Source organism: Sorex fumeus, unplaced genomic scaffold (assembly GCF_029834395.1).
Source record: "Sorex fumeus unplaced genomic scaffold, SorFum_2.1 ptg000015l, whole genome shotgun sequence".
In the NCBI taxonomy this organism is placed as follows: Eukaryota; Metazoa; Chordata; class Mammalia; order Eulipotyphla; family Soricidae; genus Sorex; species Sorex fumeus.
The window spans coordinates 20,230,655-20,519,012 of record NW_026606072.1 but is presented as its reverse complement, the minus strand read 5'-3'; the positions used below and the strand labels follow the sequence as shown (position 1 = coordinate 20,519,012).

The following is a 288,358-nucleotide window of genomic DNA, read 5'->3' as shown; positions in this document are numbered from 1 at the left end:
ATTCCAACATAGTAGCAGTATAAAATCTTACTTTGAAATTCAGGAAGAAATATTCATCATTTTCTGGTCATTAAAGAGGCCCGTCCAGGTCCTTCTTCACTTGAGTTTCTTTTTATTTGTTCTACTTATGTCACACAAAAGATAAACAGAGAGGCTGGCGAGATAGTGCAGCAGGTAGGGCACTTGCCTGACATGTGGCCAACCTGGGTTCAATCCCTGGTATCCCAATCGTGCCTGAGCCTCTCTGTTGGATAACACTGGGTTGTCTGTTGCTCCCACAGGGAACTTAAGGTCTATTGAACCACTCCTACAACAGAGCAACTGAGGCACAACTAATAATCCTATATTGCCTTTCTCTTTCCTTTATGTCATTTGTATGATTTATTTAGTAATGTCCTTTTTGTATAGACACAGGAAGACAATTGATGCCATGCTATGTAACATGGGAGTTAATTGACTCCAAAATAATATTTACTGAGATGGCTAGACCTGACCTGCCTGGAATGACGTTCTGGCCCGGCTCTCGCGTGCACCGTGTCGGGTTCCTCCAGTGTCGCTGCTATGAAGAAAGTGGTTCAGCAGCTCCGGCTGGAGGCCAGGCTCAACCATGTGAAGGTTCCCAGACCGCTGCAGATTTGAAACAGTTCTGTCTGCAGAATTCTCAGCATGACCCCATACTGACTGGAGTGTCTTCAAGTATCAATCCCTTCAGACCCCAGAAAGTTTGTTCTTTTTTGTAGATAAAATCTTTGGAAGGTTTGCCCATTTTCGTGAAACAGAATATTCACTGGAGTTAAATTTGAAGCCTGTACAGAAGCTTACCCATAACTTGTGCCATACTATAAACTTAGTCCTTTAACATCTACCTCTGAATTTTCATGAATTTCTTTTTCACAAGGATAATTATTTTATATACAGCAGCATACAATAAAATACTTAGTATAAATTGCTTTGCATATTGTTATTAAATACACCATTATTTGTATTGATAAGATAAATGATAATTTTGTAATTAAGTTTTTGTTCCTCTTACAACGTGTCAAACATTTAGAAGGTGATAAAAAATTAAAGATAAATTGTAAATTTTTCTTTTAAAGACAGGGAGAGGCTGCTAATTATTAGCCTCTTTATGAATTACAGAGTTAACTTTTATTTTTTCTGATAAACAGTTCTATCAAGGATAGTAGTAGAAAGTGGATGTATGATGCATTGAGATACTAATTAATAATATAATGGTACAAATTTAATAATTCCCAACTTGGCATCATCAGTTTTACATTTCTGTGCTCAAGGATCACTCTTGGAAGACTCTGGGGATTATATAGGGTGCTGGGGGTGGAATGCAGGTGGGCCACGTGCCAGGCAAGCTTCTGAAAGATTTAAGGGAATTTTGAAATCTAACCTCTATTATATATTTAAGGAACAACAAACACTGCCAGGGATGCCAGATGGGTGTTTTCAAAAGGTCCGGCAGCACTCTATCTCTCCCACCACCTGCGTTCAGTAGTCTCACAGTCGCTTCCCTCACCCGGGGAGGTCGATGGCGATGGGCAGGCGAAGGAAGGAACGAGGGCCAGGTTGGTCAGTATCAATTGTAGTTTATTCTAATCTTCACTCTCACCTCTGACTCTGCCCTCTGGAGCCCGAGCTCCCGAGCCCCAGCCTGCGCCTCAGCCTGCGCCTCAGTCTCTGCTCTCTTGAGCCCAAGCCTCCTCTGAGCTTACAGTCTTAGTCTATATAGCAATCACATAGGGTGGTGACACAAAGGTGGGTTGAACATTAACAAATCAGCAAAGTGAGATGTCCTCAGGAAGAGCCAAACTTTCAGTTTGGTGGTTAGGAAGTCAGATGGTTAGAATGTTGGGAGAAGTCAATTACGAGGTCGCCACAGTCACTACAGTCAGAAAAAATCATAAGAAGAGACCAGAGAGGACACATGGTTAGAAGAGGTCAGAAGAAGAGACCAGAAACTGAAGAAGAAGATAATGGCAGCCGACTAGAGAGCAAGAGAGAGAGAGAAAGAGAGAGAGAGAGAGAGAGAGAGAGCATAACATCAGGGACAGAAGACAGAGGACTTAAGAGGAGCACAATGCCAAGGTTAGAAGTAGAAGATGGAAATTAGAAAAGGAAAGACTACAAGACTGGAGAGGAGAGACTGAAACCGGAAACGGAGACCAGAGGAAAGACGACAGAGACGAGAGTCAGAGACTAGGGAGACAGATAGAAAAGAGCTCAATGGCACACACAGAAGCAGAGCTCAAAGGAAGAAGATAGAAAGAGCACAGCAACAAAGAAGACAAGAAGATGAGGAGGAAAACTGAGACTTTGGAGACTTTGAGGTTCTCAAGGAGACTAGGGTGATGGAACTCTGATGACTGCACTATAAAGTGAGAGATCAGACGACACCAGGGAATCTTCCACCCAACCTCCGGTTTCCTGGGGAAGCCACTCCCAATCCACCGAATGCCACCTCCATGTCCTGCCTGTACCCTGCCTGCGTGCAGACCTGCCTTGGTGACAGCCCACTGTTTCTTATGTATCACATGTTGAGTTGAGGTGTGAAGAAACTCACCATGTCACTAGGAGTAATTCCTGAGTGTATATTCCTGAGTAATGCCAGGAATATGCCCTGTGCAAAGCAAAGTGTGGCCCAAAAAAAAATAGAAATGTTTGTCAACCTCACTTTTTAAAAATCTGTTTTGGTAGGAAATAGTTTAAAACCATAGGAAGAAATTTTACTGATATTACTAAGCCTAAAATTAGTGACTTGCTATTCTTGTCACTTTGAAATTTGTAGAAAACCATAAATTACCACAGTGTAAATAAAAATTTCTTTTAACTGGTTTCTCAATAATCAACTCCTTCAACCCAAATATCCAAGGACAGATGACTGGATAAAGAAATTACGGTATATAGACACAATGGAAGACTACTCTGCCATAAGAAAGATGAAGTCACACAATTATCTGCTACGTGGATAGATCTAGAGAGTATCATGTTGAGTGAAATCATTCAGAGGGAGAATAGACTCAGAATGATCTCTCTCATATTTAATAGGATGGAACTCCAAATTTCAGTATCAAAGCATATATTTCCCACATGTGGAATAAAAGGTAAAGAAACAACTCTTACACTTAAAGGCCCTCCCGTTGATCATCGATTTGCTCGAGCGGGCCCAGTAACTCTCCATTGGAGACTTTGTTGTTACTGTGTCTGGCATATCGAATACTCTCGGTAGCTTGCCGGGCTCTCCGAGAGGGGCGGAGGAATCGAACTCGGGTCGGCCATGTTGGCCGCGTGTAAGGCGAACGCCCTACCGCTGTGCTATATTTTACGAAAGAATATCCAAATGTTCAAAGAAACAGAAACAAAGAGCATAAGAACTGGTGTCAATAGGAAGCTCATGAATGTGGGGTGGAGGGTGGAGAAGGATAAGCTAGGGACTACACATTAAGTGTTCCTACACTAGGACAATGGTGGAGGGGAAAAGTGCCCGCCATGGTGGTAGGCTAGGAGGCAAGGCAAGGAAGTGGACATGGTGATGAGATTGGTGCTAGAATAATGTATGTTGTGGAACTCAATCATGAATATCTATATAACTTTAGAACTCAGAGTGATTCAATTTTAAAAAGGTAAAAAATAAAAATATTCAACTCCTCGATTATGACTTGATTACTTCAAGTCACCAAGAATACTAGGTAGTGAAGAGAGGCAAAAATAGTTGAAGTTCTCACAAAGTTTCTGAAAATGAGTAAATATATATACATGTAAATATATACATATATATATGCCTGCACACACATACCTCCAGATTGTTCAAAGATAATCTTTTGCTATGCTAACCCCTAAAATATTTTTATTTATATACAATGTCCAAAGGCATTTTAGAGAGAGAAATAAATTTTTTATTTACCAAAGATCCCTCGTATATAAAAACATAACTATCACAGTTCTTGCTAGAATAATTAACATACCTAAGCATTCAAGTTTATGCAGAAGGATTAGCCAAGTGCCAAGGTGTTCTTGGATAGTATTTAGAGTAACTATATCCTGGCTAGAGGCAGTGCTCTTGTTTTAAAGTGAACTTGGCCTGAATTGAATGGTGCTGATCTGGCAGAACTCTTTTGGTATTCTGTGAAACAAAGAAAGGTATTCCTGGAAGTAAGGCACCTACAACCATAAGACAGAACAATGTATAAACTATATGGAAGGAAATGAAAGAATATCACGGGAGAAAGATGCAAAACTGAGGATTCTGCTAAGCAAGAGTAGATATAATGTTCATTGTCATCCAAGGTGTGTTTTAAGGGCTTTTCTAATCAAGGTGACTCTCCTTAATTTCCAACTATACATTGAAACTATAAGAAGTCCTGTGGAGTTGGACTTCTGTTGCTCCATGACAATTCCCACAGAAGTCAGCTCTAGTACTGACATAGACCAAAACAGTTCAGCTTTTAAATGAAGGTGTCGCTGGTGATGAGAAAGCAAGGAGCACGTTGGTGAGACTGTCAAGGAGGAAAAACAAAGACATCCTGCATTGCATTATTTCTTCTTTGGACGTCTCGTCTAAGTTTTGAGCAAAATAAACTGAAGACCTCTAATTCAGAGAACAGGAAGTAAAGAAAATCTGCCCTTCTTATAAAAATAGCCTCACATCCTTCCTGTGAATACTTTAAAAATAAATATTTTACTTGTTTATGGTGATTTAAGTGCCCTTTGCTATATTGTTTTGAAACAACTCTTACACTGGCCTGAGCCACTCTCTCACTGATAAACCTCAGCACTCTGACTGACTGTGCTTCCTCAGGGGGATCACCCTGGGTGGCCAGAGATTGAATCACTGAATCTCAATTAGAATCAACTGGGACTGAGGAGAAACCAAACTATGAGTAAAGATTTGGAGTGCCACTCTTTCAGTTCAGAAGTCCTGTGGGCAAATCCTCAGACAAGGGGTATCAGAGAATTTCCCTGGGAGGCTAAGACGAATGCAGCTACTCATTCTTTACCAGTACACCATGAAAAGGGCAAAGTCCAGGGGGTATATACCAGGCAAGCAAAAATACAGGGAAAATATTCTAGTTCCCTGTTCATTTTCACCCTAAGAGTGATCAAACAGGACCCCTCTGAGTTTCAGCATCCCTCGAACAGCCATGCACTCAACTAGGTGCTCAAAGAGATCAATTGGAAATGATGGAGTGAGTTCCTGGCCTCAAAAATCTCACTGTCAGGGCTGGAGCAATAGCACAGCAGGTAGGGCATTTGCCTTGCATGCAGCCAACATGGCCAACACAGGTTTGATTCCCAGCATCCTATGTGGTCCCGCGAGCACCTCCAGGAGCAATTCCTGAGTGCATGAGCCAGGAGTAACCCCTGAGCATCGCCGGGTGTGCCCACCCCCCCCAAAAAAGCTCACTGTCTAAAATATTTGATAAGATTTTCTCACATTTTTATTGAGTAAGTTTATAGTTTTAGTTCTTATATTTAGTCTATGATTCATCTTGGGTTAGTGGTATATGTGAGGTAATTGTACAGGTTTTTTGCTTGTTCTTTTTTTTGGGGGGTACTTCTTTTTGTTGTTATTTTGATTGTTTGCACACAACTCTCTAATTGCTCCAGAACCATTTGCTGAAAATATCTTTCTTTCCCCCATTGAATTGCTGTAATGAGTTTTCTGAAGATCAGTTGGCCATATACACAGGCAGAATAGATCAAGAGTGGATTAGAAAGTCTTTAAATACTGAAAGTCTATAATACATTATAGACTTCCTATTCTGCTCTACTGATATATTAGTCTATCTTTATATCAATTGTCTGGGTAACTAGAGTTTTATCATAAATAGTGAAATTATTCAGTGCATGCATTCCAATTTTGTTCTTTTTTTCCAAAATTGTTTTATTTTTTCTAGTATCTTTGCATTTCCACATAAAGTTTAAAATCAAATTGTCAAACAGATCCTGCTGATAATGCCCAAAATGAAGGGGAGTCAGAGAAGAAAAGCACCTGCCATAGAGACAGGCTAGTGGGGGGTAGGGGGCAGAGACTGGAGACATTGGTGGCATGAAATGTATACAGGTGAAGTAATGGGTTTTGAAACATTGTATGACTGAGGGGCTGGAGCGATAGCACAGCAGGTAGGGCGTTTGCCTTACAAGCAGCCAACATAGCCGACCCGAGTTCAATTCCTCCGCCCCTCTCGGAGAGCCCGGCAAGCTACCGGGAGTATTTGATATGCCAAACACAGTATGACTGAAACCCAACCATGAACAGCCTTGAAACTCTGTATCTCATGGTGACTCAATTTTTTAAAAATGCCTCTGATACTTTGCATAAATTTTAGTTGAATTTATAAATGACGTGGAGAGAATTAACATCTTGACAATACTGACTACTCAATTCATGAATATAAAAATTATTTTTAATCCCTATGCCAGTATTATGCATGTTTCTATATTTTTTCTTGAATTTTTTTGAATAAGATCTTTAAAAGACAGAACTGAGAGGTTGTACAGCATGGAAGGCACTTGTCTTTCACACAGTCAACCCATGTTTGACCCCCCCAGCATTTCACATGGTTCCCTGAGCACCAGCAGGAGTGATGATTCCTGGGTGCAGAGCCAGGAGTAAGCCCTAAATATCACTAGGTGTGGCCCAAAAATGGAAGGAAGGAAGGAAGGAAGGAAGGAAGGAAGGAAGGAAGGAAGGAAGGGAGGGAGGGAGGGAGGAAGGAAAGAAATCTCTAAAAAGCTCAGTCACACAGTATGCAATTTATTAAGCATGTTATGCCTGATGATGAAGCCATGCCTCCTAGCCTGAAGGTGTCTCTAGTGCCTGGTGAGGGCCTGAGAGCAACAGTAGGGGGTGGGGGGGAAGGGTTGCTCAGCCACCACCCAGGGAAAAATATATTTATGCCTAATGATTCAAAAGTCAATATTAGTACTCAAAAAATCATATAGAAGTATATTGTGGATGCAGCAAATAGCAAAAAATGTAGATTGTTACATCTACAATTTGCTAATATGATTTTTTGTGAATAAGCTTTTTTCAGTGGCATGCTATTATAGTTACATATTTTTCCTTGGATTGTGCCTGTAAAATATTTAGTTTCACTTTTACTTGAAAGATACTCACCTTCACTTTCAGTCTTTCAAATCCTGAAGGTGCAAATCTTCCATTCTGATGTAAACTGTTTACCAGTTGATTCCTGAACAGCAAAAAATGGTGAAACCTCAAGATTTCACATCTAGACTCTTCCTAATGTAAATAAGAAAGGACCACATTTATTTAGATGCATTTAGAGTATGAAAATGGTTGGGATTTATATTCAACCATCCATACTGAATAGACAATCAGAAGGATGCCCTCCAAAAATAACCCATAAAACAATTTTAATGCAAACCAGCTGTTCATAAACAGAAAAACAAATTTCTCTGTCTAACTTCAAGTGTGTCAAAGGAAAGGTTAAACTTCAGTGAATTTTTAACATTATGCAAAAGTTGCGAGCAACTGCCCACACTTCTATTTGTTTCAGTAGCTCCATTCGTCAGGCGCCTCTTACTTCCCCCAGACACCAGCATCACAAATTCTTTTCCCCACACTTTGAACTGTTCCACACATCTAAAATTTCTCTCCAACCAATCCTAGAATTACAGGCTATCTTTCACATAAAAGAATCCAAGAAATCATCTAACCCAATCTGCTTGTTTCACAACTGGGAAAAGAGAGTCCTAGGAATATATAATTACTTTTCCAAAATCAGACCATGTACACTGCCTTCAGAACTATCACTGAATTCAGCACCACAGAAATCAGTTTAAACTATTAGGCTAAGGTACTAATTACCCAAGATTTCATTTTTTCTTTATAATTATATAAATATATAAAAACTCACATTTTAAACATAATGTTAATAATTATATTGTACAAAGTTTCTCTTGACTATTTGCTCGAGCGGGCCCAGTAACGTCTCCATTGGAGACTTTGTTGTTACTGTGTCTGGCATATGGAATAGTCACGGGGAGCTTGCCAGGCTCTGCCATGCGGGCGAAATACTCTCAGTAGCTTGCCGGGCTCTCCGAGAGGGGCGGAGGAATCGAACTCGGGTCGGCCATGTTGGCCGCTTGTAAGGCGAACGCCCTACCACTGTGCTATCGCTCCAGCCCTCTTAATCCTGCAAAATACAACTTCTACCAACCCCTTGGCATTCTCTCATTGTGATTGATTTTTTTCCCTTCATCTGCATACAAGTATTTTGAAATGAAACTTTGTTTATGAAGTAATTTCATTTATTTATTTATTGGCTTTTTGGATCACACCTGGTGATGTTCAGGAGTTACTCCCAGCTCTGCACTCAGGAATCACTCCTAGCAGTGCTCAGGGGACCATATGGAATACCAGGAATCAAACTCAGATCAGCCGCATGCAAGGCAAATGCCCTGCCCACTGTACTGTCACTCCAGCCACTAAAGTTATTTTTAAACAAATAATATTATAATTTCCTATGATGCACAACATGGTTTTCTGTTTGCTAACATACCCTATAGGAACTCTCCACATTCAGCGCAATGTGCCATATGCTTTACTATCTATTCAATAACACATCTTCTTCCTCTTATATTCTCCTCACCATGGCAAGAGAGACCCAGAAGTACATTGTGTTTGGTTCTGAAATAAGTTATATCAGTAAGAATTGTTTTCACAAAACTGAGAAGATAACAGTGGGCAGAAACTAATATTTTCTGAGTTATTGCAGATAGACACGTGGGCAAGTGGAAATAGAGGGAAGCTTACAGCCGTTTCTAAGAAATTACCTGGAGCCTACCTTATTTCAAAAATTACCTCCTAAAAATTACCTGGAGCCTACCTTATTTCAAAAAATAAAAAACTAGGGGTGGTACAGATAGTAATAGTACAGCAGGTAGAGCACTTGCCTTGCACAAAGCCAAACCAGCATCCCAAATGATCCCTGAGTACTTCAGAAATGATTCCTGAGAGCATAGTCAGGAGTAACCCTTGAGCATCACTGGGTGTAGCTCCAAAACAAACAAAAAATAATAATTTTTAAACTTTGAAAAACAAGAATATTAATAGAAGACATTAATTTCGAAGTCATAAATCCTAAGCATTTCTTTAGATACAGATTTAATTCCTGGACTGAGTGAAGCCACTGTGATTCATGTCAAACCACCTCTGCCTCCCTTGATTTTATTTCCCTAAATTTTGTTTTCCATCCATTTTCTTTTTAGCTCACCAGGAGGCAGCTCTCTAAGCCCATTTGCAGATAATGCTGAAGACATTACTTCCTATATGAAAATCCATTGAGAAATTTCTCACATAATTAATTACCAAAGGAAAAATTTGTACAAGTAAGAAACAGTTTGTTAACCATTTAATCATTTTGGTTGCTAGAAAAATCGGAGTTAATTTACATTTAATTTTCAGACACTGTATAACACACCATCTCATGTGTGTTACATCTTCCATGAGTTTTATCCTCGATATTAATTTGTTTTCCCTGTCCTACAACTTTTATTTTTATTTTCCCATAGCATCAGGTACACAATTTTTTTAACTACCGATTCCAATTAAGAAACTTATGTAAAAGTACAAAGTTTTCTAAATAAAAAACGTGTTGTCAGCCCACTCTTCCTCAAGACCCTACCAACATGTGGGAGCAAACAGGAACTTAAACAATGACCTGAATTTTACTAGCTTTATTCTCTGATTTATTTTTTTTCCCTTTATTTTATTTTATTTTTTTTAAAGTTGTAGATTTACAATTTTTTGTGCTTTGGTTTCAATTATACAATGATCAGATACCCATCCCTCCACCAGTGCCCATTTTCCACCACCATGGATAATATCCCTCCCACCCCCATCCCCCCATCCCCCCTGTCTCTGTGGCAGGGCAATCCCCTGTGTTCTCTCTCTCCTTTTGGGTGTTGTGGTCTGCAAAAGAGGCATTGAGTGGCAAACATGTTCAGTCCATAGTCTACTTTCGACATGCATCTCCCCTCCTGGGAGGATCCTCCAAACATCCTTTATTTGGTGCTCCCTTCTCTATCTGAACAGCCCTTTCCTCTAGGATACCCGGCTGGCCTCTAAGTTATGGAGTAATCCTCCTGGTGCTGATCTCAGCTATTCTTGGGTATTAATCTCATACTTTGTTACTTTATATCCCCCAGATGAATGCAATCTTTCTATGTCTATCCCTCTCTTTCTGACTCATTTCGCTTAGCATGATACTTTCCATATTGTACCACTTGTATGTAAATTTCATGACTTCATCTTTTCTAAGAGCTACATAGTACTCCATTGTGTAGATGTACCAAAGTTTCTTTAACCAGTCATCTGTTCTTGGGCATTCAGGTTTCTTCCAGTTTCTGGCTATTGTAAAGAGTGCTGCAATGAACAAACAAGTGCAGATGTCACTTCGACTATACATTTTTGCCTCTCTGGGATATATTCCCAGGAGTGGTATTGCTGGGTCAAATGGGAGCTCAATTTCTAATTTTTGGAGAATCGTCCATACTGTTTTCCAGAAGGGCTGAACCAGTGGACATTCCCACCAACAGTGAAGGAGTGTCCCTTTCTCGCCACATCCACGCCAGCATCGGTTGCTTTTGTTCTTTTGAATATGGGCCAGTTTCTGAGGTGTGAGATGGTATCTCATTGTGGTTTTGATCTGCATCTCCCTGATGATTAATGATGTAGAGCATTTTCTCATGTGCTTTTTTGCCATTCGGATTTCTTCTTTGAGAAAGTTTCTGTTCATTTCATTGCCCCATTTTTGGATGGGGTTGGATGTTTTCTTCTTGTGGAGTTTAACCAATATTTTGTATATCCTGGATATCAACCCCTTGTCAGATGTGTATTCGGTGAATATCCTTTCCCATTCTGTAGACTGTCTTTGTATTTTGGTCACTGTTTCTTTGGAGGTGCAGAAGCTTCTTAGTTTAAGATAGTCCCATTTATCTATCTCTGTTTTCACTTGCTCGGCCAGTGGCGTGGCATCTTTGAAGATACCATTAGCTTCAATGTCATGGAGGGTTTTGCCAACTTTATCTTCAATGTACCTTATGGTTTCTGGTCTGATGTTGAGGTCTTTAATCCATTTTGATCTTACTTTTGTACATGGTGTTAGGCAGAGTTCTGAGCCTATTTTTTTGCATGTAGCCGTCCAGTGATGCCAACACAATTTATTAAAGAGGCTTTCCTTACTCCACTTCACATTACTTGCACCTTTATCAAAGATTAGATGAGCATATGATTGAGGAGAGATGTCAGTGTATTCAACCCTGTTCCATTGGTCTGCAGTTCTGCCTTATTCTCTGATTTACTCATGAAAGTCTTTGAGTTCCTGTAAGACATACCACCTGTGCCCCTGACCAAATGCTGCTGGGCCAGGAGCGCCTCCTTCGCTCCCAGACACCCACCTGTTCTCCTGTCAGGCGCCACTCATGACCACCACAAACTTCCCTCTGGGAGAGTTCTAGAAGAGGGAAGGCAACCTGTTCGCTCGCCTTCTTCAGGATCCTTCAGGAAGCTAAGCTGATGGCCATTCTGTCATTCCCAACATGTGACGTCCATTGTTGCCCTTGAGTATTGAAAGCGTTTCTACTTTGGGGGGAGGTGTTTGTTTTTGTTTGTTTGGGCTTATTGTTTGTGTGTTTTTTACCACAAGCGACGGTGCTCAGGGCTCACTCCTGGCGCTGCAGCGGGAACCACATGGGGTGTCAGGCAAGCACCCTCCCAGCCGTACTTTCTCTCAGGCCACTGAAGGTGTTTCTTTTAAAACAAACAAACAAACAAATAGAGGACAGCCAGATTTGTCCGGTGAAACCGAGGTTCTGGCCCCAGATCCTGTGGTGGCCCAGACCTCGTGGCGAGCAAAGCCTACTGGACGTCAAGGCCAGAGAACACCACCAGCCTCTGCCTTGGTGTGACAACTATGAGGCAGGGTACGCACAGGCACGGAAGTCCCTCAGGAAGATCCGCTGCCATGCCCCAGAGAACTCAAGGTTGGCTGAATTCTGGAGCCTTAGCGGCCTCAAGCAGCGCCCCCAGAAAGTGGTGCAGTTGGGGTCCCCCAGTCAGCGCATGAGCCATGGGAACCAAAGCTCGTAGCTGTACCTGCACCTGGTGGAGAGCTCGCTCAAAGGAGAAAGGATGCTAGCTTAGGCTAAGGAGACTTAGTTTGCCTTGGGGTTCCTGGGAAAGTGGAGATCTGAATCAGTACTGCCTGTCCCAGAGCCCGAGCCCAATCACTGACAAAGACAAAAAGTTTCATGTTCCAACTCGCTAGCGTCTTTGCTTTCCTACACAAAACCCAGATCGTGCACAGGCACAGGAAATCAGAAAACACCCTCATCACAGGGCACTCTGACACGCCCATCATCAGGGCTTTGGTCTAAGCAAGGTCTCTGCTGGCTGGGCCCCTCGGAAGCAAGGACAGCAATCAAGACAACAAAAATGTGAATCCTGGCTGTCCTCAACCTGTGGCTCAGATTTCTACATGGTTCTTGATGCGTAAGAGGAACACTACGCAGCTAAGGCTGACATCGTTGCCCTGGGTGTTATCATCCTGGAAGTGATAGGGTCATTTTTATTGATTCTCATACCACAAAGGAACTTTTGGGAACATATAAAGAGGGACTAAGATTGTCTCTGTTGCTAAGTATTGTAGAAAACCTACTGTCATCCCCCAGAAACAGAACTTCCATGTCTGAGGGGATCAAGCAGCTTTTGAAAAATATGTTATCCACTAACCCATAGATGGGCCCGACGCCTTTGAACTTTAATTCAGAATGGGCCAGTTCACAAGTGCAGCTTAAAACTCAGGGCAAAGCATAAGTGGAAGGGGAGGGAGAGTGCAGAAGGTGGGGAGGGTGGCAGTAGGGAAACTGGGGACACTGGGGTGGGAAATGTATACTGGTGAAGGGATGGATATTGGAACATTGTATGACTGAAATCCAGTTATGAACAACTTTCTAACTGTGTATCTCACGGTGGTTCAAGTTAAAAAAAAAACTTAGACCAAAACATCTTGAGTGTGTTTGTTTGGGGGTTTTTATTTGTTTTGTTTTGGGGCCACGCCCTGCAGTGCTCAGAGCTAACTCCTGGCTCTGTACTTAGGGATCACTCCTGGCAAGCTCAGGAGTGCTATGGATCAAACTGGGTTGGCCTCATGCAAGGTAAATGCGCTACCTACTCTATTCTCACTTCAGTCCACATCGTGGGTGTTTTTTTATAACTAGATGAGTGAACTTTTTGATCTCCTTGAATACTTCCTAGATTGGATTCTTCCTCCTGGGTCCTGGAGCAGGCATCATGGAGGTAGGAATAAATAGAGGACTGGAGGCAACCAGGAGATTGTCATCAGAAGGTCTCCCCACCACCCAGGTCTTGGAAAGAAGATGTGTGTGACTACTTAAGTGGTTTGGAAAATCTAGAGAAGTCTGAATGTGTCTGAGCTGAGTCCCAGGGTTTTTAGAAAAACATTTTCTCATTTACTAAGTGCTTATTATAGAAAATGCCAGAGAGAGAGAAAGAGAAAGAAAGAGTTATGAGAGAGAGAGAGAGAGAGAGAGAGAGAGAGAGAGAGAGCACCTTTGGGAGACTTTTGTGAATCAATCCTGAAAAGGAAATATATCATTTCTATGAAGATAACTTAGTCACATAATCATATACAACTGCAAGGAAGTCTGGGAACTGAACTGTGACTTTCCTACAAGTCAAGAAAAAAAGATCTGAACTAACCATAGTCACTTCCTTGTGCATTTTTTAAATGTTTTGTATTACTTTTACAATATTAGTATCATACTGCAGTCTGATAAACTTGCTTATAATTATATAATTTTCATCTCATGTATCAAAATTTATCACCTACTGTTGTATATTTTAACATTTTGTCAATTTCCAGCTTAATTAAACTGAACTTCATATATTATACACAAATCATTTTCTTTTGGGTTTTTTATCCATATCCATGGTGCTCAGGGGGTACACCTGGCTCTGTTTTCAAGGTTCACTACTGGCAGTGCTTGGAGAACTATATGAAGTCCAGGGAATTGAACCAGGGTCAGCCAGATGCCAAGTAAACTCCTTAATCCCTGACTATCCCCTCTAGCCCTCAAATATTATGTACAAATTCTTTGCAGCTTCTCCAAATTTTTTCTCTGGATAAATTTCTAAAAGTGAAATTATGGGGTCAAAGGAGATGGATGGATGGATGGATGGATGGATGGATGGATGGAGAGAGAGAGAGAGAGAGAGAGAAACCATTCCTATTTTCTTTGGTGAGGCATGATAAGAAGTGGAAATGACTTGGTCCCATTTAATCTCATCCCAGTAGAGACAAGACGTTTCTCTTCCCTATCACCTTTCAGAGTGCTAAGGTCCACTTATATCTCAGACCAGTTAAGTGCTATATGAATTTAAAGCAGTTTTTTTGGCATAAAACCAGATAAGAATTCAGCATAAATTCTTGAGAAAGATCAGAGGAGATATACAGGCTACTGCATCAGGAGCTTTCTCATCAACACTGACCTAGATCCTAAATACAGACAACATGTGCTATTCACTGTGTTGAATATAATTGGGAACGTAAATGAAAACAGAATAGTTTGCAGACATTTGCTTTACTCTCAAGTAATTCCCTGATGCTAGCAATGGAAGTATAAAGTCCATGGAAAGCCAACTCCAGTCCTACCCACATATTTGACAGGTTCTAATACCTCTTGACCCAGCCAAATGCATTTTTTTTAGGACAGAGGACCCTTTGGTTGTCAGGGGGCATAGGGTCACTCCCAGGATACTCAGGCATCTGTGCCCATAGTTCAGTGCTAGGGTCTGAGGGCGCAGTGTCTCTTGAGACCTTTGCCAAGCACTACCAGCACCATATAAATAGTTCTAAGGCCTCCTGAGTCACACTTGGTGCTGCTCAGGAAGCCATGGGGTGCCAAGGATAGAACCCTGGTTTTGGGCTTATGTAAGGCATGCGCCCTAGACTCTGAACTATCTCCTGGCTCCCAAATGTTATTTTTTTGGCAGAGATGGGAACTGTATCCAGCAGCACTGTATCTATCTCCTATACCTATGCTCGGAGATTACTTATGGCAGTGTTCAGGAAACCATATGCAATGCCAGGGATCGAACTGGGACCAACTGCATACAAGGCAAGAGCCTTATCCCATACTATCTTTCCTATCCATTTAAATGCATATTTAAGTATCTCAGTATTGTGTAGATTCTCATAAGCTGCTTTAAACATTATGTACTGTACCGATTGACTGGGCCCGCTCGAGCAAATCGATGATCAACGGGAGGGCCTTTACTTTACCGATTGACAAATAAATAAGAAAAAGTATCTACTACAAAAATTGCCAAATTATAGTCCACAGACCAAATCTGGTGTGCAATCTGTTTCTGTAAATAAAGTTTTATTGGAACAAGTCACATGCACGTCTTTATATATTGCCCATTACAGCTTTCTACTTCAATTCTATGACAGAGAACGCCTGGTTCCTGGGTTTAACACATTTATTGTATAGCCATTTACAGAGAAAAAAAAAAACTTTGGCCCCTGCCTAGAATCCAAGTTGCAACTACTGAGCAAGGTATTCTGTCACATAAACCTCCTACTTACATGTGGTGCTAGTCCCACCCCATGTAACTTTCTTACTTTACTTATGAAAGTACTTATTAACATATAGGTAATGCACATGGTTTTCTTTAGACCATTTTGCCCATTTGCCATACTAATTTTTAAATTTCACTCTTCTCCACCTATTCAATTTTGGTTCAAAATATACATGCACACATTATGTTTCAGTCATGAGCTTAGTAAGTGGCATTTTTCTCTCTGGAAATGAAGGATTAAGTATTTCAAATGCTTGGTGAGCAGCATTATTCGTATTTCTCTTTTTCTTATGTCTAGTAAATATTATGCTGTATCTGTGTGGTCACAGTCATTTCCATCATAAAAGACTCTACAAACTCAGGATTACCTCATCCCAGTAGAAATTCAGGGGGAAAGGAATTAGACTAAAGAGGGGAAGCCAAAATAAGACCATTTTCAGTAATTATCAAAAGAACTTAGAAATAACAAAGTATATTTCCTTCAAATGTGCTTTTATTTCAAAAGGCTATTGTGGAATTGAAAGCTATGTTTAGGTTCTTAAAAATTGTCATTAGACTGAGCCTCTCTGCCTCTCCCTTTCTGCCGCCCAAGGCAAGCTGGTCTCTTCTCCCCACCCACCCAGGTCAGTTTTCCCACTGCTTCTCGAACCCATGACTTGGATTTCACTGTGCAAGCCCCTAGGCGTCCCCTGGATGCCGGGAGACAAAGCAGATCTGAGCCTCTCTGCCTCTCCCTTTCTGCCGCCCAAGCTGAGCTGGTCTCTTCTCCCCACCCAGTCTTTACTCCCCGGACACACACCAGGAATCTGCGGGGGTGTGGCCACTTTAGAAGTGGGCGTGGCTTTTTAAAAGTGGGCGTGGCCTAATTTGGGGCCAGTACTTTACTCAAACCAAGAAATCTAAGCCCTACACCTACACACCAACATGAAGAAACAACGCAAATCCTCACCACAGGGAGACGATGAGGAAACAAGTCCAGAAGCCTCAGTAGGTGCCAGCAACCTTAGGGACCTCTCTGACAAACAATTCAGCTATGAAGTCATTAAGATGTTCAATCAACTCGATGAAACAGACAAATATCCGCTAAATTGAAAGAGGACATGAAAGAAACAATTGATCACACAATCGACAAAATACAGCAAGAAATGAGAGCTGAAATTGGAAAGCTTCGCTTAGAAATGGCACACATCACAGATTCCCTAGATGAAGTCAAAAACTCACTCTCTGCCCTCAAAAATAGAATGACCACAGCTGAGGAAAGAATCAGTGAGCTGGAAGATCAGCTTCACCAAGCCAATACGCAACAACAAACAGTGGCAAAGGACCTCAAAATAGCTCTATAGAGAATCAGAGTCCTACAAAACGATTCCAAAAGAAACAACATTAGAATCATTGGACTACCAGAAGCTCAGGGAAACAATCCCAATGAAAAAACCATGGTTAAACAAATCATCGCCGAGAAATTCCCAGAGCTCCACAATACAGCCATTCAGATTCAAGAAGCCCAAAGGGTGCCAGCTAAAAGAGACCCAAATGAAACACATACAAAGGAGCACCCCTTAGATTCAGAGCAGACCTATCAGAGGAAACCCTCCAAGCCTGAAGGCAGTGGCGAGATATAGTGAAAAAACTCAATGAAATGAATGCTTCACCAAGAATACTCTATCCGGCTAAACTCTCACTCAAAATTGAAGGAACAGTACACTATTTTCTCGATAAACAGCAGCTCAGGAACTTCATAGACTCAAAACCAAACCTAAAACAAGGGCTAAAGGGGCTACTATAAGACAAGACAAACCCTACAACCACAACACACCCACACAGAAAGATGACACAAAACCCCATAACCATACTCTCTCTCAATGTCAATGGTCTAAATTCACCATTTAAGAGACACAGAGTGGCAAAATGGATACAGAGACAGAATGCAACATTCTGCAGCCTACAAGAAACTCATCTCAACACTCAGAGCAAACACAGACTCAAAGTCAAAGGATGGAAAACAATCCTGCAAGCAAACAGCTCCTGCAAAAAAGCTGGGGTGGCCATACTAGTATCCGACAGCATTAATTTCACCTTGAAAAAGACTAGAAGGGACAGTGAAGGCTATTTTCTCTTCATCAAGGGATACGTACAACAGGAAAAAATCACACTCTTAAATGTATACGCACCTAATGAGGGAACAGCTAAATATTTAAAACAACTGCTAACAGATTTTAAAGACGATGTTGCAAGCAACACAATAATACTTGGAGACTTCAACATCGCCTTATCACCTCTGGACAGATAAACAAGAACAAAACCCAGCAAGTAATCATTGGCTTTGAAAGAAGAAATAGAAGAGAGAGGGCTTATAGACCTATACACGGCTTTATACCCCAAAAAGAAAGAATACACATTCTTCTCCAGTGCACATGGAACATTTTCCAAAATAGACCATGTGCTAGGACACAAAACATACCTCAACAGAATCAAGAAGATAGAAATAGTATCAGCCATCTTTTCAGACCATGATGCACTGAGGATAGAAGTGAATCACACACAGACACGGAGAACCAAATCAAACACCTGGAAATTAAACAACTCAATGCTGTACAACAAGTGGGTCAGGAACGAAGTCAAGGATGAAATCAAAAGATACCTGGAAACAAATGAGAATGAAGACACGAGCTACCAGAACCTATGGGATGCAGCGAAAGCCATATTGAGGGGAAAAATTATAGCTTTGCAAGCATATCTTAGGTCTGTAGAAAGGATGCACATAAACAACTTGACCTCACAACTCAAGACCTTAGAAAAGGATCAACAGAAAGAGCCTAAATCAGGCAGAAGGAAAGAGATCATAAAACTAAGAGCAGAAATCAATGACATGGAAACCAAAGAAACAATCTGAAAGATCAATGAAACCAAGAGCTGGTTCTTTGAGAAAATAAACAAGATAGATAAACCACTAGCAACACTCACAAAGAAACAGAGAGAGAGAACCCTAATAAACCGAATCAGAAATGAGAAGGGGGATATCACAACAGAAACCAAAGAAATCCAAAAGATCATCAGAGACTACTTTGAAAGTCTCTTTGCCAGGAAACAAGAGAACTTAGAAGAAATGGACAAATTCCTGAACTCCTATAATCTCCCAAAGCTGAATCAAGAAGATCTGGAGTATCTGAATAGGCTTATTAACATCAACAAAATCGAAACTGTAATCAAAAGTCTTCCCAAAAACAAAAGCCCAGGTCCAGATGGATTCACTAGCAAATTTTTCCAAACATTTAAAGAGGACCTACTGCCAGTCCTTCTCAAGCTTTTCCAGGAAATTGAAAAAACGGAAACTCTCCCAAACAGTTTCTATGAAGCCCATATCTCTCTAATACCAAAAGGAAACAAAGACACCACGAGAAAACAAAACTACAGGCTGATATCCCTGATGAACACGGATGCGAAGATTCTCAACAAAATACTAGCAAATAGAATTCAACTACTCATCAAAAAGATCATACACCATGACCAAGTAGGATTCATCCCGGGGATGCAAGTCTGGTTTAACACTCAGAAATCAATCAACATTATCCACCATATCAACAAAAGAAAAGATAAAAATCATATGATCATATCAATGATGTAGAGAAAGCATTTGACAAGATTCAGCACCCATTTATGATGAAAACCCTAGCCAAAATGGGGATAGAAGGGACTTTCCTCAATATAGTTAAATCCATCTACCACAAGCCTACAGCAAGCATCGTCCTCAATGGCGAAAAACTGAGAGCCTTCCCTCTAAGATCAGGGACGAGACAAGGATGTCCACTCTCTCCACTGCTGTTCAATATAGTACTGGAGGTACTTGCAATAGCGATTAGGCAAGAAAAAGATATTAGGGGCATCCAGGTAGGAAAGGAAGAAATCAAGCTCTCACTATTCACAGACGATATGATACTATACTTAGAGAATCCTAAAACCTCCACCAAGAAACTTCTAGAAATAATAGGCTTGTATAGTAAAGTGGCAGGCTATAAAATCAATACCCAAAAGTTCATGGCTTTCCTATATGCAAATAGTGAAAGAGAAGAAAGTGACATGAAGAAAACAATTCCATTCACAATTGTGCCCCAGAAAATCAAGTACCTAGGAATCACCTTAAATAAGGAAGTAAAGGATCTGTACAAAGAAAACTACAAAACTCTACATCAGGAAATAAAAGAGGACACGAGGAAATGGAAAAATATCCCCTGTACATGGACTGGGAGAATTAACATTGTCAAAATGGCAATACTTCCCAAAGCACTGTATAAATTCAATGCAATCCCTATTAGGATACCCATGACATTCTTCAAAGAAGTGAAGCAAACACTCCTGAAATTTATATGGAACAATAAGCCCCCACGAATAGCTAAAGCAATTCTTGGGGAAAAGAAAATGGGAGGAATCAACCTCCCTAACTTCAAACTCTACTACAAGGCAGTAATAATTAAAACAGCATGGTACTGGAACAAAGGCAGAGCTGTAGACCAATGGAACAGGGATGAATATACTGACGTCCCCCCCCAAGCATACGACCATCTAATCTTTGATAAGGGGGCAAGAAAAGTGAAGTGGAGCAGGGAAAGCCTCTTTAACAAATTGTGCTGGCAAAACTGGAAGGCTACATGCAAAAAAATGGGCTCAGATCTCTGCCTAACTCCATGTACAAAAGTAAGATCTAAGTGGATTAAAGACCTCAACATCAGACAGCAATCCATAAGGTACATTGAGGAAAAAGTTGGCAAACCCTCCATGATATTGAAACTAATGGTGTCTGCAAAGATGTCACACCGCTGGCCAAGCAAGTGAAAACAGAGATAGACAAATGGGACTATCTTAAACTAAGAAGCTTCTGCACCTCAAAAGAAACAGTGACCAAAATACAAAGACAGTCTACAGAATGGGAAAGGATATTCACCAAATACACATCCAATAAGGGATTGTTATCAAGAATATACAAAGTACTGGTTGAACTCCACAAGAAGAAAACATCCAATCCCATCAAAAAATGGGGAGATGAAATGAATAGAAATTTTCACAAAGAAGAAATCCGAATGGCTAAAAGGCACATGAGAAAATGCTCCATATCATTAATCATCAGGGAGATGCAGATCAAAACCACAATGAGATATCATTTCACACCACAGAGACTGGCCCATATCCACAAGAACAAAAGCAACCTGTGCTGGAGCAGATGTGGTGAGAAAGGGACACTCCTTCACTGTTGGTGGGAATGCCGACTGGTTCAGCCCTTTTGGAAAACATCATGGACGATTCTCAAAAAATTAGAAATTGAGCTCCCATTTGATCCAGCAATACCACTCCTGGGAATATATCCCAGAGAGGCAAAAAAGTATAGTCGAAGTGACATCTGCAATTGTCTGTTCATTCCAGCACTCTTTACAATAGCCAGAATCTGGAAAAAACCTGAGTGCCTGAGAACAGATGACTGGTTAAAGAAACTTTGGTACATCTACACAATGGAGTACTATGTAGCTGTTAGAAAGGATGAAGTCACGAAATTTACATACAAGTGGTGCTACATGAAAAGTATCATGTTAAGCGAAATGACTCAGAAAGAAAGGGATAGACATAGAAAGATTGCATTCATCTGGGGAACATAAAGTAACAAAATAGGAGACTAACACCCAAGAATGGCCGAGATTAGTACCAGGAATTTTACTCCATGGCTTGGAGGCCAACCACACATACTAGGGGAAAAGGGAGCTCAGATAAATAAGGAAACACCAAATAAAGTTGTTGGGAGGATCCTCCCAGGATGGAAGATGCATGCGGAAAGTAGACTATAGACTAAACATGATTGCCACCCATTGCCTCTTTTGCAAACCACAACACCCAATAAGAGAGAGAACAAAAGGGAATTCCCTGCCACAGAGGCAGGGTGGGATGGGGAGGATGGGGGGTGGGAGGGATACTGGGATCCATGGTGGTGGGAAATGGGCACTGGTGGAGGGATGGGTATTTGATCATTGTATAATTAAAACCCAAGCACAAAAATGTGTAAGTCTGCAACTGTACCTCATGATGCCTCACTATTAAAAAATTTTAATAAAAAAATTGTCATTAGATGTTAAAAAAATACAATTAAAAATTCTAAAATTTTGAATATGCATCTAAATTAACTTAAATACTAAAGAGGAAAAAATAGCTCTTTAAGAAGTAGAAATAAAAATTGCAAGATACTCTTGTCTCATAGTTAAACAGTTAATGCCTGTTTACCAGCTGACGTATCAAGGATGTACTTGCGTGTATTATTTACAAGACCAAACGCATGATTGATAAAAAAGACTTAGTTTAAAACACCCTCTTTCAATGTTTTTTTTAAGCAAGTGGGCCCATATTTGTGATTAAACTCATCATAGAAACATGTGAAAAAGTGGTTATGAATCACTACTGATTTCCTGCCTTACCCCCTTTTAAAAGAACCTCATCCTTTTTTCCAACCTAAAACACATAAAAAGTTGGCAGTTATAAAACCATATAATAAAGCAATTTGCTGGTTTCAAAAAATTAGTTCTAATATATACGCTCTTCTTCCCTAAATGCTCATGTGTCCCAGAAGTCCTTCCTGGAGGTATAAAACTGATTCAAAGTTTATTTGACTTAAAATCAACTTTTAAAAAGTCACTTTGGTTTCAAGAAAGGTGAAAAGCTTTCCAAGTACTGACAACTGCTTTTGTTGGCATGCTGACTTAAAAAGTGAGATTGTCTTTGGTAACTTTAACCAGAATCCTGTCTGGCAAGTGAAGAAACCCTGAAAGCTCTCCAGAGACTTCCTTTACCTGTATCAGTGAGCCTACTGTTTGATGAAAGGGAAAAGGTTGCTCAAGTAAAAATCTATTTTCAAGCCTTCATGTCATATTGCAAGGGAGATCCATTCTAAGTTTTCATATTCAAGTATCCTCCCCATTCTAACATCAGTAGCCTATTGTCCTCTCTTCCATGTACTCTGGAAACTGCTGAATTCATTTCTCACTCTTCCCACCATTATTACCATACCCATCTCTATATAGCCCCTATAAATGTAACAAAATATTAAGCTAGATAGCTAGTACAGGATATAAGGCTTTGCAAGCATCGGACCCTAGTTCAAATCTCCTGAGGACTGCCAAGGGTCACTCCTGTGCACAGAGCCAGGAATAGCCCCTGAGCGTTGTGACATTTGGCCCAAACTTTTGCCCTCCCCAAATAAAGAGAAAGAGTCTTGTCTTCGGCATTTCACGTTTTCTTTTAAAACCTCCTTCCTTAACTTTTGGTGCTCTTTTTCTGAAAATCTAGAGTACTTATGCTGGATGCTGTGCTATTAACTGTGATTTTTTTAATTATCCCCAAAGTTTGTGAATCAAAATATTCTACAGGGGCTAGCAGAGGAAAAGGAGAAAGGGTGAGGTATTTTTTAGTAAAGGGGTCGCACTGGAAGTTTGATGATGTGTGTGGGGGAGTACAGACATGTGGAGCTGACTTCCTGAAACTTTATATTTTAAAATAGTAATAAATCAATAAGAAAAAAGAAGTTTCTATTTTTAATTTTTTTATTAAATTTTGTTTTCTTTTGGGCCACACCAAGTGGTGCTCAGGGGTTTCTCCTACCTCTGCACTGAGGAATTACTTCTGGCAGAGGTGGAGGGTGGACAGGAGGGAAACTGTAGACATTGATGATGGGAAATGTACACTGGTGAGGGGAAGGGTGTTGGAACATTGTATGAGTGAAATCCAATCATAAACTACTTTGTGCATCTCATGGTGAGTCAATTTTAAAAAATGTTTTTTAAGAGTTTCTATTATGGTCATTAGAAATGTTTTTACTTTGAGGTCAGGGAGATGGTTCAAAGGACTGGAGCACATGTGTTGCACATATCAGGTCCAGGTTTGATCCCTGACACCTCATGGTTCTCCCAACACTACTGAAATGGATCCCTGAGTAAAGATCCAGAAGTAGCTCCTGAGCACCACCACATATTACCCACAATTCCAAAACAGTCACTGTCACCCTGTCACTGTCCTTCTGTTGTTCATCAATTTGCTCGAGCGGGCCCAGTAACGTCTCCATTGTGAGACATGTTGTTACTGTGTTTGGCATATTGAATATGTCATGAGTAGCTTGCCAGGCTTTGTCGTGCGGGCGAGATACTCTCAGTAGCTTGCCGGACTCTCCGAGAGGGGCAGAGGATTTGAACTGGGTCAATCAGGTTCAAAATAATAATAATAGATTTTACTTTATCTTTCTACTACTGTCTATGATGAAACAGCATGTGGTCCTCAGGGCCTGGTAAAGATGAGACATTCAATAAATACAAGTTAAAATAAAAATGGAAATTTCAGACAGACTTAACTTCTGAAACAAGGATAGCTCTTATGTAGTTACCCAATAATAATCTAAAAACTCAAGAACTTGAGTTTCTAATATTCTAAAAACTCAAGAACTTGGGTATTCAACAAATAAAAGTGGGAGGGAAAAGAAAAAACTCTTCAATTGAGCCAAGGGAATAGTATAGGGGTTAAGGCACTTGTCTTGTATACAGATAACACTAATTTGATCCCTGGTAACACATGTCCCCCCAGCATCACTAGGTATGCCCCAGACTTCCCCCAAAATATAAATAAATAAAATTTTTAGTTGCTCAATCTAAAATAGTTACTATTGAAAAAGAATAATTAGGGCCAAAGAGAGTACAACGGGTAATCGGCTTGCCTGGCACACAGCTGACCTCCATTAAATCCCCAGCACCACATATGGTCCCCCAGGCACTATCAGGAATGGTTTCTGAGAACAGAGCCAGGAGTAAGCCCTGAGCACCACTGGGTGTGGTCCAAAAAACAACAACGAAGAAAAAAATAATGAGATACAGAGTTATATCCAATTTTAAAAGCACAGATTTACTTCATTGAATATTTCTGAAAGTACTTCTATCTTCTTTGTATGTCTTTGATAATTTATCTTTGAAAATCAAGGTATCTAAGAACTTTCATAATATCTATATCTCATCTTTTTTCAGTAATCTTGAAAGATATTGGGAAGAATGAGATTTGTCTTGTCCTTAAAGTAGCAGATCTCTTGGAGCTGGAGAAATAGCACAGTGGGCAGGGCGTTTGCCTTGCATGGCCAGTGTTCGATTCCCAGCATCCCATATGGTCCCCTGAGCACCACCAGGAGTAACTCCTGAGTGCAGAGCCAGGAGTAACCCCGGTGCATCACCAGGTGTGACTCAAAAAAGCAAAAAAAGAAAAAAAATAGCAGGTCTCAAATTTGAGCCTGCATCTGAGTCACCCTGAAGACTTTGTAAAATGTTGGGTTTTAGATTCCAGTCCTAGAATTCAGTAGCTCTGAGGAAGGGTCTCAGAAATTAGTTCTAACTAATTCTGAGATGATGCTGATGCTTAAGGTCCAGGAACTACACTTGGAGAGCCACTGCTATAGAACTAAGTGCTAACACAGGTCAAGCACAAGACAGAGACATCTCAGAGTGACTGCATCTACACAGCAACATAAGGTGAGACACAAATTCAGAGAGGTACGTGGTAAGAAAACATGATGTAAAGGAGTGAGGAAATGGCTCAGTGACCAAAGCACCTGCCTTGCAAATCCAACTCCTAGTGCCTCTGCGTGTGCTGAGTACAAACTTGCTATTTGTGCCTGGAAACTCTACAGTGAGATCCCTAATGCTGCAAGTGATATCCAGCCACGCTACAGTGAGACACTGGAAGTAAAGGGTGCAATAACCCCTCAAAAGTACAAAACTAGAGCACTGCAGCCTATTGTATGAGGAGCTATGGTTCATTGAGCACATGGTGCAACCTGCTTTTCAACCTCACCTCAGGAAGTAAAGGTGGGCTGGGTGGACATAAAGTAAGAAGTCTAAGAAATAAGTAATCCCACAAGCAGAAATCATCAGAAAGGGGTTGAGATGCACGGCTGGCTCCCATAAAATGGGCAGGAGGAAGAAGAGAAAGGGCATCTTAGATCTGTGTACATGTGTGGCACTCAAAGCATCCAATCTGATTTTGTTTGGTTGGTTTTTGTAAAGCAGGATAGTTTTTGTTTAGTTTTGTTTTTGTTTTTGTTTTATGTAGGAGTACTGCTATTTATTCAGCCACTGATTAGCTGATAGAATTGGGCATGAACTCCATCTTACTTTTTTTTTCATAGTTTTAATTATTTATTTTTCATCTTATATTTATTTATTGAATCACTGTGGGAAAAGTTACTAAGATTTCAGGTTTAAGTCTCAGTCATACAAAGATCAAACACCTTTCCCTTCACCAGTACTCACATTTCACAACCAAGAACCCCAATATACCCCCCTCCCACCCTGCCCAATGCCTGTGAGGCAGATGATTTCTACTTAACTCTTCTCTACATTGATTACATTCATCATTTCGACAAAAGATGCACCATTATAGTTTAGAATTCCACCCCCGCCAACAATAAGAATTGCTGAAAAGGCATTGTGAAATACTTTGTTTTCTATAGCTGGTTATGAGAATCATATAGTGTTGTGCGACCGCTATTGTGGTCACGCAATTTTGGATTTCTGCAAAGAGTCAGATAATTTAGAGATTGTTTCTGTGCATCTGGTGTTATGGCTGTGCTGGAGAGCCGCTCGTGGCGGGTAACTCAGGACCTCGGTAGGGCGTAAAAGACGAGCCAGTATTGCCCCCTTCCCATGAGACTGCAGTAGCCCCGTCACTGTTGGCTCATACCTGGCTTTCCTATAAGCTCTGAGGCAGCGGCCACCTTGCTGCCGGGGGAAAAAAAGGTGGAACGGAGCAACACCCTTTCCCTCCAGGGGAGGCATGGCACCATAGTTTAATGCATGGTCCATTCACTTTTCTGCCACAAGCTGCTAGGCTCTGGATTAAGTCCTTTTGCCTCTGGAGCCATGGCCGTGCCGGAGAGCCACTTGTGGGGGGTAACTCGTGACCTTGGTAGGGCGTATGAAGGACAAGATGGTACTGCCCCTCTTCCCATGAGACTGCAGTTGCCCCATCACCACCGACTCATACCTGGCTTTCCAATAAGCTCTGAGGAGACAGCCACCTTGTTGCCCGGGGGGGAGAAAGGCGGAAAGGAGCAACACCCTTTCCCTCCCGGGGAGGCATGGTGGCGTAGTTTAATGCATGATCCATTCACTTTTCAAAGCAGGATAGTTTTTATTGGAAGAAACTTACTTAGACAAAGTAGGGACAAAAGGAATATGTGTTCAAGAAAGAAGATGAGTATGAAAGAGCAAGTTAAAAAGGCAAGTAAGGAGACATAGAGACAAGCAAGCAAGACACACGTTCAAGAGAGAGCATTGGCTTGGAGAGCCCACAATTATCTAATATAAAGGGTTAGGAGGAAGTGTTCAAACACAAGCTGTGCTAGGCCCAAAGCCTGAGGTAGTAAAAAAATTTACCAGGACTAAGATGGTTTAAACAGAGCAAAGTCAGTTGATTAAAAAAGAGTACACAGGTCAGACTAGCAGTGAAATCCTCCAAAGAGATGGTAGCACTGTCCTCCTCTTGTTCATCAATTTGCTTGAGCAGGCACCAGTAAAGTCTCTATTGTGAGATTTGTTGTTACTGTTTTTGGCATATCGAATATGCCACGGGGAGTTTGCCAGGCTCTGCTGTGCAGGTGGGATATTCTTAGTAGCTTGCCAGGCTCTCCTAGAGGGACGGAGGAATCGAACCCAGGTAGGCCTTGTGCAAGGCAAACACTCTACCCGCTGTGCTATCACTCCAGTACCTCCGAAGAGAAGGACCCAGATAACATCCTGAAGGGATACTTTTTTTAAATTGATTTTTTATACTGAATCACATACATATAACAATCACATCACATACACAGTTACAAAGTTGTTCATAATTGGGTTTTGGTCATACAATGTTACTTCATTCTTCCCTTCACCAGTGTACATTTTCCACCACCAATGTCCCCAGTTCCCCTTCCATCCCCCTCTCGTCCCACTCCCCCCTGCCTATCTCTATGGCAGGCACCTCTCTGTCTCTCTCTGTCTCTCTCTGTCTCTCTCTGTCTCTCTCTCTCTCTCTCTCCCCCTCCCTCCTTCTCTCTCTCTCTCCCCCCCTCCCTCCCTCCCTCCTTTCATTTGGGCATTATGGTTTGCAATACAAGTACTGAAAGTTTATCATGTTTTTTCCTTTACTTACTTTCAGCCCTCAGTTCTTGTCCAAAGTGATCATTTCCAACTATTTTTAAGGGGGCATTTTCTTTTTCTTTATATAATTTATTTATTGAATCGCTGTGGGAAAAGTTACAAAGCTTTCAGGTTTAGGTCTCGGTCATGCAAATATCAAACACATTTCCCTTTACCAATACTTATTTTTCACCACGAAGAACCCCAATAAACCCCCCACCCTCCCAATGCCTGTAAGGCAAATGAATTCTAGGTAACACTCTATCTACTTTGACTAGCTTCATTGTTTCGATAAAAGTTGCACCATTATTATTTAGAGTTTACCCTCCCCAAATCAGACATGCTGAAAAAGCATTGTGAAATGATTTGCTTTCTACAGCTGGGTTCAAGAATTAAATGATGTCGCGTGGCCGCAACGCAGCCGTGCGGTTTTGGATTTCTGCTATTTTACTTATTAACCCTGAAAGTATTTTTACTGAGAGTCAGATAATTAAGAGATTGGTTTCTGTGCTCTGGAGCCATGGCCGTGCCGGAGAGTCGCTCGTGGGGGAAAACTGGTGACCTTGGTAGGGCGTGAAGGACGGGCCAGAACGCTCCCCTTCCCATGAGGTTTTAGTCTCCCCTCACCCCTGGCTCATACCTGCTGTCCACAAGGCTTCCATGTGGCCGCCATCTTTCTTTCCAGAGAGGAGAGGGCGGAAGGGAGCAACACCCTTTCCCCTCCGGGCAGACATGATGGCCTGGATTAACGCATAGTCCGTTCACTTGGCTGCTCCAAGCTGCTGGGTTCTGCATTAAGTCCTTGTGCTTCTGGGGCCGTGGCCGTGCCTGGAGAGCCGCTCGTGGGGGGCAACTGGTGTAGGGGGCATTTTCTTATCTGAGCTGCTTTAGGTAGGAAACTCTTGTTTCCCATAGATTAATTAGTCCTGGGAGGGGCAAACAGGAGACATACACCCAATTTTAAGGGAAAAGTAAATCGTATATAAAATATTCAAAACCAATCACATTTTAAAAAGTAAAAAATACATACAATCATTTAGATTAACTATGAAATGTTCAAATCTATGTCATATAAAGACAATAAAATAGCTTATCATAGGAAAGGAGTAGGAACTTGGGTGGCAAAGGCTTAGAATATAAGTCTTGCTGTACAAATTGATAGAGCAGGGGTGGCTAGGCCAGTTCTATCCAGGAACTACGCAGTATAAAGGAGCAATGGTGGGGCCTCTAGAGCCTCTAGGGCACAACTGATTATCTTATCGATGAGGGTCTCAGATCGCCAGGCCTTTGAAATGGGGACATAAGCTGGGATCTTTTTAGGGGGCTTTTGCTAGACCACTTCACAATTTACTCGAGGAAGACATTTTCTACTGGTCAGCAATGACTTCTGGGTATGAAAAGTACACTGGGGTTGGTGATTTCAGAGAATCTCTGAATACAAACAGAAGGATTTTAGGAACCACTGAAGATTCTTTTTCCGAAAAGTGATTCATTTAGGAATAGTTCAGTGACTTAGAATGCCTGCCTTGCAATATGATACAAAGTACAATACCCAGAGCCACACAAGCTCCAAGGCTGATCCTGGCAGCTCTGCTGTTATATATATATAAATATAAATACAAGATAAAAATAATTCTGGGTGCTGCCAGCAATTTCTGGCAGTATAACAGCCAAGCATATACAAGCACCTTAAGTGAAAATAAATGTGCAAGCACAGTTTAAGGACTACAAAGCAAGACTGAGTGTGTAAGCACCAAAGCCGCTGTACAACTTCCCCACCAGCAACACGTCCCACCATGTGTGCCACTCCTTCTCATCCAACATAAACTACAACCCAAGGAAAGGGGAGGCAAAAAAATTTTAAAAATTAGAGATTGATGATTTTCAAGGAGATTTTTGGGTCAAGATTTAAAAAAGTAATATATTTGACTCATAAAGAAAGACTAAACAGAGCGAGACACCAGCTAGATGGAAATGCTACGACCCAGCCCTGGGAGCATGCAAACCTGAAAGTAGGCAAAGAAAATCAGGATGAGAAGACAAAATAAAATGGATGAGAATGCAGTGGCTTGCCAGATAAGGTTGAGGCAAAGGAGAGAAAGGGGAGTCCAAGTTTACTGAGGTTATGAACCACAGGTCTGGGAGAAAAACTATAACAAACTCTTACTCTGTTGGAAAATTCCCAAATATTTCTGCTGACAATATAATATCAGAAGGTACTGACTTTTAGGGAGGAATGGGAGAGTCTATTTTGGCAAGTTTCAAACTTTCCCTAATCTTACGGGGTCAGGATTTCAAGTCTGAATCTCATTTGTGTCCAGACCCATTTAAACTCTTTAAAAAGTGATTTCCTGTTTTAAAGAGAAAATGTATATATTTTTTAAATTATTCAAAGGGCTTAAATAGTTCTTAGACATCAAACGACTCTTAGGAAATAATATTTTGATGATTTAAGTAAAAATTAATCAAAAACATATGGATTGAATTTCCTTTTAAATACACATTGTGTTTGGAAAGTAAGGGAAAGACAGCTTCATAAAATGAGTTTGTTCTTTTATCAAACCCAAAATGGCTGCAGAATTTCAAACACTCAGACTCCAGCCAGACTTATCCTACCCTGGTTCCTGTATTATTGAACATCAGAGTCTCTCAAGCCATTATACTTTACCTGGTAGATAAATCACAACATTGGTTTCCATCATGCATATTTACGGACAGTTTTGACATATATCTCTGCAAATGAAAGAATGTCACTGAATCTGCTGATTGCCCCAGTGAGAGAATCCTGCCAGACACATCCAAAAGTGTCCACTGTTTCAAGGGTTACAGAAAGGTGGTCTTCTATGTGACTGCAGGACTCCATTTACATCACAAAGGAACCATTTACTTTGCTAATTTCTCATCATTTGCACTCTTTGCAACTATCACAGTGAAAATCTTGATGGGCCAGCCTTCTTTAGAGTCAGGGAGGTATTAATGGTCAAAAGAGCACCTCTAGGGCACTCATATCTTATTTCCTTCTTACCAATCTGATTCCACTCATCCCTAAGGCCAGATCTGTTCCAGATAACCAGGCTTAGTTAAGGCAGCAATTCAAAACCCAGAAGGGGGATTTTTATCCCCACAGAAGACATCTCTCAATGTCTAAGGAGATTTTCAGTTTTTCACAACTGCAGTATGATACAGGCATTTATTTGATTGAGGGAAGAGGAACTGCAAATCATTCTACAATGAATGGGTAATGCACCAACAGCAACGGATTATTTGGGCCCAAATGTATTAGAAGAGAATTTTGAGGCCACATTTTAGGATGATGAACTTCTGCAATAGAATTTGAATACATTTCAAATATGAATTAAATCTTTTGTTTTACCACTACCTATTAATTACATCTTTTGTTTTATGCCACCAATTTACATTTAGAAATAGAATACTGTAGTCTTCAAATTCTAGATATAATGAAAGACAGTCTTCAACAAAATACATTTGTGAGCATGCTATATTATAGAGAAATCACATGCTGAAGCTGTGTGAAGGCATGATATGCCTCACCCATTCCTGGGATCAACAACAGTCACTTGGACTTGGTGGAGAACTTTCAAAAGATGAATGCAGTGTCCGTGCCCTGAAGCCTTCCAAGAACAACTAGACAGGCATCTATAAAGAATGCTTTGCAAAGTGAAAAATGGCCACGTGGTTTCTTTTGTTGTTGTTGTTGTTGTTCTGCCAAGTGAAAAGCAAACTATGTTTTAAATATTTCAAGAAAGAAAAATCTCCCTTTGATACCATGTCTTACTCACTTTCAACAAAATGTCATCCTGTCAGGCTGGGTGCTATCAGGACATATCAAAAGCCTCTTTTATCAGTGTTATTCCTACTTTGAACACATTCCTTTAATTTAAGTCAGTATGACTGGTTTGTATTAAAATATTGGAAAGGTTCTTGGGTTTCAGACTGATAATAAACCCATAAAAAAGCAGTTGGCTTTTCCATTTCCGGAAAATCTAATTAAATGTTGTGAAAACAAATGTGCTCTGGTGTGGTATATAATGGAATAATATTGAAGAATAAATAGTGACTGTCTCTTATTCTGTAAGGTCTTTGAACTCTGAAGAATGTGAGAAAAATATCTTCCCAAACTGGGTGATCTGGAATCATGGAGATAAGGAATGACAAATGCTCCCTCAAAGCTTCTCCAGATCCTCCACTCCACAGAAGCCTAAAACAAAATAAGGAATATCTCCTGGAAAGGCTCATGTTCAGGCCTAGTGGCAAATTTTATATCTGAAGGGTTTATAGGATGTTTATCTCTCTCTCTTCCCCCTACCCCACCTCACCCTCAATATGACTTAGTAATGGTAGATCCCTCCACAAGATGGCAGTCAGAGTTAATCTCTGCTGCAGATAGAAAACGACTGAAATAAAATATTTATGAAGGTCAGTGATAGTACAATGGATCTTGTTGGGGTACATTTAGTGTTGTCATAACCTACCATTTATATCGGTATCTGTCCCACCAATCTATATACAATCTAAACAAAAATAAGGTGTTTGTTACACTAACACAGCTTTAAAGCAAGATCTTTTCCAAGCAGTCAGCTCCTCATAAAAAAAATTCCATAACTGAAATCCAGTGCCCAGGGTTGAGATTTGTATTTTTAGGGGGAACAATGATATCACTATGATCTTTTTCTCACCATTTATAAGCTATTGCATTTGGTATCATGGTTTATTATAATTTAACACCCTTCTCGCCCTCTCAGGGAACCTTACTGAGCACAGTGATAGAGCCTGGAAAAGAGAATATCCCATATTCTATGACTGATTTGACCAATAATCCTGCCTGCCCTGTATCTCCTTTCTACCTGTTCAACTGGGATTGTTTTTTAAAGGAGATGATTTTTCTTCTGCAAGTATAAATTCACAGAAAGCTCATTTAGTAAATTTAAACCACTTTTTTCTACCCTTCATTTGAAGGGAATCAATTGACAATGGCTTTTGTATTAAGTGAGATTTATAATTTTCCATAAAAACACACATCAATCCTCTCCTGGGATATAAGTAGACACCAAGTAGCATATAAACTCCTTTAGGGTTCTATAGTTCTTAATAAACTGCAGTACTAATGTATTATATCAGCTTTGTTTAACTATCAAATAGAGATCTCATGAATGATTCTCCCCAGTAGTTATCCTCGACTCCTAAGCAGCATTCCAGCCACCAGATCTTCTCTAGTCCTTTTCCTATAAATGTCTTGTTGTATCTGTATAATTGGCGTGTGTGTTTGTGCTAAATATGTGCTTAAACGTGTGCAATGAAAAGAGATCAAATTTTGTCAAAGACCAATCTGGGTGAGTGAGGGCATCATTGCAATCAAAAAGGCAATTTTTTAAAACACTATATTGAACCATTAAACTATATCAGTGTCTACCAGTTTTCTAACCCTCTCAACTAGTGGCAATAGTATCTGACTTACATAAGAGCCACATTTAAGGACATGGTATTACACTAAAAATAATATGCGACTTCGCCCGCTCCTCTCTGGAAAGAAAGATGGCGGCCGCACGGGAGCCTTGTGGACAGCAGGTTTGAGCCGGGGGTGGGGGCGGCAGGGACCTCATGGGAAGGGGGGCGTTCTGGGCCGTCCTTCATGCCCGACCGAGGTCACCAGCTGCCCCCCACGAGCGGCTCTCCAGCACGGCCACGACTCCAGAGCACAGAAACCAATCTCTTAACTACCTAACTTTTAATAGAAATACTTCCAGGGTTAATAAGTAAAATAGCAGAAATCCAGAACTGTGCGGCCACTATCGCGGCCGTGCGACATCATTTTATTCTTAAACTCAGCTGTAGAAAGCAAATCATTTCACAACGCTGTTTCAGCATGTCTGATTGGGGGGGGGGGGGGTCGTAAACTCTAAACAATAATGGTGCATCTTCTATCAAAACGATGTATCTAGTCAAAGTAGATAGAGTATTAACTAGAACTTATCTGCCTCACAGGAATTGGGAGGGGTGGGAGGTGGGGTTCTATTGGGGTTCGCGGTTAAAAATAAGTATTGATAAAGGGAAATGTGTTTGATATTTACATGACTGAGACCTAAACCCGAAAGCTCTGTAACTTTTCCCACAATGATTCAATAAAGAAATAAATTATAAAAAAATAATAATAATATGCGACTTTCAATGTATTATATATTTGTTATGAATCCATGTTATATCATTTGCAATTTTCTTCTCTAAGATTACTAATAAATGCTGTCTCACTCTCAATATTACTAAGAAGTTTGTTTAATGACAATTGTAGTACCTTATTGCACTTATCTCTGAAATCCCAGAACCTAACATTATTCTTAAACAACGCCGGTGGTTGATAAATGCTTATTAACTATAAAAACAAATATATATATAAAACAAAATCTCAAAATTTTTTTTAAAAATAAATGAGAAACAGAGCCAGAGTGATGTTATAAGAGTTATGGTTTATATCTTGCATTCAGTCCCTAGCACCACGTGGTCCCCTGAGCATCACAAATTCTATCCTTAGAAGCACCCAAGAACCAGGAGGACCTGAGCAGCACCACATCCTCAGGTCCTCATGCTGATCTCTGACCCAGTTGACCAAGAATTGAGCACTGACTGCTTGGAAGGGGGGAAAAAAAGTGTTTTTAGGGCACCTGCCTTACATACAACCAATCTGGGTTGGATCCCCAGTGCTACATATGGTCTTCCAAGCCCTACTAAGACTGATCCCTAAGCACAGAGCCAGAAGTAAGCACTGAGCACTGTTGGGTGTAGCCAAAAACAGAAACCAAAACAAAGATTTTATTTAAAAAAAAAATACCTCCTAGCTTTCTCTCCTTTCCTCCGCCATCCGTGTGAACGTGGCTCTTCACCACGTCTTCCCACAAGACTTTCAGGATTAAGCGGTTCCTGGTCAAGAAACAAAAGCAGAATCGGCCTATTCCTAAATGGATTCGGATGAAAACTGGTAACAAGATCAAGTAGAACTCCAAGAAGAGGCACTGAAGAAGGACCAAGCTGGGTCTGTAAGGAGAGTCACACGAGGCACATGCGCATTTGCTGTGATAGGCTGTTACTATCTTGAACACAGCAGGCGGAAAGGCACAAGTCATGTTTCTTGGATTAGGGAATCTGTTCGTTTTCTCTAGCTTTCTGTACCTTGTTGCTAACTTGGTAAAAAATCTTGGGATACCGTGAAAAATAAAATAGCCCCTAACTAGCAACAAAGCCAAAAATTTTATGGCCATTAATCACATGAAAATATCAAACTCGGGACTGGAGTGATAGCTCAGGAGGTAGGGCATTTGCACTGCACGCAACCAACCTGGATTCAATTCCCAGCATCCCATATGGTCTCCTGAGCACCGCCAGGAGTAACCCCTGTGCATTGCCAGTATGACCCAAAAAGCAAAAGAAAGAAAGAAAGAAAGAAAGAAAGAAAGAAAGAAAGAAAGAAAGAAAGAAAGAAAGAAAGAAAGAAAGAAAGAAAATATCAAACTCATTTCATACTGGGAAATATAAACCAAAACAATACTAAAAAAATTCATTCATCTGATGTCATTATTTAAATACTTATTGAAAAATTAGGTCTTGAAAGGTACAAATGAATACATTCAAAAATATACCTGACTTCTTTTGACAGCGTCTACAACCCAAGTTCGATTCCCCCGCCCCACTCAGATAGCCTGGCAAGCTACTGAGAGTATCTTGCCCGTACTGCAAAGCTGGCAACCTACCTGGAACGTATTCGATATGCCAAACACAGTAACAATTGTCACACTGGAGACGTTAGTGGGCCCGCTTGAGCAAATTGATGAACAACGGGAGGACAGTGACAGTGACAGTGATGAAAACATAAAATGAACAAACTCTCTGATCTAACCATTCCACTTGAAGAATCTGTACAGGGGGCTGTAGCTATAGCACAGCGGGTTTGGCGTTTGCTTGCACGTGGCCGACCCGGGTTCGATTCCCAGCATCCCATATGGTCCCCTGAGCACCACCAGGAGTAATTTCTGAGTGCAGAGCCAGGAGTAACCCCTGTGCATATTGCCGGGTGTGACCCAAAAAAAGCAAAAAAAAAAAAAAAAGAAGAAGAATCTGCACAAAAGTAAAAGTCAGCATGTGCATTAAAGTGCGCGGTTCAATAGTCATTCGTAATTGAGGGGAAAAGGGAGAAAACTAAACATTCATTAATATAGCAATGGTAAAGAAATGACAATACTCCCCACAGAGATGCCAAACTTCCAAAATTGTCAAGTACACCAGGGTGGGGGAGGGAGGAGAGATTTGGCTGAAAACGCCAGACCTTCTTGGAGTTGGGAAGGTAATCTCCCTTCTGCCCCCATACTTCTGGAAGTCCCAGAAGCCACACTCATATTTTACCACTGCTGCCATATAAGCTCACTGTCCAGTTAAATATTCTAGAGTTTCTGAAGCATGCAGCTGCATTCAAAGCAGGGTGACATCCCCAAACTCTCCAATACTAATGTCCCAGTAGGAGCTCAACAGATTCAATGGGAATGTAATGTAGAAGCCAACCAAGTTCGATCAACAAAAAAATTAACACAGAAGTCTCAACTAGCAACAACAGCTTAGTAAACCTCAGGCAAGGATTTAATATCCCCATGGTGAAATACAACAATTTTCATAAATTATTTTGGGCCTGCTATGGGGGCAAGCTTGAGTGGTTGGGGGAAATGAGGACAATGGTCGAGGGAAGGTCATAGTGGCAGAGCGATTGGTGATGAAATATTGAATGCCTGTAACAAATGCTTCATGAACAACTTTGTAAACCACAGTGTTTAAGTGGGGTAATAAGGAGAAATAACTGTACTGTCATTTATATTATAAAGAATTCTGACAATATCACATATGATAGGTAAACTTCTTACTCATGTCAAAAGAATTCTGAGTCTAAAGAGAGGGACAGACATAGAAAGATTGCATTCATCTGGGGATCATAAAGTAACAAAATAGGAGACTAACACCCAAGAATACCCAAGATAAGTACCGGGAGGTTTACTCCATGGGTTGGAGGCCAGCCACATGCTGGGGGAAAAGGCAGCTCAGATAGAGAAGGGATCACCAAATAAAGGGTGTTGGGAAGATCTGCCCAGGATAGGAGATGCATGCCGAAAGTAGACTATAGACCAAACATGACTGTCACTCAATTCCTCTTTTGTAAACCACCAAAAAATTTTTTTTTAATTTTGAAAAAAGAATTCTGAGTCTTGTAACAGAAGAAAAACATAGATATATACAAGAAGAAGAAATATGATCTATTTTAAGTTTCTTTTCATAAAATTTTTGTTTGATCTGGAGTTTTTGCTTTGTTTTCTCCTGTTTCATATTGTTTGGTATGTATGAGTATGAGATAAGCTTTATTGAACACTATGAAATTGGACAGAGAGGAAGGGACACTATAGATACTCAATTTGAAGTAACACATTGGATGTGGGGGAGGTACAGGGAGCTCCCAGTGTCTAAAGGATGTTCTGATCTCTGAAGGGAAAACTTTCCTAAAGAAGGTATAAAATAGAAATACAAAAATTGGGACTAAAGTTTTGGGAAAATAATGTTGGGAAACTGATGTTAATTTACTCATGGTAGCTGAAAAGCATATGTATTGAAACCATGCAAAATGAGTACTATGTGAACATATGGTCTCCCCGACCTTCTTGGGAAGTTACATCTTGCTATATTCATATTCCATGCACTCATCCTTCACATGCAAGACCACTTTTCATCATAGATCATAACATACAAGTGTGGGTAGATAAACTGATATTGATGAGAAGATTGGCATCGGGAGAAATAGGAGATAAAAGAAAAAGTAGAAGGGAGAGAAGCATGGGTAGAATTAGAAGACCAATTTCAAGGTAAATTGACAAATAAAAGAAAGTCTTTTTTCCAGATGTGAACAGAGAGAAAAGTTGACAGACATGAGAGCTATTTGACAAGTAAAACGGAGAGCATGGATGAAGCATTAGTTAGAGCAAGAGAGTATCAAGGACAAAAAAACTAAGGGGCTGGAGTGATAGCACAGCAATAGAGCGTTTGCCTTGTGTGCAGCCAGCCCAGTCGAGCCGGGTTCGATTCCTCTGCCCCTCTCAGCGAGGCCGGCAAGCTACCAAGAGTATCTCGTCCGCATGGCAAAGCCTAACAAGCTCCCCGTGACCTATTCGGTATGTCAAACACAGTAGCAACAAGTCTCATAATGGAGACTTTACTGGGCCCGTTCAAGCAACTTGATGAACAACAGGAGGACAGTATTACAATGCAGTGCTACAAGGTATGCCTAAGCAAATAGACGGTGGTGACTTTCCCTGACAGGAGCAGGAAGAAGAGAATAGAGGCGGGAAGACAGGCAGCAGAGCTCTTCAGATCGTTCTTATACATATTAGGATTGAATAGACTTTAAGCAGTCAACAATAGATGCTGAGTTGGAATGCACAAGAGCAGCCCAGGCTGAAAATGTAAGTGTGTGTATCACCAATGCCAGACATGTAGGTAACATCAAGTTGGACAGACAAGTACTGAAAAGAAACAGGTAGGAATGGTCAAGGGCAAAAAATACCCAGTTATGACAGGATCAGGTCTGGTAACCAAAGTCCACTGAGATAAGGCCCAACTGCCCTCTAGTGGAATCCAGGCCATTTTAACATCCTGCACCAGGATATTCACCAGACTGTGAGTAGAAACACTGTAGGTTTTCTGTGAAGTTAAAAAGGAACTCAAAACAGACTATTTCCTTCTATAGGGTTCTGAATAAAAGTAGAAATATCTAGATAAATCCCCCTCAAATAAGGCTTGGAATGATTGTCTTTTTTAAATACCAGTCTATATCCTTTTACATAATGTATATATCCAAACCCAAAAGATATTTTATAAATCTTTTTTTAAAAAAAAATTCATTTCATGGTAAAACATGACAATCTGAACACATTTGATGGTAATATCTGTCTGAGTTTTCATGATCCAATGTATACTCTTCATTTATCCTTTATAGCACAAGGATCGTGTATTTCATTGCAATACTTATAACTGTGGTTCAGAGCTGGAACCAGAATGTTACATAACATAATGAGTGCACCTAAATTCCTTCAAAATTTTTAAGTATAAAATCTGGGGCTGGAGGGATAGTATCGTGGTAAGGCAGTTTCCTTGCATGCTGCCTACCCAGGTTTGATCCTTGGCACCACACAAGGTTGCCCAAGCACTGCCAGGAGTGATCCCTGAGCACAGAGTCAGAAGTGAGCCCTGAGCACAGCTGGGTGTGACTCAAAATAAAATAAAATCTAAACTAATTTTTTTTAATTCAGGTTTAAAATTTTTTCGCCTCTGAGGGATTTTACTAAATAATTAAATAGATTTCCAAAGGCAGAATATATCCTAACATTTTAATTTTTAACCATAGGAAATTCAAGGAAGGAAAATTGCCACTAAGTAATCTAAACAAAAACACATGCAAGTTCTTGCCAACTAAGATTTCATCAGATACAACAGTGGTGGTAACAAAAGACATAAGCAAAGACTTAAAATGATTTTTTTCAGTATCAAGTAAGCTTCCACTCTCCTGGTAATGTGAATGTGTATGTGTAATGTGTGGCACTCCTGTGTATGAATCAAGAGACAGGGATGAGCTGTAGATTCTTTCACTTTCCCAAATTGCAAGCCAAGTTTGAGAGTCACCCTGTTCCAAAATCTCCAAGAACTACATTGTACATTTAACTTAAGAAGACTTTACATTCTACAACTTACTTTTCTTCTTCAGGTAAATCTTAAAAATTGAGATACAAAACAACAACAACAACAAACTAGGTAAGGATTCTATACAAAAGGGCAGGGAGACAGCACAGGGGTTAAGATGCTTGCATTGATGCGGCTGGCCGTGGTTCAGTCTCCAGTACCACACCATTCCCTGAGCATTTCCAGGAGTGACCCCTCAAGCACAGAGCCAGGAGTAGCCCCCGAGCACTGTAAGGTATGGCCCCAATAATAAAACAAAACGAAGATAGATTCTATGCAACAATTTTCCCTTAAAAAGTACATAATGAAAAGCAATGAGCATTTTCCTCTAAAATCATGCCAAGGGGAAAAAAACACTGTGTGCTCTGAAAGGCCCCTCACTACTGATATGGAAAAATCTATGATAGTCTCATTCCTTGTGCTCTTCCAATAGTTACATGGCCCAGGGCCAGATGCAAGTCAGGGCAGAAATATTGTTAATTTTTTCTATTTTATCTTTTGTATATGAAAAACAGACTAGTTTAAAGTACCACATCTCAATTTTAAAATTCAGTACCTTAGACTCATCTGGATTTGGGGGCATTTACATAATGCTTATTCTATCATTCATCATCTATTTGTGGTATCAAGATACTATCAATAAGGCAAAGTCCTTCTATTTCAGGTTAAGGTAAAGAAGCTAAATAGCATTTTTTCCATTTTCAGCTAACAGAAATAGGAGTGAGAGTGTATGTGTCTGTGCTAATAGTAATAGGAGCATGACTTGCCTGTAGTCCTCTGCCATATGTCTCTAGCCCATGGTCTTCTACCTGCCCAGTATCAAGCATGATCAAAGGTCAAGATGAACATGAGAAATAAGTTCTAGAGTAAGGTGAGGAGGGAGTCACAGAGTGAGTCAGAAAGCACATACAAGTAAAAGGATCATAAAGGCCCTCAAAGTATCAAGGAAAGGGGCTTAACACAAAGACACATATCCCAAAGGCAAACACAGAAATGCACAAATCTGGATTTTTTTCTTCTAGAGTTGCCTTAAAATAAATATTCCAGAAGAATATTCACTAAAAAAAAAAAGGAGGTGTTCCCAAGAACAATATACTATGATTTTAGAAGTACTTTCTTTTCGGGTCAAAGACCTCAGAGCACTTTGTGAAGATACCAGATTTCCAACGAGCAGTAGCTAGATAGGAGCAGTTTCCCCAGTCTCATGGAATTTCCTGAAGAAAGACAGAGGCAAAGAAGGGGTCACCAAAGGCCACAGACACATTGTGTAGTCTGTATTCATGCATATTTTATAGACAGGTATGGTAAGAGCTGGGATGTTACAGTTCTCTAAGCTTTTGGCTCCTAAAAGATTTAGACTAGCCAAAAATGCAGGTAAACAAAATACCAGCTGAAAACTCCTCTACAAGAATGCTTTGGAATATCACACCTGGATTTTGGCTCCAAGCCACCACAAACAGAGTATGTGGGCTAACTGGCATTGGAACAAGAATATCCGTGGGAGAAATCAGGGGAGTAGATGGCTTAGGGGGCTGATAATGGGATATGTTTTGCCTCTTATCTTCTGGCTCAGATTCAGCCCAGGTGGAAAGTGACTAAAAATGGCTGTCTTATTGTGGCCTCTGGGCTTGGTAGTTTCCACTAAGGTCCTGGTAAACAAGAATCCACCTCCCGCCAACAAAAGGCCAGAGCAGAGAAACTTGGAGCAAATATCTCAAAGATCTGCCAAGAACTCAATGGGCCATAAAATAAGGGAAAATAATCATAAAACTAGGGGAGGGAAAAAAGAAACGGAGAATAAAAAGCCTTTTCGCCGTAACAGGTGGTTAGAAATGGGTACATAGGCAGTTCTTGTGATCAGCTCATCTTCTGGCAAACCCATTTTGAAGCAGACCTTATGTGTACAGAGGGACAGTCAATTCTGATATGAGATCAGTTTCTAGCTTACAATACAGAAGGCAGAAAATCTCCCTCTCAAGTAACTCTCAGGCCAAAGAGCATAAGATGATGGATATAACTAAATACCAAACTAATGCATCCACGTTTGAAAGCACTTCGTAATCTTATCTGTGTGTCCTTCATTTCCAACTTCTTCAGTGGCAATCAAGTCAAGGTCTAGGTTTCTCAACCCCATCTCAATTGCTGTTCTGAGCTGGATAATTCTTCATGGCTATTCAGTGCATTGTTGAGCAGTGCATCTGGTCACTGAGTGTCAGTATCAATCCTTGCTTCCTCCACAATTGTGGCGATTCAAAATGCCACAGACATTGTCAGACATTGCCACATATCCCTGAGCAGTGGGGGGGGGGGGGGGGGGTGTGGCAGTGGAAGGCACAAAACTGCCTGTAAAAAACCAATGTTCTCCTGCCGGAAAAAGAGCACAGAGGGAGCGAGAGCACAGTGGGTAGGGTGTTTGCCTTGCACATGGCCAACACAGATTCAATCCCCAACATTCCATATGGTCTCCTGAGCACTGCCAAGAGTAATGCCTGAGTGCAGAGCCAGGAGAAACCCGTGAACATGGCCGGGTATGCCCAAAAAGCCCCAAAACAAACGAAAACAAACACAAAGCCCCAAAAGGAACCACATAGAGTAATAAAAGACCCACACTTTTTCTGGGCCTGGCTGACATAGGTGTGAGTCTAAATCTCACATCTAACCTCTGTGATCTTAGGAAGGTTCTTAGTATCAATAACTCAAGCCTCAGTATCTTTGTCTTACACAGTCCCTACTCTATGAGTGTATAGCACTGTAGCACCGTCCTCCCGTTGTTCATCGATTTGCTCGAGCAGGCACCAGTAATGTCTCCATTGTGAGACTTGTTGTTACTGTGTTTGGCATATTGAATACACCATGGGGAGCTTGCCAGGCTCTGCTGTGTCATAGCTTGCTGGGCTCTTTGAGAGGGACAGAGGAATCGAACTCGGGTTGGCCGTGTGCAAGGCAAACGCCCTACCCGCCGTGCTATTGCTCCAGCCCACGAGGGTATTATGAAGAATAATTGGCATATAGCCTGGCATAGGATGGATATTCAATTTTCAGTTTTCTTCCCTCCTGCTCTCTAAGATCGTCTCAATGTATAGACACCTTCCATGTAATTTTAACCCCTTCTCCAAACCTGTGCCCCTACTAATTCCCTAATCTTTCTCTGCTCAAACCCTTTGCACAAACCCTGAAATGAAATCAGAAGACTTCAATTATGCCCTAGCTTAGTCTACTGGGCCCAATGATCTTGGACAAGTTACTTAATCTCTGATTCTCTGATATTAAATCAGTATCATCATCTTGGTATCTACAAAGCTGCATGAGGCTATTATTCCACAGGTCAGAAACCTGACCTGGCCCACTATTGCTTTGTGAGTCATGGAAAACGTGGATTGCAGGCTCCCTTTACTCAACCAAGTTTATGTCTTATTAAATTGATTCCCAAACATGTCTATGCATTAAGATGTCTTGTGAAGATTTTCAAAACAAAACAAAGAGACTCGAAACACCACCCCCTGAGGGTTCTTATCTAATAGGTCCAGCGTGGGACTCAAACAGCTATCTTTGGAAAAAATTAAAAAATAAAAACCTTCCTAAATGAGTTTATACATAGCCAGGATTAAGACCTACAGTCCTAGACTTAACTCTCTATCATTTAGTGCACTTGCTACCTATCCCTAAGTCACCACTAACCCCTTCCCCACATCAAATTTCACATAATGTACAGCTCCTACCTGGATTGTTTTTCAACTTTTTTCAGTCTCTGGCTTTTCCTTTCTTCAGAACTAATGCCCTATATGAAGCTGTCCCAACTTTATTCTGAAATTTGCTCATCCATGAAAATTCTTTATACATCATGATAAGATATGCAATACTTAGAGAATGAAGTTGAGTTTCAAACAAAAATCATAATGTAGGATTGTTCTATAGTATTGTACTTCAGAAGAGAAGTTCCAGAAGGACCTCTACAAAGGGTATAATTAATTTAAATATTTGTTTGAACTGTTCTCATCTAATGACTGTCAAAACTGCTTATAAGCCATACCAGAAAGACCATTTCATCAACACACCTGACTCACCAGACATGGCTTGAAATATCTTCTAGAGCTTTATAAATATTGAATCCACTATAAAAGGATAATTTGCATGTAGCAATCAGTCATCAAAAATTTATTTTATTTATTTATATTTTCATAATTCTGTTTCTCATTCTTTTAAGTCTTGTTAAAGAAGTAATATAAAATAAGTTTGTTATATGCCCAAGGGGGCAGGCTGGGGAGTGGGATGGAACTGGGGGGGAGCTGTTGGAGGGAAGGGAACACTGGTGGTGGGATTTGTGTTAAAATATTGTATGCCTGAAATAACTCTATTATGAGCAATTTTGTAGATCATGGTGTCTTAACAACAAAATTTTTTATTAAAGCTATTAAAATTAATTTAAAATATTAAATTAAAACATTTAATAAATTTAAAATATCAGGGCTTGCGTGATAAATGGTACAGTGGACAGGGTACTTGTCTTGCACATGGCCAATCCCGGCTGGATCCCCCGTATCACATATGGTCCCCCAATCCCTGCCTCAAGGCACAATCCAGGAGTAAGCCCTGAAAACTGCCAGGTGTGGACCAAAAAAAAAAAAAAGAAAACCTTTAAAAATGTTAAAGATCAATCTGCCCAAAAAGGGATGATTTGTAATATTTAAAAACATACAAGATCTGAGGGCAACTAACAAAATGTTTTGAGCAATGGGGCAGTATTGTTGTATTGTGAAAGTAGTTTTCCAATTGATTACCTAGACAAATATTAAATTGAATAAACAAATTATGCTGCTTGTTTTGGAACATCGCTATCAATCAAAACATCTTAATACTTTCAGCTTTACTATTACTAGTTTGAAATCTGTTTAATTAGAATGGTATGGTTATTTGTCCTGTCTGGAAATATTTTTGGCTGTCACAACTAGGGAGGGGGCTGCGACTAAGCAATAATGCCACTATCGAACATTGGATTATGTATTTTCATGGTCTTATGGCATGTTCTCTTGTAAATCTTGATCTCCTGTTATAAGAAATTTCATCCTCGTCATACCCCTTCATCCGAAGATCTTCCGATGAAGGCAACAGTGGCAATGTTACATGACTAATTAGCCACATTTTCCTTGGTAATTGGAATCCCATTAGTCAGAAATCATTGTTGGCAAGACAGCATGACAGCAGCAGCATAATGATGTGATTGGGAATGTGAAATCCAGAGTCAGCTTGCTCTGGTACAGCTCTTGGCTCTGTTATTTACCAGCTCTGTGACTTGGGGCAATTTATTTAATGTCCCTCTGCTTATGGCAAGGGACATATTAAAGAGGGGGAAAAAGTTTTGATATTCCAGAAACTTACGCCCAGGTTAAAAACATAGAGATTTTACTCAGTTTTCATATGGCCAGATTTCTTTCTTTCTTTTTTTCTCAGAAGCCAGAGAGACAGTACAGCTGGTAGGACACTGACCTTTCATGTGACTGAGCCAGGTTCAATGCCTGGCACCCCACAGTGTTCCCCAAACCAAAAGAAAGCCCTGAGTACAGCCTAGCATGGCCCAAACACAAAATTTTTAAATCCAAGTTTCCTTTTCTTTGGCAGGGATGCACACACAGAGTTGCTCGCAATTACCCCTTTCTCAGTGCTTACGAGTCACTCCTGGTGGTACTTGGGAGGCCATGCAATTCCAGGTACCAGGAATTCAATGGCACCATTTACTTTTTGAGCCATCTCTCTGGCCCTACATTTCTTTATCTGTAAAATTGAAGTAATACTATCTCTTACCTCATATTATTTTTGTGAGGCCAAGATGAACTGTAAATTTTTTAGTGCCTGACATCTTAGAAGTGCCAATTACTATTAGTTATCATTACATTTTCTTTTTATCACTGTTAACATTACTATTTTTAAGAAAACAACATTGTAAAGATTAAAGTGCTATATAAAAAACATATATATGTATATATTACAATTAGAGTGGAAAAGGCATAACGTTAGTAGCTGGCCTGGGCAGAATATGATAATCACCTAGGAGACTTTAATTTTAAAAAACACCCATACCCAGGCTGCACTACCAACAAATCAAATCAAACTCCCTAGAGATAGGTTCCATAGATCAGTATTTTCTTAAACTCTCCTTGGGATCCCAATATGTGGCTCAGGGTAAAGACCCCTACATTGATGCTATTAAAATCTCTCTGTTTGTTGGAGAAGAAGGAGAAAAAAAGATTCACATTAATATAAATATACATATGAGCATATAACAAAATCCCTAACTTTTGAAGAATTTATAACCTATTTACCAACAAAATATGAACACGAGGGGGAAAGCACTGAACCATATCTAGGTGTAAAAGTGACTATGAAGCAATTATATAGAGTTGAGTGAAAAGAGAGAAGTTCAGTAGAATATTGGAAAGATAGCACAGCGGGTAGGGCGTTCGCCTTACACGCAGCCAACATGGCGGACCCGAGTTCGATTCCTCCGCCCCTCTCGGAGAGCCCGGCAAGCTACCGAGAGTATTCGATATGCCAGACACAGTAACAACAAAGTCTCCAATGGAGACGTTACTGGGCCCGCTCGAGCAAATCGACGATCAACGGGAGGGCCTTTACCTTTACCTTTTAAGCATGACCAAGACAGGAAGCTTAAGACTAAGGATGTATCCTATATCCTATAGGATAGGATGACAAGATCTTTTAATTAAAACTCAATCACACTGACGACTCACTCTGATACTTAGGGTAACTAGGGAAAAGTTATATTACTTGTTTTTTTAATTAACTCCACAGACATACGTACCTATTTTCTCACCCCAGGAAGGGGTACAAACATGCAGTCTTAAAAACCATTCCTACTTCCTGGGCCCCATGTAACATTATGGCAACAGTGCTCAGGAGCAAATTCCCAAGGAACCCTTCACCCACCAGTTAGACCACAGGATACCTAAGGATTAGGGATTTGGCTCAGTAACTAAGCACATGCATTGTATATATAAGACCCTGCATGCCCTACCCCCAAAAACCAGTCCACCTAAATGAGCTGGATATGATCAAATGCATTCACTAACGTAGGGAATGAGCACAGTCTAGTCTTAGCCTCAGAAGTGAATATAACAGTTAACATTTGTTTCCAAAAGACTTCTAATTTTCAAGGCAGGCTGTGGAGCACAGGAGGAAAACTGGGTAAAGGCAGACACAAGTGAATGGGTTGGTGTTGGGACATTGTACATAAGTAACTTTGTAACTTATAATTCACAGGTTATTCATTGTAAAAAATAGGCTTCGAACCTTCAGGATCAAATCACCTTTTAATAATAATAATTTCAAACCCTTCATAACCTGGGTGTCCATCTCTAGAAGATCAGAAGGTTAGTGTTTTCTATAGTTTGGATATTTGGGGTTCCTTTTTTTTGAAGGGTCCCAGTTCATTCTAGCTTCCACTTTAACTTAGAGTACACACATTCTTCAATTGGTTTCCACCAAAACAAGTGGTCCTACATACTGGGAAAAGTTTTCAGTTTGTGTAGTTGCCTCTCCAAAGACCTACTAAGCAGATCAAAATTTAACCACAGGAGTAAAGCTACCCAGTGGTCTGAAGCTAGGCCTGAGCCTTGAGACCTCCTTTTATTTTTCTATGTGTACCCTATTATGGACCTACATATAACAATGCAAGGCCACCACACAGCGTGGGATGGAGCTTGAATTATAACAGCTGTGTTCTCAATGCAGGAACCACAGCTCACTGTGAAATTCTCCGTAGCTCTGGATCACAATTAGAGTAACACCTGTGCAAAACAGGTTTTTTCTGATCCCCTAAAAAGCCCTCTATTTTATGCAGGCCCAAATTGTATTTGTTGTTCTTAAGCCAGTTCCCTGCCTCGGAATTTAGACAATCATTCAACTGCTCAGTTTCATCCCTCTAAAGTAACCCCGGGAGTTCATAGGAGATATATCAATGAGTCGGTTCATTCCTGCCTCACTCAATTCCTTCTCTATGTGATTTCCTGGGCAAGACAAATTTTAGAGAGATAAAAAAAAAAAAGGATATCCTTTGTCTATGATACACGCAGGCTTTTCGTGGAGTCAGATCTTTCATAGTATGACAAAGAATGGAACAAGGATATGATTCCTCCATTTCTGCAGGACCTACTCCACAATGAGAGAGGCCCAATAGCATGCCCCAAAGGAAATGGTTACCAAAATCGAGGCGATCACTTACACTAAAAAATTTCTGTGGTTTCTGCTTAAAAGAAGTCAGAAGAATGTCATTCTTGGACACTACCAAAAACGTGATTAAGACAACTCTTTAGAGGTCCACAATAGGGACAGGAAATGTCAGAATCAAATTTTCTAGCTCAATTATTCATCTCATAAATAAATTGTGAAGATGGGTTTGTCTTATGAAAGTTGAGAAGTACAATGTTTAGCAATTATGCAAACCCTGAAGACTTGGCTCCCTGAAACCATTTCTGTTGGTCTTGGAATGTTCTCTGGATCCAAGTAGCTGACAAAGTTTTTTATTATTATTATTAATAACACAAGTCTTAAAGAAAGGTATGAGCTCTTGAGTGAGTAAAGGACTCTGGCTTAATTCCATTTTTCCAGTCTTACTGTGGACCAATGGTTGTTGATTTTCTACTTATTCTTTGCTCTTATGTCTTTTCTAGTAATAATAATTCATTATTCAATTCAAAATGAATTCAAAGTCAAGATGTTGGATCCTTTAAGAAGTCTTATAAAAATATTTGCACAGAAGAAAATCAGTTAAAATCTCAGTAGGTAATCATTTTAATAATTGTTCTCTTGGCATGTCTGGCCTCTAAAAGTATACCTACAGAACAGCTCATTGCTGTTTCACATTCATTATAAAGTGTCAGAGCAAGCATGCATCCCATGGAGACATTTAATCAGGTTTCTGTACTCTAGTGGTCCTCATTGTTCAACAGAGTGAGAATAAAATTGCGAAACTACTTGGGGGAAAAAACCCTCAAACTCTAGGTCCTGCCCTCTATTAGCCCACACCTGCACACAGCTAGCAATAAAAGTGTGCAAATGTAATTCTTGCAATGCACTGGGCATTGTACTAGGCATTGTAAACATTGTATTAATATAAACCATGCCTTGCCTTCAAAGAGGATACAGTGGAGTTAGAGACAAGACTAGAAAGAAAAATGGAAAGAACTGAAAGAATCAGAGTAAAGTTCAGGAGGAGATGTGTCTGTAGCTTTGAAAGATGGGTAAGATGGGATGGGGGTAAGGCTTTTAGACAGATAGGAGGCTAATATAAACCAATGTGTAAAAATGAGTGTGGTGGAAGTACGCAGGATTTCACAAAAGGTCTTATGCTTCTCTCTTTTGTCTTATTATATCCTTCTCATAGGAACAAGGTACAAATTATTTTAAAGAGTTTTGTCTCATCTACATTGGTTTCCTGTGGAAACAGAGACAAGGGAAACATTGAATGAGAGAACATTGTTATCTTAGATTGGAGATGATTGTATCTGGGGGAGGAAAGAAGTCAGAAGAATTTTAATTATAATACAATATAAATACAATTACAATAGAGTTCTGCCATGGGAATATACAATCCTGGAGCCAGGAAGACACAACTCCTTTTTTAAAAAACTCAATGTGGTGAGGGGCCAGAGAGACAGTACAGCGGATAGGTCATTTGCCTTGCACACAACCAACCTGGGTTCCATCCCAAGCATCCCATATGGTCCCCCAAGCACTGCCAGGAGTAATTCCTGAGTGCAGAACCAAGAGTGACCCCTGAGCATCACTGGGTGTGGCCCAAAAATGAAAAAATAAAATAAAATAAAAACCTTCAATTTGGTGACCACATACAGATGCCATTACAGATCTGGTTAAATTTGACTGAAAATTATTGTGACACTTCAGAATACTCCAGGTTATATTCAAGTTTTTTCATCTTTCTCTGTCATTTTACTCTATTCATAAACTCCTCTAATTCCAGATGGAGCCCCCTCAGTAGCTTTCGTCAAAACTCCACTCAGACTCAACCATACAGTGAGCCTAGCATCTTGATTTACAAATTCACAGTCATAAATAGAGATTTCACTACAGAGCACGTGACCGTCCCTCACTCAGGTGTATTCACTCATTGCTCCTATCCTCCCCTCCAAGAAGTGGGCAAGTTCTTTACCAGTCACGAGCAAAAGAGTTGTCCTCAGATCCTTGGGATCTCCTTCAATATTCCTAAGAACTTTCCTAAGTAGGAAGTTTGCCCACCCCTATGAATTCTAGTAAATGCAATTTTTTTCATCTTGTTAAAATGTCCTCTAATTAAAGAGGATATTAAGATTCCTCTACACCTTTTACCAAGTTCTCCTCTAAAGTAAAGAGTAAGAAGACAAAGCCATCGTGTTTACTTGGCATTCGGGTCCACCCACAAACACATACTATGAATTTTACTCCCTGACCCTAACTTCCCCCATCTTCCTCCAAGACTTTAGAGAAATCCCATCCTCAAAGGTCCTGTCAGAGCCTCTCTAGGTTTGCCCCTTTATTCATTCAAAGGGTGTCTAGCACTCAGTGAAGCCAGACAAGGCCTTCTCTGGCAGCACAGGTTCGCAAAAAAAAAAAAAAAAAAAAAAAGTCTGTGAATGTAGCACTATCGCTAGTACTATCAACAGTTCCACGGCTTAAAGAAGTGCAGAAAGCAGGTAAAATTCCCAGTGCAAATCTTATACCATGTTTTCTTCATCCTTTGAATCAGAGACTATGTTGGGAGGGACACTGTTAAATGGACATCTTGCTGCCTTGCAGATTTACCTCTTGGGACCCATTTGTCTACCAGAGAGAATTAGGTGTTTATAAATGCACCTCTGCTCCCAGTGCAGAAGTGGTTCACGTCATTGGCTTCTTTCCTATTTCCTGGTCTTAATTTCTGGAAAAGCAATGGTTTTTCTTGCAAGTGGGAATTTGCCACAAAACCGCACTGCATACCAGGAAGCTACCACCCATCTTGTTTGTAATTCTGCATATACCTGGTTTCATTCTGAAAGTGCCAGTATTAAGCAGTTGCAATTTCCCCAAAAGTTCTTCGGCCAATCTCAGAGTGTTTTCCACAACTTTGTTTTAAATTTTAATGGAATTTCCCAAATCATCAAGATTTCTGGCTGATCCAACAAGCCTCTAATCTCCCAGCACAATGCACCCCACAGTTTGGAAATCATTATAAGGCTGTACTCCTGGTTCAGCTCTGCCCCTTAATTCAAATGATACTGGACAAAACCCCCAAATGAAACACAGATGTCAAGTAGGGAACTTTGAGGTCTGTCTAAACATGGACCAAACCAAATTCTATACAATTGTGAAAAGCAAAATTCTTTTCCTGATTCCTGTGAGTGCTAAGCACTGGCGTCCTTGGATTTCTGTCTCTGTATATATCACGACAGTCAGGAAGCCCAATCTTCTCATTGGTTTTGAACAAACCTCCTGACACTCAGTTTTTGTATAAAGAATTAATAGGAAATTTTGGGACAGTTTTGTGGGGAAAGATTATCCCCATTGTTCACCCACTTTATACAAGTGAATATACTATCCTTTCTCCAAAACAAGAAAGGACTATGAAAGAAGATCAAATGGGCCTCTCTTAAAGAAGTAAGGGCTTACTATCCATATAATTAAATGGAGATAACTAAGTCCCTCCAATGGAAATAAATGTTAGAGGGAAATTCCTGGAAAAAAATTTTTCTGCTAAAATCAACAAAGAGAAGGGCATTATAAGTGGCTGAACCAGAATATCTTCAACTGAACCATACAAAACTGCTGATATTCAACAGCTTTTCATTTGTGGGGAAAAAATAATGTCACATGATTAACCAAATTTAAATAACCAGGCAAGTAAGTAAACAATTATTCAGATTCTTTTGATTGATTATTCAGTTTGAAGAAGACAATAGGAAACAATTTTTGATCTATGATTGACCCCTTTATTTTTTGTCTAGTAATTTTTTTCTCCTTAAATTTTTAGTAGTGAAACACCATGAGGTACAGTTGTAGACTTACAAATTTTTGTGCTTGGGTTTCAGTTATACAATGATAGAATACCCATCCCTCCACCAGTGCCCATTCTCCACCACCACCAGTCCCAGTATCTCTCCCACCCTCCTGTCTAGTAATTTTAAGCTAATAAAGACACAAGCAGACATTAAAGTCACCACTAAAATATGACAAGATCAACAGTTTACATTTATTTACTTACATCTATAGTATTTCAATTCAAACATATCCAGTATATTAAATGTACCTGCTTATAAATTTAGTTTAATTATGAAATAAAATATAGTATCTAACAATACCATTAACTGGCAATTAGAAGGACCAAGTAACTTTTTCTAAATTTGTATTCATATAAAGTAATATTTAGATGTCATTCTCCTAACCCTGAAAAAAGCCTTGAATATGGCACTTTAAAAAAAAAAAAATCTCAGGGCTAGGACGAAGAAGACGTTACTGGCACCTGCTCGAGGCAATCGACGAACAACAGGGTGGTCGTGATTGTGAATATTTAGATGTTCTATGAAGAGTAGAGTAGAAAAGATGTCACAACTGTCACTCAGTTATGAAAAAGGAATAAAATGACAAGTAAGTCCTGCATTTGATCTTGTAGGAATGTGTAGGAATTTTTAGAACTAGAAGCAGGAAAACAAATAACTATAACGTATGATTAAGTGAAAACAACTCTTATCAAAGGAAAATATTGCCCGTGCACAGACATTATTATTTTTCAATGCAGCATACTAATGGAATAGGAGTCAGTGCCAAAGAGTATAAAGCATAATGATAATAAACCAAAACTCCACAGATAGCTAGCCTAAAAATTTCTGCTTTGCAACTTTACTTGCCCAAGAAATGACAATAATTTTTGGACTTAGCTCATTTTTTTAAGAAAAAGAAAGAACAGAAACTTCCACAATTGGGAATAGAAAATACCTTGTGGATATAGGTATTACTGCAAACTATACGTCTGAGTTAAAGATGTTAATGTCGAATTCGCCCACCAAGATCAAAACTCCTACAAAACTATTCCAGCTGCAGCATTTATGGCTCCAGGTTTTGTTTCAGAAAGTGAGGAATATGTTCCAATATTATGATCTTACATTTCTTTCTTGCCTGTTGTAAGAATAACCATAGTCTGCTCTTTTAATTCTATGGAAATGTTCAGTTGATATTGTTTTTCTCACAACCATGGCAACTCCTGCTTTCCAATTAATTTACAATCTATTTTATACCTATGGCTGCAAGTCACATTCTAGCTTATTTTTTAAAAGAATTTTGGTAAAGCATATAAGAAAGTTTATAATGTCTGCTTCTTCTCTTTTCTGCTCCTCATGACATAATGTTGGCTTTTACACATTTTATGTCTAGCTTTTTAAGATGTTAATAACATGTAAAGATATGTGATATGTTGGAATACATGTAAAACTTTTTCTTAGTTTTTCAAAGCATATCCCAACACAGATATTATACACTGCACATACTTTTGGGATCTTGTTCCCAATTTCTCTTTTTATTTGGCCAGAATAAATTATGCATGAAGTATCTTTGAAGCTACTTTAACAAAGAAAGAAATCTGAGTGTGCCCTCAGTTTCACCAACTTCAAATATGAATGAGTCACTTCTGTAAAAATATTTATTTCCCCTTAGATTTTTATGGTAAGGTAAAGGGAAGAGGTATTTAATACATTCCAGATGATTCTATGGGAGAAGGATTATGAAAATCAATTTAACTACTGCTACCTTGACTTTGCTTTGTTCTGATTATCAATTAATAGGGCACAGTACTTTATAGTCAAAGCAATATTTAATCTTCTTAAATATACTTAGTCTGGTCTGCATTGATATATATTAATATTTTTATATTTCTAAATGCCTTATGAAGGTAATAATTCTTTTCCCACAACAAATGAAATATCTAAACAAACTGACTGTAATACAACAGAAATTGCCTATCTGACAAAAGAAAGGCACTGTAGCACTGTCCTCCGATTGTTCATCAATTTGCTCGAGCAAGCACCAGTAACGTCTCTATTGTGAGACTTGTTACTGTTTTTTGGCATATTGAATACGCCATGGGGAGCTCACCAGGCTCTGCCATGCGAGTAGGATACTCTCAGTAGCTTGCCAGGCTCTCCCAGAGGGACAGAGGAATCGAACCTGGATCGGTTGCTTGCAAGGCAAACGCCCTACACACTGTGCTATCACTCCAGCCCTGACAAAAGAAAGGCAATTAAAATTAATAGCAACCTATTGTGTGCAAAGACCTATCGTTATTTAGGAATTATGATATTTATTCTAATGTAAGAAAAAAACAAATATTGAAATTGTGAGGTTAAAAAAACTATTAAATCTCTTTTAGTTCTGGACTGTAGAGAAAATACCAAAGTGAAAGGCAAGAATGGAAGAATTTGCTCCCAATATCAAAATATAAACTTACAAGACAGGGGCTGGAGCAATAGCACAGTGGGTAGGGTGTTTGCCTTCCATGCAGCAGACCCGGGTTCAAATCCCAGCATTCCATATGGTCCCCAACCATTGCCAGGAGTGACTTCTGAGTGCATGAGCCAGGAGTAACTCCTGTGCATCACTGGGTGTGACCCAAAAAGCAAAAAAATAATAAATAAACTTACAAGACAGGAATAATACGATTCATTCATTCTGGATTCCCACATCTGAATCTGGATTTATGAGAGGTTATTTCTAATTCATGAGCATGGAAATGGACAAGAGTTCACTCCTTTCCATTACTGAAAGATAATCTGCATAACATATAGTCAAAACAAATACTTTTAGCCTTTCAAGTATTTGCTGTAGGTTAAAAGATAGGAAAATTTTGTCCTAATCATTGCTATCAACTGTGATTATTTTAATTACCCTATGAGCTAATAAACAGGAGAAAGCAAATTAAGTTCTAATAATGTCATAGGAAATTTGGATCAATATTAGAAATTAGCACTTATTTTCTTCTTAGATTTTCATGAAGTCAAATACACACTGATTTTACAAAAGTGTAAGTTTTTTGTGATGTGAAATGTAGGTCAGGGTGGTTTAAAGGCTGTGTTGATTGTTGTTCTGCCACTGTTGTTTGTTATACCAGTCTGCAAGTTCACACAGGAGAGTCAACAGAGGATATCCTTACAATTCACAGACTAAGACTCATAATGCAATCCCTCAAAGTGCTAGAGCATTCTTTGCTTCATTTGTCTGTCGTGGTAATCTTTTAAATTAAAAAGCAAAGGCTTTTTGCTAATGCGGAGGAAACAAAAAACAGGTACATTAGCAGCCTTGACTTCATAGGAAAGGATTAGTAACATTACCTTGTGAAATAAGAAGTCATTGCTTAATTGGGAAGCCATTCCCTTTAGACCCACAGCATTAGTCACATATTTATTTACCTTTTTGATTCATGTTTTGTATTTGCTTACTGTTTTTTCCCTGTATAAAGAACCTACATGTCCTATCCTATTGGCGTTGCTCTTTCTACACTGTAAAAACTCAAGATCAAGGGCTACAGCTTGACATAAGAGAAACACGTTATAGCAGCTTTACAGAAGGTGGGTGGGTGGGTTTGCTATGAAATAAACACTTCCACAAAGTCCTACTACTCTGAAGATGCTCAGTATTCAGGACACTGTCATTTTAATGGTTTCTTTTGTTGTTAAAAGAAAAATTTATTTTGATTATCCATTTCTGGGCAACAGAATGGGTCCCTGTCTCTTCAGTCAGCAATCTGCATATTTACAGAAATTTGTCTGACGACATTAGTTTAGGTATGTAAGAAGATGTCATTGATTGTTTATACCATTCAGTTAGCAAAGAAAAACATCCTGAAGAAGTTCCCTTCCTTTTCTCTCTCTCTTTCTAAAGCTGCTGACTTCTACATTACCACTACTCTACTCCCTCCCTAGTTATCTTCTTCCCAAAGAATTCTACTTTTTTTTTTAATGGGCAGACTCCAGGTTTAGACCTCAGGCTTTCATCAATTACTGTTTTTCTTAAAAGGATTATCCCAAGATAAAAGCCTCAATTACCACAGCTATGCTGGTGGCTCCCAAATCTACATTCCCACTCCCAACATCCCTTAAGAATTCTTGGCCTACATTTTTTCAGAAAATAATGCCACTAATATGCTTGAATTCCAACTATCCATGAAGCTAGTTCCTTTTCCAACACCCGCCTCCACTTTATCATTGTAACCTCTTCACCTGCTAGTAACTCATTCTCTTTCTGTTTTATTTTTCTTCAAAAAATTATCAGCGAATAAGAAATACATATTTACTTTCTTACATTTCTGTGGATATTTGGATCACATCCAGCAATGCTCAGGGGTTACTTCTAGTTCTGCACTCAGGAATCATTTCTGGTGGTTCTTGGAGAACCAAATGGGATGCTAGTGATCAAACCCAGGTTAGCAGCATGCAAAGCAAGAAACCCTGCCAGATGGTATTCTGACACTGTTTGCATTTTTATTATCTGCTTCTTCCTTATTCGGATATAAGCATCACAAGGTCAGAGAATCTTCAGTGTTAATTCTATTTCAGTGTTAATTATCATTGTTATGAATCCCAGCACAGATAACACGGTAGGTATTCAACTTTCTCAATACTTTTTGAATCAGTACAAAAATAAATAGTTATTATATTCTTAAACCTCTAGACAAGAAAAATTATATTTGAATCCAATCTCACATCTGCCCTGAATAACAAATCAGTTACAGTTTTGAAAGTTCTACGATTCGTCCTTTCAACATTTTCTTTCCACCAAGTCCAAACCCTAAATGCCTCATACATACATCTAAAACAAAAAGGCTCTGGGCTCTCTCCATTTCAATCACTCTAGTTTTCATCACTCCACTGGATAAATTTGTGGTCCTTTGTAAATTATATATAACCTCAGCCTAGCCTCTAAAACCCTCCATCACCAGACTCCTTCTTACTGACATTATAAATTCCCAATTACTTCTCATTCTTCTTTTTCTTCTTCCTCCTTGAACTCTTTTATAGGATCCCACCCCCACATACAATGTATTTTATTAAAATTTCTTTCCATCTCTCCAGCTCCTCAACTATATATTTTTCAGGCTCTTATTCCTAGCTACGTTTCCTTGAGCTCTTTGAAATTTTTACCAACAACCACGACCCATATTGATTCCTCCTCTGTCTGGTTTCTTTGACTACTCTATCTGGTTTCTGGAAACACACGTTGTCTGTACTTTATAATCCATTACTCTGTTTGCCAATGGTTTCATGGCTTCATCTTGGATTTCCAGTAAGATGGTAAAACATGAGCTGCTCTCATGGCCAGTCTTAGATCAGAGCTGTCTCCGATGGAAACATAAGTCCAAAACCCAAAGTAACATTTGAAAAAATGCCTTAAATATTTTGCTGAGATTTTTCAAGGACAAAATATATACTTGAAGATTCTCCTTTTCCATTACTATTTTTGCATTTTTATAACAGTCACTCAATAATTACTCTCATGTATATTCTTTGCTATTAAAACTCCATACCATACTACTATTTATTTCTCTTGGTTTCCCCTTACCTTTTAATCTATTATTTTTCCTGAATAGCATTATGTCTGTTGGATATTAGTTTAAAGTCTTGGGGCTACCTCCAAAAGTATACCCCAGATCCTAAACAGAATGAATCTACTGCGCTTGGGACTGTTGACACAAAGAGCTCTCTTCCTACTCTGAAGATAGAGAAAAAGGAAAAAGCTCAAATAATTATAAAGTTGATTTTTTTTTCCTTTTCATACTCATCCCATAGTTAAGCTTTCTCCATAGTGAACAGACTATTCGTTCTTACAAGGGCTTTGCCATTGATTTTGAAACCTCTTCTTTTTATCTCCTTCTCCTAAAGAGTTGAATACTTCTCTTAATAATAAACATAATTATCACATGTAATGATAGTAAAAATACTATCAGGAATAGCCAGATAGTAGATTCTTTTGTTTGAGGTTAAAGTTACAATCTCCCACCAGCAGCAAGGCAGTGATTTTAATGCCTCTTCCACATAATATATAAGAGCACAACACATCCCAGTAAGTGCCCTGTCTATGTCAGCTCTTCCCTCCATATGCTTTGCTCTCTGCTGGAGAAAAATAACCTGGTCATTGGGTAGCCTTTCTCACAGTTCAATGACACTGCATCGAATAAAGTAGGTCAGTGTATGACAATGGAGTAGCCTCAATAATGTGAGTATTACGGAGCCCAGCCCCTGGAGACATCTACAGGTAGAAACATCCGTAGCAGCAGACCAGAAAGGGAAATAGTAGGCATGATAAGGCAAACATAAAGGCAGAAGTAAATGCAATTTACTTTACTCAGTACTTTTTTTTTTTTTTTTGCTTTTTGGGTCACACCTGGCGATGCACAGGAGTTACTCCTGGTTCATGCACTCAGGAATTACTCCTGGCGGTGCTTGGGGGACCATATGGGATGATATGGGATGCTGGGAATCAAACCCAGGTCAGCCGTGTGTTAGGCAAAGGCCCTATCTGCTGTGCTATTGCTCCAGCCCCTTTACTCAGTATTTTCCTGAGTGCATAAGAGATGTCCCAAGTCCCAAGACAGTTTCCATAGTAGCTGAAGGGACTGAAGAAGAGCCAAAGTAAAATCCAGTGATAGAGACAACAGAAGTACAAAGCTAAAAACATAAGAATAACCCTTATGTGATTCCTATTTTCCTTAGTTCCACCACCGGGAAAACAAGGGATGCGATAAAATAACCACATTCATCTCAAAGGACTCTTGTAAAATTTATTCCATTGAAGTGTGAATATAGGGTTCGCAGATAGTAAGGGTATAATCAATATTCTTTCCATACCCTTCTTCCTAGCCTTTCCAAGGAGGAGCTTCCAAGTTTGCAAACATTTATTCATTCATAAAATATTCATCAAGAATTCTTTATGCATAGGAAATAGAGTGGTGAATAGGACAAAAATAATTGTACCTCACTGGACTGTAAGACACAGAACAGATGTTTAATAAATATTTGTGCATTGACAAGACCAATCCCTAGTAGATCCATTTCAGACAATCATCCACCGGAATCCTCATACCCCAGAGACCTCTAACCAGGGTTTGCTGTCATGGGGAGAGGTTAATGCTCACTTTGTGCTTAAGGATAACCAAGAGATGGAAATAAGAATAACTGTTCTGGGGATAAAGATATGGCGAAAAAAAAAACAAGCTTGAAAATGAATTCTTAAAAAGTCTATTCCCATCTATAGGAATAAAATCTAATTCCAAAAGGGAAATTTTCAACATTTTCCTTACCAGACCATGCCAAAGTCATTCACAAATCAAAATAGTGAAGAGTCAAGTAAAAATTTTTATCACTGAGATATGTCACAGTTGTGTAGATACCATTAAAATTTTACAAGTTCATTATCATAGTTGTAATAAACTCTATGAGGGATTGATTTATAATTCAAATCCATTTAAACAAAGGCTATTGAATAAAATAGCAATTCTACGTTTAAAATATGCTAAATTTAAAATATATAAAGAGGCAGAGATGAGGCTGCCTGGACCCACAGAGTAATAGAAGTGGAGACAGTGATCTGGTAGCAGATCAAGGAGCCTCCAGAAATTGAGATTTCCAAAGCAACTGATTACCAAAATGGAAGGAGGCCACCATGCTCATGGTCGCTCTCCACAAGAAGCTAGGACGAGCCTTAACCACAAGGAAATCTGCAGAAAAAAACAGGTATGTTGGACTCATAACTGAAATCTTCAAGCTCACTTGGAGCAGGAATGGTCCTCCTCTCCTCATCTCCCAAGCTTACCAGTGGCTTGGCAATCACACCCACAAAGTGCCCCCAGTGCCATATAATCTCATAATGGCCATGATCCAGAGACTCAGAAATAGAGCTCCCAGAAGAGAGGAACATAGGCCTCACCCATGAGTGAATCTACTCTATAATTGAATTCTAAATTTTAGAATTCCTGGACCTCTCATGCTCTATAAAGGCTTAATGGCTTCCGTATGAAATACAACAATCGTCACAAACTTTTCTCTAAGGAAACTTTATTGGACTATTTTTAGTGGATTATTTACAACAAGCTATACAAAATTAATGGTTTCAGTTCTGCTTTGAGGAGCATGTTTTGGGAGTTGAGGTGGAAATATTCAAAATATAATGGTGGGAAGATACAATGGTGGTGGGATTAGTGTGTGGATATTAAATGTAATGAATTCTTGTGAAAAACTTTATAAAAATAAAATTTTTAAGTAAAATATATAAAAAATTATTGTACTTAATTATGACTTCTTAGATATTAAAAAATTCAGGGTCTGAGTGATAATACAGTAGGTAGGGGTTTGCCTTGAATATGGCCAAGACAAATTAGATCCATGGCACCCAATATGATCCCTTGAGCCCACAAGGAGTGATCCCTAAGAACGAAGTCAGGAGTAATTCCTGAGCACTGCTGGGTGTGGCCAAAAAACAAAAACCTATAATATAAACCATATCTTCTTGAGTTCCACATATCACAAAAACTTTTCTCAGTTATTGAATGCCTGTGTATTAATTAACAGGTACTGTTCTCTCTGGACACAATAACTAACACAAAATGTCATGGTAAATGGCATTTATAAACCATTATGGTGAAAGATAAAGAGATATCAATAGTGTAACAAGTGCTCTGATTGATGATGAGCAATGAAAGAGTTTAAATACTTCCAGCAAGGGAATATACCAAGAAAAAAATAATTCTTTAAACTACGTCCTAAAAGATAGTAGAAGTTTGTTGTATAGATATGGGTAGAAGTGAGAAATAGAAGAGGAACTCTAGTTGTGATAAAGAAATATGACAATATGACATATGATAATATGCAAACAGTCATATTATCCATACATAGATTGTTTCAAGGTGAGAATTGACACAGTGAGGACACAGAAAGCACTAACTTATTCACCATGAGACAGTACTTTATTCACCATGGTATTTCCTGATATATAGTAGGTACTCAGTAAATATGTATTAAATTAATATGGTCTCCAACAGTAAACAAGTCCAAATGATGAAGGTTTTGAATGATGCTAAAATATAAGCTTCTATGAGACACAAAATTTTAAGACAAGAAAATGACATGACCATATTTGAGTTTTAGGAAACTTTCCCCTAGTAGTTTTGCATACAGTGAATTGAAGAAAACTAAGGATAAAACTAGGTCGACCAGGTTGAAAGTAACCATAGGAAATAATAAGACCTGAAGCAAGCTATGGTCGGGGTTTAAAAAGGAAGAGAAAAAAATTAAGAGAATCAAGTGGAAAATAGAATAACAGAGCCACGTGACTATTTTGACATTAATGGGAAGGGGAGGGCAGAGGGAAAACTAGAATACTCCCAGATGCCTGCCACCCACCAGCAGGAGAATGCCATTGCTGTTCAACTCGGAAAGAAATATGAACAAGGGTCTTCCATGAAACTTTTTATTTAATACACATTCATGTGTACCTAGAATAAAAATGCTAGACCTGACATAATGATACATATTGGAAAAGTCGGAATTGTTTCATGTTTTATTTATTCAAAGAATATTTAATGAACTCCTGGTCTATGTCGGGCACTTTAGCATGGAGTTACTGGGGAAACAATTGTGGAGAAGAAAACAAAGTCCATACACTCATGGAGATTATTGCTCTATGTGGGAAATAGACAAACAATTAGATCACAGACAGATAAGAGACAAATTATGTGAGACTTTTAAAGGCCATGATAAGGAGCTTCTCTTTATCTTATGAACCATGGGAGGGCATTGAATGAACTTAAGAAGTTAGGTAAGGGGTCAAATAGAATTTGCACTTGAAAACACGTCACTCTGGCTGTTATGCAGTGAATTCAGATCCACTTAGGAGACCCATATAGGGCAAGGCTAAAGGCAATGTTGGCTGGTATGATTATTTGTGATTGATGACACCCAGCTTCTGTCCAATTAGATCAATGTCATGCGCCATTTCTAGTTGTTAAAATTTTTTTTTAATTTTTATTAGTGAAACACCATGAGGTACAGTTGTAGATTTACGTATTTTTGTGCTTGGTTTCGATTATACAATGATCAAATACCCATCCCTCCACCAGTGCCCATTTTCCACCACCATGGATCCCAGTATCCCTCCCACACCTATCCCCCCCATCCTACCCTGCCTCTGTGGCAGAGCATTCCCTTTTGTTCTCTCTCTCCTTTTGGGTGTTGTGGTCTGCAAAAGAGGCATTGAGTGGCAATCATGTTCAGTCCATACTCTACTTTCAACATGCATCTCTCCTCCTGGGAGGATCCTCCAAACACCCTTAATTTGGTGCTCCCTTCTCTATCTGAGCTGCCCTTTCCCCTAGAATGCCCAGCTGGCCTCTAAGCCATGGAGTAATCCTCCTGATACTGATCTCGGCTATTCTTGGGTATTAATCTCCTATTTTGTTACTAGTTGTTAAATATTTTTAACATATACCCACTGCAAGGGAGGTTATGGATGAAAGATGAAGATGATGAAAAAAAATGTGGATGGAGTTAAAAGTTTCCTAATAAGTAAAATAGATACCCTTTAAACATCTCAAGAGGCCTTATCACTGGGTAACTAGTTTTCTCTAGCCATTGAATCTCGAGTTGTGGGGGCATGAGAGGTAGTAAAGTGCACATAACTGATGAGACAACGCCCACCATTTTGGCAATACCCCAGTTGGCATTTGATCATCTCTATCTCTACCTCTAGAGACAGTACACTTAGCATTTTGGAATACCAATCTGGCAAATTAAGCATTAGGAAATAACTGGCTAGTTCTACTGTTTGTTTTCCTATAGAGAAATACCAAAATCTTGTTCAATGATGCACTTAACACATGTTACTCTTGGCTAACAGGACCAGACAAAAGCTACTTGCCCTGTGCAGATCCATTGCTTCTCCTTCACTCTAACTTGCGTGCTTTAGCCTAATCACAGTAGCCAAAGCAAGCAGAGAAAATGAAATTCATCAATTTGTTCCTTATTGCAACTCAGCTTAGATAAAAGGCTCAGTGATATGGGGGATAATTAAACCTTTGTTCTAAATGAGCTTATGGGATTATCTCTAGGTTTTAGTTCTCCGTGCCATCTTTGTCCCCAGGTGCTACACATAATCCCACGTTGGCAAGAAGCAAGCCTTGGCAAGCAGGAAAATGGTGAAGTATAACTAAGAGAAACGCCAATAACTAGTCGATATGCTTTCACTGAGAAGCTATTTTTGGAGATCATTATGCTACCTTCTATAGCAAGCTTAAGTAGCTATAACTCCAAAGAAATATGCCATTTTACTGCTGAAAAAGAACACTGTTACTGAGCAGTATGTTATCTGTATCAAATGAAGCACAAACAAATTCTCTAGAATCCTGAGGAAAGATGGAATTTCCCGAGCGTCCAGAAAGAAAACTGCAGTGATGGGCAAGATGATGCCAAAGGAGAGGTCAAGAGAAGCAGAGTCCAATAATAGATGAACAGAGCCTGAAAGAGAGAGCAGAGAAGAAAGCACAGGTATGTTCTGGCTTCCAGGCAGTTTTAGAGTTGGAGGTGGGAGGAGAGGGAGTGCGACTGGTTGGTTGGACACCTGAATTTTAGATATACTTTTATCTGATTGACTAGAATGTTAGAGGTGGAGTAAGCAGTAGAAAATAAAGACCTATTCTGTCTACTTAATAGAAAACTTGGAATTTTAAGAAATATTTTTCTTCTTTTTTTTTTGGAAGGTGTACAGCTGGCAATACCAGAACTTCCTCCTGACTCAGGAATTATTCCTGGTAGTGTTTGGGGAACTACATGGAGTGTTGAGGTTGAGCCTGGGTTGGCCACTTGCAAGGCAAGAGCCCTACCTATTGTACTATCTCTGCAGTCCAATATTTTTCTTACTATGTTTTTTCTTATTTAATTTTGCTTTGGCTACTTTGGCTGCTTTTGCCTGGGATATCAAGTCCAAACTATCATCACTAAAATTGATGTTTTAGGAACCTTTTTCCCTATGGTTTATTCAGGAATTTTTATAACTTCAGGTTTTATGTTTATATCTATAATCCAGGATGTTTGCTTTTGTAAGCAGTGTAGCATAGGGATCCAATTGATTCTTCTGAAGGTGATTTTTTCCATTTTTTCATCATCACATTTTGAAGGGAGCATCCTTTCCTCAATGTGTACTTCCGGGTCTTTTACCAATTATTAGTAGATTGTGTATGCATGACTTTATTTTAACAAATGAGACTAAATTAAAAGGTCAGTCTCTGCATAGCAAAAAGAACAATCAATTAAATGAAAAGGCAGACAATAGAAAAGTAGAAATACTTATAAACCATGTGAGGTGGGGTTGATATCCAAAATATATAAGGAACTCATGCAACTCAAATGTAAAAAATTCAATTAAAAATTGGGCAGAGGGGCCTGGAGCAATGGCACAGTGGGTAGGACATTTACCTCGCATGCGGCCGACCCAGGATCAATTCCCAGCACCCCATATGGTTCCCCAAGAACCACCAGGAGTGATTCCTGAGTGCAGAGCCAGGAGTAACCCCTGAGCATCAACTGGGTGTGAGCCAAAAAGCAAAAAAAAAGCAAAAAAGGGGAAAAAAATAAAGTATTATGCTAAGTCATATAGAGAATAACAAGTCAGAGAATAGTAAATACAAAATTATTCCTCTTATATGAGAAATCTTAGAAAGCCAAAATCATAAAACAAGACTAGTTAGCAATTATCAGGAATGGGGGGATTAGGAAAAACAAGGAGAAGTTGGTTAAAAGTTACAAGCTTTCAGTTATAATACAAATAAGTTCTGGAGAGCTTATGAGCAGCATAATAACTATGGTTAATAATATTTCATTATATGACCAGCTCCCAGAAGAAGAACAGTGCAGTCTCCTGCCCCCGCACCTGACTGTCCTCGCCGCTGGGGCCCCTTGGAGGGGAGCAGGTTGAGCTTTCCTCCCCGCTCCGACCAGGACTCCAGAAGCCAAAGACCTCCAGGACCAGCCATCACCATGCTGAGACCACTCTCCGCACACATGAAGGTACTGGCAGAGGGACAAAGTCACGCGGGTTCCGGGGCCGAGATCTCCAAGCCTACTCGGATTTGGGCCGAGCATCCTCCACCCAGATCCTCCAAATCCAGTAGGCAGTAGGCGCGGGTCACACCCACCAACTGGCCCCCTGATTCCGTGTAATCCCATCAACGGCCAAGACTCAGAGACTATAAAAACCAGCTCCCGGAAGAAGAACAGTGCAGTCTACTGCCCCCACGCCTGACTGTCCTCGCCGCTGGGGCTCCTTGGAGGGAAGCGGCCGCGTGACATCCTATTATGACATCTTATTATCTCATTCCTACTTTGGAAAAACTGGCAGGCTACCGAATGTAGCCTGCCCACACGGCAGAGTCTGGCAAACTCCCTGTGTCATACCCAATATGCCAAATACCAGTAACAATGATGGGTCTCATTCTCCTAAAGAGCCTTGAATATAATCTCAGGGCTAGGATGAAGGAGACGTTACTGGGGCCTGCTCGAGGCAATTGACAATTAACGGGATGATTTGTGATTTGTGATATGACTGACAGTATGAGTAGAGATTAATAAAAATACATTCTTAATTGTTCTCAACAGACACATACATAAAAAGTTATTATGTAGGCCCACAGGATGTGGCTGAGTGGTAAAACAATGATTATGCAGTTAAGAGTCAATCTTCAATGCCACAACCAAGAGGGCAACTATGACACACTGCAACCAAGTTTGAAAGCACCACAGCAAAGTATGCAAAAATCCCCCTGAACCCCAGTATACCATGACAACAAAAATGGGAAGGGAAGGAGAGAGGAAAGATATTAGGTGAGGTAATAGTGGTATTAATGAGACTTACTGAGGCTCATTTAACAATATGTACTTGTATTTTGTATGTCATAAATCTTCACATCATTTGTCAATTATACCTCAACAAAACTAATAAAGAAATATTCTTCTCATTCTATTAAAAAGTTCGATCAATCTTCTCTTTTTTCCAACATTCTTAAAGTCTATTAGAGGCTCTCAATAGTAATCTTTAGTATAGACAATATAAGACAAGGCAGAATATCATGAAGAAAAAATTCTCACCTGTGTGGAACAACTTGGCGAATCTGAGTCAAAACATTTGTGAAGGACTGACCTGTATGTTGAAACCAATCAGAGGTACAGAGATAATATGATTTTATGCTTCTATCATAGTTTGGAAGTTCAAAATGGAAGAAAGAGAAGCTTACTTCCCTGTTATTTAATTAAATTCTCTCAGATTATAAATTAGGGACATCATTGTCTATTGATTTCTTAATCTAGAGAAATTTGTAAAGAATAGCAGAAGTTACCAATAATAGGAAAAGCACTGGGAGACTGGAGAACTGTGTTGGCAGCAGAGCCAAGAAACGCACACATACACACACACACACACACATACACACACACACACACACACATACAGACAATGCTAGAATCTCCTAGGTTCCTGTGTAAGGATTACTATCCTGAGCTGGTGCAGTGGGGATTCCTAAGTTTTAACTCATAATGCAGAAACCATGAACCTCAAAGAAAGCAAATTACTCTGGGGATGTCTCACACTTAAAGAAGGAGCCACCTGAACATGCAAAGACCATCAGGTGCCAGGTCCTGACAGACACCTGTACCTATATGTAGACAGTAGATGACATACAAGAAAACATACACAGTGTAAAGGAACAAGGAGCACTATTGGCTACAGTCATGTGGAAAGTTTGTAAACAAAAATGTCATGCATAATTGCTAACATGTATTGAACATCTATTGTTATGGCACTGTGCTTGGCAGAGCGCTATGTTATCTAATTAAATTCTCACAGCAATCTGACAGAATTATTGTTTGCAGAGCTAGCAAATAAGCAGCACAGAGAGGATTCCAATCCTAGCCTGAGTTTGAAGCCCACTTTGTTTCAATAGAATTCTAAAGTGTCAGTTCAGGGGAGCTGTTGAAGCATTTGATATGACTTGATACAAGAACTAATGAGAAGAGTAAAGGGAAAGCCAAGGTGACCCAGAGGAAAAGTACAAGGCAAGTCCAGATGAAGGAAAAATACAGTAGAGGTGAAGTTACAAGGTTAACTGGCAATAAAGAGAACAGGACATGTAGGTGACCATGTGAATAGACTGGTAGGTTTAGGAAGATAAGGAAGAGTAGAAACATAGTCAAGGAGATACTAACACAAAGAGAAGTTGGTGAGTGTCCCAGGGCTGGGTTCCAACATGACAGGCATACTTGGCTTGGCAAACCGGAAAGTGCCTGAAAGAAGAAAGCTTGGATGGAGATGAAAGGAAAGAAACAGACACACCCACCTGCTGGAGAACAGAAATGGACCTTCAGCAACAGCAGCTGATACCCCACATTTTCAAACAGGCTGAGCTCAAACACAAAGAAGTGACAGATTGTCAGCAACTGTTTTTCAAAAGAAAGGCTGTGATCACAAGGCCCAGGACATGTCTGGATCTACACCACATGTCACTGGGGCCAGCACAAATGAAAGCCTTACCCCTTTGGGCTCCTTTAAGGGAGTTTATCTCTGGGAATTCTTTGTTCTCCATGCTTTCTTGTGCATTTTCAAGAGGTTTTCATGTGTCCCATTCTCCTGATGAGGAAATTTACTCATAGAACACCAACCAAAGGATACCGGAACTGGCCCTGAGCAGATCATGAAGAGCCCAAAGTTCAGCTTTGGTATCTACCATTCACCTTAGCTTCCTCCCACCTTCACCTCAGCAGTCTTGGCATAGTCTTTCTCCCCAGAACTTCCTACCCAGTCTACCCATCGATATTCTAAAGAGTTTGATGTCAGAGGGATTTCATTTCATCTGTTCAATGACTCTAGAATGCCACTGAATTCAAGAATCACCCTAACTTACCCACCCATCGCTTCACCCAGAGATTCTGCACAGATAGTCTATCCAAAATCAGTGTTTCGAGTGTTTTTATTGCTGCCACTATTGCTATGCAACACTCAGCAGTGTGGGAGCAAGGTAAAGAGTCTAGAACCACAATCATGTGTAGAAGGAGGGTTGGGGGCAAAGACAGTGCTTGGGATGGACCCAGGACCTCACATATGCAGGAATTTGCTCTAACACTCAAGTTACACACCTAGCAAATTAATGTGTTTTTAACTGACCCACCAGACAATTCTGAAATAGATATTCTACCAAAGGAAAAACATTGGGTTAAAGTGTTTATTTGGTAAATCTTGGGTTAATTGATAATGGTTTTAACAACAAACTCTTAACTAGGAGGATGTAGAGCTGAAATGTGAATCTCCAATGGCAGACATGGGCTAAATAATAGTTATTTAAAAAGCAGAGATCATCTAATGCTCTCTCATTCAACATCTTTCACATATAACCGGACTCTAGTCAAGTCCCACAGAAGAAAGTTACTTGGTCAAACGTTAGGTTGGCCATCAGGAGCTTCCCTCTCACGATGCCAATACATGTTTCTCTTGTTGGAATAAATCCACATAATTATCTATTTCCAAGCTATCACCACAGAAACATGATTATACAGAAAACAGAATGAATTATTGGGTCCTGAGAGAAAGTACAGCAGGTAGGGCACTGCCTTGCACACGGCAGACCTGGATTCAATTCCTGACACCACGTATGGCCCCCTGAATGTGTCAGGAGCTATCCATGAGCACAGAACTGGGAATAAGTCCTAAGTCTGGCCAGGTATGGCCCAAAACCAAAATAATAATAATAATAATTGTAATATAAATATTTTAATTGTATTGAGATTAAATTGAAAGATGTTTCCATGTTTCTCAAGGTTATAGCCAAAATCAGTCTTTAGTCACCACAGAGAAAACAGCCATTCCTTTATTCTTCACCAATTTAATTCTGTGCCTATTCCTTTTACTTTTAAAGCAAATGATGTTATTTAGGGTTATTGCATCTTTTTAAAACATATAAAACCAACTTGAAAACATATACCTTACTAAGTAAGTAAAGTAAAGGCCCTCCCGTTGATCATCGATTTGCTCGAGCAGGCCCAGTAACGTCTCCATTGGAGACTTTGTTGTTACTGTGTCTGGCATATCGAATATATCGAATATATATATATATTCTATATACCTTACTAATAGCTAATAATCAAAAATAAGTAATAAATGCATATTGTATAGTTCACAATTGATCTTTATATTTCTGCTACCCTCTCCCCCACAAAACTGAGGACTGAATCCAGGTCCTGCACATGGTAGACATGCATTCTACCCCAATGAGCTGCATCCCCAGCTACTTTTTCTACTTTAAATTGCCATTTAAAGAAATGTAAGCACTGATTTAAAGAAATTTGCGAAAGAAAGTGGGAATTCCATTCAACTCGTGGTGCATAGACAAGCCTTCTGTTGGACCTCTCAAATCCTAAGTTTCAATAAAGTTGACTAGAGGGCAAGGGTTTTTTTTTTGGGGGGGGTGAGAGGTTCCTTCAGGGTTAGAGTTACTCTGCCAAGACTACTTCCAGTTGGCTAGTTTTCTTTTTAAATCATATTCCATTAAACTAGCAAAGGAAATAGCAGTAGGGAAGAAGTCCTAAGTACTGATTTTTCTAAACTTTAGTCATTAGCCATCATTGATGTAAGTGCCATGTTTTGAATCTGGAATTTCTAGTTACTTTCATAAAACCTCTAAAGATCAAGTAGATGATATACATATCACATTCTCCACTGAAATTGAATTTATTTTTTAAAATATCACTACTGTTTAAAACCAATAATGCATTACTTAATTTTGCCTTCATGTGAGTATAGTTAATATAATCTAAAGCTGCCAATTATCATGCTAATATAATTTCTTAGTAGTTTATTTTGAATAAATAACTTGATATTCTAGAATCCACAAATTTTTATTTTCAGATAAGTTGTGAACATTAGTAGAACATGTTTTAGAGCATTCATTTTGAGAGGATTTTTTTACAAATACATAGAGTTGGGGTTGCAGGTAGAAAAGTTAATAGGAAAAGTGAAAATATTTGATGACCCCCTGAAAGTTCTCTGCTCCTCCTTTCCAGACTCTGGTAAGTCTGAACAAGAATAAGTTTTAAAAGATGCTCAAATTCTCTAACAATGTTCCCATTTGAGAAGGGAAACCCTGTGAAGCCACCACCTGCCAATAGTATTACCAAGAAATCCTTAACATCTCTTTGAAATTAATCAGGGTTCACTTACTGATTCAAAAAATATTTACTACTTTCGATGTACCAAAATGTTCTGAAACTATCGGCAAGGCATTGACCAAATAAAATTGACATTATCCTCATCTCCAATTGTCTAGGAGTTTGGGAATATGATCAAACTAATTCTGAGTAACATTCAAAAGTTTAAAATATTATATTCTTTAAATATTTTCCTTTGAAATTCTAGTTATACTTCTAGTTATGACACTGCTTAGACAGAGCATGTCTATTAAACTATAACATGGAGCTTTCTCAAATCATTCACATCAGTGTGCAATCCTTCATCTATCTTTGGAAATAATATTAAAATGAACTGGACAGGGATTCTAACATATTTGAAAAGAACAATAAAGTACTATATAACTATTCCTCCCAGATATTAAGAGCTACCAATTCTCTTGGTGGTTCTAAAGCAGTTAATATATACAATCTATATCATACTCTAGGTATGTAGCTGTAAATGCATTTATTTCAAACCTTCTCATACAAGAATTTTCAAGCAAGTATAGCCTTTAATAGTCTCTTGGTGTGTGTGTATATGCAACTTTACCAATATCTATGTTTAGACCAAACTTGGGGCTGGAGAAAAAGGAAGGTCCATCCTCTCTGTCCATGATGACTCCAAGGAAAAGAATCTGAACTGGGTTTGTTTTTTTTTTTTTTTTTTTTGCAGAGGTGGGGGGGATAAACAAACCCAAAGTTGCCCAGGGGCAGGTCTACTCTTGGCTATGTACTCAGGAGTGACTCCCTAGCAGTTTTTCAGAGACCATATGTGGTGCCAGGGATCAAACTGAAGACTTGGCATAAAAACTGCTAGTAGTCAAATATTAGAAATGGAAGTTTGCTGGAGATACATTACCAAAGGTAAGGCTGAAATCATCACTATGGCCACCATTCTGCCTCTATAAGGCAGTCCTTTTGGTGAGAGCAGAAGCCAGAGAAGGGAATATTTCAAATGATCTTGATTTCAAATGATATTTTCTTGACATGTCATGCTAACATGACATGTTTACATAGCTTGTTTTTGTTTGGGGGCCAGCCTCATCAGTGCTCAGGACTTAGTCCTGGCTTTGCACTCAGGGATTGCTCCTCACAGGCTCAGAAGGCCATATAGGGTGCCAGAGATAAAACCAAGATAGGCTGTGTGCAAGACAAGGACCCTACCCACTGTACCATTACTCTGGCACAAAAAATTTTAAGTGCCTAATAGTTGAAAGATAAATCTTTCCTTAATCCCTCAATGACAAAACGTATTGTGTAATGTGTAAAACACCTCATTTCTTTATATACTGTTTTTATATTTAATATAAACTTTTTAACTTGTCCACCAATAATCCTTTTATACCAACCACTCGAGTTAATAGATAATTTGAATCTTCTACCATTTAAATGCCATCTCTTTGCTTAACTTCTTCCTCCTTCCCTTGCCTTCTGTTAAAGTAACTGCAGTTCCACATGCTCGCCTGTGAGGCTTGCCAGAGTTGCTTCTGTTGAAGTGCTGGTACAAGTGCTTGCAAGGGGTTGAGCTCATTTTCCTGAGGGTTCTCTCACATGTTGTGGTTGTCGTGCTCTCAAGAAGGCAACTGTGGTGGTCACAGATCCTCACCAGGTAGTCAGGTTCCTGATCTCTGGGGCTCACACTATCTCTACAGCCATGCCAAGAGCTCAAGTCTACCACTACACAAATATTCTCTGCAGAAATGTCTAACCATGAATAATTTTTGGTACTCAATGCCCAGGTTGAGAACACTAGAGTTTCTTGAATTGAGGTGGGCAGCCTTCCCCACTCCCCCCACCCTGTACTTCTGGAAGCCCGGGCAGCTAGGCAAACCTCCCATTGCTGCAACCATGCCCACACCATAGTTCCAGATACCTCTGGACCACGTAGTGTGTGACACGTCCTAATTCCAGTTCTAAAATTTCACCAAACTAGATGGGAAAATATCTGATTTATTGATTTTAATGTTGGAGCTTTGTTATCTAATTAATTTCAACTCTAGTTTGTTATCAACAGTTGTGGCTTTTGTCTGCATTAAAATAAATAAAAAATTTAAGCTGAACACTGATTCACTTTATTTCCACATCTTTGATACTATTGGCTCAATGTATTTTGGTAGACTAAGTTGAACTCTAACACCAGATTCTTAATAAGTAGGTATCCTGACAAGAAAATTTCCTAAACTAATATAATGATGAAGCTAGCATGTTAGATTTGGTGGCAGACTTTACTAAAGCTAGGAAATCTGCTCTCCACCACCAGTTGAATTTGGGTACATCTATTTGTGCAGTGTGCTAGACAAAACCATGCTTCTAAAAGCCAGAATCTGACTATGCCCAACATTCTCTTAAAAATTAAGCCAGCACAGAAGGCACAGTGCATTCATGCAACACTGGTACAATCATTCAGAAACTCTATATATTCAGTGAATGTACTTCTCAACCCAAAGTCCCAGAAAAATGCAAGTCCACGGAATTCTCTACTACATGATGCAAAACCATGCCAGTGCAAAGAAACATAATCCAAAGCCTGAAGTGGTGTTGTCATGCTCACTGAGGAAGCTTCCAGAAATACATGGTGGAGAACAAAATGCAAACTGTGCCTCCTAGACAACTTGTTGTTCAGAGATGCATGAGCATCCATTCTAAAAACAAAAAATTAAAATAGACACTTGCTCAAAAAACTCCCTTCTGGTGGCATTACCTGCCAAAGAACCAAGATCTGGCCCCAGGGAGTCAACTATAGTAAACCTCTGAACTGTGAGCATCTCTTCAAGAAAACAACAACCATTCACATAGACTCCCACCTGCCACATCCAGCAGTCTTCACAGTATGACCCATGGGCTGTAATTAACATGAGTGGAAAGACAAGAGAGCCAAAAACAAAGATTCAAAGTGGAGTCATTCCATCAGCATCTAAGCTCTGCTCATTGAATCTCTGCCCCGGACATGTGCACTAAACCACAGCAGCTGCACCTACCACAGGCCAAGGGACTTGATTAGAAACAAAAGAGAAATGGGAAGAATGTGTAGAAGCTCAACAGTTAGGGATGCAGCATCTCCTATGAAAAACCACAGCAGTCAACAGATGGAACACGGCGACACTCCATACTTCAAACCTGGAGGGGGTTTTTTTAACCGTGATTTTATACGATGGTGGAAAAAGTTACCAATGGTGGCAGACAGCCTCTACATGTGTCCTTAGACGATACTGGGCCACGCGACATAGAGCAGACAGCTTTGAATCCCACTCATACACATGAATAGTAATGCTGCCGGTGGCAACATCTCTTAGTGTCAAGGACAAAAATAAATACTTTCTCATGAAGTATAGACGTGGGTCAAGATGAGACTGTCCTGGGTTTTGAGTGTTCACCTTTGACTGTAGAAGGTTGAAGGTGATGGTGCCGCCCTTAATGGACATAATTATCATCACTTTCCTAATACCATCTCTAATTTCCTCCATTATTTTGGGTCTTCACAAATGTTATTCTTCCACTCCACTTTTTCAGTTGCCTCGACTAACTGGTGATTTCACTGAGCCATCTGTGTGATCCCTTTCGTTTCTGTACATGCAGCATGTAAGCTTTCATTGTTCAGCTACCTGGCCATTTCTCCTTCCCCAGAATCCTGACCCCCACCATTTCACCCAGACTGTGCTAGTCTATCAAGATGAAAACACTCTGACACTTGGAACAATCTTCTCCTGTCAGATGCACACAGGAGCCCTCTGTTGCACAATCTTCACTTGTCCCTCATGCAATAGAGATCCAACTCTCAGATATGAGATCCAGACTGCAGATGAGAGGGGAGACTGACTTCTGCCCTTCACTTGGGCCAAAGAATACTTATCTCCTTAGTTCCAACCTCTTCTCAAGTTGCAGCTAGACCTGGGGAGATGTAAATATGTAAGAAAAACCCAGTACCATATTCACAGGTTATCCCTTTCAAAATGCCAGCGCTTCTCAGTGGCCTTATCACAGACAGTTTCAGCTGCTTATTCATAAAGGGCCAATAGCAAGAAAAGGCAGTTCAGTGTGTTGAGCAGACTGCGAGAATTGCCACTATATACTGATCTTTTTGTTCTGACACATTGGTGTGTGGGATTGGGCTGTGCCTAAAGCTTCAATGTCTCTCTCTCTCTCGGAGCCTCCGGCTGTCCCTAATCCATAGCTCTTCTGAAGAAGTCCTTTCTGGGACAGACATAACAGAAAAAACTCCGACTATTGTTGTTAATGTTTAATATGTACTGAACACCCACGGCTGGACTAAGCTCTCTACGGATGTACAGTTTACATCTTACTAGAACTTTCAGGAGGGGAAAAAGGGAGCTTTGACTGAAAACTAAAAGCTGTTTTGCTATTGTAAGGGCAACAAGATGCATTCCTCAAATACCTCTAATTTCTCTACATTACACAATGTGATTTTCTGCTTCTTCCATTAAAAGCAGTCATTAATATAATATATTCTGTATGCACTTCTCTATGTACTTTTTCTGAAGGGGGAGTGCTGGACTACAGCCAGCAGTGCTCAGGATTTTCTCCTGGCAATGTGCTCAGGGGGTTACTCTTAAAGACGCTGGGGTGGAGAGGAGGAACCATAGGTGATACCAAAGATTGAATCTGAGTCAGTCATGTGCAAGGCAAGTGCCCAGTCCACTGTACTGTCTCTCCGGTCCCAGTAATACTTCTTTAATCATTCAACTAGCCTCCTTATAGTTTGAGGTTAAAAAAAAATTGCTATACTAAAACACCCCCCCACACACACACACACACACACACATTCACTACAATTAGAAGTGACTTGTTCTAAACCTGCACAGTGCAGGCCCTTTTCTCTGCTGTCTGCCTTTCTACCTCAGAAACCAAGGTTATCCAGAAGTAGCCTCTGAGCACCACCTACTATAACACAAACCTGGTGCCTCCCTCCTACAAAGAGAGAAAGAAAGAAAGAAAGAAAGAAAGAAAGAAAGAAAGAAAGAAAGAAAGAAAGAAAGAAAGAAAGAAAGAGAGAGAGGGAGGGAGGGAGGGAGAAAGGGAGGGAGAAAGGGAGGGAGGGAGGGAAGGGGAGGGGAGGGGAAGGGAAGGGAAGGGAAGGAAGGAAGGAAGGAAGGAAGGAAGGAAGGAAGGAAGGAAGGAAGTCTTTATTTTATTAATTTTCCTGGAACTATGAAATTGTGTTAGAATGTATAAAATTTTAAAAAATAGGGGCTAAGGAAATAGCTAAAAAGGCTGGAGCACATGTTTTGCATACAGGCACCGCATGTTCAATCCCCTGACTGACCACCAAGCACCACCAGGAGCAACCCCCAACCACTGAGTGGGTCAGCTGTAGCCTGTCAGCACCACCAGGTGCGCCCCCCCAAAAAAAATCTAAAATCATATAGAACTAAAATTGGATTGGGAAAAGTAAATCAAAGTCAGGATGTATGCTTTGCATGTCCCTCATCTCTGTTCAATCACCAGCACCACAGAGTCCCTCTAGTATTTTTAGGTGTAATCCTGGAGGTCCCAGAATACCTCAGGGTGTGGGTCTGGGGATCCCTAGCACTGAAGGACCTGAGCAGCTCCACATCTTTCGGCTCTCACACTGGACCACTACCATAGTGGCTGAGAACCTCTGGGAGTGCCCCCCAAATCTCTGAGTTTTGCTTAGGAGACCCTCAAAAAAAGCCACAAAGGACAGTCACTAAACAGAGGCTTATGTCCTAGACAAATCCAAATGATTCTCAACTTTGGAGATCTGGCCCAGGCCCAAATTGGTTAGTTGTGTTAGTTGTAAGACTTGGATCTTTCTTTGCCCTCTGGTGACCTCCAGGTTTTTTCACTCTACCTGGAAAATGTATTTCCTTCTGCAAGGGATTATTTATATCATACTAATTCTGTAAACAACTCTCCTCAATTGTCTCTACCAGTAATGCTAAACATTTGAATTCCTTTAATCTGAAATTTAGAGGTTGCTGTCATTTGTTCCTTCACTATAAAATCTCTATAATAAAGGGACTGGAGAGATAGGTCTATGAGCTAGAGCACATATTTTGCATGCAAGGATGTCTGGATTCAATGCGGTTCAATACCCAGTGAAATATATTCTCCTGAGTACCTTGTCTCTGAGCACTTAGACCACTCAAAAAAATATTCTAATACTTAGACTTCAAGTTAATTAGATTTGAGAAGAAAAGAGGAAAAAAATAAGCTACCATTTCACACCTCTTTATGGCCGACTGGTCTAAGGTGCCAGACTCAATGCTTATTATAATTTTATTTTATTTTAATTTTTATTAGTGAAACACCATGAGTTACACTTGTAGACTTACAAATTTTTGTGCTTGGGTTTCAGTTATACAATGATCAAGTACTCATCCCTCCACCAGTGCCCATTTTAAATTGTTTTAAGTAGTTAATTACAAATAATGGCGAGAATAGAAATAGTTATAGGCTAGGGATATGGCCCAAAGCCTGGAGAATATGTTTTGATAGGGTCAACCTAGCTTTCATCCCCATCACACAGTCCCCCACAATGTGTCACCAGGTAGAACCCTAGAGATTGCCAAATACTTCAAAGTCCAGGCAGTACCGCATTGCTGGGCCCAAGAATTGAACCTTCAGATCCAGAGATTTGAAGTGTTCTTGTATTGATCCTTACATAATTTTAATATGCTACAAAACATTGAATTGTATGATTTAAAACAGTGAGATGTTATATGAATTGTACTTCTTAAAAGCCATTCTTTTAAAACCTGGATTGAGGATATTAATATAAATTGTTTTTAATATATAATTTTTTCTAGCTCTGTCCATTAAAATCTACAAGAGAGTCTCCAATCTCACTCCAGCAACAATGAGTCCCCAGAAAACCACACTTATACCATTCCCCAACTTAAGGAGCAAATGATATAGTATAATGGGTAAAGTGCTTTCCTTGCATGTGACTGATTTAAGTTCGATCCCTAACACTGCCTATGGTCCCAAAGCACTGCCATTATTCCTGAGCACAGTACCAGGAAAAAACTCTGAACACTACTGGTGTGGCCCCAAACCCAAAAATAAATAAATAAACAGGGATTCTTGGAGAAAGACTTATTCCCTGATTGGGAATCAAAAAAATTAAGCTTAGTCTAGGAAAATTTGTACCAGAAATTTAACAAACTTTCCAAGACTAGTGCTAGCATGTGAAAAGAAAATGGACTACCTTGAAGGGATTTTTCACTAAACAAAATGAAAATTTAAACAATTCAAAAGAACAGTGAATGTACTTGATAGAAGATCACTGAATCTATGATGATCCATGAGATCATGATTGTAATCTTTGGGAACTAGTTTTTAAGAAAGAAAAAAAAACTGGGGGTATGGTGCCGCCAGCATGTCAATCTGTACCTGTGAGGTTAGTGCATCAGCAGCCTCATGACGCCTTCAGAGTTCCAAATACCCCAAAATTGCTGCTGTGCCTTTGGCCAGACCACAAAACCTTGGGGCAAAGTTTACCAAGAAAGTAAATGGCCAAAAGTTAGGAATGTGGGAGTCACACCCACAAAGCACATCCGGATCAGCTATATAATTGAAGGCATGGCCTCTCTGGTTCCTGATCAAACTGCTTAACAGCTATGATCCCAGAGACTCAGAAACAAATCTCGGAACCCAGCAGCTTTTGGCAGAAATGCGTCCAGTCCCTGCAAGTAGGTTACTGGCAATGGGCCACTCCAGGTGGGAATAGGTTTCGTGCCTTGGCCAGTTCTCCCTGGCAGCCCAATGGCTGCCATCCTCCAGATGCCACTGGACAGTCAGGATTGGAACTGCAGTGACGAGAAATGCCAGGGCCTCACAATTTGGGGGTGGAGCCGGCCCTTTCCTCTCCACCCCAACAAGACCCCGAGTCGCTGCCCATGAATGGCCTTTCTGGCTCCTGATCAAGCTGCTTCTGGTCATGATCCCAGAAACTCAGGAACAAATCTTGAAACCCAGCAGGTTTTGGTAGAAATCCCTTCAGATTTAATTGTTAAAATTTTGGAATTTCAAAATCGCGCGGCCACTACTGCAGCCACGCAACATCATATGTTATTCATAACCAGCAATAGAAAACAAATTGTCTACTGTTGCTTTTTCAGCAGATCTTAGTGTTGGGTAAAATTCCAAATAATAATGATGTGTCTGGTGTCAAAATATTGAATGTAATTGAAGTAGAGAGAGAGTAATTTGGAAATTATCTGCCCCACAGGTAGGGGGAGGGTTGTGGGATGGGGGTATACTGGGGGTTTGGTGGTGGAAAATGGGCACTGGTGAAGGTACAGGTGTTTCATTGTATGACCAAGACTTAAACCCGAAAGCTTTGTAACTGCTCTCACAATGATTCAATAAATAAAATTATAAAAAATGGAAAAAAAGTAAGGTGGAGTCCATGCACAATTCAATCAGCCTAATCAGTGGCTGAATAAGTAGCAGTACTCCTACATAAATTATATATATATATATAACCTTTCATATATTAAAAAAGGAAAAAAGGGAAAAAAGAAACTTATTTCTTGCCCTCACTTGAAATATCCATTATTCAACACTTTAAAAATATATGAAGAATAACTGTCACTCTCACACTCCCATTGTTCATCAATTTGCTCGAGCGGGCCCAGTAACATTATGAGACTTGTTACTGTGTTTGGCATATCAAATATGTCACGGGTAGCTTGCCAGGCTTTGCTGTGCGGGCAAGAGCATGGGCGAGATACTCTCGGTAGCTTGCCAAGCTCTCTGAGAGGGGCGGAAGAATCAAACCCGGATCAGCTGCATGCAAGGCAAACTCCCTACCCACTGTGCTATCGCTCCAGCCCATGTAAAGAATAAACATCATAATTTATTTTTTTTTGGCATAAAGTAGGTTTTGAAGTAATCAATATGCTCACTTATATATATATATATATATAGTTCTCATATATCTTACTGCTCAGGTTTCTTGTACTAGACACATTAAATAACGGCTAAGATATATCTGCAGTAAAAGCTTTTCCTGTAGTAGAGGAAACAAATACAAAGTCTTGAGAAAGAAGCATGACTGGATACCAATACGGTCACTACATAATGTAAAAGAAAGTTAGGTGAAGGAGAACGTCAGGTCAAGGAAGTGAGAAACATAACTCTGAGCACCACCTCAGACTCTTCAGTATGGTTTTGTCTGAAGAATGTCTACAGAGTGACATTCTTCTCTATTAATGTGTATAATCACTTTTCAGCTTACAGTGATCACCTTTTTCATTTAGTCTAAGCAGGACAAACATGGATGGATCACATACTTCCATATGGAATCCAAAATAGAAAATGCGGTCATACCCAGGAGTGTTCAGAGCCTATTCCAGGCTCTGTGTTCCAAGAGTCACCCTCAGTGGTGTTCGGGGGTTCAGGGATCAAGCCCACCAAGCACTCAGCCCATTGCTCTGCTATCTCAATTATCTCTACTAATTGATTAGTGATCAGAGTTTTACAACCTTCTTCTGCTGTCATTAAACAAATTTACCTATTTGTCATTACTGCTCTATAATCTTAAGAAGCATATACATATAATCTTCATCTTCATTGAGTCAGGAAGTCTATAGAAATGTTTTAAAACCTAATGGACTTACTGAATCCTAAAATATGTTCATGGAACTTCACTTATTTAGCGTGGGTCCCCAGAAAACAAATCCTGAAAGAAAGCTTAAGTCCAATCTCTTTAATGAAAAGTGTAATTCTGGAGTAAGAATTAAGGAACTGGGGAAAGAAAAGGGAGGGATGGCTTAAATAATGAACAATTATTGAGCTTCCCACCTTTACTGACATTTCTAATTACAATTTCATAGAATAACCGAAAATTTTTTTCAGGATCATCTACCAGGGGGAAAAAGAGAAGCATTGGTCCATAGGCTCCCATTTTTATCATTATTAGGTCGATTCCTCTATGGAAAGATAACTTCTAGATATATGTGACCATTTCCTGTATTCTATCTCCTGAATTTCCAATAAATGCAATGATAAAGCTAACATCTTGATTAGATTAAATTTACACATTTGAGGGATAAAAATTAATCATGGTCATGTTATTTCTTTGCATTCTATCAGCAACATTCCTATTATTGGCAGACCTACAAAGATTGATCACTAGATTTGGGATAAAAACATCTATTGATCTCTTATAATGTTGCTGTGACTTCCCCCTTAAACTAGATTGTCATCTCATTTCTTTGGTACCACATAAATTTCAATTCCTCATCAATAATTCACCTAATGGTTTTAATATCAATTGGTACTCAATTACTCTAACACAAAACAATGCTAACATATAAATGCATATTAGAGATAACTGGAAATGAATCTCTGATCTTCTATTTTTGTCATACTCCACTCCAGAATCTGGACCTTCTGGAGTCTGAGATTGGTTTACATAAGACAAGGATTCCCACATGCACTGTATATCTTAAGAGAGTGCTGAGATCCCTTTTCATTGTCTCTGCATGTAAATTTTGTATTTTGAGTTGCTGTGACTCTTTTGAGTTACTACTCAAAAAACTCAGATGTGTATTTTCTTTTGTATTGGTTTATGAAATAACCACCCAATGTTTTTTCCATTTGTTTGGTTAGTTCATCCCATAGCTATGTATATATCTGGCTATGTCCAAGGTCAAAAAGGAAGACTGACCTGTGTTACCCATAATAGACAAATTCACAAAGATGACTCTGACAATTGAGGATATTAAAAGTTTCTTAAATCTCTCAGACTCCCTAAACACAAACAGAAACCTGCCCTTTATACACGATTGCCACTGCTGGGAAATGATACTACCACCTACTCAAATATTCAAACCGGAAACTCAAGAGACATCCTTGTCTCCTCCTTTCCCTCACCCCCTTAATCCAACCAGTCAACAGCACCTATCAATTTTACCTCTTAGTCATCTCTCAAATCTAAACTTCTTTCTAGTCTATGTCTTACCCTGAAAAAATTCTACTGATAGTACTTTGAAAAGTGGCAGTGTTTCTAACTCTCCCAGTCTCTGTCTCTGTCTCTCCCTCTCCTCTCTCTCTCTATCTCTGTGTGTGTGTATGTGTGTGTGTGTGTGTGTCTGTCTGTCTCTCTCTCTGTTCAGCAGAGAGTTTGTAAATAAAAAATTACTCGTGACTCCCACTATTTACAAAATTCCCATGGATGGATATGCTCTGGGCTGGAGTGATAGCACAGCTGTAGGGCGTTTGCCTTGAGCGCAGCCAGCCTGGCCGAGCCAGGTTCGATTCCTCTGCCCCTCTCAGAGAGCCTGGAAAGGTACCGAGAGTATTCAATATGCCAAACACAGTAACAAGAAGTCTCACAATGGAGATGTTACTGGGCCCGCTCGAGCAAATCGATGAACAACGGAAGGACAGGATATGCTCTAGAAAACCAATAAATTCGGAGTTTTTCAAAGAGTTTATATAATCTGCACATTCACTTTACCTATGTTCTCAATTTCCACACTTCTCAGAGTCTATGCCTTAAGTCATTACCAAACTCCCTTCATTACTCAAATGACTCTTCTCTTCCATCCTGAATTTTATACATTTTATTCCATAATATTGCTAAAACCACCTTTTCTTTGTTAACACCTCATCAAATATAAGTTCTCAACTAAATATCATTTCATTAGGGAAGCTTTCCCTGACCATCTTCATCACAATTTATTTTCTATCCTTAAATATCTTCAATTTGTTATCCCAAAACTTTAGGAAAGCAGCAACTTAGATTTATCAAGTTTTCTTCCTTATTCTCATCAAAGAGTCTGAAAAATATAATAGTAGTTCATTACTATTTGAGAAACTGCATTAAAAACTAAGTCACAGAAAGTCTACAGGCTATTTTTACTATCAATTTTTGTGTGCCTTAACTACAAGTTATCCTAGTAATTGTAGAAAAAACTGTGAAAGGATGTTGCTTAGGAAGGAGGGATGTGACTCAGTGGCTGGATACATGCCTTGTATGTACAAGATCCTGGATCAATCCGTGACGTGAAAAAAAAAGTATGTAGTAATAACCAAGCTGTTTCTTTTATTCATTATTGTTTGGAAAATATAAAGAGCAATCTCTTCCAAATGATAGGCTATAAAATTCTGGTTCAGTTCTGTCCTGTTTCATTGAAGGATTTAGGAGAGTGTGATAATAATATCTTTTTTGAAAGGTAATTAAGAAAACAGAAATTATGTACTTCATGTACCTGGCCTGAAAGAGGTGTTCAGCACAGGGTAGCTATACTATAAAGCACAAAACAGAAGATGCATATTGTAATATATGCATTTTGAGCTCTCTCAAGAAAATATGGGAACCGTAACACTGATTAAATTTTAAGATGTTCAAATATATGAAATTATTAGAGGGAGGGCATTGTGACTGAGGTTTGAATAGTTTTTGTAAATCTAGCAGACTTATTGGGATACACTGGCAGAATAATCAATCCATATAGTAGCTGAATTCTTCAAAATAAAGGATGTTAATCTGAAGTCCATAGAACCTTTAAGGGCCCATGCACAGATTTCAAAATGTCTCTGTCGTCTTTTAAAATTAATGAAACCTTTGGTGTGTATGTATAAGAGTTTATACCTGTCCATAATAAAAAGGCAAGGAAAGGGAGATGCCCCAAAGGGCTGGAGCGCTTACTTTGCAGTGGCAACCCCAGGTTTGATCACTAATGATCTCTTGAACATTGCCTGGAGTGATCTCTGAGCACCACAATGGGTATAAATCTCAAGCACTGCTAAGCACCATCAGTGTACCTCCATCTCCCAAAAAGGATTTGTTAGGAATCACTTCCCCTAGTTTTCTTTAGGAAAACTAGTGCGTTAGGGGAAAAGGGAAATTGTTGACAGTGTTATGGTTGTATCATCTAGTTTGCCAAAACAAACTACTAGAGCATAGATTTGAAGTTTTCTACTAAAGCATAGATTTGAAGTATTAGGATGTCAGCTAACTGGATGTTCTACACTAGTTTTTCCTCTGCCCAGTTTGTGAGCCATTAACATGCTGATTTCTGTTAATAATTTTTATAAATTTATTATTAAGGAAATTATGTTGAGAAACTTTGGTGAGAATTATTAGTATATTAGAAAATTAAATGAATAAATCTCCTATATATGTCAACAATTTTGTGTTGTTAAAGGGTAACTGTGTATAGGAGGTTAAGCACACATTGATCAATACTGTGTCTAAGTTATTTGTCCACTAGCTTTCACAATATATATGCACATGTATGTATATATTCTGGCTGAAAAATAGCAAGATTTGTCATGTGTTGAAATAATTTATTTCAACACTTAATGCATCATCTGGTCTGTGTTTCCACATACTGTGTCATCACCATTTGACCTCAACCCATTGTTAAATATTTAATAGTACTGTTGAATAAACAACACAAAGTATAGTTTACTTTTGAATGTAACATTTACATGAAAATTAGCCAATTCATGGTGCAAAAAGTACAATTTTAAGTTAGAAAGCTAACCCTTCAGGTGGATTGTTATGAGATATAGGAAGGTAAGAGCAGTAGATGGAGAATGAATGAATCTGGGAGAATAATGACAAATCAAAAGATGCCATAACTCGCTAATAAAGAATAAAACAGAAAGTGACTGCCACCCAAATGTTGCCACAATGGGAATTGTGCATTATCACTTTTCAGAACTTAAGTACAGTAACAGATTTTTTTGAGTAGGAATCTATTCTCATGAAAATGATAGACTAATCTTCAAAGAAACACTAACCAATAGATAGTTATTTATAACTCTCTGTTAATCTCATGGTAACAGAAATTATTCATTTAAAAAACTGACTAAGGTCTAAGAAAAATCATGAAAGAATGTCTACAAGATATTTTGATGAGTTAGCCCAATGATGAGTTTTTGCCTTTCAAGAACTACTAGAATGTGTGAGCAACACATTATATTTTACTGACCATGTGCAGACTACCACAGACATTAAAAAATCTGTAATAAAAATTTAAAAAAAAGAATCCATCTGCATCAGATATTATTTATTTATTTAGGGGGTTGGGGCCACACCCAGCTGTGGTCTGTAATCGCTAATGGTGGGTTTCAGGTGACCCTATGGGGTTACTGGAATCAAACCCAGGTGGATTACACTCTGCCCACTGTACTATTTTTCAAGACCCCAGATATTATTTATAATTCATTGAGCTATTTGATATAGAGAGCTAAAAACTACCTGTTTCAACATGTTTTCTTATGATAAGCAAATACAAAATGAATCTATAAATCATGATTGAGAGAAATTAAAGAAAACCCAAAGTAAATGGAAAGATAAATCTATTCATGATTACAAAGATTTAATATTGTTAAAATGTCTAGTCTACCCTAATTTATTGGGTGGAGGGGTAGGTCACACCTGGTGATGCTCCTAGCTCTAGGTGTTACTTCAAGCTCTGCACTTAGCAATTACTCCTGGTGGTGCTCAGGGGATCATATAGGATGACAGGAATCAAACCTGGATCAGTCACATGCAAGGCAAATGCCCAACCTACTGCACTATCACTCCAGCCCCTATCCTAGTTTATTTATTCCAGTAATAACCCTATCAAGCTTTAGGGGGTTGAGTTTATGTTACAACTGGCAGTGCTCAGGGCTTAGTCATGGCTCTGTGCTTATGAGTCACTTCTGGTGGTGCTCGGGGTCTTTATGCAATGCTGAGGCTCAAACTAGAACAGATGCCATGCAATGCAAGAACCTTAACTCCTGTCCTATTTCTCTGGATTCACATCAAACATTTTATGTAGATTTTGATGAGTGAAATTTTAAAATTTATAATATTTTTAGTCTACAATACAACTAAAATCTGCAAAGCAATCTTGGAAAAATAAAATAAAGTTGGAAGAATTAAGCCCAATGGTTTCATTACTCATTATAAGGTCACAGTAATAAATGTAATGTGCTACAACAAATAGATTACTGAGAATAGAGAAACCAAAGATAATGCTTTCTCATGAAACTACCTGATTTTTTTTTTTTGCTAATAACTATTCTTTTTTTTAATTTTTTTTATTAGTGAAACACCATGAGGTACAGTTGTAGATTTACAAATTTTTGTGTTTGGGTTTTCGTTGTACAATGATTGAGTACCCATCCCTCCACCAGTGCCTATTTTCCACCACTACTGATCCCAGTACCCCTCCCACTCCCTTTATCGCCCCCCCCATCCCAACCTGCCTCTTTGGCATGGCACTCCCTTTTGTTCTCTCTCTCCTTTTGGGTGCTGTGGCCTGCAAAAGGGGCATCGAGTGGCAACATGTTCGGTCTAGAGTCTAGTCTCAACATGCTTCTCCCATCCTGGGGGGATCCTTCCGATACTCCCCCATTTGGTGCTTTCTTCTACATCTGGGCTGCCTTTACCCCTAGAGTGTGAAACTGGCCTCCAAGCCATGGAGTAAACCTCCTGGTAGAGAGGGATAGACATAGAAAGATTGCATTCATCTGGGAAACATAAAGTAACAAAATAGGAGACTAACACCCAAGAAACTACCTGATTTTTAATGCAAGCACACTAAAAGAGATTTGGAATGAATTTTCCTTTGAGGAATGACTAACTAGAATTTCATCGGAAGATGTTGTAGAAGGAAGGTCAGCAGATGACTCCTTGACTAAAGTGCTTGCCTTACCTGCGTGAGGATGTGAGTTTAAACCCTAGCAGCACTGAACATGATCCCATTAGTCCATGACCAGGAGTGAGACACCCCCAACCCCCAGAAAGCATATTTGTGAGCACCACAGCGACCCCTAGTGAGAACTACAACCAGAGTGTACTTGAGCACCACCAGTTAGAATAGCCCCTGACAGGCAGACAACCAAGTTCGAAAGCCCCACAACCTAATTAATATGTGATCCCTTGCAAACAAGCAAAATGTCCAGATAGCACACCAAGCATGTTTGACCTCTATCATCATAATATAAACGGAAGGAAGGAAAGGGAGGGAGGGAGAGAGAAAATGCAAAGGATATCTAAAGTCATCCCCTGATTTTTTGTTTGTTTCTGGTCCACACCGAGTGGTGGTCAGCAATCACTCCTGGGTCTGCACTCAGAAATTATTTCTGAGAGTGTGAAGAGGATCATATGGGATACCAGGGATTGAACCCGGGTTGGTCACTTGTCAGGCAAGCACCCTACCCTCCGCACTATTTTTTCAGCCTGATATCTCAAGTCATTTCTAACTCCCTTGTGAACTTCGACTTATTGTAAACATAGTACCTCACTTCCTGGGAAAATTAGCAGAAATGAGAGCGAGGATAAATGTCAGTTTTTAAGAATACTGATAGAGATGAAGAGATAGTGCGGGGCTTAAGGTGAGCACCTTACATACTACCTTCATCCCCAGCATCTCATGGGCCCCGGAATAGCAGCCAGCACTGCCAGGTGTGACCCCCCCAAAAATTTTAACAAACAGAGAAACAGCATGATGGATGATCAAATAGCCCTTTCTGGTTTCTTCGTTTTGTGGCTCAGGGATATTCCTAGTACGTGAGGGACCATGTGATTCCAGGGTTCAAACCTGGGCCTCCTGCATGCAAAATACGCATTCGGCCCTTTGAGCCATCTCTCCATTGCCTTAAACAGCACTTTTGTCAACTCCTTAATGCATTATAGAATGGGAGATCTAGCTAATTAAACATGAAAATAACTGTTCTTTATAGAAAGTTAAGATGCGGTAGTAGAAAAGACAAAGTAGCTGTGGCATATCAGCTCATCCTCAGCCAATAAATAATCTAGGAAGGCTGTTATTAATTTCATATCCTGTGTCAGTCACAAAGTAGGAAACAGAACTGCAAATACTGATTTTCTCCCCTTACATTTTTCAAGCAGTTCAAAGTCTGAATGAAATCAGAGTTAAAATCAGTAAGGTCACACACCAATGTTTTCAGTCAAATTCCAAATTTACAAATCATACGTATTGTCATGTGACCTAAAATATAACAAACTATGTAGAAGGTCCTATTAACCCCAAATAACATCCTATTTTGACACATGGTTCAAATTTTTACTAAGATTTATTTTAATGACTTAATTTTTTTAACTTGAATATGCTGATATGTGACACACATGGTAAATGGCTTCTAGAAATACAAAAATATTTCTAAAACTGAGAAAGGCAAAAATAAAAAGGAAGAGATATACATGAACTAATAACTAGCAAAAAGAATGAGCTTTTCATGATTGAATCCACGGAATATAATACAACATTGAAAGAAAAACATTCAGAGAAATAACTTGTTTTTCTCAGTACTATATACAAACACATTTTGATGAATCTTTTAAAAACTTAATTGGTGGTTTGGACACCTTGAATAAACATTATGTACTCATATTTCTTTTATGTACTCACATTTCTTAACTTCTTAGTTCTGCAACAATTCAGCCAATACAAAATCATAACCCCCCACCCCACCTCAAATCCACATTCTAACCTATGAAGTTGCACAATTCCAAAGACAATGACGCATTAACTGTTTTTGTACCTAAAAGAACAAAATTAGGTTTTCAAACTATCTCAGCTGTGCTGAAGTGATGTTTCAGCAGGTAGAGTACTTGCCTTGCACGCGGCCAGGCAGGGTTTGATCTGAGGCACTACTGGTCTACCGGGCACTACTAGGACTAATTTCTGAGCGCAGAGCCAGGAATAACCCCTGAGCATTGCTGGGTGTGGACCAAAAAAAAAAAAAAAACTAATTTAAAAAAATTTAAACCATCTCAACCTATTTTTCCAATTCTTAAATACTAGTGTTTAATCAAGATTAATGCAATGCATTTGAAGTTTTTAATATTCATTTTGTAGAACAAAGAACTCAAAAAATTACCAACATGTAAAATATGCTCAATTCACAGCTTTCTGATTTTCCATATATAACCTCATTCCATCCCCTCTATATTTTTTTAAGAACTTAAGATTTAGCCAGGTCAGTTCTGTTCCCAACAAGCCATTGCATATGATTTCAAAGAACTATTAGGGAACTAGAGTGAATCATTTGCTAAACTCCAATATTTTAAATTTATAAACTTCAGAAGGAAGATAACCTTTGAAGCTGACAAAAAAAAACAGAGAACAGCAATCTTTTTGTGTTTTGCTCAGAAATTCAGTTACAAAGTGGTCCTATTGTGTTTCTCATAACTTACATTTATTTACTTTTTTGGCAGAGAAGAAAGGGAAAAAACTAAAAAGGCAAACTTGGAGGCATGCAACAAAAATGAAAGAAGGCATTTTTATTTTTAAATGTCCCCTTGACATTTAGACATCTACAATCCCAATATTTAACATTTACAGGAGATAAAACAGTTTTTCAAAAAAATAAAATAAAAAGCAGCTGTTTTTTGTGATGTCACTGAACAGGTGCGATAGCATTTCATCCCATGTGATAGCATTCAAGAGTTATTGGGATGGATCACTTGCTGATGCCCACAGGAGGCCCCTATGGAACCAGTATTGACCTGCATCCGTCTCTTTCCTCAGACTGGCCCCAAAATAAGCCAGGCCAATAAGTCCTAATGACCAGTGTGTGCCAATTCAGAGCAGACATTCTCCCAAACAGATCAATACTATCCAAGGTGCACTTGAAAAACAGGATGAGCTTGTATCATTAAACAAACACCAAGCTGCTTATTCACAAGAGTAAAAACAACAGAGTACTCGTGTTTTCCACAGCATGTTTGCCAGTGACCTCAGCCCTGACCCACAGGGCCACCTTGTATTGGGTCAGCCTCTGGTGTTAAAGGGGTGGCATTTTTCACAATTAAAGTTACTGTCTGCTTTGGTCTAGCCTATCATGATTCTCTGATACCCGAAGGAACTAGTCCATGTTTTTTCAGTCTGAGGAAACAGCAATATATCCACGAAATAGAACCAAGGGGCGAAGAAATGGCCCAAAGGATTGGAGGACAGGCTTTGCATGTAGGAGCCCTGAGTTCACGTCCAGGCATTAGGGTCACATGGTTCCTGGAGCCCCACGGGAGCAACAACCTTCCCGGCCTTCCTGCCACCCAGCACAGAGCACAGCCAGGTGTGTCCAAACACTTAAACCAAAAGTACTATTACGCATTGTGCAGGACTTGTGTGGCTACATCTTGAACTTAGTTAATTTAGAAAGTTTTTGATACCAGTCCTTTCTATAAACATAAACTAAAATGGCTCTCTAAACAAATCCAACCTGTGTGCTCAAACATCCAAAGAAATATTTTTTATTAGATCCTGTCTCTGTTCTACTTTTCACTTAGTCATACAAGCGAATTCCTCACCACTACCACCCCCCCCCCTTAAAAACTACTCCTGGATGGTTTTCTTCTACCAATATGGTATATGTGCTCGTGTAAATAAAGATTTAAATATGATAAGAACACACAAATTACATCACTATTTTTATTTTTATGAATGAAGTTTCCAAAGATGGGGATATTATGGGGTTTTGTTAATTTTGTTTTTGGTTTGAGCCACACCCAGAGATGCTCAAGGTCTATTCCCAGCTAGGTCCTTGGTAATTACTGGGGGTGTCACGTGGTGCCAGGGATCACACCCAGGCCTCACGTATACAAAGCATGAACTTCAGCCTGTTGAGCTTCACCCTAGCCCCAACATTGTGGTCTTTCATACAATTTTTTCCAAAATTGTTGAGAAAACAGATTGTGGATTAAAAATGTGACCCTACATTCCTCTGGATACGATGACGTCACACATGACTGGGCAAAAGTCAAGTTTGAATGGCTCATTAGGACCCAGAGTGAACAATCTAAGAGGCTTTAGCACATTCAGGACCAATAAATGTATTTAAACAGGGGAGCAACCATGAAACTGTATCATGGTATTTGAGTCTCAGTTTTTAATTTCTCTTGGTAGCACTGCCATAATACTCAACTATCCATCAACCACTGAAGATATTCTGTGCCTTTGAAATATTTATTTTCTAAGTCAACAGAACCTTCCTGCTATCAAAGGACAAATTTGAAAACACACACACACACACACACACACACACACACACACACACACTCGCCCACACATGCACACCGGTAACTGACAATAACTGTCAGCTTTTCCCTTTCATACAATTAAGCTTTCCCTGTGGAAGGTTTTTTGGGGGGATAGCGGTACAAGAAGGGATGAAAACTTTCCCTCCAACACATGACTGTGTACACAACTCTCTCCATCTCCCTGGATAAAGAAATGCATTCAGCTTTGGAACTCTGCCATGGACTGGCGGCTCTCTGCGAAGGGGCAGTGTGCTTTTAATTGTTGATGTCGTCTGCCATTAGGGGGCACTAGACAACTCTACATTAACGCTGCGTCGGAGGGGAGACAGAAAGGGAGCCGCGGAAAGAAAGAGGGAGAAGGGGGGAGAGTCTGGGCAGAGTTGGGGACGAGGGAGGGAGAGAGAGAAGAGGTGGGCGGATGGCAGGGCAAGAAAGATGGGGAGGGGGAGGAAAAAACGAAGGAGGGGGAGAAGGAAGAAATCTGGGCAGATGAAGGATGTGAACCCCCCAGAACCGTCTGAGGACTCGGAAAGCCGCCCCCCCCCCAGCCCCGGGATGCCGCGCCCCTCCCCTCGCGTCCTCGCGACGGTCACCATAAAGCGCCGAGGCGCGGGGTCACCGTTTTTACCAGCCTGGCCGGCCCATTGCGCAGTGCAGGTGCGGCGGCCGCGGGCTTTGTGAGGCAGGCCCACTTTCAAAGGGGGGCCCGGGCCCGTCTGAGAGGCTCCCAAACAACTGTCTTCTAATATTAGCACGGCTGTATTTCGGGATCTATTATAGTCTGTCCAGACAGATCCCATTGTAACGGGATCTTTTATTAAAAGATTAGCACTATCTCCTGCAGTTGGTGGAAAAAAATCTGTTATCACTGAGTTATTTGCAGTTGTGGAAGAAGTGGGAGGGGGCTGTTAGAAGATGGGGGGTTAGGAGGGAGGGCGGAGAGGGGGGGGGTCGGGTTGGCGGGGGAGGTCTGACAGGGTGGGGTGCGGGGTGGGGGCGTGGGACCGAGAGGGACGGGTTTGAAATCCCGAGAGCGAGAGCGAATCCCAGAGACCTGCGAATGTGCAAGAATTTTGCCTGCACATTTCTCCGTTGTCCTTCGGGATCTAGGAGGGAAAAGAATAGGAATTTAAAAGGCAGCTTCGGAATAAACAATCTAGTCTTTTCCGTGCAGTAATCGTTTTATATAAAAGGAAATATCGCCTCCTCGGTTTCATTCAGCAGTGCCAAAAATGTTATAAATGAGGGACCCGCCAACTTTCGGCGAAGAATGCCAGGCACTGTGCTGCAGAAACTGAGGCTGCAGAAGTTCATTATCGATGTTGCAATCTTTTCTATTCCACGAAAAGAGGGGGGGGGGAGAGAGAGAGAGAGAGAGAGAGAGAGAGAGAGAGAGAGAGAGAGAGAGAGAGAGAGAGAGAGAGAGAGAGAGAACGGGGGTCTCGGAGCTGGAGTGGGGGTGGGGGCGCACAGACCGCCTACGTCGGCGCCCCCGCTCCGGTCTCCGACTGCAGACGGACGACGAAGTGAAAGGGGTGCAGAGAATGCGCGAGGGCGCGCCTGTGACCCGGGAGGGGGTACGGGAGCCCGAGGTGCTCCACATTCTTGTTTGCTTCGGACTCGTCGAGCCCCGGGCAGCGAGCGTCTCGACTGCGCCGTGCCATACATAGGGTGCAGGGGGCTGAGCCCGAGTGCGTGCCCCCAGTCCTGGCTGAGGGGGTTGGGGGGGTGACCACCAGGGCAGGCTCGGCCCGACTCAGACACAAAACCGGGCCGGGCCCCGCGCCCAAGGCTGCGGGGAACTGAAAGTGCGGCGCGCGCGCCCCCGTGAAGCCGGCTTGGCCACGGGGCCCGGGGCGGGCGGCCGGGCGATCTGGCTCAGCACTCGGGGCTCCCGGGGCCTCTGCAAAGTCTCTCTGAAGCCGTGGAGCAGCGGGAGACAAACTCCCGGGGCTCCCCCGCGCCCCGCGCCCCCCCACACACACACACCAGCGCCTTCTCCAGTGCCCCAACGCGCGCGCGCGCGCGCGCGCACACACACACACACACACACACACCGGCGTGCGGCACTTGAAGTGGGTGTTCTTCCCCACTCCCCACCCCCGACGCGTCGCCCCCACCCCCGCCCCGGCCGCCTCCCCCCTCCCGCCGGCCGCTACGCAAATAAGAGCCCGGCGATTTCCCTCCTGCGCTTGAGTGCGGGCACCCCCAGCAGACCGCGGGCAGGGCTTTCCAGAAGGTGGGAAATGTCACCTGATTCACGCTGAACTTTTAAAAGCTCCCCGCCCCCAAGGAGCCGCGCACACCCGCGCTCGCCGCCGCCCTCCCACGGCCCCACACCCTGGGAGACCGCCCACCGCAAACTGCCGAGACCCCCGTCCAGATTTAAAGCGCGGCTGCGCCCGGCTCCCGACGTCCATTGAATCGCGCGGGCGGCCGGCGGCGAGCGCGGGGCTGCGCCGGGATCGCTGCGCCTCCGCCGCTCGCCTCTGCGCCGCGCGCCCAGCGCCAGCCTCCCGCTCCCCGCGCCCCGCGCGCCCCGCGCCCGCTCCGCGCCCCGCGCCGGCCCCCGCCATGGCCCGGCCCCGGCACCCGCCCGGCGGGCTCTGCCTCCTGCTGCTGCTGCTCTGCCAGTTCATGGAGGACCGCAGCGCCCAGGGTAAGCGAAGGGGGATGCGCGCGAGGCGCGGCGGCGGCCGGGGGCTCCCACTTGGCCGGCGGCTCCCCCCCGCCGGGCCTGGGGCTGAGCGGCGCGGCTCTCGGAAGATGCTGCGACCCCACTTGGCGAGTCCGGGGTGGAAAGGCGTTCGGACGCGGGAGGCAGTGACACTTGGGGACGGGGCAAGCCGAGTTTGGAGCACGGCGATCCTGGAAAAGGGACCGGGAGGGAGCTTGGAGCCTGTCTCGGTAGTTAGGGTTAGATGCTCAAGTTCTGCGCCGAAAGCGTTCAGATGTTATCTCACCGTCTTTGGCGCTGGAGAAGGGGACAAGCATCAGCAGCCTGCAGATTTCGCTCGTCCCATTCGCAGTCTAGCCCCTCTCCCTCCCACGTCTTTTGGGTACTTGAAAAAAGGACTGGGGGAGTGTGGGGAGGGGGGAGTGAGGGAGATAATGAAATTTCTTCGGTGGCTCAGGGACGTGGTTTCAGAAACTTTGCCCAAACTTGGAAATGTGGGTGCTGGAAATTTTAGAGGGTAGTAGCTTTCTGGCTAGTGGACGCTCCTAACCCCCTCCTACTAACCCCGCAAAAAAAGACCAAAGTGTTTTGAGTCGTTTTGCAGTTTTTTTTCCTCCTTTGGTAACTTTCTACAGAATAGTGCGGAATCCACACTGATTTAAAATTCGAGGTGCACGAAGAGCTGATATCTGATGTATTTTAAGGGGGGGGAATTAGGTCGATTTCAGTTAGTCTTTTGTCAAAAAAGAATTTTTTCATCGATAATCATTATGGTGGCTTGCGGTCCGGTTATTGTTAAAAGACATATGGATAGTTCATGAGAAATGTTCTGAGCAAAATCCAAACCTCCGAAACGGGGAGGGTGGATTACCGCTTGCGGGGAGGTGGATTGCCGCTTGCAAAGATATCTCAGTAGGTAGGAGAGAGGTCGTTACATATGTTACAGTAAGATAATAGGAAGCCCCCCCTTTTTTTCTCTTTTCTCCCCTGCACGTCTCTTGAAACAGACGTGCAACTTTCCCTACTTTGGCGTTAACGTTTTAAGTGGGCTGTAAACCGTCCCCCGGGGCACTGCCCCTCGCCGTCTACACCGCACTGCCCCGAGCGGCCCGCCTTTCGGGACGCGGCGCTGCCGGGTGCGGGACGGGGCTAGGGGAACCAGCAGCCCTCGAATGTTTCGAAAGACCGCGGCGGCCGCGGGCGTCCCCCGGCTCTGGCGGATTGCAAAACGGGCCCGTCGGGCGCGCTGCGCCCCCAGGCCGCGCGGGCAGCTCCAGGCAGGGCTCGGTTTGCCTGTTTGCTTTCATTTTTCACAAGTGCTTTTTTTTTTTTTGCTTGTTCTGTTTCTATGCGCGTGTGTACATGTATGTATGTGTTGCTCTTTCTTTCTCTTTCTCTCTCAAGTTCCCCTACTTTCTTCACCCCTGTCACCAATAATGCCCGCACCGCCTACATGAAACCGACATGTAAAAACATCCGTCGCATCCTGTTTTTGTCGGGTTCTTTCATCTGCTCTTCCAGTCGCTGCAGGTTATGAAATGGGACGAATAAAAGTAAACAGTTCTAGTAAAAGTCAGTGCGGGCTGCACGTGTTGTGTCTGGGTCACTGGTAACTGACATTGATCCGGCTGGGGCGCTCGGGCTCCTCGCTCTCGCCCACCTCCCCATCTTGTCCTCACCTCTCCACTCGCTTCCATTTATTTTCTTTTTCTCCCACCCCCACCCCCCACCCCCGCTTTTCTTTCCTTTCTCCTCTCTCTCTCTCTCTCTCTCTCTCTCTCTCCCCCCCCCCAACTCTCTTCTCCTGGAACGCTCCCTCTCCCCCACCACCACCATCCCTGCTCGGCGGCGCGCCCACCCACCCACCCACCTTCCTACCCCTGTCTCCTCGCAGCCGGGAACTGCTGGCTCCGCCAAGCCAAGAACGGCCGCTGCCAGGTGCTGTACAAGACGGAGCTGAGCAAAGAGGAGTGCTGCAGCACGGGCCGCCTGAGCACCTCGTGGACCGAGGAGGATGTGAACGACAACACGCTCTTCAAGTGGATGATTTTCAACGGGGGCGCCCCCAACTGCATCCCCTGCAAAGGTGGGGTTCTTCCTCCCCAGTCTGTGCCGGGGGCTCACGGTAGGGGGCGTCTTACCAGCCACCTCCCCGCGGTGCCGCTAGGGGCTTGGGACGAGGAGAGCTTTGTTCCTGGGTTCCCTCGGTTCGCCCAGAGCGTGGCACACGGAATCCCACCCGGTGTCGCGCCGCCGGCTAAAGAGGCTTCCCGACGTATTGCGGAGAATCGGTGGGGAAGCCGGCGGGCCCTCCCACCCTCTTTGACTTACAGGTCAGGAAGGCCTGTCTCCATCCCTCCCTTCACTCCTTCCCAGCGAGCACAGGACCGCCGCCCGCCTCCTCCCCTCCACTGTCTGTGCAACTAACTACCAGGCTTCACGCTTGCACCCGGCCACCGCGGGCCTCCTGATCGACAGCTCACCGCCTGCCGGTTCTGGTGTTAATAACTCGCCTTTTTCCCACTCCTAGAAACGTGCGAGAACGTGGACTGTGGCCCTGGGAAGAAATGCCGGATGAACAAAAAGAACAAACCCCGCTGCGTCTGCGCACCGGATTGTTCCAACATTACCTGGAAGGGCCCAGTCTGCGGACTGGATGGGAAAACCTACCGCAACGAGTGTGCGCTCCTCAAGGCCAGATGTAAAGAGCAGCCCGAACTGGAAGTGCAGTATCAGGGCAGATGTAAAAGTATGTCCTGCCTGCCTCCTGGACCAAGGCCCCAGCCCCCCACCCCTACCCCCCAGCTTTCCACCTGAGGGGGATCCTAAAGGAACCTTTTTCACACTCCTAAAAATTCGTTTAAAATACTTAGAGAACCAACCTAGAGAGAGAGTCATGGGTTCTCTCTTGAACCAGGAGTTCCCAAAGTGCTTTCGCAAATCTCTAGTTTCATGATTTCCTCCATCATGTCCACACTACCTCCCCTGAGGATGGGGGAGATACCTGGTGATTAACGTCACTTTCCCTCTGTTTCAGAGACCTGCAGGGATGTTTTCTGTCCAGGCAGCTCCACTTGCGTGGTGGACCAGACCAATAATGCCTACTGTGTGACATGTAACCGGATTTGCCCAGAGCCCACCTCTTCGGAACAGTACCTCTGCGGAAATGATGGGGTGACCTACTCCAGTGCCTGTCACTTGAGAAAGGCCACCTGTCTCCTGGGCAGATCCATTGGACTAGCCTACGAGGGAAAGTGTATCAGTAGGTATTCTGGACTGAGGAAAGATGAGAGAATGGAAAAGGATAGTTCTCATGTTAAAACTTTGGGGTGAGCCAAAGCCTCTCTTACTTAAGAGTTTTACCATGGGGAGAAATACTCTCCAGTTTGGATTCACTGTTATGACCACAGCATTCCTCAAGGGCACTGTTGTCTTCCAGAAGCCTTGACATACATGTGTATGTATGTATGCGTGTATATATAATATATATAAATATATACATATATACCAACAAGAAACAGGAAACATTTTTTCATCTTAGAAAACTTAGAACTCATTCCATTTTACACTTTTTTAAATAAGTGCTAGACTTGCTGGAAGCAAGACATAATTACTTAACAGTTCCTAAAATCTGTTATCAGATCTTTCTATTATAAAAGATCCTTCGTGTAGGAAATAACCCGATACATATTTCACTTGGGACTGTAAAATCCTCTTCCCCACAAATACATTCTTCATACATGAACATGTAGGAAGCTGTAGGTGGGAGTGGTGGAGAAGATCAAGGGAGCAGTTTGAGTTTGCTTTATGAGCATTTCTTGGTGTGAGAGCACCATTTCCCCCTATCAGCTAGTTGTTATGTTGCACGTTTATGTTTATTGACAAGGGACCAGAGAATGAGGGGAAAGGGAAAATGTATTTACTCACTGCGGGTGTATTATATCCTAGAAGCAAAGTCCTGTGAAGATATTCAGTGCACAGGAGGAAAAAAGTGTTTGTGGGATTTCAAGGTGGGAAGAGGCCGGTGTTCCCTCTGTGATGAGCTGTGCCCTGAGACTAAGTCTGAGGAGCCTGTGTGTGCCAGTGACAATGCCACTTATGCCAGCGAATGTGCCATGAAGGAAGCAGCTTGCTCCTCGGGTGTGCTGCTTGAAGTAAAGCACTCCGGATCTTGTAACTGTAAGTGCCGTGGTTAACCTTGCTGCCAGTTAAGGCTTTCCCAGGCAAACCCCAGGCATTAGATATAGCAAGAGCACGCAAATTCCCCCATTCCGGTCTATTTCTGCTTAAATCAGGGCAGCTGCTAATTTTCACCAGCAACTCAATCATCCATCAAAAAAAGGTTCTCTGGAATCTTTACTGGCTTTTAGGACTGGTCTAATGATCATCAGTTGGGGTTGCCTCTAAAAACCCATCCAGTCACTTGTCCGTGATTCTTTTGCTTTAGTAGTATGCTTTGCTCTTTGCTTTATTAACACTTGAATCTCAACTAACTGTTGCAAAAGTTGTTGTTTTTTTTCTTTTTCAAAGACAGCTTTATCTTATCACACTGAGGCTGCTGCTTTTTGCAGTTGCCACTACTAACTCTGAATTAAGGACCCAAAGCAGTTATACCTAGAACACAAGAGCGCTTTTTATCTGATTTCAGGAATCTGCCCGTAAAACCTGAGCCATTGATTCTTCAGAACTTTCTGCAGTTTTTGACTTCATAGATTATGTTTTTTTAAAAAAAAATTTTAAAACTTATTGCATAACAGCAGATGCCAAAACAAAACAAACAAACAAAAAGCATCTTACTGCAAGTCAAATAAAAATGCAACGATGTTATATCAGAGGGCTTTGAAAACATACACTGAGCTGCTTCTGCGCTGTTGTTGTCCATATTTAAACAACAGCTCCCCTGTATTCCCCCATCTAGCCATTTCCGAAGACACCGAGGAAGAGGAAGAAGATGAAGACCAGGACTACAGCTTCCCTATATCTTCCATTCTAGAGTGGTAAACCCTCCACCAATGTTCAGTGTTGACACTGCCTTTGGGCAAAAAAACCACAAAAACAAGAACAGAAAAAAAAAGAAAAGGGAAAAAGAAAAATATATTGTCCATACTGTAAATAAGTGTATGCTTATTTATTTGGGGGGAAAACTATACATAAAGGACTTTTGTCCTCAAGCTCTCTCCCAGGTCACCTTGTTACGCATTGGACATGGAGAGGCGGACATTGTGAGGTCTACTGGATGAGGCCCATAGTTGAGACTTGTAGACATTTATTTATACTGTGTCATGTTTTATAATTTATACATAAAGTGTCTGGTTGACTGTACACCTTGTTTTTGAAGAAATTTATTCGTGAAAGGAAGAGCAGTTGTTATTTATTGTGAGGTCTCTTGCTTGTAAAGTAAAAGCTTTCTTTTTTCCTTGTAAACCATTTAAGTCCATTCCTTATTATCCATTCACTCATCTGTCTCCCTTCATTTCACTGTTGTTAGATTCTTTTCCACTTTAACAAACTTGCATGTCAGTTTCTGTCATGTTTATTTATTGGATTCTCTGCTGCCTGTTCTGTACATACATGATCCCTCGGGTTTTGTTTACAAGGAATCTTGACTGACCAAAAGGCATTATAACTGACTCAAATACAAGGTACAGGCAATAAATCTTTGAGGAAGCTCCTCCTTCAGTTCTCTTGTGATAAAGATATGGGGGGCAGGGGGGGATAGTTATGTTAGAGTATAATAATGGATTTTTAAGATGTTCCACATCCAAAGTAATTGAATGATGGGTGTCAAGACTGAAGGAAGAGGAATGCTATCTGTCCAACCTTTTGTTAGGTGTTTCCTTTAAGCCAGACTGCTGTACCTTTTAAATTAGTTCTTTTTCAATCAATGTGTGACTAAAAGTTATATCAAAGCTTTATCAGTTCAAGTTTCTTGCTTTTCATAATACTTTTTTCTGATGCAATTTTATATTTTCAAACATGGCAAGTTAAATATAAATTCATTTAAATATATAGTTTTGTACTTTTCTACCATGTAAATGTGCAATGTATATAAAAGTTATAATGTGTATTTGTAAATAAATGATGAGTGGAAAAATAAAAAAAATTAAAAAGCCAATGCTCTCTATTGCTAATGATGTCAAAGAAGTTGTTGTTTAGGGGAGCTGGAGAGAGAGAGTACAGGGGCTAAGGCACATGTGTGGTATGCAGCCCAACCCAGTTCCGTTCCCTCTCTGCATGGTCCTCTAACACTTCTGGGTGATGACCAGGAGCAACACCAAAGCCTCGTGTCCCATTGGAGAATTTATGGGAGGCCAAACAATAAACAAAGACACTTGGACTTTTAAATAAAAATGTATATGATAAATCTGGACTGGAGCGATAGCACAGTGGGTAGGGCATTTGCCTTGCATGCAGCTGACTCAGGTTCGATTCCTCCATTCCTCTTGAACAAGCTACCAAGAGTATTCTGCCCACACAGCAGAGTCTGGCAAGCTTCCTGTGGCGTATTGGATATGCCAAAAACAGTAACAGCAAGTCTCATAATGGAGACGTTACTGGTGCCCGCTTGAGCAAATCAATGAACAATGGGAGGACAGTGCTACAAGTGCTATAATAAATCTGTTGAGAAATAAACTTTCACTGAAATAAGCACTGTAGAAGCTGTGAAACAAATTACAAATCTCCACTGTGGGATTGAAAAGATAAAAGGATGTGAGGTCCAGCAAATCTCTTTTTATTAGTGACTGCATAACTGTATCTAGTCTCAAAGGAATGGACTATAGCTTGGTTATATCCCAGTAATGCACCACACCTAAAGTTTCCCTTTGAAAGCACTATTATCTTTGGGACTAAAAAGTGTACAGCAGGGAGGGTACTTGCTTTGCACAGGCCCAACCCAAATTCAATCCCCAACATCCCATATGGTCCCCGAGCCCACCAGAATAATTCCTGAGTGCAGTGACAGGAGTAAGCTCTGAGCATGGCTGGGTATGACCCAAAATAAAGAACATCAGAGCTGTCTTTACAGCTCATCTCCATAACCAGAAGCAATCTTACCCAATTTCCCCATCTAAATATTGATCTCAGTTTTTTTTAAGTTTTGGGGTCACACCCGGTGATGCCCAAGTCTTCCTCCTGGCTCTGTGCTCAAGATGTGCTCAGAAGTCATTTCTGGTGAGCTTGGGAGACCATACGGGATGCCGGGGATCAAACCCGGGTTGGCCCTATTCAAGGCAAACTTAAAACATGTGTACTTAGATTTTTTTTCCCTGCACATCTCCCAGATGAAGCATCTCTCTGCCTGTAGGAGGACACAACGCAGGCCACTAGGGGTCCAGGGGACAGTCGATAAAGTATGAACAGGAGCTGCTGGGAGTTTCATGATTTAAGTTTCTTCTTAAAGTGACATAAATAGTATTACATATGTTAACCTAAATATAAGCAGCAGCCAATACACCAATACCCAGTTTTGTAACAATCTCAAAGCAGATGATTTTCACAACCAATAAACAAACTTCTGGTTGTAGATTTTTTAAAAACAAATCCGAGATGGAGATACAGTAGAGGGATTAAGGCACTTACCTTGCATGCGGCTGACTTCAGTTAAATCCCTGACATTGCATATGATCCCCCAAGTTGTGTCAAGGGGTCACTCCTAAGGACCTATTCTTGAGAGCTAAGCCCCTGAGCACCATGGGATGTGGCTCAAAACTTAGGGGAAAGAACAATAGCAATAATAATAACAAATCATAAGGTTCAGAGCGATAGTATAGGGGGTAGATGTTAGCCTTCATGCAATCGAGCTAGGTTCAATCCCTGGCGTCCCATTTGGTTTCCCGAACACCACCAGGATTCCTGAGTGCAAAGCCAGGAGTGACCCTGAGCATTGCTGGGCGTGGCCCCAAACAAAACAAATCAAAACAGCATATGGGAAAGTGAAAATAGACTAGCATTTGAAGTCAGAATACCATCTACAGAAAGAGGTAAGGATGAGGTAGGGATAAAGTTACACATCAGTGTCATATTTCATGCAGGTTAAATGTCATGTTAGGAGCTAGAGCAGGTAGGGAATTTGCCTTGCATGAGGCCAACTCAGTTTCAATCCTTGGCATCCCATATGGTCCTCCAAGCAATGCCAACAGTAATTCTTGAGTGTAGAGCGAGAAAGTGACCCCTGATCATGGCCAGGTGTGAACCCTAAAGTTAAAAAATAAAAATAAATGTCACAATAAGAGAAAAGGTGTTGCTAAGTTGCCTTTTATGTAGACTGCCAAGTCATACTGTGAAAAACCTCAGAGTGGAGTTTTGGGTATCACTATGTGATCTCTATAATGCATTATGTAGCTACATAGTACTTAGCTGGATAATCACAAATTTCCCATTCGTCAATTGCTCACTGACTGCTTAAACATACTAAAAATATTCCTCCAAAACTTGTAAGTGAAAAATCAATGTTTCCTCAACAGAAAAACATATCAAAGAAGTACAAGATGCAAAGAAGTGAGAGGATGGAGACTGGAAGGTAAAGGGCAAAGAAGAGTCGACATTGCCAGTATTGCTAAGTAAATAAATATGTTCTGTCTTTGAAGGACCATGGAGGACCTTTGAAGGACCCACGTTCTTTTTCAAAGTTTATCCTTTTTACTGGGATGTAACTCACATTTATGTAGCTCTGGGTTCAGTTCCTAGCTTCAGCAACAACAACCAAAAAAATGTATCCCTTTTTGTGAAAATGTTCTATAATATTGATATATGATCTCAAACCAAAAGTCATTAAAGATGATTATAGGAGACTAATTCACTGTGACTATCAACTGTGATCAAACACTGAGAATTCTGGTGAGTACAGAAACTCTGGGGTAAGCTGAGTTGGTATTAACAGTCTAAAAGCTTTTGCTAGTCTCCAGCTCCTGTCTTCCAGAGAAAGGGGAATGGGAGAAAACAAATCAGTAGTCATTAACCACAAGAAGACAAGGGTTGTAACTTCCCTGATGCCCAAGAGCTGTTGGCTTGCCATGAGAGATAAACTCTGGGAAAAGAGAGAGCTCAGATATGCTTTCATAGCCCTCTCTGAAGTTGATTTCTTCCTTTGTCCTGGGATGCTACAGATGCTTTAAAGCTGTCATTGACAGAGTAAAACTGTCAAACGTAACGGATACTGCGTTGGCAAGGAAAAGTGATAAAAATTAACAGTTTTCCCTTTAAACATCATCTGGATTATTTATTTAAATTATTTCTTTCATATTTGTCAGCATCAATCATTCCTTTCAACCACCAGACAGTATCTCATTTTTTTCCTGAAGTTTCCATGTTTTCCAGTAATCCTGCAATAAGTTACTTCGTACCAAAAAACAGAGGCCTCATTTAAAATTTAATTGAGATTAATATCTCTAGGCTATTGTTAGAATTTTAACTGTGATTCAAAGAAAACCCACATTCACTTATGCGTACAATGTAAATTAATAGAAAGAGTTGTTAGTGATTGTTAATTAAATTGGCATGACAACACCCTAATCATTACGAATTGTAAAATATCAAGTAATAAAGAAAAACCTAATAGAAGTAAATTATGGTACCATTTCCTCTATTTCTTCATGTATATAATCAACATAGCAAATGGGTCTTCCTTATGTGATAAAATTGTATGGATTTAAAAAAATTAACTGTGCTGGAGCAATAGTACAGAAGATACGGGTTTGCCTTGCATGCGGCCAACCAGGGTTCAATACTCCAGCATCACATATGGTTCCCTGACCACCACTAGAAGTAATTCCTGAGTACAAAACCTGAAGAAACCACTGAGCATCTCTAGTGTGTACCCAAAACAAAAAAACAAAAAAAATCTCTCACAAATTCTACCTTGAAAAAGCAATGGTTGAAGAATGACATCAATCAAGACCTAAAGCCCAAGTATAAACAATAAAAAAGGAATGAGTCTCTTTTTAATGAATGGAAAATACACTTTTAATGTATTTTAGCCTTGCTAATATTTAACAGAGCTTCATAGTTTTAGTTACTATAGCAAAAGTGCATAGTTCAAATAACAGGTCACAATACATTATTTTCCTATAAATATGTAAAGAAGAATTTATCGCACCTCCAAGATTTCCAAAGTCACAAACTGTACCTTTGTCTTTTTATTCACATACTCAACATAATTCCTGGTGATAAAAGAAATAAAATAAATCTTCTCAGCTTTAATAATGATTTTCTACCTGAGGATTCACCAAAAAATACTAAATTTTTCAATTATCAGAGATAAAAGATGACATATTTCAGTATTGTTATCATATCATATTCATTAACTCCCTCTTAAAGTACACTTTTTAAAACTTGGGTCCTATGATGAACACATTTCAGTTCTTCCCATTCTACTTTCCATCAGATCAGCACTAAGTCATTCTTCCGCCAAAAGCTGTCATGGAAATAGATTCTAGGCATGCCTGGCCTGTGTATTCATCAGACCTGCCCAGACATGTCCGAATCCCAGCTTCTATTTAGTGGGACTCCCCCACCCCCATGAGTACTGGATGGTCCCTGGTGTGGTTTGCCATCCTTGGACCTCAGATATCTTGGCTGGTACCATCCAGATTCCTGTGGCTGAGTCCTTTAGACACTTAAAAACATATTCTCTGGATTATACCAAATGTAGTACTGGCAGAGCTGTAATTTGTCATTTTTCTATTTTAAGAATATGTCCAGGGAACCAACTGGTACTACTGGGAGCCAGATATACTCCCACCAAAAGACTCCTGTGCTCATTCCCTCTTAAGGATCAGGTTAAAAAATCAGTATAAACATTTCTTAAGAATTTTGGGACAAGTAAAGTGATAATCTTAGTAAAGAAAGGGGCTCTTCATCCATTGTAGTTCGAAGAAGATATCTTAATATAGCTTGATCTTTTTTCCAGCACGAAGTAAAAGGCAAGGCAGGATGAGTTCATTATTATGGAGGGTCAAAAAAGCAGTGTTGGAAATGAAAAACCAAGAGAAAAGTCAGCTGATTGAGATTGTTATGGGTTTATGGCCAAATGTTGACAGTAACAGAGGGATTGGATTAGTTAAAAATATTAATAGTATCTGGAATTCTTAACGTAGATTAAGGTAGAGTTTCTTTAGTATCAGTGTTACAGAAGAAGTCAAGATGGATTTAGGAAAATACATGGGCTATATCAGATTAAAATGCAGTCAATAAAATTCTCTTTTATTTTGCTTTTTTTTTTTGTCTTTTGGGGTCATATCCAGCGATGCACAGGGGTTACTCCTGGCTTTACACTCAAGAATTACTCCTGGAAGTGCTCAGGGGACCATTTGGGATGCTGGAAATTGAACCCGGGGTCAGCCACGAGCAAGGCAAACACCCTACCCACTGTATTATAGCTCCAGCCCTGAGTCAATAAAATTCTCATATGTAAAAAGTGTTAGGGTATGGTGTCTGAACCATTATCAATAGCAGCAGTATTATCTGATAGTTTGTTAAAAATACAAGTTCTTGGGAACCAGGGAAATGATTCAAAAGGTTGGATCACATGCTTTGCATCCCCTTTAGATTCTTGGTACCTCATGACCCCCAAGCATCAACAGAAATGGTTCTTGAGTATTACTAGGTGTGTCTCTCCATCCCCCACAATAGAATAATACAAGTTCTTGAAAGCTGTTTTGTTTTGTTTTGTTTGTTTTGTTGGCTTTTGTTTTCTTTGAGGGCCACACCCAAAAAATGCTCAAGGGCTACTCCTAGCTCTGAACTCAGGAATCACTCCTGCAGTTTTCAGGGGACTGTATGGAATGCTGGGAACTGAACTGGGATCAGCCCCATGGAAGGCAAGTGCCTTATCCAAAGTACTATCTCTTGCCCCAGGGAACAATATGTCGTAACAAGCATTCCTGGTGAGTCTTGTGCATGCTAATACATGCAAACCTTTGCCCTAGAGTCATTCCAAGTTCTGAGTGAGCCCCAGCTTTCTGATATTCCATAGGGAACCAGAATAGCATGATAAGTGTCTAGTGTAGCTCCTGGAGAAGCTGTTCAACCTTGTTCCCCTAGGCTGATCCCATCAAGATTCCAACACATAATTTGGCCTTATACTCATCCTCCACTAAGTTAGGAGAAATTTTTCCAATCAAACTTTCCCTAGTCAGCTGGATTGATTAGGATTTATAGATTGTCTCTGCCACTTAGTTATGTTTTGCAGAGTAGGTTTATCAAGAAAAATATCTAAGCAAGCATATACTTTAATGGCATTAACCCATTTATTTTTAAAGGGGGGTTGAGGGGACTCTTCTTGTGTCTCCCTTTGAGCATAACTCCTAAAGTAGTCTCTACTCTTCCCGCACTGCCTTGCCTCTGCCAAATTCAACGACCCTCTGCAAGTTCGGATTTGTCTTCTGTTATTCATCTGAAGAGATTTAACAGAGGTTCTTGATGACTTCCAAACTCCCAATGCAACAGACACTATTTTGTCCTTGTCTCAGGGCTCCTTTCTGGGTTGTGTGCACTGTTAACCAAATTCTGCTCTTGTCAATACCTGCTTTGGACTCCCACCTCCTCCTCTCACACTGCTTTTATTAGACCATTTAATGGATTTGTGTTGTTCTCTCCAATAAAGCAGAGATTAAAACTTGGAAAGTCACAGACTGGGATTTTATCTGCTTTATTTTATTTTATCACACAAACTTGTGAAATGTGTTTTGAATTAGTGGCCATATTTGCATCTTAAGAATCTCAAACTAATATCTGAATTTCTACTTTCTCTTGAAAAATCTGAAAATAGGACAACGCTGGGCCTGTGACAACAGACAGAGCCAAATGCCTGGGAACAAAGCAGATACTAGCAGATCCCTCTTTAGATAAGGTAAGCACTCCTGATTTCACTGCATTTCTCGTATCTTCTCTCGCCTTTCAACTTGTTTCATTCATCTACATTATCTGCCCTTTCTCAAGATGACCAAAAGCTCTATCTCTGGCTCTCTTGCTCTTCAGCCTATAGTAGTCTATATATACCACAGTTTTAACTGCAATCTATATTCGTTGAAATCTATATTCTTTCATATCTTGGTGTGGAGGCAAGGGGTGGGGGGCGCGTCACATCTGGCACTGCTCATAAGCTACTACTGACTCCACACAGTTTTGAAACAGAAACTTCCTGTATGCAAAGCATATGCTTAACCCATTGAGCTATCTCTCTGATCCCTAGTGACATATCTTGATATTCAGCTCAGACATATTTTTGAGCATCTTATCATACTTCTATGATGAGGAAATTGCTCCTTCACAATAGACCCATGAACTCTGCTTCCATGTCAATGAGACTACTTCCATGCCCTCACTCTGCTTGTTTACACAACTAAGTTCCTTTCAAACCAAAATTTGTTAGCAATATACCTAATTGCTGAAACTAAGTCCCTGGCAAGGGAAGGTGGGAATTTCAGAGTTATTTATGTTCTTTGTTGAAAAGTGTGGTACAGATAGGGCGCCCAAGATCATGCAGCCACAATGACAGATGGATTGATTTAACTGGTACTATTAGATACCTAAAAAATAAAAAGATAGGTAAAACATGTTGACTAGTAGGACTGCATATTGACTACGATTCTGGAAAAATATAAAATTTATTAACATCAGCAAGATTCAAAAGTATTTCTTCAAACAAACAAAAAAGAGTATTTTATCAGAAGTCCTTTACAACAAGGACGCCATTCCAAACCTACAGTTAAATGTTCTACCCAGCAAGATGGTAGCCACCAAAGAATCTTCACTGACAACACCATCCAGATGAACAAAGCAGAGATCAGCAACAGCTGGCAAACACAAATAAGCAATTTCCTAAAAAATAATAATGACAGGACAGTCAGCATTTGGCAGAATGTTTGAGGAACATGGGCTCCCTAAACTCTAGTTTCCAGGGGATCTATGTTAGAGCCAGTGTTTACAAATAAGCTGCTGAGGGGTCTGAACTCACACTCAAGATTGTAGAAAAATTAATAATTCTGTGACTTGACAAAATACCTAAATAAATAAATAAATAAATAAAGTAAATAAATAAAATAAGGATTAGAGAAATAGCACACATTAGTAGGGAATCTACCTTGTACATGGCTGACCCAGGTTTGATTTCCGACACCTTGTATGGCCTCCTGAGCACAGAACCAAGATAAATCTGTGAATACTGAAGGGTATAACCCAAAAATACTGAGGGAGAGAGAGAAAGGGGGGGTGGAATTCTTTGACATATCAAAGAATCTTAAATGGAAAAGTCAGATCTCCGATTCTGATGACATGGGATGGACATCTTGATGACGAAGGAAAAAGGACCAGTAAAGATAAACATTTTCCTTCACAAATATTCAGGGGCAGTGGGAGTAAATACAAACTAATGTAACATCTTGTTCCCGGAGCGAACAGATGCCATTGGGCTACACTAGCACGCGACAGGGACAAATGGAGACGTTACTGGCGCCCGCTCGAGCAAATCGACGACTAACGGGAAGTTAAGTGATTAAGTGAAGTAACATCTTGTGATTTGTTTTGCTTGCTGGCTTGATTAGCTGTTTAAAATTCTCTTGAAGTGCTTTATATTTTATGGGTTAGGAATTACACATCTGGGCTGGAGCAATAGCACAGTGGGTAGGGCTTGGAGTAATTCCTGAGTGCATGAACCAGGAGTAACTCCTGTGCATTGCCGGATGTGACCCAAAAAGCAAATAATAATAATAATAATAATAATAATAATAATAAAGAATTACACTTCAGCAGAAGCTCACACACGTCATTTTTTTTTTTTTTTTGCTTTTTGGGTCACACCTGGCAATGCACAGGGGTTAGTCCTGGCTCTGCACTCAGGAATTACTCCTGGCGGTGCTCAGGGGACCATATGGGATGCTGGGAATCAAACCTGGGTCTGCCGCGTGCAAGGCAAATGCCCTACCCGCTGTGCTATCACTCCAGCCCCTTACACACGTCATTTATCTATATTTTTATGGCAACAGTTCAGGGATCAACCTAATAACATTTAAAAGGTTGTATGCACACCACAATTCGTTGCAGCACTCCATACAATAACTAAGATCTGCAATCAACCTTAATATCCAACAACAGATCAGTAGATCATGAAAATGTGGTATCCATACAGAATGTAATACTATGCAGCTGCAAAGAATGATGAAATTAAGTAATTTACTGAAACATGAATGGAACTGGAAGATATCATGTTAAATGAAGTAAGCCAGAGGAACAAACACAGGATGATATCACTTATATGTGGGCTGGAGGCTGGAGCGATAGCAGAGCGGTAGGGCGTTTGCCTTGCACACAGCCAACATGACCGACCTCGAGTTCGATTCCTCCGGCCCTCTCGGAGAGCCGGGCAAGCTACCGAGAGTATCTCACCCGCACGGCAGAGCCTGGCAAGCTCCCCGTGACGTATTCGATATGCCAGACACAGTAACAACAAAGTCTCCAATGGAGACGTTACTGGGCCCGCAAATCGATGATCAATGGGAGGGCCTTTACTTTACTTTACTTATATGTGGTATTTAGAGTAACTGGATAAGGAAACGTAATTAAAGGGGTAGGGAGATGACTAGATCATCCTTAGCCCCTAAGTACAGGGAGGAGAAGGAAAGAAATAGAGTGAAGGGGAAGGAAGAAGAAACAGATGAGAAGCAATTTTGGCAAGGTACACCTGTGGTGGTGTTAAGGAATGATATCGCTCAATATCCAAATAACAGAGGCAACAACACTGAAATCACGTGACCCAAACTTCAATAAGCAAATTTAAAAAGTGCCTGTCAAGATGGTAGGCTGGAGCTGGGGTAGGGGTGTAGGAGATGGAATCTGGGAACACAGGAAGAGGGAAGTTGCCACAGTTGACAGGACTGGTAGTGGAACATTGTACTTCAAAATCTGAACCATGAATAACTTTGTAATTTATAGCACTTTAATAACATAAAATTTTGAGAAAAAAAAGTTAATTTCAATAAACAAAACAACCAAAAATGACAGTGTAGTGGGCAAGGCTCTTGCGGGCAACTGAGGTTTGATCCCCAAAACCCCAAAAGATCCTCCAAGTCCTACTAGGAGTGAGCCCTGAGCACAGACCTGAGAGTAAACCTTGCATACTACTGGATGGCAATATATATATATGGTATATAAGACAAAGAATCATATATATGACCTTAAATATTAAATTAAGGAAAAGCGGGAGCTGGAGCTATAGCACAGTGGGTAGGGCGTTTGCCTTGCACACAGCCAACCCAGGTTTAATTCCTAGCATCCCATATGGTCCCCTGAGCACTGCAAGGAGTAATTCCTGAGTGCAGAGCCAGGAATAACCCCTGAGGATCGCTTGGTGTGACCCAAAAAGAAAAAAAAATAAGGAAGAGCTTCTCTAGTCGATTAGGAGGGAAATATATACAAAGTTGTACCATTAATAATGTAATATAATGTAAAATTCAGAAAATTTAAATTAAAAATTACACCTTTAGAAAGTTTTTAAGATAGAAGGCCAGAGCAATAGTAGGTAGGGCATTGGCTGCATTGCCCATGACCATCCTGGGTTCCATCCCGACACCCCATATGGTCCCCCAATCACAGCCAAGGAGTGCTCCCTGACCACAGAGGTAAAAGTAGGCCGTAAGCACCATGGATGTGACCTAAAAATCAAAGCAAAACAAAAAAATAATAAAGTTGCTAATATGTCACAAATAAACAAATTGATAAAAGAAAAGACTAGTAGTTGGGTGTTAGGGGTGGAGTAGGAGTGATGAATGATAAATAACAAAGTTTATTGCTATGAGATATCTTTTGGGGAGAAAAAATATATTCTAAAACTAATTGTGCTAATGGCTATACAATCTATGGACACATAAGCACCACTGTATTGCATGCTTTATTTATTTACATATTTATTTTGGTTTTGTTGCCATACCTGGCGTTGCTCAAAGCATACTCCTGGTGCTGCACTCAGGAATCACTCCTGGTGGTGCTTGGGACCCATATAGGGTGCTGGGGATTGAACCCGGGTTGGCCACATGCAAAGAAAATGTCCCACCTACTATACTACCTCTCTGGTCCTGCACTGTATGCTTTAAATGAATTAATTGTACGGTAAATAAATTTTATCTTTAAAATCACTGTATCATGAAGTACTATGCAGCTGTTAGAAAAGATGAAGTCATGAAATTCACATACAAGTGGTACTACATGGAAAGTATCATGCTAAGCGAAATGAGTCAGAAAGAGTGGGACAATCATAGAAAGATTGCATTCATCTGGGGGACATAAAGTAACAAAATGGGAGACTAACACCCAGAATAGCCGAGATAAGTACCAGGAGGATTACTCCATGACTTTGAGGCCAGCCGCACACGCTAGGGGAGAAGGCAGCTCAGATAGAGAAGGGAGCACCAAATAAAGGGTGTTGGGAGGTTCCTCTCACGATGGGAGATGTGTGATGAGAGTAGACTATAGACCGAACATGATTGCCACGCAATAGTGGTAGGGCATTTGCCTAAGAAGCGGCCAACATGCCAACCCGAGTTTGATTCCTCCGCCCCTCTAGGAGAGCCCGGCAAGCTACCGAGAGTATCTCGCCCGCACGGCAGAGCCTGGCAAGCTACCCGTGACGTATTGGATATGCCAAACACAGTAACAACAAGTCTTGAGCAAATCGATGAACAACGGAGGACCGTGACCGTGACTCTTTTGCAAACCACAGCACTCAAAAGGAGAGAGATAACAAAAGGGAATGCCCTGCCACAGAGGTAGGGTGGGATGGAGGGGATGGGGGGTGGGAGGTTATACTGGGAGCAGTGGTGTTGGAGAATGGGCACTGGTGAAGGGATGGGTATTTGATCATTGTATAAATGAAACCCAAGCATAAAAATTTGTAAGTCTACAACTGTACCACATGGTGTTTCACCAATAAAAGTTTAAGGAAAAAAGAAACACTGTATCACTGTCATCCTGTTGTTCATCAATTGCCCCGAGCAGGCCCCAGAAATGTCTCCTTCCTCCTAGCCCTGAGATTTTAAAAAGTGCGACACATGAGGCTCTTTCAGGGTCCGGAGAATGAGACCCATCATTGTTACTGTTTTTTGGCATATTGAATATGCCATGGGGAGTTTGCCAGACTCTGCTGTGCGGGCAGGATACTTTTAGTAGCCTGCCAGGTTCTCCAGAGTAAGAACTAGATAATAAGATGTTGCGCATGCTGCTGTGCTTCTGGGAGAAGGGTTTTATAGTCTCTGGGTCTTGGCCATTGATGGGATTACACGGCACCTGCGGCAGTTGGTGGGTGTAATGCCCACATACTGGAATATGGGGGATCTGGATGGAGGAGGCCCCAGTCCCAATCCGAGCAGGCTTGTAGATCTACGCCCCAGGTCTCGCACACCTGGGTCCCTCTGCTGGTTCCTTCATACGTGAGGCTCGTCCAAATGTGTGGAGAGTGGTCTTAAGCATGGTTGTGGCTGGAAACGGAGGTCTTCAGCTGCCGGGGCTCTGCTCAGGATGGGGAGAGAAACTGCATACCAAATTCCACAGGATGGATATGTCGTTCCCAACGTTCTCCCTTCCAAAATCCAACACGCCATTTCATTGGTAAAGAAGTGAACAGCACCCGGCCGAGACAAGGTCAGACCCAAACACCTGAAGAACCTGCCGTCAGTACTCATCAATACACTGGCTCGGCTCTTCACACGCTACCTGTCTGAATGCAAGGTTCCATCCCAGTGGAAAACCAGCAGGACCGTACTACTGTTCAAGAAGGGAGACATCCATGACATTGGCAACTATCGCCCGATCTGCCTGTTGTCTGTTGTCTACAAGCTGTTCACTCGAGTCATCCTAAATAGGATTGGCAGAACACTAGATGAAGGACAACCATGTGAGCAAGCTGGGTTCCACAAAGGATTCCGCACCATCGACCACATCCACACGATAACCAAGCTCATTGAGGTTTCTCAGGAGTTCAAGATGCTGCTCTGTCTAACTTTGATTGATTTAAAGAAGGCCTTTGATTCTGTTGAGATGGAAGCAGTCATTGAAGCCCTAGCCAAACAGGGCGTTCAAACTCAATACATCAGGATCCCCTGTGAGCTGTATTATGGATTCACTACCAGGATCTCACCATTCTACAGGGAAGCGATCATCCATGTCAAGAGAGGAGTTTGGCAGTGTGATACCATTTCACCAAAACTCTTCAGTGCCACACTCGAGAATGTCATGTGATGATTGGAATGGGAAGGAATGGGAGTGAAGATAGATGGTCGGCAACTACACTACCTCTGCTTCACTGATGACATCGTTCTAATAATACCAAGCGGCACAAATGCTGGCCAACTTTGACCGTGAGTGTGGAAAGGTCGAACTACAGCTGAATCTCACAAAGACAATGCTTATGAGAAAGGGTCTCATTCCTGAAGTTCCACTTGCTCTCAATGGATCAAACATCTCTGAATGCAACAGTTACATGGACCTAGGTTGAGAAGTCAACATGACGAATGACCTGGCACTTGAGTTGCGCAGGAGGAAGAGAGCGGCTTGGAATGCCTTCAAGAGCATCGAAGAAATAGCTAAGAGGACGAAGAACCTCCAGCTCCAGGCACATCTCTTTGATTCCACTGATCTCCCTGCATTAACATACACCTCAGAGACCTGGGCCCTACGAAAACAGGATGAGAATGCTATTCGGGTCTCTCAACGAGGAATCGAAAGAGCTATGCTTGGAGTATCATGCTTCACTCAAGTGAGAGAAAGAATCCTGAGTTCCGACCTCCATCGATGATCAAGAATCAGGGATGCTGTCTCGTTTGCCAAGGCATCGAAAATCAGACAGGCTGGACACGTAATGAGATTTGGAGATGACCGCTGGACTAGAGCTATTCCCGACTGGATTCCACAGGACATCAAAAGATTGCGTGGCCACCCACCTACAAGATGGTCAGACTTCTTCGTCAAGAATCTTAACGATTGGTTTGAGGCTCTTCGTGTTTCTAGAATGAGCAGATGCCATTGGGTGACACTAGCACGCCACAGGGACAAGTGGAGACATTACTGGTGCCATTTTGAGCAAATCGTTGAGTAATGGGATGTCAAGTGATCAAGTGATTGCCTTTCTGGAAGATGTGATAGACCCATCAGGATGTCAGAGGGCAATCATCTTGGTCTTATATGGGAAGGGGAAGATTTACAGTTTCACTTAATGCTGAAATTGTTTTAATTTCATAAGAACCATTTTATAAAGAATACAATTTTTTGTTGTTATTATTGTAGGGGCAATATTTGGCAGTGTCCAGAGGCCTTGCAGCAGGGGAGGTTAGACACCATGCAGTCCTGGAGGAGAACCCAGAATCCCAGGCTGACCAGGTCTATGTTCATGTCTTGAACCACATCTCAGCTCCAAAAGACAAATACTTTTTGCATTTCAATACATTTTAGTTGTATACGCATATTTATTCCTGATTTTTTGGTGCCACACCCAGTAATGCTTAGGGCTTACTCCTCACTCTGTGCTCAGGAATCACTCTGGGTGCAATTTTGCTGGGGCACCATATGAGGTTCTAGGGTTAAAACCAGGGTCAGCTGTGTGCAAACTACTGCTGTACTAACACTCCAGCCCCAATAGTATGCTTTTTTTTAAACATATCATTTTTGTACTGAAATAATTTTGCATAAAATTAAAAGTACAAGAACATAATTTATATAAAAACTTTTCCAAAAAAAAATAATTTTGGTTGCACCTGGCTATTAATACAGTTGAACAGTCTTAAGGTAATTAATTATGTAATCATATGCTTTGATAGGCCAGCTGCCAATTTCTAGCAGCACAGAAGTTATTTTTTCCCCCTTTTGGTGTAAAATGGTGCTAGAAAGTAGAATTATTAGTGTAAAGTGGTTTAATCTATACATAATCATATTTTCATTTTCTGTGTTATATACATCATCTAGAAGTGCAACATTTGCAACTTTGTTGGAAAATGAATGTTTAAACACATTCACTCTTTCTAATAAGAGGAAAGTATTCCTTAAGAAAAATGTTCACACCCTAAATAAAGATGCTTTATTTTCACTTATGGACTGAGCAGAAAATTAGACTCTACCATCTGAATGCTAATTTTCTTTAAATGAAATTATTTTCACAAATTGCCCTTCGAAAATTGCAACTTTTCATTTCAGAACGTGGAACTTGGAAAAACATTTGTCTTTTCTTCCTTCCTTCCTCCTTTATTCCTTCTTTCCTTCCTTCCCTCCTTCCTTCTCTCCTTCCTTCCTTCCTTCCTTCCTTCCTTATTTCCATCCTTCCTTCCTTCCCTCTTACCTTCCTTCCTTATCTCCTTCCCTTTTGTCTTCCTTCCTTCCTTCTCTCCTTCTTTCCTTCCATGCCTCCATCCTTGCCTCCTTCTTTCCTCCCTCCCTCCCTCCTTCTCTCCCTTTCTTCCTTCCTCCCTTCCTGCCTTCCTGCCTTCCTGCCTTCCTCACTTTCTTCTTTCTCTTCCTTCCTTTCTTTCTTCCTTCCTTGGCCACACCTGGAGTTGCTCAGGGATCTCCTGGTTCTGCACTCAGACCACTCCTGGCATGCTAAAGAGATTATATGGATTGCTCAGAACCAAACCTATGTTAGCCACATGCAAGGCAAATGCCCTACCCATTGCTCCACCCCTCTGCCTTTTCTCCTTAAAACCATCTTTCACAAAATCCCTCAATCTTACTCAGATTCTAAATCTTTAGTTAAAGATAGATGTGCACTTTAAAACATTTTTAATTTGATCATTTAATTTCTCTAGGGGAAGAAAACTTGAGAATTTATGCAAGCACTTTGCTGTTTACCTAGAATCTTAATTACATATCTTAAGATTGGTCTACAACATACCCCTGCAATGATGCACACACATACAGAATGAACAGACAGCCCAGAGTATCATCCCTTAACACCCACCTCCGTTCACATAAAACCCTATAATCACTCAGAACTAGTCTGAGTTTAAACAGACCAAATGAATAACTTGTCTGTCACAAAAACAGGAACATTTTGCTCCACCTCCGGATTTGTGTGATTTTAATAGACCCAATGCCCCTGTGCTTTATTGTTTTCTCCACTACTCTTGACCATTCTCTCTCTTTCTCTTGCTTTGTGCCTTGGAAAGTAGAGCTCTGTACACTGGGGGGGGGGGAGGGGGTGTTGGGGGGACGGAGGGGGCGTGGCTTCCCTATAAGTCTCCCCTCAGTTGTCAAGAATGAGCAGAAGTGGCAGATGGGTGCTGTCTATTCTATGGGATTTGGTATCTGCTAAAGGGTCAGCAGGCTTTTGCCATGAACCCAGAGCAGGCTCTACCAAGAAGCATCATCTTGATGTGGAAAATGAAAGGTTGATAAAGTCCTGGTGATGAAGTTCTGGTGACTTAGTAACATACAGGTGACAGAGTCCCTGTATGTTTGTGCATCATTGCTAGGATATGCTGTAGACCTGATCTTAAGATATGTAATTAAGATTCTAGGTAAAAATGGGATAAGCTATCACATTACTTACAGGATGCAGATTACTTCTATCTCATTTATTCATTTGGATTTAAGGCCATCCGAGTTGGTGCTGGGGGCTCTCTTTCTTAATCAGGGATAAATTTGTGGTGCCACAGGTCAAATTTGGGTCAGTCACATGAAAGGCAAATGCCTTACTTACTAGCTGTACAATTTCTCCTGTCTAGGATGCAGATTGATTTTAGAACAGTGAAGACTCCCAAGTTTAAGAAGAAGCTTTGGTTCTTTTTGGTAATAGTGTAAAAGAAAAAATTGAACTACTCCTTTTTTTTATTTTGGCGGGGAGGCAGGTGGGTCACATCCAACAATGGTCAGGGGTTACTTCCGGCTCTGCACTCAGAAATCACTCCTGTAGCTTTGTGTCAGGGAAACCAACACTTTGATGCCAAAGATGGAATCCTGGTGGCCTCATGCAGGAAGACACCCTACCTGCTCTACTATAGCTCAGGGGCCAGCTATAGTAGAAGAATGTCATTTGGGGGTGTCATTCAGGTGTGAATTTATCAATTACATGCCCCTTCTCAGAGTGAAAAGATGAATTCATGGACCAAAGAGATTGCATAGGATCCTCTGACTTGCATAAGGACAACCCTAGGTCAAACTCAAGTGTACCTATGGTCCTCCTCAGTAGTTCCACCTAAGTAAGCTCTGACCACTGCTGGATGGAGTCAAAAAGAGCTAAAGAAAAGCAGTCCAGAGGTTGAGGATTAACTGAGCAGGCTGGAGTGTGTGCTTTACATGGACGAGGGCTGGGTTCAATCCCCAACAAGAGCCAGGAATAAGGAACCAGGAATAAGGGGCGTACACCCAATGTGCACTACTTAGTATGACCCCCCCCTTAAAAAAATAACCAAAATAACATCAAAACCCAAGATATTTTAACAAAGATGTAGTTCAGAAATGGAGTATTTATCTTGCATGTGTGAAGCCCTGGATTTGCACAAGAACAAAACTTTGTCAACAAAAAAGAAAATTTTTAAAATATTTTAACTATTAGGGGCTGGAGCGATAGCACAGCAGGTAGGGTGTTTGCCTTACATGTGGCAGACCTGGATGTGATTCCCAGCATCCCATATAATCCCCTGAGCATCTCCTGGAGTAATTCCTGAGTGCGTGAGCCAGGAGTAACCCCTGTGCATTGCCGGGTGTGACCCAAAAAGAAAAAAAAAATTTAACTATTATTGTTTTTATTTTGTTTTGGGGGACACACCCTGCAGTGCTCAGGCACTGCTCAGGAAACCATGTAGTTCCTGGTACTAAACTCAGACCTCCTGCATGCAAAACATGCACCCAACCTGTGATACTCTCCAGTCCATGACTGCCTTTCAGAGATGCTGTTTCTGGGGCCTAAATTAGTACAGCAGGCAGGGCATTTGCCTTGTACATGGCCAACCTGGGTTCAGTCTGAGGTATCTATCCTATAAGGTCCCCAAGCACCACCAGGAGTAAACCGTAAGCACAGTCGGGTGTGGCACAAAACTCCCAAATTAAAAAATTAAAAATATAAAGACACTGCTTTTAAATCATTTAGATGCATACATTTATTTATTTCTGGTACCCAATTTAGTAAATTTAGTCATTTCATGCTCTCAGGCAGGGAATAGACAGCCAAGACAGGCATAGGCACAGAAGATCAAAACAGAGGTTTTCTGAGGCTACATCACTATCCTAGCAATACTAAGTTTTCAGGAAAAACAATCCATTTCACCACACCCTCTTTTCAGACTTGTCTGAGAGACCAAAGTACAAATCTGTTTGAAAGAGTAAGATTTTCTATTGTGTTTTTTGATAATGAGTCTGCTGTTAGCATTGTTTTATGTCCTTACATAACTAGTCTAGACTTAGAATCCAGTGTTTTTTAACTCACAAAGAAGCTTATCGTATTTATATAACAGAGAAAGGCACAAGATCAGTAAGATCATAGTCCTGTATTACTGTATTAATACCTACTCCTTGTTCTTTGCTTAAGAGTCACTCTGAGGGACCATGTGGTGTGGGGGAAATGAACCCAGCCTGTTGAACTATCACTCTGACCCAAAAACATCTGTGGAAAAATGCTGACATTGAGTCTAAAGAGGAGCAAATGGATGGAACAAGAGGAAATTATCCTTCCACCTTGGGGACAATTAAGCAAAGCATCAGAAAGACTGATAAAAGGAAAAGAGAAATGTATTGATACCATGCATATCTCCTGTTCACTTGGAAGAGATCTAGCAAAGCTGAGAAATTCACTCTCCTGGTTTTCAAATAGAGCTTAAACACCCTTAACTAAGACAAAGATTCAGAAAGAAAAGAAACTGCCAGTAAGTATGGTTACCAAAGAAAGGCAAAAGGTAAAACAAAGGTTCACAGACCTAAGTTCCTCCTTCTCAGTTGAAAAGAGATAAGGGGATTAGGTCTTCTGCAGCACACTGAAAGGATGCCTTTACAGAAAGAGTTCTTGCTTTGTATTGTAAATGTCTTTTTCAATAGCAGTACCCACCCCGACTTCAAAACAGCCTCCTTGAGGTCAACCTTTTGCTGAAGACTATTTGGGCTAGCAGATTTTTACTCCCCTACATAACCAAGGATGTCTTAAATTAACGGGTTATCAACCCTCTTGAAATTTGGCTCATAAGAAATATAGGGGACAGAGAGAGAGTACAGTGGGCAAGGCTCTTGCATTGAATACAACCAGCCTACTTTTGAGCTGCAGCATCACATATAATCTGCTACCCCCACCATCAAGAACAGCCAGGAGAGATTTCTCTGATCCCAGAGCTAAGAGTAAGCCCTGAGCACTGAATGTGCTAAAAGTGAAAAGAAAAGGACATAATGGAGCAAGGAGTTAACTCAAAGGGTTTGATCTCATGCTTTGCCTGTAGGAGTCCAAGGTTCAGTCTCTTGCCTTGCATGGTCATTTCTCCCACGCAAAATCTCTAGAAGTGACCCTCCACCACTGAGCTGGAGCAGCACCAGAGTACCCCAGGATGTGGTCTCTAAAATAACAGCAAAAAGAAATGTGTTTGGTCATTCAGATGACCGAATGCATAACTCTCATATATTAATGTGCTATTCATTCACAGGTTCTGAACCAACACTTTGAGTTTTCTAATCCTTGACAAAGGGACCTCCAGTTGTACACATGAGCTATCTTTCAGAGAGCACCTGAAGTTGAAATTGGTTGACAGGGCAACTAACCTGTGATTAGAGGAAATTCCAGGCCCCTTCACTTTATGCCTTTCCCTACCTCTGGAGAGGGGAGAGCGGCAGGAGTTGAATTCAACAGCCAATGAGCTAACCAATCACACTTAAGTAATGAAGTATTCATAAAAGTCCAAGAAGAGGTTTTGGAAATTTCCAGAAAACATGAAAGCAGTGATCATGTGAAGAGCTGGGGAGAATTGTATATCATGTGTCCTTTAGACAAGATACCAAGCCTTGTTTTGTCCCATTTACTTTTGTTTGATTGTTTGCTTTTTGGGTCACACCCAGCAATGTTCAGGGGTTAATTCTGGCTCTGCACTCAGGAATTACTCCAGGCGGTATTGAGGGGACCGTATGGGATGCCAGGAAATGAACCGGGGTCTGCCACGTGCAAGGCAAACACCCTAGCTGCTGTACTATGACTCCAGGCCCCCCATTTACTTTAGAATTCATAGTCAAGTAAGTTCTCCACATGTAGGTTATTAATGTTGGTCCTGTTGTCCTACGAATCTGTCTGATGCTAAATTGTTTGCTCTTCCATCTTCAGAAGAACCTTCAGAAGAATTTTCTTCTGTACCCCAATAATAACAAAAGGCATCAGAGGTGCCAGAGCAATAGTACAGTTGGTAGGGAGCTGGCCTTGCAGGTGGCCAACCTGGGTTCAATCCCTGGCATCTCATATGGTCCTTGGAGCCCACCAGGAGTGATTCCTACATGTAGAGCCAGGAATAAGCCCTGAACACCACTAGGTGTGGCAGAAAACAAAAACAAACAAACCAAGCAGCATGAGACATTCCCTCAGCGCCCTCAGCAAGAGCTAACCCTGATGGTTCCTTGGTCTTGAAGTTCTCTCCTCCAAGTTGAGATAATAGAAACTTGTTTCATCAACCACCTTTCGTATTTAATGTATAATTATTATGGGGATAAATGCAGTAGACTACATGGTCACTGGGAAGCTGCTACTGAAGGTAGAGGGAAAGAGTGTATGAGAATACTTTGAGGAATCTGAGAGTTTGGTTTGAGACACAGCATGTTATTGAGTTTGAAATTTAAAAAGGGGAGTAGAGAAAGGTAGAGATTTCTTTTTCTTTCCTCCCTCCCTCTCTCCCTTGTTCACCCTCTCTCCCTTCCACCCTCCTTTCTTTTCATGCATCTTTCCTTCCTTCCCTTTCTTAAGTCAAAGTTCAAAGGGCTTCACACATGCAAGGCAAGTGTTCTACCACAGAGCTATAGCCCAGTCCCAGAAAAGTAGAAAATGAAACAACAAGTACCAAAAAGGGCTCCATCATGCAGAAATGAGCAGGATTTAATTTTTTATGCATAGCACTAGTAGAAGTCATTGATGATTCGGGCAAAGCAAGGTTACCATCAGATTTTACTTTTTAATTTAAAAATTTTAAGAATGTAAACTTTAAAATTTTTGAGTCTACAGAACTCAGAGCGAAGAAATACAGGAAGAAGGAAGAGAAAGCATGTTAAGTGGGATGAGACCAGTTGGAAGTTCAGAGGCCAATTAAAAACCCATTGGTCCTATGATTAACGATGTATTTGAGAGGTCATGCCTAGCAGTGCTCATGGGCTACATCCGGGGGCATTTTTCCAGCAGAAACCAGAGAGAATCAGACATATGTGGTTCCAGGAATCTAACCCAGGTATCCTGCATGTAAAGCGAGTGCTCATCATGTTGAGCTAAATCTCTGGTCCCCGGTTAGAGGTATTACCGCACAGTGCTCAGGGCTTACTCCTCACATGGCTTGCAGGTGCTGGGGGGGTTGGGGGACTGGTGGTAGGGAACCATATGGGTTAGCAGTTTGCAAGCAAGTGCTCTGCCAGTTGTACTATTTCTCTGGACCCTCTTTGACACAGAACATTAGGATGCCAGACACAGTAACAACAAAGTCTCCAATGGAGACGTTACTGGGCCCGCTCGAGAACATTAGGATAGAACCAAAAAAGTCAAGTCAATGCTCAGAATGTAGATTGCATAATCATCTAGGGTTTCTTCCCCTGGACCATATATTGTATCCAAAGTTCAACTAGGAGTGATTGCTGAGCATAGAGCCAGGAGAATGAGCCTGGTCACTACTGTGTGTCACCCCCAAACAAAAACAAAGATAATGACCTATTTGAAATTAGCTTCCCCCTCTCCCTCTTTCTGTAAGTAAATCTTACAGACTGCTTAGTAAATTTAAGCAAGAAGTTTGGGGTTTGTTTTTGTTTTGTTTTTTATTTTGGCTACTTCAACAGTGCTCAGAGGTTACTCCTGACTCACTTAATCACTTAACTTCCCGTTAGTCGTCGATTTGCTCGAGCGGGCGCCAGTAACGTCTCCATTTGTCCCTGTCGCGTGCTAGTGTAGCCCAATGGCATCTGTTCGCTCCGGGAACATGAAGGGCCTCAAACCGATCGTTCATGATCTTGACGAAGAAGTCTGACCATCTGGTAGGTGGGCGGCCACGCGGTCTTTTGACATCCCGTGGAATCCAATCAGTAACAGCTCTAGTCCAACGGTCGTCTTTAAATCTCATTACGTGACCAGCCCATCTGATTTTTGACACCTTGGCAAACGAGACAGCATCCCTGATCCTTGATCGTCGATGGATGTCAGAACTCCGGATTCGTTCTCTCATTTGAGTGAAACGTGATATTCCAAGCATAGCTCTTTCTATTCTTCTTTGGGAGACCTGAATAGCATTCTCATCTTGTTTGCGTAGGGCCCAGGTCTCTGAGGCATATGTTAATGCAGGAAGAACAGTGGAATCAAAGAGATGTGCCTGGAGCCGGAGGTTCTTCGTCCTCTTAGCTATTTCTTCGATGCTCTTGAAGGCGTTCCAAGCCGCTCTCTTCCTCCTGCGCAGCTCGGGTGCCAGGTCATTTGTCATGTTGACCTCTCGACCTAGGTAGACATAGCTGTTGCATTCGGAGATGGTCGTTCCATTGAGAGCGAATGGGGCGTCAGGAACAAGGCTGTTTCTCATAAACATTGTCTTCGTAAGATTCAGCTGTAGTCCTACCTTTCCACACTCACGGTCAAAGTCGGCCAGCATTTGTGCCGCTTGGCTGATGTTTGGTGTTATTAAAACAATGTCATCAGCAAAGCGGAGGTGGTGTAATTGCCGACCATCTATCTTCACTCCCATTCCTTCCCATTCCAGTCGTCGCATGATGTTCTCGAGGGTGGCACTGAAGAGTTTCGGTGAAATGGTATCACCCTGCCGCACCCCTCTCTTGACATCAACGATCACTTCTTTGTAGAATGGTGAGATCCTGGTAGTGAATCCGCAATAGAGCTCACGGAGGATCCTGATGTATTGGGCTTGAATGCCCTGATTGGTTAGGGCTTCAATGACCGCTTCCGTCTCAACAGAATCAAAGGCCTTCTTTAAATCAATGAACGTTAAGCAGAGCGGCATCTTGAACTCCCGAGAAACCTCAATGAGCTTGGTTATTGTGTGGATATGGTCGATGGTGCTGAATCCTTTGCGGAACCCTGCTTGCTCGCATGGTTGTCCTTCATCTAATGTTCTGCCAATCCTATTCAGGATGACTCGAGTGAACAACTTGTAGATGACAGACAATAGGCAGATCGGGCGATAGTTGCCAATGTCATGGATGTCTCCCTTCTTGAACAGTAGTACGGTCCTGCTGGTTTTCCATTGGGACGGAACCTTGCATTCAGACAGGTAGCGAGTGAAGAGCCGAGCCAGTGTATTGATGAGTACTGATGGCAGGTTCTTCACTCACTCCTGACTCAGTACTGAGAAATCATTCCGGGCAGGCTCGAGTTCCATATGAGATGCTGGAGTTCAAACTTGGGTTGGCCGCATGCAGGCAGTGCTATACTATCTCTCTGACCCTGCAGCGAGTATTTTTTTTCTTTTTTGGGTCACACCCGGTGACGCACAGGGGTTACTCCTGGCTCATGCACTCAGGTCTTACTCCTGGTGGTGCTCAGGGGACCATATGGGATGCTGGGAATCGAACCCAGGTTGGCCGCGTGCAAGGCAAACGCCCTACCCACTGTGCTATTACTCCAGCCCCTGCAACGAGTATTTTTGATGGTCAATTTCAAACTAAGAATTTTTCTGAATGCAATGGTATAGTAAGAAAATAATAGTTTTTTTCCATATGCGTAGTTGTGGTTCACTTCCAAGATAAGAAATTTCCAAAGAAAACTAGTGGAAAATAACAAGAGAGGGAGAGAGAGAGGGAGAGAGAGGGAGAGAGAGAGAGTAGCTAAGCCATGCAGCAGGTAGGGCGCTTGCCTTGCATAAGGCTGACCTGGGTTCAATCCCCAGCATTCCATCTATCATGCCCCAGCACCTCCAGGAGTGATTTTTGAGCGAAGATCCAGGAAGCCCTGAGCATCAGTGGGTGTGCTCTCCACCCTCCCCCGCCCCACCACCACCACACACAAAAAAAGAGAAGCTAAACCTTTGAACATAAACATACAGTAAATTCTATTTGAATTCAGTAAGTCCAGGCACCGTTCATGCATGGCCAGGATAGGACTTAAACTGGCAAGTGAATTATGAATAGAAATAGGTATCTGAAGGGAAAAGAAAGGCATTTCAAGAGCAAACATCAAAAGTACAGGCAGAGAAGTGAGAGACCCTTGTGAGTACAACACAATAATGAAAACAGCTTGAAGAACTTTTCCAAAGTAATGCATTACTGACTACATGCTATTTGAAATGGAATTAATTACAAAGCTGCTGTCCCTCGGGAATTCTTGTTCCCAATTAACTTTGTAATGACTAGTGTCATGTAGCTCTGGTTTTAGGTTAGAAGCATCTGGAAGGTTCAAGAAATACTGCTGTAATTTCTTTTTATTAAGAAAAATGTTTTCCCCTTCCCTTTTTGATGTCGTGATGAGGGAGCTGGACAGGCTCTGTTGTGGTGCCAGGGCTCCCCAACAGCAGAGACACTGGGATTACTCTCAGCATCTGTGGGGTGGTGCTGAGGACCGAGCTCATGACCTCATGCTTGTAAGGCAGGACCCCCATGTCACACAATTCTCAGGATGAGATGAACTGTGGCTTCATTTATCAATAAGTTTAATATGCGCTGTTTGTTCTCTGTGAAAAAGAATTCTCCAATTTTGCATAATATAGGTTGAAATGTACCAATATTACTAAATGTGCAAAAAATTGGGCATTTATTTATTTGGGGGAGTTTTTTTGGGGGGTCCTAACACCCAGGATCTCACACATACAAGGTAAGTACTCTATCATGGAGCCACATGTTTGGCCCCATTTCTTTCTTTGAATAACCTCATCATGTACCTGAGTTCTCACTCTCATTGATAAAGAAAACCTTAGTGTCTGGAGAAAATGGACTGTACCCACGAGCTAAAGTATCTTAATCTATCTACAGTCTGCTAGTTTTGGACACAGCTGGTGCTGCCCAGGGTTTACTCATTGCTCTGTGCTCAGGGATCACTCCTGGCAGGCTTGCAGAACCATATGGAATACTGAGCACTGGGCCTAGGTTGACTATGTGCAAGACAAATGCCCTTCACGCTATACTATCATTCCGGCCCTCAATCTATAATCTTCCTTTTCTGTCAAAGACACTTCTTTCTACTGAGAGCATCCCTTCTCCCATCTTCTTTGCCAAGATGGTTTCTGAGTAGAGAAGACAGTTCTCAGCAATAATGATGAACAGGAGGAAAGGGTCTGCAGTGTAAATGCAGTTCTTCGGATCCAGTAGACACACCAGCTTTCAAAGTTTAGTTAAAAAATGAATCTCTCATTGATATATATTATTTTTTTCCTTTTTGGGTTACACCCCGGTGATGCACAGGGGTTACTCCTGGCTCATGCACTCAGGAATTACTCCTGGCGGTGCACAGGGGGCCATTTGGGTTGCTGGGAATAGAACCCGCGTCGGCCATGTGCAAGGTAATCACCTGTCCACTGTGTTATCACTCCAGCCCCTCTCATTGATATTTTTATTAATAAGGGTGGAAACAAAAATATTTTACATTGGATTAATATGTTAAATAATTCAATTAGTTTTACGGTGTGTGTGTGTGTGTGTGTGTGTGTGTGTGTGTGTGTGTGTTGCCTTTTAAGGGGTTACTGAAAACACTTCCATTTCATGTGTAATATGAACCGTATTTTGTTTGCTCAGGAAGGCCTTGGGTGGGGTCTTCTCTCTCCCATGGGGCCCAGCCAGTCTGTTTCAGCAAAGCGCGCACTGATGTCTACTGCAGTGTCTAGTCTTGCTGAAACTATTGCTGAGTACTGTCCCCCAGCATGGCTCCAGTTAGAAGGGTCCCAGCAACTCTAACTTTCTTGTCCCAACCTAAGCCACATTTTTTGGTGTGTTTTATTTCAGCACCCAAGCAGTTCTCAGGAGTCCCAGGGGTTTCCATTGGAGATTCTGTGATGGTGCTCTGGGCAAGCAGTGGTGGGCATACCTGGAACACCCCAGCAGTGCTTGGGGGCCTCCAGGATAACTTCTGGCCTTTTGAGAGGACTGTGTGGTGCAGACTCTGACTCAATTGGGTGCATGCCTAGCCAGTGTATTCTCTTCTGTTTCTTTAATTTATGCCATTTCCAGCTGCCAGTTCTTACAACATCTCAGCTTCCTACCATTAAGGATTGTAGGGAGGTTAAAGGCTCCAGACAATCTCTCAGGACACCATGCTAGAATCCGCCCTCTGCCCTTGCTGATGTCCTTTTCCAGAGCTGTGGCAGTTATGCCACTGATGCATTAATACATCTCTCTGAATCTGTCTCTGTTTCTCCCACAATGTGAAATTTTCTCTTTCCTCTTCCTGTCTCATGGGTAATTCCCACTTATCACTTCTCCTTGTCCTTTGCACTACAGATTATGATAAAACTCTACACTTTAAGTTCGGAAAATTAGCTTCTGACATTCAAAGGAAACTGTTTAGGCAACACATACTTTTGGCAGTGCCCAGAATCTCACATATGCAAGGCAAAGACTCTACTGCCAAGTCATATCTCCAGCCCCCAATCAAAGGAGACTTTTAAAAAGGCTTAGGGTCATAACTAAACTCAGTTGGAGAGTTTTGTGGACGTCACTGATGTTGGTGACACAAATGCACAATTTCAGATTTTACCTGCACTGTCAGTACATCCTGAAACTATACCATTCTATGTATAATAGGTTCCAGTCTTCGGATAAATATTTTACTCCTTCCTTTCTTACATCTGAGAATTGCTCTAGCTACATATTTTTGTAAGGCTATTCATTTTCATTTAAAAGAATTCAAGCAGAATGTAAAAACCAAAATAAGAAAATAGCAAACTGGCAAAAATCACTACACTTAGAAAGAGAACAAGTAAAAGGGAACATCTTATGCTTGTAGAATCTGGGTACCATTTTCACTGGTAGACTGTTTGAGACAAACTTTCATAATAATATGAAACATTTATTTTTATTTATTTATCTTATGTGTTTGGGGGCCATACCTGACTGTGCTCAGGACTTGTTCTTGACACTGAGCTCAGGAATGAATCCTGTCAGGGTTCTGGTAACTGTAAGTGTTGGAACCTGGGTTCATGTGTGTAAGGGAGTGCCCTTTGTACTGTCCTAGCTCTCCATCCACCCATTAATTTTTTTGTGCCTACATAAAATGCTGTTGTGGTGTTAGCCAAATTGCTTATACTTTCAAATACTGATGAACCAGGAGACAGTGAATACAAAGTCAGAGTGAACATTCCTATACATAAATCATTCTGCCTTTGTTTTCCCCTTGGAATAAATTCTAGAGTAAATTCTAAGAGTTAGATTAGCTGGTCAAAGGTTATATATATACATACATATATATATATATATATATACATTTATATGTTAACTTTGATACATTGTGTCAAATTGCCTCCTAGGAAAGTTAGATTGATTTACACACCCACCATGAATGAGAGAGTCTGTTTTCCTTCACTTCCTACTACAATGCTACTACAGTGGCTCTTTTAATCTTTTAAAATTCTATAGCTAGAGAACTTAGTATTTAGTTATTCTTATCAGTTACTTTTAGTTACATGTCTTGTTAGTAAATTTGAACATGTTATTTACTTACCCATTACATTTCTTCATTTATTAACAGCTTGCTAAAAGTTATCACTATTTTTGGGGGGGGTCACACCTGGCAATGCACAGGGGTTACTCCTGGCTCTGCACTCAGGAATTATTCCTGGTGGTGCTCAGGGGACCATATGGGATGCTGGGAATCGAACGTGGGTCGGCTGCATGCAAGGCAAAAGCCCTACCCACTGTGCTATCATTCCAGCCCCTACCACTATTTTTCTAGTGTTAATCTGTATAAATTTATTTGCTTATTATTGCTACTAATCTTTTAAGATATGTTGAGGATGGTTCAACGTTTTTTTCAATTCATTTTTCACTTTGTTTAGTATTCTTCGCCAAAGAAAGGAGACCCTCTTCTTTTTTACTTAAAGTGTTTGGGGTCTTCATTTATTAAACTTCCTGCAACTTTTTACATAGTTCATCCACTATCTTAATGGTGAGGCTGGGGGGTAGGCTGGTGAGTGTCGAATAATGAGTTTTGTTTTGTTTTTTGCTTTGTTTTGCATTGTTTTGAGGCTACTCCTGGTGCTGCACAGGGTTTACTGCTAATTTTGCTCAGGCATTACTCCCGGTGGTACCCGATACCAGGCTTGGATGCTTGCAAGGCAAGCACTTTACCCCTGTACTATCTCTACATCCCTGGTCATGAGTTCTGGAAATAATAAAATCTAGAACACAATGCTTAGTAACTAACCCTGAAGCTGCCCAGAAGCAGGAAAGTCAGCCTCTTTGGAGATGCAAATATGGAGCTACATAGGCCCTCCCGTTGATCGTCGATTTGCTCGAGCGGGCCCAGTAACGTCTCCATTGGAGACTTTGTTGTTACTGTGTCTGGCATATCGAATACTCTCGGTAGCTTGCCGGGCTCTCCGAGAGGGGCGGAGGAATCGAACTCGGGTCGGCCATGTTGGCCGCTTATAAGGCGAACGCCCTACCCGCTGTGCTATCGCTCCAGCCCTGCCATAACTTAATCACATTTTTTAATCACATTTCTTTGCTATGAGCTGAGACACAAAAGAATTCGTCCAACACCTTTGAGTTCTTCAGAAACTAGACAAATAATCAAATAAATATTGGACACATTCATAATGGAGAAAGGAGAAATTTGCTAGTAACATGCATACCTCCTGTATAATACTTGGTAGAGATCCAGAATAACTAAGTAATTCACCACCTGGTCTCACATACTCTTTAAGTTTTTGTTTATTTTGTTTGGAGGCATGCCTGGCTGTACTCCAAGCTTTTTCCTTGTTCTGTGCTCAAGGATCATTCAGGGCAGTACACAGGGGACCATATGAGGTGCCAGGGATTGTATCTGGGCTGGCTGCATGCAAGGCAAGCATCCCACCCATTGTACTATCTCTCTGGCCACCATCTTTAAATAGTTTAGCCAACTCAAGAGGACATTGGGAACTGGAAAGAGAAGACCAGCTTGGGAGGATATCTGGAACACACAGTAAAATAAGTGCATGAGGGAGACCTGGCAAAGACTGAGGTAGAACACCTATCTTGTAGGCATGAGGCCAGAATTTCAATTCCCAGCACCAACCCAATGGCACTGTTGTTTGTTGTTTGTGATCTCTAAGGCACCATAACCACCTGTGTGAGTTTTGGCAATCACTATAGCCAATCTATCTGTATATATAAATAGAGAGATGATAGATAGATAGATAGATAGATAGATAGATAGATAGATAGATAGATAGATAGATAGACCTATCTATTTGCATGTTACTAGCAAATTTCTCCTTTTTCCATTATGAATGTGTCCAATATAGGTCGGTCTATCTATCTATCTATCTATCTATCTATATATATATATATATAGAGAGAGAGAGAGAGAGAGTTGGGGAGATATATCAAAGGGCTGGAGCACATGTTTTGCCTGTGGGAACTCCAAGTTTAATTCCTGGCAAATTCCCTGGACACCCTTGGCAGTGAATCCTGAGCAGCAAACCAGGGATAGCCTTTCAAGTGTGGCTCCAAACCCCACCCCTCTCCCCCCCAAAAGGCTTAAATGGGCAGAAATGAAGTGTCTGAACATGGCAATGGCCTACTCCCCCCCCCCACATTAGAATAACAGAAGTGGGGAGTGGGTGGGGGAGTGAAGGAGCAGAGGGAAAATAAAGGTACAGGGTTTAAGTTCCTTCTTCAAGATTACGTCTCTCCTGGGAGATGCCTTTAAGGAAGATTTTCACAAGAAAAGATTTTTCAAAAGCAAGAGTTTTTCCTGCCTTCAGGACCCACTATGAAGTTAACTTTTTAATAAAGACATTGTTTGGAGGTGCTGACTTCCACATTCTGCCCCGTTGTAAGGTAATATTCACATATTCCAGCAATTAGTTTATAGATTTTTTTTCCTCTTTAAGGGCCATAATGCGGACCACCACACTATCAAATTAGCAAAATTTAGGGCTGGAGCAATAGCACAGCGGGTAGGCCGTTTTCCTTGCATGCAGCCGACCTAGGTTCGATTCCCAGCATCCCATATGGTCCCCTGAGCACCACCAGGAGTAACTCCTGAGTGCATGAACCAGGAGTAACTCCTATGCATCACCAAGTGTCACCCAAAAAGCAAAAAAAAAAAAAAAAAAAACCCAGCAAAACTTAAAGTACTAAGAACATGCAATGCTGGCAAGAAAGCAAAACAGAAGAAAGCAGAACAAACCACAATAGGAATGGTCAAGGCCAGGTTCTGGCTCAGCAGCAAAGTATATCTTTGCGTATGTGAGAACTGGGGTCTATCCTAGCACAGTAAGAAAACAAAGCAAATGGGCATAGTGGCAGATGGACAGAGGGTGTCAGTAATGAGTTTTTCTGGAAATAATAAAAACAAGAAGTTGCCTAGTCATTGGTAGGTGAAATAGCCCAAAGGCATGAAGACCACATCTTTTTGAGATGCCAATCCTGAGCTTTTGGAGATGGAGAAAATGAGTCACCATCCAGATGCTGAAATAGGGGAAACACCCAGAGAAGAGTGGATCTCCACAGATAAAAAGCTCCTAGAGAATCCAAAGGTCAGATAAGAATACAAAAGGACCCTCAGAGTGAAGCTTTTCCCCTTCACAGAACCCTAATAATAAACTCTAACTCAGAGAAGGGCAGCTTAGGTATCAAACCTAGTATAAGCCCTAGTGTAAAACCAACTGGGGGCCAGAGAGATAGTACAGTGGGCCGGGTGCTTACCTTGTACTTGGATTTATTACCTGGCACCCTATATTGGCTCTCAAGCCCTGCCAGGAGGGATTCCTGAGCTCAGAGACATGAGTAAACCCTGAACAGAACCTGGTGTTACCCCTCTCCTCCCCCAATTTTTTTTAATTAAATAAAATGAACTCTGTAAAGGTACGTAAGTTCCTTCTCCACACTGAAGACCGGCCAGCACTTCAACCTGAGACATGTGTTCTAAATTTTTCCCCTCAGGAGATGCCCATGTTCTCTCTTAAACCTCCCTCCCTCCTTCTTCACAATTCTCTAAGTATGTTTCTGTAAATAAAACTAGTTTCCTTCTCCTAAATTTCTTTCCTGTGAGGGAAGGTAACATTCCTGGAAGACCTGGGCAGAGTTTAGGACTGACCTTCCTTTCCTGCGATCAGAAATCCCTCATGCCATCTGAGACCTCTGGTGATGGGGACCAGTTTCCATCCTGTGCCATATCCCAGTAGGTCACTTGGCTCTTGGTAGTCCTGGAACCATTAGCCCCCCCCCCCCAGCATTACCAGGGACCCTCAATAAATAAATAAATAAATAATATAAAATAAAAGCAAATGCCCAGGATCTTTGATGGTTGTTCTTGGTTGGTAATATTATGAACAATTCTTTTTTCATACATGTTCATGTTTTAACAACTATATTATCACAAGTAGACATTACTTTAATAATCATCTAAGTTTATTTTTAGGTTTAGTTCCCTGAAATAGGAGTTGCGGTTTGTAACACAGTGAAGAATAAATGAGTAGGTATAGAAGATTTGTGAATTATATATTTTTTTACTTAATATTGTATATTTTACTGCTTCCATTAGTTGAATTTTTATTTAGGATTATATTGTATCTGTCAGTTTTTGTTGTTTTAATTGGACATATTAATTAGCATCATTTATTGACAATGCAAGTATTTTTTAAAAATTTTTTAATAGTGAGACATCATGAGGTACAGTTGCAGACTTACACATTTTTGTGCTTGGGTTTCAGTTATACAATGATCAAATACCCATCCCTCCACCAGTGCCCATTTCCCACCACTACGGATCCCTGTATCCCTCCCACCCCCCATCCTCCCCATCCCACCCTGCCTCTGTGGCAGGGCATTCTCTTTTGTTCTCTCTCTCTTATTGGGTGTTGTGGTTTGCAAAAGAGGCAATGGGTGACGATCAAGTTTAGTCTATAGTCTACTTTCCACATGCTTCTCCCATCCTGGGAGGATCCCAACACCTTTATTTGGTGTTCCCTTCTCTATCTGAGCTCCCTTTTTCCCTAGTATGTGTGGTTGGCCTCCAAGCCATGGAGTAAAATTTCTGGTACTTATCTCGGCCATTCTTGGGTGTTAGTCTCCTATTTTGTTACTTCATGTTCCCCAGATGAATGCAATCTTTCTAGTCTATCCCTTTCTTTCTGAGTCATTTCGCTTAACATGATACTTTCCATGTAGTACCACTTGTATGTAAATTTCATAACTTCATCTTTTCTAACAGCTACATAGTACTCCATTGTGTAAATGTACCAAAGTTTCTTTAACCAGTCATCTGTTCTCGGGCACTCAGGTTTTTTCCAGATTCTGGCTATTGTAAAGAGTGCTGCAATGAACAGACAATTGCAGATGTCACTTCAACTATACTTTTTTGCCTCTCTGGGATATATTCCCAGGAGTGGTATTGCTGGATCAAATGGGAGTTCAATTTCTAATTTTTTGAGAATTGTCCATACTGTTTTCCAAAAGGGCTGAACCAGTCGCCATTCCCACCAACAGTGAAGGAGTGTCCCTTTCTCACCACATCCACGCCAGCACTGGTTGCTTTTGTTCTTGTGGATATGGGTCAGTCTCTGTGGTGTGAAATGATATCTCATTGTGGTTTTGATCTGCATCTCCCTGATGATTAATGATGTGGAGCATTTTCTCATGTGCCTTTTAGCCATTCAGATATCTTCTTTGTAAAAGTTTCTATTCATTTCATCTCCCCATGAATTATATTTTAAAATACTCTAAATCCTATTTGGCTGTATTTCCAGAGTCAAAGTAAGACAGAATTTTAAAACACAGATTGTGAAAACCAGTCACTTGGGATTGGAGTTTAAACCCCAAATGTGCCAGGGTTGATCTATTTTGTAACAATTAACAATAAGGAGAAAAGTGAAGCCAGGCTGAGCAACCAGGACCATACGGTTACAAAGCTGAAGAGAGCCTAAGAAATTACCTTGCGCACTTTATTACCTAAAGGTAAGCAGCTATACTCCAGAGAAAAGTAAAACGCCTCCTTTAAAAAAAGGTATTCTAGAAAGAGAAATCTAATATCTCCAGGGGGCTTGCATGTTCTTAAATATATCAATTATATTTGACAATGTTATGAAGGTTATGTAACTGGAGGAAAGATGTGAGACTGTGAATTTTCTTTTGGGAACAATTAAAGAAACAAAGGAGAGACTGTTCTTTAGAACCTATATTAAAACTAGCTACATAAAGCACAAAATTATAATTCTACTTATAATTGACTCCTATATGAACTCTCATTTAATAGCAAGACATTGGTAACAAAATAATTATTAAGCAAAAGGCTCTCTGTGTAAAATACAGGGGAAAATAATGACCCCTCCTCCCCTACAGAAAGATCTTTTTTTAATGAACCAAATTCATCCAGGAGTAATATGCTCAACGTGCACTGTCAATTTAAGAAATCATTTCATTTTAGAAGACAAATATCTTGTTTATTGTAAAATCTTATCACGTGGTTAGGTAGAACCCTGAGGGCACCAATTAACCTTAAAATATAGTTAAAGAGAATACATTTGGCATGTGCTTCTTTAGAAATTATTAACTTCATCTATTCAATGCATTACTCAATAAAATCACTGAGAAAGCAAATATCTCTTGCAGATCCTGTCTCAAGAAGCCTTAGAAGAAACGATGGCTTCCCTATTCAAGACACACAAAACATCTTAAGGATTAAGACAATTTAGTCAAAGGACTCTCCTCTTCCATTATGTACAAAGATCCTCAAAGCCTTTAACCTCAAGAGATTATGCAGAAAATGTGCATACAGTTTCCCCAGAGGAAATTCAGTTTGGGTGACTAACTCCATGAGAAGATGAAGCACAAAGAAAGGAAAGAGAATAGCCAAGGAAGACAAGCTAAGTTGTGCAATTTTCCTGAGAATTCAGTTTCAGTTAGGTGTATGGTGGATTCATCTGCCAGACAGCAGTTACAGTTCTGAAGGATGTTGTTCAAAGCAGGTGACTGGAAACTTCATTTACAAATAGCCTATTATTTGATAGTGTTATCAAATAACTGTTTTCTTATCATAACATTGGGAGGGAATTTTTAAAACAGAAAGTAGGATAAAATTTAATGTGGCAAAAAGAATATGTATTTAAGCATACATGCTTCGGTATAGATACAAGAACTGTCTTTTGCGTTATTCAGTCAAAACATTGTGCAATGACAACAATGGGGAGCAGTGTACCACCCCAAAATATCCTCTTGGGTAAAAGGCAAACTATGAGTTATCATAAAATTAGGGAAGGAGGAAAAACAGCACATGTCTGTGTGTTTGTTCATTTTCACACTTAACTATCTATATATCCTTACCTTCAGGAAGTGAATCTGGAAGATCTCTATATCTTGAAGTACCTGGGTTTGATTTAATATTGTTTGGGGATCACACCCAATGGTACTCAGTACTTACTCCTGACTCTGTGCTCAGGGATCGCTAATGGTGGGGATCCAACTTGGGCTCTTATGTTAGATCTAAAAATGTATAAAAATGATTGTGAAGTTTGCATTATGTTCGATAATATCGTTATAATTTAAATGCAAAATGATTGTTAAAGTGATTTTTTTTTGGCTTTTTGGGTCACACCCAGCAATGCTCAGGGTTTACTCCTGGCTCTGCTACTCAGGAATCACTCCTGGCGGTGCTCAGGGGACCATATGGGATGCTGGGAATCAAACCTGGGTTGGCTGTGTGCAAGGCAAATGCCCTACTCGCTATGCTATTGCTCCAGTCCCTAAAGTGAGTGATTTCTGAGCAAAAGTGTTGCACCAAGAAAGAGCTGGCCACATTTTTCTCATCGAGTGCCTGGTGGGCTGAAGGGGCAGTTTAATTTACCCACTGAGCTGATTAAGAAAGTGAGTCTTGATCAGCTCAGTGGGCAAATCAGCCACTAAGAGACCAGTTGTTCTTGTGAAATAAAGCTTCAATTTTCTTGGGATGTCTTCGTACCTGATGGAAATCACAGATCAGAAAACGAAAGCATATGATGAGAATATCAGAGAACGCTTTCAGTCATATTGAAGGGGAACACATTTTGTTATTCCTCCAATAAACATTTGGTACAGAGATTATTTTAATGAAATTCCAGATAGAGGGGCCTGGAAATTTGCTCAAAGGGTTAGTACGTATGTAGGGAAGCCATTGTTCAGTCCTGGCACCTGGTCCTTGGGGAATGGCCAGGAGTGACTCCAGAGAGCTTTGGAAGGAATGGGAGGGAAGGAAAGAGGGAAGCAGGGAAGGAGGGAAGGAAGGAAGGAGGGAAGGAAGGAAGGCAGGAAGGCAGGAAGGCAGGAAGGCAGGAAGGCAGGAAGGCAGGAAGGCAGGAAGGAAGGAAGGAAGGAAGGAAGGAAGGAAGGAAGGAAGGGAGGAAGGGAGGGAGGGAGGGAGGGAGGAGAAAGGGAGGGAGGGAGTGAGGGAAGGAGGGAGGGAGTGAGGGAGGGAGGAAGGAGAAAGGCAGGGAGGGAAGGAGGGAGGGAGGAAGGAGAAGGACTAGTATTTGCAAACACTAATAACTGTCCACTTATAAGAGACCTTAATATTGATTGGGGAAATCCTATACAGAGGTCTCTGCTTGTACCAGAGAGGAAAATGCCCCGAAATCTTTTAGAAATGGAGCCAGCAATTTCCCTCCTTGCCCAACAACTTTTGTCTTTAACTGAAGATGTTATTCAAGGGCCTGTTAAAGCTATTGGGCCATCTTGGAGTTTTCCTAGCTCTCTCACATGTCAGCAGGAAGTAGACATGTCAAGAAACATGAAGATTATTAACTAAAGGTAATCAAAATCTAGCAGGTTCAAAAAAGCTCTTTATTTCCTTTTCAGTTGACTACATTTAAGGAGGAAAAGTATGGTCACTAAAAATATCTTTTTTTCCTAAAGTTTAGCCACATCAAAAGGCAACTTTGGGCGTGGTAGTAGAGGAGTAAAGGCACTTGCCTTGTGCATGTCTGGTTCCTGTCTGATCCCCAGTACTGTATATGCTGGGAATCCCCAAGCCCCTCCAGGAGTGATCCCTGAACACAGAGCCAGTGGTAAGCACTGAGCATGGCCAGTCGTAGCCCAACCCCTCTTCCCCAAAGGACAACTTTTGTTTTTCAAACAGCTTCTCTACATTTCGTTTCTTCCTTTTTATATCCCCCAGAAGCCTTACTTCTTTCCATAACTCAGAAGCTTATACAAGCTTCCACTCTGAGACTGCCAACTTGAACCTCTTATTCCTGACACTCCCATACCTTAGAAATTGTTCTCCCCCTTTAATCTGTTTTAAGTGAATTTAGTTAATTTCCAGCTAGAACAAACTAAAATTTATATCAAATTGGTTTCCTTCCGACAACAATTGTGCTTTTTAATTGTTCAATAGAATACCTAAAACTCTATTATAAACAACTTTGTAAATCATGAAATCTTGATAAAATTAAAAAATACGTATTGTTTAGAATCAGAGAGATTGTACAGGGTTTAGGTATTTGCCTTGCATGTGGCTGGCCCAACACACATGGTCTCTGAGCCTCACCATGAGCAACACTGAGCTCAACAACAAGCCACGAGTAGCTCCATCACCAAGTGTGGCCCAACACCCTCCTCTTCTCCACCCTTCTAAATCGTATTTTTCAAGGCTGCTCCAAAGTGAAGTCTTTGCCTTGCATGTGTGAGTCCCTGGGCTTAATCCCTGGCACTCTAGTGTGTGTGTGTGTGTGTGTGTGTGTGTGTGTGTGTGTGTGTGTGTGTTTGGGGGCCTCTTCAAAGGGGTGCAACACATGACTTGAATACAAGAGCCCCCAGCAAGGGCACTGTGTGACTCCTCGCACACCACTGGATATAAATAATCCAGGTGGACCTCAAACCTGCTAGGCACAAGTAATATGCTGCTGGCTTAAGCATTGATTCAGTCAGATAAGAACTAAGTATCACAGAAGTGGCCTCACACTCCTCTACTCCAGCACCAGCTCAGGGAGATCTCTATACAATAAATAAATAAATAAATAATTTTTTTTAAAATATAGGGCCAGAGACATAGCACAGTGGTAAAGCACTTACCTTGCATAGGGCAAGGCAGGTTCCATCCTCCTGGCAGCCCATATGGTGCCCCTGGCCAACCACATGGCCAACCAGCCCCCTCCCCATAAATATATTGTATAGCACTGTCCTCCCATTGTTCATCGATTTTCTCGAGCGAGCTCAGTAACGTTTCCATTGTGAGACTTTGTTGTTACTGTATTTGGCATATCGAATACGTCACGGGGAGCTTGCCAGGCTTTGCCATGTGGGCGAGATGCTCTCGGTAGCTTGCTGGGCTCTCCGAGAGTGGCGGAGGAATTGAACTTGGGTTGGCCATGTTGGCTGCATGCAAGGCAAACGCCCTACCGCTGTGCTAATGTAAATAAATAAATAAACCATATTTGGATCATCTTATTGATTCTACTTAACATGCAAGTCCTAAAGAGTAAAATAATGTTTTTTAAAAACTTAGACTGGCAAAATAAGACTAGTATGGTAACTATAACACCGTTACTAATACTTTCCGATATGTAAAAACAATATAAAGCTGTAATACATTTCAATAATGCAATAATCTAGTTTTTTTATAACATGTAGGAAGTAAAATATACCTATTATAGATCACTATATAAAACCACTTACTAATATAAATTATATTCTTTTATTATAAATGATAAATCACTCTACTGTGACTTATCACTTACAATTTATTAAAATAAATATATTATAAATTGATTACAAATCACTCAATACCAATCTTTCTTTCTCAATCACTTAATATCAACTTTTTTCTTTCTCTTTCTCACTCTTTCTCCCTCTAGCACTTCTTTTTCCTTCCTTCCTTCCTTTCTTCCTTCCTTCCTTCCTTTCCTTCTTTCTTTCTTTCTTTCCCTCTTCCCCTTCCTTCCTTCCTTCCTTCCTTCCTTCCTTCCTTCCTTCCTTCCTTCCTTCCCTCCCTCCCTCCCTCCCTCCCTCCCTCTTTCTTTCTTTCTTTCTTTCTTTCTTTCTTTCTTTCTTTCTTTCTTTCTTTCTTTCTTTCTTTCTTTCTTTCTTTCTGTGTTGGGATCCAAACCCAAACCTTAGGCAAAGCAAATGGGCTACTACTTACAACCCTCACGTCTAGCATCAACTTTCACTTTAAACTAAGGTATTTTTTTTCTTCTTCTCTTCCAGGACAACAAGACAAAATTTATGGTTTGTATTTATTTTCTAGGTAATAATGTTGTTCCTTAAAAGAAGCACTTTTTTCTTTTATCTTAATTATTTTAAGACCACATAAATATTGAAAATATATAAGCACTATAGATAGATGATATAGTAGTAGTAATAAGGGAGACCTTTAACTTCAATTACTTAATAACATCGTCTCCAGCTCCCAAACATGTAATTTTTCTCTTGAGAATATTGCTATCAAGATTCTTGAAATTTAAAAAATTCACACCATTTGTAATTGTGCACTGTAGTCTACAATACTATTAAAAATTGGGCTTTGGGCATACAATGTCCCAACACCACACCTTTTGTCAGATCAGTATTTCTCCACCAATGTCTCAAAGTTCCATCTCCAACCTTATCTGATTAGCAAACTTTAAAAAAAAAGTTTACTGATGCATTTGGACAATTCCACATCCTGACTTTTATTCTTATTCTTATTTAGAAAAAGAAATATTACCAAATATATCTCAATAAGAGGCAGACTGGAATAATAAAGATACCAACTAGGGAACATTAAACTGCTTGAAAACTTGTCAGGAGTGGCAAGTTAACCAAATTACAATAAAAAGCAATGTATTTTTAAAGTTTTTGGTAACTGAGCAATCAAAAATTTATTCTACATTGTTATAACCATTTACTATTCAAAAACCCTAAAACAATGTATTTCTTTGCAAGAGAATGTAGCTGGAGTTAACAGTCTGAATGTTTTCAATGCCAAATAAAACTTTAAAGCCTTTTTATTCTTTTGCAATTATTCATTTCTTGGGTTCAATGAAACGTGCTGGGTCACAAGAGTGATCCTATGTTTTCTCCCCCGCCCCCACCCAAGACACAGTGTTATAAAATAAAATTATTAAAATATTAATCTACTCCTAGCCAAAGGGGGCATTTTAAAAATGAACAAGTCATTATTTTTTTACTTTTATAAAGCAACACAGAAGAGTAATTTACTGTATCTGAATATCCTATATTTTGCAACTCATTGAAATTGTTGAAGCCTGAAAAAAAAGTAAATGCCAATGCTTGATTCAAAGAGATATTTATCACATTCTCTAAACTGATGGGAAGAATACACAGACACAATAGGGATTACAAGTCTCTTTGATGAAGTCTCCCAGATTTGAACCTGTTTTTTCCTTTTTCATGGAACAAGAGATAATCTCTCTGAAATAAATAATTCCCTCTTTGAAAAATGATTCAAACAAAAGCTAATTGGGAAAATAAGGTGCCACATACATAGTGAAGGTGGGAAATAATAAATAAACATAAACAGATAAAAACAGATTAGATCTTGCCACTCTATTTTCAAAAGAAAAAAAGGTAATGAGCAGACACAACCACTTGCAATTTACAAGCTGAAGTCTTCCTTTGACAGCCCATGGATCAATTAAATCCTCTTCAAATTAGTTTTGATGTGTTAATGTGTGAGTTCCCCACCTCCCCAAGTTTCCATGGGTCATTACAAGGTTTTTAATCTCAGTCTTCTATGGACTTGTTTCTGGTGTTACATCGCATATTAATATAAGGTCATTTGAAGCTATGTAAAAGCAGAGAAAAATAACTCCCGTGTAGATTTCTCATAACTTTCTTAAGAAAACAAAGTCATGAAGACTCTTTCTCACTATATTCTGTTTTCTATCCAAGAAAGGCAAGAAAATATTTTCATCTTGATCACCTTTTTCTCTTCAGTCGCTTTCTTTGGAATCTTTAGCAATTCTAAGATATTCTCACTACACTTACGTAAAAACGTTGCAATTGACCATATCTTAATTTCCACAACCTGTTCCAAAACACCTAGCTTCTAAAAATTGTTCGTCTCATCTTGTCATGGATACTTTAACACAGAGTGACTAACAGGTCAGGAACGAGTATTTTAAATTTATGATTGGGTTTTTCTTTTCACATATGATGGAATACAAAACAATACCTCAGTTTTATCTGACAGGGAATTACTGTCACGTTGGCCTCCCCAATGCTTCCTGTTGGGGGTGAGTGGTCTATTCTTCAGCTTGACAAAGTCTGATTTCTGAATGGCTGGTAGTGTCAAAGGGCCATTAGTATGCTAAGCCTTTTAGTGGCATGGGATAGCTCCATCCCGCTTGCCTCAATTGTTGCCATTGGGCCACGTGACTAACTGATGATTTCAAGGCAAGCTTTGGAATCTTGATGTCTTCCAGAAATTAATATTCCTTCTAGTAATATAATCTATTGGCTACTCATTCACTTTTCTATTGCCTAAAGCATGGTACTGCCTTAGTAAAACTCAGGACCAAAAAAAAAAAATCAATAAATAAAAATAAAAGAGAGAGAGAAGATAAGGGAAGCACAAAATTGTGAGCTTTCTCAGGATTAGGTTTTGAGTTTAAAGAGATAAATCTGATCTGGAGAACACGTTGACAACTTTTTATTCTTTGTTTTAAAAAAATTCTACAAAGAAAGGTGACTGAATTTGAAATGTTTCAAAACTAAAAAAGCTATTTAAAATGTTACGAGAATTTGAGGAGCAGATATAGCCAATTCTTTGTTAGCCAGCACTAATATTTCTTTTCTTTTTTTCCCTATACTATAGCTAAAGTTTAGTAGGAAAAAGCAGAAAACAATCATTTGAAAATTAAAATCAGAGGACCAGATAATTTCTGATTCTACACCGACTGGCTACTTAATTTTGTCTTATCCTTATTTAACCTGCCAGCCAATAAGGACCCAAACTGAAAAATTACATATTAATTCCAAAGATTCGAAAGATCTTTAGATATATCTGTCAATGACTCCAAAAAAAAAAAAACCTGACTAGGGGAATTACAGGATAAAACTGATCAATTTTTAGATATTGCATGAATGAGATTTATGTAAATCCTGTCATTTGGTTTGAGGGATATTCCAAGGACATCAGGCACAAACATATTCAAAGACAGAGAGAAAATACCCATAAAAACCCAGTCCATATGTTTTTTTGTTATTGGGTGTGTGCGTATCATTGAGGAATGAACACCAGGGTCTCACTCCAGTGAGGCATATACTCGATCATTGAGCTCTATCCTAGCTTGCATTGTTCTTACATTACTGATATTCGTAACATACACAGGTTTGCATTTATTTCCAATGGGTAAAAGAAGTTGAAATTAAGAATATCTTGTTAGGAGCTGAAGAGAGTACAGTGGGTAGGGCATTTGCCTTTTACATGGCCAACCTGAGTTCAGTCCCCGGGATCCCATATGGTAACCAGAGCACCGCTCAGAGTAGTCCCTGCGTACAGAGCCAGGAGTAATCAAAGCTTTGCATGCTGGAGGACCAGGATTTTATCCCTGATGCTGTAGGTACCCCCACTAACACCTCCAGTAATGGCTCCAAGCCCTGAACTTGGAGTAATGTCCCCAAATAAAGTTAAATAACTTAAAAAGCAGCATAAGGGTAAGGGTGTGGCTTAGTGGTAGAATACATGCCTCAGATGTGTGAAATCCCAGGTTTAACTCCTAAACTACAAAAAATAATAACAAAATCTGGCCAGAGAGACAGTTTAATGTGCTGGAGTGTGTGGGCTTTGTGTGCAGCGAGATACAAGTTCAATCCCCAGCACTTTATGATCGCCAAGAACTATCAGGCATGACCACCAAGCACTATGTCAGAGTAGAGTCAGAGCAGTACCAGATGTGGGCCAAAAAACCAAAATAAAATTAAAATTAAAGAATTTTTATATAAAAATGACTATATCTTTTGCAACATTTAAACATTCCATCAGATACTGGAATCTGATGTGTGAGATTTCACATTTTTTTTTTTATTTTTGGCTGGGGTCTGGGGCTTTCCTGGCAGTGCTTGGGGCTTACTTCTGGCTCTCTGCTGAGGAATCACTCCAGCTGGGATTGGGTGGACCATATGGGGTGCTGGGAATTGAACCCAGGTTGGCTACTATACATAGGCCAGGCACCTGTCATACGTGCTGCTGATCCTGATTCAATTCCTGGCACCCTAAAATTTCCCCTGAGCCCTACCAGGAGTGATCCCAGGAGTAAGACTTGAGCACAAATAGGTGTAGCTGAAAACAAAACAAAAGCAGGCTCTCCCATTTGAACCACTGCTCCTGCCTGTCCACGTATTCCCAGTAACCTCTTTTCCTAGGGTCACAGAGGATTTCTTTTGTTTCTAACTTGTTGTGTTGAAAGGAAGAAAATAGAAAGAAAGTAAGGGCACTGGTGGTACACAATGAACTAGAGTTTAGGCACTGGTAGTTGTCAGAAGGTGGCATGAGGAGCTTCTGCTGGCTCATTTTCAGATTCCTTTCCTGGATTATCTGAGTTCATACAAGGAACAATAGCACTCAGGTTTTAACCTCTGGCTTCTGATTAGGTTCTGTGAATGGGTGGTGCTGGCAGAGAGGACAAGTTAGGGTATGTATCTGTCTAGTCCAGCGTAGAGGTACATGCTGGTATGATTTCACTGATTCTACTCTACTGGGGGCAGGAAGGAGCAGGCTTTCTCCCTGGGTCCCAGCACTCCTTCAGCATCTTCAGTTCTGCTCCTGGATCTTACCGGATCACCACATTCCCTTTCCCCGCTTTCTCTGAAGCTCTGATAACATGGCTTCTTCCTTGTGGTGCTTAACCTTGGGGCAGAGCAAGTCCTGCTGATTCTGATATCTGAGTTACCTCCTGAGCTCCCTTGGTTGGCTCCTGAGCAGTTCCGTCACCTGTATAAACAATGCCTTGAATTAAATTTCCTGTTTGAAATGTCTAAAGCAGTTTCTGTCTCTCTGGCAGAACACTGACTGATCTAGATGACAGAGGAGTCTTATTGAAAAGGTGACATTTGATCAAAGACCTAAGAAAGGAGGAAGTCAGCCATGTTTATATTTGGGGGAGGTATATTCCAGGCAGAGCAGACAATTGATGCAAAAGCCCAATCATGAGAAAATGCCTAGAATGCTGAAGGAAAAACAGTGAAAGGAGAATAGCAGCTGCTGAGGTAAAATACCTAATGGCATCCTGTGATATCAACTATGAGTGCCAATTAGAGAATCAATGGGGGTGGGGGAGGCACAAATTGCTTAACTGGTTAAAAGGACCATTGTGGCATCTATGTTGAGAAGATAGTGTGGGGGCTGATGGCAAGAGATGGATGTTACTGGGTTACTGGACACTCAAAGTATTCTAAGTAAGTGATTATGGTAGCTTGGATCTGCTGGGTAGCAATAGAATTAGTGAGAAATGGGTTTAATAGTTACATTTTGAAGGTGGAGCCAAATGCATTGATTGCTGTAAGAGAGAAAGAAATAAATTAAGCACTGGATTAATGCTGTGATTATCTAATTAGTGATTTAAAACTATTCAAAAGCCTTTAAGCACAATAGTGAGAATTTACCTGCATGCTCTTCTAAATATCTATGCAAATTCTAACTTTCTCTTATGTTCTTCTGAACATCTTTCAACGTCAATGTAAAGAAATAATTAAATTTCTTGTTAATTTTATGTCTTTGACTTGTCAAATATCAGGGACAGGGACTTTATGTCTGGAAAAAAATTTTTTTTGGTAAATATCGCAATAAATTTCAGAGTCTAACACTGAAAAGTGGAGGGGTTTTCATAAATAATTGCAATGTTTTTAATGTGAAACCACAAAAATAGTTAAGTGGTCATTGAGGTGGGAACAGTTGTAGGTTTGGAGATTTGAGGTAGATAAGAAATTCATTGTGGAATACATTAGCACTGTAGCACTGTCCTCCCGTTGTCCATTGATTTGCTCCAGCAGGCTCCAGTAACTTCTATTGTGAGATTTGTTGTTACTGTTTTTGGCATATCGACTACACCACGGGGAGCTTGCCAGGCTCTGCCATGCGGGCGGGATACTCTTGGTAGCTTGCCGGGCTCTCCAAGAGGGACAGAGGAATTGAACCCAGGTCGGCTGCGCATAAGGCAAACGCCCTACCTGCTGTGCTATCGCTCTAACCCATGGAATACATTAAGCTTATGATATCAATTAAACGTTTCTCCAGCTGCTGCTTTAGAAGACTATGAAAAATGCAACTCCCAACATTTCGATCGCCTTACTCAATATGTACTTGAAAACACATAGCAGCGTGGCTTAGTTTATTAAGTTTATACATTTTAATACCTGTAAGAGAATATAAAAGAGACACACAAACAAACCTTGGACCGAGCAACATGATGCAGAGATGGTTCTGGACTTTGCAACAGGCCCTTCCCGCTGGGCTGCTCCAGACGGAGATAGGTGCCGTCCCTCCTCCTGCCCTTTCGGAGCCCGTTGGCTGCCATTTTCTAGAAGTCAGCAATAAGTTCCAGGTATGAGTGTCAGTGATGACCGACACCAGGCCTCCTGGGACAAGGCGGGAGTGGGCCCTCCTCCTTTCCCTACCCTGATGGGACTCTGAGGTGATGCCACATCCAGCCACCATCTACTTAAACTCCCACATGACTTGATCCAGAGACACACAAATGAACCTCGGACCCGAGCAACTTGCTGCAGCAATCTCTTCAGAGCCTAATTATTAAAATTTTAGAATTCCTAGAGTGACATCATATTGTATCCATAACAAGCAATGCAAAACTCATTTTTAGCAATGCCTTTTTGGCAGGTATAAGTCGTGGTGGGATTGGTGTTGAAAGTAACTAAAGTTGGTATCGAAGGTAACTAAAGTAGAGAAAGAGAGTATTTTACAAATTGCCACACAGGCAGGGGGAGGTGTGGAATGGGTGTGGGGGCGGATACTGGGGATTTTGGTGGTGGAAAACGTGCACTTGTGTAGGGATGGGTGTTTGATGACTGTATAATTGAAGCTCAAACACGAAAGTTTTGTTACTGTACTTCATGGTGAATCAATTTAAAAAAATACACAGTCTTCCTTTTTCCAATATCAAGTTTCTGAATGCTTCATTCAGCCTTTGGTCTCAGACCCATACAATGCACTCATACGACATTGTAGACTTAACACTGATACACAACATTGCATGTCTGTTGGGGAAGGAGTTGTGTTATGGGAATACCAAAGCACTCCATCATAGAGAGTAAATATTGAAGCAAAAATACCTTTTGAATATATACTGTACATATGTAAACAAATATTCAGAATAACAACATAGGCAAAATAATGTTTTCTAGGAAATCAGAATTTCTTCATTTTAAATCATACATATTGAAGATGCTTTTTTGTTAAGAAAAAAGAATGAAACCTGTTCCTACATTTGCTTATGTGCTTAAATATATTGGAAAAATAATTATATTCATTTGATAGTGGTTTGTCCTGTTAGATGGTTGCCTGGAATCAGAACTATTTCAGTACCTACTTTTCATTTAATACTAAGTCATATGTAATTATTCATGTTTATTGGTTCATATTAGTAAATAGATTAAGAGAAACAGTGAATTTCAAATTTTTGCAGGGGAAACTAGTTGATAATTTGTTTCTAATAAGGTCAGTAGTACAGTAATTACTACAAAATCATCTCAAGCTAGTAGTAAACCCCCTGATTGAGCAAACTGAACCCAAGTTTGAAATTAGGTCATTTCAACTTCTGAATTACTGTGCAAATCTAGATTTTCCTCAATAAGAGAATGCTCTGGCAGCACTGAAGCCCTGTAATAGAATGAAATACTGGTCCTGTTTTGAAATGATCAGATACTATATGAAGAAATTCCAGTGTCTTAAGAATGGCGTTCTAGCAATGCCCCTAAGTGAGTCAGAAACTAAAAGACAACTCATTAGTCAATCACATTCGGCGTCAAAAGCCGACATCTGAAGAAACAATCAGGATACAAACTAAAGATGCACTTTGCATCATGACTGATGCAAAGCTGGCCATAGGTGAAAATTTCAAGCCTTCCGTCAATATTTTGTACCAACCGCCGTCCCCTCTAAACTGAAAAGCTTGGTTATGACTGTTGATCCCTTTGTAAAGCTTCCAGTCTTTGAAGAAGCACATTTCCAAACGCTTCCCGGTAGGAAGGACTGAGTGTGTGCAGCAGGGAATACAGGGTCTCAGGGTAGGGAGTCTGGACTGATCGTCCACGTGGTCAAAAGCGTTGACCCATCACCCAAAGTCCTGGCTCTGTGCGCTCCAGGCAGTATCTGTTCCGCCCTCGGGTCTCCATGTGGATGTAGGCCACCTCGTCCGCACAGTGCAGGGTTTTGGAGCCGAACGTGGTGTTGATGGCAAAGAGGACGTCATTCACCACCTTTCACTCTAGCCTCCTATCTATCACTATCACGTCAGTTCCTTCGAAACCATCCAGCTCGGCGCCGTCTGCAAAGCCGGACCTTTAGCCCAGCTCCAGGAGGTTACAGTGGGTCTCCGTGATGCGCTCAGCGTATCAACCCTCTCCACCCTCCCTAGGCGTCTGGGAATTTGTGTGTGTGTGTGTGTGTGTGTGTGTGTGTGTGTGTGTGTGTGTGTGTGTGTATTTTCCACTGTGGAGAAGCCATTCTCTCTAGATTGTATGTTCCTCTCTTTATCTCTTCCTGGTCTTTCTAAGTTTCTTTCAGCAAATGTTATCTTACTTCCAAAAATAAATAAATAAATAAAAGTGACAAATATTTGGCTTCACTTTTTTTTTTGTAGGAGTACTGCTATTTATTCAGCCACTGATTAGCTGATTGAATTGTGCATGAACTCCACCTTACTTTTTTTTTCTTTTTCCATTTTTTATAATTTTATTTGAGCGATAGCACAGCGAGTAGGGCGTTCGCCTTACAAGCGGCCAACATGGCCGACCCGAGTTCGATTCCTCCACCCCTCTCCGAGAGCCCGGCAAGCTACCGAGAGTATTCGATATGCCAGACACAGTAACAACAAGGTCTCCAATGGAGACGTTACTGGGCCCGCTCGAGCAAATCCACGATCAACGGGAGGGCCTTTACCTTTACCTTTACCTTTATTTATTGAATCACCGTGAGAGCAGTTACAAAGCTTTTGGGTCTAAGTCTCAGTCATACAATGAAAAACCCGTACCTTCACCAGTGCCCATTCTCTACAACCAAAAATCCCAGTATATCCCCATCCCACACCCTCCCCCTGCCTGTGGGGCAGATGATTTCTACATTACTCTCTCTCTACTTTGATCACATTCTCTATTTCGACACTAGACCCATCATTATTTAAGATTTTACCCCAACACTCAGATCTGCTGAAAAGGCAACAATAGACAATTTGTGTTCTATTGCTGGTTATGAATAACATATGATGTCGTGTGGCTGCAGTAGGGCCATGTGGTTTTGAAGTTCTGAAATTTTAACACTTAAATCTGGAGGGATTTCTGCCAAAAGTCACTGGGTTTAGAGATCTGCTCCTGAGTCTCTGGGATCATGGCCGTTGAGCAGCTTGATGAGGAGCCAAAGAGGCCATTCGTGGGTGATGACTTGGGGTCTCATTGGGGTGGGGAAGACAGGCCCGGCTCCACCTCCCCCCTCATCCCGTGAGACCCAACAAATTTTGTCACTGCGGGCCCAAGCCTGACTGTCCAATGGCCTCTGGAGGATGACAGCCACCAAGTCTCCAAGAGGGAGCAGGCGGAGGGACAGCACCCATTGCCCCCTGGGGTGGCCCAGAGACAGTAACCTACTGCGGGGTCTGGACACATTTCTGACAAAAGCCGCTGGGTTTCAATATCTGTTTCTGAGTCTCTGGGATCAAGGCCGTTGAGCAGCTTGATGAGGAGCCAGAGAGGCCATTCGTGGGCGATGACTTGGGGTCTCGTTAGGGTGGGGAGGACAGGCCCGGCTCCACCTCCCCCCCATCCTGTGAGACCCAACAAGTTTTGTCACTGCAGGCCCAAGCCTGACTGTCCAATGGCCTCTGGAGGATGACAGCCACCAAGTCGCCAAGAGGGAGCAGGTGGAGGGACAACACCCTTTCCTCCCTGGGGTGGCCCAGCGACAGTAACATACTATGGAGTCCGGATGCATTTCTGCCAAATGCCACTGGGTTTTGAGATTTGTTTCTGAGTCTCTGGGATCATGGCCATTAAGCAGCTTGATCAGGAGCCAGAGAGGCCATTTGTGGGCAATGACTTGGGGTCTCGTTGGAGTGGGGAGGACAAGCCCGGCTCCACCCTCATCCCATGAGGCCCTGTGTGTCTCGTCACTGGAGGCCCAAATGTGACTATCCAGTGGCCTCAGAGGGATGGCGGCCACTGGGCCGCCAGGGGGAGTAGGCCAAGGCATGAAACCTATTCCCACCTGGGTTGGCCCAGCACCGGTAGCCTACTGCAGAGACCAGACGCATTTCTACCTAAAGCCACTGGGTTCTGAGATTCATTTCTGAGTCTCTGGGATCATGTCCATTAAGCAGTTCAATCAGGAACCAAAGAGGCCTTGCCTCCAATTATATAGCTGAGCCGGAGGTGGTTTGTGGGTGTGTTTCCCACATACCTAACTTTTGGCCGTTTACTTTCTTGGTAAACTTTGCCTCAAGTTTTTGGGGTCTGGCCAAAGGCACAGCAGCAATTTTTGGGGTATCTGGAAGTCTGAAGGCGCCATGAGGCTGCTGATGCACTCGCCTCACAGGTACAGATTGACCTGCTGGCGGCACCATACCCCCGTCATTTTTTTTTTTAATGTAGGAGTGCTGCTATTTATTCAGCCACTGATTAGCTGATTGAATTGGGCATGAACTCCACCTTACTTTTTCCTTTTCCATAATTTTATTTTTTTTCTTCTTATATTTATCTATTGAATGACTGTGGGAAAAGTTACAAAGCTTTCAGGTTTAAGTCTCAGTCATACAATGATCAAACACCTTTCCCTCTTCACCAGTATTCCAGTATTCATTTTTCACCACCAAGAACCCCAATATACCCTCCTCCCACCCCTCCCAATGCCTGTGAGGCAGATGATTTCAACTTAACTCTTCTCTACATTGATTACATTTATTATTTTGACAAAAAAATTCACCATTATTGTTCAGAATTTCCCCCCCAACAATCAGAATTGCTGAAAAGGCATTGTGAAATACTTTGTTTTCTATAGTTGGTTATGAGAATCATATAATGATTTTAGATTTCTGCAAAGAGCTAGATAATTACGAGATTGGTTTCTGTGCTTCTAGCGTTATAGCTGTACCAGAGAGCTGCTCGTTGGGGGCAACTCGTGACCTCGGTAGGGTGTAAAGGACTAGCCGGTACTGCCCCCCTTCCCATGAGACTGCAGTTGCCCCGTCAACGCCGGCTCATACCTGGCTTTCCAATAAGCTCTGAGATGGTGGCCACCTTGCGGAGGGGGGGGAGTTGCGGGGGTGAAGGCGGAAGGGAGCAACACCCTTTCCCTCCCAGGGAGGCATGGTGCCGTAGTTTAACGCATGGTCCATTCATTTTTCTGCCACAAGCTGCCGGGCTCTGGACTAAGTCCTTTTGCCTCTGCAGCCATGGCCATGCCAAAGAGCTGCTTGCAGGGGGCAACTCGTGACCCTGGTAGGGCATGAAGGATGAGCAGGTACCGCCCCCCTTCCCATGAGACTGCAGTTGCCCCGTCACCACTGGCTCATACCTGGCTTTTCAATAAGCTCTGAGGCAGCAGCTCCCTTGCTGCCTGGGGAGGGGGGGGGGGCGTTAAGGCGGAAGGAAGCAACACCCTTTCCCTCCCAGGGAGGTGTGGCACCGTAGTTTAATGCATGGTCCATTCACTTTTCTGCCACAAGTTGCGGGGCTCTGGATTAAGTTCTTTTGCCTCTGGAGCCATGGCCATGCTGAAGAGCCGCTTGTGGGGGGCAACTCGTGACCTCGGTAGGGCATGAAGGACAAGCTGGTACCACCCCACTTCCCATGAGACTGCAGTTGCCCCATCACCGCCGACCATACCTGGCTTTCCAATAAGCTCTGGGGTCGCGGCCACCTTGTAGCAGTACGGATGCATTTCTGCCAAAAGCCGATGGGTTTCGAGATTTGTTTCTGAGTCTCTGGGTTCATGGTCATTAAGCAGATTGAGCCAGAGAGGCCGTTTGTAGGCGACAACTCAGGGTCTCCTTGGGATGGGGAGGAAAGGGTCAGTTCCACCCCCATCTGGTGAGGCCCTGTGTGTCTCGTCACTGCAGGCCCAAACCTGACTGTCCAGCGGTCTCTGGAGGATGGCAGTCACCGGGCCACCAGGGGGAACAGGCCAAGGCACGAAACCTATTCCCACCTGGAGTGGCCCAGCGCCAGTAACCTACTGCAGGAACAGGATGCGTTTCTGCCAAAAGCCTTTGGGTTCCGAGATTCCTTTCTGAGTCTCTGGGATCATGGCCATTAAGCAGTTCGATTAGGAACCAGAGAGGCCATGCCTCCAATTATATAGCTGAGCTGGAGGTGGTTTGTGGGTGTGTCTTCCACATACCTAACTTTTGGCCGTTTACTTTCTTGGAAAACTTTCCTCAAGTTTTTGGGATCTGGCCAAAGGCACAGCAGTAATTTAGGGGTATCTGGAAGTCTGATGGTGCCATCAGGCTGCTGATGCACCCACCTCACAGGTACAGACTGACCTGCTGGCGGTACCATACCCCCGTAGCTTCACTTATAAAGAAAAGATAGAAAACTTTAATAAACAGAATCAGAAATGGAAGAGGAGAAATCACAACAGATATCATAGAAAAAGAAAGGATGATGAGACTACTATGAATGACTATATGACAGTAACTTTGATAACTAGAAAAAAATGGGTAGATTTTTGGGTAAATACAAGACTGAAAGAAGGGCTAGAGTGATAGTAGAGTGGGTAGGGTACTTTTCTTGCATATGGCAGAGCTGGGTTCAGCACCCAGCATCCCATATGGTTTCCTGAACATCACCAAGAGTAATTTCTGAGTGCAGAGCCAAGACTAACCCCTGAGAATAGCTGCGTGTGGTCCCACAACAAACAAAATGACCAAAAAAGAAATAGAAAATATAAATAGATTTACAAACATGGCAATTGAAACAGTAATCAAAATCTTTCTTCAGGGGCTGGAGAGATAGTATGGTGGGTAGAGGGCGCTTGTCTTTCATTTGACTGACCTACATCCTATACGGTTCCTTGAGCTCACCAAAGGTAAACCCTGAGCAGAGTCAGGAGAAAGCCCTGAGCACTGTTGCATATGGCCCAACAACAAACAAAAAACTCCAGACCAAGAGACTTCACTATTTTTGGGGGGCGGTCAGGGGCAGAGAAAGGGGGGGTGGGCCACACCCAGCAATGACAGAGGTTACTCCTGGCTCTATACTCCAGAATTATACTGATGGTGCTGGGGATGATTAATTATTTCAATGACACATTTTTCTTAATATGTGATGTCAGAGCTGGAACCCACGTGGGCCAGGAGCAATGCAAGAGCCCTACCTGCTGTGCTATCTCTCCAGCCCTTCATCAGTGAGTTTGACCATACTTTCAAAGAAGGGTCTAAGTGTAGTCTTCTCAGAGGTTTTTAATATTTATTTATTTACTTGTGGTTTTGGGGCCACAGCAAGTAATGCTCAGGGATTACTCCTGGCAGGCTCCAGAGACCACATGGGGTGTTAAGGATCAAACCAAGGTGGGCCTCACCCTATGTGCTCTACTCTCTCCGGGCCCATCTCAGACTTTTTTTTAGCACCAAAGAGGAAGGAATACTTCCTCTGATTACATTTCATGATTCCAATAGTTCCTTGATACCAAAACTAGTTAAGGAAAACACAAAAAGAACCATATATAAAATTTAAAAACCACCAAAAAAAGAAAAAAAAGAATAAAAAATTTTGTTATATTTTGTGTGAATTCAACATCAAATGTGTATTAAAAAATAGATTCACATTTTCAAAATTAGAAAATTTTATATATTTTAATTTAATAAGACTATGGCTTATGTGTTTGGCATATCAAATACATCATGGGGAGCTTGCCAGGCTTTGCCATGGGGGCAAGATACTCTCGGTAGCTTGCCGGGCTCTCTAAGAGGGGCGGAGGAATTGAACCCGGGTTGGCCTAACACAGTAACAACTGTGGAGATGTTACTGGTGCCCACTCAAGTGAATCAATGAACATTGGAAGGACAGTGCTACAGTGCTACATTGCTTATGTATCTAAATTACTCATTATGAAAATAATTTTCTATTGATTTGTGTTCAAAACCAATGTTTACCATTCTTATACACTTTTCTTCAAATGAAGTTAGATTCTTTTTTTAAAATTTCAATTTTGTCATTGACAGGGTTTTTAGTCTTCTTTATTTTCAACAAATCCATTTTGTCTTGGAGTAAATGTTAAGAAATTATTCTCTTTTTTTGGTCAAAATCTTTGAGCATATTGAAGAAATAATTTACTGGAAGAATGGGCAATAAATTTTTCTTAAGTTAATAATTAAAATCAAATATACTATAGGTACTTAGTGCTTATTAATCATTCCCATTGATTCCATGTGAGAGTTCCATAATTTTCTAATGTATGAGAGTCTTTTACTTTGTTACATTTTACTTTTAAGTCATCTACCATTTTATATAACATCAAGTTGATTCTCTAGAGAAATACAACTTTCATTCTACTATTAAAAAAAAGAAAACTACAATCCAATATTTCTGATGATTATAAGTGCAAAATTTCTCAAAAGTGCTAGCAAATCAGTTTTTACAATACATCAAAAGGATCAAACATTATGACCAAGTGGGGTTTAACTCAGGCATACAAGATGATTCAATCACTGATACAAATCATAAATGCAATGTGCTATACCAAAAAAAAAAAAAATAAGGACACTGACATACTGAGTTTGATCCCTGATACACACACACACACACACACACACACACACACACACACACACACTTGCATAGTAGAGAGGAAAATCATATGATAATTCTGAGAAAACATTTGACAAGATTTGGCAACCACTTATGATAAAAGCTGTCAGTAACATGGAGGCAGAAGGAAAACATCTCAGTGGTTTGATCCCCAGCCTCCCATATGGTCCTCTGAGCACCACCAAGAGTGATTCCTGAGTGGAGAGCCAGGAGTAATCCCTGAGATAGCTGGATCTTGCTCAAAAATCAGAAAATAAAATAATAAATAAATAAGAATCAAAGTACGAAAAAGTGACTGGTTATAATATCAATCTACTAAAATCTGCTACATTTCTACATGCAAACTGTGAACACCAAGAAGAAATTAATAAAAATTCCATTTATAATTGCATCCGAAAGAATCAAATACCTGGGAATAAATTTAACAAAGGAGATGAAGAATCTATACAGCAATACCGATAAAACACTGTTTTAAAAAGAAACATAGACTAAGACATACAGAGATACAAAGACATTCCATGTACATGCATGGGGAAAATTAACAGGATGTCCATTCTATCAAAAGCAATATATAGATTTAAAATATTCAATTCCAATAAAAAATTCAATGATATTTTAAAAGGAAATATAACAAAAAATAGTAAGGCTTATGTGGAATCATAAAGATCTTGGTGGACCAGAGAGATACTACAGTGGCTAAGGTGCTTGTCTTGCATGCAGCTGACCCAAATTCAATCCCTGCCATCACATATGGTTCCCCAGCACCACCAAGAGTAATTCCTGAACGTATTCAGGAGTAATTTCTGAGTATTCTTGGGTGTGCCCTCAAGACAAAAACAAACAAAAGAAGAACTTGAATAACTACAGGAATTTCAAGAAAGATAAAGATAAGTGGAGGTATTATGAAACTTGACTTCAAACCATAGTATGAAGTAATGGTTACTGAAACTATGTTATTAGACTTGGCAGGTGTGGAGGTGGAGAGGGGTTGAGTTACATCCACTGGTGCTCAGGGGAAACTCCTGGCTCTGAGTTTTGGGGGGTTGATCCTGGAGTGCACAAAAAGTATATAATGCTGTGATAGAACCAGATCACCTGCATGCAGGATGAACAACCCTCACACTATCTCTCCAGCAAAAATGAATATTACTGGAATGGAATTGAAGTCCCAGAAATAAACCTACACATTTATAGATATTTAATTTATGACAAAGGATCTCCTTCCTAATCCTTTTCAATAGAGAGGTGATAAAGGAAGACCTCAAAGAGAGAAGAGCAGAAGTGCTGGTAAATGTGGCAGAAGCCAGGAAAAGCATTCATAATGCCCGCCTGTCCTTCACCAACTACAAGACCAAGATGACTGCCCTCCAAAGTCCTGATGGAGCTATCACTTCTTCCAGAAGGGCAATGGAGAAGATTATCCATGACTTCTACTAGGATCTCTTCGATAGCCATGTCCACCTGCTGACATACCAAACTCCTCAGGATGGATATGTCATTCCCAAAGTTTTCCCTTCCGAAATCTGAAACTCCATTTTGTCGGTAAAGAAACAAACAGCACCCAGCCCAGACAAGGTCAGACCTGAACACCTGAAGAACCTACTGTCAGTACTCATCAATACACTGGCTCGGCTCTTCAAACACTACCTGTCTGAATGCAAAGTTCTGTCCCAGTGAAAAACCAGCAGGACTGTACTACTGTAGAAGAAGGGAGACATCTACGACATTGGCAACTATCGCCCAATCTGCCTATTGTCTGTCATCTACAAGCTGTTCACTCAAGTCATCCTGAATAGGATTGGCAGAACACTAGATGAAGGACAACCATGCGAGCAAGCTGGGTTCTGAAAAGGATTCAGTACCATCGACCATAACCACACGATAACCAAGCTCATTGAGGTTTCTCGGGAGTTCAAGATGCCGCTTTGTCTAACGCTGATTGATTTAAAGAAGGCCTTTGATTCTGTTGAGATGGAAGCAGTCATTGAAGCCCTAGCCAATCAGGACATTCAAGCCCAATACATCAAGATCCTCCGTGAGCTGTATTATGGATTCACTACCAGGATTTCACCAATCTACAAAGAAGTGATCATCCATATCAAGAGAGGGGTTCGGCAGTGTGATACCATTTTACCGAAACTCTTCAGTGCCACCCTCGAGAACATCATGCGAAAACTGGAATGGGAAGGAATGGGAGTGAAGATAGGTGGTCGGCAACTATACCACCTCGCTTTGCTGATGACATCGTTCTAATAACACCAAACATTAGCCAAGCAGTACAAATGCTGGCTGACTTTGAACGTGAGTGTGGAAAGGTCGGACTACAGCTGAATCACACAAAGACAATATTTATGAGAAACAGCCTCGTTCCTGACACTCCATTCGCTCTCAATGGAACGACCATCTCTGAATGCAACAGTTATGTGTACCTAGGTTGAGAAGTCAACATGACTAATAACCTGGCACCTGAGTTGCGCAGGAGGAAGAGAGCGGCTTGGAACGCTTTCAAGAGCATCGAAGAAATAGCTAAGAGGATGAAGAACCTCTGGCTCCGATTCCACTGTTCTTCCTGCATTAATATACGCCTGAGAGACCTGGGCCCTACGAAAACAGGATGAGAATGCTATTTGGGTCTCCCAAAGATGAATTGAAAGAGGTATGCTTGGAGTATCACATTTCACTCAAATGAGAGAAAGAATCTGGAGCTTTGACCTCCATCAATGATCAAGAATCAGGGACACTGTCTCGTTTGCCAAGGCGTCAAAAATCAGATGGGCTGGACACGTAATGAGATTTAGAGACGACTGCTGGACTAGAGCCATTACCAACTGGATTCCACGGGATGTCAAAAGACCGTGTGGCCGCCCACCTACCAGATGGTCAAACTTCTTCATCAAGACCCTGAATGATCGGTTTGAGGCTCTTCATGTTCCTAAAACGAACACACGACATTGGGCTACACTAGCACGTGACAGGGACAAATGAAGACGTTACTGGCATCCGCTCGAGCAAATCGATGAGTAACGGGAAGTCAAGTCATCAAGTGACAAAGGATCTAAGACCATACAATAAAGAAAAGAGAATCTTTTCAAGAGATGGTGTTGGGAAGTTAGGCAGTCATATGCAAAATAGATAGAAAAGAACTGGACTGAGAGATGACTTAAAGGATAGGAGTACATTTTTTGTATATGATGACCAGGTTCAATATCCAGCACCACATGGTCCCCCAAGTACTACTGGTTTTTGATACTCCTATTTAAAAAAAAAAGACTGTTTTCTGATATTATATATAAGAATAAATGTAAAATGGATTAAAGACCTTAATGTAGACCCTAAACCATAAAGTACGTAGAAAATGACCTAGGCAAAACATTCTGTGACATTCTGAAAAATGTTTTTGAAGATTCTACTTCAACAGCAAAAAAAAATTAAAGATAAACAATTGGAACTGCATTAAATTGCAAGACTTTTGTACGGAAAAAGAAACACAAGCAAAATAAAAAGACAGTGTAATCAAATGGAGAAGATATTTACATATCATGTTGTAAAAAGTGGTTAATTCCAAAGAATATAAAGAACTCATCCACTTTACAACAAAAACAACCCATCCAAAAATTTTGGCTAAAGATTTGAATAAACTCTTCTTTACAGACTATATACAGATGGTTGACAGGTATGTGAAAAGTGTTCATCAACAAGAAAATGTAAGTCGATGATATCATAGTGAGACAGAGTTTCACACTTATGAGAAAGGCTTACATTAAAAGTCGTAACTACAAGTGTTGTTGAGGGGGGGAGATAAAGGAACTCTGCTATACTTTTTATCTGTGCAATCAGAGATACCATTTTCAAAACACTATGGATCTCTCTCAAGAAGTTAAAATTAGAGTTACCATACAATCCTGCTATCCTGCTTTGGAACATCTATCTGGAGAATATACAGACATCAGTATCAAGGAGCCCTGAGGGAAATCTCAATGAACCGAGCTCTTGTTTTCCATGTAGGAGGCTCAGACTCAAACCCTGGTACCACATGATCCCCTAAGCAGCACCAGGAGCAACCTGAGGACTAAACTGGAAGTAGTCTCTAAATAACTGGTGGGTGTGGACTGAAAACCAAACAGAAAGCATACACAAGATACACAAAACAACATCACAAAAAGTTACATCATCTCAAAGTTTATTGCAGCATTATAGCTAAAATATGAAAACTACCAAAGTGTGTCAAATTAAATAAAGATGTGCTACATTTATATAATGAGACACTATTCCACTGCAAAAAATGAAACCTTGATTTTCACAGCAAAATGGAAAGAGTTTAAGGGATTTATGGGTCACAGTCACGGTCCTCCCGTTGTTCATCGATTTGCTCGAGTGGGCCCAGTAACGTCTCCATCATGAGACTTGTTGTTACTGTGTTTGGCATATCGAATACGTCACGGGTAGCTTGCCAGGCTCTGCTGTGTGGGTGAGATACTCTCGGTAGCTTGCCGGGCTCTCTGAGAAGGGCGGAGGAATCGAACTCGAGTTGGCCATATTGGCTGCGTGCAAGGCAAACGCCCTACCGCTGATGAAAATAAGAAAGACTGAAAAATGGATGAATAGACAGAAACCAAAAATACAAGTCAGTGGGAGGTAGTTGATGGTGGAGAGATCGCTCCAAAAACTAGAGAGAATGGTTTGCATGAGAGAACCTAGGTTTGCCACCAGCACCTCCTGGTCCCCTGAACGTTGCCAGGAGAAATGATAGCATGCTTGTGAAAGCAGCAGAAATGTTCCAGTAGAAACTGTCATAGCAGGAACTCAATTTCCATAGTAATGTTCTCAAGTCAGTGGTTCAGATGGAACGTGACTTAGTGTACAAGAAAAAGGATTAGCTTTAGAGCAAAACATAAATGGTTTATTCATGGTAATGGAAAGAAAGAAGGAAGAATATGTGTGTGAGGTTTCTGGTTAGTGGTGTGGCAATGAATATCTGAAGAAGCTTTTGACTAATTGAATTTTTTGATATAGTAATATTGTCATCATTAACAAGTAAGGTGAGGGTAAGAGAAGAGTGTACAGAGATTTCCAAAGAGATGTGTGAGGAGTCATCTAATAAAGTGAGGAAATAAATGAGAAAAGAATATAAAGTATAGATAAACTTAGTCTAATTGCTAAGTAGCACTAAAGACCAAATTGAGGTTCATGGTCGAGATCCATGGATTTGGCAATACAGCAGGTAGGGCATTTGTCTTGCATGCCTGGGCCGAACGCTAGCACTACATATAATCCGCAGGGCACCACCAGAAGTTATTATTGAGCACAAAGCCAGGAGTAAGCCTGGAGCACTTCTGGGTATGGTCCTAAAACAAAAATAAGACCTATTAACTTGGTGCTTCCCCCGGTCATGTTTAGCGACATGAGTGTAGGTGGAGGATAGAGACTGGCTTTAATTTAGGTGATAGTTTTGCTGAGTATCAGAAAGTAAGAGAAGAGCTAGGGATTGTGAATGTAAACAAGAAAAAGATCATAATAGCAGGCCATTGTATTTAATCTAGATAAGGAGGAGAATGAGATCCAGGGGTGTCAGTTCTCACAGAATCAAAGGTTAGTTGCAGTATCCAGGTTTCTCCCACTGGGATGAGAAATAGTATAGGGGCTAATGCACTCGACTTATGTCCCACTGACCTCAGTTCGATCCCCAGCACCACATATAAATCCCTGAGCTCTACCAAAGGTCAGTGCTGAGCCCAGAGATGGGAGTAGCCCCTGTGTGTTGACAGGTGTGGTCCAACCATGCTCTCTCCCCCAACAAAACAAAACAAAACAAAACAAACAAAAAACCTAAAACTTTTTGCTCATTACATAGAGATCTTTGTTTTTGTGATCTGAGTATCACGTTATGTAGTCAGCAGGCTGATGGGAAGAGGAGAAAAGAGGTACAAACACTATGTTTAAAGGAGGTTTCTCAGGAGTTGTCACAAGATGACTTTTTCATACATTTCATTGGCCAGAATTTATTAGATAGGTATTTCTAGCAAAAGAGAAGCTGAAAAGTAAATTCTTTTATTCTAGAACCCATAAATAATGAGTCCTATTAAAGGAGAAAGAAGAGAACACATATTGATTAGATAATGACTATATTACTTTGCTTCAAAAATGTGCTTTTCATTGTTTACCTCTGAAATCTCTGACATATATATAATACAGTTAATAGTATGTCATGGTTCAGTTTCAGCAATTTTTCCTTATTTAATAGTATAGAAAAATAACAATGCATTTGATAGTTGATGACATCTTACTTTGGAAGAAAGCTGGTAGTATTTTACCAATACAGAGAATACTGGAGAGGAGAAACAGATTTGCTGTGGGGTAAGAAGCAGGGAAGGAAAACAAAATTAGTTTGGTTTCCTAGAGTTTCAGTTTGAGGCTGACATAAAAGAAATTGAAAATTTAGGACCAGAAATCTTGAGTGTGGTGGAGCATATGACCAAATGTATGTGGGGAAGTTCTATGCATTTTTAAGAGTTTTAATTTTATTTGTTGTTTTCCAAAAGTAATCTCAAGTGGTGGTTCTTCATTATAGGTAGAAATTATTTTATTTATGGCCAGAGCTTCAGCTGCCATATATCATCATAATTTTATAAGATGATGAAGCATTAATTAAAAACTTTCAATTAAATTAGTTTTCACTAAAACTAAGATGTTATTTAAAATGTTAGTTTGTAGCTGATAAATGATTACACTTTTTAAAATATATATATATAGTGTTTGCATGTAAAACTTCTGATAAACTATCTGGTTTTAATTTATTTTCTCCTGGATGTTTTACTGAAGATCCATGTGCAAAGGGAAAAAATTAAAACCAGACAACTTCAGATCCACTGTAAATTTCACATGCTATCAGAACTAAGCTAAATGTTTTTTTTGGCCATCATGCTTGAAATGCAAGCAAAAAGTAAATTCATTTCATATTTAAATATTCCTATTTGAAATAATAAAGTTGTATTTTGGGCCAACGCATGGGTAAAAACTAGCGGTAGGATCTATAGTTTGGGTTAAGTGATTAAAAAATGCATGAGCCAAATTATTTCTTTTCCATTTTCAGGCCTATACCTAGTATTTGAAATGTGAGCAATAAGGAATTGAAAAGGATTATTAAATTTTTTAATGTGAGTCTAGTAAAAGGTAGATTTATGATTTCAAGTCTCTTGCCAACAGCAGTGGGTCTTATCCCTAACATTCTATCAAAGTCTTCAGGAAATGGCTCTTGATCAAAGATGAAATAATTTTCACAATTTTCTTTCTTTCTTCCTTCCTTTCTTTCTTTCTCCCTCTTTTTTCTTTTTAAATTTAATTTTTAAAGTTATTCCCAATAATTTATTGCATTTAATATTCCAACACCAATCCTGACACCATTACACCATCCCACCAATATTATTTCAAATTTCAACATTATTTTCCCACCACCATCCAAACCTGCTCCCAAATCATGTACTACTAAATCAGTAATTTTGTATCACATGTTATGAATAATCCACTAAAAATGATCCAAAATGTTTCCTTAGAGGAAATTATTTGAAGATTGTTGTATCTGATCCTGAAGCCATTAACCCCTTGTATAAGAGATAACTAACATGTATAGGTTGCCCCTTGTGTGCTAAATATATATATATACACATACATATATATGCATATATGTATGTGTGTATATATATATGTATGTATATATATATATATATGTTACCTTCTACATTACACCCCATTAAATGTGGTGTGCTACTCTTGGTACATCAGTGGGGCAGAGTTTGAGATGTTGCTCCAGGAATTCTAAAATTTTAAATAGGGTGATACAGCTAGAGCTAAATTTTTAAACTGGATGGTGACTCTGGGGTGGAGAGGCATTGCTGCATCTGTTGCCCTCTTTCTCTGCATCTGGTAGTTTCTTTCTCTTCTGGGATTTATTTGTGAGTCTCTGGATCATGGCCATTAACGAGCTTATATAGCACCAGAGGCAGTTCATGGGCGTTATTGCCAGGCTTCAGAAAGCGCAGAAGAGGTCGTCTATTTCTGACTCTGTGAAAGCCTGGGGATTTCTATCATAAAACCCACACACCCGAATTTTTCAGCAGATTCATTCTCATAGATTAGGCTATCCTGAGCCTGTGGAGATGAGCCATGATTGGGTTCTACTCTCTCTTCTTCCTTCCTCCCTCCTTCCGTCTCTCCCTCCCTCCCTCCCTCCTTCCTTCCTTCCTTCCTTCCTTCCTTCCTTCCTTCCTTCCTTCCTCTCTTTCTCTCTCTTCCTTCCTCTCTTTCTCTTTCTTTCTTTCTTTCTTTCTTTCTTTCTTTCTTTCTTTCTTTCTCTCTCTCTCTCTTTCTTTCTCTCTCTCTCTCTCTCTTTCTTTCTTTCTTTCTTTTTTTTGCTTTTTGGGTCACACTCGGCGATGCTCAGGGGTTACTCCTGGCTCATGCACTCAGGAATTGCTCCTGGTGGTGCTCAGGGGACCATATGGGATGCTGGGAATTGAACCTGTGTCAGCCATGTTGGCTGCATGCAAGGCAAACGCCCTACCCGCTGTGCTATTGCTCCAGCCCCCTTCCCCTCTTTCTTTCTTTCTTTCTTTCTTTCTTTCTTTCTTTCTTTCTTTCTTTCTTTCTTTCTTTCTCTCTCTATCTCTCTCTCCCTTCCTTCCTTCCTTCCTTCCTTCCTTCCTTCCTTCCTTCCTTCCTTCCTCACAAAATTATCTCCAACTTTCCTTAGGTGGCTGACCAAATCCTTGGCCAAGTATGCCTCTCAATTAAAATTCAAGCCAGAGAGATAGTACGAGGCTTAAGGTACTTGCCTTGCATTCCACAGACCTCACTTGATTCTCTTGTACTGCATCTGGTTCCCTGAACACTGCCAAGTGTGATACAACTGTCCCTCTCTCCCCACACCCAAAACTGATACTCGGTTTCTGAATCAATTGAGCATTTACTTTTTTTCCCTTTATGCTTCATTTTGTGATACTGAGGACTGAATCCAGGGCCTCGCACAAGCAAGGCAAGTACTTTACCAACACACAGGGGTGTTTTATTATCTTTTTTGTAATGCAATAACAATAAGAATACATTTTCTAAGTACCACAGTTTATTATAGTGTTCCAACAAACATAATAAAAATTTTTACATGGTAATTATAGGCTCTATTATGTTATTTCACAGCTGACATACTTTAGCAATGCACTTTACTTCCAGTAATCATTGATTTCCCTTGTTGAGCTTGGTGACAGTCACTTTGTGAGTAGACTATACTTTCCCATTTATTTTCTTGAATATTTGTAAAATAATATTTTTATATACTATAAGGTCAGTAATTTTAAGGCACGATTCTTTTCAGTTTCAGTAAATATAATATTAAGTTAGAGAGACAAATGATATTGTAGAAACTTAAATTTGGAAAGTACTCAATTTAAGACCACACTCCCTCAAATTCAATAGTAACTTTTTTCCCACCCATGTATTCTTAGAATTTTATTTCACTGTATCACTGTATCCTGTCATCCTGTTGTTCACAGATTTGCTCGAGTGGGCACCAGTAATGTCTCCATTCGTCCCAGCTCTGAGATTTTAGCAGTCTCTCCTTACTTGTTCTTCCCAACAGTGCCATATTGGAGGCTCTTTCAGGGTCAGGGGAATGAGACCTGTTATTGTTACTGTTTTTGGCATATTTAATATGTCACAGGGAGCTTGCCAGGCTCTGCCGTGTGGGCAGGATACTCTCAGTTGCTTGCCAGGCTCTCCGAGAGGGATAGAGAATGTATGTAAGAGAATACAAGCAAGTATTTTATTTAATTAAAACATTTTTTTTTTGGTATATGGCCACACTTGGTAGTGCTCAAGGCTTATTCCTGGCTCTGCACTCAGGGATTACTCCTGGTGGACTCAGGGGACCATATGGGATGCTGGAATCAAACTGAGTCAGTCATGTGCAAGGCGAGCGCCCTACCTGCTGTACTCTCTCTAAAGAACCTGTCTTTTTTCCTAATCTTTTGTGTTTCAGGGACTAAGTTAGGTAATGGCAAAATGATTGGCAAAAGTTGATATGATCCCTATTCTTAGAGAAATGACTTAATATGCTGGAGTGAGATGGTTGCATTGCATTAAACCTGCAGTATGGAAGGTGCCCTGAAGAATTAAAATATGGTGCAAGTTGGGTCTACAAAAGGAGGAGCTCACATAGTCACAGACGTCAGAGAAGAATTCCTTGTATAAGAGCATTGATGGTGTTTCTGGTTGCAGAATCACCAAACAATGCAGGTGTAAACCAGTAAGCCACTTATTAATCTCATAAAAAAAAGTCTGGAGGTATTTTTATCAGTGTTGATTCAGAAACTCAGCAATGCCACGAATGTTGCAGAATCTGTCTGTCTGTCTTCTTTCCCATCCTATCATATTGGCCAGTTCTCATACTTTGTCCTCTCAAGCTGGTGCTATTACACTTGAAGCATTGTGTCCTCTTATCACTGCACCCAGAGACAAGAAAGAGGCATTTCTCCTTCTGTTTCTCTCACTTTTTTCCTGTGGGGGTGGGCTATTTGGGCCACATCCAGTGGTGCTCAGGGTTTACTCCTGGCTCTTTATTCAGGGACCACTCTGGTGGTGCTCAGGGGACCATATATGGTGTCAGTGATCAAACTGGAGTTGGCTGTGTGCTAGGCAAGTGCCTTAACCTCTCCTTCTCTGTGTCTCTGGCTCTGGCTTCTCTCTCTCTCTCTCTCTCTCTCTCTCTCTCTCTCTCTCTCTCTCTCTCTCTCTCTCTCCACCCCCTCTCTCAAGTCTGTCTGCCCAGAAAGGATTTTAGAATTTTTAACCTTGACCATGCCCATGTGTTAGTTGTAAGAGTTGATGACCAAGCAAGAAAAGGACATAAATATATTTGTTAGATGCAACATAGTTTTATAACCTTATTTAGGTTTCAGATATACAGCGATATAAATCAACATCTGTATATAGAACATTTTCATGTTGTTGGGAAAACTGGGCAGCAACATGCAAAAGATTGAAACCAGACCACTATTTTACACCAGAAACAAAAATTAATTCAAAATGAATGAAAGAATTTAATGTAAGACTTGAAACTATAAAATACATAGACGTAAACACAAGCAGTAATTCCTTGACATTAGCCTTAGAGATGGCTACTGCAGCAGAGAAACAAAAGAAGAAGCAAATGAAACTGCACCAAGTAAAAAGCTTCTCAAACTGTCCAAACACAAAGGCAAATCGCTGAATGTGAGAAAGTATTTGCAAGTCATGTCTTATGAAAAGTTAACATCCAAAATTTAGAAAACTCATACAATTCAATAACAAAAGAATCCAAAGAACCCTATTTAATTTAATTTATTGAATTTTTATTTCTTTTGGTTTTGTAGGCCATGCCCGGCAGTGCTCAGGGCTTACTACTGACTGTGTTCTCAGGGATCACTCCTGGCAGTGCTCTGTGGACCATATGTGGTGCTGGGTATGGAACCAGAGTTATCCATGTGCCAAGAAAGCACTTTAACTCCTCTACTATCTCTTGGGCTGAAAATATTTTAAAAAATAATTTAATTGTTATTAGGGCATGGATATACAAGGTTATCCATAATAGACCAATATCCCTGTTTTAAAAATAGAGGATATGAAGACAATTCTCCAAAAAGAAATTCTCCTCCTCCTCCCCCTGTACCCTGCCTAGTATTCAGAATTTATTCCTGGATCAATGTTTTGGAAGTTGTTCTCTACAGTGCTCAGAGAACCATACAGAGGATTTAATCTGGTCCTTCGGCACACATAGCATGTGATCCAACCTATTGATTTCTCTCCAGTCTTTTTTGTTTTTTGGTTCTTGCATCACACCCAGCAATGCTCAGGGGTTACTTCTGGCTCTGCACTCAGGAATTACTCCTGGTGATATCGAGGGGACCATGTGGGATGCTGGGGATCCAGCCCAGGTTGGCCACATGCAAGGCAAACACCTTACCTTCTGTACTACCGCTCAGGCCCCTCTCCAATCCTTTTAATTTTTTTGTTTGTTCGTGTAAATAATTTTATTTATAAGGGGATAGGGAAGAGAGGGGAGGGGAGAGAGAGGGACCGAGTGCCAAAAAATTAAGAGGTAATACACTGCAGGAGGTTGGGATGCATTGATTAGTCCCAAATTGACCTACATAGTATTTCTTAGTCCAATAGCAAGAGTTAGGCTCTATCTACCAGAGGAACAACTCTCAAAAGGCAAGGGAGGCTACTCCTGAACACAACTTGTGAAAGTCTAGGGGCAGGACAGAGACACTGTCAACGTGGTAGGTGCAGGACAGACCTTGCACAGCCTGTCAGATGGGGTTGAGAGGTTTTGTCTTTATCTGAGAGCAAATGCCACCACTGGAGAGGTTTATCTGCGTCACATGTTCATGTGTTCCTCCTCAGAGTGGACTAAGCAGAGCCCAGAATGAACCTGATGATCCCGTAAGGACCATTGCATATATCCAGTTCCGCAAGGGGAAGTAAAATTATGTCTTTTGTTAGTGTTGCAATACTTTCTCCACTAGATTACCTTTATTTTAGATGGAGAGAATGTGTTCGTAGCACTGTGGTTGTGAAGGTAAGAAACGTTTCTGTACATATCTAGAGGAAGACTGGCCTAATTAGGTGGGGAATTTCCCCTTCTTTTATAATTCATATATATATATATTTCTTTTGGGGTCACATCTGGCGATGCACAGGGGTTACTCCTGGCTCTGTACTCAGGAATTACTCCTGGCGGTGTTCAGGGGACCATATAGGATGCTGAGAATTGAACCCGGGTCAGCTGCGTGCAAAGCAAATACCCTATCCGCTGTGCTATCACTCCAGCCCCTATAATTCATATTTATATAGAAGTTCATAAAGTATAATGCTAATAAAGAAAAATAAAGCAGGAAGATATATAGAAAGATTTGGGGTGGGATTAGAATTTTAGAAGGGGTGGTCTTATTTGAACAAAGATATGAAAAGTAGGTGAAAGAGATAAGTGGGATAAGAGTACTTCAGAGACAACGAATGGCAGTCATTGATAGGGAATAGAGACTACACAGACTCAAAGACAGGAGTGAGTCTGGTGTATTCTGGGAATATTCTGGAGGGTCAGTGGGTCTAGAATGTAGGAAAATCTAGGTGTAGGAGAAGTTAGACAAAGTCTGTGGGGTGTGTGTGTGTGTGTGTGTGTGTGTGTGTGTGTGTGTGTGTTGGGAATTGAACCCAGGGAAGTCAGATAGCCTTTAGGACACTCTATTCTTCCTTCCTTCCTTCCTTCCTTCCTTCCTTCCTTCCTTCCTTCCTTCCTTCCTTCCTCCCTCCCTCCCTCCCTCCCTCCCTTTCTTCCTCCTTCTTTCCTTCCTTCTTTCTTCACATTCTTTCTCAGATCTCAGGCATGCAAGGCATGTGCTTTACCACTGGGCCATACCCCCAGTCCTACGGTTCTATTGTATAGTTCTGTGATTTGGGGTTACACTAGGCTGTGTTCAGGGCTACTTCTGACTCAGGTTTTTTGTCGTGTTTGTTTAGTTTTGAGGTTACACTTTGTGATGCTCAGTGGTTACTCCTGGCTTTGCACTCAAGAATAACTCCCAGAATCACTCTTGGCTTGGCTTGGGGGACATTATGGGCGATGAGGATCAAACCCAGGTTAGGTGCATGCAAAGTAAGCACCTTCTCTGCTGTAGTATTTTTCCAGTCTCCTAATTCCTGACTCTGTGCTCAGAGATCACTCCTGGCAGACTCAGAGAACCACATGGGGTGTTTGGAATTCAACTGAGTCAGCAATGTGCAAGGTTGCACCTTACCTACTGTACGATCTCTTTATCGCCACCACTGTACATAGTTTTATTTTATTTTTAAAATTTTTTTATTAGGGAATCGTCGCATAGTTTTATTTTAATTCTAAATGAGATAAGAAGGTCTGGAGTTTTCTCTCCTTTTTTAGGGAACAAAGTTGGTGGTTCTGGGAGTTGGAAGCGGGCTAGGGTGCTAGGGATTGAACTCAGAGCTTCACACATAATCGAAGTGCTCTTGTGCTCATTCTACCTCCTTGGTCTCTATGGAGACTTGTGGATGGAGATATGGCACGTGTGATTTTTGCTTCAGTTGTTATGCAGAAGCAATTAGAAGCCCACCACAAGAGTTCATATAAAAGGTGATAGTGCTTTTTGTCAGCGTGGTGACAGTAGAAGCAGGGAAAATATAAAATTCTGCAGATAGTTTGAAGATTGAGTTCAAGAGTAAAAGAAACTGAGGAATTAAGAATGACTCCAAAGTTACCCAAATGATTTAGTAATTCCACTTTTGCTACATGAAGAAAATGAAATTATTATTTTAAATTTTTAAAATTGAATCACCATAAGGTACATGGTTACAAAGTTGTTTATGGTTGGATATCAGTCATACAATGTTCCATTTCCTGTCCCTTCACCAGTATACTTTTCCCACCACCACAGTTTCTCTTCTGCCCCATCCCCAAATTATTATCTTGCATATATCTCTGTACCGTAATGTTCATCGTTAAACTATTTACAATAGTCAAAATTTGGAAACAACTGGTTACTGTTGACGGAGGAATATAAAAATATCATACATACTACTGCACTCATGAACATACTAGAATATTATTCATTTACCGAAATAAATCTTGAACTATGGGAGATGAATGAAAGAGCTGAAGCATATGGTTGCATTCTGGAATTCTTGGTCCAATCCCTGGCACTGCAAGTTTGCTCATACTATCAGGAGAGACCCCAGAACACTGAGTCAGGAGCAAATTCTGAACAAACACAGTACAAGAAAAGATAGAAAATGTCTGCCTACTCTGGCTAGTTGAGTAATGAAATTAGCATCAAACAGGTTGGTTGTAGTGGTGGTAGTGGGAAATTAAATATACACAAATGGGCAATCTACAAAGATGTGAATCCCAAAGCCAGCTGGATAAAATGGGATATAAATCCTGAGTTAAGGAATGGGATAAAGGCCTAAAGCTTCAACGAGAAAGAAGAGGACTCAGATGAGAAGAAGGTAGTTCAGATGATGAAAAGCATATGCTTTAAAATGAGAAGCTTACCCTGTAATTAGAAGTTTTTCCTGACATATAAATAGGACTTTTGGTAGAAAAGTTGTTGCTGATTATAATCCCAACTCTGGCTAGGAAGTTCACTTTTCATTCTTTCAGGTAGTAAGAGAGTGGTGAAAGTTTCTTGTGCACAAACATGGCTCAGTTCACATGCCAGAGTGACATGTCATGGATGGACCTGCTCTATATGTCTTGTGGAAGACTCTCCATCAGACACAGTGGAGCAATTCCATCTTCACAGGTGAAACACTGAACTTCAATCTCAACCTCAAACCCTAGTCACTAAGAGCTTCACTCAACGTAGATCATTAGTCTTAAGTGTATATGGTGAATTAAAATTCCTTTAGAGAGAAATGACCTAGAGTTAGGAAATAAGTTTTTGGACATGGTAACAAAAGAATAATTAAAATAAAAAGAAATTAATTTAAAATGAGCAAACTGGATTTTATCAAAATTAAAAGCAAGCTAAAAAGCAATAGATCAGGGTCAGAATGATGGTGCAACAGGTAATGTACTTGGATTTGATATCCCCAGCACCCAGTATGGTCCCCAAAACTCTTCTAGGAGTAACCTCTGAGCCCAGAGCCAGGAATTAGACCTGAGTACTGATTCTGGACCTCCCATCTCAAAAAAGCAATAGACCTGTAAGAAGATGAAAAATAAAAAAACTGCAGATAGGTGAAAATATTTCTGGACCATATATCTGATAAGAGAACTATATCTGGAATGCATAAAGATCTTTCCAAATGTAAGTGAAAAACAAGTGGTACAATTTGAAAATGGGCAGTAGATATAAGATACTTTCTAGAATACACATGTGGCAAAGAGATATATGGAAAGATAGTCAATATTATTAGCTATTAGGCAATACAAATTAAGACCATGAGATATTATTACAACCTATGATTTATGTTAGCACTGTTAGCACTGCCCTCCCATTGTTCATCAATTTGCTCAAGTGGGCATCAGTAACGTCTCACAACAAATTGTGAGACTTGTTGTTACTGTTTTTGGCATATTGAATATGTCACAGGTAGCTTGCCAGATTTTGCCGTGTGGGCGAGATACTCTCAGTAGCTTGCTGAACTCTCTGAGAGGGCAGAGAAATTGAGCCCAGGTTGGCCGCATGCAAGGCAAACACCCTACCCGCTGTGCTATCGCTCCAGCCCATGATTTATGTTAGCCAAAGTAAAATTCAAAAATAGTGAAATACTAAGTAGTGGTTAGGACTTTAAGAGCCAACATCAGGGGCAAGGGAGATAGCTCAAAGGGCTAGGTTGTATGCTTTGCTTTCTGGAGGCCAGTATTTGATCTTGAGCAACGACCTGGTTCTCTGAGCATCACTGGGAGAAAGTAGCCAGAAGCAACCCGTGAGCACAATCAGGTGTGGTTCCAAAACAAAACAAAAGAAACGGGATCATATAATACTTTCTGGTTATGTAAAGTGATATAGTTTCACTCAAAAGTAGTTAGACAGTTTCTAAAAACTAAACAGTATGTATCTCAGTATCCAGTCTTGCAGTTTTGAGCATTTATCTCAAGAAAATAAAAATTAACATCCACACAAACATCAATTTGAATGGTTCACAGTAGTTGTACTTACAATAGTCAAATATGGGAAACAAAAGAAAGTGTTCTAAATAAATGGCTAAACAAGTGGTGGCATGACTATCTGTGTATTTTATTGTTGTTGTTTTGAGAATTCTGACTAATTCAGCAAAGAATGTTACTCAGCAATAAAAAGAAATAAAATTATTGATACACCAAGTAGCTTAAATGGATTGTTGCCTTTTTCACCACCACATAGCACTTGTTTTCAGTCCAAAAACTGACTTATAACTTTTCATGGAGTAATCATTACATGGTATAATTCTGTTCATTATGCTGCTTAAAAGGTAAACAGAACAGCAACATATTCATCCAAGACACATGGATGCTTCTTTGTTTTTTCTTATAGTGTGAGCCAGGAGCCTAGAATTCTCAGCACATACACATTGTCAGTATGCGTAAATAAATCTTTAATATTTCCAGTGGATATCAACTGGTGATCAATCTCTCATGATCCACTTGTCAAAATGGTGCAAGTGGTCTTTAAAGGGTTTGCTTAGAACTGGAGAGAGAGATCAATGGACTGAACATATGCTTTGCCTGAAGAATGTCTTAGAACTGTTACGCATGTGTTGGGACCTGATACCACATGAAACACTCAGTTAAAAACTTCAAAAAGACAGGAGTTTCAAGTGTACTGGATGGATCTGAAGATGACGCATTATGGCAGAGAGACAAAGTAAACACATCTTAAATGACAGGACTGGGCATCAGATAAGAAAACCAATGATAGCAGTGCAGCCTCTGGGGACATAGAAGGTGAGGGTTTGTAAGGGTACTTGGCAACACTGCAGTAAATTTCTTCAAGTGTAGAATTTTAAATAATTATAAAGCTCAAATCAATAACAACTGATCAGTTACTTTCCCCCCAGCTCCCCGACCAGAAAAATGTTCACCAAACTACCAGGAAGAGGGGCTGGAGAGAAACAGCACTTGTCTTGAATGCGACCAACCTGGGCTTGATCCTCTGCTTCCCAGGTGGGCTCCTGTGGATCACCAGGAATAATTCCTGAGTGCAGAGTTAGGAGTAGCCCCTGAACATTGCCGGGTGTGGTCCCGAAACCAAACCAAACCAAGACAAACTATCTTGAAGAAATGATGTGCATCAATTTGAACTATTTAGTAAACATATGTATTCAGGAATGTATCACACATGCTTATCTTGTACCAACATTTTGGCAAAAGCATTTGCATAAATGTGAAATGTTCACTTTATGAAATATGGCATGCTGAATGAAATCTCAATAGCTTATGTGCTGGGGCTGGAGTGATAGTAAAGCATGTAAGCATGTAGAGCTTTTGCCTTGTCGACCTGATTTTGATCATTGGCTTCCTGTATGGTCTCTCGAGTGCTGCCAGGAATGACCCCTGAGCCCGGAGCCAGGAGTAATCCCTGAGCATCTCCAGGTGTGGCCCTAACGACCACCTCCACAGAAAACTCCTTATGTGCTTTATATTCACTCATATGTCATTCTTGAAATATCAAAATCACAAAAACCGCAAACAGATCAGGCTGGTGGCTGGAGCACTTGGGGGGAGGGGTGTCTCTGTGGTGATGGGACCTGCATCTTGATTATGACAGTGGTTTCATGAATTGAAACACATGAACCTGACATTGGACTATTACTTTATACGAATGTCACTTTCCTGACATCTACTAGGGCCAAATAAGATGTAATCAGCGGTAAACTGAACAAAGTGTACATAAAACTTTCAGTGCAACTTTGACTATTTCCTCTGAAAACTTTATGGAAAATGGAAAGTTAAAAATCTCCTGAGATACCTCTCCTAGTTCTCCTTTATCTTTCGATGAGTTTTCTCTTTCCCTGGACATGGCTTGTTCTCTCTTTACCTTGAATCTCTCTTTTCTCCCTCTCCCCAAGGTATTAAATTGTCTTTCAGTTGACGAAAATGAAGAAACTAGCTGTGCCCTATCTTCTTGTTAATCTTATTCCTTTAAAATCCTTAAAAAAAACAAACAGTCACCAAAACAACTTTACACACTAATCTTGTTATTTTACAGGATGCACAGCTAATATTGTTCTTTGGGGACAGGGGTCCGAGGAAGTGTTTAGGGGAAGGAGGAATCCACTTCTTGTTCTTGCTATACTTTACGTTTTGAGGTTCACTGGAGTGCTGGGGACCACTAGAGCCAACTCCCTCAGTGAACCCCCTCAGGAGGACACCAGAGGGTGTTTGGGGGTAACTATAGGGTCCAGGGGCTTAAATTCATTCTGTATGCCTCTGTCTCCTGACCTATCCTCACAGTCTGAAATGGGTATCCTTAATGTCAGCAGCACACAATACATACTGTAAAAGGTTTTCTTTCCCCTCATATGAACAGAGTATTTAAAATATTTTTGTGCCTCTGGATTAAGAGCATATCGTCAGGATTTAATGAGAAAAGTGATATCAAATATTATGTTCCAGTAGTTTTTTTCATATAAATTCTCACGTCAGAAATAATCCTTGCCAGCCCATGTGCCCAGGCACTTCATTTGGAAAATATGATCACTACAACTTAAAAACATCAAACAAACACAGCCTGTCCAGAGGGCGTGCAAAGTGAATCTGGCAACACTTTGGAAAAGTACTACTTTAAGTTCTCAAGAACCCAAAGAGCCCTCTGGCTCTTCCAGTGGGTTCAGCCCTAAATATTCTCAGTCCTTTGAAAAAATTATGAGTTGCAGGTGTTTACATTTTCAATAATTTTTTCTTTTTTCGGTCTTCTTATTTCATAATCATTTCTGATGACCAAAGAAGCATTAGACTTTGTAGACCTTAATACTTAATCCAGGTGTCCATTTTTTCCCCTACCCATTTCTTTTTCTTTTAAACCTAAACACTTTGACTCTTTTCTAAATCCCGCTATTCCCCGGACTCTGAATTAAAAAAAAAAAAAGAAAGAAAGAAAGAAAAAAGAAAAAGAAAGAAAGGCCGCTATAGTAACGCGAATGCACTGGCTGGGGAACGAAGCAAGTTTGTCCCTAGCGGCGATCCGTACTGGCGTTTGCCTGTAGCAAGATGGCGGCGGTCTCAATGTCAGCGGCTCTCAGGCAAGCGCTATGGGGGAGAAGGGCCACGGCCCGCGCTGCCCTTTCTGCTTCCCGGGTCCCGACCAGGTAATAGAATTGGCAGAACCCTTCTGCAAGCTTCCCGGGGCTGTCTGCTTCGGCGGAGATCTCTGAGGGCTGGGCGGCGGCCTGCCGAAGGCGTCCTCTGCCGAGGCGGCCTGCCAAGAGCGTCCTCCGCTGACCCTGGCCTCGGCAGAGGGCGGCCGGGTTTGGGGCTCGCCGCGGCCCCCGGGAGCCCGCGGGGCCAGGGGGGCGTGAGCGCGGCGGGGGCCGCCGAGAGGCTGTGTTGGCGGGGTGTCCCCGAGCCTGTGCTCCTGCGAGGGGAGGAGTCTCCTCGACCCCCGTCACACATACACACCACACGCGCGCGCACACACACACGCACACATACGCACTGGTCGTGGGGTGTCCCCAAGCCTGTGCCCCTGCGAGGGGAGGACTACACCACACACACACACACACACACTGGTGGTGGGTGTCCCCAAGCCTGTGCCCCTGCGAGGGGAGGAGTCTTCTCGACCCCCGTCTCTCTCTCTCTCTCTCTCTCTCTCTCTCTCTCTCTCTCTCTCTCTCTCTCTCACACACACACACACACACACACACACACACAGACACAGGCCCGCACCCCGCGTGTCACCTGTTTCCCCACCGTTCCGAGTCTTCCCCAAGTCTGCGACACCCTCTCCCGCCCTGGGCCCGGCGTGGTATTGATTGATTGGGTTTCTGAACGGAAAGGCTCTTTATTGATTGACTTATTTATTTTTTTTTATTCATCCGCTGCTTGGGAGGAGAAAACTCGGTGGGAAATTCCGTGTTAGTTAAAAAAAAAAGCAAGCAAGCAGAGCCTTTGGAAGGTAATTGTAAAACGTCTCCAGCTTCTCCCCCAGACTCCCTGCTCATCAGCACCTCACCGTGCAAAGGTGGGTGCTATTCTGCCCTCGAGGATTTTGGTGGTGACACCCCTGCGCCCGCCTTTCTTAATGCGCTCCCCGATTTCCCCGCCTGTACCCGATTGTATGTGTGTACACACACACACACACACACACACACACGTTGTTTACAAAGGATCTTGCTCTGTCACCGTTGTCATGACTTACTGGCTTACTTGGCCACCAGGGCTTGTGGTTCCTGTGGACTGCACCCCGCCCCCCATCACGCACAGAGACTGAGATCTAGATGTAAGGGGGGGGCAGGTAGGGGAAGAGGTAGGTGTGAAGGGACTGCATAGAATTGGGGGGAGTGTATGGTGAACAAATGGAAAAGAGGTCCATCAAACGCGATTTAGTGTGATTCACTAGTACATATGAAGGGGATGCTGTGAGTTGGAACTAGAGTTAATCAGGAATCGTTTTGCTGTTGCTGTTGCTTTTTTTTTTTTTTAATGTTTTTTGGGTCACACCCGCCAGTTATTGGTGCTTGGGGCTTACTCCGGGCATCATATGGGAGTGCTGTGGGATAGAACCCGTCCGTCCCTTGCAAGTCAAGCACCCTCCACGCTGTACTCTCTGGCCTGATAAGGAATCATTTTTGAAGGTGCACTTTATTTTAGGCTTTGGATAGTGGTTGTTGGGTGGGAAAGAAGAGGAAGAAGAGGCGACTTTGGATCCTTGGGTACCTGGAATACCTTGTCAACCGTTTGTGACACGGTTTGAAGGCAGAGGTAGGAGATGCTTAAGGAAGAGTGGAAGAGTCACTGCGAGATAATGCTCCTTCCTAAAACTACTGAAGGTAAATGAGTTTTGGGAGTAGGTAGTTGTTCTACAGGCAGGGAACTTGAAAAATGCAAAGTGTTTGGTGTTTTGTTTCTTTTGGGACTATACCCAACTGTGTCCAAGGGCTTGCTCCTGCCTCTGTGCTCAAGGATCTTGTGGAGGATTTCAGCTAACCATAGGTGGTGCCAGGCATCGAACCCTGGCTGGCTGTGTGCACCCCCAGCTTCCTTACTGTACTATTTTTCTGACCCCTGTAAGTATTTCTGTTGGATAAAATACTCTTCTTGCTGAGTTAGGACTAGAAATCTTCCAGATGAGAGCACTTGTTCTTCAAGACATGCATATTAATTTTGCAGTCTCATATGTGTTCACAGTAACTGGAAAAATTGAAAACCATTTTCAAAGGACCATGTGTTGCCTGCGTAATCAAAACATGACTACATCTAAACTTAAGCCAGTCATTTTCTCAGTGGTTATAACAGTTGAAATGAAGTTACCAGGTATATATGTTGTTTTTGGGCCACACCTGGAGATGCTCAGGGGTTTTCCTGGCTCTGGCTCAGGGATTACTCCTGGCAGTGCTTGGGGGATCATTTGGAGATTGAACCCAGGTAAGTCACATACAAGGCCCTACCCACTGTTACTATCTCCCTCCAACTCTGGAAGTCACCAGATTTTGAAAACTCATGATAATTAGCACTTCTTATTTAGTTATAAGAGTTTCCTTGCAAATGTGTTGGAAGAGATTTGGAAATAAAATAAAATTTGAAATTGTGTAAGTGATTTTCACACTCCAAAAACTTAAAAACTAAGGAAAACAAATTTTAAATAAATTCATATCTATTTTTTTCTGTATCACTTTTTTGCCTCCAAGACTTTTCTTGAGATGAGATGAAATTACATTTATAAGTCTTCTATATAACTTGCTTTTCATTTTTAATTTAAGACATGCTCTCTATTGCTGAGCCACTTCCCCACCTATTCATTAATGACTCGAGAATAATGGGAATTTGAAAAAGTTGAAGGAAGAGAGGACAAATTAATTTTGGATATCCATAGCAAAAAAATCAGGTTAAGGTGGGGAAGATAGAACAGCAGGTAAAGTGCTTTGACTTGCATGCAAAACTTGATTTGATCTCTATCACCAGATATAGTTTTCTGAGCCTTGAGCACAGAGCCAGGAGTAGCCTCCGAACATCCCTGAGTGTGGTCCCCAAACGGAAATCAAACAAATACCATGGGTGTTATCATGATGCTTAGAAAAACTGTTGCAAATGATGTAACATTTCACATCACTTGAGTAAAATGTCACTGTCCTCCTGTTGTTCATGGATTTGTTCTAGCAGGCCCAGTAACATCTCCATTGTGAGACTTGTTACTGTTTTTGGCATATCAAATACACCACCGGTAGCTTGCCAGCTTCTGCCGTGCGGGTGGGATACTCTCAGTAGCTTGTCAGTCTCTCCAAGAGGGGCAGAGGAATTGAACTCAGGTCGCCCGCGTCGGCTGTGTGCAAGGCAGACTCCCTACCCACTGTGCTATCACTCCAGCTCTTGAGTAAAATGAGGGAGGGTGGAATCAGGCATTTGACAAGAACAGGAGTGGGGAACAAATACAATTATTGAAGAAAAGGAACTGTTAGAAGAAAGCAGTTAACTGTTAAGTTTTATGAATTCAACGGTGGTGTATCACTATATCACTGTCATCCTGTTGTTCATCGATTGCCTCGAGCAGGCCCCAGTAACGTCTCCTTCGTCCTAGCCCTGAGATTTTAAAAAGTGCCACATTTGAGGCTCTTTCAGGGTCAGGAGAATGAGACCCATCATGTTACTGTTTTTTGGCATATTGAATACGCCATGGGGAGTTTACCAGACTCTGCTGTGTGGGCAGGATACTTTTGGTAGCCTGCCAGGTTCTCCAGAGTAAGAACTAGATAATAAGATGTCACTGGCCGCAAATGCGGCTGCGCGCTTCCGGGAGCAGGGTCTTTTAGTCTGGGTCTTGACCATTGATAGGATTACATGGCGCCGGGGGCAGTTGGTGGGTGTAACGCCTACATACTGGAAGATGGGGGATCTGGGTGGAGGAGGCCCCAGTCTCAATTCGAGCAGGCTTGGAGATCTACGCCCTGGGTACTGCACACCTGGGTTCCTCTGCTGGTTCCTTCATGCGTGAGGCTTGTCCGAACGTGTGGAGAGTGGTCTTAAGCATGGCTGTGGCTGGAACCGGAGGTCTTCAGCTGCCGGGGCTCTGCTCAGGGTGGGGAGGGAAACTCAACCCACCCTCCTCCAAGGGGCCCAGGTGAGGACAGCTAGGCGAGGAGGCAGGAGATTCGGCTAACAGTGATGTAACAGTTAAAAAAACAAAGCAAATCAGTAAAGAGGGAAAATTGAGTGTCAGTGTTTCTGCTGCTCTAGTTACTGGGTTGAGATCTCCAAGCCTGCTCGGATCGGGACTGAGCCTCCCGCACCCAGATCCCCCGTTTTCCAGTAGCTAGGCAGTCTCACCCACCAACTGCCCCCAGCGCCATGCAATCCCATCAACGGCCAATAACCAGAGACTATGAAACAAAGCTCCTAATAGTCTGGTTCTCCCTCTCAGAGAACCCAACAAGCTACTGACAGTATCCTGCCCCCATGGCAGAGCCTGGCAAGCTCCCTGTGGTGTATTTGATATGCCAAAAACAGTAACAGTAATGGGTCTCATTCCCCTGACCCTGACAGAGCCTCCAAAGCAGCTCCATTGGGAAGGACGAGTAAAGAGAGGCTGCTAAAATCTTAGGGCCAGGACAAATGTTACTATGTCCTAGGCTAGACTAGGACGTAGATGTTACTGGCGCCCGTTTGAGCAAATCACTGAACAGCGATACAGTTACTGAGCATGCCCTCCAGTGTGGGGCCTGTTTTATGTACTTCTCATTTCCCTAGATTGAGTATCAATTTCTACTGATGCTTGTTTCCCTGGAGTGAATGAGAAACAGAGAAAGTCCTAGATTCAAGATCTATACCTTTCTTTACTTCCCCAGACTTTAAAGAGATCCTAAGGGATTGTTATGGGGAAGTTTAACTACTTACCATGTTAATCCAAAAGCTAGGTAAAATACGATTTTACCTCCAAAAAAGAAGTACTTGGACTCAGGATACTTGGTATAGTGGTCTTTAGGTATGAATTTTGATAACCTATTTTTCTGTCGCATCTAATGTTTGCCATTACTTCTCAGTTTGGACTTGAGACTTGTGTTTAACTCAAATATAGCTCATAGGATCATAGATCTGCAGATAATACTAGTGGTTGTATGGGACCTTTTTAAAGCCTGTTTCGTGCTTCAATCCCTGCCACTAGGCTGTGGCTCTATTTTCTTTTTCAGCATCAGATAAGCCAGTATAAAATTATGAGTCTGCGGAGACCTCTGATGAGTAAGAGTCCAAGGGTTGACCAGAGTTACACCTTTCTGGGAAATTAGCACGAATTTGAGAAACATTTAGGACATTTAAAATCAGTAGGTTGGTTTGCTTCTACTTCAGATAAGCTGAATAAACAAATTCCTATCTGAAGAACATCCACTTTTTAGTTTTTTAAACATAATAATGCCAGATTTCTAAGCTTGAAAAGTTTCTAAAGTATAATTTGATGGGTTTCATTATTTAGCTTATTTCTTTGGTGAAAATATCCATAATTAAGTTGGTTTGTTGTTATCAATAGTAGAGATTTAATTTTCTTTAGTTTTTTTGTTTTTGTTTTTACTTTTTTGGGCCACTCGTAGCAGTGCTCAGGGAGAGCTGAGTATGGAACCTGAATTCCTGTGGGTGAGGTGAGTTCCCTACCCACTGTGTTATAGCGTTGGACATCATAGGTTCTTTTCTTGATTACCTTAATATAACATACTGACTTTTGTTGTGGAATTGGATTTTTGGTGCCACACATGGAAGTGCTGGAGTTGGGGGCTGCTCTTGGTTCTGTACTTGGTTGTTGCTTCCAGAGGTGCCAGGGGATCATATGGTGTAGGAAATCTCATCAGCATTGGCATATGCAAGGCTTTAACCCTTGTACTGTCTCTGGCCAAACCTTTTCATTTGTTTCTGGTCCCTGGTGGTACACCCGCCACTCCCTGTGTCCTGGGACCATGGGTACCTTTCTTGTCCTCTGTGCTGAATTTTAAACACACATGCACACACACATTCACAAGTGAGCAGTTTTAGAACATGAACTGATGCGTGAGTTGTGAAGTTACAGGGTTGTGAAGGGCTGGAAATATTTCTTGGATAGTTTTTGGTACCCATTGTAGTAATCTTACACAATGCTTATCACGTAAATGAGTAAGCACATATTTAGTGATGTGTGATTTTTTTTTTAAAGCAGAGAGCCCTCATATTAAAAAAAGAAGCCTGGGGAGATAGCTCAAAGGATAAGAGTGTGCACTGCATGCTAGCGTCCTGAGTGCAATCCTCAGTACCGCATGGTTCCCTGAGCACCACTGGAATCCAAAATCCTCCCAAAATGGAAACGATATAATACGTAGAAACATATCACTATATTTGGAAAGTATTACTCATAGAAACTGGGAGCTTTTTAAAAAGATTGTAGTAACTCTTATTAGAATTTCTGCCCTTTGTTTTGTTTTGGGGCCACATCTGGCAATGATTAGGGGTTACTCTTGGTTCTGCACTCAGGAGTTGTTCCTGGTGGTGCGTGAGGCCAGAAGTGGAAAGAGTGAGGGCTGGTATTGGGGGGAGGGAGACACATACACCAGTGGGGTGCTGAGGGTCAGACCCAGGGATGACATTTGCAAGGCAAGTGGCCTACCAAGTGTACTATTTCTCCAGCCCCTCTTTTTATGAAGTTTTTTCTTTATTTTTAAAATGTAGTATTTGGTTTTTGGGCCACACCTGGCGATGGTCAGGGGTTACTCCTGGCTCTGCACTCAGGCATTACTCCAGGTGGTGCTTTGGGGACCATATGGGAAGCTGGGGATTGAACTCATGTCAGCCACATGCAAGACAAGTGCCCTACCCCCTATATTATTGCTCTGGTTCCAGAGTAAGACAGTTTGAAATGGAAAAACTTCTGATATAAGTCATATCCTTTGGTGAAAGTCGAAGATATTTCTTGTGGTAGTCTGAGCATAAATTAATGGTACCAGCTAATTTATTGTGCAATATTCATTGCTAGACTGTTCCTTGTGTTTCTCATAGTCAGCCTATGAACTCAGGAGTTCTTGTATCTTTATTTTTCAGATGAAGAAACAAACTTTCCCATTTTTAATTCTAGGAAATAGTACAATTTAGTCTAAAGAAATACGTTGACTTTTTTTTTTTCTTTTTGGGTCACACCCGGCAATGCACAGAGGTTACTGCTGGCTCTGCACTCAGGAATTACTCCTGGCGGTGCTCAGGGGACCATATGGGATGCTGGGAATCCAACCCAGGTTGGCCGCGTGCAAGACAAATGCCCTACCTGTTGTGCTATCGCTCCAAGGCCAATATGTTGACTTTTGTAGTGAGAATTATTTTGTCTGATAATAGTAAATTAAAATTTTAATCACTCTTTCCTGCAAGCTTGTTTGGTTTGTGGGACTGTCTTATCTTTACTTTCATTCCATTATTTCTTTTGTACATAGAGTGTTTCCAGTTGAGGAATTAGGGTGAGCTTTTTTCCTTGTAGTAAGCATTTTTTCTTAAGTTTTGAAATTGTTTTTGGTGAGAAAATTTGTATTGGTGACTGAATTGTGTTTTATTATCTTCTTAAGATACATATTGTGTAAAATAAGGTATATTAAGCATGTACTTTATTCCAGAGATTGTGAAGAAAAGCACTAGATTCTGCTGCCTTTTTAAAAAGGCATGTGTCTGTATGCCTTGAATTTTGTGTCTGCCTTTTGAAAGTGTTTTTGTATCCTTCCTTGACTGGTCTGCTTCCCTTTAGTAGTTTTAGTACACCGTTTTATTCATCATGGGGTTGACTACCGAACAACTGAACCAGTTAAAATTTTGTGTAAAATTAGACTTGTTGAAGCTCTGGTGGTGGAAATTTACTCTGTTGTGATTAAAGACTTAAGCTCTTTAAGGTTGACAGATAATTGCATATAATACATGAGCTTTTATTATAACTTTTCATTTATAGTTTGCAATGTTCAGAGACCCTGATGGAACCTTCCTGTACCTGGTTTACAGTGACCACATTCTTTATAATGACTTTTGTCTAAATATTTGGATATTTTTGCAAACTTTTAAGCTTTTTGTCCTTTAAGCAAAGCATAAGCAATTTATAATTTCTATTTCAGATTTTCTTTCTGTTGTTTCTATTGAGTTATTTTGATAGGTGAATACAGCCTTTAGAACTAGTTGTTCAAATGTGATTTTTGTTTTTCTTGGCTTAATTTAATTTATTTTATGGGACCAGGCTTAATTTTTATTTTATGGGACCATTTTTTAATTCAAGTGCTTTTTAAATCCTGGCTGTGCCTCAAAATCACCTGTTGCCTGCATTAGAATTTTGGATACCTTGACTACAGTATTTTTCAGTTTTAGTAAGTTTAATTTTAGGCTTAGCTTCATGGGGGTGATTGTTATGGAAGAATAGGGCTGAAACTGTCTTTTAGAAAATAATTGCTTTATTTTGAAATGTGTTTTTCTTTGGTGGGGGTGGGGAGAGATGGAGATTTCTAGAAACAAAAATGCTTCAGTTTCTGCATAATTTCCTAATCCAAATTTTCTTATGCTGTTTACCCATGCACAGTATAGAGGTTTTTTTCTTGAATAAACTTTGAAGCAAAGCAGACATTTTGATAATTTTGGAGAAAGCAGGCCATATTACTCACTCTCTAGAGATTTTGTTCTTCCTTTTGGAATGGCTCAGGTTTAATATAGCACAGCTGTTGAACTCTGCCCCTAAGAGTTTTAAGAAGAAAGTGTTTTTATCCTTTAAAATGGAAATGCCTTTTATAGGAGGTGGTCTTGGCTAGATATAGCTCCTAAGAAAGTTTCATGCTTTTCTAGAGTTCTTTTTGTTTCAATGACTTCTTGGAATTTTGGTGTTGAGAGTACTTTCTTTGAGGATAAAAATTTGGCTGTTTGTTTTTTAATGTTTTGCTGTGTCCTTAACAAAGCTAGATGAAGAGATTATTTCTTTTCGTTTTTATAGTATTCAAAAATATCTTTGCTTTATTCAGTCATTCTATATATAAGTAAATGGTCCTTGAATAGGGCTTCCTAGACAAAAGATTCTGTTCTAGATGACTGTTCAATAAGCCATATGCTTCTCCTAAAAATGTCAGTCTTTCCTGATGAGCTTTAAAGTGAATCCAGATGTTTTGGCTCTTTGGAGCACTACCATTCTTTGTTTGGAAAGAGCACTTTTTCAAGAGATTTCTTTGTAAAGAGATATTTGTATAAAATTCATATTTGTAACTTTTGTTTTTTTAAAAATACTGTTTTAGGCACTATAGTTTACAATACTGATAATGGTAGGACTTTCTGCATAAAATTTTCTAATTTGTTTCCCTTCATCAAATTTTTGCCTCTTAAGTCTAATGAAATTAGATTTCAATTTTCTTAGATTAGTAATTTGAATTTAATATCATTGGATGAGGATTTGGAGAAATAGGACTTGGAGACATAGAATAGTTTTTGCTATGACTTTAAGATTTTACTTTAAAAAATTTTGAACTTGAAGTATCTTATAACATTTACTTTTGTATGATCAAAGGTGACATTTTATGGATGATATAGTTTTAGATGTTTAATGCCCTGTACATTGCCTGAGCATTTAGATGTTTTATGCATGTTTAACTCTAAAAGTTAGTTAGTAGATTTAGTTAGTAGATTTAGTTAGTAGATACTGTTTGAATTTGTTTATAGGTAAAAATACAACTTTACAAGGAACTATCAAGCCTTTTTCCAGAGTGATTGGACCTTTTTTTTTCTTCCACCAGCAATTGATGCAAGTTGCTCTTGTCCTTGTTATCGCTAACATTATCAGTATTTTAAAATTTAGTAATGTTTTGTTTGTTTGGAGGCTATATCTGATGGTGCTCAGGGGTTATTCCTGGGTCTGCACTCATGAATCATTCCTGGTGGTACCTGGGCACCATATGGGATGCCTGGATTCCAGTCTGGGTCAGCCTGTTCAGGGCAAGCACCCTACCTGCTGTGCTATCACTCCGGCCCCAAATTTAGTAATTTTGATAGGTGTACAGCAGTCTTTCATTGTTTTTATTGAGCTATATCTCAAAATGTACCTTTATTAGGCATATGTTTTTATGGTTTTCAGTTTATTCAGAATGGTGCAACTAAACAGTCTATTTTAGAATATTTTCTTCACTCCAGAGAAAATTTCTTGTCCATTTGCAGTCATTCCTTGTTTGTTCCTTTTTGGGGATTGGGACCTCACCAGACTGGTACTGGTTTCTGTGCTGGGGGGAGGGATAACTTCCAGTGGTCTTCTGCTTCCCCTGTACTATCTCTTCGTCGTGTTTGTCCCTTACTGCCTGCCTGTCTCCCCCACCCCTTCCTTAGGTAGCCACTAATTTACTTTCTGCCTGTGCGCCTATTCAGGACATATCGTAAAATGTAATTCCGAGTTTTTTGTTTTAGGTTTCTTTCACTTTTAGTTAATGTTCCCAAGTTTCAGTCAATCTGTAGACTTATGCTTTTTATCTTAGGGTTCTTTTTTGGTGGTGGTGGAGGGATTGATGGTCCTATCTGGTGATTTTTTAGGTGGGGGAACCATGAAGTGCTAGTGATCAGGTCCTGGTTTCCTGAACGCAAGCATATGCTGAAGTACCCCTTTGAGCTCTTTCCTTGGTCTTTTCAAATTGATGAATTATTGTCTTGGTGTGGTCATATCACATTTTGTTATATTATTTATAGTTTTTTGTTACTGTACTTAGATCTGATGTCAGGGTAATGATGTCAGGTAATAAGAGGAGTTTGGAGCCCCCCCTGCCCCCCATTTAAAATTGCTTTAGTTTCAGCCCACAAGGTTTGTATGTTCATTTGCTTCAAAATATTTTATTTTTCTTGGTTGCTGGCTCCAGTTTTCAACACTAGTTCCTGGCAGACACACTTGATCCTTTTTTTTTCCCATCAATCTTCAGCTGACGAATCTTTAAAAAAAATGTGATCTTCAGTAGTTTGAATGGGTGTACTCTGCCGGAAATTTCATTTCTATTTTGAAGGTCTTTTTAAAAAAAAATCATTTAGAGGGTTGGGTTGTTAGAATCAATAAGCACCTACTAGATAATAAAGTTGCCTGTTCAACCTTAATGTTATCTGAGTTTCCCATTCTACCTCAGCTTGCTGCCGGTCACTGTTTTTAGTACTGTACTGCTGCTTTCTCATGGCCACCGGGGTCTTGTGTGTATATGTGACTTTTGAACGTAAAGCCTCATACATTTGCTGTACCACTGACCTATATCCCTGCTTCTTTTCTAGTCTCAAAGGATACTGCATGCTTTACCACTTTGTTCAAGCTTTTCTACAATATATTATTCCCTCAAGGATGAGTCTGTAGATAGAATTGTGCAAGTAAAATTGTACAAGTGGTGGGAGGTTGACAGTGGTGGTGGGATTGGTGCTACAATATTGTATGTCTAAAATTCAACTATGAATTGTAAAACAGTGCTTTTAGTAAAGAAAAATGTAAGAATAAAATAAGATTCCAAACAAACAATAAAAGATTCAAGCAAGGACTAGCATTTCTCAGTCTTGTGGTCTGTCTGTTTCATTGACTTTTCCTAGAGTTTGAGACAGGACATGGTCTTTGTTGGTATAGACCATTAGAGTTGATCTAGGAATTGCAAATGAAGAGTTCAGGAGTGAGAGAGAAAAAATATGGTATTGATGTTGCTTTGTTTTACTGAAGCCTCCTGAGAAGCATACAAATGTTTTATATGCTTTGAGCTGTCTGAAGGCCCTACGGCATAATGGTTTACCAGCAGTGGGATGCTAGAGGTTGATAGTCTGAGCCCCTATAGCTGTGATTAAAATGGTATATGGCTAAGGGAATGTGACAGGAGCGTAGTGTCACCAGACTTTCTTACAACTCAAGAATTTCTTTTACTTATTTTGGGGGACGTAGGGGATATTGGGGAGCTCCAATGATAATTTTAGTAATTGTCACTTATTGAGCACTTAGGCACCAAGGTAATTGCTTTATTTTTGTTGTTTCATCTCCTAAAAGCAAATAATTTTATTTTAGATGATCTGTTGACAGTTATAATTTATTACGAGAGTTGTAAATAATTTACTTACTGAAGTTTGTTTCATTTGCTAATATTCTGAAAGTCATGACAAAACATCACGTAATTGAGATCTGATATCTCACCAATAAGTATTAACAGATATTCTTGATGGAAGAGATGGTTTTTTTTATAAAATTACATGTTTAAAAAATTTATGACAGCACGATGTTATTGTGCTTGACAGGACTCTGTAATATCTTAGCAAATAAGAATTAAACCACAGAATTTGAGAATGTTATATAATACTAGTAAGTAAATAATCATGTAAAACATAATTTTTTTCCTTACTGCTAATACTTAAAAAATTGAAAGACAATTAGAACAATTAAGATAGTTAAGGTACTTAAGATAGCTGCCTTGTAGGTCTTGTTTCTTGTCTACTGTTAGCTCTGATTGTATGGTGGTAATGTTTTTTTCTCTTATTAATATGTTTCAACATATGATTTTAGTGCATAATTAGCACTGGGATGGCTACAATGTGCATCTGAGTTTATTTCACAGATTCCAGTTTCCTTTATTTCCATTATCATTGTGGGGGTTGAAAGATGGTAAGTGGATAGGGCACTTGCCTTGCATCAGTCCAAGTTTGATCCCTGACATCCCTTATGATCCTCCAAAGCCTGGTAAGAATGATCCCTAAGCACAGAGCCAGGAATAAGCCCTGAGCACTGCTGTGTGGGGCCCCCAAACCCCGCAATGATCACTGTGTTGCTGAAGATGTTCATAGTTTATGTTCATCTTAGTTTCTACTTTTAAGTGGTATGTCATTAGGACATTTTTGTTTGTTTTCTTCTACCCTGCATTTCTCAGGGGCCAATCAAGACTTTTTCTGTTGGTTTGTTTTACTCTTTAATTTTTTGTTGATGTATTACCTGCGCGACATCTTATTATCTAGGTCTTACTCTGGAGAAACTGGCAGGCTACCCAAAGTATCCTGCCGACGCGCAGAGTCTGGCAAACTCCCCGTGTCGTACCCAATATGCCAAAACCCAGTAACAATGATGGGTCTCATTCTCCTGACCCTGAAAGAGCCTCCAATGTGGCACTTTTTAAAATCTCAGGGCTAGGATGAAGGAGACATTACTGGGGCCTGCTCGAGGCAATCGATGACCAACAGGATGGCAGTGATACAGTGATTATCTGTTCGTTGATACACCAACTTCCTTAATGATCATTAAATACTTTCAATTTAAAAAAAATCCCCCCCCCCCTTTTTATTGGTTCACCATGAGATACAGTTACAAAGCTTTCATGTTTGAGCTTCTATCATACAATCATCAAACACCCATCCCTTCACCAGTGCACATTTTCCAATACCAAAACTCCCAGATTTCCCCTCACCCCATCCCACCCCTTCCCCTGCCTGTGTGGCAGAAAATTTGCCTAATACTCTCTCTACTTTGGTTATATTCGGTATTTTGACACCAGTCCCAGCCCCACTCAAACCTGCCGAAAAGGCAGTGCTAGACAATTTTTTTTTGTATTGCTTGTTGTGGATAAAATATAATGTTGCGTGGCTGCAAGAGCTGCTGCATACCCTACGAATTTTAAAATTTCAATAATTAGGGTCTGGCAAGATCTCTGCAGGGAGCTACTCAGTTCCGAGATTTGTGTGTTTTTCTCTGGACCACGGCCGTGTGGGAGCTGAAGTAGCTGGTGGCCATTTGTGGGCATCATCTCAGAGTCCCATGGGACGGGGGATGGAGAAGGACTGGTTCTTCTCCCGTCCCATGAGACCTGGTGTTTGCCGCCACTGCAACCAGGTACCTGGAGCTTTCGTTGAGTTCTAGAAGATGGCGGCCTCTGGGACTCCTAGAGGGCAGGCAGAGGGTCGGCACCTGCTCCAGTCTGGAGTTAAGTAAGTAAAGTAAAGGCCCTCCCGGTGATCGTCGATTAGCTCGAGCGGGCCCAGTAACGTCTCCATTGGAGACTTTGTTGTTACTGTGTCTGGCATATCGAATACGTCACGGGGAGCTTGCCAGGCTCTCAGTAGCTTGCCGGGCTCTCCGAGAGGGGCCAGTCTGGAGTAGCCTGGCGAAAGTAGCGTATTGCAAATTCTGGAGGCATCTCTGCAGCAAGCTGCTCGGTTCTGAGATTCGTGTGTGTGTGTGTGTGTGTGTGTGTGTGTGTGTCTTGCCCTTCACTTATTTTAAAAAAACCAACTTTACAGAGATTTTCTGTAAACTCCTGTATTCATCATATTGTATTAGCCTCTATTGTTGTTTTGTTCTGGGAGATACCTGACAGTGGTTAGCGGTTACTCCTGTCTCTGCACTTAGGAGTTCTCCTGGTTGTACTTTGGGGGCCATATGGGATGTTAGGGATCAAACCTGGGTTGGCCTCATGCAAGGCAAACTCCCTACCTATTGTACTATGACTTGGCACCTCTATTCTTAACTTTTTCATACTTGAGTTAATTTTATTTGATTACTTCAGGGGTAACAAGAAGATTAATTGTACGTGTTTCCGAGTAATTTTTACTTACACTAAGTTACAACACTTAATACTTTCTAGTCTCTGTACTGTACCTATTTTGTGCCTGCTTTCTGGCTACAAAGTGAACATCATAATATCTATTTTATAAAGTGTACAAAGTGCTTAGCGCAGTGCCTAAGTAAAAAATTGTAGCAGCAACATAAATCAAAATTATTCTTGTTTTTTAACTTCTCATTTTTGTTTCCTTTCCATCTCCCTTCACTTATTTTTTTTTATCTTATCTAGATTCCAATTCTTTAAATTATGAGAGTACTTTAGTTTTTTCTATTTATTTATAATGTTCTTTTCATAAATACATAAAAGAATTGCCTGCACTTGGCATTTTCCAGATTGTGACCTCCTATGCACTCCTCAACCCAATGTAATTTATTTTTGGCATACACCATTCCTCTGAAATAGCTTTCATCAAGGTCTGTGGTGACCCTGTTGCTAAATGAATAGACTCTTCTCAGTCCTTATCTTACATGACCTTTTCATCCCAAAAAGATGACTTTATTATTCTTGATAGATTCTTTCTTTACTTCTATTTTGGCTTTATACCTTTTTGTTTCTTTTCAGTACCCATGATTTTCCCATTTCTTGAACTATATAAGTTCAGTTTTATAGCTCTTTACTGATTTTTAGTTTTCAGTATATAATATTTTATGTATAAACAACTGTTCGTATGCAAATATTTAGGGAAACAATGGAAAAATTAATGGAAAAATAAAATATAAAAACTAGACTAGTAATGATATATGTATTATTTGCATATTCATTCTGTGGTAACCTGAATATATCTTACTCTTCCCAAATTTGTCCAAATGTTAATCTCTAGAAATTGTAGTGTTATATGGCAAAAAGGAATTTATAAATATGGTTAAATTGAAGATCTTGGGATGGATTATTAGCTGGATAAGCCCAGTGAAAACTCACAGTGGTCCTTGTAGGACGGATGCAGGAATCTGAATGAAACGAAGTGTGGATGCAGAGATTAGAGTGACGTGATCGAATGGTAAGGAGTGGCAGCAGCCTCTAAAAAATATTGGAAAGGACAGATAACAGATTTGCTGGTGTAATCTCCAGAAGGCGCCAGATAACATATTGATATTCTTTTTTTTTTTTTTTTTTTTTTTGCTTTTTGGGTCACACTTGGCGAGGCACAGGGGTTACTCCTGGTGATGCTCGGGGGACCAACATATTGATATTCTTATAGAAGATTTTGGATCTAGATCTGTAAGAGAATACATTTGTGTTTTACTCTGCCAACCTTTTGATAACTTATTAAGGCATCAAAAAGCTAATACCCTCTCCCTTTATCTTGTTTATCTAGCATGGTTTCAACTATTTGTATTAAAGCTTGAAAGTTTATTGTTGGGCCGGAGTGATAGCACAGCGGGTAGGGTGTTTGCCTTGCACGCGGCCGACATGGGTTCAATCCCTGGCATCCCATATGGTCCCCCAAGCACCGCCAAGAGTAATTCCTGAGTACAGAGCCAGGAATAACCCCTGAGCATTGCTGGGTGTGACCCAAAAAGTAAAAAGAAAAAAAAAAACCCAAAAAGTTTATTGTTGATTTGCATCATAAAAAACCTTTTCACTCAGCCAAGATATATACATAGCAACTGAAAAAGGGTAGGCTGCTTTGCAATTTTATTTATCATCATAAGTTCAAATCCTCAGTGTCCACGTATGTGACAATGAAGCCCGACCCCCCTTTTTTTTTTTTTTTGGGTCACACCCGGCATTTTACAGGGGTTACTCCTGGCTCATCACTAAGGAATTAATTACTCCTGGTGGTGCTTGGGGTACCATATGGGATGCTGGGAATCGAACCTGGGTTGGCTGTGTGCAAGGCAAACACCCTACCCACTGTGCTCCAGCCCCCAAGCCTTACACCTTTGCTCTTTGAGCCTGGCTTATCTGCTGTCTTCTACCTCCAGAGCCACAAGTGATTTCTGGCCATTCTATGTACAGACCTACAAGAAGGGATTCGACTCTTGGTGAGCACCACAGTCAGGAATTGAGTGCCTCACACAACTAAGAAGGTGAGCTGGGTGTGCTTGTACTCCACAGAGTAGTACAGATCTCAGAATTGTGGCCATCTAGTTGCAACCACTACAATTAGATGTTTGATCCTCAGCAAGTTCCTAAAGGATTTTCAATGATATTTCTTAAAATTTAGTTTTGCCTAAAGCACGGGCTTTAGTAACTAGTCTCCATGTGACTTTGTCTTGAATTTAGAGTTCTCTTTCCTTACCTCTTAGAGTACTTAAAATCCCCCCATTGTGATTGCCTAATATTTGCCTATGTTTTCCTCTAGGTAGAAATTCTGTTTCTTCTTCAGTTTTGTTGTTTCACTTTGTAGCACAATGTGTAGCCTATTGTAGTAGATTCCCAATAAATATCTGTGTACTGTTTTATATATTCTACCACTGAACCACCCATGCTCCAAGTACTGGCTCTGCACTCAGAAATTACTCCTGGCTGTGTGCAGGGGACCATATGGGATGCCGGAGATTGAACCTGGGTCGGTTAAGTGCAAGGCAAACGCCCTACCAGCTGTACTATCACTCTAACAGTTTTTTGAGAGAGAAGGAGGTATTGTGCCACACCCTGTGATGCTCAGGACTTACTTCTGGCTCTGTGCTCAGGAATCACTCCTGGCATTGCTCTGGGGACCTTGTGGGATGTCAGGGTTCAAACCCAGATCATGTATGTATTTGACAAGCACCCTGCCTACTGTATTTATCTCATTGTCCCCTTTGTTCATATTCGGTTCATTATTTGCATATTTTGTAATCAGTATACTGAATATTGTTTAGAATGGTTCTTTATTTTTATTTTTTGGTGCTGGGGATTGAACTTGGGGACTGACACATGAAAAGCAAGTATTATATTATTGAGCTTTATCCCCAGCTAAGGGTTGGAGCGATAGAACAGCAGGTAGAGCATTTGCCTTGTATGCGGCCGACCCAGGTTCGATTCCTCCATCCCTCTCGGAGAGCCCGACAAGCTACCAAGAGTATCTCTCCCGCACGGCAGAACCTGGCAAGCTCCCCGTGGTGTGTTCCATATGCCAAAAACAGTAACAACAAGTCTCACAATGGAGATGTTACTGGTGCCCGCTTGAGCAAATCGATGAACAACGGGAGGGCAGTGCTACAGTGCTACTGTTTTATAATAGAATACTACAGAAATGACAAAAATTCATAGTAGCTTCTCCTAAGGCAGAATAGCATCTTCAGTTGTTTCCCTGTTGGGTTTTAATGTACCCGTTATGGAAAATAAAGCTGTAGATCACCGACAAAATGATTAACTTTTATAGTTTTATGATGTACCCTGTTATAATAGTTGAAGTAATGCAACTTTATAAAATAATATTTATCATAAAGCAACTTCATAAAATAATATTCATCATAAAGTAATATTTCAAAAATAGTGCAGGTGGAATTATGTTAGAAAGACAGCTTTTGTATGATTGAACTTATGAAGACTTTAGAGGTTTTTTTTAAAGAATTAAGAAGATAAAAAATTATTACAAATTTAAATTCCCAATAGTAATTTTTCTTCTCTAACAGCTAGCTGTAGAATTTTGGAATATCATAATAAAACCAGATTTTTGAGTCTGAGAATTAAATATTCTACTCTTAAAGTCCGTATTAGACTGTATAATTTTACTTAGTTAAATTTGTTCTGTTCAATTTAGAAGAGGGCTGGAGCGATAGCACAGCGGGTAGGGCGTTTGCCTTGTACCCAGCCGACATGACTGACCCGAGTTTGATTCCTCCACCCCTCTCAGGGAGCCCGGCAAGCTACCAAGAGTATCTCACCTGCTTGGCAAGGCCTGGCAAGCTACCCATGACTTATTTAATATGTCAAACACAGTAACAACAAGTCTCACAATGTTATTGGGCCCGCTCGAGCAAATTGATGAACAACGGGAGGACAATGACAGTGACAGTTTAGAAGTGAAAGCAAGTAAATTGGAAATATTAGGGTTTGAGGTATTTTGGGATATTGTAGAGGCCTGCTGGATGGGAGTTGGAAGGAGGCAAAATAAGAATCTCTGGAAAAAATAAGCACTGTTTAGAAATAAAAGAATTCATGACTTCAATAAAAATTTTAACTGCTAAAATTTTGTGTTGTATTTTAAAAACCTATGAACGTGTTTTAAGTCCTAAGTTTTGTTATATTTGAGAAACCAGTATGAACATGGTTTGATCATGCAGTTCGATTACTATGTTTTTTAACCCTCTTCTTAATGGTACAGTATTGGCATCTTAATGAAACCAAAGTATCTGTAGAACACTGGCAGTGTCATTAAGGGTTTTCCTCCCCCCCCCCCCCCCCCCCAGGAGTTTTCCTCCTAAAAAGTTTATGGTGCTGGGGATAGAACTCAGGGCTTCATACATGTAAGGCAGGTGTTTTGCTACTGAGTCACACATCCCAGCTCCTCAGATTTAATAAGTTTAAATAAATATTTTATTTCTTTCTCTTCCCCTTCCCTTTGTTATACCTGTCGTGAAGAAGGGATTGCACACATGCCTGTGGGTTGCATACATTTTTATTAGTAGTGATGCTCACTGGGGTTGGGGTGTCACAAAGGTTGTTGGGTCTGCACACTTGTCGATAGTGCTCATTGAGGTTTGCACATATTTAGTTGTGGTGCTTCCTGTGCTCATGGACATTCTTTCCAGGGATAACACTTCCTGGTTCTGGTGCTCACATATCTTTATAAGGAGTTGCGTTCTTTTTTATGACACACACACACACCACTTTGGAGTGACCAGAAATCATTTACAGCGTTGAGGATCAACGATAGGTGTCAGGATCATTCTTGGTTAATGTGGGAACCAGAGATGTGATCATATGCCCGGTGCTCTATTTCTTGAGGTCTAATAAGAAAGTTTTTTCTGAGGCAGGAATGACAATAAAGTGGAAGGGCGCTGACCTTGCATGCGGCTGACCCAGGTTCATCCCTGGCCAGGAGTGATTCCTGAGCTCAGATTCCTGAGCACAGAACCAGCAGTAAGCCCTGAGCACCACCTGGTATGGCCCCAAAAGTTTTCCCCCATTCCCCCGCAAAGTTTCCTAACAATGCTACCGTATTTCCCATTCTGACCCAAAAGCCACGATTGTTCTTCAAATTTAGAAAATTTGTCTACACCATTGTTATAGAAATTACCACTAGTATTCATAACAATGACACTAGAATTATTTGTTTTTTCTGCCTCCCTTCAATAAAATCTTTATTGTGGGTTACTGGGTTTAGCATTATTCCTAAGACATAAAAGATTTTCAATAAATGTTTGATGAATTGAGACTAGAGATTAGAATCTTGGTTTGTTAACTTGGGGGGAGGAGTGTTTGGGATACATCCAGGATGCTCAAGGGCTAACCCAACTATGTTCAGGGGTGCTTGTACTGGTGCTTGGGGGATGCTTGAACTGCAGATTCGTTGAACCCAGGTCTCCTGCTTTTGCATGCACTCAACCTGTTGAGCTGTCTTTCCAGCCCTTGATTTACATTCTTAATTAAGCATATATGGTTGACAGAATTCAACCTGACTTATAAAACACATACACTGTTTTTGTAATAATAAAAAGTAAAGGCCCTCCCGTTGTTCGTCGATTTGCTCGAGCGGGCCCAGTAACGTCTCCATTGGAGACTTTGTTGTTACTGTGTCTGGCATATCGAATACGTCACGGGGAGCTTGCCAGGCTCTGCCCCGCGGGCGAGATACTCTCAGTAGCTTGCCGGGCTCTCCGAGAGGGGCGGAGGAATCGAACTCGGGTCGGCCATGTTGGCTGCGTGCAAGGCAAACGCCCTACCGCTGTGCTATCGCTAACTTTTGCCAATCTTTCTGAGTTTTCTTTAAAGAATATTTTGTTGCCTGAATATTTGTCAGTAGAAATAAATTATTTTAAATTAAAAGATAATCTTTAGGTGAATGTTTTTAAAATATGAAATGTTACTAAAGTCAATGAGAAAGTACTTTCATCTCTATTTTTTTATGGGTTATATTAGTTTTGTTATTAGCTGCATACAGTTCTGACTACTTATCTAAAAGTTGTAGACTTAGGCACTTAGTTAAGTAATTTACTAAGGGAAGTCTGTAGGAGTTTTAATTTGTTCAGGTCTAGTAGTCTGCAGTTTTATTGACTGAATTTGGATGAATCTTACAATGATGAGTTTTTCTTAAGTGGCATAAGGACCCATAAAACTATTAATTGAATAGTAAGCATGCCATTTTCTTCATTAAGCTAGCCACTATAAAGTCTAGTATGTGTGAACTTCTGTTCTTTTGTAAATAATTTTTTGGGGTTATGTTTATGAGGTGGTAAATTTTGATCAGACATTTATTTATTTTGTGTCTGTTTTTGGGCCACACATCCAGGGTGCTCAGGGGCGAATCCCGACTGTGTTTGGGGTGCTCGTGCTGGTGCTTGGTGGTGCTCAGAGGTTCCCCCTGGCTCAGCACTCGAGGATCACTCTTAGCCAGCTCAAGGTGACCACGTGGGGTGCTAGTGGTTGAACCTGGGTTGGGCACATGCCAGGCAAGCGCTCTACCTGTTGTACTATCTCTCTAGCCTTTCAATCATATTTTGTACCTTTGTTTGAATTTTCTCAACCCTCTCTAGGATGTAGGTTAAAAGTATATGTATTAAAATTGGGGAGACAGCTCAGAGGGCTCGCTAGTGTGCATGCTTTGCAGACAGAGACCTGGGTTTGTTGTCTGGCACTGTATGGTTTGATCCCTGAGCACTGTGGGAATGACGCCTGAGCACCACTGGTTGCTCCCAATCAAACAAAATCGTATGTGCTTCAGTCCTGGAGACTCTTTTTCTCTAATTTCTATGTCTGAGCTAGTTAAAATAATTGAGTTTTGACTCAGTGGCAACTGCTTACTAAGCTTTATATATTTTATTGCTCAGTAACTGAATATACGTAAAAGTGTGGTGAACATTAATTTTTATTGTTATAATTTTTAATATAATTTAGATAGTTCTGCATATAGTAGGGTGAATTATGAAGCAAATTGTGTTATGATCTTCTAATTTCTGTCTCTCATATGCTTATTTCTAATCTTGGTCTCATATGCTCATTTATCACTATGTCCCCCCTTCCTTGGACGTCATTGTTATTAGTTTATTATAATTGAAATTTGTCTATGTGTAATTTAGCAAATATATTCTTATTTCCTCCCTATTTTTCTACACATAAATCATACTAATATTTTTCATTTCATTTTTAATTCCATTGCTTTTCATACATATCCTCATATATACAAAAAATGCAGACAGTGAACCAGTAAACGCACTATTTAACATTGTTGTATTTTTGCTGTTACTTTCCTTATTTTGCATGAATATGGATATATGTATACAGATAATCACACTTCATGGGTATTGTATTGCCATTGTATTGTAATCTACTTGCGTGAGAATGAGAAACAGAAATAGAATCATGCATTTGGTGGTATTTTCTAGTTAAATAGAAAAAGAAAAGTTAGCTCTTTAATTTTTAGACAAAGTTTGGAAAAGATGTGTTTATTTAATCTTTTGTAGCATTTCCTTCCTTGCCACTAAATGAACTGGTCCTGCTTGTTACCAGAATGAAAGAAATGACCGTTTACTTCTCTTTACACCAGGCACTCAGTGCCAACAACTTAACATGTTATTTAATTCTGCCAGTCACTCTGTGAGGTATTATTATCCTTATTTTTGCAGATGAGGAAATTGGAGTGCAGAGTTGTAAAGTAATTTGTTGTAGATCATATTGCTCTTTAGTGGCAGATCTGGATGGCTGACTAATTCTGAGGTCAGTACAAGACTTTTCCAAATTGAGTTATGATGTTAAAAAATATATGATAGGATTTTCCCCCCCTTACTATCTTAGCAGTTCTTCTTTATTAGGTGGTCATCAACCCTGACGAAGTCCCAGACTGAATCAAAGACAAATACTTTAGACAATGGACATATTGACTGATCGACATACAACCAGGAGTGCCAGATTGACTAATGGACAAACACTTACTTTTTGTCCCCTTCCCTTTGTTCTGGTATCTGTGGGAGGCTGCTTCACATACGTGGATGATGCACTTCCAGAACTCTCAGTGATGGTGCTCGGTGTGGCTATGCAGTGGTTGTGGGGTATTGGAGATGGCCTTGTGAATTCTAGGGATCACAATAGAAGTGCTGCTTGATGGCCATTAAGGGATTTGGGATGGTACCACGGATTGATTTGTGACCCTTGTGCCTTCAAGGCAGGCATCCTACCACTCACTTCTGGGCCTTCAAATATTTCATCTTTGAGTTGAAGAATAAGCAACATCTACCACCAGATTTTTTTTTTTTTTGGATGAAATGTTGCTAGGTGATGAATAGGTTGTTAGACTATCGTATTTTTATCAATTCAGTTTATTTTTTTGTCATTGAGTTTACTATTTTTTTGAAATGCTTTTATGTACAAGCAAAAACCCCAAACCCAAGGGTTTTGTGGATGGTAGAGAAAATTTTAAACCAAAAGATTCCTGAACTATACAAAGTTGTAATACTTCAAAATGAGTGTAAAGAAAAAAGCCACAAAAGACAGGAAAATAAAAACTGTAAGAAAGAAAGAAAAAATATGTGTACAGCAATAAAAACAAAAATTGAAAACGAGCATAAAATGCATAGCATTGATTTTCTTTGGATTTGGTGGTTCACTGTTTAAGAAAAAAACAGTGGCATTAAAGCTGGCACAAGCAAATCATCAAATGGCTTTCTTGTCACCTATAAGAAAAAAATGTAATGCCATTAAAGACCAACAATACAGCTTTTTAAAAGTGGCATCTTGATTCACTTGAAAATACTAAATTCCGAATCTATCTGTATCTAACTTCAGTCTGTCAGAATAAAACAGACATTAAATAGCATAAATTCTCTCAGCGTAGAGTCTACAAATTAAATTCCAGAGAGTGGTATATAAATAGAGAATTGTCAAACTCTGTCAGAATATGGAACTCCAAAGTATTGGTTTAAAGTCCCAGACTTATTCTTGTTCATGCTGTGTTTCATTGTGGGATAGCCGAGAGTTAAACTCCTTCATTTGTCCTTACTTCGTGACCCAGACTTTGGTTACTCTGACAGAAGCAGAGAGATAGCCACTATCAGCTGAGTTTGATTTATTTTGGTTAATTGTGTGTGTGTGTGTGGGGGGGGATACCTGTTTTTCTGGATTTGCCAGGGTGTTGGGGATGGCATTTGATACCAAATACCAAACCAACAGCCTTTGCACATGTAAAGCCTGTGCTCTGCCGCTTGAGCCACATGCCCATTTTTAAAGCTTTTATTAGCGGCGTTTCCTATTATATTGGCTGAAGTAAATCACATAGTCATACGCCAAGCACTGAACTGATATCTTACATGGTAGGGAGAGAATATTGTGTATAGTTCTCAGTACTAAAACACAAGTTGTAAGAGTAGCAGAATTATGCACAGTTGAGTAGTTGAATCAGTTTTTTGTGGGGGAGGTGGTAAGTGGGAGAGAAGGGTCCTAAGCAGTGTTATGGAGACCCTGGGGGTTCCACTGGTGATTTTTGGCCAAATTGGCCAGTGCATGGAGCGTAGGATCCTGCATTGCTCTGGCCCTGTAATGCTAGGAATTACCTGCACCATCCCAGTGATGCTGGGGGTGGGGGTGGGGGTTGTTTCCAGGGCTACACCCTGCAATGCTCCGGGAACGATGAAATGTTAGGGATTGAACACTGGATTGAGCTATTGTAGTATTTCTCAGCCCCTGAGTTATTTCCTCGTAAATTCCCTTTCCTTTTGCTGTGATTGTTTCTTTGATTCGGGATTGAACATCTTTGGTTGTAGTGCTTATAACTTGACTGTGGTACTTCCTGGTTGCACCCTTCTTTAGCTTCAAGTTCTGATTTTAGTTCAGATTAAGCGGAATGGGTCATTCTGCTTCTATACGTGGTGGTTGGTTTGAACTACTGGTTGGGGTGCTTAAGCTGTGGGACTAATCAGGGATTGCACACCTCAGTTATGGTGCTTGCACACACTTAAAGGAAATCCTATTCACTTCCGTTAGTCAGTGATTATCATGGGGATTGTCACTTTGCTTTTGTTTTTGGGTCACACCTGGCATTGCTCAAGGAGCTGGGTCTGTGCTCAGGGTCTATCCTGGCCGTTCTTGGGGGATATGTGGTACTGGGGATCAAACTGTGATCAGCCTTATGTAAGGCAAGGGCCTTATCTCTTTAGTGCTGAGGATTATTACTTTGACGTTTTCATCATGTAGCTTCGAAAATTATGATGTGCTTGGACTTTTACCCTGGCTTCTGTCTTCATCTATCAGTGGGTGAGTCCCTCTATTTCTTTATTATGTGGTGGTTCTAAATGAGAAATAAGGGTGAGGGTCTTTGTTGCATCAGGCTTAATGGTGATGGAGTTTAAGTTTCAGACAGTGACTGGCTTTTGAGTTTTGTGTGGAGCGATTGACTGTGGAGAATTGTGTTTGTGAGTGCCCTGCAGGTGGTTGCTACGGTAGAGCTATAGTGTGCCTTACTGCAGGTTAGGGCTCACAGTTGCTGGTGCCTGGGAGTTGCTGTCTTCATTTCCATTTTCTGCGTTGAAGTTTTTTGGTGGTCTTTCAAATAGTGTATGTCAATGTGTTATCTGCAAAAAGTGATAGCTTAACTTATTATTTAGGTCTGTAATCCATTTTGAGTTCATTTTTGTGAAAGCTGTAAGATGATTATGTAGATTCTTTTTTAAAATATGATGTGATTATTCTTCAAGTTTCTTACCAAAAGTAAAATTGTTCCATTAGATTGTGATTTTTTCCAAAGATTTGTTGATTGCTACTCATTCTGTCCACTGATCTATTTGTCTTTTTACCATTCAACACCAACTTGATTACTGTTGCCATGTACTAAATCTTGAAGTTAGTGTCATCCTTTTTTAAGCTCTTTCTCAATTAGGTTGACTATTTGGGGTTTTTGACTTTCTGGGTGAACTTTAGAATTGGCTTGCTGATGACCACAGATTAATTTGCCAAAATTCTGATTTTGGTGTATTGGAACTACAGATTAAATTTGGGAGAAGTGGCATCTTAGTAACATCAGTTTTTCTTTTCCTGCCGCCGCACCTGGCTGTCCTCTCCGGGGCCCCTTGGAGGGGAGCGGGTTGAGTTTTCCTCCCCACCCCGACCAGGGCTCTGCCGCCGAAGACCTCCAGAACCAGCAACCACCATGCTGAGACCACTCTCCACACGCATGAAGGTACCAGCAGAGGAACAAAGGCATGTGGGTCCCGGGGCTGAGATCTCCAAGCCTGCTCGGATCGGGGCTGAGCATCCTCCACCCAGATCCTCCGTATTCCAGTAGGCAGGGGTCACACCCACCAACTGGCCCCCTGGCACCGTGTAATCCCATCAACGGCCAAGACCCAGAGACTATAAAACCCAGCTCCTGGAAGAGAACAGCACAGAGTCTCCTGCCCCTGCGCCTGGCTATCCTCGCCGGGGCCCCTTGGAGGGGAGCGGGTTGAGTTTTCCTCCCCACCCTGACCAGGGCTCCGGCAGCCCCATTTGCGGCCGCGTGACATCTTATCATCTCACTCTTACTTTGGACAAACTGGCAGGCTACCAAATGTAACCTGCCCACATGGCAGAGTCTGGCAAACTCCCCGTGGCGTACCCAGTATGCCATATACCAGTAACAATGATGAGTCTCATTCTGCTAACCCTGAAAGAGCCTTGAATATGGCACTTTTTAAAAAATTCTCAGGGCTAGGATGTAGGAGACGTTACTGGGGCCTGCTCGAGGCAATCGACGAACAAAAGGATGGTCGTGATCGTGATGTTTATTAGAATTCTGTTTTATTTTTTAAATTAGAATCTAGTTTTCTTCATTTACAACAGATGTTTTAAGTACTCTTTTAATATTTCAAGATGTATGCTCGAAAAGTCTTAATGGTGAAAAGAAAAAGCAAGCACTTGCAGAGAACTTCTGCCAAGCCTTTAGATTGATCCTGAGTGCCCTGATCCTGAGCACTATAAGACATGAGCTAAAGGGGTGCCCAGCCCCTGAGCTTCACTATGGGTGGCCCTTGTTGGTCCCATTTAGTATGAAGGTGAAAGAAATAATTTGAGGAGACAGGAGATAGTACAAGAATTAAGGCACTTGCCTCACATCCTGACAATCCCTGTCTCATTCCTGGCACCACATACAGCCCTCGAGCACCACCAAGACTGCCTCCTGCACACAAGCCAGCCACAATACCACACCTTGAGTACTAGGGGTGGCCCAAGCTTACTACCCCAACCCCTAATAAAAAAGAGTTTGTACTGAGAAACATCTGATTAAGAATACTATCATTGAATCAAAATATTAAAACTTTTTTCCCTTTGAAGTGTACTATTATTATCAACAAGAATAGGCATTCTCTCATATCTCTCCTAGCAGTTTGAAACTATATCTTCAGATTTTTTTAGAACCACGTTAGAATACTCACCCAAAACCCAGCAATCATGTTGTGAGAAGGTCCATGCTGCCTCATGGAAAACTACAGAGAAATCCATGGGCAGTTCCATTTAGTTAGTTGGGCAGACTCTCTAGCCCAGGTTGAGCTATCCCAGCAGATACCGTAAGTATTAGAGATACACTTTTTTTCCAAACCCTGTCCAGACTTTAGCTTCATCAGCAGAATAAAAGGGCTATTACTTTAGGCAGTTGAATATTGGGATGTACTTAACTATATATAACAACATCATTGAGAATATTTCACTATGTTTTCCTAAACATTAAAAATAAAGCTGGGACCAGAGTGATAGTGCAGCGAGTAGGGTGCTTGTCTTGCTTATAGCTGACACAGGTTCAATCTCCAGTAGCCCATGTAGTCCCCTGAACACTGCCAAAAGTAATTCCTGAGTTCAGAGCCAGGAGTAAGCCTTGAACACTGCTGGGTGTGACCCCAAACCTCCCAAAATAAATTAAAGGAATAAAGCAGTTACTTAAAGGAATCATAATCTATAGAATTTATTTTTCAAAAAGCAGTTAATCCTCAGCATTTAACTCTAGCCATTCATACTGTCAGTTTATCACAAATTGAATGAACTGAAGTTCACACTAAATAAAAAGTGTTTAGCTATATATGAAACCATAAGTAACTATTACTGACAGTTTTAGCTGAAATGTCGAAATACAGTATATTCTCTATGGCAAAATAATAGCCTCAGGCGTTGGAGTGATAGTACAGCAGGCAGGGTGCCTGCCTTGCACACAACTAACCTGGGTTCTGTCTGACCCCATATGGTCTCCAGAGCTTGCCAGGAGTGAGCCCAGAGTGCAGTCAGGAGTAAGCCCTGAGCATAGCCTGGTGCCGCCCAACAAACAAAAACCAAAACCAGACAAAACAAAATAGCTGCAGACATTAAAATACTTTGATTTTTGAGTCAGTAGTCTTCAAGTCATTGATATTAAAGATCTACAAGATCTTTATCAATGGAGAAAATTTAAAATATCTCCATCATATTGTACCTACTAGATGAATGCAAAAAAAAACCTAAAAAAAATTGAAATGTGATGTCAGATAACCATTTTAATATTCTGAGAAACAGAATGGAGAGAGCAATGGAACGTCAGGAATGAGACCGTTTCTCATAAACATTGCCTTCGTGAGATTCAGCTGTAGTCTGACCTTTCCACACTCACGGTCAAAGTTGGCCAGCATTTGTGCTGCTTGGCTAATGTTTGGTGTTATTAGAATGATGTCATCAGCAAAGCGGAGGTGGTATAGTTGCCGACCGTCTATCTTCACTCCCATTTCTTCCCATTCCAGTCATTGCATGACGTTCTTGAGGGTGGCACTGAAGAGTTTCGGTGAAATGTTATCACCCTGCTGAACCCTACTCTTGACATGGATGATCACTTGTAGAATGGTGAGATCCTGGTAGTGAATACGTAATACAGCTCAAGGAGGATCCTGATGTATTGAGTCTGAACGCCCTGTTTGGCTAAGACTTCGAGGGACCGCTTCAGTCTCAACAGAATCAAAGGCCTTCTTTAAATCAATGAATGTTAGAAAGAGCATCATCTTGAACTCCCGAGAAACCTCAATGAGCTTGGTTATCTTGTGGATATGTTTGATCGTGCTGAATCCTTTTTGGAACCCGGCTTGCTCGCATGGTTGACCTTCATCTAGTGTCCTGTCAATCCTATTCAGGATGACTCAAGTGAACAGCTTGTAGACAACAGATAACAGGCAGATTGTGTGATAGTTGCCAATGTCGTGGATGTCTCCCTTCTTGTACAGAAGTACAGTCCTGTTGGTTTTCCATTGGGACGGAACCTTGCATTCAGACAGGTAGCATGTGAAGAGCCGAGCCAGTGTATTGATGAGAACTGGTGGCAGGTTCTTCAGGTGTTTGGGTCTGACCTTGTCTGGGCAGGGTGCTGTTTGCTTCCTTACCGACTGAATGGCGTGTCGGATTTTGGAAGGAAGTATGTTAGGAACGACATATCCATCCTGTGAAATTTGGTGTGTGGGTAGGTGGATGTAGCTATCGAAGAGATTTGAGTAGAAGTCATGGATAATCTTCTCCATTGTTGTTTTGGAAGATGTGATTGATCCATCAGGACGTTGGAGGGCATTTATCTTGGTCTTATAGTTGGCGAAGGATAGGCGGGCGTTGTGAATGCTTTTCCCGGCTTCTGTTGCATCTGCCAGCACTGCTGCTCTTCTCTCTTTGAGGTCTTCCTTTATTGCTTCTCTGCACTGCTTTGCAAGCTTTGAAGTTCGCTGGTGGTTGCCTGAGGCTTGCGCCAAGCCACCTTGGCGAATGAGCTTGAGGGTTTTCGAAGACAGGCATCTTTTTGTGGCTATCTCTCTGTTGGCGTTCCTCGCACAATCATGGAGGTGCTGAACCAGTCGATCGTATTCCTTGTCAATGTTGTCAATGATGGCATCTTCCCATGTTGCCACAACAGTTCCAAAGAACTCCCAGATGGTGGTCTAATTCTAATGTATATTTGTCATAATTTCTATTCTTTACCTATACTGTTTACTATGATCTTAAAATGCTTAACAGGTCAAGTCAGTAAAAATATGCAATTTGCTCACAGAGGTCTCTTTCCCCATTCTTCCTAGTCAGGTGGAATCCTTGGAGGACTAGTAGCAACTGCAGTTCTGGATACAACTCAGATTAAGCCAGTCCTTTGAGAGTCATCCAACAGACTAAGGAAAGATTTGTGCAAGAGGGATAAGGGTAATTATGCTCACATACCAGACTTTGGAATGGAATTGACGAGTAATAAGGAAGAGAATGTGGGCAAGATATTAGAGGGCGGTAATAAAGAAACTGGAGGGCATAATGGAAAATGTAAAAAGTGAAGGAGAAAGAAATAGACTCAAGTTTATGGTAACGTATCAAAATAAATAGTATAAATAAAAGGGACTAAATAAGAAACAAAGATGTCATTGTGGTCAGTGTAGCAATATTAAAAAGCCCAAAGAGGCCCAGCGTGATAGTTCGAAGACAGGGTGCCTGCCTTGCACCTGACTGACCCAGGTTTGATCCCCAGCATCTCTTGCAGTTCTCTGAGCACCACCAGGAATGATTCTTGAATGCAGACCCTGAGCACCGCCATTGTGGCCTCAGACCAAAAATAAAAAGCCCAAAGATTACAGAAGAATCTCACCAATTAGGAATGCCAAGTTATTGATAATACTGGTGAGAAAAGGGTATCTCCACTAATTGGAATGACTTAAATGAAGGGATTGAATATTTATATTTTGGTATATCCTATAAAACTTGGGATAAAGTTTGCCGTAAATATTTTATTAACCTGTGAATTAAATATAGCAAATACAGTGTTGAATATAAATTAGTGGTAATAAAGCTATGTCACTGCACCGTCATTGCAGATTTTATGCTTTTTATTTATTTATTTTTGCAGAAAAGTAGTGTGTGACCATTATGTGGAGATTTTTTATTTATTTATTTATTTATTGAATCACTGTGGGAAAGGTTACAAAGCTTTCAGGTTTATGTCTCAGTCATGCAAATATCAAACACATTTCCCTTTACCAATACTTATTTTTTACCATGAAGAACCCCAATAAAACCCCACCCCCCACCCCTCCCCGTCCCTGTGAGGCAGATGAATTCTAGTTAACACTCTATCTGCTTTGATTAGATTCATTGTTTCAATAAAAGATTCACCACTATTATTTAGAGTTTACCCCCCCCCCCAAATCAGACATGCTGAAAAAGCATTGTGAAGTGATTTGCTTTCTACAGCTGGGTTCAAGAATTAAATGTTGGTTTTGGATTTCTGCTATTTTACCTATTGACCCTGGAAGTATTTCTACTGAAAGTCGGATAGTTAAGAAATTGGTTTCTGTGTTCTGGAGTCGTGGCCGTGCTGGAGAGCCGCTCGCGGGGGGACCGGTGGCCTCGGTAGGGCGTGAAGGGCGGACCAGAACGCCCCCCTTCCCATGAGGTTTTAGTCGCCCCCACACTCCCGGCTCATACCTGCTGTCCACAAGGCTCCCATGTGGCCGCCATCTTTCTTTCTAGAGAGGAGAGGGCGAATGGGGCAACACCCTTTCCCCTCCGGCAGACTTGATGGCCTGGATCAACGCATAGTCCGTTCACTTTTCTGCTCCAAGCTGCCGGGTTCTGCATTAAGTCCTTGTGCTTCTGGGGCCGTAGCTGTGCTGGAGAGCCGCTCGTGGGGAGCGACTGGTGACCTCGGTAGGGCGTGAAGGACGGACCGGAACGCCCCCCTTCCCATGAGGTTTTAGTCGCCCCCACACCCCCGGCTCATACCTGCTGTCCACAAGGCTCCCATGTGGCCGCCATCTTTCTTTCCAGAGGGAGGGGGGCGGAAGGGAGCAACACCCTTTCCCCTCCGGCAGACTTGATGGCCTGGATCAATGCATAGTCCGTTCACTTTTCTGCTCCAAGCTGCTAGGTTCTGCATTAAGTCCTTGTGCTTCTGGGGCCGTGGCTGTGCTGGAGAGCCGCTCGTGGGGGGCGACTGGTGACCTCGGTAGGGCGTGAAGGACGGACCGGAACGCCCCCCTTCCCATGAGGTTTTAGTCGCCCCTATGTGGAGATTTTTTTAAAAATTGTGTCAGTATTATTAAAAAGGGCTGGAGCGATAGCACGGCTGGTAGGGCGTTTGCCTTGCATGTGGCCAACCCAGGTTCGATTCCTCTGTCCCCCTCGGAGAGCCCAGCAAGCTACCAAGAGTTTCCCACCCACACAGTAGAAACTGGCAAGCTACCCGTGACATGTTCAATATGCTAAGCACAGTAACAAAAAGTCTCACAATGGAGATGTTACTGGTGCCCGCTCAAGCAAATCGATGAACAGTGTTATAGTGAACAGTGTTATAGAACAGTGTTATAGTTATATAACACTTATAGTGTTATATAGTTATATAACACTGTTATAGTGAACAGGACAGTGTTATAGTGCTACAGCACACTATTAAAAGAAAAAAACAGGGTATGATGATTATTAGTGAAATACGGTATCAATTTTTAAAATTATCTTTGATGATAAAGTGTTGGTCTCAAGAAACAAAACTTTGTCACAAAGGGGAAGGGAAATGTAATTAGGATTGAGAAGGGACCATGTGACCGTGATAATTGGATCACTTTGGACAAAAACTGAGTGCTGAAGGTAGTAAAGTGATGTGTGTGATGCCTTTCAGTAACAGTATTGCAAACCACAATGCCTAAAAGGAAAATGAGAGAGAAAGAGAGAAGAAAAGTTTCTTCCATAGAGGCAGGTTCCTTGGGGGGGTGGGGGGGGCAGGAAACTGGGGCCATTGGTGGCGGGAAATGTGCATTGGTGAAGGGATGGGAATTGGAATATTGTGTGACTGAAAATCATGAACAAATTTTGTAACTGTATATCTCTCGGCAATTCAGTAAAAAAAAAAAAATTAAAGAAACCCCCAAAACCTACATATACAGTGAAAGAAAAATAACTTGTGAACAAAGGTACTAAAACTAAATTAGAAAAAAAAAGAAATATCAGAGTTAGTAAGCATAACTTATATATAACAGATAAAAGATTGATAGAATATATAAAATGCCATTAGTAACCAGGACAAAAATTAGAAAAATGTAGGGATGGGGAGAGAACAGAGAATATGGTAAATAGTAATAACAGCTACACCAATAACCATTTTAAATGAAAATGATCTAAATACATCAGTTGGAAGAGAGAGTGTATTAGAAAACTTAAAAACCAAAGAAATCAAGACCTAATTATAACATGCCTGGAAGAAACCCAATTTGTTTTTGTTTTGTAGGACTATAGTGGAAGGAAGTGTCACTCTGGAGGAGTGGCGTGCCAAATCAAGATAGTTAAGTGTTAAGCATGAAACCCTGTCATAACAGTAAAGTAAATCACGATCACGTAACAGTAAAGTAAATCACGATCCTGTTGTTCTTCGATTGCCTCACGCAGGCCCCAGTAACGTCTCCTTCGCCCTAGCCCTGAGATTTTAAAGTGCCATATTCAAGGCTCTTTCAGGGTTAGGGAAATGAGACCCATCATTGTTACTGGTATTTGGCATATTGGGTACACCACGGGGAGTTTGCCAGATTCTGCCATGTGGGCAGGTTGCATTCGGTAGCCTACCAGGTTGTCCAAAGTAAGAATGAGATAATAAGATAATAAAAAGTAAATCACAGCACCTAAAATTTCTAATTTAAGTGTCTGTCACTGGGGATGGAGAGAGTATAGTGGGTAGGGCACTTGTCTTGCATGTGGTTGACTTGGATTCTGTCCCTTGTACCACATATGGTCCCCAAGCACTACCAGGAGCATTGCTGGGTATGGTCCAAAAACCAAACAAACAAAACATAAAGTGCTGGTCATAGAGTTAGGCTGGAGATAAAGGGAGGGGAATTAGGGACATGGTGGAGTGCAGTAGACAATGGTGAAGGGATTGGTGCTGGAACATTGTATGCCTGAAATCCAAACATGACTTTGTAATTCACAGTTACTAAATAAAAAATAAACAAGTTAAGCATTGTACTTGGCTGTTTGAATCCATGTCCCTGTCACAGGTAAAGCACAGAGGTGGAAAAGACATTCCAGTACTAACTGTAGTCAAATCTTAGTGCTTTTTCTGTATTAATCTCAGATAATACAAGCTCCCTGTGGCGTATTTGATATGCCAAAACCCAGTAACAATGATGGGTCTCATTCCCCTGACCCTGAAAGAGGCTCCAGTGTGGCACTTGCTAAAATCTCGGGGCTAGGACGAATGGAGAAGTTGCTGGTGCCTGCTCGAGGGAATCGATGAACAACGGGATGACAGTGATACAGTGAATCTCAGATGAAGCAGACTTCAGATTAAAAAAAAAAAACAGAAATTTAAAAAGGCATATGAGAACATGATATCTTGGTAAATTCTTCAACAAGCCACTGGCAGTTTTTAATGTGGGGGCAGGGTGATGACTCAATGGCTGAAGTGCTTGCCTTGCAGACTTGAGGCCCTGCGTTTGACCTCTTGTGCCCCTCACATGCACTGGTGATCTCAGTCGCACTGTTGTCTGTGATCCCCTGAGTCACAAAGCCTTCCAGCTGCACTGCAGCCAGGTATGGGCAAGCACCGCGACTAAATGGTGCAAAGCCAGGGGGAAAATAAGATGTAGGAGGAACCTGGCAAGGAGTATGACCTAGCAGGCACCTTGACCAAGAGTATGTGAGCACCACAACTTGAGCAAATGTGTGAGCACCACAGTTGGGCATATGTGTCCTCCCCAGTCACCTCAACATCATCATCAACAGAAAGAGAAAAGGGGAGGAAAACAAAAATATCTTAAGTCTTTTTTTTTTTTTTCATTTTGGGTCACATCCGGCGATGCACAGGTTTTACTCCTGGCTCATGCACTAAGGAATTACTCCTGGCAGTGCTAGGGGGGCCATATGGGATATTGGAAATTGGACCCGGGTCAGCCGCATGCAAGACAAATGCCCTACCCACTGTGCTATTGCTCCAGCCCCTCTCTTATGTCTTTGTGCTAAAGAAAATGTCAAAAGAGAATGTCAAAGGGAATGAGGAAAAACCTGATGGAAGAAACATCCATTACTACAGTGGGAGACTTAAACACTGTTCTCAAGGAAAATGACCAAGTCACTTGTCACTGACAGGTGACAAGCAGAATATAAGTAAGGATAGATGGTTAAACAGCTCCATCAATCAGCTAGATATGATTGACATATATATATATAAAACTTTATTTACATTCTTCATAGACTTATAGAATACTCACCAAGATAAGCTGTATTCTAAATTTATAAAGTACACTTTAACAAATGTAAAAAGAATAGAAATCACACAATGCATACATGCCTTGACCTCTTAAAATATAGAACCAAAACAGAAATTGGGTACTTTCCTATTTTTAAAAATTTGAGGTGTAGCAAGAGGGAATTTATGCTATTAAACACATATCTTAGAAAAGGTGACCTAGATTCACCATGGAAAACTATAGAAAAGAAATAGAAACTTCTGGGAAGCAAAAAATATTAATAATGAAATAATCACTGTCACTGTCCTCCCGTTGTTTATTGGTTCTGCTCGAGTGGGCCCAATAATGTCTCCATTGTGACACGTTACTGTGTTTGGCGTATTGAATATGTCACAGGTAGCTTGCCAGGCTTTGCCATGTGGGCGAAATACAATAAAAAATATAAAACAAAACTTTTTCTTTGAATATCAATTTCAAACCAGGTTAAACAGGAAAAACTAAGAAACTATCAATATAAAAAAATGAAAGGCATGTAAATTTTACTGATGACATGGATATTATTATAAGGATACTAAAAACATATGAGGAACTCTGTGCTGTCAAACTTAAGATGAAACAAACTATCTGAAAATCAGAAATTACCAAAACTTTTACAAGGAGAAATAATCTAGCCACTGCATAAACTGAATCAGTAATAACCTTCTAAAATGAAATAATCGCCAGGCCAAGATGTTTTCTATCAAACATACAGAATTGGTGCATTCTTAACATTTAAGAATAAATGATATTAATCATCTATTATATCTTCCAAACAAGAGTGCTACCTTCCTTCTGTTATACACAATGCCAGGATTACTTTAATACCAAAACCAGATAAAGACAGTGAAAGAAAGGAAGACTATAGACCAATATCTCTTAGGAACATAGGTGCACAACTCCCGAATTAAACATTAGCATACTGAATCAAATAATGTACTAAAATATTTAGAAACCATAACCAAATGGGATTCATTTCAAGGTGAGCCATTTCAGCATTCAAATATTAACTAATATAATGCAGTTCACATCATATAATGCAGTTCACATCAACTAAGCAAATGAAAAGAGTAACTTACATATCTGCATGAAGAAGAGACTAAATCTACTATTAGCACACATAACGCCTAGCAAAGAGACCCCTTCATTGAGACTGGGAAAAACCGGTAACTCCTCTTGTTACTCTCCTGTCCAGCACTGTACTGAAAGTTCCAGTTTACTTATTAAGTGAAATGCGTAAGTGTGCATGGAAGGAAGATTTAAAACTATCCTTACTCACAGATAGCATCTTTGTCTACCTGGGAAAATCTGAAAGAATTGAGTTGTAATACATTAATATATAAAAGGGTATTTGCTTTCTTATAGTAATGAATGACTGGAATTTGACATTTAAAACAATAGTATTTACATTAGCATCCCAAAGTGAATATTGTGGTATCTAACCAATTAAATCATAATTTTGATATGACATAATTACCAACAATTTTTGCAGAACATTTAATTTTTTAAAAATTTTTATAAAGTTCACAGTGGTTTATTACATTCAATATTTCAACACCAATTCCACCACCATTACACGGTCCCTCCACCATTATTTCCAGTTTTCCCAATCACCCCTCAAGCCTGCCCCCTTAGTAGGCCTAAATGATTTATTCTGTATTGCTTGTTATATTTAATTTGCTAAAAATGACAAAAAAAAGATTTCTGTAGAAGAAAGTGTGAAGATTGTTGTATCTTACCCTGGAGTTATTAAGCTCTTGTATAAGAGATTACCAACATGTTATTACAGGTTAAGCCTTTTGTGGTAATATTTTTTTAATTGGGACTGGTTGTCTTCTACTTACATCCTATCCAGTGTGGTGTACTACTCTTGGTATATCAATGGTGAGGAGCATGAGATGCTGCACTCTCGAGGAATTCTAAAATTTTGATGGGATGATACAGCTGGAGTTAAATTTTTTAGTTGGATGGTAATTTGGGGTTTTATAGTCTCTGGATCTTGGCCGTTGATGGGATTACACGGCGCCATGATGGGATTACATGGCGCCAGGGGGCCAGTTGGTGGGTGTGACCCCTGCCTACTGGAAGGCAGAGGATCTGGGTGGAGGATGCTCAGCCCTGATCTGAGCAGACTTGGAGATCTCAGCCCCGGGACCCGCATGCCTTTGTTCCTCTGCTGGTACCTTCATGCGTGTGGAGAGTGGTCTCAGCATGGCGGTGGCTGGTTCTGGAGGTCTTCGGCTGCCGGAGCTCTGGTCGGGCCGGGGAGAGAAACTCAATCCGCCCCCTCCAAGGGGCTCTGGCAAAGACAGCCAGGCGCAGGGGCAGGAGACTCTGCATTCACGGCCGCGCGACATCTTATCTCATTCTTACTTTGGACAAACCTGGCAGGCTACCGAATGTAACCTGCCCACACGGCAGAGTCTCGCAAACTCCCCATGGCGTACCCAATATGCCAAATACCAGTAACAATGAAGGGTCTCATTCTCCTAAGCCTGAAAGAGCCTTGAATATGGCACTTTTTAAAAATCTCAGGGCTAGGACGAAGGAGATGTTACTGGGGCCTGCTCGAGGCAATCGATGAACAACAGGATGGTCGTCATCGTCGTGATAGTGATCAGTAATTTGGGGGTATGGAAACATCTCTACAGCTTGCTGATCTCTTTCAGAATTTATTTGAGTGTCAGGATCATGGTCTGTTTATGAACTTAGATGGCGCCAAAGTTAGTTCATGGGCATGACTGCCAGGCTCCCAGAAGAACAGGGGGATGGGGTAGGTTACCCATTACTGACTCCTTAAGAGCTTGGAGATTTCCGGCAGAAAACCCACATACCTGAGTTTTTCAACAGATTCATTCCTGGATGAGACTTGTCCTGAACCTGTGTAATCTAGCCGTAAGAATGGCTGGCAGGGCTCTGTTTGGGTGGGTGGAGGGCCCACCTACCTACCTCCGGATGCCCTGGATATGAGACTCAGCCTGGCATGGGGTCTGGAAGCATCTCTGCAGCTTGTTGATCTTTTTCAAGATTTATTTGTGAGTTTCTCTGTGTAGTAGTATTTTAATACATTTTAATAAAAAATGAATATATACAATATATTCATTATATTGCATATATTATGTATATTATATATTATATACAATATAAAGGTAAAGGTAAAAGGTAAAGGCCCTCCCGTTGATCGTCGATTTGCTCGAGCGGGCCCAGTAACGTCTCCATTGGAGACCTTGTTGTTACTGTGTCTGGCATATCGAATACTCTCGGTAGCTTGCCGGGCTCTCCGAGAGGGGCGGAGGAATCGAACTCGGGTCGGCCATAGTTGGCCGCTTGTAAGGCGAACACCCTACCCGCTGTGCTATCGCTCCAGCCCGATATATACAATATAATGAATATATATTGTATTTAACCTTTTATTATATGTATTTTATATGTATTAATATGTATTTAATAAAAAGTTCATCTAGTGTTCAATAACTTCAAATATAATACAGATTTGTATAAAATCTAGTAGCAATTTAAAAATAATACTACAAACTTTTTCGACTTAACATAGTTTTAAATTTCTACTTATTTTCCTAATATGTTAGTATAAATTTACCATTGTAAATAAGCTACTCTTACACCCAAAATAGATCTGTATGAAAATAGTTACATGGCTTTTATTCTTTTTTTTCTTGGGGGCCTAGACTGACAAACTTTCTGGTCTGCACTCATAAAAATCAGCATAGTAATTGTCACTGGAGGTTTTTCTGTGACAGAGCACCCATAGACTGACGTAAAGTGCAGGCTGTGGTGAAATTTCTGCAGTGAGTTTGCCAAAAACTTGGAAAACATAGCACATTGGGGAGAAAATAGATTATTGTGTCCTCTTTTTTCTATGCCTTTTTTTTTCTTTTTGTGTCACGCTCGGCGATGCATAGGAGTTACTCTTGGCTTTGCACTCAGGAATTATTCCTGGTGGTGCTCAGGGGACTATATGGGATGCTGGGAATCGAATCCAGGTTGGTCACGCGCAAGGCAAACACCCTACCCTCTATACTGTCGCTCCAGCCCCTTTCTGTCCCTTTTGTTTTTATAAGACATACTGTTGAAATAACTTAATCCAAGGTTTGTTTGTCTTTTTTTCTAATTGCATGGATCTTTTTGTTTCGTTTTTTGCTCTGAGGCCACATCTGATAGTGTAAGGGCTCACTCATGGCTCTGTGTGCAGGAATTATTTATGTCAGGACTCAGGTGCTGGGGACCAAATTCGGTAGCCAGCATGGAAGGCAAATGCCCTATCTACTGCTTTTTTATCTTTATGGTCCCATACATGTATCATTTTTTGACTTAAAGCCTTGCATTGCAGGTTTTTGAGCACTTCATTATGGAGGATGACACCGGATCAAGCTCGAGAGAAGCAACTCATAACAGTTGACGAAAAATTGGTAAGAGTGTTGTACAAGGAGTAGCAAATTGCTGTGATTTTGTACAGTAGGATGAGTTCTTTTCAGAAAGTGGTAATATTTAGATTGTATATAAATTTTAAGAAATATCACAATGTAACTATTATTAAGTATTCTCTTATACAATGGATTTCTTCTCATCAAATAGGAATAAATGTGAGCAGAACTCAAGTGTATTATGCAGAGTTACAGAAGCTAGACTAGAGGCTGGAGAGAGAGTGCAGCAGGTATGGCACTTGCCTCGCATGTGGCCGACCTCGTTTCGATCTCTGGCACCCCCAAACATCCTTCGAGGCCTCTTAAGAGTGATCTCTGAGCACAGAACCAGGAGTAAGTCCTGGCAACACTGTATGGGACACAAAAACCAAAGTGTATATGTGTGTGTGGTGGGAGGGGAGACTAGACTTCAAGTCTTATATTCTACTATTTTGACATTTTAGACTAAGTAGACTTCGAGATGCAAAGCTTATCAGAAGTTGGATGTCAGGGTTGGATCCTAAAGGAGGGATTATCTGAAGGGACATGAGAAAAGTGTAGAGGGTGGTATAACTCAGGGTGCTGGTTCCTTTATCACACCCATATTTGTTTCCCTTGTAAGACAGAAAGTCCCATAAACTCTAGAGTTAAAAGAATGAATTTTACTACTTATATGTCTCAGTTGTTTTAAAGGGCTGTGTTTTCTTAATTTGGTGCTGATATACTTCTATATAACAAACGGTCACTGGTTTAAGGTTTATTATATAATAACATATAGGTCATGCCATTTTCTACATGACAGCCTCTGTGTATTTGAAAACAGCTGTCTGGTCCCAAATCCTGATTCTCAAAGAGTGGTCTGGGCAGAGGGGGCTCAGACTGAATGCCTTTGAAAATGTTGCCAGGATTTCTCATGCTACTCCAGATGTGTGGTAATGCGTAGTGGGGATTATGATCTCTGTTCCTTTAAATCCCAGCACTTTTAGTAAGGCAGTTTGAAATTTGCTTTTTTATACTGATGTGAACCTTATGGAGAGCTAAAACCTTTTTACATTTTTTATGTTCTTTGTGTTCTGCACATTAATTGTTTACTGACAACATGTCTCCTTATCTTTTTTTTTTTTCAAACCCCTTAACACATAGCTAGGAAAAGAAGTCTGGCATTTTATATGTAAAAGAATCTTTCCTTTCATTTTAGAACTGTATATAATATTGACACTGTTAGAGACACTTCAGATAATTAAATTTCTAGATTACTATGAATAATGAATTTTGTATCAGAGCATGTGTTAAATTTTTTGCCATTTTAAAGAATGTCTTATTGTTATCAGACTAACCTAACTCATTATTCTGAGAACTATTAAGATACTTAAAATGGAAAGAGTAGAGGGCAGTGTCTTACTAAAATCTTATCAGTTTATGTAGAAGCACAGTGTTTAACAAAAACTGTGGACTGCCCAATTGTTAATTCCAATTATGTGATGATACAGATAATGAAGAAAGTTTACAAATGACTGCTTTGCCTTGTGGCCTTGATTTTGCTGCAGGAGTTTTTGTGGCTTGGAGATAGGGTGAAGAATGTCTTTGCCTTTGTGCTCTATTTAGAGAGTGACTTTTTTTCTCCTTTATATTACACCACCTGTTTTTTTTTGCTTTTTTTTTTAGTGTATTTGATGAATATCCAAGACCAATGTATATATTGTATTTTTATATTCACTTGGACTTTACAAAAGAAATTAAATTTGCAATACCTTTTAAAGATCTTTGAATAGATATTTCCTTACAAAACAACCAAAGTATTAATTACATCCTCATAGGTATTTCTTAATGTGTGTTTTAATCATTTTTAGTATTTGATTTAAAATACAAGTTTGTTGGCATTATCACTGTATTAATCGCTACTGTAAAAAAACTCATAACACCTAAGAATTGTTAATAAAAATGTGTGAAGTGAACTTCAATACTTTGTACATTAATACATTTTTTTCTGTAAAATTATATTGACTGCTATTTTTTCTTCATTCTTCACTTACTCAGTATGTATCATTACTTACTGAGTGAGCACTTATATTTGCAAGACACTGTGCTTCATTGTTTCAATTCACTTTAACTAGTTTATTTTCACTTGGTTGCTTAGTTATTTGATTTGAAGACATGCATCACCTGTTTTAAATTTTACAAGGGTATTATGGTTAGTTATACATGCATTCTCAACATAAATACAAATGAAAAGGAAACTTTTGTTAGCAGTCTGTAAATCTCAAATCTGTGGAGTTATTGGAAAAGTATGGTCATCATTTCTAAGCTTTTTAAAAACTTTAGACATTACATGCAATTATTGTAATATTGTAATACTTTGGATATTTTAAGTATTTTGCAGTAATGTCCTTATTTAAAATTTAGGTATGCACAGTGTTCTGGATGTTACTGAATTTATTATTCTTTATTTCTTGATGACATCTTCCAAATAACAGTAACAGCAGTTAGTTTTGTTACTTGCTGACACTTACAATAAATAATTGCTATTTAAGCAATTGGTATTAAGCAAATGGTATTAGTGGCAGCCAGCCAATTGGATGATAATATTGCTGTTTTAGAATGGCTGCAAACAGCAAGTTATTTAATCGAATTTTTTGTTAACTATAATAGATTTACATGTTTTTCTTTGCTTGATCTTGTTCAAAGGAATTACTAAAATTGAATGATTTTTACAAAGCTTCAAATATAAATCATTCTTATTGTTACACGGCATTTTTTTAAATGTTGCTTTTGCCTCCTAACATACTAAATGTTCATACATGAAAACTTTCTGTAGCTGCAAACTTGAATTTGAAAATGGTTGTTAAAAGGTGATCTGCACGGAAAGATAAACCTAAGTTGGAGGCTTACATTTGCTTTGACTGTTTGCTTTTTTTTTTTTTAAGGGGTCAGTTTTCTTTTGGTGAGATTACTTTCTTTTGGTGTGTGGCAGTGCTATCTCTGCTAGATTATTGAAGGAGTAGTGTCTGTGATTGGGTTATACAGCCTTCTAGAATCTCAAGTGTCTGTTTTGTCTGGACTTTCCTCACGAAGCATTCTTGTGCAAAAATTTCAAGGCTTTAGTCTGGAGCACTGGGTCAAAGGATATGTCTCTTTGAAGGGTAGACAGGAGTTTTTTATGTTTTATTCACTAAATAGTATTTCATTTTACATCAAAGAATAGCAGCCTTGAGAACCTTTCATGGTGGCAGTTTAACATGTTGCTTTTCCACTAAATACAGAATAATGTTTTTTCCTGCCCTTCAGTCTATATATTAATTTATAGTTTTATATTTAGACGAGTCTTTTAGAAAGGGAAACTACTGGCTGATTATATAAAACGTGAGCTTGCAATGTAGTTTTAGGTTTTAAAAACTACTATACCTTTTATGACGTTTTGTTTTCTCTGTTGGTTTTACATGACCCACTATCTATTGAAAAAAATTTACAAGATAGCAAAACTATCTTTTAAAATTCTAAGGAAGAAATAATGACTGAGTAATGCTTTTTGGAAGTGTAAATTTTATATTGAAATGGCCATTGTTCAATTAACTTTTTTTAAAGAACTATTTTTGTATGTGAGATTAATTTTGAAAAATATTTCAAAACCCACATAATGAAAAAAGTTCTCTTTAAATAAAATTATATCAATTAGTATAGAGATTTATTTTCTAAAATATACCCCTAATTAGAATGTTATTTTTCCCATATTATCAAGTTACGTGTATAAAACCTGTATTTTCTAAATAGTTATAGAGGAAATATTAATAGTAGTTCTTATGCAGACAGGACGACTAAAACTAACAGAATGATCTTGCTATATTAAAATTGTTTAAGTAACAAAGGGTTTTTACTCTACAGTATTCAGCCATCTCTATTATCTGTGATTCTTCAGCAATTAAAGCAGATTTATTTTGCTCTTTGTTCCTACTTGGAATACTTGAACAATGCTACAGAATTGAACTGGCTGGAATGTTTTATCTTTGAAAAGCTTTAAAGTTCTATGTACCAATTAGCAAAATACAGTAAAGGTTTAAACTGTTAATAGCCACAACATCTTTAATGCATAGATCTGTAGTATGCCAGCGCTGTGTAACAGTTTCCCATTGTACGTCTCTTTTAAGGAAAGCAACTGTGTCAGTTCTTTTCTTGCTTTACTACCTGCTGTGTATGGAAATTGTGCATAGTACTTGACACTTGCTTTCAAGAATTTAAAATTCTTGCATATGATTATGTAGAAAGTTTGGCTCTCATTAAAGTAGAATTGATAATATTTGAATTTTAAGATTTTTGGTTATATTTTGGCGTTATGTATTATGTGAAAGTATCTTATTTTCTTTAATGAATCCAAGGACATAAGCTGTAAATTATCTCCTGGGTAATTTATCTGAATGTATTTATTTAACTAAATATGATTATAAGCTAATCACTAGAGTTTATATTGGCATGTATAGATAACATGATGCTTTATTTTATTCTGTATGTGAATGCAGTTTTTTTTTAAAAAAAAAAAGTTGGTAGTAGCAAAGTATTTTTTAAGAGTTAGAACTTTTTACAATTGGCTAGTGTTCCAAACAATTTCAGAAGAATTCATCCAAATACCCACCCTAAACTTGTTAAAGTCTCATGCCCATCATCTTACAGTAACTTATTAATGAAGGCAGGAGTGACAGGAAGTGAAGAAAATAGGGATAACATCTATGGTGACAATTATTGTTTCTCTTTCTTTTAAGCATCTTTAGGAATAGAATTAGAACAAAATAAAGGGGAATGTAAATTTTAGAACTAGTGTCTAGCAAAGTTAACGCTATCTAATCATACATGATTTAGTCAGCTGCTATGAGTCTGCTCTTCAGAACACAACTTCAAGTTGCAAAAAGCATTACTTTTACTAGATAGAAAGTTTTAAAAGATAGCAATATAAAACTTTTCTGTATTTCATATATTATGCCCCCACAGAATTTCTTTATAAAGGCATAGTTTTAAAGAAATGTACTAATAGCTGTTTTTGGTTTAATTCCTGTTTTATGTGTAATGCTTCTTTCAGCTTTAAGCATATTGTATATTAATTAAGATTTTTTGTTTTGTTTTTATTTTATTTCTTAAATCTTAATTCCAGTAAGGTATGAAAAGTCAAAATCATGTTCTCAGAATGCTGATCTAAATTTAAATTCAAAAACGGAGCATCAGATTAGTATGCTGACTTGCATATATCACGACTGCTGAATATATGTTATAATTAAAATCTATCAATCAAAAAGTTTTAGTTACTTGAATAGTTTGAGATTTGGTATTCTTCAGGATGGACGGGGCAGGGAGAATCCTCCTCACTCTAGGTTCTGGAGCTGGGCAAGCAAACAAACCAGCATCATACAGATGAGTAGAAGAAAGGACCAAACTTAAACAGATACATATGGAGAATTGACATGCCTATAAAATTTTAAATCCCTGGAATAAATGGGGGATTTATATCCGTGCTATGGAATGGACAGTGAGTTGGGACATCAAAGAAAGGAGAGTCTACATGACAGGGATGGGAGTGATTTCATATGACCGAATACTGCCTGTAGAGCTGGAGATCATCCTGAATTAATCTGCATTCTTGAAGTACTGGTGAGTTTCTCTCAAGATCCACAGGGCCTGAGTTGACCTTAGTCTTACATAAATCCAAAATATCAGAATTAATTTTTTGGTTTATTATTATAATGTGTTGCGTATTTAAATTGACTGGCCTGTGTCTAAATTGTTTGGAGATTAAAATTCCTCTAAGTCCAGTAGTTTTCAGCTACAACAAATCTGTATTTGTTCATGAACATTCTGACAGGGATTTTTTAAAAACTCATTATTTATAATATAAAATACCACTATATTTTTTCATTTATTTAATTTTGGGCAGGTGGCACCTTCTATCTAGGCTCTGTAGATATAGCTGTGAATAACGAATGTCATTATTACCCTTTTAGAAAGTATATTCTCGCATATAAGCATATGCCAGTTTTATTAAGATACCTTTTTGGGGCTGGAGCAATAGTACAGCAGTTAGGGGATTGGTCTTGCATCCCAGCATTCCGTATGCCCTGAGCACCGCCAGGGGTAATTCCTGAGTACAAAGCCAGGAGTAACCCCTGTGCATTGCCGGGTGTGACCCAAAAATCAAAACAAAAACAAAAACAACGCCCCCCCCCCATTAAAAAAGGATACCTTTCATAGGGGCTGGAGCTATAGCACAGTGGGTAGGGAGTTAGCCTTGCAAGCGGTCTACCCGGGTTCAATTCCTCTGCCCCTTTCGGAGAGCCCGGCAAGCTACTGAGAGTATCCCGCCCTCATGACAGAGCCTGGCAAGCTCCCCGTGGTGTATTCGATATGCCAAAAACAGTAACAACAAGTATCACAATGGAGACGTTACTGGTGCTCGCTCGAGCAAATCGATTAACAACGGGAGGACAGTGCTAACAGTGCTAACCTTTCATAGATTAGTGAATATTATATAAGAAAACCAGGCAATGCAATGGCATGGAGAGTAACTGGGGGATCAGGGTTAGAATTGGGTTTCTTTTTATGCCAGTCAAGAAAAGCCACTTAGAGAAGGCTGGATATGTGAACTAAAATCTGAATAATGAGAAAAGTTAGCTATGTGAGAATCCAGTTAAGAGCATATAAGGGAGAAGGAAATGAGAATGCCAGGAACTGGTAATAGTTAAAAAACAAAGTTAACATGAGAAGAATGATAATGAGGACAGAGAGGTAGGTAGGTAGAGGTTGAATCAGGCAAAACTTTATGTCTGTGGTAAAATGTTTGAATTTTGACTTAATTTTTATGGAAAAGAAGAGTACAAAAGTAATTTGATCATATTTACTGATCAAAGAAGAGAAGAATTTCTTAGATACATATTATGGTTAAAAATCACTTTTAAGGGGACACCCCAGGAGTATTCCCTGAGTGTAGAGCCATGACTAAGCCCTGAGCACCATTGGCCTCCTCAATCCCCCCTTCCCCCAAGTCACTTTTTAAATAAATGTCCCCAGTTTCCCTCTCATCCCCCCCAAATGAACCCTCACCCCCACCTCTATGACAGGTCCCTCTCTTCTCTCTCTCTCTCTCTCTCTCTCTCTCTCCCTCCCTCCCTCCCTCTCTCTCCCCCTCCCTTTCTCCCTCCCTCCCTCTCTCATTTTAGGCATTATGGTTTGTAGTACAGATGCTGAAAGGTATCATGTCTATCCCCTATCTCTTTACCTTTCAACACTCAGTTCTTGTCCACAGTGATCCATTTCCAACTAACGTTCTCATAATGAACCTTCCTCTATCTTACCTACCTTCCACCTCCCCACCATCCCTTGTGGTAATTTCTATCCACTGACCAGTCCTCCAAATCACTTTTAAAGCGATATTAGTTCATTGACATTTTGTTTCATTTGTATGCTTTTTTTGTTTTCATAAATTTTATGTAAGTAGGGCTGGGGAGAAAGTACAGTGGGTACAGTGGGTGAGGTGCTTACCTTGCATGCAGCTGAACCTGGTTGAAACCCCTGGCCCCACATAGGGTCCTCTGAGCACCACCAGGAATGACCCTGTGCACAGAGCCAGGAGTAAGTCCTGGGCACTCTCAGGTATGACTTAAAAACAAAACCAAATTAAAAAAAAAAAGAGTAAATTCTCAGCAGTCATTTTTTAATTAGGATCCTAAGGTCTTTTCCTTTGCATTTTAGATTTTGCCTATGTTATGACAATTTCTATTAAAGAATCTTATGAATTTGAAATAGTTTTTTTTTTTAAATAAGGGTTACAATAAGAGAGAGAGAGAACAAAAGGGAATGCCCTGCCACAGAGGCAGGGTAGGATGGGGGGGATGGGGGGTGGGAGGGATACTGGGATCCGTGGTGGTGGGAAATGGGCACCGGTGGAGGGATGGGCATTTGATCATTGTATAATTGAAACCCAAGCACAAAAATGTGTAAGTCTGCAACTGTACCTCATGATGTCTCACTATTAAAAAATTTTTTAATTAAAAAAAATAAGGGTTATAAGGGGCCTTGAGATAATACATCTGCTGCCATCTAATTTCCCATTCTCCATGGCTTCACCCTGCCACCACCACCCCTGAAAATGGGGAAAGTGAAGGGTTGCCATGATTGTAAAGGAAGGTAAGATGCTGGCTCAGCTGCTGTCCACTCTGTAGGTGCTGACAAAGCCCTGAATTCGTTAAGCCTTTGCGCCGTCCATCAGTTCCTGACAGGGCCTGTGCCTCCTTTCAGTTATTCGCTAACCTCTCTCTTTGCTTGTCCTTTCTCTCTACTTCTTAGAATCCATCTTTCCTATTTGGCATCGCTTTCCCCTCTGTTTGTTGCAGTTGTTTATCCATTCTTGCTGACTGTGTAGCTCAAGTTCTTCTCTCTTCCCTGCTTTGCTTCCCTTCCTTCCTCTTCGGTCTCCCCTGTCTCCTACTCTTACTTTCGTCTGCCCCCTTCTTCTGTCTGTCTGAGTTTGACTCACAGGCAGTTCTTCGGATAACATCTTTCTTTTATTCTTTCCACTTTCTTGTGTCTTCTCCCATTGTTGTTTTCCCCTAATTTTTTCCTTTCCACACTCTCCCCCTTTTCATCTTTTTTCTTCTTTCTTCTCCCTTTTCCTCCCCTCTACTGTCCAGAGAGGAGAGGCAGATGGCCCTCAGATTGCCTTTCCCCCAACCTTTGTTTCATTTCTCCCTTTGGGAAAACAAAATATGTTTTAAAAAATAACTAATTAGATTGCACATCACGTATTTGAAAAATTTATATAATGTACTTCAGTGATATCAGTTACTGAAAAGGTCATGCATTTAGTTATAGCTACAGCATTAGGTTTTTAAGTTCCCCCTTTTTTCACTCTATGACCAACTTAAGTTGTTTAATCTCTATGTGTCCTCATAAATGAAACACAATTATTATTATTATTGTGACACTCAGCGATGCTCAGGGATTACTCCTGGCTCATAGCTCAGGGTCTCTTGTAGCAGTGCTTGGGGTACCAATGTTGTCTCAGGGATCAAACTTGGGCCTTCTGCATGTGAAGCATACACCCTATCAACCTAGTCAGCTATCTTCCAGCCTGCCCTTAGTTCCACCTGCCCCCAATATTTTTAAGAGTTATTTTGGGGCCACAGTGATAGTGCAGAGTATAGGATGTTTACCTTGCAGATACTGGATGCAGGGATCAACCAAGGTTCGATCCCTGCATCCAATATCTTCCCCTAGCCCACCAGGAATGATCCGTGAGCACAGAGCCAGGAGTAAGCCCTGAATACCACTGGGAGTGGCCTTCCTTCCCCCAAAAGGGAGTTGGCTTTAAAGTTAATTGAGGGTCTGGTCTGGAGGTGAGGCTCAGAGATAAATGTGTGAGGCCTGGGTTCAATCCCTAGCCGCGTGCACATGTGTGACTGCGTGTGTCTAAAAGAGACATTGAAAGTTAATTACACAACAAAAATCTTACCGTTTGCTTACCATCCTGTAGCACTGTCCTCCTGTTGCTCATCAATTTGCTTGAGCGAACACTAGTAACGTCTCCATTGTGAGACATGTGGTTACTGTTTTTGGCATATCAAATACATCATGGGTAGCTTGTCAGGCTTTTCCGTGCAGGCGGAATACTCTCGGTAGCTTGCCGGGCTCTCCAAGAGGGATGGAGGAATCGAACCCGGGTCAGAAGTGTACAAGGCAAATGCCCTACCTGCTGTGCTATCGCTCCAGCCCTAAAAATAAACCCTAAATCTCTAAAATTGAAATGCTAATTACATGCAATTTATACAACAGAGTATCAGAACTAAGTAATGAGACAGTAATACAGACTTAATAAAATGCCATAGGCTTATTAGAAAAGGCAGGTTATATTACAAAAGTCATTAAATGCTAACTGCACATAAACATATATACATAAACATTATCTGATTAATATAAGGCCACTTTAATTGACACTGAGAACTCTAAAATGAGCTACTAGTCTGGTAAGAATTACAAGAAGTGTCAGAGTCTCCTGAACACCCATTGGTGTTTCTACTGGATGGAAGGGGGAGGGAGGGAGGGTGAGAGGGAGAGAAGAAGGGAGGGAGGGAATATTGCTTCATTCTAAACTTCCTTTTTAGGGGCGTAAATATTGAGGATTGTTATTGTTAGATAACATTGGTTTGTCCTTCTCCCAGAGGGGACTTAGGTTTATTGAATTACTTCCGCCGCAGTGCTCTGGAGTACACCCAATTCTGTCAGGCACAATAATCCAATATTGTTTTTCTCTTTCATTTATGTCCTTTGCGTGGTTTTTGTATAGACACAGGAAGACAGTTGATGCTGTGCTTTCGTAATATGGGAGTTAATTGACTCCAAATAATATTTACTCCTGGGCAACCAGCATATTTACTTGACTTAAACCTCAGTTGCTTTTATTTTCTAACACCCCCAAAAGGAGGTTCCTGGCGAGGGACAAGGATGAACCCAGAGCAAGCCATAGGCTACCCTGCAATCAAAAAGGGACAGACTGAGTGTCATAACAACTATAATAATTTGAGAGCATGGTCATGGACAAACTCTGTCATGACCCAAAAAGAAGTAACTGAATAAGGACCCTGCTGGGATTAGGAAAGACTAACCTGGCCTGAGGACTGTGGCCTGGAATATATAATGAGACGTCCCCAGGAAGGGCCAACCTTTAAACTTACTATATCTCTTAATGTGTTCATACAAAATGGCTAGAAATATTAGTAAGAAATAAATTAACTCTGAATGTTTAAATAAATTACTAGCTAAGGAAAGGAGAAAGTAATATACCCCTTAAATGGAATCCCATCCTTGAGTGGATTTCCGTGTAACCTAGAATACTTGGTTATTCTAGGTTATACTAATCCCAGATGAGATTTTGTCCTTGAGTTAATCTCCTAGAAGAACTTCCCCTGAAGGAGGGGCTTTACATCTGTTTATTGTTTTGATGTTCACCCCACCTATGTGTACTCCCATCCTTCGATCACGATCACGATCACGACCATCCTGTTATTCGTCGATTGCCTCGAGCAGACCCCAGTAAAGTCTTCTTCATCCTAGCCCTGAGATTTTTAAGAAAGTGCCATATTCAAGGCTCTTTAGAAGAAAGAGACCCATCATTGTTACTGGTATTTGGCATATTGGGTACGCCACGGGGAGTTTGCCAGACTCTGCCATGTGGGCAGGTTACATTCGGTAGCCTGCCAGTTTGTCTAAAGTAGGAATGAGATAATAAGATGTCGTGCGGCCGCATTCACTTCCGGGAGCTGGGTTTTATAGTCTCCCCAGTGCCTGGCTGTCCTCGCTGGGGCCCCTTGGAGGGGAGTGGGTTGAGTTTTCCTCCCCGCCCCGACCAGGGCTCTGGCAACCGAAGACCTCCAGAACCAGCCACCACCATGCTGAGACCACTCTCCGCACACATAAAGGTACCGGCAGAGGAACAAAGGCATGCGGGTCCCGGGACTGAGATCTCCAAGCCTACTCAGATCAGGGCTGAGCATCCTTCACCCATCCTTCATGATTTCTATATAACTAATGCTGTAAGAGAAAAAGAGAGGATGAAAAATAAACAATCCTTGGCTGCCAACCAGCCTGTGGCCCCTGTTCCTCCATTTCCCCATTCCTTTATTCCTTTGTCCTGTCACTGTGGGCTGGCTGGGGGAAATGCTTCTCAGCTACAGAAGGCACGTGTCCCATGCACCCACAGTTTTTGAACTTACAGTTATGAAAACTACATTGATGCTATTAATGCTGGGTTCTGTTTGCCTTTTTTTTTTTTTAATCAGTAGGAGGTCACACCCTGCTGTGTTCTGGGACCCTGTGGATCTTACCCAGGACTTGTACATACTAGGCACGTGCTATATCCTCTGCTCTGTTCCTGCTCCTGTTTTCCTATTCTTAGTTTTGCGTGCTGTATCTTATTTTACTCTTTTACTTTTAATCTGTTTTTGAGCTCATGTTTGTTTCTCATGAATATATTTGGCTCTTGCTTTTTGTTTGTCGCGTTTGAGACTGTCTTTTAATTCCATCTGATTTCTTTGTCTTTTCTCCTCTCCCTTTTACCCCCTTTTCCTTCCCATCTTCATTTTATAATGAGTCCATTGTTTAGTAACTCACCATCTCTCTACTCTTGATGTTTTAACCACACCTCTGTTTTTAGCAAAACATTGCTTTAGGGATTCCAATATATATCCTTAACATTCTGCAGTATAGCATGAATTAATAATATACTACTTTTCAAGTAACATAATAACTTCAAAACAATGTTTTGATTTATCACTTAGTCTTTTGTTAATGTTGACGTATATTTTACTTTGACATATTAACATTGTACATCTCATAGTAAATTATTAATATTGTTTTAATATTGCTTTAAACAAGCACTTGCTTTTTTTTTTTCTTTTTTTTGAGGTGGGGATGAGGGTTTGGGCCACACTCAGCAATACTTCCAGCTGCAGGCTGTGGTTTGTTCTAAAGGTGCTAGGAGACCAGGCAGTACTCAGGGTCCAGCATAAAATCTACGTGCAAAGCACAGACTCCTGTCCTTTGGACAATCTCCCTGACTCTCAGCAGTCACCTGGCTTTCAAAGGTACCAAGAAACAAGAAAAACCTTTTCTGTTTACCTGCAGATTTTAGTTCCTGGTACTTTTTACTTGACTCATTACGTAGTTTTTCTAATATCTCTTTCCTTCAGATTAAGGCACCTTAGTTAATGTTTCTTTTTGTTTATGGGCGGCACACAACTGTGCTAGGGCTTACTTCTGGCTCTGCTCAGAGGTCACTCCCAAGAGTGCTCAAGGGGACCATACTGGTGCTGGAGATTAGACCTGGATCAGTCATGTGCAAGTCAAGCACCCTACCCGCTGTAGTGTTGCTTTGGCCCCTAGTTACATTTTTTGTAGCGCAATTTGGTTGAGACAGAAATCTCTTGGGTTTTGATATATGAAAATGCATTGTTTCTGCCTTCAGTTTTGAAAGACCTTGTTTTAGCTCAGACTACAATAACAAAATACCACAGACAGAGTGGGTTTAAACAATAAGAATTAATTTTCTTATAGTTCTGCATGAATATCTTTCTAACTGTATCTCACAGTGACTCAATAAAAAAATTTTTTTTCTCATAGTTCTGGAATCCGGAAGTTCAAGAAGAAGGTGCTGGGATGATTGGTTTCTGATTAACATTATCTTCTTTGGGTTGCCTATAGCTGCCTCTTTATTGTTTCTGCACATGGCAGGGGTGGTAGGGACAGGGAGAGCATGGGGAGGAGAGAATGGAGGAGGCAGGAGAGAGAGAGAGGTGAGTCCCTTTCATCTATTATATTCTAATGTAAGACATCATTATCCTGAGATGGGAAGGGGAGAGAGGGTACTAGAAAAGGAATATTATATACGTTGTCTATAACAAGCTTCTCGTTAGACTTAAAAGTTTAGGTGTGCCTTTTTTTTAATCACTCCAAAGTTCTTACCCATTTTTTTCCCAGTTGTACAGTTTTGTGGCATTAGCGCTTTCAAAATATTATTCACCCACCACTACTATCCTTTTCCAGAACTTTCTCATATTTCCAAACTGAATCATCATCGATCACTTCCCATTTCTGATTTCTCCCAGTCTCTGATAACCTCTAGCATACCATCTGTCTCCCTCTTAAACTTCATATAAGCAGAATCATAGAAAATTTACCTTTTTGTCACAAACTTACTTTAATTGGTCTTATTTAGTGTTTTTAGTTCTTATTAAGGTTATACAATTCAGAATTCCGTTTCTTTTTTTTCTTTTCTTTTTTTTTTTTTGCTTTTTGGGTCACACCGGCAGTGCACAGGAGTTACTCCTGGCTCATGCACTCAGGAATTGCTCCTGGCGGTGCTCAGGGGACCATATGGGATGCTGGGAATCGAACCCGGGTCGGCTGTGTGCAAGGCAAACGCCCTACTCACTGTGCTATCGCTCCAGCCCCATTCCATTTCCTTTTAAGTTTCTATAATGTTGCATTTCATGTATATGTTACGTTTTATTTATCCATTTGTATATCAATGGGTATTTTGGTTCTCATCTTTTTGGCTATTGTAAACTGATATTACATATAACTGTTTCACTCTCTACATACAGTTCTTTGAGTGTATATTCCAGTGAAATTGTTGCATTTCATGATAATTTTAACTTTTGAGGAACTGCTTCACTGTTTCCCACTATGACTCTACTATCCCACATTCCCATCAGTAGCCAGCAGGGGCTTCAGTTTCTCCCATCCTCTCAAATACATTTTTCCCATTAGTAAAAGTTACTCTCACGGCTATGTAGTGGTATTTCACATGTTTTTATTTGCAGTTGTTAATGACAGGTGGTATTGAGTAGTTTTCTATGGGTTTATTGGCCATTTTAAAATCTTTATAGAGAAATGTCTGTGCAAGTATTTTGCCCCTTTCTTATTTAGGTTGTTTGTATTTTGTTGTTGAGTTTTGAGTTTTTGGAGTTCCTTATTTATTGTGTATATTACCTTTCTCAAGTATAGGTGGGGTTTCTTAAATGATTTAAATTTTAACTAAAACTTTGACAAAACTTTTAATTTTAATAAAGTCTGCTCTATTTTGTTCCCTTTGTTTACATGAACTTTGTCACTTCCAAAGAAATCTCACTAAATTTTATATAAAGAATTTTATAGTTTTAGCATTTACATTTAAGTCTTTGTTCCATTTAAAATAAACTGTTGTATACGGCTAAGATGGGGATTTAATTTTTTTCATAGACATTTGAGTGTGTCATTTTCCTAGAACAATTTAGGAGCCAGTCGCTGATTTCTACCTGGGATACTCTTGATGACATATATGTAGGAGTCTATTTCTGTTCTGTCTGTTCTATATCATTGAGCTGCTTCTCCTTCATATGCCAATACCGTGGTTTAAAATACTTTGTAGGTGCTGGAGCGATAGTACAGTGGGTACGGCGTTTGCCTTGCACGCAGCCGACCCAGTTTTGATTCCCAACATCCCATATTTTTCTCTGAGCACCATCAGGAGTAATTCCTGAGTGCAGAGCCCGGAGTAACCCCTGTGCATCGCTAGGTGTGACCCCAAAAGCAAAAAATAAATAAAATAAAATACTTTGTAATAAGTTTGAAATCGAGATGTATGAGTCTTCTGACTTTTTTTTTCAAGATTCTTTTGAAACAAAAATTCCATATAAATTTTGTGATGAATTTTTCTGCTGCAAAAAACACCACTGGGATTTTGATGGGGTCTGCCTTGAATTTATAGATGGATTTAGGTCGTATTGTCATCACTTTTTTAGGGAGAGCACATTCAGTGGTGCTCAGGAATCACTCTCAGTGGAACTCAGGGGCATTTGGGGTGGTGAGGATTGAATGCAGGTCAGCCACTTGCAAGGTATCATTGCTTCGATTCCAGCTGACATTTTAACCATAATAAGGCTTTTAATCATTGAACATCAGCTGATTTTCCATTTATTTATGTCTATAGTTTTAGCTGGTATAGGTTTTGATGTATGAATCTCACATTTTTTATTCCTAAGTTTTCTTTTTGATACTATTACAAATGGATTTTTTAAAAATTTCCTTTTAATATTCTTTATTACTAGTGTAGAGAAACACAACTAATTTATGTATCGATTTTTTGTTTTGTTTTGTTTTTGGACCAAATCTGGTGGTGCAGGGCTAGGGGGAAGCGGAAGGTTGCAGGCACAGAGCAGTAGAGGTAGGAGCTGCTTACTGCTCCGAGATTGCTTCCAGCTCTGTTCACGGGACCAGGTATATACACAGCATGTCTTCCTACCTTTTGAGCTATTTGTCCTGACCTCTTGTATGTTTATTATTATTATTATTATTATTATTATTTTTAATCTTTGGGCCACACCCAAAGTGCTCACTGTTCAGGACTCACTTTTGGAGGTGCTCAGGGGACCATTTGCTGTGTTGGGAATTGAACCTAGGTCAGCTGTATGCTGAGCAGGCACTTTACCCACCGTACGCTCTCTCTTGCCTCTGAATTTTTTTTTTCCTTCTGCTTGGCTGCACTTGTTCATGAGGTGGGATGTGTGTGCATGTGTGTGTGCTGAGTGTGACCCTCCAAATCTGCACACAGGTCATTTTACTCCTCCCCAGTTTTGAATGTTTTCTAGTTTGATTGTTTGTCTTTCTTAATAATGCCTTCTTTAGAAGTTGGTCATTCAGAAATGTGGGTCACCAGTAGATCTGATTCTGACTTCTTTTTATTTTCTGTCCACTGAGACCTGGATGTTCTTCTTAAACTCTGCCATGGTCTGGACTGTGCAGCCAGGTATCAAAGTTGAGATACTGTAAGCCTAAATCATGAGTTTGAGTTGTTTTTTTTTTCTTTTGATTTTTCTTTTTCATTTTTTCCTTCAGGGATTCCAGTGTAATACTGTTTGTTATCCAGTTGCCCAATGTGTGAAAGTAGTGGCTTATACTACCTTTCCTGTTTTCATACATTTTATGGCAAGAGCTATAGTCTGAAGCCCATTACTTCATTGTATATGGCAATAAGTCCATGTACTACATTGTGACAATTTTCTTGCAATAATGACTGTGTTAACAAATATTTACCTGGCCTCCCAGAAGTATTTTGCTTGGTGGTGTGAACTTTATGGTTCTGTGCTCAGATTCAGCATTGGCATCATGGAGGCCACCGCCCAACAGAGCTGGAAAAAACAGACTAAATTCAGGTCTAATGACAGCCTTTTGACTTATCACCTTGCCTGTGGCAAATCTTCACTTTCTTAAAATTTTGGGGTAAGGGGTTGCCACCCAGGGTCACTCTTTTTTTTTTTTTTTATGTAGGAGTACTGCTATTTATTCAGCCACTGATTAGGCTGATTGTATTTTGCACAAACTCCGCCTTACTTTATTTATTTATTTATTTATTTTTGTGAAACACCGTGAGATACAGTTGTAGACTTACAGGTTTTTGTGCTTGGGTTTCAGTTATACAATGATCAAGTACCCATCCCACCACCAGTGTCCATTCTCCACCCCCACCAATCCCAGTATCCCTCCCACCACCACATCCCCCATCCCACCCTGCCTCTGTGGCAGAGCACTCCCTTTTGTTCTCTCCTTTTGGGTGCTGTGGTTTGCAGAAGAGGCTTTGGGTGACAATCATGTTCGGTCTAGAGTCTACTTTCAGCATGCATCTCCCGTCCTTGGTGGATCTTCCCAGCACCCTTTATTTGGTGCGCCTTTCTCCATCTGAGCTGCCTTCACCCCTAGAGTGTGCGGCTGGCCTCGAAGCCATGGAGTGAACCTCCTAGTATTTATCACAGCTGTTCTTGGGTGTTAGTCTTTTATTTTGTTACTTTACGTTACCCAAAATGAATGCAATCTTTCTATGTCTATCACTCTCTTTCTGGCTCGTTTCACTTAGCATGATATTTTCCATGTAGTACCGCTTGTATGTAAATTTCATGACTTCATTTTTTTCTAACAGCTACATAGTACTCCATTGTGTACATGTACCAAAGTTTCTCGGGTGCTCAGATTTTTTCCATATTCTAGCTATTGTAAACAGTGCTGCAATGAACAAACAAGTGCGGATGTCACTTTGACTCTACTTTTTTGCCTCTCTGGGGTATATTCCCAAGAGTGGCATTGCTGGGTCAAATGGGAGCTCAATTTCTAATTTTTTGAGAATCGTCCATACTGTTTCCCAGAAAGGTTGAACCAGTCGGCATTTTCACCAGCAGTGACGGAGGGTCCCTTTCTCGCCACATCCGCGCCAACACAGGTTGCTTTTGTTCTTTTGGATGTGGGCCAGTCTCTGTGGTATGAAATGATATCTCATTGTTGTTTTGATATGCATCTCTCTGATGATTAATGATGTAGAGCATTTTCTCATGTGCCTTTTAGCTATTCGGATTTCTTCTTTGAGAAAGTTTCTGTTCATTTCGTCGCCAGTGACCAAAATACAAAGACAGTCTACAGAATGGGAAAGGATATTCGCTGAATACACATCCGACAAGGGGTTGATATCAAGGATATACAAAGTGCTGGTTGAACTCCACAAGAAGAAAACACCTTACTTTATTTTTCCCCATTTTTTTATAATTTTATTTATTGAATCACCTTGAGAGCAGTTGCAGAGCTTTTGGGTTTAAATCTCGGTCATACAACGAAACACCCGTACCTTCACCAGTGCCCATTCTCCACCACCAAAAATCCCAGTATAACCCCATCCCACACCCTCCCCCTACCTGTGGGGCAGATGATTTCAAAATCACTCTCTCTCTACTTTGATCACATTCAACATTTTGACACCAGACCCACCATTATTATTTGGGATTTTACCCCAACACTCAGATCTGCCGAAAAGGCTGTTCATGGGCAGTGACTCAGGGTCTCGTTGGGACTGGGAGGAAAGGGTCCGCTCCACCCCATCCCATGAGGTCCCGTGTGTCTTGTCACTGTGGGCCCAAACCTCACTGTCCAATGGCCTCTGGAAGATGGCGGCCATCACGCTGCCAAGGGGGAACAAGTGGAGGGACAGGACCCTTCCGCCCCTGGGGTGGCCCGGAGACATTAACCTACTGCGTGGCCCACACGCATTTCTGCCAAAAGCCACTGGGTTTCGAGATTTGTTTCTGAGACTCTGGGATCATGGCCATTTAAGCAGCTTCATCAGGAGCCAGAGAGGCCATTTGTGGGTGGTGACTCACGGTCTCATTGGGATGGGGAGGAAAGGACCGGCTCCACCTCCATCCCATGAGGACTCGCGTGTCTTGTCACTACAGGCCCAAACCTCACTGTCCAGTGGCCTCTGGAAGATGGCGGCCACCGAGCCACCTAGAGGGAGCAGGCAGAGGGACAACACCCTTTCCCCCTTGAGGTGGCCCGGTAGCAGTAACCTACTGCATGACCCACACGCATTTCTGCTAAAAGCCACTGGGTTCCGAGATTTGTTTCTCAGTCTCTGGGATCATGGCCGTTGAGCAGCTTGTCAGGAGCCAGAGAGGCTGTTCATGGGCGGCGACTCAGGGTCTCCTTGGGACTGGGAGGAAAGGGCCGGCTCCACCCCCATCCCATGAGGCCCCGCGTGTCTCGTCACTGTGGCCCCACACCTCACTCTCCAATGGCCTCTGGAAGATGGTGGCCAATAGGCCGCCAAGGGGGAGCAGGAGGAGGGGCAGCACCCTTTCCTCCCTGGGGTGGCCCGGCGACAGTAACCTACTACGTGGTCCAGACGCATTTCTGCCAAAAGCGACCGGGTTTCGATATTTGTTTCTGAGTCCCTGGGATCATGGCCGTTAAGCAGCTTGATCAGGAACCAGTGAGGCCGTTTGTGGGCAGCGACTTGGGATCTCATTGGCACAGGGAGGAAAGGGTCGGCTCCACCCCAATCCCGCGTAGCCCCACATGTCTCATCACTGTGGGCCCAAACCTGACTGTCCAGTGGCCTCTGGAGGATGACGGCCACCGGGCCACCAGGGGGAATAGGCCAAGGCACAAAACCTATTTCCACCTGCGGTGGCCCAGCACCGGTAGCCTACTGCAGGGACAGGACGCATTTCTGCCAAAAAGCCGTTGGGTTTCGAGATTTGTTTGAGTCTCTGGGCTCATGGCCGTTAAGCAGTTCAATCAGGAACCAGAGAGGCCATGCCTCCAGTTATATAGCTGAGCTGGAGGTGGTTTGTGGGTGTGTCTCCCACATACCTAACTTTTGGCTGTTTACTTTCTTGGTAAATTTTGCCCCAAGTTTTTGGGGTCTGGCCAAAGGCACAGCAGTAATTTTGGGGTATCTAGAAGTCTGAAGGTGCCATGAGGCTGCTGATGCACTCGCCTCACAGGTACAGATTGACCTGCTGGCGGCACCATACCCGCAAGGGTCACTCTTGCTCAGGGAACCACGTGCTGTACCAGCAATTAAATGGGGTCTCTCTCATGCAGAGCAAGCATTTTAACTCATGTACTATTTCTAGTTGCCCCCAGTCTTTAACAGTTTTATTACTTATCAGTGCTCTTGATTGTCTCTATTAAAAATACTTTATAAAAACCATGACTCACTATATACTGACCTAATTCGGGTTTCATTTTAGAATGCTACTAGACCTGGTAATCGAGGCATATGCTTTCCAAGACTCACTTGTGCTTGTTTCCATGCCTTTCTAAGATAGTTTTACATGGCATTGTAATTACTTAATTGAATAGTACATACCAGTGTTGTGTGGGGACAGAGAATTCTATGACAGTGCCATCAAATACTTGAAACACAATAAAGGTGCAGTTCTAACAAGTCTGAAACAGTAGGCGCCAGTTAGTTATAAAAGGTTGTGAAATAAATTCCAAATAGTGTATTTTTCTGGTAGTATAAGAAAGAGACACAACTTTAAATTCTAATTTAAATTATAAGGATCTATCAGGTACTGGTTCTGTTTCGGAAGATTATCAAAAACTGTCCATACAGGTCCAGAATGCTAGTACAGAGATGAAGGTGCTTTCCTTGTATGCACCTGACCTGGGTTTGATACCTGGCACAGCATGGTCTCCTGTGCATTGCCAGGTGCAGCGCAGGAGGTCACTGAGCCCCACTATGGTGGCACAGATAGTCCCTGGTACTACAGGAGATAAGCAGCACCACTGCTGAAGTGCCTAAGACTTTCAACCACAGTCCTTACATCATGTCTAGTCCATAAGGTCTTCCTGACCCATGTATCTCACCACTGCTTGGTAATCTTAGTTTTGTAATCCAAGGCCAGGAGTTTATCATTATTAGATACTGTGTATTCTCTTGTTGTAACAGTTTCTTTTAATAATCATAAATACCTATAATAAATAACAATCATCTTCAGTCCTGCTCTTTGATTAGTATTTTTTCAACCTTCTCACCTTTAAAATCAAATGTGATCTGTCTTTTGAGTCCCATGACATTTATTATGCTTTTCTTCATATTCAAATTTAATTCTTCTAAATGATGCTTGCAGGTAGATTTTTGAGGAGGAAATTGACATATAAAGAATTTTGATACCACACAGATAGCAAATGGTAGAGCTCAGGTATTTTCAACCTCTGAGTTTATTGATACCTACTCCTTGTTTTCCTTCCCTCTCATTTCTGTGGGTGCTTGGAATGTAGATAAATTCAGGAATAAAGTCTTATCTTTATGACCCCTGCAGGCCTTTGGCTTAGATAGATAACTTGGCATAGCAGGATATTTTCATTTAAGTTGAAACAAAGGTGATCTATATGTTATTCTTTGATTTTTATGAATGTCATAGGCTTATCAGATGAGGACATACTTTATTTTATCTGCACGCAGCCAACATGGTCGACCCGAGTTCGATTCCTCCACCCCTCTCAGAGAGCCCGGCAAGCTACCGAGAGTATCTTGCCTGCACGGTAGAGTCTGGCAAGCTCTCCGTGACATATTCGATATGCCAAACACAGTAACAACGAAGTCTCCAATGGAGGCGTTACTGGGCCCACTCGAGCAATTGATCTCGTAGATGGTGAATTAGGAGAAATCTATTTCCCCACAGTTGGGAAGAGATTAACCAGTTTTAACTCAACCATTGTTCTACACTTTTACTGCTCACCAGGATCTAGGAGTAGTACAGATAGAGATTGAGACATATGTCTCTAATTCTTGAATTTTTTTATTCTTAAGATATACAATATTTACTGGATGTTTCCATCATAACATTCTGTTTGAAATTCAGCTTTTAATTTCTTGGTAACTTTCCCCAGTCTGTAAAATATAATGGTATGATGTATCATAACACTTGTTTCATTATCGTATTGGGCTCAAAAATTGGTGCACTTCTGTTTTACAGACTTGATCTTATCTAAATGACAGTTTTAGAGTAGAGTTTTTCTACCATGTAAGTATATGCTTATGATTAGACTATCTCCAACTTGTACTTTTCATACTGTATTACTCTGTGTGAAGTTTTCCTGTGTTAGATATATGTAGGATACTTAAAAAAAAACCCTCAAATTTATAATAAAACAATTTAACATCCTTCATGGCTGAAGCTGTTGAAGTAGGATATAAATGCAGCCGTCACATTTATATGTTTCACCTCTAAAATAAATTTCAAACCATAACTGGTAATAAATGGATAAACCTGCAGTAGAAAGGTTTTTATAAGCAATATTTTAGCTAATTTTTAATGTATCCTTTGTTAAAATTTGTTTAGATTTGGTCCAGAGAATTCCATGAATTTATTACCAAAAACCTGCTAAATTTTTTGGCTTTTTTGGGTGTACTGACTGAAAAGTCTATTAAAAATGCAGAAAGTAGTAGTGAAACCCTTTTTTATTTATTTCTCTTTATGACAAGTGTAAACTATTAAGGTTAAGTGGGTGGGGCAACCGGAAGTAATTACTAAGGCCAGTGGCATTTTTGTGGTTTAATAAAGGCAGAATCTAATTATTCAGTTTTTATTTAAGTGAAATGGTGCCAAAAAGGAGGTTCCTGCAGAGCAGCTGCACTCCTTCAGTGTTACCCTAATTTACCAAAGACACAACTGTCACAAACAAAACTTTTAAACTTGATATATAGCCACAAAAGTAAGGAGGCTTTTGTTTAGAGTGCATGCAGAAGAACTCCTTTATACAAATCAACCGGCAGATGACGGACAATGATGAAAATTTGATTCTTTGAAGTCATAATAGTCATTGAAATGTGTGAAATTCTGGTATTCAAAAGAGAAAGGCCAGCAAGACTCGAAATCCTGGGTGGTTGCAAGAAGCTTGCTGGGAGGTTTTTCTGCATTTTGACACCAACTTCCCATTGCTTGTTCCCTGCTTCCTTTGTTTAAAAAAAAGTTTAATTCACACAAGAGAAATGGGGACAGTTGATAACCGAATCATAGTTTTTATTTAGAAAACTAATATTTATAATGGAAATTAGTGTTTGAAAGCTTATCTATATTGGCATATATTTTCTTAATGATTTAAAAAATTCCTCCTCCATTTAAAATCACTCTCTATCCTTCTTTTCTCTACTCTCCTGAAATGGCGAGTCAGCTACCAATGAGTCCAGATTTTAAAATTGGAAGAGATGAAGCTTACTAAGTGTAAACCTGGAATTATGATGTGCATTTTTTTTCAATAGCAGACATGTATTTAAATATCTTTTTGATTGGCTTCTTTCTTAAAATAGCCCTTGATTTCTGAAATTTTATAAATTTGGTGACACTCTGATAAACTATATAAGGATTTTATGCTTAATCTGCTTTTAAATTATTTTAAAGTTTTAAAACTCACTAAATCTGTTTATTAAGAACACTTGTTTGTTAAAATTCTGATCTTTATCAACTTGTGAGTCTTGAGATTACTCAGATTTAAACTTGAAAGGCTTCTTGTATCTTATGTGACAACCTTTTTGTAATTGTAAATATTGGAAATTCATTATTTATAAATCAGCTATTTTACCATTTTACAGTGAAAGAGCTGTGAAAGGTAATATATTCAAAGCATTTTAAAATTTTGTATAAGAAGGATTTGAGAATAAATGCAGATAATTGTGTTATAAACTAGGAGTAAAAATCTGTCATTAATTCTCTATAGTTTAAATCTTTTGCACAAATTTATTTCGCAAAAATTGATTCAGAGAGAGGTCAGTGAGAATTAGAGGGAAAGCCCAGAAGACACAAGTTAGAGTTCAGAATAGTATCTCATACTTCTTTTCAACGATTACATTGTTTTAATAGAATCTTGGAGTGGGAGCTTTAGCCATTGAAATGTCTCTTAAAGGACAGGTTCTTCTGTCCCTCCCCGAAGCTGTGTGGAAGAAATGATAACAATAGAGCGCTGTGATGCATTTTAAGAGTGTGAGAAATCAGTCTGTCTAGACTACGATTGTGCCTACAGAGACCAGGAATTTTAGAGATTCTGTGCCCTTTAGGTGTCAAGTATTTGAGGGATACCAAGCCCTTTTATTCTCTGTTTGGCAGCAGCTCAACTTAGCCGCAGTACCTTACATGTGTACTGCAGGCAAAAACAGGGATTCTGTGTCAGAGTAACTTAGGCTACTCAGAAACTCACTGGCTTCAGTACCGCTTTAAATTAATTGAGAGACAATATTAATAAATGCCATAATTTGAGGAGACACAAAGCACTGATAATTATGAGCTCAGAATATAAAGAGCTTAGAAAAAAAATTTTAGTCTCTTAAAGAGCATTTCTGTCCATAAAATCCATTCTGTGGGGAATGGAGAGATAATACAGTTGATAGGGTGCTTGTCTCACGTGCAGCTAACCCAGGTTCAATCCCTTGCATACCATAATGGTTTCCCCGAGTCCCCACAGGAGGTCCTTGAGCTCAGAGCCAGGAGTAAGCCCCACCAAAAGCATCATTCTGTGGGACTGAGATGATGGCACAGAGCTTGTGGCTTGTGCTTGGACCCCACTGCAGTCCCATGCTTCAAAAGAGCACCCCACACCACCTGCTAGGTGGGACCCTTGTGGTCCACCACAGGTCTGAGGCAGCACCTCATCTTCGGAGCCTGCGTTGAACGTCAGTCCCTGCTGCCTGGGGTTGGAGTAGCCCCGGATCCTGGAGCGCTGCTTAGGAGACTCACCGAATAGTCATTCTGTTTCTTTAGTAGGAATACAGCTTCTGTTTTTCAAAATTTTATGGTTTAAAAACGTTAACATAAGTACATTCACATAAAGAAGTATATAAAGAAAAAGCCTGTTCAGGGGTCATATCTTCTTGAGTGTTCAGAGTTTAATATGTGTCCTTTCCTATATAAGTCTTAAATAGAGATCAGCTTGCTAATTCTAGTTTTCATGAACTTGGTATACATACAGTGGAGGTATTGCGGAATTAGGAAAAGGTGCATCACTCTGTAACACCCATTTACCTCAAGATACAGAATACAGAACAGCAAATTATGAACCAGTTACAAATGCTTGAGTGAATTCATAGAGGAGCTAAACTTTGGAACGTCCCAGATGTTAAATCTGTTCAGCACCTGATGAGGAAATTGCTTTAAAAGTAAAGTCATTAAATGTAATAATATTTGACATTTCTAATCTTTATGAATTGAGCATGATTACTGAAACGTTCATACCTTCAAAAATTAGGTACCAATTGCACTCTTTTTTTAATTCCATAGGCAAAGAACCTTTTTAAAATATGAGAATATTACTTGAAGTACATATTTGTGTAAATATTTATATGGCTCAATATGATAGTTTTCCTCAGATGAGCTGTGACAAAGTAATCACACCTAATTATTTGTGTAGATAGAAAGACATTGTGTTAAGCAGGGGATTAGTTGACTTTAAAATGATTTTTAAGGAATTGTTCTTTTAACCTATGGATTTAGAATTCTTAGAAAGGTTTTCTCTGTACATGTTGCAACATAAGTTTATGTATACTAATTAGTTGTTCCATAGTATTCATTAGAGTGGAACTACAAATTAAACATTGAACATGGGGGACACATTATGAGGAAATTGAAATTTACAAAGTACGTTTTCTGATTTTAACAAGTTCAATATGATTTCACATTAACTTTATAATCATAAGTCTAGAATTAACTTTATAAGTAGATCCATGATTTTAAAACTTTATAAAAATAATGTAGTTAACCCTAATATGATAGGATCTGATTAGATCTATTCAATAGGCTATTTTATCATTGCTAAATAGAAATCAAAACTGAATTACTTTATGTCTGTCACTATACTTTGATAGATGTTTATTTATGGCATCAAAATTGTGTGCATTATTAGTTGAGAAGAGAGTTCAACAGAAAAAGAGTGAAGGAAATTCCCTTAAGTTTTAAGCTCACAATTCTACAAAACTTTTTTTGATTATTTTCAGCCACACCTGGCAGTGCTCTGGGGTGACTTCTGGTCTGCACTCAGGAATCACTCCTGGTGGTGCTCAGGGAACCATATGGGGTGTCAGAGATCTAACCCAGGTCATCTGTGTACACAGTAAATGCCCTACCTGTTGTACTATCACAAAACTTTTTTGGCTTACCAGTGTATAACAGATTTGGGAGTGGTGGGGGGTGGGTAAGGTTAAGTCACACCTTGGTAGTACTCACGGCTTACTCCTGGCTCTCTGCTTAGAATCATAAGTGGTGCCAGATCATACATGCAGGTGAGAGAAAGTACCTTAAAACCTGTACTATGTCTCTGACCCTGTATAGTAGATTAATGTACTATTTTCTGTTCCATTGGTTTCCCTAAAGGGAAGTAATTAAAAGTGCTAATTAGGGGCCAGAGAGATAGTTCAGTGGAGGCTGGAATTCACCACATGATGGATCCCAGCCTTGGAACTTCTGTGCTTGGGAGTTCTGCCAGGAGCAACCCCTAAGCACAGAGCATAGAGTAGGCCAGAACTGACAGATGTGGACCCAAAACAAAACACTGTCACTGTCTCTGGCCTCCTATTGTTCATCAATTTGTTCGAGTGGGCCCAGTAACGTCTCCATTGTGACACTTGCTACTGTGTTTGGCATATCGAATACGTCACAGGTAACTTGCCAGTCTTTGCTGTGCGGGCGAGATACTCTCTGTAGCTTGCCAGGCTATCCGAGAGGGGCAAAGGAATCGAACCTGGATTGGCCAGGTCGGCCAGGTCAGCCACGTGCAAGGCAAACACCCTACCCACTGTGCTATCACTCCAGCCCCAAAACAAACATGCAAATTAAAAGTCACTGTCCTCCCATTGTTCATCGATTTTGCTCAAGCAGGCCCAGTAATGTCTCCTTTGTGACACTTGTTACTGTGTTTGGCATATTGAATACATCATGGGTAGCTTGCCAGACTTTGCCATTTGGGGCGATACTGTTGGTAGCTTGCCGGGCTCCCTGAGAGGGGCGGGAGAATCAAACCTGGATGGACTGCGTGCAAGGCAAACACTGTACCAGCTGTGCTATCGCTCCAGCCCAAATTAAAAGTAATTGCTTTTAATTGTTCACAGAAGTTTAATATCTTATTATGAACACTGACACAGACACTGCTGGTGTTAGGTTTTCTTTCTGTTTTTTTTTTTTTCTTTTTGGGTCATACTCACCATTGCACAGGGTTATTCCTGGCTCATGCACTCAGGAATTACTCCTGGTGGTGCTTGGGGAACCATATGGGATGCTGGAAATCGAACCCGGGTCGGCCACGTGCGAGGCAAATGCCCTATCCACTGTACTATCACTCCAGCCCCAATTTTCTTTCTGTTCAATATTTACTTTTAATATCCCTTTACATTCTTTCCTGCTAACTAGTTAAACCTGCTCATGAAATAAGAGTCTTGACCAGAGAAATTCTTTGTTGGACAAAGAATCAAAGGGATCTAATTTTTTTTTAAATGAATCCTCTTTCACTCCACGCTAACCTCTACAGTTGTGCTATTTCTATATGTTAAAGTAGAAATTTATATATAAAATAGAACACTTAAGTATTCCGGAAAGTTTCAATAAAACCTTTTTTATAAACAAATCTGAACAGAGTTGCATGATATAGGGAGCAGCAAAAATGCATTAGATTATATATGGATTGGTAGAAATTTGTTTTTTTTTTTTTCTATAGGATATCACTACTTTAACTGGTGTTCCAGAAGAGCATATCAAAACTCGAAAAGTCCGGATCTTTGTTCCTGCTCGGAATAACATGCAGTCTGGAGTAAACAATACAAAGAAATGGAAGATGGAGTTTGATACCAGGGAGCGTTGGGAAAATCCTTTGATGGGTTGGGCATCGACGTAAGTATTTTTATTCGATTTGATTGATTTGATCTGAGTATGTTTTCAGCACTTTTTCTATGCAGATTTTTCTTTGAAACATGCCATCTTTAAAATCACAATGACAGTGCTTTGTGAGATCTTTTGTTCAATATGTTCAGTGACAGACATCCCGGCGTTACTCAGCACAGTAGCACTGGGTAGCACTGTCCTCCTGTCGTTCATCGATTTGCTTGAGCTGGCGCTAGTAACATCTCACAACAGATTGTCAGACTTGTTGATACTGTGTTTGGCATATCAAGTACATCACGGTAGCTTGCCAGGCTTTGCCATGCGGGCGAGATACTCTCAGTAGCTTGCTGGGCTCTCTGAGAGGGGCGGAGGAATCCAACCCAGGTCACTGCGTGCAAGGCAAATGCCCTACCCGCTGTGCTTATTGCTCCAGCCCAGTAAACCATAAAATTGTTTTAAGAGTTCTGTTGGGAAAGTGGATAAAGGATCAAACATGGAAACCTCTCAGGGTCTGTATTGCAAACCATAATGTCCAAAAGTAGAGATAGATTATGGGGAATCATGTCTGCCATGGAGGCAGGGGGGAAGGTGGGAAAGGGGTGGTATACCGGGGATATTGGTGGTGGGGAATGTGCACTGGTGGAGGGATGGGTGTTTGATCATTGTGTGATTGTAACCCAAACATGAAAGCTTGTAACTCTCTCAATAAAATTTTTTAAAAAGTAAAAAAAAAATTAATTAAAGAAAAAGAGTTCTGTTGGATAAAACTGACTTGATACTGTTAGCATGTTGTATAAACTCCATGTGTTAATGATATACTATGTGAAAAAGTTAACAATTTAGTGGCAACTTTTAAATTAAAGAAATATATTATTATATTTAACAATATATTATTATTGTTTAAAGGGTAGGAGATTGGATAAGTTTTATTGAATACAGTATTCACAGTATTGTTAATTTTTGTGTTTTGGTGCTTGTTACTGTTTAATAAATTAGCCCCAAATTAATTACTTTGGGGCTATAATGGTAGTCCAGTAGGTAGGGTGCTTGCTTTGCACACTGCCAACTTGGATTTGGTCTCTGGCATCCTTTATGGTTCTCCAGTTGTTGAAATGTTTTGATTATTCCTTTTTATTAGACAAGATTTTAATGTGCTCATCTGTATTCCAGACTCAATTAGTAATGCATTCCCAATAATAAATCATTATTTGTAATGTGTATACACACACACACACACACACACACACACATATATATCATCTCTAGGAAAATCACTTCATATACCTTTGAATAATTTCTGTAACTTTCCCTCCACAATCATTAATCGGGCATATGCCATGGGGAGCTTGCCAGGCTCTTCCGTGCAGGCGGGATACTCTCAGTAGCTTGCCAGGCTCTCTGAGAGGGACGGAGGAATCGAACCCGGCTCGGCCGCGTGCAAGGCAAACGCCCTACCGCTGTGCTATCGCTCCTGCCCTAAACATGAAGAAAGTACAATAAGAAAATATATCATATGGCTAGAGATAGTACACTGTACAAGGTGCTTGCCCTACCAATGACCAACCTGGGTTCTGTCCTCTAGACCTGCCAAGCGTGATCCCTGATCACAGAGCCAGAAGTTGGTTCTGAGCACCGCTTGAGTTAGGCCCAAATACTGGGAAGAAAAGAAAGAAAGGAAATATATTATGACTTTATTTATTTAATTTGAGTAGAACAGAGTCTGTTTGCCATTATTATATTTGAGTCAGGATTATGTTGTTTATTTAATGGCATAAAAAGATTGCACGTATCATGAATCATTTGGCAGATAATTATTCTTCACAAAGGATACTTCATGGCATGGAACAAAAGGCAGTCTGCCAATCAGTATTCACAGTATTGTTAATTTTTGTGTTTTGGTGCTTGTTACTGTTTAATAAATTAGTTTTTAAATTATTGCTTGGACCAGGAATATAGCTACAGGTTCAATTTTCAGCACTGCTGGGCCCAAGCATTGCTTGGTTCTTGGAATATTCCTCCACTCTCACCCTTAATATTGTAGTGAATAAATCTTAAAATCAGTCTTGGACTTCTTTTAGTAGTCTAAATGCTATGAACACAGCCATGTGAGAATACCTCAAGTCATCAAGCTGCTTTCCAACCCTCCTAGTTATTGTCATGATTTCTAAAATAATAGATTAGTTTATGCTCTTTTTATTTATTTTGTTTTTACTTTGGTTTGGAGGCCTTTCCTATGGTGTTTAGGGGACCATACGTGATGTAAGGATGGAATGAGGGTGGACTGCATGTAAGACAAGTGCTTTCGCCCCTCTACTATTTCTCTGATCAATCTGATTTTAATAGCAGCTGATTGAAACCTCAATAGTGAGAGTTCATTAAATAAAGACAAAAAAAAAGCACAAATTATATTTATGTTAAGACTGAGGAGAGAGCATACAATTGGAGAGGGATAGAGAGTATGGAAGATTTTGTGGGAAAGGCTGGTGCTTAGTGTAAACCACAAGAAATGGTTGGAATGGAGCTCTATATACTAAAGTTAGTGATTTATTGCTGTATTTCAAGTGGAAGAAACAAACTCTAAAATGAAGAGAAATATTTTAGAGAATAGAAACATTTTAGAGACTAGGATAGAGAAACAGTGATCTTAATGACTTGGGTTTTTGTCTAAAGGGAATAATTTAAAAGACTAAAATGAGTACAGATCAGATTGTAAAACTGCCTAAATGCTAAGGATAGTTGATTGAAATTTATTTGGTAGACAGTGAAGACTACAATTTTTTGAGTTAGGATGTGACTCCCAGAGTTAAACTTTAAGAGGATTAATCTGGCAACACAATGAAGGATGGTTTGGAGACAAGAAAAATATAATTAGGGTGGTATTAACCATATAGTATAGTACTTAAGAAAGAATTCAAGTGACAGATATTGGTGGTGGCAGCACACCTCAGAGAGAACTGGAAGATACAGGAGATGAAGTAAAAAATGGTAAGAGTAGAAAAGAAGTAATTAAAAGAAGGTTGGCTTATCATAAATGAGATCATTGTTTTATACTTTTGCAGGAACCACAGCTCTGGTCTTCTGCTTCCTAACTTTTCCCCTAGTTTGTTTTCTGTATTGTTTCTTAGTGTCGGTTAATTTTAAGCTAACTCATTAAATTACCTGGATCCAAGTTCCTAAGAATATACTTCTGTTCTTAGGATATATATACTCTGAAGTGGAGAAATCAATTTAAAATTAGTATTAGTTTTTAGTGCTCAATACAACCCGCCATTGTAAAGTTTTTTCACTTAAAGGTGGCATTTATGGTCCTAATATCTGATATACGAATCTCTTACGAATCTGAGAACTACAGTGCCTGACCAGAACTTCATCAGCAACAATTTGTGGGTCTTCCCTCCAGTGCTGTAGCCCATGCATTCTTTTTGTGTATTTCGTACTTATTAAATTATTTCCCTGAATCCTCTTTTCTTTATTTTACTTCCATGTTTCTAAACAGTGTTTAACAAAATGTTATATTCACCAGTTTGGGTTTTGATCCTTCCCTTCAGTATAGTGCCGAGAATCTAACGCTTAGTCTTAGGCTTGGAAGGCAGGTGCTCTACCACTGAGCTACATTCCCAGCCCTTTGATTCTTAATAAATATTGTAACTGGACAGCTGGTAGTGTGCTTGCCTTGCATGCTGCCGAGATGGGTCTTATCCCTGGTACCACATATGATTCAGAGCCTCTCTCCAGTATTGATACCTGAGCACAGAGCCAGGAATAAACCCTGAGCACCACTGGGCGTGGCCCGCAAGCCCTAAATACATACAGAAATATTTCTTGTAAAAAAATGGGGCTGGAGCAATAGCACAGCGGGTAGGGCGTTTGCCTTGCACGCGGCCGACCTGAGTTCAATTCCCAGCATCCCATATGGTCCCCCTGAGCGCCACCAGGAGTGATTCTTGAGTGCAGAGACAGTGCATTGCCGGGTGTGACCCAAAAAGCAAAAAAAAAAAAAAAAGTGCTCTACTTTTTAATAAAGATACTACTAAATGTGACTTTTTTGAAGTTGAATAATTATTTTGCAGTGAGCCTGTGAAACCTGTAAACATTGTCACTATTCTAAAATTAAAGAACTCAGATAGATCTAGGAGTTTTATTTTTTAAGTGGCCATATGCTTATAGGTCATTGTTACTAATGACGGAGAATTTATTAAGAAGCAGTGGATTTTGTTGCCATCTTTTTTATATTCAAATCTTAGTTGGGGAAGAGGGGGAATCTCATACCCAGTGTTGCTCATGGGACATGTAGCTGTATGTGGAACTGTGACCTCCTGCATGCTCTCCAACCCTTAACTCAAAAAGTTAAATAAATGCTTTATTTAAGACCAAAAATTGCCAAGTATTTTGCAGTTACAAATTTTAAAAAATTTGACAGTGCATGTTAAAGATATCTTATAAATATAAAATTTAAAAAGGGTAAGTTTGAGTTTATTTAAATAAGATATTCTCAATAATGTATTTATTTGCAACTGTTAATTTTCTAAAAATTTGAGTAAATTTTAAATTTGACATTTTTTTCCCTTACAGAGCTGACCCCTTGTCCAACATGGTTTTAACCTTCACTACTAAAGATGATGCCATTGCCTTTGCTGAGAAAAATGGTATGTTTGACTCATTCTACTTTGACAAAATCAAGAGACTTAATCAGAACCAGAGCCTTATAAAATTTGAGTTCAAAGAAATAATGGATTGGAGTGGCCACATGATTTGTAAAACAAAACTGCCCTAATTTGAATTAGAAGTCAGGAGTAAAATTTGGCTAAGTCCTACTTTTTGTGAAATCACTAACATTTAATTTTTGAACTCTAACTTAACAGCTTATTCTAGTTTTGATACCTGTTTTTTTTCTTCAAACTACAGTTTTATCTATTATATCTAATAGCTCTTCAATTATTTGAAAGTAGGTATATTCCTTCAAAAATTTTCCTGTCTATTTTTTTTATTATTATGGTGGGCCTAACATATTAGAGTTGAATCTTGCTACCAACAGAAATGCAAAATATTTTTCTAGTGTCAGGCAATACAGTATAACTTTTCAAAAAAGAGGCTTTTCAAAAAAGAATGGAAAAGGTTGTGGACCAACGTAACACATAGAAACAAAATTAAAGAATTAGACAAAATGAGACAGAGGAATATGTTCTCTCCTTGTCCTTTCCCCTCTCCCCTCAAAGCTGCGGGGGGGAACAAGATAGCCCCCCCTACAAAATACCTTAAAGAAACAGGTCAAGGGTCTTTTGGATAGCCTGGTGAATAAAGGACCTATTCTACAAGTGAGAAAGCATGAGTTTAATCCCTGGTGCCACTCACATATATTGAGCATGGCCCCTGTGATGCTGTTGTCTGGGACACGACATCACAACCAACCATTTGTGTTACCCCTGGTCTTTGCAACAACAAAAAAGTTCAAAGTAATGTTTATAATACTGCTTCCCAAACTTGAGAGAAGAGTGAGAACCGTAACTCAGAAATATTAAGAACAAAACAGAATTTAGAGAGCTGAAGGTTACAGTAAGAGCTAAAAGATTCATGCCAAGAGTTCAACAGCAGATTGGAGGCAGCATACGAGGAGTTGTTTGTGAGCTGGAAGATAACAAAGTAAAATGAAAAAGGGAATTTTAAGAAGTGATGGAACCCTTGGAACAAATTCCAGAGGAACAATATGTGCTTTATAGAGTCTTCAGGAGAGGAAAGATCAGAAAACTTAAAGAGATGATACCCCAAATTTGCTAATCTGTAGAAGGAAATTGACGCCCGTTTCCAGAAAACCTAGAGAAATACAAACATGAGCCCAAGAGATGAAAAGCCAATACATTCTAATTTAAAGCGTAAAACTTAAATATACAGAGAATATCAAAAGATGACACAGTGAGCTAAGCACTTACCTTGCAAGTGTGATTCAGTGAATTCAATTTCCAATAGCTACCACATGTCCTGAATCCCAGCAGCTGTGGGTTGTGCGTGCGTGCGTTCGTGCGTGTGTGTGTGTGTGTGTGTGTGTGTGTGTGTGTGTGTGTGTGTATGCGCGCACGCTCTGCTTTGCGAACGCTGGTGTCACAAACACGAGTCTGGCTGCATGGCCAGTCAACGGAAGTGTCTTTGAGAGCATGTGTGTGAGTGAACATCACAGTAACCTCTGGCAAGCACTATAGCCAGATTTTGTGAACAGTACAACTAAAGGATTGTATCCCTAGTGCCCAGTATACCAGTATTACACCCAAGTGTGTATGCAACTCCTAGCCATTACAACAGGAAGGGAAGGGGGAAATTAAGTAAAATCAGCCAGAGGCAGTCAACATATTACATATAAGGAGAAACACCAGAAGGTTATTACCAGGATTTTCAGCATAGTTTGCATGCCAGAAGACAGTGACATGACATAGTCAAAAGTGCTGAAAAGGAAAAATAGGATCCTCTGCTTGGCAGAGTTATCAGTTGAAGGGGAGACTAGATCAGCAAAAGCTAAAGGAGTTTCTACTGCTAAATTCACCTTGTAAGAAATGTTTAGGGACTGGAGAGATAGTACAGTAGGTAGGGCAGTTGCTTTTCACACAGCAGACTGGGTTTGATCCTTGGCACCCCATATAAATTCCCAAACCCTCCGAGAATGATCCATAACAAAGTGAACTTCTCAGTACACTGAAAGCATAATATCTCATAATAAACTGTGATTTATTATGGCAATGTAGCAATGTATAGATGGTTAACATCCACAGATCTACCAATATGCTAAAGGTAAGGTAAAGGTAAAGGCCCTCCCATTGTTCATCGATTTGCTCAAGCGGGCCCAGTAACGTCTCCATCGTGAGACTTGTTGTTACTGTGTTTGGCATATCGAATACGTCACAGGTAGCTTGCCAGGCTTTGCCGTGCGGGTGAGATACTCTCGGTAGCTTGCCGGGCTCTCCAAGAGGAGCAGAGGAATCGAACTTGGGTCGGTCATGTTGGCTGCGTGCAAGGCAAACGTCCTACCCGCTGTGCAATCGGTAATAATGCAAAAAGCCTTTGACTAAATTTAGCATCCTTTATTGATAAGAACTCTTAAACTGTGTATTGTGGAAACATACCTGAACAATAGCCATATATGACAAACCCAAGTGACAGAGAATTGATGAAAGCTCTGCTACTTGGATCAGTAAGAGACAGGATGTCCATTTTCCCCCACTTTCATTCAACACAGTATTAGTTCTAGCCACAGTAATTAGAGAAGGAAAAGGAAAAACTTCCAAATTGAAAGGCCCCCAAACAAAAATAAATAACTTTTCACTAGTAGCAGATTCTGTGCTACCACATATACATGAATTCCTAAAGAAATTGCTAAAGTAATAACCAGTGGAATTGCCATATCCAGAATCAAAATACAGAAATCTGTGTATTTATATACATAAATATAAACTACCAGAAAAAAGTATTCAGAACACATTTGTATACAAAAAATATACCCAGAAATTTTCAGATTTAGTTGTGTTCTAGAAAAGTTGGCAGTATGGGTCATCAGGATCTTTGTGAAATAAATAGTATGGAGAAAGAGTAATATGATTTGTGTGGTGAATATAATAAAAGGAAACAAATTTTAAATGCCTTCTAATTTCAGACTCAGATAATAAATACCATCATAGGAGAGCTAGTCACTATGCTAAGTGTTTTTCATACATTTATTTAATCCTTAGTGCATCTCTGAAATAGAACAGAGATTTTTCTCACTTTATATTTAAGAAAAATAAATTTTTGAGACATTAAGTAAAATTAAAAAGGTTACCTACCTGTTAGTGGGTATGTTTTTACTTAAAAATACTCATGCTCATTTATTTATGCATTATTTATGACTTTTCAGCTATGGTGCAGTTTCAATATTTGTAATTGCTGTTGTAAGAGAAACATGGCAACTGAAGTCTAAAAATAAATTCAGTTTTGCCATTTACAAAAATATTTTAAGAGATTCTATTCGAAATTGTTATATATGATATATCTAATAATATTGGGCCTTAATATTGAGGCCCTTTCTCTCTAAGGGCAAACTTGTTCTGTGCTGTATTTCCACCTGATGATGGGTAAAAGAAAGCACTTCGGAATGCAAACTGGTACCAGAAGGTCCTAGAACCTCTGGCCCGCTGAGCACTGGAGGCATCTCCCCCACCTCCACCCGTACTCCCCCCTCCATATGAAACAAGTATTGGCTGGAAACTTGCCAATAAAGTGCATTACTGCTACAAGGAATTTAGCATCATACTCTCAGCCATTCTGCAAAATTCTCCAAAAGACCTGTAGAGAAATTTTGTATTCCAGTGTTCCACTGGAAAATGCTTTTTGCTTTTGGACCAAAGTTGGCAGTGCTTAGGGGTTTGTGCTCAATGCTCAGTTTTGCTCCTGGGACTGTGGTGCCTGGGAAAGACTCAGGGCCTCTTGCACGCTCCAGCTATTTCTCCAATCCCAACGCCAAATTTGTTGTGTCGCCCCATCCCCTCATATTTAACGGGCCGAGCCGGGTTCGATTCCTCTGCCCCTCTTGGAGAGCCTGGCAAGCTACTGAAAGTAACTTGCTTGCATGGCAAAGCCTGGCAAGCTCCCTGTGACATAATCAATATGCCAAACACAGTAACAACAAGTCTCACAATGAAGACATTACTGTGCCCGCTCGAAAAAAATCAATGAACAATGGGAGGACAGTGCTAATATTGAGGCCCATTCTTTAGCTTTCCTAGGATTTTTATTAATTCAAAACACCATTTATCCTAATGATTTGAAGGATCTGTGCTTAATAGGTATTAAGTATACCAAAGTTCTTATTTTTTCTTACTACGTAATCTGTTTGCTCCAGCTCTGCTTTCTGTCTTTGTCCCCAAACCTGCTCTGTACTTCTCCATTCATATTCATTTTGTTTATTTGTCGTCCTTATCCTTGCGTATGAGAGTCTCCGTAAAAATCTGGAGCCACACACATATATACAGTACTTGAAAATGTGTTTATTTTAAATTGAGGTATGATGTAAGCATAAAATAAATATTTACTGGGTTTCAGTGACATATTTTTTAAAGTATATGCAGTGTCTTTATATTTATTACATATGGGAATATTTTAGAAATATCTGGCTGTGAAAATGATAAAAATTAATGTGTTTTCAGTTTTCTGCAACTACTAAAAAGTTAAAAAATTTTGCTATCATTGCTTTTATTGGGCTGAACTAATCTAGAATATATAACAATATGCAAGATATTCTATATTTTAATATTTCATACTGTGTAATAGGTATAATAAATAAGACCATATCCAACTTTGCAAAATTCACCTTATTTTTACTTTGAGTTATATTTTTGGCTTTTAGGCAATAAATCAAGGGTAAGTGGAAACTTTTATGTGTATACAATGAAACAAATAGCTAAGGTAAAGGTAAAGGTAAAGGCCCTCCCGTTGATCGTCGATTTGCTCGAGCGGGCCCAGTAACGTCTCCATTGGAGACTTTGTTGTTACTGTGTCTGGCATATTCAATACTCTCGGTAGCTTGCCGGGCTCTCGTATTAATTTGTATTACATGACAAAATATTCTGTTAATCACCTATTTAAAAAATCTAAGTATATATATATATTTTTAGTTGGGCTGGAGCGATAGCACAGCGGGTAGGGCATCTGCCTTGCACGCAGCCAACATGGCCGACCTGAGTTCGATTCCTCCGCCCCTCTCGGAGAGCCCGGCAAGCTACCGAGAGTATTAGATATGCCAGACACAGTAACAACAAAGTCTCCAATGGAGATGTTACTGGGCCCTGTTAATCGTCGATTGCCTCGAGCAGGCCCCAGTAACGTCTCTTTCATCCTAGCCCTGAGATTATATTCACGGCTCTTTAGGAGTATGAGACCCATCATTGTTACTGGTATTTGGCATATTTGGTACGCCACGGGGAGTTTGCCAGACTCTGCCCTGTGGGCAGGCTACATTCGATAGCCTGCAAGTTTGTCCAAAGTAGGAATGAGATAATAAGATGTCATAAAAAAAAGTTTTGATAAGATGTCGCGCGGCCACGAATGCGGCCGCGCGGTTCCGGTATCTGGATTTTATAGTCTCTGAGTCTTGGCCGCTGATGGGATTACACGGCGCCAGGGGGCCAGGTGGTGGGTGTGACCCCCGCCTGCTGGAATTTGGAGGATCTGGATGGAAGATGCTCGACTCCAATCCGAGTAGGCTTGGAGGTCTCGGCCCCGGAACCCGCATGGCTTTGACCCTCTGCCAGTACCTTCATGTGTGTGGAGAGTGGTCTCAGCATGCTGGTGGCTGGTCCTGGAGGTCTTCGGCTGCCGGAGCCCTGGTCAGGGCGGGGAGGAAAGCTCAACCTGCTCCCCTCCAAGGGGTCCCGGCGAGGGACACCCAGGCGCGGGGGCAAAAGACTGCATTGTTCTCGTCCGGGATCTGGATTTTATAGTCTCTGAGTCTTGGCCGCTGATGGGATTACATGGCGCCAGGGGGCCAGCAAATCGATGATCAACGGGAGGGCCTTTACTTTACTTACTTTACTTTAGTTGGGCTGGAGTGATAGCACGGTGGGTAGGGCATTTGCCTTGAACGCGGCCAACCAGGCTGACCCGAGTTCAATTCCTTCACCTTTGATTTCTCTGCCCCTCTTGGAGAGCCCGGCAAGCTACCGAGGGTATCTCGCCCGCTCGGCAAAGCCTGGCAAACTACCCGTGATGTATTCGATATGCCAAACACAGTAACAAGTCTCACAATGTTACTGTGCCCACTCAGCAAATCTGTGAACAACAGGACAGTGACAGTTATATATTTTAGTTGGGCACTTGGGCCACACCTAGCTATACTCAGGACGAATTCCTGAATGGTTAGGGGGTTCTTGCAGGGGGACAGAGTAAGAGACCAATATGCTCTGCGGGATGAATTTGGGTCAACTGTTTGCAAGGCAAGTACCTTAACCCCTGCACTATCTATGGTCCTGTTTTTAGTTTCTTAGACAAGGTATTATCTGTCCTCATTTTATGTAATGCCCTTATCTTTGAGATTGAAACTCTCCTCTTCCTCTATGCCTGAAACTCATCTTGCTTAATTAAGTACGCTTGAATTTCTTCTGATGCCAAATCTCACCTTCCATAGAAGGCTGTTTCTGTGAAACTAGATACTGGGAAAGGAGAAAAAAAAGACTATGAATACCTTCCCAAGATTACTTTTTCCTCTTGCTTCTCACCTCCCACTAACTTTCCTCTCCCAACACATTCTCATAGTCAATACAAAGAGTTTGAGTCTTGACTAACAGGGCCTCATCCCAAAGATCTTTCTTTGAGCTCACCAGTATTTAAGAGGAACTCTACAGAAATGCGCTTTCTTTCTTTACAAAGGTTATCTGGGTTTTCTTCTGAAATGTAGATGAACCTTGTTTTAGGTTTTGTGTGTACCATTCCCTCTGAGGCTTTTGTCTTTCCTAGTGTTTGTTGGTGTGATGGAAGGTTGAGGGAAGGAAGCTGTGGAAATGTGAATGGTAGAAGGCTAAGATCTAATGCCATTTACATGCTAATGACCCAGAAATGGCTCCCCCACCTCCCTTTTGATCTAATTTGAAACTTTGTGACTTTCCCTTGGTATATATAGTACCTCTTGTGTTTTTTTCTCTTTGCTGTTAGTTGTAAAAGTTCTTTGAAATTCTCAAAATAGAAGAAGGCTTCTTTCGTGAGTAAGAGGACAGGATAAATCATGGGACTTCATTAAGAGGAAAATCCTCTTCTGAATAGGTGGCAGGAAAGGAAACCAGAGAAAATAAAGATAGATGTGTAGTCCAGGAGCTAGAGTTATTACAGAAGTGGATACCATTAGCAGGATCTGAACTTCCACCTAATTTAAGCCTTCCATTGAGGGTCTCAACCTCAAATTTACATAGGGTCAAAGATAGTTTTAAAACAAAGATTAGAATGTTGTCTCGCATACATATAGGTTAATAGAATTATTCACCCATTTGATATTAAAGACTGAGGTTAGTGTTCAATCAGTTCAAAGTTAAACATCAAAAAATTATTTTTTATAAAAAAGGATATTGGAATATGGTGGGGGTGGAGTTGATTATTCAATACAACATAGGAATAGTTAATAGTGTTACTGAGAGACAAGCTACTGGGGTAAAATCTGATAACCTGGAAGTAGAACATGTAATATGTGATAAATTCCTATTAAAACAAAATTTCTTTCTACTCTTCTCCCTTTTTAAAAAGTTTAAAAGTATCATGATCATAAAAGAAGATTGGATTAATTATTTAGATCACTGTAAGAAGTTAATTTGCCATTGTAGTGAAAGGGAAAAAAATTTCCCCTACCATTCTAGTTTCTTGACTTGAGACTCTTCTGTAATAAAAGAGCAGATTAATAGATAAAAATATATACAGATATTTAATATCATGTATACTTCTGATTAATAATGGGAGATAACCTAGTGTTTAAAGACAAGACCATGCTACTAAACCAAGATTTAATACTGAAGTGGTACAATATGGAAAGTATCATGCTAAGCGAAATGAGTCAGAGAGGGATAGACATAGAAAGATTGCATTCATCTGGGGGATATAAAGTAACAAAATATGAGATTAATACCCAAGAATAGCTGAGATCAACACCAGGAGGATTACTCCATAGCTTAGAGGCCAGCCGGGTATTCTAGGGGAAAGGGCAGTTCAGATAGAGAAGGGAGCACCAAATAAAGGGTATTTGGAGGGTCCTCCCAGGAGGGGAGATGCATGTCGAAAGTAGACTATGGACTGAACATGATTGCCACTCAATGCCTCTTTTGCAGACCAGAACACCTAAAAGGAGAGAGAGAACACAGGGGATTGCCCTGCCACAGAGGCAGGGGAGGATGGGGGGATGGGGTGGGGGGGATATTATCCATGGTGGTGGAAAATGGGCACTGGTGGAAGGATGGGTATTTGATCATTGTATGACTGAAACCCAAGCACAAAGATTTGTAAATCTACAACTGTACCTCATGGTGCTTCACTAATTGAAAAAAAAAAAAAGATTTAATACTGAACTGAATTGTGGCTTTAAACCTTCCCAAGATGGCAGTCTTAACCTATCATAGTAACTGCAAATTAATCTTCGTGATCTTAAGCTCCTGTCTTTCTGTTAGAAAAGAGTGGCCTTACTTGACTTATCTTTTGCTAAAGAACCTCCTTGTCATGCCCTTTGCTTATAAAAGCTTTCCATTTTGTTCAACTCCTTAGAGTTCCCTCTGCTAGCTAGATGGGCAGCATCTGTTTCACAGAAACGGTCTTCAATGGAAAGTGGCATGTGGTAAAAGCAAAACGTGAAGTACTGATGCAGGGTAGTTGCAGGAATTATGAATAACAGGAAGAAGAGGAATTTTAATCTCAGAGATAAGGGCATTCTTACATAAAATGAGGGACTGATAATACTTAAAAAACTGAAAATAAAGTACGGGAGGGTAAGGTGCTTGTATGCAGCTGACCCAGTTGCCTTCTACTAGTCACTGGATGAAACCAATTAGATTTCCAGACTTATCTAAATGGATTTGGTTAATATGAGGGAAGATGATAGAATGCCTAAAGCCACCACCTTGAATGCCATCTTCAGTACAAAAAATATTGGTAGTGGAGAAGACAATTGTGAGAAATTATCAGACAAAGCATAGTAAATAATCAAGGTTATTAGCAGATTTAAGCCCAAACCTTCATTGAATAATTTCTAAAAGTTCAGTCATTTACCTTTTCCTAGTTAGAGAGGAAGACAAAAATTTTCCATATTAATTTACATGACAATCACAAAAGGACAATTTCTTGTCTGTTTTCAAAGATTTTACTGTTTCTAAAAATAAAAAAAGAGGGGGCTGGAGCAATAGCACAGTGGGTAGGGCGTTTGCTTTGCACACAACCAACCCGGGTTCAATCCCCAGCATCCCATGTGGTCCCCTGAGCACCGCCAGGGGTAATTCCTGAGCGCAGAGCCAGGAGTGACCCCTGTGCATCGCCGGGTGTGACCACAAAATAAAAAGAATAATAATCAGCCAAAAAAGAATTCTTTACCACGATGCGAATTTTAGGGTGGCATAATCTATACCATCATCACATAAGCTTTAAATTTGCTTTGTAGAAAATTTTCCAGTAAGGAATATCAAAGTGGACTTTCCAAAGCCTCATGAGCCTAGAAAGCCAAGCAATAACTTGACACCAGATTTCTCCTGTAGTTTTTACTAATTTCTTCTTTTCTTGAGTCCTGGTTTAGCCAATTCGTACCGCCTCAGGGAACTCTGTAAACCCATTGTCTGGTCATTTTTTTTTCTTGGAAGGAATTTGTTAGCATTGGCTCCGTAAACTTTCCTTTAGTTGAGCAATAGCACAGTGGGTAGGGCGTTTGCCTTGCAGGAGGCTGACCCAGGCCGACCCCAGTTCGATTCCTCCGCCCTTCTCAGAGGGCCCTGCAAGCTACCGAGAGTATCGCACCCGCAGGGCAGAGCCTGGCAAGCTACCCGTGATGTATTCGATATGCCAAAAACAGTAACAAGAAGTCTCACAATAGAGACATTACTGGTGCCCACTCGAGCAAATCGATGAACAGTGGGAGGACAGTGCTACAGTGCAGTGCCACTGATTGAGAATCATTTTAAAATATGTTGTTCCAGGTAAGCTCTTGGCTGCTTAACAGTACTTCAATTATGTTCTAGTAACAAGGAGGATATATTGCTATTGAATTCATACAAGTAATTGTATCATCATGAAAATAAGAATATTCACCGTCAAAGAGCTGGAGCACCTGCAGTAGTTCAGGGGTTGATGCTCTCCACTAAATGCTCCCACCCCCAACTGAGCTGCAAGTAACCCATCCCCTCAGCACTGCTAGGTATGGTCCAAGAATATTCAGCAAGAGTTCCCAGATTCAATAGGGGTTTTAATTTGAAAATAAAATGTCATTTATAAATTTTAATTTGCAAAGCAGAGTCTACTAAATCATAATGAGTTACAGAAACCTTAAAAGGAAATGGACTTTCTCAAGTGTTTTTAAACAAACCTTAAAAATATAAAAATATTTCAGACAGAAACTGTGATACTTATGTTTTTATTCTGTTTTATAAAATTCTTCTGGGATCATCAGTATATCTACTTAATAACTAGAGTTCCGGAAGTTCTGACTTAGTCCACTTGATATGTTTAAAATTGTTTGGTGCTTTTGGAAGCTTATAACCAAAAGTATCAAATGTATTCCTATGTGGTATTCATTTTTGTTAAAGACATAGCACTCTGGCTTATTGTTTACTATAATAATTGCTTTTAGGAGAGTATCAGTATAACAAACTTAATAATGTATATAGTTACATTATTGATAATCTAAAATAAAAAATAAGAATATAACAATGTAGTCATTCCAAAAATATTATAGACAAAATATTTGTAAATAATTATCAGTGCCTCTTTTCAAAGAAAACAATACATATTTGCCTAATTTATAAAAATTAATGACATCTTTACAGAGAAAAAAATCTTAATATAACATAAATATGCCAAACATGGAAAGAATGATCTAATAATTATTAGCTATATTCTGTGCACTTGTATATTACAAAAAAAAACTCCTTAGGTAAATGATAAGGATTTGCAGTTGACAAATACTCACCTAGCCTACAAGATACAGGGTCCAAAATAAAGATGCAACCGAGTTAATCTTTTTTAAAATAATTGAAACTGTAACTGATAGTCAGTTGTCTGATATCAGGCAAACACCACTTTGTTAGCAGATCTCTATATTTAGCTTACTGCACACAGCTTCAATAATGTTTACCATAATCATTAAACTCTAGGTAAGGAATCTCTTCTGACTTAAAATCTCTCCATATAGCTTAACATCTATCCATATAGTAATAACATAGCCAATAAAAACCTATTTCTAGCACCTCTCTTTTTTTTTCAAGATGGAAAGAAGGATTTTTTAGGGGTCCTCTAGGGAATCTCAAAGATTGATTTAGTTTCAAAGATATTATGAAAGTTAAATAAAACCTTTGCAGTCTAAGCAGTTTACACAAATAAAATAGTCTTTTGTAATATAGGTGGAGGCAGTAAACAATAAAGTAATAAAATGAACCCATGGAAATGGAGTACATTTTGCTATAATTGTAACATGTCACTGCTATTCAGACATGTATATAGTTCATATATATGTACCTAGGACTGGAGCGATAGCACAGTGGTAGGGCATTTGCCTTGCGCGCAACCAGCCCGGCCGAGCTGGGTTCGATTGCTCCGCCCCTCTCGGAGAGCCTGGCAAGCTACTGACAGTATCTTGCCCGCACTGCAAAGCCTGGCAAGCTACCCGTGACATATTCGATATGCCAAACACAGTAACAACAAGTCTCAAAATGGAGACGTTACTGGGCCCGCTCAAGCAAATCGATCAACAACGGGAGGACAGTGACGGTGACAGTGATATGTAACGAGAGGCAAATAAAACTTACGTTGTGCGGATCTTAATTTACTGTATTCGCTCAGATTTTGTTCTTCCCTATCCTTTCATATTTTGACACAATTAGCCATTTTACTTAAGGAGCTAACTATTCTGTTTTCCCTATTGAAAACAAAAACACATCTCAGTACTTGACACATAAAATTATATACACCCGTTGTCTCTGTTACTCCCAGTTGTTTCTTTCATGTGTGTGTCTAAACACATCTATCAGCCAACCAGACAGAGTAATTTTAATTTCATAATGCAAAATAATTCAGAACTTTTATATAGCATTCTCATACTAGCATAAGTTCTAAATATACATAGCACAACTTTCTGCAGTTATCTGCATTATTAATAGTATGGCTTTTTTCTCACGGCATTAAATGAAAATATTCTGTAATCAAAAAATAGAGCTCCATTGCACATAAAAATATTACAAGTACATAAACTTAAAATTTTGGTTAATAATCAGTATCTAGGGGCTGGAGCGATAGCACAGTGGGTAGGGTGTTTGCCTTGCATGTGGCCGACCAGGGTTCAATTTCCAGCATCCCATATGGTCCCCCAAGCACCGCCAGCAGTTATTCCTCAGTGCATGAGCCAGGAGTAACTCCTGAGCATTGTTGGGTGTGATCCAAAAAAAAAAAATCAGTATCTAAATATCCTGTCTTAGACAGTCATTCTAGCATAGAAGTCATCTAGATAATAAAGTGGAAAACATGACATTGCAACAAGAGTTGTTTTCAGTGACTAAACCTCATTGACCAAATAAATGGAAGCAAAGATGAGCAAATTAGACTACATTAAATTAAGAAACTTCTACACCACAAAAATAATGAGGACCAGAATAAGAAGCCAATCCACAGACTGAAGAGTATTTGCTCACCACTCATCAGATAAAGGGTTAATACCTAAGATATGTAAAGCACTGGTAGGACTTTACAAGGAAAAAAAAATCATCAGCAAATGGTGGAAGAGATAAACATCAACTTCCTCAAAATACAAACACAGGTAAGCTTAGGTTATCGCTTTTTGTGGTAATTACATTATATAAAGTTATTTCAAACACTAAAGTAGCAAGTAATAAAACTTTACCTATAGGGGAGCCAGAGTAATAATGCAGTGGGAAGATCTTTCCTTGCACCTGGCTAACCCCAGCACCCCAGATGGTCCCCCCAAGCCCTGCCAGGAGTGGTATCTGAGTGCAGTCAGGAGTTAGCCCTGAGCACTACTGGGTGCGCACCCTCTGTTCCCCAAATTACACACACACACAACCTATAGGAAAAACAATTTCCTGTGAACCGTCTATTCACAGAATGCTGTCTGTTGATCAGTATGCAACCTTGCATCATGTGTTTTTGTTTAGACACCTAAATTGTTTAATATATATTATATTTTATGCCAGTCAGTAACATACTTACTGGCATATCACAATCTTGCTCTTAGGAAAACTAATAAAGCATTATATTTGGGAGCCATTTTTAAACAGGGAAATACCAGTAAGAGAAACAAAAATTTAAAACACAACCAGCAACAAAGGGGGCTGTAAATAGACCATGAAAAGGACACTTGTTTACAAGAACCACAGAGGCTAAGCATTACCTTGCTTGACCTCAACTGAGTAACATGTGTTACTCAAATTGCTCACCCCTCCTGTACATGTCACAAATGACCATGGAAGCACCATGAGGAGTGATGTGGGGATTACAAATGAGTGAAAGAGGAAGATAAAAAGATTCAATAAGATTCTGGATATCACTGCACAAACCACCAGTTTTATAAAAGATTTCAGATTCTTTTTACACCCACCATTGTTGTATAGTTTTTCTCTAGAAAACATTTTCTACATTTCTGATGACTGGCTTGCAGTGGTACTTTTAGGATACAAAAGAGAAGTAATTGATTAAATTCCTGGCTTTTGTTACAAATAATGAATAATGTGGTTCAGATTGCAGATTTAGAAATGATGTTGGATGGCAAATATTACTTTTAAGGATAAAACTTGAGTGCCAGGCATATGGCTCAGTTGTAAAATGCATCCTTTTCAATGCATGAGACCTGGGTTCAATCACAGCATCTTAAAACTAATTTTTTAGAAAGATAAAACTTAAGGAGACCATTGACTGTTGCATCAAAAGTTTTTTTTTTTTCTTTTTGAGGTGTTGGGCTGTGGTAGGTAGTAACATAGTGCTATCAAGCTAATATTTTGGTGTTTTTGCATTTTTATTTTCTTAGTTGGTTCATTTTATATCATTTTAGTTCAAAGAATTGCTTTGCCAGTTTATCCAAAATATTCCTTTATTATGTTTTCTAAGATACTTTGTTTTTGAATTATTCTGAACCTTCTCCCCACCCCTGCTGTCAGATAATTTGCAACTTTAAAGAAATTCCTGAAAAGCTACTAGCTTGTGCCCACCCCCATCCACAACAATCCACTTAGATTTTAAATTTCTGCATTCCTTTCACCTAGGCATAATATGGATACATAGCCTGGTAAGAAATCATGAAATCTTCCAAGTACCAACATGCTTTGGGCTTCCAAAAGCTTTGCTATTCTGATACCATGCCTGGTAGTGGTAACTGCCAGTTACTATCAAGCTTTGCCAAAATATGTGGTGGTTCTTGCTTTGTACACAAATAGCTAGTAGGAAAAACCATTAATACTGTTCACTTCCGAACTCATGGTTTGACATTAGGTTACTAGAGGAGAAAGACCTCATATGGAATTTGAACAAAGGTTACTACAGGCAAAATATTTCATAAGCAATAAAGCACTAATGAGTATTTATCTGTATTTTTACATAACTGAACAATAAAATGATTCTGTAAATATAAATGAAATTTTGTGTCCCATACATGGACTTAAATTTTAATTGAATCATCTTTAGTTCTGTATCTTTTTGGAAGAGGGGTGAAATTTGAAAAGATTATGTCATTTATGTCATAGAGTGACATTTATGTCATAGAGTGTATATATATATATATATATAAAATTTTCCAGTCATTATCCTGAGATCATAAAAATAAATAGGCATAACTCTAAAAAAAATTAGATGGGAATTACATTTGAATTTAGTAACACATATGCCAGAGGTACTTATCATACCAACTTAAGAGTTCAAAAAATCTCCTTGTGCAAACATTACAGTGTGAAATAGTAAAGGGAATCATCATTTAGGTGCTGCTGGTTGGGTTTGTGGCTAATCCATGCCATATGGCTGCTCTCCTCCATGGGAAGTGATGGCAGCCCTAGGAGCTTTATTCCATCTCTGGAGCAGCTGCCTGGGACTCAGTTTCTTTGATCTTCTGCTGCTGCACAGCTGGGAAGAGCAAGGGCCGGTTTTCAGCATCCTAACAGGACAACATATGGGCCCATTATTGTAGACTACACCTTGATTTTTATATAAGCTTTTTTAGGGAAAGCAGGTGTTTCTATATCCGTGAACTTGTTCAGAAATTTAAAAGACTTTATTTGGAGGGTTGCAAAAGGAATTTAAACATTTCACAAATAAGTTTCCGTTCTTTTTTTCTACTTCTTGCAAGTTACATTATTTCTATTTACAAACAAATTTCAAGTGGAAAGTATAAAGATGAGTTCAGTTCATGTGGCATAGCCATTATAAATGTAAACTTATATTAAGTGTAAACTTAAACATAATGTCTTTGCAGATATTATTCGTAATTAATTTGGTTTTTCTGGCTAAAGTTCTCTGCTTCCTTCAGTAGCCTTTATATACTACAATATTATTTGGTTAGTAAGATAAAAAAATAATTGGAGAGGAATGCTTGGAAATGTGGTCAGATTCTTCAGAGTTCTTAAGAAAGAACAAAGCTTCACATAAACTTGACATAGGTTTTTTTTTTTTTTTTTTTTAGTAATGGCTAGAAAACCCAAAGGAGAATGTGTGTTAGGTTCTAGCTGACTAGGGTCTCAATCTTTTGTGAATTAGCATTAGATTTCCCCAGTCCTTTCTTTGCTTTCAGTCAGAGAAACACAGTTCTTTTGGAATTCTAGGAAAAGAGTTGTTCTCTGCGGAAAAATATGAGGAAAAACAGGGCCAAAGAGAGAGATCAATGGATAGAGACTTGCCTCGCATACAGTCAACCCAGGTTTGATCCTTGGTACTGTGTATGTTCCCTCAACCCCACCATGAGTGATCCTTGAGCACAGAGCCAAGAGTAAGCCCTGAGAACTGCCAAGTATGACATAAAAGGAAAAACAAACAAAAAAACTGAGGGGGAAAAAAATTTCCCCCTGTGCATTTAACAGTCCTGGTTGGCAGTAGTAATTAAACAGAGATGCTTACTATTTGCAGTTTCAAAATCCTCATGTGTGTTTTCGTAGAGTGCAGAATGCTTTGCCCATCCACATTCCAGTCCCTGTAGTGATACTTCTGTTGCGATCACCATCAATAACAGCCATGACCTGGCTCCATTTCTTAAGAGCCAGCGCACATGTGCCTTAGTTACCAGAAGAAAACCCAAACCAGTTCTTTCACGAGTACAAACCTCAGTCTCCTCAACACATTACAGTGACCCTGACAGCGTTTTCAGTGTCTGAACAGATTCTAGAGCTATGTCTGCCGTTAAAAATAGGTACATTTCTCTCCCTGGTAGTGGAAATATAGATATTAGCCAGATAAGTGAGAGAATGTTGGTCAGGTGTGTGTTTCTCTATGACACTTGTTTCTAAGTGTTTTTAAATGTTGACTCATTCTTCTTATCCTCTTATGACATCTTTACTGGTCTGAAGAGTTTGCGGTGGGAGGAAACAGGTTCTCTCACACATTTGACAAGAAACATTCATGGAGGTCCTGCGTAATTTGCCAACAAACATTATAACTATGCATACAACCTGTGCTAGAAATTTATTTCTTTTGTGTACACCTGGGGTTAGAGGGAGAGATGGCAGAAGGATGGGGAAGACACATGGATGACTGTTAATTTCCAGGGATTCTTAAAATTATTTTTTTCAGGGGCCAGGAAGAGAGCTCAGGGCTTAAGGCTTATTCCTTGCATGTGTGAGGACCCAAGTTGACACCTCATGGCTTACCAGGCCACCTGAGGGCAGCTAAGTAGGCAATACGAATACTTTTTTTGTGTGTGTGCTTTTTGGGTCACACACAGCAATGCACAGGGATTACTCCTGGCTCTGCACTCAGGAGTTACTCTGGCAATGCTCAGGGGACCGTATGGGATGCTGGGAATTGAACCCATGTATGCCGCGTGCAAGGCAAACACGCTACCAGCTGTGCTATGTCTCCAGCTCCACAAATACATTTTAAATACAACCAAAGTTTTTTTTTAATGTATTTACAAAACAAAATGAAAGGAGCTAAAGAGATAGTACAGGGGTTAGCCTTGCATGTGCCAACCCTGATTCAATTCCTTGCATCCTATAGGATCCCCCAAGCACTGCCAGGAGTAATTCCTCAGGGCAGAGCCAGGAGTAACTCCTGAGCACCATCAGGTGTGACCCAAAAACTAAAAAGAAAAAAGAAAAATTTTTGGTGATGCAATTCTTTTAGTGGAAATACTGCTTTTGCTTATTTTGGTGACCAAACTAGCCAGTAGTACTTTGATTACTTCAATTTCACTTTTGTGGCAAAGTTGAATTCTAACTATTGAAACAGAAACTTTATGGCAGCTAAACTGTACTCACTAAGAAATGCTAGAATGAATACATGACAGTTCATGGGATCAAGAGTCTTCCTGAAAAATATGTAACAATTTGGTTTGGATATTTTATGTGTAACTGCAGGACTCAGCATAAATGTTTCAAGATGAATTATTGAAGAAAGTCCTGAGAGACAAGAATGAAGTTGCAGGGATGAAAAATTGATCTTCTGAGAAAAGTTAAAGTTATAGAGGTTGATTGAACTAGGGAATAGATGGGGGGCAACTAAATCATGCTTTCAAGGAAGAGGATGTTGATTTGATTATTCTGCATTGCTTAATAGAACTGAAGAATCAGATTTAAGCAGAAGACAGATATAGATCAGTTTAAATACTCATAAACACATTGTAAAGGACTGCGGAAAGAAGAGTTATACAGTATAAGAATAAAATAGCTTATGCCAGTGGTTCTTGAATTTCTAAGCAAAAAAGAAAAAAAAATTCCAGGATCAATTAAATGCCAGTTCCCAAACTCCCACTAAAGATTCTAATCGGTGGATTTCTGGTGAGGCTTAAAAATACATATTGAGGAACCAGAGAGATAGCTAAACTGTCTGAGTACATACTAATGCATACAGGGAGTTCTGGATTTGATCCTCAGCACAGCATGGACCAGAAGCACAGAGCTGGTTGTGGTCCCAAAGCAAACAAGTAATATTACCCCAAAAAAGAAAAATTTATATTTCAATCAACTATTTCCATAGGAGTCTAATCTACAAGGTACTTGAAACATGTTGAAAAACTAAGTTTAGTAAGTAGCCTTGATTCAGTTTAGGGACTGAATCAAGTATCTTGCATAGTCTACGCCAGTGTGGTAACTAACATACATAAATGTACATACATGTGATTTTTAGTATTGAGCTCTTAAATGTTATAAAGGTACCAGTTTTCAGAAAACAGTGATTTGTGCTTACATGTTTTTTTAATGTTGTGCATTATAGTTACTAAAAATCACATATTAAACTATATAAAGTAATGAGCATGTTTATATAGTATGTAACGATCAGTTATTGGGCAAGAGTATTGAGTTAGGAAAAATCAAATCATGGGTTGCACGTTTAATTTGAGAGATGTTAAATCTTAGGCAATGTTTTTGACCCTCTTGTCATACAGGATTATACGGGAACAAATTACTAAGTATTTATATTTCAGATGTGTTGACATGTACTCTCGATGATAAATGAACATTAAATTTATGAAAGTTAGCCTCTGCTTGCTATGTTCTTCAGGTATCCTCTCTAATGTTGTTCCTGTGGGTTGTTTGTTTTTATTTTCTAGGATGGCGCTATGACGTTGAAGAGAGGAAGGTTCCGAAGCCCAAGTCCAAGTCTTATGGCGCAAACTTTTCTTGGAACAAAAGAACAAGAGTCTCCACAAAGTAGATTGGCAATGACTATATCTCTGTGCTCAACTGTGAATAGAGTCAGCTGTGCAGTATTTATAGTCTGTGTATAACACATCTCTCTCACTCTCATAATAAATTTGACCTTTCAACTACAAATAATTTTTGTGTTGTCTCTAAAATATTTTTAATATCTCAAATTGAACATGTTACAATTTCCTATATAGAGAGATTTGAAATGACTATACCTCTAGGAAACTTCCAGTACTTGGAATCTATTGAAAGGAATGCTAAAAGTCAGTCGCACCATTGAAGCTCTATATCTTTTCTTGGTGCCAAGGATTGAACCCAAGGTCTTCTATATGCAGTTGTTCTGTCACTGAGCTATATCCCTGGCCCAGAAATTTAATATTCTTTCTAGTCATTTTTAAGTTAATAGTGTTAATGTACTTTTAGCACTCATTATTGAAATGCCATCAATGAGTTTCTTTTGTTTTCAGTGGAAAAACTCATAACTATATTGTAGTTTAAACCAAAACCTCCCTTGTAATCAAAGTTCTTTAATTAGAACTTTATATTCTCTAAATTTCTCTGAGCCTGCAATGAATTTTGTTTCTGTGAGGGCTTAAGAATAAGGTTACATATTCTTGTGAACTGAATGACTCCAAAAGTTAAAATCAGGTCATTGTTGATTTTTTTGTATTTACTTTTTTTGTTTGTATACCTTTGTTCTGGGATCACACCCAGCTGTTCTCAAGGTTTACTCCTGACTTTGTGCTAAGGATTCACTTCTGGCAGTGCTGAAGATCAAAAGAGGTTGACTGAGTGCAAGGCAAATACCTTAGTCCCCATACTACCTCCCTGCTCCCTATTTTTTTAATAAGTAAATACATGACTCTGTTACATTAATCATTTGCATCATATGGTATGTTGTCAAGAACATACTCTAATCAGGCTCTTCTATAAACACTTTGTATACTAACTTTCATAAAGTAAAGTAAAAGTAAGTGGGTAGACACTTACTCATGTGGGTAGACACTTTTTTTTTTCTTTTTGGGTCACACCTGGTGATACACAGGGGTTACTCCTGGTGCTGCACTCAGAAATTACTTCTGGTGGTGCTAGGGGAGCCATATGGAAGACTGGAAATTGAACCCGGGTCAGCTGCGTGCAAGGCAAACGCCTTGCCTGTTGTGCTACCACTCCAATCCCCTATTATTTCTCTAATTTCACAAAAACATAATTCAAGACCTAAAAGGACTAAATAATCACTCATCATCTTACTGATTTTAAATGTTAGAGCTGAAAGTAGCACCTATATTTGTTTGTCTGCAAAGCCCATACTCTTAATTACTTGGTTATAATGAAAGATGATTGATTAATGGCAGATGATCTCTTTGAATTGTGAATATGTATTCTTTGATGTTTCAAAAGTTATGTACTAAATATACAGTCTCAATTATATTTCATAAAAGCAGTAATAGCTCTCTGACCCAGCCCAATAAAAGAAAACACATCAAAGTATAAATTTGTCTAATCTTGTAGAGCCTATTATCCACCATTTCAAAATGTTAACTGTATATTTAATTCTAAAAATGCCCTTTTGGAGGTTGGAGAGAGTAGAAAGGTTAAGGCACTTGCATGTGGTCAACCCCATTTAGATCCCTGGCAGTACATAACTGCCCCACTGCAAGTACCACCTGATGTAACCCCCCTTAGCCCCCCCAAAAATAGATAATAAAAAGTCTTCTGGAAAATGGCTTACATATATACACACATATAAGGATAAGTATGAAAGTATACTACAGAACTGTTTTTTAATGACTAATAAGTTGAAACAATCTAAATTTCTATTATAGGGGGAATGAGGTAAATGTAGCATTTACAGCTATTATAAAGAAAATATTTGTACAAGCTATTCAGGGTGATCACTTGATCACTTGACTTCCCGTTAATTGTCGATTTGCTTGAGCGGGCACCAATAACGTCTCCAGTTGTCCCCGTCCTGTGCTAGTGTAGCCCAATGGCGTCTGTTAGCTCTAGGAACACGAAGAGCCTCAAACCGATGGTTCATGATCTTGATGAAGAAGTCTGAACATCTGGTAGGTGGGCGGCCACGCGGTCTTTTGACATCCCGTGGAATCCAGTTGGTAATGGCTGTAGTCCAGCGGTCGTCTCTAAATCTCATTACGTGACCAGCCAATCTGATTTTTGACGTCTTGGCAAACGAGACAGCGTCCCTGATTCTTGATCATCGACAGAGATCGGAACTCCGGGTTCTTTCTCTCATTTGAGTGAAACATGATACTCCAAGCATAGCTCTTTCAATTCCTCTTTGGGAGACCCGAATAGCGTTCTCATCCTGTTTTCGTAGGGCCCAGGTCTCTGAGGCGTATATTAATACAGGAAGAACAGTGGAATGAATCAAAGAGATATGCCCAGAGCCGGAGGTTCTTCGTCCTCTTAGCTATTTCTTTGACGCTCTTGAAGGCGTCCCAAGCCGCTCTCTTCCTCCTGCGCAGCTCAGGTGCCAGGTCATTTGTCATGTTGACTTCTCGACCTAGGTACACATAGCTGTTGCATTTGGAGATGGTTGTTCCGTTGAGAGCAAATGGGGCATCAGGAACGAGGCTGTTTCTCATAAACATTATCTTCGTAATATTCAGCTGTAGTCTGACCTTTCCACTCTCACGGTCGAAGTCGGCCAGCATTTGTGCTGCTTGGCTAATGTTTGGTGTTATTAAAACAATGTCATCAGCAAAGCGGAGGTGGTGTAGTTGCTGACCATCTATCTTCACTCCCATTTCTTCCCATTCCAGTCGTCACATGATGTTCTCGAGGGTGGCACTGAAGAGTTTCGGTGAAATGGTATCACCCTGCCGAACCCCTCTCTTGACATCAATGATTACTTCTTTGTAGAATGGTGAGATCCTGGTAGTGAATCCGTAATACAGCTCACGGAGGATCTTGATATATTATGCTTGAATGCCCTGATTGGCTAGGGCTTCAATGACCGCTTCCGTCTCAACAGAATCAAAGGCCTTCTTTAAATCAATGAACGTTAGACAGAGCGGCATCTTGAACTCCTGAGAAACCTCAATGAGCTTGGTTATCGTGTGGATATGGTAGATGGTGCCGAATCCTTTTCAGAACCCAGCTTGCTCGCATGGTTGTCCTTCATCTAGTGTTCTGCCAATCCTATTTAGGATGACTTGATTGAACAACTTGTAGATGACAGACAGTAAGCAGATCGGGCGATAGTTGCCAATGTCATGGATGTCTCCCTTCTTGTACAGTAGTACAGTTCTGCTGGTTTTCCATTGGGACGGAACCTTGCATTCAGACAGGTAGCGTGTGAAGAGCCGAGCCAGTGTATTGATGAGTACTGACGGCAGGTTCTTCAGGTGTTCAGGTCTGACCTTGTCTGGGCTGGGTGCTGTTCGTTTCTTTACTGACGAAATGGCATGTCGGATTTCAGAAGGGAGAACATTGGGAACGACATATCCATCCTGTGGAATTTGGTATGTCGGCAAGTGGACATGGCTATCGAAGAGATTTGAGTAGAAGTCACGGATAATCTTCCCCATTGCCGTTCTGGAAGATGTGATAGATCCATCAGGACGTCGGAGGGCAGTCATATTGGTCTTGTAGTTGGCGAAGGACAGGCGGATGTTACGAATACTTTTCCCGGCTTCTGCCACGTCTACCAGCACTTCTACTCTTCTCTCTTTGAGGTCTACCTTGATCGCATCTCTGCACTGCTTTGCGAGCTCAGATGTTTGCTTGCAGTTGTCTGAGGCATTCGCCAAATCACGTTGGCGAATAAGCTCAAGAATTTTCGAAGACAGGCATTTTTTTGTGGCTATCTCTCTCTTGGCGTTCCTCGCACAATCATGGAGGTGCTGAATCAGTCGATTGTATTCCTCATCAATGTTGTCAACAATGGCATCTTCCCATGTTGCTGCAATAGTGCCAAAGAGCTCCCAGTTGGTGGTCATTCTGGGAGTTCTCTTTTTAAACTTTGCAGCCCTTTCTCCCCATTCTGTGAAGTAGAATTTTGCAAGAAGGAGACGGTGGTCCAATCCCGTTTGGAATTTTGGGACAACAGCGACATCGGTCAGGCAAAACCGTCAATTGAATATGATGTGGTCTATTTCTTGTGGAATCGTCCACCGGGAGACTCCCATGTCCAACGTTTAGATTCGGCCTTCTGGAACTGTGAGTTACCATGGATGGTCTTGGTTGACATGATGAACTCAGACAGTTTCTCGCTTCGGCAGCACATATACTGAAATTGGAACAATACAGAGAAGATTAGCATCGCCCCTGCACAAGGATGACACACAAATTCAGGGTGATGTTCAAAATACATTGCTAAGGGAGAGCAGGGGAGGGACAGGGAAAAAATGCGAGAGTGGATAGCAGATGCTTTCATATCTCCTGATGTTTTGGTAAACAAGCACAAAATACTTTGTTCTGAGGCCCAGTAATGCTTGAGCATCACTTGGAGTGACAAAAATGTTTTTCCAACTTTATCATTCATCTTACCCCTCGTGCTATTAAAGATTTTTGTCCTCAAGCTGGGAGATAGTACAGCAGTTAGTGGGCTGCCTAGCATGTTCCCAACCCTGTTCAATTCCTGACACCACGTAGTCCCCCAGGTTAGCCGCAGGCCCTTGCATTAAATGGTTGACCAAAGTTGCCTGGGAATTGCCAGTCTCACTCCTGAGCTTCCTGGGCACCATTTCAGGGGCCCTGGGGGTAAGTTAATTAGTATTACCATTTTGATTGTAGGTAACAAGCTGTTGCCTTTATTGATAGAATCTGAACCCTAGGTTTAAGTTACCTGGCTTCGAATTATTAACTATAGTGGCTAAAAAAGTCACTTAGCCAAACAAGACTGAGAAGGCAACTAAAAGTCCCTACTCTCAAGTTATTTGTAGTCATTGAAAGGAAACTTCAATACTGCCTGCTAGTTAGTAATTTACTGTAAGACAGTTACTACTTGCATCTGCCTGAATTCTAGTTCAACCTATACTGGTGATCTCTATAAAGTTAATTACATCTCTCAAGTCTTTAATTTCCTCTCTAAAACCAAAGGTATCTACTTCATGTTAAAGAGTAAATGATGCACTCAAAGTGAGTCTTTATTGAACACTTACTGTGTTGTGTACAGAGCACTGTGTAATGCATTGTGTGGGAGTTCTTGCTCTTTTAGAAAGATGTCCTTGAGCACTCCAACTGATGTACTTTTTCTTAAAAATAATTAGCAGAAAGATTTGGTCTTTACTTTGTGTTGCTTTGTACTTTGAGTTACATTTTTAAATAACTTCTATAAAATGTGTTTGTGCTCTGACTATAAAAGTGATTGTACAATACGAACACTTACCAGAAATTAGGAATTGAGTTTCTATATGGCCCAGCAATTCCGCCTCTTGGCGTCAACTCCAAGACCTAAAAACTATTCAAAAAAGACATTTGCACCCTGTGTTCAGTGCAGCACTATTCTCAATAGCCAAAACCTGGAAACAACACAAGGGTCCACGGATGATGGAATAAAGAAACTTTGGTACATGTACATAATGGAATGCTACTTGGCTATTAAAAAAAAATTGAAATCCTGCAATTTGCTGCAACATGGTTGGATCTGGAGAGTATCTTGGTTAGTAAAGTTAAGAGAGGGACAGACACGATGATCTCTCTCATGTAGAATATAAAGAAACATAGGAGGGGAATAACAAATACCTAAAGGCAACAGAAAGTTGAAAGTAGAAAGCTTGGAGACACTCCGAAGGTGAGTGTGGTGTAATGCTGTATGTATGAGACCTACAATAACAATTTCTTTTAAGCCACAGTATCTAAAAAAGAAGTTTAAAAATAAAAGATAAAAATAAAAGATAAAGAACTGTGTCCTGAGTCCTTAGTAGAGCAGCTAAAGCCTGTTCCTTATCCATCTGTCACCAGCGTTCATGTGGGCATTTGGAAAAATGAAGTATTAGGTTGTTAGTCTAAATATGCACAAAACCAAGAACCTCAAGGTTGTAACAAATGCTGTGCTGTAGTTTGTTCTTTTTAAGATGCAGCAGGAATATAATAGTATATATAAAATCCATTTGCATCCTTTGCCCAATATCTTCTAAAATATTGGGCATACTGTCATAAAACAATGAGTCCCATAATAAGACTCATAATTCTGTTTGGTAACTTGGCATAATATACATACATATATAAATATAAATATATATCTGCAGGAAGCATCAGTAACTGCCATATTAGTGGGAGTATATGCTACTTGGGAAAAGCAATTACATCAATTTCTATTTAAATGTTACATGCTATGCTGCCTCAGAGCTTATTGGAAAGCCAGGTATGAGCCGGCAGTGACGGGGCAACTGGAGTCTCATGGGAAGGGGGATGGTACCGGCTCGTCCTTTACCCCCTACTGAGGTCATGAGTTACCCCCCCCCCCCCCCCCAATGAGCGGCTCTCTGGGACGGCCATTGCTCCAGAGGCAGAAGGACTTAATCCAGAGCCCGGCAGCTTGTGGCAGAAAAGTGAATGGACCATGCATTAAACTATGGCGCCATGCCTCCCCAGGAGGGAAAGGGTGTTGCTCCCTTCCGACTCCCCCCCCCCCCCCCCGGCAGCAAGGTGGCCTCCACCTCAAGCTTATTGGAAAGCCAGGTATGAGCTGGCAGTGACAGGACAACTGCAATCTCATGGGAAGGGGGACAGTACCTGCTCGTCCTTCACGCCCTACCGAGGTCACGAGTTGCCCCCCCATGAGCGGCTCTCTGGCACAGCCATAACACCAGATGCACAGAAACCAATCTCATAATTATCTGGTCTTTGCAAAAATCCAAAATCGTGGCCGCGTGACATTATATGATTCTCATAACCAGTTATAGAAAACAAAGTATTTCACAATGCCTTTTCAGCAATTCTGATTGTTGGGGGGGAAATTCTAAACAATATTGGTGCATCTTTTGTCGAAATAATGAATGTAATCAATGTAGAGAAGAGTTAAGTAGAAATCATCTGCCTCACAGGCATTGGGAGGGGTGGGAGGGGGGTATATTGGGGTTCTTGGTGGTGAAAAATGAGTACCGGTGAAGGGAAAGGTATTTGATCATTGTATGACCGAGACTTAAACCTGAAAGCTTTGTAACTTTTCCCATAGTGATTCAATAAATAAATATAAGAAGAAAAAAATAAATACAATTATGAAAAAAAAAGTAAGGCGGAGTTTATGCCCAATTCAATTAGCGAATCAGTGGCTTAATAAAAAGTACTCCTGGCCATCTTTGAAGCATTCAGCCTAAGAGAAGGACCACATGGAGGGTGCGGGAACCACAGATCCCGGAGGAAAAAAAAAAAAAAACAGGTTCCAAAAAGAGCCGAGATCACCGGCAAGTTCCAGATGGGGTAGGTGCCGCATCCCGCCTCCCCCAGATGGAACCCCGGTGACCAGAAGCCTCTACAAACACAGCTCGAGTATGCAGGAACTAGGACTTTTTCTCCAATCTGCCGAACTACAGCTCCCAGGTAACCTCTGATTCCGGAAGTCACACCCACAGCCCGCCCCCCAGCGCCATCTTTGAAGCATTCAGCCTAAGAGAAGGACCACATGGAGGGTGCGGGAACCACAGATCCCGGAGGAAAAAAAAAAAAACAGGTTCCAAAAAGAGCCGAGATCACCGGCAAGTTTCAGATGGGGTAGGTGCCGCATCCCGCCTCTCCCAGGTGGAACCCCGGTGACCAGAAGCCTCTACAAACACAGCTCGAGTATGCGGGAACTAGGACTTTTTCTCAAAACCGCGCGGCCGCGTAAGCCGCGTAAGCGACATCTCTCTATATACAAAGTGACCAATGAGAAGTAAACCACCCAATCTTTCTCCCTGAAAATCAGAGTTAAGTTTGGAGCACGGCCACAGCCCCAGAAACACAAGGACTTAATGCAGAACCCAGCAGCTTGGAGCAGAAAAGTGAACGGACTATGCGTTAATCCAGGCAATCATTTCTGCCCAGAGGGGAAAGGGTGTTGCCCCATTCGCCCTCTCTTCTCTGGAAAGAAGGATGGCGGCCGCATGGGAGCCTTGTGGACAGCAGGTATGAGCCGGGAGTGTGGGGGCGACTAAAACCTCATGGGAAGGGGGGGCGTTCCAGTCCGTCCTTCACGCTCTACCGAGGTCACCAGTTGCCCCCACGAGAGGCTCTCCAGCATGGCCACAGCCCCAGAAGCACAAGGACTTAATGCAGAACCCAGCAGCTTGGAGCAGAAAAGTGAAAGGACTATATGTTAATCCAGGCAATCATTTCTGCCCAGAGGGGAAAGGGTGTTGCTCCCTTCCGCCCTCCTCCCTCTGGAAAGAAAGATGGCGGCCACATGGGAGCCTTGTGGACAGCAGGTATGAGCCGGGGGTGTGGGGGGCGACTAAAACCTCATAGGTCGGGGGGCGTTCTGGTCCGTCCTTCACGCCCTACCGAGGTCACCAGTCGCCCCCCCACGAGCGGCTCTCCAGCACAGCCACGGCCCCAGAAGCACAAGGACTTAATGCAGAACCCGGCAGCTTGGAGCAGAAAAGTGAACGGACTATACGTTGATCCAGGCCATCAAGTCTGCCCAGAGGGGAAAGGGTGTTGCCCCATTCGCCCTCTCCTCTCTGGAAAGAAAGATGGTGGCCACATGGGAGCCTTGTGGACAGCAGATATGAGCCGGGAGTGTGGGGGCGACTAAAACCTCATGGGAAGGGGGGTGTTTCGGTCCACCCTTCACGCCCTACCGAGGTCACCAGTTGCCCCCACGAGCGGCTCTCCAGCATGGCCACAGCCCCAGAAGCACAAGGACTTAATGCAGAACCCAGCAGCTTGGAGCAGAAAAGTGAAAGGACTATACGTTAATCCAGGCAATCATTTCTGCCCAGAGGGGAAAGGGTGTTGCTCCCTTCCGCCCTCCTCCCTCTGGAAAGAAAGATGGCGGCCACATGGGAGCCTTGTGGACAGCAGGTATGAGCCGGGGGTGTGGGGGCGACTAAAACCTCATGGGAAGGGGGGTGTTTCGGTCCACCCTTCACGCCCTACCGAGGTCACCAGTCGCCCCCCCGCGAGCGGCTCTCCAGCACAGCCACGGCCCCAGAAGCACAAGGACTTAATGCAGAACCCGGCAGCTTGGAGCAGAAAAGTGAACGGACTATACGTTGATCCAGGCCATCAAGTCTGCCCGGAGGGGAAAGGGTGTTGCCCCATTCGCCCTCTCCTCTCTGGAAAGAAAGATGGCGGCCACATGGGAGCCTTGTGGACAGCAGATATGAGCCAGGAGTGTGGGGGCGACTAAAACCTCATGGGAAGGGGGGTGTTTCGGTCCACCCTTCACGCCCTACCGAGGCCACCAGTTGCCCCCACGAGCGGCTCTCCAGCACGGCCACGACTCCAGAACACAGAAACCAATTTCTTAACTATCTGACTTTCAGTAGAAATACTTCCAGGGTCAATAGGTAAAATAGCAGAAATCCAAAACCAACATTTAATTCTTGAACCCAGCTGTAGAAAGCAAATCACTTCACAATGCTTTTTCAGCATGTCTGATTTGGAGAGGGGGGGTAAACTCTAAATAATAGTGGTGAATCTTTTATTGAAACAATGAATCTAATCAAAGCAGATAGAGTGTTAACTAGAATTCATCTGCCTCACAGGGACGGGGAGGGGTGGGGGGTGGGGTTTTATTGGGGTTCTTCATGGTAAAAAATAAGTATTGGTAAAGGGAAATGTGTTTGATATTTGCATGACTGAGACCTAAACCTGAAAGCTTTGTAACCTTTCCCACAGTGATTCAATAAATAAATAAATAAATAAATAAAAGTACTCCTACATAAAATAAAATAAAAGTGATTACAGCCCATTTAAAATATATGTTCTGGTAGATCACCCTATTCAAAATTTTAGAATTCTTGGAGCAACATCTCAAACTCACATCACTGATAAATCAGGATGAGCAGAAATTGGATGGGATGGAAAGTACAAGGCAACCAATCTCCATGAACAAGATATCAAGAGACAAGGCTTAACCTGTAACAACATGTTAGTAATCTCTTCTACAAGGGCTTAAGGGCCCCATGATAGGCTACAGCAATCTTCACACACTTTCCTTTACAGGAACATCTTTTGACCATTTGTAGCAAATTATTGATGACAAGCCATTGAAAATCAATAACTCAGTCTGATCTAGGGGCAGGCTTGAGGGGTGGTTGGGACACTTGGATAGAATGGTGGTGGGAAGGTACAATGGTAGTGGGATCGGTGTTAGAATATTGAATGTAACAAATCATCCTAAACAACTTTTTTCAAAAGTAAATTGAAAACATAAATAAAATCCAATACAACTCTCCCTTCTTAAGTCACTGAAAAAAATGTTGAGTAATCAGCCTTTTGTTTTTGCAAATTAGACTGTTGGTCAGTCTGTCTAGTTCATTTTAAATATTCAAATAACTTCTCCTATCTGACTTGCTGCCAGATACTAAATAAAACTGTCTTGCTTTTGAAAATAAATAAATAAATAAATATTACATGCTATGATTCAGCAGATCTACTTGTATATATTTCTACCCAAGAGAAATAAAAACAGACATTCATAGAAAGAAAATTGTAAAGAAATAACTTTGCAAACGATACTGGATGAGGGAACCAATATGTGCCTGGAAGAATCTGGCAAAATCCTCATTAAAATTTAAAAAATCTCAAGCAGTGTTGACAGGGTAAGAAGAAGCAGTTCACAATAAGTATAATTAAGAATGCTACAAATATGCACCATAAATAGAAAGAAACAAAAGATAATGAAGGTTCTTAAAATCTTGAGTTGTAAGAACACACTTAAGTTTGGTGGGTAGAAGAAAAAGCCCCGTGGGTAGGGCACTTGCCTTGTACACCGCCAATCTGGGTTTGATCCCTGGAATCACATATGGTCTCTCTAGCCTCCAGGAGTAATTTCTGAGCACAGAGCAAGGAGTAAGCCCTGAGCACCTCTGGGTTTGACAAACACACATACTTGTTGAAATAAAGCCATTAAGATGGTTCAATAGATTAGCACATATGGTTTGCAAAAAGGAGATCAAGTTTCAGTCTCCTACACTGCATAGTCCTCCAACATATTGCTGGTGGCAACCCCAGAGCAACACTTCAGAAGTAGCCCCTATGTATCACTGGGGCTATGGATATGTGAACATGTTCATGGATGTGTGAACATTATATGCCAGAACATTGTATGCCCAAACAAACATAAGAAAGTACTTTAATGTTCTCTATATTTAAAGAAGGATAACCATTTGTCTACAGAAAAAAATGGTAAAATACATGATAATATTTTAAAACTTGACATTTGAATTCACAAAAATGAAAATTAGAATAATTGAACTGAAAAAAATTGAACAATGGGTTTAGAAGTAAATTAGCTCCAAAAGAGGAGAAATTGATTTAACAAGAACATATATTAGGGAAAAAAGATGATTCACGGAGAAAGATAATTAAAAGATGAGAGCAAGGTGGATTAAGGAATGAAAGAGGCAACCTCAGTTTATCCTTGCCAGCAGCTGTAAGTAGTCCTGCTTTTGGCAAGTCCATCCTACATTTTTCACTTCTTGCAAATTCCTGGACTTTTACTGATAAACAGTGTGTAAACTCACACAACTTGGGGGGCACGGCACCCACACGGCGGCGGCTCTATCTCTCCCGCCACCCGCGTTCGGTAGTCTCACCCTTCTACCACCCCGGAGAGGTCGATGGCGATGGTCAGGCGGGGGAAGGAACGAGGGCCAGGCTGGTTGGTATTAGTCGTAGTTTATTCTGATTCTTTCCTCTTCTCCCCTTGTCTCTCTATCTCTCTCTCTGCTCCCATCTCTCTCTGTTTCTCCTCGTCTCTCCTGTCTCTGCTCCCATGCTACTTCATTCTCCTTCCCCATCCCCCTTCATCCTCCTCTTCCTTCTGATCCTCTCTGAACTTCTGTTTCTTCCTTCTGCCCCTCTCTGAACTCTCTTCTTCCTTCTTCTGCCCCTGTCTCACTCCTACAGTACAGTTAAATCCTCTCTCCTGAGGAATTGGGGGAACAATGCATTCCCTATAACGCATAGGTGTGGTCACAATCAATAGGGGTGGAGATGAACAGGGGTAGAAATCTTAGCCTCAGGGAAGACCGCTCCTAGGACAGATCCTTCCTTAGCAGGAGGACCCACCCTAGAGCAGAATTCCATGGGCGTTGCCTCTCCTCTCCTTGTCCAACAAGCATATAAAATATTATATAAATCATTTTGTATGGATACAGTAAGAAATATCTTAAACTTATAGAATTGCTCTCCTAGGGCCATCTCGATCTCAGACTACGGTGCTCAGGCCAGATAGTCTTTCCCACCCCTAGCAGAATCCTAGTCTTGTCGTTACCTTTGGATCATGACAGCATTTGTCTATGATCAAACTCTTAACTTATAGTTAAGAATCGTGGCACTTTGGCCTGGCCCATTTCGCTGCCAGGGTAGCTCACTGCTTGCCCTGGGTCCATTCAGTCCCTCGTCGGGACCCTGCTTTTGGGGTGTTAGGAACTATGGGCAACTGAGGCTTAAGTCGAGAAAGATGATGCCCGGGAGTGAATAATATTCAAGGCCAATCAAATCCTAAATTACAAAGCATAATGTTAACGGTCTTCCTGTATCTATACAAAAAGGATATTACTTTAAAGTAAACTGTTCATAAGGCATAAGGAGAGGAGAAAGGCAATATTTCACTCATACATATAAAATCATAGATTTCTGGGAAACTGATCTTACAAACTAACAAAGTCTGATTAAGGGGAAAGCTGATTAACTGGGTAGGAAGGAGAGCATAGGAAAGACTGTTTACATGTTTACATGTAAACACAATGGAAGTGGAAGTGCCTCTGGAGCACTGTGGTGGGTGTAACCAGATAAAACCTAAGCTTCTTGAAGGACAAAGCAATGTTACCCAACAAACAGGAGTTAACAATTGTTCATCATAAAATTCTGCCCCAGAGCTTAGGCTCACAGGGAGACTAAGATAATGAACAATACCCAAGGCAGTGACCAGAAGGACAAACCAGCCCAACCACCTTGTAGATTGCCTGCATTCCCTATAACGCAAAGTCCCAGTTTTCCTATAAAATCCCCACAAAAAGAACCATAGTTAACTTAGTCCTATACTAAGTTCCTCTCCACTTGGGGAACTTCTTTTCTTTTCTCTTCCATTTTCCAATAAACTTTTCTGCTTCCCAACTCTGAGTCTGAGCATCATTTTTACTCAATATTTTCATTCTTGAAATTATTGAGGAACCTGGAATCGCCAACGAACAGAGACCTGCTGCTGCCTCTTCTGCCTCACCTGCATCACCAATATGTAATCAGAAGAGATTTGTAGCAGGAGAGTCGTAAAAGTTTTCAGAACTTTAAAAAACATTCAGGCACAAAGGACCTACGGTAGTTTTCATAGCAGTATGCTTGCCAAGCCTCAGGCTGATGAAGCCCTAAGTTTTTTGTTTTGTTTTGTTTTGTTTTGTTGCTTTTTGGGTAACACCCAGCAATGCTCAGGGGTTACTCCTGGTTCTGCACTCAGGAATTACTCCTAGAGGTGCTCAGGGGACCATATGGGATGCTGGGAATCAAACCCAGGTTGGCCGTGTGCAAGGCAAATGCCCTACCTGCTATACTATTGCTCCAGTCCTGAAGCCCTGAGTTTGATCCCTGGCACAACCCACGTGCCCAAGTTCAATACCAGTGACTGCTATTTGGGATTCTGCACTGCTTCAACAAAACGTTCAATTTCCCATATGTAATATCAAATGTGCCATCCTCAGTCATTGCAGGGACAACAAAAGGAATGGAAGGGGGAAATTTATATACACACATATGCATATATATGAATATGCAAATACAAGATTAAATCAAAGAGGGGAAGTAAATCCTCTCCTGGACAATTAGGAAAATTATAGTATACAAATGAGATTGTCTCAAAAACATTGACAGGAAGATCACATTTACTTCAAAACAAGACAATGAAAATAACATCAATGAAAATCAAAAACATGCAAAAGTCCCAGGAGAAATAACAACTAATGTAGATATATGGGGGTTGATGGGGAGAAAGTAACTTCCAAGATGCCAAACTCATGTTTGCAGAAGCGTTTTCTATGAGCAGGGCAGGGTATCTCTCTCTATTTTTTTTTTTTTTTAGTTTATAAAGTCATTTAGTTTTTTTTTTAATTTATTGAATCACTGTGGGAAAAGTTACAACGCTTTCAGGTTTAAGTCTCGGTCATGCAACCATCAAACACATTTCCCTTCACCAGTACTTATTCTTCACCACCAAGAACCCCAATATACCCCCCCCCAACCCTCCCAATGCCTGTAAGGCAGATGAATTCTAGTTAACACTCTGTCTACTTTGATTAGATTCATTGTTTTGACAAAAGATGCACCATTATTATTTAGAGTTTACACCCCAAAATCAGACCTGCTGAAAAGGCATTGTGAAATAATTTGTTTTCTACAGCTGGTTACAAGAACCAAATGATGTTCTTGAATTTTGGATTTCTGATATTTTACTTATTAAGCCTGGAAATATTTCTGCCGAGAGTCAGATAATTATAAGATTGGTTTCTGTGGCTCTGGAGCCATGGCCGTGCCAGAGAGCTGCTCATGGGGGGCAACTCGTGACCTCAGTAGGGCGTGAAGGACGAGCCGCGAATGCCCCCTTTCCCATGAGGTTTCAGTTGCCCCGTCATGACGACCGGCTCATACCTGGCTTTCCAAAAAGTTCCAAGGCGGCCGCCATATTGCTGTCCAGAGGGAAAAAGGCAGAAGGGAGCAACACGCATTCCCTCCCGGGCAGGCATCGTGGCGTGGATTAACGCATAGTCCATTCACTTTTCTGCTACAAGCTGCTGGGCTCTGCATTAAGTCTTTGTGCTCCTGAAGCCATGGCCATGCTCATGGGGGGCAACTCGTGACCTCGGTAGGGCGTGAAGGATGAGGAGCAAGGTATCTCTTAAGGAAGTTATGTATATTTCACTTTAGGAGGAGGAGATTCTCTAATGGAAAGTCTGAAATGCCAAAAAAATTACTATCCAGACTGTGGGGCATTGGTGGAGGGAAGTTGACACTAGTGCCGGAACACTATATGCTAAAAACAACTATGAATAATCTTGTAAAACATGGAGCCTTAATTAAAAAAAGAATTAAAAAAAAAAGAACAGGCAATAGAGTTAGCACGGTAATTCTAGAAGAGTAGGGAAACAGATTAAGTGAAAGTCCTTGATATTTTTGTCCTTTTTGTTTTTGGCCCATAACTGGCAGTGGTGTTCTGGGCTTACTCCTGGGTCTATGCTCAGGGATCACTCCTGGCAAAACTCAGGGGATCTTTTAGGGTACCAGGGATCCAACCAGGATCATTGAATATTAGGCAAGCATCCTACCCACTGTACTACTTCTCTGGCCCCAATTTCTTTTTCCCTTTTGCTGTTTCAGGGATGGGACTCTGGGTCTCACTCATACGTGTGTTCTACCATTGAGCTGTGTCCCTCAACTCCTCCCCCTGTTTTAGAGAAGAAAAGGATGAATAATTTTGAGTTTTGATGGTGTGAGAACATTGTACATAAAATGCAATCAACTAATGTATAAATTTTAAGTTGCTTTACTGGGGTCATAAAAATTATTTTTATACATTTCAGTAATTCAGAAAAGCAGCAAAACAAACAATATCAGTAAAGTTAGGAAACAGTTTTGGGAAATAGTTTTAAAACACATTTAATGTACTGTATTCTTTCAAAAGCCTTCACGCCACATCTGCACTCATTCTTTCAAAGCACACAAGGACCTTCACAGGAAGTTTACATATACTAAATCACAAAGCAGGATTTGTCAGTGTCTTAGATCAGATTACCTAGAAGTCCAATTACATAGAAGGATTCTGGGACAAGTGATTTATTGTGGGAGTGCTCTGAGTAGATGGGTGAAGTTGGAAAGCAGGAGAGGGAGAAAAGAACAACTTAAAATGAAAGTAGACTGGAGCGGCAGATGGATGCTGGACCCTTGTTTCACAAGAGTGCTCAGACAAAGAGAGCAGGAATGGTTTCCTCCTTGAAACAAGAAGCTGCACCTGTACCCCATGTCATTCACTGATGGGTCGTCATCTTAGGGTAGCTACAGTCAGTCCAGGGAAAGTCTCCAGAAGAAGGTACCTGACCAATGTTGCACAATCAGAAACTGTCCTTATACATGGACAAATGTCATGTGGAGCAGAATCACCACTAGAAGCTGCTCAACTAGAACAATGAAATTTGTCTCTTTCAACCACATCCCAATCTCCTAACTGGCGTTCCAGGCTCTAAAGTTCTAAGTAATCAGAAGGCTGGGGAAAAGCAAGAAGAGGCCACTTATCAATGTCTAGGGAAAACCGTCTTTTCCTTAAAATGTTTCAAATGGGGCTGGAGGCATAGTGTATGCTGCTGACCTTGGTTCAACCCCAAGCATCCCATACAGTCTTTTGAAACCACTGGAAGTGACCCTGAGGGCAGAGCCAGGGGTAAGTCCTGAACACTGCTGAGTGTGGCCCAAAAACAACAACAAAAAAGTTTCAGTTGCCTGATTCTAGAAAAGATAAGCATAACTAATCATTTTAGTAATCAGGGCCAGATATATAATACAAGGATTAAGGTTCTTACTTTACATGCTGGAGGGATAGCACAGTGGGTAGGGCATTTGCCTTGCATGATTCAGGTTCAATTCCTCTGTCCCTCTCGGAGAGCCCAGCAAGCTACCAAGAGTATCCCGCACGCATGGCAGAGCCTGGCAAGTTCCCCATGGCATATTCGATATGCCAAAAATAGTAACAACAAGTCTCACAATGGAGATGTTACTGGTACTCGCTCAAGCAAATCAATGAACAACGGGAGGAGAGTGACAGTGACTTTGCCTGCATATTCTATCCCCAACATGCATGGTCCCCCTGAGCATGGCCAGGAGGGACCCCTCAAGCATAGAACTGGGAGTAACCTCTGAGCAATGCTATAGTGTGGGCCCACACCAATGTACAATAACATTATATATATGTATATATATATTACTTTATGTAATATGAGACCTTTTCCCTGAGACCTTTTTTTTTTTTACTGATATGTCATGTTTTCCTGTAAGATTTTTCTACAAACATATTTAATGAACAGTTTATTTCAACATTTAGGTATTTCCTGGAGGGGGTATTATTTGTTTTTATGTTTTTACAAGTATAACCGCTACCTCTTTAGACATTCAGTCAGACTGTAAATGACTAGGTAAAGGATCTCAGTTTCTTTCTCAATGTCCTCCACAAAAAAAAAAAAAAATCATGGGAAAGCTCAATAAACAATTACTTTAATTACTTAGATGATTCTAAATACCTACCAAAGCTCGTTTGTGTCATTTGGGGGAAGGGGAGGATTGGGTTTGGGGGCCACACCCTGTGATGCTCAGGACTTACTCCTGGCTCTGTGCCCAGCGCTCACTCCTGTCTGTTCCTCGGGGGATCATATGTGGTGCCAGGGATCAAAATGGGGTAAGGTTAACTTCAAAGCAAACACTGTGATCACAGTACTGTCTCTTTGGCCACAATCACTGCCATTCTTTTCTGGTTTTCAGCTCATACATCTTTGAAACTATCAATGGTTCTTTACTGGGACTCTTCAATAGCTGCTTGAGTTTGAGTTTGGTGGGTTTTTTTTTTCTGTTTTTTGGGCCACACACAGCGATGCACAGAGATTACTCCTGGCTCATGCACTCAGGAATTATTCCTGGTGGTGCTCAGGGGACCATTTGGGATGCTGGGAATCAAACCCAGTACAGCCGCATGCAAGGCAAATGCCCTACCAGCTGTGCTATTGCTCCAGCCCCTTGGGGTTTATCCTTATCTAAAAATTACACTAGTTATTTTCAACATATATTTTTATTTTCCGTAGCCCAAGGGACCCAGCCCTGGCAGTTGGCCTCCACTACCCAACCGCCACCACACTTCAGGCCACTTTCTGAACTGCGTGGCCACTTTGTGGTCGCATGACACATTAGACTCTTCCTATCCATTTTCCATAGTTACCACACCATATTTGATGGGGGTCAGACAGTAGGCAACAAAACCATAGAAATATATATATATATTTATTTATTTATAAATATATATACCTCTTGGAGAGCCTGGCAAGCTACCAAGAGTATCCTGCCTGCACAGGCAGAGCCTGGCAAGTTCCCCGTGGCATATTTGATATGCCAAAAACAGTAACGATAACAGGTCTCATTTCCCTGACCCTGAAAGAGCCCCCAATCATTGGGAAAGATGAGTAAAGAGAGAGTGCTAAAATCTCAGGCTGGAAGGAATAGAGACGTTACTGGCGCCTGCTCGAGTAAATCAAGGAACAACAGAATGACAGTGGTACAGTGACAGTGATTTATTTGGGCCCTTATAAAATTTAGAAAACAATATTATGGCTTCATCTTTAAAATGTTAAAATAGGGGCCAGAGCAATAGTACAGTTGTGAGGGTGCATGCCTTGCACATAGCTGACCCAGGTTCGGGTCATGATATCACCTCTAAATATTTCAGGATACATGTCTTCAGAATAGACACTCTTCTACCAACCACAATAGCATTAACATTTTTTAAATTTTAGAATTAATATGTAAAATTCATATTTTCCAATTCATCTAAATATTATGCTTAGTATTATTATTTTAAATCAAGGATCCAAACAATGACTAAACACTGAATTTAGTCTCCTTTAACTTTGACCTATATTTCTGTTTCTTTCACAATACTGGATATTTTTGAAGAATCCAGGCTAGTCATATCAAAGAATATTCCATGATTTGTATTTCTCTCACTACTTGCTCTTGATGAGATTCAGGTTTAATATTTTTGATAAGAATGCAAAGAACGCTAAAAAAAATTTTGGGAAATTCTGTTGGGAAACAGAATATTTGCAATCTCAAAGTATCAATCCAAAGATTACATACTAGCTAAAAGAGATAAAAGTACTTTATGATGGAAAAACAGGCTTGTATCACCTGCACTAAATGATGAAATCTATCACTTGGTGATGATGATATGAAAAGTCAAATGATTTCACAGCAGCATTTCTCTGGTGTGTGTAATTTATGAGCATTTGGTATGATTTACAGTGAATAACTAGAAAAACTAAACTTTTTTATATTTGGTTAAGATACTAGAATTCATATACAAACTGGTCTAAAAATTCAGATTTTTCCATTTCTGCAACCATTTGAATTGTGAGTAGGATGGTCCACGCGGAACAAGGAAAACTGAAGAAATGTGGGAAAAATATTACTCCAAACTGACATCTGCAAAAACCAAAAAATAAGATACATCTCTAGTTTTCCATTGTTGTGTAAACCAAAACAAAACAAAATTCTTAACATACCTTACTTGATGAAGCAATCATTTCTAGTGTGATTTGGTTTTCTGTTTATAATCTATGCATGGGAAGACAATTGACTTCTGGTTGTTTTGAATGCAAGATGCCAGTGAGTTACTGAATCAAAGATGCACAGAGAAGCTTTAAAAGCATGGGAGTTGAGGTAAGAGAGCAGCCAAGAACATTAGCACCATAGTAATAAAGTGATGACAATGAATAGAGAAACAAGTACAAGAGAGAAGAGAGGTCAAGGACAATCCCTTGGGAAAAATATTTGGTAAATACAGAGGCAGACGAGGTAAATAAAAAACAGAGGAGACCCATAAAGCTTTTATTTTTATGAAAAGAATTGTCTTTAAGTTCAAAAGTTATCCCCCTCTATGTAGGCTATAAAGTGCTTAGGATCAATGTTACTAGAATATCAGAATGGAAAATTTGATATTTGAACATAATTTAGTGAAAGGTCTATACTAGACCATGAAGGCCATTTGCTTAGTCCTTGTAGACGGTTTGGGGGGTAGAAAGGTATGGGACACACCTGGCTGTGCTCAGGGCTTACAGAACACCCTGGCTCTGCTCCTGGTGATGCTCAAGGGACCATATGGAGTGTTGGGGACTGAACCCAGGTCAGTCATGTGCTTCCCAATGTTCTATCTTTGGCTCCCGTGGCAGTCATTTCTTAAAGATTGCTGTAACAAATCAGAGCCTCGGAGATTGAAACTGTATGCATGCGTTTTGAAGTTCAGATGTCCAAACCCAGGATCATTAAGCCAGAATTAGTGTTTGGCAAGGAGGCTTTCAAAGGATCCTGGATTTTCCACATTCTAGAACTACTGTTTCTGCCTTTCCCTTTTTTTTTTCTTTTTTTTAACTTGGGGCTCTTACCTTAGTTTTGAAAGCTGAAAACGTCCTCCTGTTTCTGCGCCAATTATCTTCCCCTTGGGCACATTTCCCTCTCTCCTAAAAGGACACACTTGTGATCATGTGTGGAAGCTTCCAAGATAATCCAGAAGAAAGGAAAGTCATAAAAAATGCCCCAGAACCACCTCTCCCTTGAAGCCGTCAATCTGTCAAGTTTGCTGGGCAGCACGTCGTAACTGAATGATTACATTTCAGAAAGCCTTTCAAAGATAATTTGAAAGTAGATCTAATTTAAAGTTGTGAAACAGGGAGTTCTTACGCAAGTACACAAAACCAAACTTTTTTTTTTATCACAATGAGGTTTCTTACAGTCTGTCCTTTTGAAGAGTTCCTTTGGAAGGTCACATGCCTATTTTGACCTGCCTGTGATGAAATTAAGCCTGCCTAAGCCAAGAAAAGTCTTCAAGTAAATGAATTAAAAATTTAGTACAGAAAATAATCAAATTTAACACCTCTTTGGAGGATAACCAAACCATGGTGTTCCTCAGAGAACCCTTAAATAGCACATGTGTCACTTGTACACAAAGTATTCAGTCTTTATGTCCTTATCAAATGACACAATTAATATGTACTTGGTAAATATTTGAGAAATGTTGGACACTCAATAAAATGTATTTCATTAAATGTTATCTGTGACACATTTATGTGACTTAGATAAAGCAAAGTTTTTAGATATAGGAGAGAGACTTGGTGGGGGAATGGATAGCTTTACTTTAAGTTATTCATAATGAGCTATAAATGGGACTTAGTTGACTTATGAGCACTGGAATTGTGGTTTATAGAGCTTACATTCAAGTCACATATCTAACTCAAGTAGTTTGACTTGTAATTTATGTTTAGAAAACATTGTCAGTGGTCAATTACAATGTATAATCTGAAATTTTTCAATATCAATAGAATACCAACAGCTTCCAAGAGCCTGTGGATTTGAGTTTGAAGATTTTATAATTTTGTTTTTTCACAAAACTCAGCACCGCTGAGTGGGGAGGGGCTGCAGGTTGACCTTTGGTTATGCTTGACCCAGTGGTACAGGCCTGACTGTTCAGTGCTCAGGTCCAGCCCACATGGTGTCAGAGATTGAACTTTGGAACTCATACATGATGTGTTCCATTCCTTTGAGCTATCTCCCTGGCCCTTGTAATTCTGAGATAAGGTATGTGTAAATGAGGAAAATTATATTTTGCTTAAATGAGAGAGAGAGGGGGGTGAGAGTGATGGTATAGCAGGTAGAGCATTTGCCTCGCATGTAACCGACCCAGGTTTGATCGTTGACATCTCACATGACCTTTTGAACACTGCTAGGCATAAGTCCTGAGTGGGTGTAGCACTACCCCACCCTGACATCCCCTCCCCCACATACACTCTGAATAAACAAAAACAGAAAGAAATCAAACGAGAGTGTTCCAAAGAGGACCTTAGCTTATCTTTATAATTTAGTTTTCTCTCTCTTTTTTTTTTTGTTTTTTTGGGTCACACCTGGCAATGCACAGGGGTTACTCCGGGCTTTGCACTCACGACTTACTCCTGGCAGTGCTCAGGGACCATATGGCATGCTGGGAATTGAACCCGGGATGGCCGTGTGCAAGACAAAAGCCCTACCTGGCTGAACTATCGCTCCAGCTCTAATTTAGTTTTCTCTTTCAGTGTGAACATCATTTTATGTCTTCCCTCACCATACCTGGCAGACTCAGGGATTACTCCTGGCAGTGCTTGAGGGATCATTTGTAGTTCTTTGGTTGCAGCTCAAGTTAGCCACATTGTAGGGAAAATGCCTTCAGCCTCCCTCCAGTCCCTGTTTTTCTTAGGACTTAGAGAAATTATAATTGGTTGGATTGTATTTAATCTCTCTGATTAAATTATAGCAAGGGGTATATTAGAATATAAGACAATATAGTATAATAATATTATTATATACAGTATTATTTCTCCATTTCTGTAAGTCCTATGTCATTCCTACTATAATGAAGAACCAGGCTAGATAGCTTATAATCAATAAAAAATTATTGTCACAGTTATAGAGGCTGGAAATTTAAGATACAGATGCCACCATGTTGGGTTCTGATAAGGTCGTATTCCCTGTTTTTTCAGAGAGCCCTCTCTTTAAATGTGTCCCACATGGTACAAGAGATGAGAGCTCTCTCTGGAACATTTTATAAGGGTGTGAACATTTTATACACTCCTCCATGAGAGTGCATGACTCAAAGTCCTTACTTCTAAGACCTCCAGGTCATATTGAGGGTAAAACTTTCAACATATGAATTTGAGTAGAACATAAACATTCTGATCATAAAACATTATAAAATTTTATAAACGTTATCCTGATTCTTAAAGTTTATGGCCATCTTGTATGCAAAATACTTTCATTTCTTCCTAACAACCTCCAAAGTTAATATTTTTACTGTATTCCAACATGCATATTAACCTAATACCTAAACAAGTATTACTGAGACTCAAGATATAATTCATCCTGGGATGAATTCCTTTCTAACTATATATGTTTGAAACAATGTATGTTATATGACTCCAGAACAGTGGTGGGAAATCTATAGGATGGATATTTTCATATCATAAAGGAGAAGAAAGATGATAGTACTATTATGTCCCAAGAAAATCCAAATATTAATCAAGGCAAACAATATTCAACTTTAAATCTCAAGAATAACCCCCCTTTGCTTGATAGCTATTCTCTGACCACTGAAATAGAGTTCCTTCTTTGCATACATTAGGATGGCACACATCACAGTGTCAATCAGAGGAATGTTGTCCACACTGGCACTTTGCAGTGACTGCATCTGTATGACAACTCTTTGTGAAAGTGTCACAAGGTTGGGAATGACAAACTTCCCAGGCTCATCCACTCAAAAGAAAGCGCTTCCTAGACTACAGCTGAACCATTCTGAATGCTCCCAATCTCATCTGAATGTGTTTCCTAAATAGATGATTTTCATGAAATTTTAAGAGTAGTTGGGAAAGTATGACACGGTTGATCTTACACTATTAATGCCATTTCAAACAAAGACTGCAAATATAAAAAAAATTCTGATACCAGTTTATAAACCCCTTAAGTTGGAAGAAATATTTAAAAAATGTAAAACTATCAAATCAATCCTACAAAAGCATTTCCATGTGAGACTAATGCTGTCACAATTACAACATGCCATAATTTTTCTTATAAATGACAATTCACATAAGGACATAATGCAGAGAAGTTGTGGAATATGAATTATATTTATTCAAGACAGGGCATGATTGACTCATTCAAGGACATTGGTAGCAATGCAGAGATGAAGGTTTATGACGAACCATCAGATTAATTTGAATTAAGAAGTATATAACAACATGAAGGACCAGGGTGAGTATACAATGCAAATTCACTTTGTATTAAACAGGGAATACATTGGTGTGAAGAATTATTTCAAAGAAATTTTGGACTGGAGAAAGTACAAGGGTTATAGCATTTGCATTGCATGTAGTTGACAACATTTCCATCTGGCACCAGGAGTGACCTCCAAATGTAGTCATGAAGTAGTCCATAAGCACCACTGGGAATGCCCAAAATACCAGCCCCTGATATATGTTAATTAGAAAATTAGTTTTTTAAAAAAAAATAAATTGCTTAGGTTAAACTTTGAAGGATCAAGTACACATTGCATGTTTTATCAGGTCTCAGCTCACAGATACAAGGAGAATTCTAGAGAAGAAAATTGCCAAACACCGAAGTGTGTGTGTGCCAAACACAAAAGTGTGTATGTCTTAAGGAAAGCTAAATAGCTTAAAGTAGTGGTTCTCCAATATTCAATTCTCAGGGTCTCTTCATTCTTTTTTAAGAATAATGAGAGATTTATGCCTTGGACTCCAATGCATAAAAAGCTTGGAAGCTGTCATATCCAACCTTATGACAAAAGAAAATGGACAATGTAAAAATCAACAACGTTTCTTGGACCCATCAGAGAGCTGTGATCATAGCACAGACAATCTCAAAATCTGAAGGGGGGCAAATCAAGAGAGTTATGGCTGAGAACACTTCATCTTGAAAAAGTACTGACATCATAAACTGGTACAGATATTGAAATGGAAACTTTGACAAATAGCTGGAGAATGAGTGTGGATCCACCAGCACTCCAGGATGATGTGGCCAGTAAAAAGTGGTGCCAGACAAAAGCTACACCGTCCCCTCAAAGTTCATCTCAGGACAGGCATCTACCTGCTTTCAGAATCTGCTGATCTGAGAAAAGAAAGGTGATCCTGGCGTGCTGGTTGCCCTAATCCAATGACTAAATTAGCGAGGTAGGGTGAGGCACTGGAAATTATGAAAGCAGGGAGGCAGCATTGGTTTGTGCTGCAAAATATCAACAGCAGCTGGATGCTGCAGCATCAATTCTGGGTGGAACATGCACCTTAGGTTGCTGCTCATATCTTCACAAAGCCAGACCCTCACCCCTAGTCCTCACTGTACAGTAGGCACAATGAAGAATCAGAGAAGTGGACCAAAATTAATGGGTAAAAGTGTTATGCTGAAAGGGTCCCCCAGCATCTATCAGCTCCGTAACCTTAGATCATAACTTCACAGTGACCTTGATAAAGCTGTTTGATGAGTTGAAGGCAATGACAGAACAGTTCTCCAACAAAGAAAGAGAAAGAATGTGAGAGACTATGAGGAAACTGCCCTAAGAAGTTGCTGAACTAAAGATTATGGTAAGTAAACTAAAAAGCTTACTCAAAGGTTTTAGCAGCAATCAGTGCTAAAATCATATGAAATCAGTCAGTGTGCCGAGGGTGCAGGAAACCATCAGTTAAGAACAAAAGATGGAAATGAGCGTGCAAGAAAATAAAAAATGTCAAAATTATGGGTTAATTTTAAGAGATATAATTTTCTAATTATAAGAGCCCCTGAGGAAAAGGAAGGAGAGAATAGAGAAAACTATTAGCTAAAGAAATTATAGCTAAGAACTTCCCCACTCTGAGGACTGAATCACAGATCCAAGAAGCACTGTGAATTCCAAACAAAAAACTTAAATAGAAGAATTCTAAGGCACATAGTAATTAGTATGACGAAAGCCAATGATAGAGTCCTAAGAGCAATAAGATCAAAGGAATATATGTGTATATATATATATATATTCACAGAATATCAACCAAATGAAACATTTCAGGTCAGAAGAGAATGGTTAGGTATAGCAAACAAGTTGAAAGAAAAATTGAAGGAGAGATGCAAATGCTTTACACACAAGCAATGACTAAAGAAGTCCATGGCCATTAAATCAGCTTTTCAAGAAGCACTAAATGGTGTCCTTTAAAAGTCAAGGCAGAGGGTCAGAGAGATAGAACAGCAGCACTTGCCTTGTATGTGACCAATCCCAGGTTCCATTTCTGGCACCACATATGGTCCCCTGGGCACTACCAGGAGTTATCCTTAGGCATAGAGCCAGGAGTAAGCCCTGAGCAACACCAGGTATAGCCCCCAAACAAATAAAGTAAATAAAAAATAAAAGGCAAACAAATTCTACAAACACTCGTAATTTCTTTTTTTTATCATTTTTTTTAATTAGTGAAACACCATGAAGTACATTTATAGACTTATAAATTTTTGTGCTTGGGTTTCAGTTATACAATGATCAAGTACCCATCCCTCCACCAGTGCCCATCCTCCCCCACCACGGGTCCTAGCTCCCTCCCACCCCCATCCCCCAACCCCCCGTCCCACCCTGCCGCTGTGGCAGGGCATTCCCCTTGTTCTCTTTCTCTTCTTTTGGGTACTGTGTTTTGCCAGAGAGGCATTGAACACTCATAATTTCTAAAAAATGGTAGCAGTAAATTTCTTCATCTCAACAGTCTTGTTTAATATCTATGGCCTAAACCTACTGATCAAAAGACATAGAATGGTTTAATAGATCAGAAAACTGAACCCAACTTTCTACACTTTGTAAGAGACACACCTGAACAGACTTAAATGTAGGTTCAAGGTAAAATATGAAAAACAATCTCTCAGGTAAATTTTTGTCTAAAAAATGTGAGGATAGCTATATTATATAAGCAATATACACTTCAAAAGACAGGGGTCTATGTTACTAAATGAT

At 40.5% G+C, this 288,358-nt stretch overlaps 2 protein-coding genes, 1 non-coding gene and 3 pseudogenes across 5 annotated transcripts; 5 read left to right on the top strand and 1 right to left on the bottom strand.

Annotated features, from left to right (window-relative positions):
* Positions 1–4,885: 4,885 nt before the first annotated feature.
* On the top strand, positions 4,886–12,798 carry LOC130021303 (serine/threonine-protein kinase 35-like; annotated as a pseudogene).
* A 21,900-nt stretch (positions 12,799–34,698) lies between these two features.
* Positions 34,699–34,869, top strand: LOC130021445 (60S ribosomal protein L39-like; annotated as a pseudogene).
* Positions 34,870–92,133: 57,264 nt separating this feature from the next.
* Positions 92,134–97,841, top strand: FST (follistatin). 3 transcript variants are annotated; one of them, XM_056112186.1, is made up of 6 exons: positions 92,134–92,536; positions 94,449–94,640; positions 95,085–95,303; positions 95,592–95,816; positions 96,506–96,733; positions 97,473–97,841. In XM_056112186.1, exons 1-6 carry the CDS (start codon positions 92,452–92,454, stop codon positions 97,553–97,555), a joined length of 1,032 nt encoding a protein of 343 aa, XP_055968161.1. In that variant the 5' UTR covers positions 92,134–92,451; the 3' UTR covers positions 97,556–97,841. The 3 variants fall into 3 exon arrangements, with proteins under 3 accessions (XP_055968161.1, XP_055968162.1, XP_055968160.1); XM_056112187.1 differs by having other exon boundaries at positions 92,139–92,536; positions 96,503–96,733; positions 97,203–97,841; XM_056112185.1 differs by having other exon boundaries at positions 92,145–92,536; positions 96,503–96,733.
* Positions 97,842–144,919: 47,078 nt separating this feature from the next.
* Positions 144,920–166,301, bottom strand: LOC130021302 (GSK3B-interacting protein-like; annotated as a pseudogene).
* Positions 166,302–171,446: 5,145 nt separating this feature from the next.
* NDUFS4 (NADH:ubiquinone oxidoreductase subunit S4) lies at positions 171,447–262,071 on the top strand. Its single transcript, XM_056112093.1, has 5 exons — positions 171,447–171,595; positions 210,638–210,716; positions 238,245–238,417; positions 242,981–243,054; positions 261,846–262,071. The coding sequence occupies exons 1-5, from the start codon at positions 171,498–171,500 to the stop codon at positions 261,947–261,949; spliced, it is 528 nt and encodes a 175-aa protein (XP_055968068.1). The 5' UTR covers positions 171,447–171,497; the 3' UTR covers positions 261,950–262,071.
* A 4,101-nt stretch (positions 262,072–266,172) lies between these two features.
* Positions 266,173–266,281, top strand: LOC130021477 (U6 spliceosomal RNA). The gene has a single exon (XR_008792177.1). It is a non-coding gene; the product is annotated as a U6 spliceosomal RNA (small nuclear RNA).
* Positions 266,282–288,358: the final 22,077 nt, after the last annotated feature.

What these genes read in the sequence shown, in the direction of transcription:
- NDUFS4 (XM_056112093.1), top strand. Translation starts at nt 171,498, where the DNA reads ATGGCGGCGGTCTCAATGTCAGCGGCTCTCAGGCAAGCGCTATGGGGG. An exon ending in GCTTCCCGGGTCCCGACCAG is followed by an intron (nt 171,596 to 210,637) that starts GTAATAGAATTG and finishes CTTGCATTGCAG; the next exon opens with GTTTTTGAGCACTTCATTAT. An exon ending in TTGATGGGTTGGGCATCGAC is followed by an intron (nt 238,418 to 242,980) that starts GTAAGTATTTTT and finishes TTTCCCTTACAG; the next exon opens with AGCTGACCCCTTGTCCAACA.
- FST (XM_056112185.1), top strand. Translation starts at nt 92,452, where the DNA reads ATGGCCCGGCCCCGGCACCCGCCCGGCGGGCTCTGCCTCCTGCTGCTG. An exon ending in GGAGGACCGCAGCGCCCAGG is followed by an intron (nt 92,537 to 94,448) that starts GTAAGCGAAGGG and finishes GTCTCCTCGCAG; the next exon opens with CCGGGAACTGCTGGCTCCGC. An exon ending in GCACTCCGGATCTTGTAACT is followed by an intron (nt 96,734 to 97,472) that starts GTAAGTGCCGTG and finishes TCCCCCATCTAG; the next exon opens with CCATTTCCGAAGACACCGAG.